The 288,358-nt window shown below is 37.8% G+C and overlaps 2 protein-coding genes across 3 annotated transcripts; both read right to left on the bottom strand.

The window, feature by feature from the left end:
- Window positions 1-5,892: 5,892 nt before the first annotated feature.
- Window positions 5,893-130,506, bottom strand: LOC150085482 (potassium voltage-gated channel protein Shaw-like). Of its 2 annotated transcripts, none has more exons than XM_090373289.1 (5): window positions 130,443-130,506; window positions 81,118-81,342; window positions 41,756-42,367; window positions 29,599-30,517; window positions 5,893-6,282 (listed from the first exon to the last, which is right to left on the bottom strand). In XM_090373289.1, exons 3-5 carry the CDS (start codon window positions 42,287-42,289, stop codon window positions 5,930-5,932), a joined length of 1,806 nt encoding a protein of 601 aa, XP_090229415.1. In that variant the 5' UTR covers window positions 42,290-42,367; window positions 81,118-81,342; window positions 130,443-130,506; the 3' UTR covers window positions 5,893-5,929. The 2 variants fall into 2 exon arrangements, with proteins under 2 accessions (XP_090229415.1, XP_090229416.1); XM_090373290.1 differs by lacking the exon at window positions 130,443-130,506 and adding an exon at window positions 122,921-123,024.
- A 66,293-nt stretch (window positions 130,507-196,799) lies between these two features.
- Window positions 196,800-276,988, bottom strand: LOC150085483 (mitochondrial nicotinamide adenine dinucleotide transporter SLC25A51). The gene is made up of 3 exons (XM_090374576.1): window positions 276,837-276,988; window positions 219,544-219,598; window positions 196,800-197,767 (listed from the first exon to the last, which is right to left on the bottom strand). Exon 3 carries the CDS (start codon window positions 197,721-197,723, stop codon window positions 196,800-196,802), a length of 924 nt encoding a protein of 307 aa, XP_090230702.1. The 5' UTR covers window positions 197,724-197,767; window positions 219,544-219,598; window positions 276,837-276,988.
- Between the last annotated feature and the right edge of the window lie 11,370 nt (window positions 276,989-288,358).

Raw genomic sequence — 288,358 nt, forward strand, 5'->3', positions numbered from 1 at the left:
TTACGTACAAATTTTGGATAAAGGCACTAAGATTTTATATGGGCTATAATAACCATATTGTGGGTTACATGGGTCGTACAGCGGCAGGAATAACTCTTGAAACTATAGGGTTGGAAACAGTCAGATAAACAGAAGTACTATCATGGTATCGGTGGGTTGGATTGTTTTTAATTTTAATTGTTTGTAAGTACAAAAACGCAATTAAAACTGTCAGGCGCTAGTATATAATATTTCAATTGTAAACATGTTCTATAGGGACCAGGAAGGAAAAAAAATTACATCTCCTTCTGAAACTGACTAATTTGGCCACTGTTAGATTAGAAGTTGGTGCTGTCATTGGCACATCAGGTTGCATCACATTTATTGTGTTTAAGTGGTCCCAGCCAACCTTTGCCATCCACGCCATTTATCGTACACAGGAATAAATCTTTTATGACAACGGAATCGGACCCAGTTCTTTCAACTCGGGAAGCAAGTGACGAAACTACTATTCCACCAGGTCCATCACTGCCGGGGGGAGGGACGGAGAATATAGAGCCTGATAACTGGTTCAGTATAATTGTTAAAGACAATTTCGATATAGTGGTTCGGGTCCAGAATTTCTAATTCTACCTTTGCTACTGTATCATTAGTATATAATACCATCTAACGAAAGCTATGTAGCGAGCATTCTTCTTAGCGAATGGAGGAAATTGTGACGCCTGGATAGATATCGACCGATGTTTCTTCTAAATAGGATGAGAAAAGAGCTGCAAAAAAGTTTATGACAGTTGGATAGCTGCACATAACACTTTCCCATTCAGTTAAGATTACTTTCATGGGATCAGGTGACTTGCTGGTAAAATACGATCTCCTCAGCCATAATTTTTGCGCAAAATTATTAATTAATAAGAACCCTTCATTAAATTTAATATGACGTTTATCTCTGAAATAAATCCCTACCTAGTGAATGAGAAATGCTGCAGCACAGCATGGGATAGATCTAATTGGCCAGAATAATATAATAAAATTTGCTATGATCTCCTGCGTCCAGAACTGCTTCGCTCAACTACTAAAAGTTCGTATTTTTCACATCTCTGGACGGAATATAGGCGAAGACGCTCACAGCTTATTACGCACCGTCTGAGAGACAGGCATCCTTTCCGATGCCTGTACTCCCTAAGAGCGGGACTACTGTAGCAGCTGTAATTTTGCCATACGCTTGGAAACGCCTGGATTCGAATTCCCTGGATGATATGAAGAACCTATTGAGATTACTATGATTCCCAAACGATATCACCACACGGGAAAGTATTAATAACTAATAGAATTACAGAATGTGTACTAAGTTACATAAGAGAACTATTAATTAACACTGACGTTTCAAATATTGTACACTTTCTTTCTCACAGCGACTGAAGCAGAAGACACCAATGTTAATTAAAATGGTTCTCTCACATAGCGTATACTTTCACGGTCTTTTAGCTATTATTGAGGCTTTTTCAAATATTAATTAGGATGGTCTCAGGCAGAGGTGTAAGACTTCCGCAGTTGTTTCATTTGCAAACAGAGAAACTTGCTTTAGAACACAGTTTACAGACACTTCCCGACTTGAAGTGCTATAACGGTGACGAAGACAAGACTAACACTCGAAAGTCTGTTTGTTTTTCTCTGTTATTTCTTTTACTAAGGAATGATGAAAACAATGGTTTTTACACACTTTACTTCGTGATATTGGATTCGATTACCATAACTAACTGAACATTCGCATTGTTCAGTTTCTAAGGTTTCACTTGAAACGACTCATTCCACAAAATAGACAATGTTCAATTTAAATTCAAATTACTATTTTAACGGTACCCGAAATTGTCTTTCATCACCGCACAACCTATTAGCTCGGTACAGGAGTGTGTGTGGGTTCACGGGCCAACTTGCATTTTGAGGGCTGAAAAACCCGAAATAACTTAGTGGAAAACTCTACAATCCTCCGCGTGAGAAAGGCAGACTACAGCCCCGATTGAAGGAGACAGAAAAGTTTCTCCATTGGTCGAAGGAATCGAACGAGTAGCAGACAGCGATATATCATGTCGAAGTGATTCGTCATGGAGGACACACTAAATGACCAAATTCAAATTATTTTAACTGTTGGAGTATGAACAACATTTTACTGTATATTTATTGACGGAATAAAGTCTACAATATATGTGAACACTTAGATAAATTATTTGTAAAGCTTTTATCAGTTGATGGATGAAATGTGTCAATATGCTCAAGATTTTGTACAATTTTAACCAACAGAATGCAGTTTCACATGGATAATTTGTCTGAAATCGAGTTGTAAAATATGTAAAGGAACCTTGAGTCAACTTACAAAGTACAAACTTTCTGCTAAAAAAAAAATCCTTTAGAATTGTTTAGCGTATGGTGTGTTGTATAATATAAACATGATTATGTGAAGTTTCATTATTGAGACTGAGAGTTGCGGCTGATATTTTTATTCAATAATTAATTTTAGACTGAACTACCGATTGCAAAAAAATAGGAATATCGAATAGGAATGCAGTGGGAGACTCGATTCGATGCCTATATTAATAGGTAAGTCCAAAATATTTATGTGGTTAAGTAGTTTTAATTAACAGTGGGGAGAAAAAATGTGCTCTAGAACTGTTCATCATATGTATCTTATGCGTTATCCCACGAACACTTTGTCATCAGCAAAATAACAATTTCTCCAGTCATTAACGGGAATCTAACCAAAATCTCTCCAAACGAGTGGCTGACGGCCATGTGTCGAGCCGACTAAGCTACACGGCATCATCAGGCCAGGAAAAAAAAAGACATTACGAAACCACTGGTAAGAAAACTACTTTGGTGGTAAACAAAAGTTTCATAGAAATGTGGCTACTGGTTCGTCTTTATTAGATGATTTAAAATACAAACAAATCAGAGTAGACATTAAGAATTCCATTCGTTTGACATTGACAAATCACGTTTCTGTTAAGTGTATTCGATCCATAAATTGTGAAGAATTTCATATTCTAACCTACTCCATTTTAATTATTTATGTATTTATTGTTGCAAAGATTAAAAAATATTGAGGAAGAAACCGTCAACTACTCTTCAAAGAGATCAATGCATTCTTATTTGCAGCAGTTTGCCAGCCAAGAAGTGAGCAGCTCATGTATGGTCTGATGATAGGGTCCTGAAATGCCACCTTTATATCAAAATTAGGGTAATTAGGTCACACGCACTTATAAACTAAATTTGTATTCGATTTTTAATCATTAAAAGATGAGTGCTTTTATCATCTGAAAAGTGAGAAGACAGAGGTACTTCATTTGTGAATAGAGGACAATATATTTCTTTAGAGAAGCGCCCTTTATTCATATTGCCGACCCGGATATGCAACTGATGTGAATATGGGAGATCACCTGCTTTACCAGTAAAAATTCTGGTTTCAATTAAGCAAACTTCGAATTACTGAACAGTGATGGAACTCCCATTTTAATTAGTATTATCATTTATGAGAGGGCGGAAATCTACCAATGCTGAATTCTTAAATCAGTTTATAGTGATTACGAATACCTGAAAGCAGCTAACGTATAAGCTCCAGGGCATGAATAGTAGTCCATTCCCGACAGAGGAGTTGAACTGCCCTCTCAGCGCCTATTACGATGGTTCTCTAAAGCTTTATCAAGGATGACATGCATTCATATGTCTGGTCAGCTTCATGTCTTATCCGTTACATAGGACGACGCTGAAACCTTAAAAGGCTCTGTGTGCTGCTTGTGATGTGTAGACAGAGTGTTATTAGAAAGTGGCATTTTATCCAAGAATGAAAATGCTTTTCTCTCATCAGTACGCTAACTAGTGGATTAAATATGTAGAAAAAAGTTTAGTAGTATTTCTGTTATGAGGTTGCTACAGCCATATAAAATACAGGGTAGGCATACTGGCCAAGGTTATTTACTAACTCCAAGAAAAACCCAAAGCGTCAGATTGAGAATTGGTCCACGTTTATGAAGTCACACGACTTCGGTGATATGTTTAAGGCAAGTTCCAAGTAAGAGATCGGTCAGATTTTCAAGTCTTCGATATCAGCTTGAAAAATTAATCAGATTTTTATTCTCCCCCTTCCATCCCGTCACCTAATTTACTTATTTGAGCTGGAATGAAAGAAAAGAACGTCGCTACCTCGCTCGTTTTTGGAACTGGTTCCAACGTTGTGGACTTTGCCATTTAACAAAATCGATAAAGAATTAATCTTAATTAAAGAGAGTTACGATAAATTTAGCAGAATATAATACATTGTATGGCTCAACGATATTTCCTATAGATTTTAACATTTTTGGTTTCAAGTATATTTCACCAATTCGTTTAACCATAATTTAAGGATATCAACATTTCCGCTGTTTATCGTTTTGGATAAAATTATTTGAAAAACTGGGCTGAGATTAATGCGATTCTGGTTACTAGCCACAACTTTGGCTAGAATGAGGCAAAATATCTATTAAAAAATGGTTTTTTTCTTCTTGAATATGGAATGTATGGTAATATACGTTAGTCTGTAGACGATCTGTAAAATCCCATATCCAAATGGTTTAATTCTTAAATATTTTATTGCTATTAACAAAATTTGAACTCTGTGAATAATAACATAACTGCCCTCGCTCAGTGGTTTGGTGGGCCAGTGCAGTAGTCCTTCGAAGGCATCTTCAATGTGAACAATTAATTAATATAACCAATGATAAAAAAAATTCCCCTCAGGCACATCTCATAGAAATCATCCCCTTTAAAACACAGGTATTATTAAATTTTTCCACAATGAAATGCCAGAGTGAATTTTCAATTATTGATAAGACATCTGCTGTATACGTATAAAATATTATTCTACTATTTATAAACTTATCCAACTATTTTTCTATTACTTCGGTTGATATTATAACACCACCCGAAGGGATTTAATGCGGAAAAATATAAGCATTTAGAAACAGGAATATTACTGGAGACTCGCTGCTATGAGCTCAAATGTTTTCAAAAGGCTTCTAATTCTAATAATTTTAAATTAAAAAATATGCCATCTAGTCTCGAGAGGTAAATTGTACTTAGGAATGCCCGATAACTTTCGCAGATATTTTAAAATATATACCCACTCAGGAATTTTTAATATAAATAGCGTTTAATGGAATAAGCGTAATTAAAAATAAACTTGACGAGAATGGAATTCGTCACAAGGGGGACTGTGAAACTTAATTATGTGCACTCTTCTGTAAGCAACTATCTAGTTTGAAACTATCAGGCACTATGTTGAGAACTCCTCGAACAATCTCATTTTTTCTTAACTATTTAAAGTTTTTTCTGGATTCTAATCTTTCTAAGCTACGGGAATAAATCTGCTATTGTAAAAATAAGAAGAGCACGCCGCCATTGTTATTATGTCCCTACAGTTGCTAGTCAGAACTAAAAGTCAAAATGCGTATGGGAAGAGTTACTCATTTCATCATTCGAGTAGAAACAGTATATGGCTTTTGGTCCCCAAACTGTGAATATTCAGCTGTTTGTATTTATCCAACTAGATCCGAATGCTGATTTATTCGCTATGTTAAAATAACTTCGACAGTGTTCACTACGTTTTGAGACTTCTTCAGCAACTACTTAAGGCAGGATTGTTTTAGAAAGAAAGATATAATCACCTATAGTGCTCTAGAGTGCAAGGCTCTGTCGACAGGGCACTAAGAGTGCATCACAGTACTGTGTCCGAGATATGGCTATAGGTTTTGGTTGATATTGTGTATGTACAAGACTTACCATCTCTCTTTTACCACGTGTTCATCTGTTTCACGTTTATGCTTCCTTTCCGTTTCTACTCGTTTCAGATGATGTTAAAATGTCTCAACCGGAAGATGAACAACTATGAATCCTCAGTCTACGAACAAAGGGAAGGACACAACTATAACGATGTCAAGCCGCCGTCAACGAAATTTGCTACGTAGCTGGTGCTGACAAGGCCGAGTGATTTCCGGGAAGTTGGCTTTGACTGGATTTCCGATGTTGGCGAGAACCGCGACCTTTCTACAAATGGTGGCGCAAGGCACGGCGCTTCCGATGTCGACTGGTATTCGGAAGGAGGTTGTGGGATAAAGAAATGAGGTATAATTGGCGCGGATGTCGGCTGCATTGGTCCCGCGCAGAAAGGTGCTGACATCGATGATAATGAGGTGTTGAGTTCCGAAAGAAGGGGGTTGGAGGAAGCAGAGCTGGTCGGAGTCACCGGTGGTATAGCGTTCATTCCATTCAAGTTACCTGGAAACAGAAAAGCGGAGGAAGTTGTTTTTAGTTAAAATTTAGTTATTATCATAGTGCAATAATTACTTATTCCAGAAATCAATTATTTATAAAGTTTTGAATTACCTGAAGTGATATGATCTCCTGAGAATTTAGCAGGAAAAAAAAAACTTTTTCTTAAGCAAATATTGTATTTCTTAGTACATTGTAAAAACAGTAGCGCCAATTGGTTTTCTTCTTTTACGTAATCTTACCTTTTACGGATATGGAGCTTCTTAGATGTCTTTTATTTTAAATTGCAGGTGTCTCAATTTGGCAAATCTCACACTGAAAACTTTATGAGTGCTGTTTATCATACACTGAACAGATGAATGTTATCCTAGCTCAATGATATTGTAGTACCGTTGAAACAGTTAAAAATGATGATAACTTTACTTTACCTTACTTCGAATAAGGAACACACATTTATTTAGCGAAATGTCTTTATTAATAACACAGTCAGGGACAACTGGTGCTGAATGCTCTCCATAAGATGCCTTATCAAAGAATCTGTGTTTTTTTCTTTTTGTTAACTTCATTATAATATGACGCAGGAAGCCTTGATATTTTCAATATAACTGCCTATTCTGGCCAGCAATTTTTTTTTTTATTAAAGAATCCTTGCTTAAATTCAACTTAGTCATCAAATAACATCTGTTCGCTGCAGATTTAATCATCATTCTGCTGTGTATGATATTGATGAACATCTGTCCACCCTCCGAAGTAGTTAAAGTTGTTATTGTTGTTATTTGAAAGCTATTGGCGCAAGAGCAGCTTAGACTATAATGCGCCTAGCGTAGTAGGCAGAAGTGGTTAAAGTGAACACCTGCTTTCATCTAACGTGGATGGCGTTTCTGAGATGTTTCACTGGCATCTGCAATTAATCCAGAATATATTTCGAATTATTTTGTGAGTCAACACAGTGTAGGATGCTTCTTTTAGATCTTTCTCCTCCATTCGGAAGGGTCAGTGTGGTGTGTAAAATATCATTCAATATGTATTTGGACACCTCGCCCCTGGGAAGTTATAATTAATTATAGAAATCACATGACAGACAGATGGTCGTACTAGTTAAAAGCAGAATATGAAGAGCACGCCTATTCAATGACTGATAAATGGCACAGAATATAAAGAGAAAAGACCAAAATCTCTTCACAAGAGGTATAATAGTAGGTTATGATACAGCACGCATATCCGTTCGCCAAATAGCAGAAAGACAGGGTCATCTAACATAAACCCGTTGGAAACATCTTAACCAATGGAAGCCAGTAAGTAACGCGAGATAATCACCATTAACCCCAGAGTACGTTGAGTTGAAACGGATAATGAGAAGAAACCGCAAAAGCACTCTTAATGAGCTAACTCGAGAGACAATTCACGGAACTTGGATAAGAGCAGGACCAACAACCATCAGAAAAATACTTTATAAAGTGGGTTACCATGGTTGCTCAACTGCTCGTAAACCGAAGAAAACCAAAAGCATAAAGGTAAGCCAGGAACATAAAATGTTTTTAGTTGGGGATAAATAGACGTAACTAGTGGGAAAGGCTAGAAAATTGTAAAAATGATATTTTTAATAAATAAATAAAGCAAATATAAGGGAATACTTATAACCTAAACGGGAAGGCAACGTTTAATTCTGAAAATTTAAAAATGTGAAAGCCCTATAGAAATACTATTCTACGAAAAGTCATGCGGCGCCCTTCCATTTGCAGGAAATCGTGCGACTACAAAATAAAAAATATTTTGGCCTATAAAGGCGATCAGTGCTTAGCCCAGAATTCATTTCAAATGTATAGCCCGAAAAATGAGCACACGGAAACGCCTAACAGTTTCAGAGAGGAATGATAGTTGGATGTCACGTGCGATTGCAACGACAGCGAGCGCATCAGGAACAATTAAACATTCAGTACAATTTGCGATGTGTTGAAGAAGTGAAAATCCACGGGTAACACCGAGTCTGAAAACCACCAGGCAGAAGAAAAATGCTGAATGATAGGAGCCAATGCTCATCTCACCATCCGACCCTAGAAAATCCAATTTGAAACTGCGAGCGGCCACACCCGCAAACCTGTTTCACCAACGTAGATAGCTGCATGGCATTAATTTTTACGGAATAGCTGGACTCAAAAGCCATTAACAACGACAAAAAAAAATGCACATCGTCAAATGGCATAACCAAGGCACGCCTAATCTGGTCTCGGAATCAAATGAAGTTGGTTTTGTGGAGCGATAAGTCATGCTATACACGATTCCGGTCTGACATACGTATTGGATATATATATGATGTCTGGAAGATACTATCTGAAGGTTGTCCCAACTGTGAACCAAAGAGGAGGAACTGTCATAATATGTGAGTGTTTCTCGCGGTATGGACCAGGTCCACTAGTTGCAGTGCATGCGATAATGAATATTGCGTCCTACTGTTCTTTACCATTCAGTTCGACAACGCTCCATGTCGTAAGTTGAGATTGTAAATGCTTGGTTTCAAGAGATAATAGCGGAACATTTCAGTGACCAGCACTGACCTCAAACCAAATGAACATTTTAGGGATGGACTATAATGCAGAATAAGAGCAAGATGGCTCTTTTCGTTAGCGGAGCTCTCAAATGCTTTAAAGAAGGAATGGAGTACAATACCACAAATTTTATATCAGAGATTTGTAGTCTCTCGCAAGACTACTAATTCTTGTTATAACTTTTTTTTAAATTTAAAGGTACTAATTTTATCTGTTGAAAAAACATGAATTATAATACGAATGAATATAATAATATAATAACAGTTGCTAGGTTATTTCTTTCCAGGCAGTGAGGCTTCTTCAGCTCAACATTCTTTGTCGTGCATTTCTAGCAGTAGACTGTTGGCATCTGCCAATTAGTTAGAGCATACAGCTTTATGAGATCAATTCAAAAAGCAATTATAAACATTATGAAACGGTCCTTGCACTCTCTGGCTTTTCACATTTTAAGGAACCTGAATAGTAAGTGAAATTGAGAATGGAATTCAAATATATTTGACTGTTTAAAAAACAAACAAGGATATACGTAAGGTCGTAGACTTTATTTTATGATAAAATGGCAGAGCAAACAATTTGTTTCTAATAACGAACTTACCTCTTAGACAATAAATAGGTAGGAAATGATCGAGCTTTAGAAGTCTGGAAATAAAGCAGTAGGGTTAAAATCAGTACAAGATTTTAAAGATTAAAAAAAATCACCATTTAACCTAGGGTGGTGTAATGTCCCAGCCCTACGCTGCATTTTATAAGTAAATATGGTAGTTTTCTTTCTATATAGCAGGAAATGCGTATTAATTAATTTCCACTGTGCATTATAGAACATTTAATTTAATGTGCATAAAAATGATCAGTAATTCCAATACGAAATGGAGCTGGCTTTCAGTCAAGAAATTGTTACTCCAGAATTTTATATATGCTAAGCGAAAACAAGTTAGTACGTTTTTGGGCAGAAACTGATGCATTATCATTTATCTGGAGGAATTAACCTATTTACAAAAAAAAAAAAAAGAAAGTGAGTATGCGCTAGGAAATTCTATTTATTTGAAAGTGGTGCAATGCGCAAGCAACCTATTGTGAAAGACTCCGGTATGAGAAGAAAGACCACGTGTAAGCTCGTGTAGTCTTTTGTTCAGTCTGTTTGAAGCCAGATCATGACTGAAAGGAGAATATTGTCCTAATATTTTCAACTGGGCAAAACACAGTCTCTTCAACTAGCAAAGCGAAGCTGAAGAGAAAAGGTTGCTGTAAGGGCAGATATATGAATGCTGCCAGCTACTCAAATGTTTAAAAAAATGCAATTCCAGCACTATTCGCCTTCATTGATCACAAAAAAAAAAAAAGTTAGGGAACAATTAAGCAATCAGTTAAGGAAACAAATTGTGACCATAACGTATAGAAAACTCTGATAATACGGGCCCTTATCTAAGAATAATAAAATCTTTGTATATTTTCAAAATTCTCTAATTAGCAAATAAATCAGCTGGTGTGCAATACTTTGCATTACGCCGCATGATATGTATAGGGTAGTAATGATTAAATGCCGCCAATCTGGCCACCTGTAGGTGGCAAACCACGAAACATTCAAAGATTAAATTTGGAATAGACAGCGTCTACACCATGCGGAAACAAAAGGCATAAACATTAATTCAAACAAGTAATGCCAGTTGCGTTTTGCGCTGCATGCTGGCACACAGTCGACGCAGCACAATTTATTTGATCAACTTACAACGCAGTATGGAGAGGCTACAAGATGTGAAGATGTCACACCGCTTCTCGGTATGATTGCTATTTGTATGAAAAATGTGCTAGAAGCGCAGTAATAAGAAATGTTAGCAAAATGGCTTAAGATGCCTTCAGATCCGCTGAAGACTGGATTTTGTCTTCATGAACTCTGTCTTTGAGATATTCCGCTAGCCAGAAATCACGAAGATTGAGGTCCAGCTTGATGCAACATATAATTCGAGCATATATAAGTAATTTTCGGAGTAAATAGCGTTTTCGTGAAAGAAAAATAGCCAATTCACCTGGCCGAAGGTGAGTGTATACCACACGTTTACCTTGGGACTATCATATCATGCTCATGTTTACGAACTGGCTGGGGATTTTCGAATCCCCATAAGCGACAATTGTCTGTTAATTTTACCGGTGGAATGTCCATTCATCACTGAAAATTACATTTTCCAGAAAGTGCACATCTTCGTTTATACGGCTGAGAATGTGAACAGTAGATTCCCCGTGGTGGTTTGTCGTAAGACTTAATTTCTGGACGATTTACACGTTGTAAGCATAAAATTTTAATCTCTTGCGAAGCACCCTGCAATATTGCCCGCGGTATTTGCAGCTGCAGACTTGCCCTTAGGATAGATTTTGTATGACTTCGGATTAACACTTCCTGAATTTCCAAAACTTTATCTGCAGAAACATTAGGCCTGCCAGCTCCTTTCTAGTGCAGCACACTGCTGTTTTTTTTTTTTTTTTTTTTTTGAAAATCGTTTCAACCATCGCCTCGGTGATTATTCTTTAGGCGGATCCTTCTGGAATTCCCGTTGGAAACGTCTCGTTACAGTCATTGTAGATTTGTCATCCCTCAGCCACAATACGTGCATTGCTTTCTCCTGCACTGTTGCCATTTTAATGCTGTTCTGTCGCAATTCCTGCTGGGATCAAGGCTGCCAACCGCATGAAAAAAAAAAAAAAAAAAAAACTCGTTGAGTTTCTTTGATAACTGCAGCAAACCATTTTAAGATACTTATTACACTAAATTTTTAATCGAGCTTCATAATCAAGTGAATAATGTATAGACACCCTGTATTTTAAAGGCCATGAGTTTGTTTATAAATTCAGCATCACTATTTGTTTGTATTTCCAGGAATTCATTCTGTAAATATAATTTTAAAAGCTTTTGACATTGCTTCATGTGTTTACTTCTTAATCGGTATAGACCAAGCATACTATGAAAAAAAAAAAAAAAAAATAGCTGACTATTAACATGGATAATAGTCAGCTATACTAAATACATGATAAATATACAATATTATAATACTTATAATCTTGCGTATCAACTAAGTCTGTTTAAATCTGTCATCTATATAATTCTCAAACTCCTTTTAAATTGGTTTGTGTTTTGTATATTCATATTGCTTTAATATGTTTAATTTATTTTAGAGGTAGTAATTTTTTTTTGTAATTCTAAAATATGAAAATAATCCGTTGCAGGGGATCATAGCACAGATTCTTTACGTCATCATTTTCAAAATTAGAAACTTAGAAAACAATTTTATCTGTTTTACACAGATACTACAAGTACCATTCATTCTGTTTATTCAGCGTTATTGGCTTATGTTTTACACTTTAAGCGATAAATATCCATTATTTATTTCAGATTAAATTTTCTTAGCTATACCTATTTGTTCTATAAGTATTGCAATCTCGGGTTTTTTTATATGCATCATCAACATTGTTATTTTTTTGTTTTACAGAAAATATCCATTGTATTTATTACAGCTCCGAATCCACATCTTTTCGTATCATTAATTATAAGTTTAGTCATCCATCTACCTACAAGCTCTTTAAAGGCAGGATTTGATATAGCTTCTAAATCATATAATAATTCTTGATTTGCTTATATAATTTTGAAATACAGCTCAACAACATGCATTTTCTCTTGCAATCGTTTGCATCACCACCAATTAATTTCTCATTAAAATCACTAGATATTTGCGTAAAAGAATATCAAAATAAAAGCAAATCATCATAGGGTGATTTGCTTTTACTTCTCAGTCTAATGTACTTCATAATAATAACCGCATAAATCTGATTCTATTTTTCGTAAATAACCATTTTTATTGGAAATTCGTATATATATTTTTTTTTACTGGTGGAAAACAAATGAATCAAAATGCTCTTATTTTGGTTCTTTATCATATATTCAGTGAGTACCGGGTCCTGTAAGCGAATTTAAATTGATAATTACCTTTTCAATTTATTTAGGTTTAAATTAATACGTTTTACATTTTTCATATATTTATCTATGTCAAAAGTATTTTACATTTTGACCACATATGATTGAGGTTATTCTCCGATGAGCATTCCTTTACCCCGTAGCTCACCTAGAATTTTTGTAAGCTCAAAACTTCCTAAAGCACCATTAGTAAATGGTAATAAAAATTTAAACACACCGCCAGTTTATTTTGTTTAATCTGAGATCTGCATATACAGTACTAGTAATGTTACATTCTTTAGGAGACTTTTAACAGGAGCAATTTCGATCTTTGTTAATCCTAAATTATTATTATTAGGAGTTTGTTTTATCTGTTTTCAATAGTTATTTTCAAATGAACTTTTAATCGTTTCCTTTTGACCATCACATGAATAGACTTTATAAGGTTGATATGCTGTCTTTTAAGATAAATTTCTTAGATATATATATAATATTTTATCTTTACTTTAAATAAATACATTATTATTCGACCAGATATCGAGAACTTTCACACTTCGATTTATTAACTATACTATTATTTACAACTATCTTTGTTATGGTACCATTTATAATTTCATTTAATTAAATCCCTTAGCTTTTAAATAACCTCTATCAAGTCCTTTTTCGGGATCTAGTATACGAACTTCAATTTATTCAACAGCTTTAAGTCTACTTGTACGTATAGTTTCCAAGTTTTCTGTAACTGGTTTCTGAAACTTCACAAGCTCCTCTACTAAAATTTCTTATTCTAAAAGTTCATTTTTTTTTCTTATATGTTTTTAAATACGTCGTTTGTCTGCAGTGAACTTCAAAAGACTAGATATCTCATCATGATTAAATCATTTATAAAATTATAAAAATGCACCCATTCAAAGTAAATCATTAATAAAAATGAAAAATGCACCGATTCAAAGTTATGAGATGCATGAAAAAGGAATATATAAATAAAAAGGCGCCTCCGTAGCCAGGTGGGCAGGAGCGGCAGTGCGTATCACACGCTTCTTGATTAGACCGGGGTTCGAGCCCGTGACCACCAAATACGGAGGATGCGGAAAGGTCAGTGAATGACTGCCGCATATCCCCGGAACAATATGACCTTAGTTGCTAATGCTCCTAAAAACCAAACAACACATAAATGAAAATGAATTATTATTAAAATGACCACTTCATTTTATCAAATGATATGGCCATTTGTTCACTAATTGATTTGGAAAAGACTAATTTACTAATGAATTGCATAATTTATTCTTGATTATCTTAAACTTTATATTTATGCAAAACGACATGAAGGAATCGAAAAAATATAAAGCAGGTTGGCTCACTTGCAGTTAAACAAAATCTTAGTTTTTGACGATTATGTATAGGAATAAAACGCAGGATAAAACAACCGAGTTATTCATTACAGGCAGAAAGAAACATTTATTCTATTATTTAACACAGCGCTATCATAAAATACCTGAAAATGAGACATTTGTGTGAGTACGCATTTTTCTTATTAAAAAGGAACTAACTTCAGCTAATTCATCTTTTGACGATATTTAATATTTACTTATAATATGAATATATAATTCATCAAAATTTAAGGATAAAGGCATTGAGCTTTTGAAAGTGAGTTACCTATTACATAAGTAATTTATTTTTAAATTCACTACAGAACATTTGGTATTCTTATATAAATTCCAATTCAAGTTATTTGAATGTTCTCTTATAAAATTTTCAGATAATTTGGCGTTTTATCAATTAAAGACAAATCAATCCTTCCTTGAAGTTCCCCAAATCTTTCCGAAAGTTTTTGTTCTTTTGAAATAATATCCATTTAAGTGTCGTTTAAATTCTCTAGCTAACTGTCCAGATAAAGCAGCAACACTAGACAATTAACGCTACCTCGATATATTTGGTCCAGAAACGTAATCCTTGGGTATCGTCATTTGATATGTATAGTATATTACTTTTTCACTTTTTATCTAGCAAATGAAACTTTCCTTCTTTCTCAGATAAAATTTAACTTATAGGAGTTTGATCATACAAGTAGAAATAATACTTGTACATTGCATAATTTTCATTGTATTTTTTTTTTTAATTTCTAACGAAATAGAAAACATTCCTCCTTATTTTTATTTTTCAATTAGCATATCTATAGCTTTAACTACTATTTCAAGAATTTTTTACCAACCATTTTTAATTAATTATTTTATAGTATAAAATATAATACCACCTCCGTAATATGTATGTAGATACACTTTGTAATTCGGTGTTTTTTTTTGTTGAATATCGTTTATGTAAACCAAATTTATTTATGACTTTCTATCTCTAAAGAAATCAACAGGTCAACATGCGTTTTACGTATCTCAAAATATGTTTTTTATTTAATTGATAACCCTTTCCTTAAACGTTGTTTTGTTGTCAGTTAAAATACTGTTGTATTAGGTCTTTCTATTACAGGTGGCAGTCTTTTTGTTTAAAATTATGTATTATATCTTACTTCCATTATCGCTTGAACAATTTTCTACTGAACAATGTGCTAAAATTTTATCAACTGCAGAAGAAATATCTGGCATACAGATAACTTCGTTTATTCTATATATGTACTCTTTGTTGAAATCTTAACACAATATATAAATTCCCTTCAAAAAAGCCATTTCTAATTTTACAAATTTTTCTGTTGATAAATTACTATAAAATATAATAGTTTCTGTTTAAACCAAGATAAAGTTTCATAATAACTGAATATTCCTATATCACGTATGCCATTTTGAAACGTTATTTTCCATACATTATCATGAAAAGATGATACTGTGCTACTTTGTAATTCTAAGGATCATCTTAAAGAAACTCTGAGGAGAGTATGTGAAGCAAATAAGAAAAAAAAGGATCGTTTCTGAATGTGTGTAAAACTAAAATTATGGTGATTATCTCGGTTCCAGTAAAGTGAAGGTTAATTGGCAAGATATCGAAGAAGTTGATGAATTTGATTATTTAGGATCAAGAATAAATAAAAACACTGATGCTCAAACGATGTAAAGACACGACAGGCAATTGCTAAAACGTTGGTCGCTGATCTGATAAAATTATGGAGAGATGATCTGCCCCTAAAGACAAAACTGAGAATCATTGATTCGTTAATTTTTCCAGTTGCCACTTATGGATGTGAAGGATGGAATCTGAAAAGAGTTGACAGGAAGAAAATTAAGGCATTTGAAATGTGGTGTTACAGAACAATACTGCGTATTTCATACTTGGATCGAAGAACGGATGAGTGGGTATTGAATTAAATTGGCAGGCCTAAAATTCTTCTTCATAGCATGAACAAAAGAAAACTCAAGTTTTTTGGTCATATAGTAAGAAGGGAAAACTTTCTGTTGAAGAATATAATGGAAGGAAAAACCGAGAGGAAGACCTACAACTAGGTGGAATGATGGGATCAGTGAACTTTTGAGCATGACACTTTGCGATGCTGTCGTATAGCACACAATCGATGCAATTGGATGAATTTGTTAGTGGCCACAACAGCACCTCAGGGAGCTTCGTGACTGGAAGAAGATCATCAAAATATTTAATATTATTATCGTATACTGATCACTTATCTAAAGCCATGAGAACAATGTACTAAGTTTTCTTAAGACTATTTCAAAATTATGGTCAAACAAAAGAAGATTCGAAAAATCTCAATTTCCCTGGTGCTTCTCTTAAAATTTCAGAACTAATTAATTTCACCCATTCATTTTATTTTTTATTCTTAGTGGCTTTTATATATAAAAGATGGCACTATCTCGTCACAGCGCAGTCTGCAATGGCTATGACAGAATGCACCGAAATTAATTTATAAATATAAAAAACAGAAAATTAATGCAGATATAAAAAAAAAAACAAAACCGTTTTCTACTTGGTTATGACGGTAAGGAGAGATAACAAGATGCAGGTAGTTTTATCAGTTTAAGTAAACAGAGCAGTTGCTGAATACGTTATCAGCAAAGTCACAGTAGACGTGTATCCAAGAGAGTGAGAATATAAATGCTGTTATGGTCTGATCTTTTTACGTTTAAAAAGTACAATTACTAGCTAATTCTTTTAATTTGTAAGGAACGGGCAGTCAGTATTTTTAGACACTTTTATTACAAATTGATAATTTTTCCCTGTATTTTTTTCTAATCTCTAGATTATGCTTTATTTTCTATAATCACATGATATTTCATGTGTACGAATAGCATAAATCTTCTATTTATAGAAATTACTGCTTTAGCCGTTGTAGTGGTATAAGAATTTTTAGAATTTATGGGTTCAGAATCGTGAAAAGTTACGGTTTCAGTATAGTGAGACACCAGTGCACCCGCTTCAGTGTATAGGAACCGTGGGGCGAGGTGGGTAAAGGCCTAGGAGGGCTTTTTTTTTTACGAAATTAGGAAAACACAAAAGTACGACTAATACGTGGGACGGTTTTGAAAAAATGGCGAAGGAACTGGGGGTAATTGTACAAGGCAGATATGAAGTTTTCTGAGCAGTGCAGACGGTCTGCAAGAGTAGCTCATGGTGTCTTTCAATGAATTTTTCTAGCAGGGATCAGGAGGTGATTTTCCTCTTGTACAAGGAAATGGTCAGACTACACCTTGAGTACTGTATATAGAGTCTACAGGCCTCATTTTAGGAAGGAGGTAAAACTGCTTGAGCGAGTGCAGAGAAGGGCAACAAGATTAGTGAATGGAACAAAGGTTGCTCTTACGAAGAAAGGCTTAAGGTTTGCAAATTACAGTGTCTGGAGACTAGGCACCTGCGAGGCAATCTGACTGAGGTGTATAAAGCCTTGAATGGTTTCAGCATGCTCAATACTGATGGGATTCTTCCTCTTGCTCAGAATAATCGCCTGATGGGCATAAATTCAAATCGAGGAAAGACAGTTGTAGGATAGATGTGCGGAAGTTTGCCTTTAGCTAGCGGGTGGTTGATTGCTGGAACAAACTTCCATCTGTCGTTGTGGAAGTTGATAGCTTAAATAGATTCAAGACAGAACTAGACAAACATTTGGAGCGAGTGGATGGGTGAAATTAGATTTTTTTTTTTTTTTTTGACTGATGCTATATAAGCTTGCTTTCTTGCATCATGTGCCTTTACTAATGCTAAACTAGAACATATGGCACCCGCACTCTGACGACCGCTAAACAGCTCTAGCCGACAGCGGGTAATACAATAATATAAAATATACTTTGTATTTATATATATATATATATAAAAGGCAGATTTTATGTTTTGATAATTTAAATTAGAATCTTTATTTTTTTGCTAAAATGTAAAAATTATGTGCATTTTAAAATGAAGGATTATGATTTAGTAAAATGGACATTTTTATGGAAATGTAGAGGTTTTTATGAGATATTTAATCTTGCATAAATTTTATGCAAGATTAAATTTGTCATAAAAATCTCCAGACACGATTTTTTCCCCAGTCATTCTTTTGGTTATTTGAGCTATTTACATTATCTCTACTACTCATTTGCTTAGCCTTCATAATTAGAATCCTTAATGTTAGGTTTTCAGATCGCTCACCATAAACCGTGTTGTTTTCCCAGTTTCTTTAAAGTATACATCCATAATGCCCGGAAGATTTCTCTGTGGTTTCCACAATGTTTCTTAAATATTTCACATTATTTTTTGCTTGTTTTGTGAAATATTGATCGTGCATTAACTACGAATTTAATTTTCTCCTTGAGAAACGCTGCAGTGTATAAATAATCGATTTTTCTCATTCTTCACCCTCATTTTAGATTCACCATTATATGATCTTAAGCAACACTTGAGGCATGATTAAATTCAACCACCACTTGACTTAGCATAGCTTTCGTATAAATTATTGGTGCTGATTATAAAAAAGTAGCGTTTTCTAGGAATACAAAGTCCCTTTAGCTTTTAAAAACTAAGAGAAATAAAAAAAAACATACCAGTGGCATGTTCTAAGTTGCTTATTAATTTTATCACCAGGAGTCACCGCTGAGGAGTCACTGTATCGTGTCTATAATTTGCGTGTTTATATGGTCGGTTTCTCTTTTCATTGAAAAAACCCGAGTTTACTGGAGACAAAGCCAAGCAACATTCGCCTGAGCCCGACTAATTGGCTACATAAAAAAACGCCCATAAAAGTCGTCTCACCGAGACTAGATTCAAACCCAGGCAGACATAAGCATTTAAAACTACTGCGCTCATATCGAGGACCCGTTTCCTTATACACCTCGTTTATGCACTTGACTTAAATATTGGAATTTTTGGCTTTGAGGCTTGACTAAGCATTGCTAACTTCTTTATAAATTAAATGAAGAACAGTCCGACCAATTTCATGCAACTGAGATAGCGCACTTATTTCCATTTACGAATAATCTAATTCCGCGCACAGTTTCTTCTGTGGAAAGTTATATTTATTTAGTTAGTCTGTTTTCTGTTAATTTCGTGTGTTCTCTGATCGATTTGTCAGCTCTACTGGACGAAATACCCCACTTACTGGGGGAAAACCTTCCTATCTACGCCTGAGACCGACTAACTCAGCCACGGAGTGAAAAAGGCCCATTAAAGGTCACTGATGAAAAAACGCCGTGAATTAGGGTTTAATTTGAAAGTGTCTGCAATTCTGCCCAGACACGATAGGAGGGAGTATATGATGAGAGCCTTGTCGATCAATTCGGCCCTGGAAAGATTGTGCAAGGCTCAAGGGATAGAATTTTTTTTCAGCCTGGACTGTACTTGTTAACAGGACAGACTGATTCTACAGGGATGGGATACACTTAAATAGAAAGAGTGCAAGAATATTTGCTGATGCTATCGAGGCAGTGTTAGGTGGGTCGGAAAACTAATAGCTTGGGAGGATACAAGGACTAATAGTTTAACAGTAGCTGTAGGAAGAGGTGAAGGTGATTCTTGCACAACTTCTATTAGAATAAGTAGCGACCTGGAGCGAGGGGTATATGGGGGTTTCAGGGACGGATGGCAGTCATCGTGAAACAGGTGGGTATATGGGATGTGTTAGAGTGGCTGGGAATAGGAATAGGTGCATGTATACCAATGCTAGAAGTATAGTAAATAAATATGATGAATTTGAAGTGTTGGTCAAGACATCAAAGGCGGATATTGTTGAGATAGCAGAGACATGGTGTCACACAGATATAAGGAATGCTGAACTGGAATTTGGGGAGTACAATGTGTACAGAAAGGATAGACAGGATAGGAAGGGAGGAGGTGTTATGCTATTAATAAAGAAAAACATAAAATCAAAAGAAGTGCATCCAGTTGATATAGATGAACAGTGCACGTTGAGTCAGTTTGGTGTGACATAAGCACTGCGAAAGCAAAAATTAGAGTAGGGGTGTGTTATAGGCCTAATGACTCGAATGAGTACAATGAACAATTGTACAGAGAAATAGAGTGGGCTAGTAAATCGGAATGTCTTATAATGGGGGATTTTAACTTCCCAGATATTGACTGGAACTTGTGGGTTGGGCACTCACACACTAGTCATACTTTTGTGGATTTATTGGATGATTGTTTTCTGCAGCAGCATGTTCGAGAGGCAACCAGAGAGGGTAATACTCTTGATCTGGTTATCAGCAGTGATCATTCATGTATTAGCAATTTGCAGATAAAAGAACCACTAGGTGGCAGTGATCACAGTGTACTGACGTGGGATTTACTTAAAGATTTAATTACCATCAGGGGTAAAGGAAAGGGTTTTTGCTTCCGTAAAGGCGAGTACAGTGGTCTCCGACAGTTTTTAAATTCTGTACAGTGGGATCAACTGACGATGTTACCAACAGTAAATTCTAAGTGGGAAGCATTCAAGGAATTAATCGTGGAAGCTACTAAAAGTTTCATACCTATTAAGAAATATTGTTCAAGGTTTAGGCCTAAATGGTTGTCAAATGAACTAATGAGACTCGTAAAGAGAAGAAAAATGCATGGGATGCATATAAATTATCAAGCGACTCAGAGGCCTATGGCAGATATAAGTTAATCTGTAATCAGGTCACAAAGGAGGTTCGGCAGGCGAAGGCAGATTACGAGAAATCCTTGGCAAAAGATGCTAAGAAAAACAGCAAGGATTTCTTTACTTATATAAACTCTAAAAGGAAAGGGATGAATCTGATTGGTCCACTTGACATCGATGGTTCGACTGTTGATGATCCTGCTCAGATAGCAAACAAACTGAATGAGTATTTTGCATCTACATTCACACATGAGGAGTTATTAAGGTTTGAAAATGGCAGAAGGTTATCAAATTGTAGCAGGGTGCTTAATGATCTTGTAATAACTGAGAGCAAAGTGGAAGAGAAATTGTTGAAGTTAAACGTAAGAAAAGCACTTGGGGTGGATGGGATCTATCCAGTTATATTAAAGGAGGCGGCAAAGCAACTAAGCAAACCCTTAGCCATAATTATGAGAGCATCCTTGGACTCAGGGGAGGTTCCCACGGACTGGAGATGTGCAAATGTATCCCCAATTCACAAAGGGGGATTGAAGGGTGACTCGAGTAATTACAGACCAGTTAGTTTAACTTCTGTTCCGGGTAAACTAATGGGGTCGCTCGTTAAAGATGCATTGCAGGATCATCTAGACAAGACTGCAGCAATAATTCAGACACAGCATGGGTTTGTTAAGGGAAAGTCTTGTCTGACAAATCTGATAGGATATTATGATGTGGTTACAAAGGAACTGGATGCAAAAAATAATTTTGATATCATATATTTGGATTTCAGGTAAGCTTTTGACACTGTTGCGCATGGAAGACTATTGTACAAATTGGAGCAGAATGGTATTAAGGGTAAGTTGCTACAATGGATAAAAGGATGGTTAAGTGGGAGAAGACAGAGGGTGGTAATCAATGGGTGCTGCTCTTCTTGGACTAATGTTATTAGTGGAGTCCCACAGGGTTCGGTGTTAGGTCCACTGTTGTTTTGTATATTTATCAATGATATTGATGAAGGTATATCAGACTTAATGTCGAAGTTTGGAGATGATACAAAGGTTGGCAGGGTTGTTAATGACAGTAATGGCAGTGTGCTACTGCAACAGGATCTAGATAATTTGGGCAGATGGGCTAAGAAGTGGCAACTGAAGTTTAACCTTGACAAATGCAAAGTACTGCATATGGGTAGAAGTAACCCCAGAGAAACGTACCAACTGTGTGGTACTACACTTAAGGTGGTAGAAAATGAAAAAGACCTGGGAGTAATTGTGCAGTCAGATATGAAGTTCTCTGAGCAATGTAGACAGGCTGCCAGGGCAGGTCATGGGGTTTTGTCAATGATATATAGGAATTTTGCTAGCAGGGAAAAGGAGGTGATTATCCCTCTGTATAAGGCAATGGTCAGGCCACGCCTTGAGTACTGCGTACAGGTCTGGAGGCCTCATTTTAGGAAGGCTGTAGATTTACTTGAGCGTGTACAGAGAAGGGCAACAAGATTGGTGAGGGGAATGAAGGGATCCTCTTACCAAGAGAGGCTTAAGTTCTGCAAATTGCAGTGGCTGGAGACTAGGCACCTGCGCGGTGAACTGATTGAGGTATATAAGGCCTTGAATGGGTTGAGCACGCTGAATTCTGATGGGATCCTTCCACTTGTTCAGATTACGAACCTAAGGGGGCATAAATTCAAATTAAGAAAAGACAGATGTAGAATAGATGTGCGGAAATTTGCCTTTAGCCAGCGGGTGGTTAATTGCTGGAACAAACTTCCATCTGTAGTTGTGGAAGTTCATAGGTTGAATAAATTTAAGGAGGAACTGGACAGGCATTTGGAGGGAATGGTGTGATTTATTTATTTTTTATTATTTTTTTTTGGCTGATGCTGCATAAGCTCATACATTTGCTTTCTTGCATCACATGCCACTACTACTACTACTAAAGTTTCGCGCGTCATCGACGGGATTCGAACCCGGGCCTTTTCCACCCGGTGTTGGGAGGACGGTGACGATACCACTGTGCTACCGCGCAGACTGTTAGAAAGAATATGTAGACATGTGTTTTTGTAAAGGGCGGCACCTAGAACATCTGTTCAACTCCGCCTCGTATCTCTGTGAAGAACAGTATCACTACAAATGGGCCAGATATGTGTGTGACGGAGGTTTGTGTGTGTTCTGTTGTTGTGTCTGGCCGCTTGGCTACCCAGAAGCATCAATCACCTGGAGGGATGGTTCTGGGTACTTGTCCACACCACGGGCAGGTGGGCCAGTCCCAGTAATGCACGTACTGTCTCAAAAAGAGACTGACCCACATGATGTTGCCAGCAGGTAGGTCAGGATCCTCTGGGAATGTTAGAAAGAATAGAATAAAATCCAGGAATTTCGACAAGGAGGGTTGCTCTGCAAGAGCGTGTACTGAGTCATAGCAGTGTGTAGCGAATTTTACATCGCCAATTACTGTACCCCTACCATATCCAGCGTGTACAAGGTCTCGGCAATACAGACTACCCTCCCAGAGTGAACTTCTCCCAGTGGATGCAACGACAGTGTGTCCTGAACCCCCAATTTTTAAACATTTTGTTCACTGACAAAACTGGGTTTACTCGTGATGGTATTTTTAATTTTCATAACTGTCACGTTTGCTCCGACGAAAATCCTAATGCAGTTCACGACATCAGCAACGTTTCTCGTTGAATGCCTGGGCAGGATTACTAGAAGACCGTCTAATTGGACCACACTTTCTGCCAAACAGGCTCCACTAGCGCGTTGTTGACACCACAGCATTCACCGTCGTGGGTGATCAGCGGTAAGGAGAGTCCACTATAGAATACTTTTCTGGCATTTACAGTAGTTCTGTATTTCTTCACAGTGCACATATGGCGCAGATGTGGGAACCATAGGCGGCGTCTGACCCTAATACTATGCACACTATATGTAGAACTGCGTAGGTCTGAGTTTGCTGCGCATCGTCATTTGGGATATTGTTCTTACATTCCCATATTGTATCGCGAGGTGAGCTATTGTAAGGACCCAGCCTTACAATAATTTAATAAAGTTTGTTAAATATTGGAAGAATTAATTGTGGCGTATATAGTTAGTTTCAGACAAGTATCATTTGTTAAGAAACACTGAAATTCGAAGGTTATTCCAGACACACCCAGTTAGTTAAATCTCGGTTGTATGGAAAAATTCCTTAAGCGAGTCAGTAAAAGCAATCATAATGGACCGAAACAAATCCCACTTAAGACAGGAGCATATACACTATAGAAAGGGCGCTGAGTGCGGAAGTGGCCCTATTAATAAATTTCACGGTTCGACCTCTAGCAGGTGTGGGCGACGTAGTAATGGGGGGTGAGGTCACAAAGAAAGCCTGAAACACTCTTAGCTGACCGGAACTTACGTTTAATTTCGAGAAATTACCAGTATTTTCCAGATTATCGGAAGTTCGGTCACACTAGGAAAAAGAAAGCACGCCCACGGAAATGAAGGGAGACGAATAGGAGCACGAATGAAAGGATGTGGAAGTCAACGATTGGCCAGTAAGAAAGCGGTGGGAAATTTGAGAGAAAGGAGAGAAGGGAAGAAAAAATTGATACTGATGATTCGGAGAGGAGTTTTTGTGGTGGAAGCAGTCCTGGGGAGATGGAAGCTGTAGTGGGAGAATTGATTATAAGAATTTATTTTGTGAAAGTCTAGAGTCGGAAGTATCGTTCCCTTGAAGAAGTTAATGCAGTCTATGGGGGAAGAATGGTGAAACGCCATAGAGGCAAATTTCTCGATTGAGCAGTTGAGTGACTAGTCGACCCGGAAGGTATCCCAGTCCTCGGACGCAACGCAGATGGAGGAAGAAAGGAGATAAGATTCGGTATTATTTTCAGCCGTGCAGTACCCGGTAGAGAATCCAGGATAGATTACTGTGTTCCCCGGATGAGCAACCTTTCATTTTCCAGTCCTCACCCCGAGCAGATAGGAAGAGAGACCGAGCAGGGAGGAATACCAGACCATTGCGTAAGTTCTAGAATAAGTACTGAGAATATAAGAAAAAAGGGGAACTAATTTAATAATGAAAAGGACTCTAGGAGGACGCTATAAGTTTTAAGAGAGAATGTCAAAGTACTAACTATATATATATATATTTGTACGAGTGTAATACTTAAGGAGTGATAATTTAAATTAGTATAGAGATCAGAGTAATGCAATTTAAGAGTAAGTTAATCTGTAGTAGGAAGTAAAAAATTTTGTCCTTGAATTATTGTGAATGTTAAATTGCTGTGAGTATGACTTATTTGGGGTAGAAAATGATTAAACAAGTAAACAATTAAATGAGCATCTAGCCCTAATTATGAAATAGTGGATTAATTGAACGGAAAGGTAACTAAGTAAATTGGTTGGATATTGTTAACTATGGACATGTTTGCAAGGAAGGATTCTTGAATGAATATATATGTATTTCCTAATAAGTTGGGAAACGAGCACTTATGAAATTATATTTTGTCTGTTCATTGGCTGATGGTGGTTTATTGACTTACATGGACTGTTAAGGAGCAAAGAGACAGATTGTGCATTGTGAGGGGTAAAAAAATGCCCGGACCTACTGAAATCTTTGTAGAGCAACATGAAGAGACACAGTGATATATATGTAGATATATATAAGTATTAGGATTTAGTAGTTCTTTTGATAACAAGGTTGACTGTAAATTACAAGATATATACACATTTAAAAATTAGTAAAATAACAAGTGTCAAACTAAATACTGTATTCTGTTAAAGGTTATTGAAATTTTCTTATATATAATATGACAATAAAAAACAAATTTGTATATTCTACATTCTTGTGTGTGTGTCTGTCATTTCTAAACTCAGCCAGTCCAGTGGAAGAATACCTTAATATATTAGGGGTCCCCGTGAGTCTGGGAATTTTCTGAAATCAATCAAGTCAGGTGTTAAAGTGGGAGGGGTTAAAATAAGGGGATATAAAAAAATATAACATAAATAAAATAGCTTTTTACCCCCACCCCCACACTATCGCACAGTAACCTGCCGTTGAGCCCGTACAACGCTCCGCACCCTTCGCTCACCACGAACATTCACCATGCGTAATCCTCCACAGAGCTGTCGGCGGTTCGACACCATTCTTTATACACCTTAACAACAGCAAGTCGTCAGAAAACAAGGCGTGCCATTTCCGATATGGAAACCCCGGAGTACTAGCTTCCACAATCATGCCCTTTTGAAACTACGTCCCATAACTGCTACTTTACCACTTTGATTTGCACGATCAGATGCAAATTACCACTGCTCGACGTTTTATACTGCGAGCTATGCGGCATAGTTTTAGATGGAGTGGTTTAATTCAGTGATCACTGAGTGTAGATGTTTATTAGCCATCTGACCAGAAAGATAGAGCAGCAGTTAACGAGTGATGATATCCAGTCAGCCTATACCGAAGACCAAAGATTTATCTCATTTGAAGACAGAAAGAAAGAGCTGAACAAAGGAGGCAAGAAGCGTTACAGTTTGTCCATGGTGAAAAGAATTTTTGCTTTGTGAAATCGAAATGCGAGTTGATTTGAGACACCGCGAAAAACTGGTTTGGAGAGACGCGAAGAGCATCTCTCCAAATCAGTCGTTCCGATTGCGGCTTCACAGCAGGCCGCGGGGGGGGGGGAATTCAAATTTGGATTTTTTTAACGGTACTTGCAGTTGGTATTGGCAGCGGAAATTTCATATGGCAGTATTGCCCGACGTGATCTATAAACCAGAGGGTCATCGCGACTCCTGCCCTCTGGCTCATCGACCTGCGATTTCACACCAATAATAAGCATACTTTTCGTTACGAAAGCTATAGGAGTGGACAAAATAATGGAAACACCTGATATGAAAGTAGTAATGTTTGTTTGTTATTTGGGAGCATTAGCAACTAAGGCCATATTGCTCCGGGGGTATGCGGTGGTCATTCCCTGACCTTTCCGCATCCTCCGTATTTGGTGGTGATGGGCTCGAACCCCGGTCTAATCAAGAAGCGTGTGCTACGCACTGCTGCTCCTTCCCACCTGGCTACGGAGGCGCCTAGTAATTTTTGTAATGACTATATGATGTATTAACGAATATGTAACGATTTTTTTTTTTTTGTTTCTTGCAGATAGCACTGCGAAGGAAAGACGATATTTAGAGGTGATATAAAAAGGTACATAACAAAAATGGTCTGAATTCCAAAGGGATCGAATTATTTCTTTTCGTTTAGCAAGTGAATCTGTATGATTAAAACTGATAATTTGTTTAACGTATCCAGAGAAACTGTAACGAAAGTGATATCTGTATTCACCAAGTGTGGAAAAACGAAATCTGATAGAGTTGTAGCCCGAAAACATAAAACTACTGCAGAACTGAGTGTAGTCTCAGTAATCCACTTTCTATCAAAACAGTTCGCCAGAACTAAAGCAAAAATTTATGACAGCGCCGCTATTGTCACGCCACTCGTTATTAATGGTAATGCTATAAAGAGGATGTAATGGTGTAAGGAACAAAAACTGGACACTTGATGATTGGAAATATGTCGTTTCCAGAGGAATCATCACTAACACTTTTTCTAACATCAGTGAGAGTTTACGTTCGGCGAATTCCAAAAGTAAGCACATCGTCCTCACTATCTTGTGCCGATCGTCGTTTCCTCCATGGAGGGAGGATCAACAATAGTTTGACAGCAATATCTCGATATTATTTTGGTCCTGACATCACCCGTAAAGGGCCAACTACTGCCACTGGTTGTCTCGTTATTCTGAGTGACCAGGTTCATTCCATGGTGCAAATGTTTCCCACAAACGATGCCATGTTTCAAGATGACAATACTCCAATACAAACAACTAGATGAGTCCAATCTTGATCTGAGGAGCATGAAACAGTTTTTGTGTATAATCATTTCTATTATATGCAAGTTTTAATATTGAGCTCGATTAGTTCTGATGTACTCGTATACAGCACGAACATCACAATCTCACTGATTGTGTTATTAAACTGAACATTTTGCAGTTAATTTTTATTGCACACGTTCACTAATCGATGTACATTTTTATTTCAATTGTTCATCTGTTTTTATAGATTTCAATCCCCTGGCATCTGCTGCCATGAAGGAAATTTGTCTCTTACCAACTCATCTATTTATTTGTGGTAGGATAAATAAAGATTTACTTATAATTCGCGAATGCCAGCTTTTATATACAACCACTTAAGTTTCAGCCAACTGACGGTAGATGGCAGGAAAGTGTGTGTCCAAGAATACGTTGACAGTTGCAAGTTCTAACATGTCTGGTAGTTTCAAATGGCTAAGTTATTTATTGTTAGTGTGAAACGTTTTGTGCTCTGCATAACGGAAGATTTAAAGAGTGAGCGCCGTTTTGTTATTCGCTGTTCGATGAGGTCTGAGTGGTAGAAGAAATATCAAGAAGTTCACGAAGAAAAGTAGTTGTAGGAAACTGCAAAATTCAAGTGGCACAGGAGGATTAAAAGAAGGTCGAGAGTGTGGCCACAACGACAACTCTCGAATACTTATAAAGAAATGGCTTCCGGGCGTGCTTCTATGAGTGGGTTCTTCGATAACGCAAGTATATATACACACTTCGAAGGAGATTATTTCGCAAAGGAGAGAACACAGGCAGATCAATGATGAAGATTAAATTTAGGATTAGTCCATTTCACTAATTAAATGGTCAACCTGTGCATTTTGTAAAAAATGTGTCCAAAACAAAAAAAAAAACAAAGTAAGGTTGTAATTTTTTTTTTTCGTATCGTTTGTAAAAATAATTTCCAGAGGTTTGGCAACCGTGAAGCGTATATTGGGTAGATGACTGATATTCTACGCACTAAATATGAGCAAAACCGCCTAACGGCAACTTTGAGATACAGGACGCTAATATTTAGCTTAAAAACATTGACGAAACTCTTAAGAAAGGTAAACACCACAAAAATACTAATACTGGAAATTTCACAGCAGAACTGTATAAGTTGGTATTCCACCTCTGGATCTGTAGGGTCAAGGCCCTGGTTAGAAATTTTAATTATTAAGATCTGTTTATTAGATCGATGATAAATATGATGTACACATACAAAATTTGTATAAGATTACAAGGTCTTTGGAGCAGTATATTCAAATATCCAACATAGAGAAAATTAATTGTGAAATTGAACTTTATTTACCCGAGTTTACGAGATAATTACTCGAAGTTACAAGATAACGAAAAAAAAAAGGAAGTTAGGTACCGCCATTCCAGGTGATGAGAATCCGTAAAATACAAGAATAAATACGGTGATTATACTTATTATAGACACTGTAATTCTAATGTATAAAACCTAATAATTTGTGCCAGTAGTACCATTCTCATAAGTTTCTGTCTGCATGATTTACCCCTGTCTATGTGGAAAAGGCCTGGGTTCGAATCACATCTAGACAGGAAGAATTTATTTATTTTTTAATTATTACACATTGAGCTAGTCGGTGTCGGAAGAGGGGATGCCTGATTATTCTTCCGGAGTTCTGGTTGCTCAATCTCGCAAAACGGGCAAATTTATCATAGAACACACGCAATGTACAACCGATATATACTGCTGATTCATAGCTTTAGCTTCCTCGGAGCTAAAAATCAAACCAAGTCAACCAAGAGCGTTGTGTAATTTATACAGTTAATTGGAGTAAGTTCTATTCTTTTAGCCTGAAATGTATGGCATGGTATATACGCAATTATGGCGAACTTTCGAGGGAGAATACTATTAATCGAAATATCATGGTTCATTGTGAAAATGGCATTACCGGTGAATGGGTGTTCTTTGCACAATATTTTATTATGTACATCACAGTCAAATTTTTCTTACCTGATTTGTTCATGTAGCCCTTCAGTGCTGCCGGGTGATGATGCTTAATTGCATTCATCCTTCGGTGCTGGAGACCTGGTCTTGGAGAACATCCCATCCTTACGGGACGGACCCTCACTTGCTCTACTGGTAATATTCTTCTCCTCTGCTTAGGAAGCTTTTCCCTTGCTTGGGTATGAGAGTAGAACATCGTAAAATTTGAAACAATCACAGGGACAGGAAGCGCGATCGTTAATACTCCAGCTAGAGCGCACAATGCTCCCACCAACATACCAGCATACGTCCGGGGTACCATATCACCGTATCCCACAGTCGTCATGGTTACAATAGCCCACCACAGTCCTTCTGGAATACTGGTAAAATCATTCTGGGGGTTTGCTTGGAGACGTTCGGCATAATAGACTAGGCTGGCAAAAATCACAATACCTAACACAAGAAAAAACACTAAAAGAAAGAGTTCTTTAGCACTGGCCTTGAAGGTGTGGATGAGTATTTTTAAACCTCGTGAATGTCGAGTTAATTTAAACAAACGAAATATCCTAATTATACTGAAAAAGTCTAAGATGTCTGCATTCTCCAGATCTGAGGCGAGTCGCTGAAGTAACATGTCTGAGTAAAAGGACATTGTGGCAATGAAATCAATAATGTTGATTGGTGCCCTGATGAATTCTAACTTGTTTGGACTCACCAGAAATCTTATTGCAATTTCGAACGAAAACCACGCGTTGCATACGCTTTCGATGTAAAAGAACGCTTCGTGGGCATCAGTCTTTGCCTTGTCGAGCATCCATGCAGTAATGTTCGGAGGATAAGTGACGGTTTTGTTGAAAATCACAGGAACACGCATGTTTGGATGGGTTTTCAGGCAGAAGGACAGGATGGATATACATATAAAGAAGACGGAGACAACAGCCACCACCTGGAATAAGAAAGCCTCTGAATTAAACAGTTCACTTGAGAAATTCAATCCAGGATAACAGAATAAAATATCTAATGAAGAGGCAAGATTTTAGTAGTGAATAACATTTTAATTAGGTAAATAGCTCTTTCTAAGAAAGGGCGCATATGTAGACAACCGAAACTTAAACTTATTCGTTACATCAAAAGACAAAGTGCTTGGTATTTCCGAGGAAAGTTCAACATCTAGAAGTGTACTGCTCAGTAAATTTCTTTATTGAACGGCTTCAATAATCTTTAAACTAATTTTGAGTTTAAGAATAAATACTTGGTAAAATAATTAAATTTGTTCAAGTGTATTTTAGGTTAAAATTTAATAGATGAGTTTGCTAGATCACTACCAGCAGTACATTATCTTGAAGAATGCATAGTATTCGATCTTTCTCTGGGTGAAAGAGAATGTCAAGAGGAATTTACTAAAACTGGCTCCAATAGAGGGGCTTATAAAGGAACAAACAGACACGACTTTCACACACCATATAAAAACACGTTACTGTACCATCATATACAGAGACGGACCTTTTTTGTGCCAAAGCAACTAAGATTATGAAGAGTTACTGTATTATATCCCGACAGCCAAACAACTTTCACAATGAGCTTGCATCTTTATTTTAGGTTGTTTGAGACTTTATTTTAGTCTCAAAGTTTTGCTTTATAAAAATGTGAAATTATTCCCTTTACTAAAAAATTAAAAGTGAAAATTATAAATGAAATTCAGATAATTTTAATTATACATTGAAGGCCTCATTAACCAAGTTCCACTCCCAGGAAAGTTACCTCAAACAATATTGTTTTAAGATACTAAAACTGGAAGGTGCTTAATTAATTACTATCGCACTTCCAGTAATTATTTTTCCCGTAAGTGCCTTCTGGTGAAAGGAATTTGTATAATAGTTCCGAAGTGAGAGCCGACGTACTTAAAGATGGTATCAGTCTTGAGGAGTTTGTGGAAAGATTCGTTGAAGGCCGTTACTTTTTTTGTTGTCACTAGAATTTCATTAAAAAAATTGAAAAATCCCTTCCTTTATTAAATATTGGTACTCCTCTATACTTGCTAAACAGAAGAATGTTTCCCATACTGTGGAAGACAGGCATTCAACTCAAGATATTATTATTATGTTATTACATTACTTAGCACGCTAGTGACCAGGTCACGACGATAAAATCTAAAATACTAAAGGTATATAATTGAGGATCTTTTGTGGAAAAGTATTATTATAGGATCGTATTTGGTTTGAAAATAAATATTCTTCTATTTTCATGAATTATAATCATACTATCATGAATATCCAGAATTGAGCGACCAGTCCTGTATAATTCAAGCCTTTAATAGGAAGTATTACTCCCGACAGCCAAACAACTTTCACAATGAGCTTGCATCTTTGTTTTAGGTTGTAATGTGCAGACGAGCATTTAAACGAGGTATTTTCAGAATTAGATTTTTGACAACATATTTACTTTAAACTTCTTGAAGCTAGAATAAGAATACTATAGAGTGCATAGAGATGAGGTTGCAAGAAAAAAAAATGGAATGTAACTATACAAAAAAATTTAAGAGCCTTTGCCCTGGAGAGAGAGAAAGAAAGAAAATGGAGTTTACCAAGGATTCTTTGTTGATAGTGCAGCATACTATTCTATGCTGAGATAGTTTTTGAAGCATGAATGAAGAGGGAGGCATAGATCTCTGGATGTATTTTAGGTTCTCATTTCCTTAAGTTGCTGTTTTGCAAACCACAAGGCTGCTGCTCTTTGCGTGAAGGAGGTTTGTTAGTTCCATGTAGATCTTTGTTGTTCTTGACTTTGACGTTGGAAGCTCCCAGCTGGCTATATGAAGAAAAAAAAAAGTGACCACAATGTCATATAAAATTGGTTACTGTCCAAAGGTTTTAGTGGTTAAAGAAAAGGTGAGGACCTCAGTTTCAAGTGGGGGCCTCTCGTTGACTGAAGAATTCTTGGACTATAATAAGTGGAGAGAATTATATTCTGTTAGATACAAGTCCAGCATGGAAAGCATTCAAAGGATTTATCAGAGAAGCCGGCATTCCATCCAGTTGAGAAGGTCCACAAAAGAAAGATGCGAAAATGAATGACAGATTAATAGACTAACTGAGCAAAATAAAAAAAGCATGCAACAATGAGAGAGATTTAGAATTTCTCAGATCGGTTTTGTATTGGGTTTTAGAAGTTTAGCGACTAAGGCCATATTTCTCTGTATACTGTATCTAAATTGTGTGTTCTGTGGTCAGTTTTCTGTTTGATGGACGAAAACCCCAAGTTTCCGGGAGAGAAAAAAACGTGCTACCCATGCCTGAGATCGACTAACTCAGCCACGTTGTGAAAAAGGTCCACAAAAAGTCCTGTCATCGACGGGACTCGAACTCAGATCTTTTCCACGCGGTGTAAGGCCCTCGTTCGTGGGTAACACAACTGTGCTACTCACAAGAGCCTTAAATCGGTCGCTGATATGGTATGAAAAACGGCTTCTAAATGTTAGATTTTATACCTGGAGATGGAAAATTCAGGAGTTACTTTTTAAACTAAGAAAGGAAGTTAAAAATAGACTGTAGAGATGAGAAAAAAAGACTGCGGGGTTATGACACAACCAAATGTGAAATTCACAATGCAGTAAAGACACGTCTATGGAAAACACACAGGTGTCCCGTCTACGATATATATGACCTTTACAAATAAGAAGAATGATGTCATTGTCTCTCTTTAATAAGGTTATAGTGATGGGCACTAATCAAATCTTAGGAAGATCGAATTGAGGCATGCAAGACCGTGAAGGGATCTTATATGCCGTAATTAGATCATTTATGGATAGTAAAATGAAATGCATTAACGTAGCCATCAAAGATATTAGGCACTGCATGATTTACAAATTTAAAATTATAGTCTGAGATTTTTTTTATCTTGCTGATTTGATATTTGTCTTGGGGCATGCCATTCAACTTATGGAACTGTAGTGTCACGTGAAAATTGAGGATGGTGAGTTTTTTATTAAAGTGTGTACAATGTATTTAGAAAGGAGAGGTAGGTTGTCTTAAGTTGGGGTTAATTTGTGCCTAATTGATTGGAGCAATTTGGAGGGAAATTCACAATGGGGGGGGGACAAAATGTTTAAAGTAGCTAGATAACTTATCTATATTAGACTATTAGGGAAAGTACTAGGGGTAAGAATATTGTAGACCACCACCCACGAACCAGATGGTATTATAGGGCTGACAGTACAGGAACTACTAGTAGGGAGCGATCAAGGAATTCTAAGTTGAATAATGATGAGAGAGGTAGCAGCTGTTAAAAGCAGGAAAGGAGACTGAGAGCTTAAGGTGTTATATGGCCTCTATCAACTGGAGAGATAGCTCACAGCGAAAACACATTAGAATTACACTGTTGATCACTGAATTATGACAACTAACCTAATACCGAGATGGTTCAATGGATAACAGCCGCTATTCGCCTAGGCATCGACTCCACTAGATGTCTGAAGACATCCGTAGGGATCTGCAACTATGCTGCCTGGAAGCTTTCCACAGTGTTGGAATAAATAACAGATGCGTTCCATACACTTCACTTCCCGTTCCAAAACATTCCACAGGTACGCAATTGGACTGAGGTCAGGCAAATTTTGAGGCCAATCAAAATTGGTGCTATCTTCACTGTGTTCCTCGAACTACTTGTGCATAGTGCGGCCCGATGGCATGGGGTATTATTGTTTTGGGAGATCCCAAAACAATAATACCCCATACTGGTTAGTCCATACCCTGATGTGTATATAGACCAACGTTTCTGTCAGGGAAAAAATGCAACATGGTAGGGTACGCATGGTCTCCTAGGAGCTGCCGGTAGACCTCATCAGTGAAACGTTGGTCCATACACATCAGGGGTCCTAGCATCTTGCTAGCAAAATCTGCTCCATATTAATCAACCACCGCCACCTACCTGGATAGTGGGTACTTTTCACGATTCATTCATGGACTCACACTGCGTCCGACCAGCACAATCGTTTCGAGCCCTCCAGAGTCCAATCAGCGTGTTGTTGACACTACAGCATCCGGTGGTGAGGAAAGAGTGCCTCTTGGGTAGTCTGCTGTGGAACCCCATACAGTCTGAGTGTGTGTGGCGCATCATCGTTTGGGACATGTCTCTTGCATTCCCCACATTTTATTGCTAAGTCAGCTGTTGTACAGTGATTTGCTGTTGAGCCAGTACAATGCTCTGCATCCTCGGCTCACCAGAACATTCACCTTGCATATCCTTTACAGTTCTATCGCCGATTTGTACAGCTTAACCACAGTGGCCGTGAGCAACCGAAAATACGTGCCGTTTCCAACATGGACGCACAAGTTCCCACAATCATGCCCTTTTGAAACTCTGATATCTGAAATACGTCCCATAACTGTTACTTTATCACTTTAACAGCCAGATGCAAATTCCCCCTGATCTAGCGTACGAAGCTGTTCGGCTTTGTGTACTGCGAGCTACGTAGCACAGTCCATTACCGATGGGTTTTCATAAATTCAGCTGAGTGTATATTATACCTTTAGTCATAGAAGCCTTGAATGTATATTTCCTCTGTTAAGAAAGATTAGCACGACAATGATTCCATAATGAACTAGACAGCTTAATAAAGCAGAAAAAGATGGCATGGAAAAGTTACAGAACGATAAGTAGTAATGAAGCTTATAACAGCTACAAACTGATCTGTGATATTACCACAGAAAAGGTTAGGCTGGCAAAGGCAGATTAGGGGAAATCGCTGGCTACGAGAGCAGAGAGCGAGGATAAGTTTCACGCGTGTGAATACAAAGAAAAGAAATTATAAGGGTACCGGTGAAGTCCTAGATAACCCAGCTGATGTGAAGATGAATAGAACAGGTACTTTGGCATCGATGTTTATTGAAGAAAGGCCCTTCTTGTTAAACAAAAACTGTGCGAATGAATCTGGAAAGAATGAAATTAGCCATATTTAAATTTCAGAAGCTTCTTTATTAGAAAACCTTCAAACCTAAAGGCGAGTAAGGCGTCTTGAGTTGTTGGCGTGTACCTAATAATTTTGAGGGAGGGTGCAAACAATAATGAATTGGACCATTAGGAATAATTATAAGGGCATCACTGAACTCGGGAGCAATTCCCTTGGATTGGAGAAGTGCAAATGCATAATAGCAGTTCTAAGAGTGAGGTGGATAACTACCGACTGGTCAGTCTGACCTCAATCTCAAATCCAACCTCAAAAAATCGGGCAGTTAATTGCATTGCTAAGGCAATGATCAAGAGGGGAATACAGGGTCATTCAGATGGAAATAGAATTATGATTGAAACAGCGTGAAAATCGTGTTAGCTGTTATGACATTCACTCATGAGCTGAATGCAGGAAATAATTTCGACATTGTTTACGTAGATATCAGCAAACGTTTGACTCCATACGGCATGAAAGTTTACTGCACAAGCTGGGACATGTTGGAATCATAGGGAAAATCCTTACATGTATCGCAGAATGGCTGCAGGAGGCAGAGGGTTGTGATTAATGGTTATTCTTCAGATTATAGATACTAACATAAGAAGTGGAGTTCCCCAAACGATTGGTACTACCGTGGTTTTGATTTTCCTAAATGATATCGACAAACGATATGGGCATGACGTAAAAATTTGTGGTTGACATCGACATCTGAAAAAAAAAACCATGCTACCCTAGCTTGAGACCGACTAACTCAGCCACATTGTGAAAAAGACCCATAAAAGTTCCTCGCTGCATCGACGGGATATGAATCTATGGTGACGTTGATTATACCAATTGTGCTACCCACGAAGGCCACCTTAGAGGAAATTTTATAGACGTATTCACCTCTGAGAGGTGGAATTTTTACTTATGATTCTCGAACTAGCGGCCATAAAATTCAAGTTAGAGGGAGATAAATTTAGACTATATTGCTAAAAGTTTTCTTTTAGCAGGGGCGTTAATTACTAGAATAAATTGTCACCATGAGTGAGTGAGGCTGATAGTTTGGAGAAATTCAAAGGACAGCTGAATAGACAGACATCCATGTAAGGAGGGAATTAAAAAAGTTATCTTCTTAATTAATTTTTTAGCCGATGAAGCAAAATCCTAGCGTTTACTTGCATTATATGATTAATACTTTTTGATCGGATAACATCTATAGCGGCACCTAACAATGGAATGTAACGAAAGTTTTTCAATGACGTCACACCTCCCACGTGGCTTGTGAGAAACGTAATGTGAAATACGGAAATTAAAGCGAGAGAATACGGGGCCACGGTAGCCGTGAGGCAATGTTGCCGGCTTGCTGAATAGCTGATCGAGGTTCGATTCCAGCTGCTACCCTTACGGGAATTTTCCCAGGGGCATTCAGTATTGAGTTTGGCGGTCTCAAACCGTGGTCGTGAGGTTTTTCACCGGGATTGACTCCGGTTTTCCCCTCACAACAGACAAACTGCCGTTCGCGACGAGGGGTACACGAAAATTTGATAGGGCTAGGGACGCGAGTAGACTAAACTCCGCAGCGTTTTCGCTGCGGACTTTCTTCTTGAGGGAAGGGGGTTAGTGGGACACCCGCGCCACCATCATAAGGTGGGTTGCGGGCAGTCATGTTCTGCTCCTTAAAAGAAAGCATTGCATGCACTAAGGCAGTGAATTTCAGCTGCGGCTAAAAATCCATTGATTAACATGCGAATAATTATGCTGCTCAGCAGGGTTTGCACCTGCTACAAAATATAAGTTCATTACGAAAAAAGGTAGTTAATATGCGCAGAGCATTTCAGGCGCGTTAACAATTCACCATTTACAGCAAAAAAAAAAAAAAAAAAAGCACTTTTCTCTTTCCGCACATAGTGCGGAAAGAGAAAATTTCGTTTCTGTGCATTTCAGCAAGCATAATATCCAGTGCTTCAGCTACAATATGTGGATAGTCCATGATATATACGCCAAAAAAAAATAAATAATAATAATTGCTGGAATTCTATTGGTGTGATTTTAATGAAACATAGGTAGGGTCAAAAAATTTTTTCTTGCAGCACGAAATATAAAACTTCCTTAAAATCCATCCACTGGAGAGAGTTATTACATGCAGACGGACAAAGAAATAATAATTGCAGCATTTCCATTAGTCCGAATTTAATGATATTTAAAATTCTCAACAAATCTTTCTAAAAGGTCCAAATGTGTCCTGTTGCGTTGTTACATGCCAGCAGGCATGATGAAGGCATCACGTGCGCATTATGCATATATGCTAACTTTCTTAAAACGGGAATATATTTAAAAAATCTGGAAGTTAATTGCATTGTTAAGGTACGCTTACTTTTATTTATTTATGATGTGAAAACATCTATACAGCCACCTAACAATGGAGTGTAATGGAAATGCAGAAAGTATTCTTGCAACAATACAAATATATGACCACAACATTTGCATTTCCGTTACATTCCATTGTCAGGTGCGCTATAGATGTTTTCACATTAAGAATAACCATACGTATTGGTTAACTAATTAACTGTATATGTATATATATAATTATGTCGACGTTAACAGACTTAAACCTATCTCCACCTGTATCCGATTGTTATGAGGGGAAAAAAAGTAAATGAATAAAAAAAAAAAAATCTTTGTCGCTTATAAACGGCCTAAGTGTTTAATGAACAGAAGAATGCAATTAACTTTCCGATTTTTAAAATATGTTCCCGGTTTAAGAAAGTTAGCATACATGCATAATGCGCGTGTTGCCTTCACCACGCCTGCCGCCCGCTGGCATGTAACAATTCAACAGCACACATTTTCATGTAATTTATATTTGGACCTTTTAGAAAGATTTGTTGAGCATTCCAAATATCATTAATTTCGGACTAATGGAAAGGCTACAATTATTATTTCGTTGTCCGTTTTTTTTTTCTCTAAGAAAAAAAAAAAAAAATTTTTCTTACAGAGCGAAATATATTTTTTTGACCATTCCTCTATCTTTCATTAAAATCACACCAATAGAATTCGACCAATTATTATTTTTTTGCGTATATATATTACATGGGCTACCCATATACTGTAGCTGAAGCACTGGATATTATGCTTGCTGACATGCACAGAAACGAAATTCTCTTTTTGCCCGCAACCCACCTTATGATGGTGGCGCGAGTGCCCTACTAACCCCCTTCCCTCAAGAGGAAAGTCCGCAGCGAAAACGCTGCGGAGTTTAGTTTACTCGCGTCCCTAGCCCTATCAAATTTTCGTGTACCCCTTTTCGCTAAGGGCAGTTTGTCTGTTGTGAGGGGAAAACCGGAGTCAATCCCGGTGAAAAACCTCACGACCACGATTTGAGACCGCCAAACTCAATACTGAATGCCCCTGGGAAAATTCCCATAAGGGTAGCAGCTGGAATCGAACCTCGATCAGCAAGCCAGCAACGCTGCCATAAGGCTATCGTGGCCCCGCATGCTCTGGCTTTAATTTCAGTATTTCACAACACATTTCTCGTGTGACGTCATTGCTAAACTTCCGTTACATTCCACTGTTATATGTGGCTATAGATGTTTTCACATCAAAAAGAAAACGTTCATGTAAATGTAGGTCTGATTTTTCCCAGTTTACGCAATTCTTTTTACAATATGATTAAGTATATCTTTTTACAAACTGTTTATAAACAACGCTCGACGTCTCATAGAGGGCTTTGATGATAGGTATGCTTATGTAAACAAGATCCTTTAGTGTTCTTTGAGTGATTTCAGTTAGTTCTCCTGAAAAGGGCTCTAGCATTTGTAGCTTGTTAATAACATCGTGATAATGGAAGCTTATTTAAATCGAGGGATGGCAAGACATTCAATTCTTTTTTTAGGTCCTTAATCCATCCCTGAAGTGTGTCCCATGGGTATGATATGCCCTGTGTTTTTATTTATTTATATATATATAACTGTAACACCCTCTTCTATTAGCGATATTTTGATTATCCTAGTATATCTTTAATGCAATACACATGTATAAAATATATTTAAGTTCGGAAACTAGTGTACTGTACTTCCTTTAAGACAGAAAAGGTATTAGGTATGTTGAGGGTCTTACGGCTCCTGGGATTTCTCCCATCTCCGCGTATGTTCTATGTATCGAACAAGGGATTTAAAAGTGTGTGGGGTATTTTGCTCGTTCTCAGGAAATGGATTGTTTTAACTCCAGTAACTGGGGTTTTTTCGTCATCTAAAACAAGCAATGACCATAGCAAACACGCAATTTATAGATGTCTGAGAAAGATCGATATGAGCAAAAGCTGGGGTGCCGCTTTTGTAATAATTCACTATCAAAAAGGCTTACTTAACCTTAGTTCAAAAGAGTCTAATTGTCTTGAGAATGGAGCATCAAAACAGATCCAAAATATTGATCAATTGCAATTTTATTTAGTTAACTGTTGACTTGTGTATGAAATCCTCTTTTCCATGTTTGAGTAACAATCAATAAACCATTTATTTTGCAAATATAAGTGAGATCTCTGTTTTTACCTTCGAAATTTAATTATTAATTTCCACGTACTGCATACGTAATTGAGATGATTTTATCGCTCAAACTAACAAAAAAGTTCTTGTTTGTGTCTAAAGTGTCCCATTTCTTTAACTTTCTAAATTTAAAAAAGCTTTTAGGGAAATTTTTTGCTAATTACATATCGAAAAACAAGCAAACATTTTAGAAAGAGTATTTTGCCTTTTTGCTGCACAAACTGTCTTTGCAGGCTATAACTTGCTGTTAACTCTAATGAAAACTTCATACTTTTTAATGTTTGCACAAGTTCCTGAAGCAGTATAAGGAATATTAACATTTGTCTTAAAATTGATGCTTTATCTAGTGGGCATAAACATTATCAACCCGAATTGTTCCAAGAATGCCAAAGAGTGCTCGAAAAAGATCACAAACAATATGACACTTCTTTTATAAAAAATTTACCCTTGTTACGAATTATTTTTCCCTCAGTGAATTCAATCTTCAATCCATACTGGTTCTCAAAAGCTAAAGAACAAACGCAAATAAAAATATTCGTCATTTATGAAAAAAAAAAAAAAATAATAATAATAATTGTTCCCCCCCCCCTCCGTAAACAAAACACGTTTCAACCTGAAAATCGGCTAAGCATATACGAGGGACTATCAAAAGGTTCGTACCCTGACCTAGATAAAACATCAGTAGGAAGGTGCCGTTTTTAATATAAGTTGTCTACATATTCAATAACTAACATGTGAAATTTCATTCCCGTAGGCAATCGTATACCAGAGGTGGAGCCAGGACGCTATGGTTGACAAAGTGGAGTATCGAGCACTGATCAAGTTCCTGCATTTGCAGGGCAAGAAAGCTCAGGAAATTGATCGGTTGGTGACGAATGCTAGGTGTACCAGTATGATCCGGAGACTAAAGGCATGTCAAAGCAGTGGAAGCACACCTCCTCCCCCACCTCCCAAAAAGCCAAAGACCACTCCATCTGCGAAGAAGGTGATGTCCGTGTTTTGGGACAGAAAAGAGGTTATCCTGACAGATTACCTACCTCGTGGTTCCCCCACTTACCGGAGAATACTACAGAAATCTTTTGAACAAGTTACGCGGTGCTTTGAAGGTGAAAATGTGTCCGTCTTCTGTCAGACAATGCACCGGCTCACAACAACTTTGTTGCCCAGTGCGGCTTCTAACTACTGCAGCACCCACCCTATTCTCTGACCTAACACCGTCAGACTTATTGTTTCGAGAAATGAAGAAACCAATGCGTGGACGCCGCTTTGATTCGTCTCAGGAAGTCATCAATGAAATGAAATCGTGGTTTCAGGAAAAAAATTGAGGACTTCTATGATCAAAGAATTAAACAACTGATCCATAGATGGGAGAAATGTGTTATTATACATGGAGAGTACATAAGGATTAAAGTTCCTGTGAAGTTCTAGAGCTGTTATTTCTACGTAAGGGTACGAACTTTTTGATACCCCTCCTCGTAAAAACGGCTTCTTTTATTTAAAAATAGCTCGTTTTCACATTTATTGCTCGTAACATCGCGTCCTGCAAAACTCCTAATATGAACAGTAGACTGTAATCTTCCCTAAAAATAAGCAACGATAATTTCATATACTCGTTCTGTCATTCAACACTATTTTTAAATTTGGTCTTTATAACTAATACATCTAATTATGTAGCATTAAGTGACTACTAATATTGAAAATTCTGTTTACTTACCTTTGCAGCGGTCGAAGAAGCCGGCTCATCAAAAAGAAGCCAAATCTTAGGCTTGATCTTTTGCCAACAAGACAGCTTTCCAGCAAAGTACGCTTCCTCTATTCCAAATTTCCTCGCCAGTTCTTCATCGCTTGGCTTTTCCGCATCCAGTTCTAAATTATCTAATATAGCCAACGTAGACTGGGTATCCCTGTGAACGGTATACGTCATCCAACAGCAAGGCTCAACTTGGTTAGCATCAAGACCCCAGAACTCCAATTCTTCTTCGAAAAGCGGACCGCAGACATTGGTTGGATAATGCAATTTTCCAGTGCGGTAGTAATTGAGAATCTGCGCAAATACACCGGGGTGTCTGTCAAAAAAATATTCGTTTAAGACTGGGTCGTAATTGGCAAGGGCTTCAGTGAGCCGAGAGAGACGCGTGGCAGGAATTTTTTTTAGAGTTGCTTTATATGTTTCGAAACGAATCCCTCCGATATTCAATATTACTCGGTTGTCGCAGTCGATGACACTTCGACTTTGTGGAAGGTACATGGCTGTTCCATCCGCCCTTCCTTAACTGGAAATTAAACTTAAGGCGGTCGCTTTCTCTAAGGTTATCCACATCTTGTCCTGAAACAAATCACAAAACAAATTGAGAGGAATAATACCAAGGAATTTTAATATATAAACTTTGAAAGACAAGCGCATGAAGTAGAGTAGGCCGTGATGTTAATTTTGGTTAACGTTGCATTTGTTGTCGAAATGAATAATTGTAAAAACTCCTATAATCTAGATGCTGTGACGCAGTATGAACGTGGTAATAAATTAACTTTATATTATTTTAAAGTAATTAGATAAAACAGACAGTTAAAAATCGAAGTTGTATACGTTCTTCTTCACAAGTTGAGAAATTTTATTCATTGTAATTAACAGCATGGGTCTACGGTCAGAAAGATTCGATGCTTCCATTCATCTTAATGGGCATGACCCACTGCTGTCTGGGTTTGATTCCGTCCATGACTGGAGAAATTTAAGTAAAGTCCTCTTCAATCGAGGCTGTAGTAAGATATTCTCAATAGGAAGATATAGAGCTATCTTTCTGTGAGTTATTCCGGGCGTTTCAACCCGCACACAACGAAAGTTGTCCCATGAACATCTACAGATAGGGTTGCCAGGTGACCTCCTCAGAAAAACTAACCAGGTATCTGTAGCTTCTGATTCTGTTTTCCTGCATTCATATCAATTATTTAAAAGTAGATAGCTTGCTGAATGGTTTCATTACAAAAATTGTATGGGGAAAAAATTAAATCGTACGCACGAAAGATGTTTTATATGAAAATATCGGTGGCTTGGAAGAGGTAACCAAATAAATTTGTTTTCTGCAGCAGCAGCATGTTCGAGAGGCAACCAGAGAGAGTAATACTCTTGCTCTGGTTATCAGCAGTGATCATTCGTGTATTAAGAATTTGCAGATAAAGGAACCACTAGGTGGCAGTGATCACAGTGTACTGATGTAGGATTTACTTAAAGATATAATTACCATCAGGGGTAAAGAAAAGGGTTTTTGCTTCCGTAAAGGAGAGTGCAGTGGTCTCAGAAAGTTTTTAAATTCTGTACAGTGGGACAAACTGTTTTTTTTTGATTTGGTAGTTGTTGGCGCATCGGCTTCTGTGGCCATATTGCACCTCCCAAGGTTTTTGCAGTACTTTGATCCAAGCCCGAGGCGAGAATCGAACCCGCGACCTTTGGGTTGCCGGGCAGGTACTTTACCCACTCGGCTAGCCCGGTCGGCTGGATAAACTGTCGATGTTACCAACAGTAAATTCTAAGTGGGAAGCATTCAAGGAATTAAGCGTGGATGCTACTAAAAGTTTCATACCTATTAAGAAATATTGTTTAAGATTTAGGGCTAAATGGTTATCTAATGAACTAATGAGATTTGTAACAGAGAAGAAAAATGCATGGGATGCATATAAATCACCAAGCGACTCAGAAGCCTATGGCAGATATAAGCTAGTCTGTAATAAGGTCACAAAGGAAGTTAGGCAGGCGAAGGCAGATTACGAGAAAATCCTTGGCAAAAGATGCTAAGAAAATCAGCAAGGATTTCTTTACTTATATAAACTCTAAAAGGAAGGGGATGAATCTGATTGGTCCACTTCACATTGATTGTTCGACTGTTGATGATCCTGCTCAGATAGCAAACAAACTGAATGAGTATTTTGCATCTACATTCACGCAGAAGGTTATCAAATTGTAGCAGGATACTTAATGATTTTGTAATAACTGAGAGCAAAGTGGAGGAGAAATTGTTGAAGTTAAACATAAGAAAAGCACCTGGGTGGATGAGATCTATCCAGTTATATTAAAGGAGGCGGCAAAGCAACTCAGCAAACCCTTAGCCATAATTATGAGAGCATCCTTGGACTCACGAGAGATTCTCACGGACTGGAGATGTGCAAATGTATCCCCAATTCACAAAGAGGGATCGAAGGGTGACACGAGTAATTACAGACCAGTTAGTTTAACTTCTGTTCCTGGTAAAATAATGGAGTCACTGGTTAAAGATGCATTACAGGATCATCTAGACAAGACTGCAGCAATAATTCAGACACAGCATGGGTTTGTTAAGGGAAAGTCTTGTCTGACAAATTTGATAGGATATTATGATGTGGTTACAAAGGAACTGGATGCAAAAAATAATTTTGATATCATATATTTGGATTTCAGGAAAGCTTTTGACACTGTTGCGCATGGAAGACTATTGTACAAATTGGAGCAGAATGGTATTAAGGGTAAGTTGCCACAATGGATAAAAGGATGGTTACGTGGGAGAAGACAGAGGGTGGTAATCAATGGGTGCTGCTCTTCGTGGAGTCCCACAGGTTTCGGTGTTGGGTCCACTGTTGTTTTGTATATTTATCATTGATATTGATGAAGGTATATCAGGCGTAATGTCGACGTTTGCAGGGTTGTTAATGACAGTGTGCTACTGCAACAGGATCTAGATAATTTGGGCAGATGGGCTAAGAAGTGGCAACTGAAATTTAACCTTGATAAATGCAAAGTACTGCATATGGGTAGAAGTAACCCCAGAGAAACATACCAACTGTATGCTGCCAGGGCAGGTCATGGGGTTTTGTCAATGATATATAGGAATTTTGCTAGCAGGAAAAAGGAGGTGATTATCCCTCTGTATAAGGCAATGGTCAGGCCACGCCTTGAGTACTGCGTACAGGTCTGGAGGCCTCATTTTAGGAAGGATGTAGATTTACTTGAGCGTGTACAGAGAAGGGCAACAAGATTGGCGAGGGGAATGAAGGGATCCTCTTACCAAGAGAGGCTTAAGTTCTGCAAATTGCAGTGGCTGGAGACTAGGCACCTGCGCGGTGATCTGATTGAGGTGTATAAGACCTTGAATGGGTTGAGCACGCTGAATTCTGTGTAGAATAGATGTGCGGAAATTTGCCTTTAGCCAGCGGGTGGTTAATTGCTGGAACAAACTTCCACAACGACAGATGGAAGTTTGTTCCAGCAATTAACCACCCGCTGGCTAAAGGCAAATTTCCGCACATCTGTCTTTTCTTAATTTGAATTTGTGCCTCCTTAGGTTCGTAATCTGAACAAGTGGAACGATCCCATCAGAATTCAGCGTGCTCAACCCATTCAAGGCCTTATATACCTCAATCAGATCACCGCGCAGGTGCCTAGTCTCCAGCCACTGCAATTTGCAGAACTTAAGCATCCTTGGTAAGAGGATCCCTTCATTCCCCTCACCAATCTTGTTGCCCTTCTCAGTACACGCTCAATAAATCTACATCCTTCCTAAAATGAGGCCTCCAGACCTGTACGCAGTACTCAAGGCGTGGCCTGACCATAGCCTTATACAGAGGGATAATCACCTCCTTTTCCCTGCTACCAAAATTCCTATATATCATTGACAAAACCCCATGACCTGCCCTGCCCTGGCCTGGCCGCCTGTCTGCATTGATCAGAAAACTTCATATCTGACTACACAATTACTCCCAGGTCTTTTTCATTTTCTACCACACAGTTGGTACGTTTCTCTGGGGTTACTTCTACCCATATGCAGTACTTTGTATTTGTCAAGGTTAAACTTCAGTTGCCACTTCTTAGCCCATCTGCCCAAATTATCTAGATCCTGTTGCAGTAGCACACTGCCATTAACAACCCTGCCAACCTTAGACATTAAGCCTGATATACCTTCATCAATATCATTGATAAATATACAAAACAACAGTGGACCGAACCCTGTGGGACTCCAGTAATAACATTAGTCCAAGAAGAGTAGCACCCATTGATTACCACCCTCTGTCTTCTCCCACGTAACCATCCTTTTATCCATTGTGGCAACTTACCCTTAATACCATTCTGCTCCAATTTGTACAATAGTCTTCCATGCGCAACAGTGTCAAAAGCTTTCCTGAAATCCAAATATCTGATATCAAAATTAATTTTTTGCATCCAGTTCCTTTGTAACCACATCATAATATCCTATCAAATTTGTCAGAAAAGACTTTCCCCTAACAAACCCATGCTGTGTCTGAATTATTTCTGCAGTCTTGTCTATCTGCTGGGAAGGGCCCCCCCCTTCCCAGCAGATAACAATTCAACTTTCAGGAAATTTATATTTGTACCTTTTAAAAAGACATGTTGAACATTTCAAATATCATTAAAATTGCACAATTCTTATATCTTTGTTTGTCCGTCTGCATGTAATAACTCTTCCCAGTGGATGAATTTTATATTTCGCTCTATAAGAAGGATTTTTATTTTTCGGCCCTTCTTATGTATCAATAGAATTACAACAATTATTATTATATTTTTGGCATATATGTATTATCCATATATTGTAGCTGGATTGCTGACATGCGCAGAAACGAAATTTTCTATTATCTATTAAATAGTGCTTTTTGCTGTAAATCATTAACCTTTGCTAACGTGCCTGAAATTAAATTCTCAGCGCATATTAGCTACCTTTTTTCGTAATGAACTTATTTTTTGTAGCAGGTACAAACCTCACCACTTGGTTTTTTCTGAGCAGCATAATTATTCGCATGTTAATCGATGGATTTTTAGCCGCAGCTGAAATCCACTGCCTTAGTGCATGCAATGCTTTCTTTTAAGGAGCAGAACATGACTGCCCGCAACCCACCTTATGATGGTGGCGCGGGTGTCCCACTAACCCCCTTCCCTCAAGAAGAAAGTCCGCAGCGAAAACGCTGCGGAGTTTAATCTACTCGCGTCCCTAGCCCTATCAAATTTTCGTGTACCCCTCGTCGCGAAGGGCGGTTTGTCTGTTGTGAGGGGAAAACCGGAGTCAATCCCGGTGTAAAACCTCACGACCACGGTTTGAGACCGCCAAACTCAATACTGAATTGCCCCTGGGAAAATTCCCGTAAGGGTAGCAGCTGGAATCGAACCTCGATCAGATATTCAGCAAGCCGGCAACATTGCCTCACGGCTACCGTGGCCCCGTATTCTCTCGCTTTAATTTCCGTATTTCACATTACTTTTCTCACAAGCCACGTGGGTGTGACGTGTTTGCTAAACTTCTGTTACATTCCATTGCTAAGTGCCGTTATAGATGTTTTCATATTAAAAAAAAAAATTCTCACTGGAAAGATATAGCTATAGTATGAAAATATCAAGCTAAAATATAATTGAATTAAATTTAAATTTTATTACACATCTCTTACATACAAAAAAACAGTTGAGAGATATATTTAAAACGTTAAATGTACGCAATGGGTTACATTTCAGGAGCATTCGCAAATTGTAACATATCATGATTTATTAAAAAAAAAAAAAAAAAAAAAAAAAACGAGCAAAAACTTATTTATGAACCGAAAGCATTTCGTTTCTGCACATCCGCCAATATTCCCTTTCAATCAGTGCACTATATTGTTTAGACCGGGGCTCCAGTCCGTGACCACCAAATACGGGGGATGTGGAGAGGTCAGGGAATGACCACCGCATATCCCTGTAGCAATATGGCCTTAGTTGCTAATGCTCCTGAAAATCAAATAACAAACATGACAACCTATAATATGTTTAAAAAAACGAATTTATTTTTTTCTATTAGTCCGAGAGGCTTGACAGAGCAATATACACTGAAAGGACGGAATTCATGGTGTTCCTGAGCGACGCGACGTTCTCTTTAGTGAATGAACCCACCGCTTGGCAGGTATATTGGTGCGATGTATTTTATTTTGACATCAAAGGTGCTTTCGACAACATAGATCTCAAAAGAGCTTTTCAAATACTAAAAAATCATTTTCTCGTTGACACAATGATTATTTCCTATCTTCAATACAGTCTAAATCGCAGACTTCTCCTCTTCCCCACTAGTACTGACAATATTCTCGTTACAACCTCAACAGGCATTCCCCAAGGAGCCGTTCTCTCCAGTACTATATTTTCAGCATCTCTTCAACCACTTCTACAAGAAAATCCAAATCTACTGGCATATGCCGATGATTTAAAGTTATTTATAATCTCCAACGCCAGTGATGATATTCGCAAAGTTATCAATGATGCGAATTCACAGATTTGTGAAATCATCGAGTACCTGAAAGATCTCAATCTGAATATAAATGCAAGCAAATCTGCTCAATTACTTATTCCCTTCAGAAACAACCCAACCACATAGAAATAAAAATTGCAGATGTCCCAATCCCAAATGTTTACGCTCACAAAGACCTTGGAGTTGTTTTTGATAAAAATCTCGCCTTTAATGCCCACTATTTGTATGTTGCTCAAAAAATTCAAAAAGCAAAATGGTTAATCAAACAAGAAACAGCAGCGATTCAAGACAGAAAAACAGTCATTAAGCATGTTCGAAGATGCATCTGTCCTATGCTTCCGAAATCTGGTCTGGTGCTCCTCAAGTAACCGTCAAGAAATTCCTTGCCCTAGAATACTGGGTTCTTAGATGGCTCAATAGTAAGCTTCGTTTTCCCCATACAATATCCAGGCAACAGCTTTATAAAAACCTAAAAACAAAGCCTCTGCAACAGATGATCAACGAGTCTGGAGTCATGCTTCTTGCAAAGTTAATCACCTCTGCATGCGATTCACCAAACTTAGCCAATATAATAGCTATCCCCAACAGGGAAAATTCAAGAAACCAGCAATTCAAATCCAACCTCTCCAGGCTCAAACAAATGGACAGAATGTTCCCCAATGCATCTCTTCACCTCATAAATCATCACAACATTGATTGCAACAGGTTAATCAACTCTGAAGCCAACAGGAGTCAGATCTCCAATAAAATGAAGAAAAATAATCCAACCCAGTAATTGCAACTGAAAGCCAAATGTCCTGTTCTGCAATTTTTAAATTCTTAACTAAAATTCCTAGGCATTGTTAATATCTATATAAAATCTGCTATGTACATATACTCGATTATTTTATTCATTCCCGTTTTATTTTTACCTGCCTCTAGCCATGTGCTGTGATGGGCTTTACATTTTACATTTATTTATACACACAATTCTATATACATTCTCAAGATTTATATACATCCATTTATATATACATGATACAAGATTTATATACATTCTCACATATATATCCATTCGCGACATGTATACAGATAAAGTGTATTTGTAAGTTATTAGCGGCTTCCAGGGTTTCCCCTATATCCGCCGTTTGTTAGGCTTTTTGCCAAGTTGCCGGCTTAGAAAAGAATTTAAAAGAGCATCAAAATTTCACGTATATATTTAACTCAAAACAAAAAAAAAAAAAAAAAAAATGCATCTGATAGATGAAATATGTAATTAGGTGTGCATTAGTGTTGTGTTTGCGTTGTGTGTTAGCCGGCACCTGGCATTTAGCAGTAGGGGGCTGTGGCAGGTTTGTGTCACAGCCCCTCACTCCCATCCCTAGCCACATGGAGGCAGCCAGGATCTACTGTATCTTAAGAGGACACGGACTGATCCGGTACTGTGGTTAAGTTTTTGGACGTCTGATGTCCCATCAAGTTAATCCTGTGTGGCCGGGTAATGCATCAGGGAAGGTCCCCTCAGAATTACCAGGGCACACTTTTTTGGTTTTATTTCCCCTTAGATATAAAATAAAATAAAATAAATAAAACAATTAAAATAAAGTAAAGTAAAATAAAATAAATAAAACAATTAAAATAAAGTAAAGTAAAATAAAATAAGATAATTAAAATAAATAAAATAAAGTAAAATATATTAAAATAAAATAAATAAAATAAAATAAATTAAACTATAATAATATAAGGACTATCATTTACTTTTCGATATCCCTATACCCCATCTCTCACAGGGCTCAGTCCTGGCCAAGAGTGGGAGGGATGTACTATTCCATCTCTTGCAGGGCTCAATCCTGACCAAGAGTGGGAATGAGGGGACAAAGTTTCTTCTCTTCCCCTTCCCTTCTTCTTTGTTGTTGTTCATGTCTCAATCTTTGCTTGTTGTCCATGTCATACTATTGTGACCTGGGAATTTCACCCCATTACCTCTGCTCACTTGATGGGCCTTTGGCTTTGGCAATGTTAGGGTTAACTGGCCTTATTGTGCCTGGTACTGTTGATGTGAGGTACAAAGTTTTTGGCCCTTGGTGTAATTTGTGATGTCAGTGTTGCACTCAACCTGCTTTGTTCTCATTGGCACTTAACTGCTTGCAGGGTGAGCTGTCTGAGGCATGGGCACTGGGAATGTGATTCAGTGACCTGCCCCTTGATTTTATTCTGTCTCTCTTCTTCCCCTTTTCCTTCTACTCTCTTTCCTTCCCTTTCCTCCCTTCTTGTTGTCTTCTATGCCTCAATCATTCCTTCTTGTTCTTGCAGTGCTACTGTGATCTGGGACAAATATTCACTACTTCCTATACCTACCAGATGAGCCTTGGGCCCAGGCACTGGCAGGGTTAACTGGTCTTAGTGAGCTTGGCACTAATAGTTTGTGGTTCATACTGTGATCTAGGACACTTATTCACTACTACCATGATCTAGGACAATTATTCACTGCTTCCTATACCTACCAGATGTGCCCTAGGCCCAGGCACTGACAGGGTTAACTGGTCTGAGTGAGCCTGGTACTGATAATTTGTGGTACATATAAGGTTTATGACCGTTGTTGAGGTTCCCTAATGAGGTTCCCTGTGATGGGCTTGCTGTATTTGCAATAAATGAATATTTATTTATTTATAAACGTCGTAAGTTAACCGACTTTGAAAGAGGAATTAAAGTGGGTGCCCGCCGCATGGGCTACTTCGCGGTATCAAGAGTGTATCGAGAATACGCTATTTCCGAAATAACATCTCATCGGGAGAGCGCTGTGGGCTGAGAAAGGTGGTGGATGAACATAGCCATCGGTCTCATATTTTTTCAGATAACCGTAAAGCGACAGTGACAGAAATCACCACGGACTTCAACGAGGGAGTTGCCAGAAACGTCTCTACCAAGTCCATCAGGCGATCATAAGCCGCAATAAGTTATGGGAGCCGCCGACCCACCAGAGTCCCACTGCTAACACCACGACAGAGGACTCTGCGCCTCAACTGGGCGAAAGCCCGTCGTCACTGAACCTTGGATGATTGGAGACGGGTCTCCTGGTCCCGTTATTTCGAGAGGACGGGAGGGTGCGTATCTGGCGGAACCGCACGAAGCTATGCACCCGTCATGTGAACAAGGAACTGTTCAGACAGATGGACGGTCTGGGGCGTGTTCAACTGGCACATATTGGAATCTCTAGTACGTCTAGACGTATCTCTGAACGGTCCAGGTTACGTGTCCATTCTTGTAGCCCATCTGCATCCCTTCATGGTCATCGTGCACTCAGAGGGTAATGGACTCTTCCAGCAGGACAATGCGCCTCCCCACAGAGCTGTGGTGACTAGAACATGGTTCGAAGAGCATTCCGCAGATTTTACCACCATGGAATGACCTCCCCATTTACAGGACATGAACCCTGTGGATAGGTCCGTTCGAGCTTTGTATCCTCTACCCAGGAATGCGACGGAATTATGGACAGTGGTGCAGCAAGCACGGATGGAAATACCTGTGGAACGGTTTCCTGAACTAGCGGACTCAATGCCTCACCGTGTGACTTCTCTTATTCGGGCGAAAGGGGAGGGCTACCTAGTAACGGGTATCCCATGATTTCTGTTCACTCAGTGTATAAGATTTCATGAAAATGCATTCAACTGAAGTCGAGTTACTAGATGCGGACGGAAAGAAATAGTTATTGAATTTTTATTGGATCAATTTTAATAAAATTTGGGATGGCTTTACAAACCTTACTAAAATTTCATGAAAATCCATTCAGTGGTAGTCGAGTAACAAGTTACTGCATCGAATCTATTCCATTCAGTAACTTATGTTAATCTGTTCATAGAAATTGAAACAGTTGGAACTTAATTTTCCTGGCTCTGTGTGAATAATAAACATTAAATAATTAGATATTACAATTCTACCTAAATGGTAACAATGATTGAAAAATACACTCACATGCTAAAACATTATGACCACCCGTCTCCATGAGTGGATGCATCCCACGGTCGAGGTGATGTCGGTGACATCATATATAGTTATGGTACGCATATTTCCTGTCAGGCGCCACTAGGAAGGCTAGGCCATTGTCGGCTGTCGTAGTGAAAGTGTGGCAAGAATAGTCCGAAGACACACACACACAACTACCCAAAGTGCCAGGACAGGAAGACCCACCACTGATTGACAGCAGTCGCCACGTGGGGTCCGCGACAACGGACGACCCTTAAATTAACGGCAGACAAATTCCAGAGCGCACAGAGAAACGCTTCCGAGCACATCCTTGCGGATAGGGTTACTGAGTAGGCGACTGTTCATGTGCACATAAACAGAACTGTCAGGTTATGGAACCAACTGAAATACCTGGGGGCTATTCTGGATTCAAACCCTATTTGAACCAAAATTAGGAAGTACTCAGCACTGGTGTCTAGAAGAATGAGACGGGATTGGGGGCTTAGCAAGTGCACCCTCTCTGTATACTACAAAACGACATTCTTACCAGCAATAGCCTATGCCTGTCCGATTTGGTTTCGTAAAATTACAATACTACTCACCATCACCTGTGCCGTACCACGAGTAAAACGCTCTCCAGGTGCTAGCATGGGCCCTCCCCTTGGATCTGGAAATTACCTGCTGTGGCATTTCCTACCACATTGCCAGAGGACTACCCTGCACCTTCATAAACTTTACAGTGGATTTAACAGGTAACGCCAAAGCGGAAAAAACGAGACTCCAAAAACATCTGCAGCAGGCATGGCAAGCCCGTTGGTCTACACCGATCAAGGAGGAAATCACAAAAAAGGTTCCTACCCAACATTGACAGGTTCCCCTTGAGGCCCCAAACTGGTTCAAACCCAGCCTCTACATGACATCTGCTAACGGGTCACGGAGTATTCAATGCAAAACTTAACTTCTTTAGGATCCTGGACGACCCATGCTGCATTTGCTGCGAGGCTGAAACATGGACTCACATCATGCATGACTGTACGCACTACGAAGACCTCTGTTGCAGGCTAATAACGGAAATCACTTACCTCCTGAGGAACCAAGAAATGCACCTACTGGACTCACTGGAGGAATATAAGGCCCTGACCAAATATGTGCAAGAACTGTTCACCAGACGCGGAACCTTAACTAGAATCTTCTAAGCCAACACCTTAGTCCTTGACAGTGGCAAAACCACACCAAGCACACAGCTGCACCTGAAGGAACAAACCTGGATGGGTCGACGATTCATGCTTGAATAAAACTCTGACGAGACACAGACTAAATGACAGACTCAACCTTACACTTTAGATAGGTCTTGTACCCAAGAGTTGCCTCCATTGGGTAGAGATAACCAACAGGAACGGGTCGCTCAAACTATGACCACAACTACCTGAAACAAGTCAACGGACAGGACCTGATCCCAAGAGCGACAGATACAAATGACAGAAAATCACTGTAATCACCTTAGGAGTGAAACCACCGCATTATACAATACCGGCTGGGACCTACTCCACTGAGAGGAAGCCACAATGTGGCCTACCTGGGTTGGACATTTCTTTGATCATGACTGCAGCTCTGCTGCTGCATAGCCGGCTGGCGATGTGGGCTGAGTACCTTGCCTGGCCCACTTTCTTTCCTTATCCTGGCAGAGGATGGCCTCACCAGTGTCCCCCCCCCCACCTATTTTTCTTCTGGTGGGACATGGGCATGCCCCACTGACATACCTGGGGTCGTCTTCTCTGTTGGCCCCTGCTTCTAAACACCACACAATCGAAATTTAACTGCTTAGCCGTGCATCACTCTTTCGGACTCGTAACCTCATTAGTCTTACCACCGAAAATTGTAAAAAAAAAAAAAAAAAAAAATTTTGTTTTTTACATATGACCTAGTAACTGAAATCTCAATAAATTAGGTGGCAGGATCTGCCAAAGTACTTATTTAAAATACTGGTGTACCTGGTCTCCACGTGGCAACGTTGCAGACCAGCAGCTAAATGGCCAGTGAACAACGGTACACAATAATCATACACTTTTAAATCTTTAGCTTTTACAGGGTACTGTAACATAGGACAATGTATACTACGCAGAGATAGGGGAAATCCCTGGTGCCGTTAGACGCTAAACACACTTTACTACCGACCAGGAAGAACAGTACTAGCCATTCTTGGACCAGACTAATTAAAACAAAATGATGAACAACTCATAACTTGGATGCTAGGATGACTCAATCTTTAGACCTCCCACGACTTGACTAAGACCGCAACTCTGCTACCAAGAACATCATCTCCTGGACACAGAAGATGATGATGGACGGAGTGCAAACTCCAACCTTCCAAGTTGCACCCTGGGACATAGGGTTCGACCCGGCTCATATGTTGGGACCCATATCTAGAAATAATAACCTTGAAGAAGACAAAACATAAGCCAACCATGTGAACTGGAAACCCAGACATCAAAAATGAACTGAACAGCAGCAATTGCTGCCACATGCCCTATTGGCAACCTGAGCTGGGCTCTAACCCAGCACACTTTCATCCCCTTCCCTGGGGGGGTGAAAAAGTGCTCCTGTCCCCACCACCCCTATTTCTTCTCCTGGTGGGGCACGGACAATACTGTTTAAAACAAATGAGGAGCACCAGAAGGCGATTGCAGTTCTGGAGGTCCTCCAAGCGAATGGTGGAAACCAAAACCACAGCGTGCTACAGCTACAAATGAAGCTGACCAGGCACCGCCCAAGAGGAAAACCCTCGTAATTGTACGACCAAAGAACAGGGAGCAAGAAACAACGAGTGAGGTTATCAAAGCTAAAATAATGGAATCCGTGAAAGAACACCTTAAAATAACACGGATAAAGGCAATTAGATTAGGAGCACCGGAATCGCCATAGAGACGAAGACTAAAGGAGAAATACAAGCGATCATGGAAAACCTCAAGCTGGCGACTCTGTGACTGAACCCAACAGTGATCATATTTGGCCTGCGCGCAGGACCTACAGGAGGTTATGCCAGACGGGGAGTCGAAAGAACTTATAATAATGTTCGAAATTAGGTCGTGGAATTCGCACCAGATGCATGGTGGACTGTGAGGGACCCGACCCGACTGTACATGCAATGGAGCTCACATAGATTCAGGGAACATGTGGTGGTGCTGAAATGTTTCAGGTGTCTGCAGTTTGGCTACACCAACCACATGTGTTCGCAGACAGCTCTGACCTGCAGATACTACACAGAAAAGGGACACGAATTCAGAAACTGCCCAAATAAGAGCAACAACCCTACATGCGCGAACTGCAAAACAAAAAATGGATGCCAACCACTCAGTAAGAGATTCAAGATGCATGTGTTAGATTAAAGCGAAAGGAATATACAAAAACAGAAGCGATTATGCAAACGCGCTAAAAAATATAAGTGTACAAAGGTTAAGATATTCCAGCAGAATGCGCAAAGGGCTAAAGCGGTTGCTGACCAGCTGACTCTGAAAGCCGATGACGCGAGGGATGATATCCTTCTATTTCAAGAGCCATACGCTCATGGTAAAAAGGTAAGAGGATACCCTTTAGCCTACAAACTCATCAAAAAGGATGGCCACACCCCATGGGCAGCAACTATAGTGCGAAATCCTAACATAACAATGACAAAAGTCAGACGGCTATGTTCGTCGTGGGTGGTCTCACCAATTAGCGAATTTCTTTGTGGTCTCTTTGTACTGCCGACCAGGACAGGATATCACTCCAACTACTTGCAGCACCTCCTAAACATATTACCAGACCAAAAAATAATTATTGGATCAGACGTGAACTGCCTAGATGGCACAGCTCCACAGAGGATAGAAAAGGGACCCACAACGAGGCGCTTCTGGATCATGGCTGACTGTCCTAAACAAACCGAACCAGCTCCCGATTTATTGCAACCTACAGTGGAAGGTGACGATTGATCTCTCTCTCTCTCTCTCTCTCTCTCTCTTGCCACAACCAGTTTGGCCTCACATGTCGCAGACGAGGGTGGAGAACTCCTGGACCACTAGGTAATCACCTTCCGGATCAGAAGAAATCTTGCCAGAATTTCAGCAACTAGACAGCAGCTCAATAGGTTTGCCATCAACATAGCGGATTAGAACCTCTTTGCAGAAACGCCCACTGAAGCAATCCACTCTAGATATCAAGAAATTCAAGCGGAGACTGAGCCGGATACCCGGCAACAAAAGACTACGGATCTCATAACAAAGGTCAACCAAATGGCAATAAAAAGAAAAACCCTATGCCAGGAGGAGCGGACCAGGGAGCTACAGGAACTGAGGAAGGAGATAGCAAGAAGAAAGGACTTCCAGCGAGCCCACAGAACAGCCGGCGCATGAGGTGGAGGTGCTAAAACCAGTAAAATGACAAGATTCAAAAAAGTAAAAGACATACATGGGAAACAAAGACGCCCTCCCTGGGGAGTGGTGTGGGGGAGAGCGCATCCTGTTGGAACAGGTGTCAGTCTAGTTATTTTGTGCTCCTACATTTACTTAAAATTCAAGTATAATTAAACAACGAAGTATAAAGCATTTGGGGTATTCTGAAAGCTAAATATGTCATCTACACAACAGAGACAACTATTGGACCCGAATCTTTGAGGTAAATTTACTTTTGATAACTTTAGATTGACATAGTTATATGCTTTAGCAGTAGTGATCGATAGCACTTGGAACATACCACTTAAAGTGAATACCAACCTAAAACAGCTAAGTGGTTAATCCCTGCCTCAAGCAACGAGGCACCAACCCTCTGCCTTTTGTTCTCTGAGAAGCGAAAGTAGTTACAGTCGTTTACTGTATACTTGTTCGAGTTTCACAAGGTCAAACTAAATGGGATTGTCCACGCATACAATATGGAAATCTATTTACAGAGCGCTTACAAATTCACCCCACTTGATCAGTGTTCATATAATTTTCGAAAACATTTAAGCCAGCCTGCAAAGTAAACACAATCTTCTGCGATTCTCTAAAAGACTATAGTTGTGGAATCCTGAAAAATTGTATTGCCCTTTTTTCTGGAATTTTGCGCTGAAATAAAACCATGCCAGATTCCGACGTTGAATATATGAACAGAGACCGCCCAGACGCTGGCAGACACACTAGAAATGCTAATCTCCTTCATGAGAACGATGAAGCTATGAAAGAACTAAAGAGGCAAAAAAGCACGCGGAAAGCTAGAAGGACAAGATATAGATCTGGCACAGAGTCCCCCCTGTAAGGGATATACCTGGGGACCCAGGTAGGGATACATCCAGCGGATCGGATACAGATAACACTGATGACAAGGAAAAACAACTACAGGGGACCCCAACTGACCAATTCTTAAAACTGCGCGACATCCTTGAGAAATATATGGCCAAGAAGACCAATAGAATCACTGCTGTCACTCGCACAGGCATTATTAGAATATGGTCGAAAATGGAGGGCATTGTTTACCATCTGCATACAGATAACGAGAAAATGTCGGCCAAATTAGACTGACTCACACAAGAAACGGGAAAACAAAATGCTACAACGCCCCCGTTCTTTTGCCGAGGCGTTGAGGAATGACACTTCCTCGCTCAACGAAGAGGTCCCTGTGCAAAAAAATACTATCAGGAAATCTCACAAAAGAACAGCTAAATCGCAGGTTATCCTGGTGAAACCCACACAGGATGCGCAACTAATAACTAGCGACGCAGTTAAGGATGTCTTAACTAGTAATCTCAAGGAGCAGATGAAAACCCTAAAGATCAAAAGCATAAGAAAAACCAGGATGCCTGGTGTTATCATTGAAACAGATACTAGGGAGGAGGCACTAACTATACTAAAGAGTTCAGAAATCTCCAACATAGGACTGAAGGCGGAAATGCCAAAACGAAAAGGACCTTCCATTATCCTCTTCGGTCTGGACAAGAGTACTACTCCTCAAGAGCTAATGGAGGAAATATACTACAAAACCTTAGCGCGCATACAGCAGAGGACGACGTTGATGCTGACATTATACCAAAACATATCACGAAGTCTAAGTCAGCTGCTACAGTTAACTGGGTAGTCGAACTTTCCCCCAGAGCGTGGAAGGTTATTAGCCAACATGAGAGAATCTACATCGGATGGGGAAGCCACCGGAGTACGTTCCAGTTCCTGTTTCAGGTGTCTGCAATTTGGGCACACATCGCACACCTGCAACCAACGGGTCCCAACGTGTGGTCACTGTGCCCAGCAGGGACATGAGTTCAAAGACTGCCCTAAAAGGGAGGAACCAGCAGCTTGTGCAAACTGCAAACGGTCTAAAATACCCCACCTGCACTCCGTCAGGGATGCAAACTGCCCTGTATATATAAAATTTAAGGGAATATACCAAGATAGAACCAATTATGGATAGACGGTCCACTCAACCACCAACACAGAAGAAGAAGCTGAATTTCTTGCAGATTAATGCACAGCATGCCAGAGCAGTGGTTGAACAAATTAAATTAAAAACAGAGGAAGAAAATATTGACATAATTATGCTCCAGGAGCCTTATGCCTACAAGGGTAAGGTCACAGGTTATCCAGCTTCATACAAAATCATTCATGATACTACAGATGCACCACAGGCCGCAATCCTAGTCAGTAACACTGAAATCTCTGCAACTAAAATAGCTCCACTTTGTACATCCCTTAGTGCCTGTGCTCACGTTCTTACTGCCATGGGATCCTTACATCTGCTCTCACTCTATAGCAGGCCTGGTGAAGACATCTCAATTGCAATCGCCATAATACAAACAGGACTTGACCTTCTCCCAGGGAGGGTAAGCTACTCGTAGCCATGGACGCGAATTGTCGCTCCCCCCTGTGGCATAGTCAAACACCTGATCGTACGGTCACTCGAATTGGGGAGGAACTTGAAAACTTCATCCTTGCCTCCAGACTACAAGTACTCAACCAGCCTGGAAATCTCCCCACATACAGTAGCACCCTCTGGGAAAGTACCATCGACATCACCCTGACCACGCCGACTATTTTTGGAAAGTTCAGCAAGTGGAAGGTTAATGAAGCATGGACCACTTCTGACCACAGAGCAATCACCTATTCTCTTGGCCACTCCGTGGATCGCATTCCCCCAATACCAAGGGATGTAGTGCGATTCTGCACAAAGAAAGCTGACTGGCCACGCTTTCAAGCCGAACTTGTAAGACTTCATGAAGATTCTTCACAACTGAATCACATCACCTCTGAGGACTGTGCAGTTTCCCTCTCCAAGACCATCAAAGAGGCCTGTGCTATGGCAATCCCCAAGAGAAGGGGATTGCGATTCCACCAAGGGACTGCGTTTTTGAAGGCAGTCCCTTGGTGGAATGCTGAACTGCAAGATATGAGGAAGAGAGTCCACCAAGCTCGTAAAACTTTTCAGAGAGCCCGTGCTCACCTCCCACCCTTGGAGGTCGAAGCCGCAAAAGACAGTTACCGATTCTTAATGAACAGTTACACTACCATGATTAGACCCTGCAAAAAAGCCTCATGGCAGAATTTGGTCTCGATCATAGGAAATGATAACGCCTGGGGAGTTGTCTATCATATCGTTGTGAACAAACTCCCTAGAGGTGAAGTCCTCAGTACAACTGTAAAGCCTAATGGTTCTTCCACCTTCACGTGGGAGGACTCTGTCCATAACATGCTAAATGCCCTCTTTCCAACAGATGATGCACAGCTAACTGAAGAGCAACTACAGATCGTTACCGGTAACGATTCTTATACAACAGAAAATACTGCAGAACGTTTTACAAATGACGATCTAAAAGCTGCACTGGACAAAACTAAAGAATATAAAACTCCTGGCAATGACCTCCTCGAGGTGGATGTTATCAAGAAATTTACAACCTACTTCCCTAACACCATGCTCGCCACTTTCAACAGATGCCTAATGGAAGGCCACTTTGCTGCAATCTGGAAGGAGGCATGCCTTAAACTCCCCAGTCAAACCACCTGAAGAGCCAAAATCTTACAGGCCAATTGCTCTCTTGCCAGTCCTTGGCAAACTTCTGGAAAGGCTTCTACTCAGCAGGTTGTCAAAATGCTACTCTAAAGAAAACCTCATTTCTCCACTTCAGTACGGTTTCAAAGCTGGTTGCAACACCGAAGATGCTCTTCTTAAATTAATATTTACTGTTTAAAGCACTCAAGGCAAGTATGCGCTAGCCATCACAGTTGACTTTGCTGGAGCGTTTGATCGGCTGTGGTGGCCAAGAATTCTCAGAAGACTCCGACAAGCCAAAGCACCACTCAACCTTTATAGCTGTGTCAAGGAGTACCTGAGACACCGCACTGTCCATGTTAGTACCAGGTACAAGTCTGTCACTCGCCAGGTCTCCCGAGGCTGTCCCCAGGGCTTGGTCCTGGGGCCTTTCTTTTGGTCAATCGTCCTGGACGAGTTCCTTGGGATGGACTTGGGGATGACTCACCCCTTGCGTTTACTGACGATTTGGTTCTGGTGGTGCATGGTGACACAAGGGCTGATTTAGAGGAGAGAGCAAATTGTGCACTAACTAAGCTCCAGGATTGGACAGCCATTCACCGACTAAAGATCTCGTGAGAGAAAACCAAATCTATATTGCTCAAGGGAACGCTCCAACTACGAAGACCACCGGTTATCAAAATTGACAACACCTCCATAAAATTATACCCAGAAATCAAATATTTAGGAATCGTCCTAGATATGAAGCTAAATTTCCATCCTCACTTGAAATATATGTCACAGAAAATAAAAAAATACTCGGCCATGATCATCCGGATAAGCCATGCAGACTGGGGCCTTAAGCGCCGGGCTCTGGCCCTCATCTATAATGCCATATTTGTCCCAATAGCTTGCTATGGAGCCTCAGTATGGTGTACTAGGGCCTCCCTCGACCGAAATCGCCATAAACTAGACTCCATACAGCGTACAGCGTTCTATGCTCCTTGCCGTAACAAGGGCGTGCCGTACAGTAAGCACCCCAGCTCTACAGGTGCTAGCTGGATGTATACCCCTACACCTAGAGGTAATAAGAAGAGGATTATATCAACAAAACAGCAGGCATCATTCTTAACCTTGATAACAACCCCAAACAGGAAAGGAAGAGAATCTCTGAAATTATGTACAGGACCTGGCAAGGGACATGGGACACCACCAACAAAGGACTGATAACCAAAAAGTTCATTCCCTCTGTGAACCTCATCAGTCCAAAGCCTCCTCCCTGGTACTCACCAGGCCTCCATACTACATTTCTATTTACAGGCCACGGACCCTTTAAAGCGAAGCTAACATCCCTAGGCATAGAAGAAGATCCGCTGTGTCACTGCGGGCTGAAGAAACGTGGGATCATATGATGTATGATTGCCATGAATATGACGAGTTCCGACTAAGGTTTGCCACTAAAATGCAAGAAAATCCCCGGCATTGTGAGCACCTGATTATAATGGACGAGCAGCGCTATGCCGCCTTTACAGGGTTTGCGCAGTCTGTCTTCACTGCTAGACGGGTTAGGCACCCAAACACCACCCATTGAAGATCAAAGTAAGAAACTTCCTGTATATGACAATCCTCTCAGGAAAAGGGAAGAAAAAAAAACACTCCTTCCTTCCTTCGTCCCAGGAGTGAGAGAACCTACACCAGCACAGCTCAGCAGCTGCCTTTAGGCCTCCCTTGCGTGGTCCTTTGCCTCCACTCCCTGGTGTCCTTCCCCCTCGCCACCCCTCTTTTTCACTCTGGTGGGGCATGGGCCTGCTCCACTGACTTGGGGTCATCTTCCCTATGGACCCCGTATCTCTATCTTTTCCCCCAGTCTTCAGTCTCCCTCCCCTTCTCTAACTTACAACTAGTGTCTGAATCAACTCCAAATTGCTTGAGCCCTACACCCAAAAACTTAACATCAAATCGCCCAACTAGTACTCCCTTTGTTTTGGCTGACCCCTATCTATAGCATTTTTTTTTAGGTGCTTGCCATTGAAAACTCAGGAAATTAGGTGGCACGACCTGCCAGAGTAAATAACTATAATAGTGGTGTACCTGGTCTGCCTCCACGGGGCGCAGTGGGGCAACGTTGGGGCCCAGCGGCTAAATGACCAGATGAATAACGGTACACGACACTACACAAATACAAAATCCATATACTTTTAAACCTTTGGCATTGACAGTGTTCTGTTTCACACCCACAATGTATAGCACGCGGAGATGGGGGAAACCCCTGGTGCTGTTTGACACTAAACACACTCTACACTCTGGGGAGTGGTGTGCAAGGTCACAACAAGAACCCCCAAGGCCAGCTAATCACTAAATGGGAAAAATCGACAAACATCCTAAGTACTATTTAGAGGGAGCAAGTGGCGCCGAGAACTCTGCCACCAGAAACACAGGAACGCCCCTTCACCTTGGAAGAGCTGCAGCAAGGATTAGAAACAGAAAGTGCCCCGGCACAGATCAGATGGAACCTGAGATTGTCAAGCGAGTGGTTGAATTGGCACAGAACCTACTGCTGTCTGAAAGCGGGATACTTCCCAAAACAGTGGAGGACAGCTAGTCTAAAATTAATTATCAAAGGTCCCGGCGAGAACCCCAAGCAACCGGAATCATACAGGCCAATAGTGCTCCTAACCGTGGCCAGTAAACACTATGAAAGGCTCCTACACAAGCGACTACTGCAACACTATATATCAACGGATTTAAATGCACCAAGCCTGGATCTTCCAGCCACCCCCAATGAGGAATCTGATCATTGCAATAGAAGAACGCCAAAGCAAATACTTCCTGGCCATTTCGGTCGACTGCCTGTACAAACTCCAACAAAGCTTTCATACCATCAGCTCCAACCTCTCACAGCAAAAGATAGAAGTCATGATCCCATACCAAAGATTAGTCAGAAGTACACAGAGGATGCCCGCAAGGGTCAGTTTTGGACCCACCGTTGTGGAATTTCGTCTTCGATGAGTTCCTGCATATCGACCTGGTTTGCAATGGGAAAATCATGTTTAACAAATCTGGTTCGCTATTTTGAAAGGGTCACTCACGAACTGGATTTAGGGAATAATTTCGACATTGTTTATTTAGATTTCAGCAAAGCTTTTGGACTCAGCCCCACATGAACGGTTGCTTTATAAGCTGGAACAGGTTGGAATCACTGGGAAAATCCTTAGATGGATAGCAGGATGGCTTCAGGAAAGGAGGCAGAGGGTTGTGATAAATGGCTATTCCTCAGATTGGGTTGATATAAGAAGTGGGGTTCCCCCAAGGATCAGTATTAGGACCACTGTTGTTTTTAATTTTCATCAACGACATCGATGAAGTGATAGAGGGCGTGATGTATAAATTTGCAGATGATGTTAAAATTGGTAGAGTAGTTAATGGTCACTGTCAAGCTGAGCTTCTTCAGAGAGACCTAGATAGACTTCAGGAATGGTCAGAAAAATGGTAGCTATGCTTTAATCCAACAAAGTGTAAGGTATTACACCTGGGAAACAGTAATCCCAAAATAACTTATTCATTTGGTGGAGTTCAACTCAACCTAGTACTGAAGGCAAAGGACTTGGGTGTTACGATACGGTCAGACATGAAATTTTCTGAGCATTGTAAACAGGTTGCGAGGAAGGCCCATGGTGTCCTATCGATGGTCTATCGAACTTTTGAAAGTAGAGATAGGGACATGATAATCCCATTATATAAGGCTTTTGTTAGACCATACTTGGAATACTGTGCTCAAGTATGGAGACCGCACCTAAAGAAAGACATCGAGCTTCTTGAAAGGGTGCAAAGATGGGTAAATCGCCTGGGGAGATCGGCAAAAGGGCGTCCTTATGAAAAAAGACTTCGAATATGTGGGTTGCAGAGTTTGGAAAGTATACACCTTAGAGGAGATTTGATTGAGGTGTTTAAGGCTCTGAGAGGCATTAGTAAAATGAATGAGGACGAAATTTTCAAGATTATAAATGATGCTAGAACTAGGGGACATAAATTTAAGTTAACGGGGGGGAAATGTTTAGATTGGGCTGCAGGAAGTTTTATTTTAGCCAGCGAGTTATAAATTACTGGAATAAGTTGCCTGCATGGGTGGTAGAGGCTGATAGTTTGGGGAAATTCAAAGATCATCTGGATAGTACCTTCGGGTCAGAGAAGCGCATAGGAGGATAGGTTTAATTTCCTTTTCTTTTATTAATTATTATTATTATTTTTTTATCATTGTCAGCATAAGCGATAGCCTTTCTTGCACCATGCGGCCATCACTAATAGATCCTCTGTGCACCATTCTAGTGATTTTTTTGTATGGAGTATTTATCTCTGTTTCTCTGTTGGATAGATATTTTGCTATAACATTGTAGAAGTTGATGGGTACTTTTTTCCCCTCTGAGTCTACCCAGGACGGTCGCAACCAGCCTCCGCCTTGTAGAGTGTGTTTAGTGTCAAATGGCACCAGAGATTACCTCCGTCTCTGCGTACTGGGGGGGGGGGAAGAGAGAGAGAGAGAGAGAGAGAGAGAGAGAGATAAGGGGTTCACAGAGAAAATGATCCCCAAATCAGTGGAGCAGGCGCATGTCCCAACTAGAGGGAAAAGTGGGGCGGCGACGGAGAGGAGACCAGGAGTCATCTTCCTCTCCCGCCTGGGGAGTGGAGGCGAAAGACCACGCAAGGGAAACTGGCTAGGAAGGCCTAATGGCAGCACAGAGCTGTGCTGGTGGTTGTGTCACTCCTGGGACGAACCAAGGAAGGAGTTGTATGGCACTATTCCCGCGGAGGTTTACGGTTGAGATAAAGTTCGTTGCCTGGCAAAACAGGTCTTGGACAAACTTGGAAAAGGCGCGGGAGTGTTGCTCGTGATCCAGAAGATGGTTTTCTTGATCCTGCATAAGGTAATGAATCTGTGTAATGAGAATGCTTCAGAGATCTTCGTAAAGCGGGCAGTGGTACCTAAGGGCGCCTCCGTAGCCAGGTGGGCAGGAGCATCAGTGCGTAGCACACGCTTCTTGATCAGACCGGGGTTCGAGCCCGTGACCACCAAATACGGAGGATGCGGAAAGGTCAGGGAATGGCCACCGCATATCCCCGGAGCAATATAGCCTTGCTAATGCTCCTAAAAACCAAATAACAAACAAAACAAACAGTGGTACCTAAGGTGGTCCCAGGTTTCCTGGGATCGACAGTTACACAGAGCGTTTTCTGTTACAGGTATATGGAAGGAAGTCAGTTTTGCACGAATGGAAACGTGCCCTGTGAGAAGGAAGGTGGTTTGTAGGCCTGGGGAGAACCATGTCTGGAATTTGGGATAAACAGTTTGAACTTCTGGAAGAGATTTTCGGGTTATGGATCCCTAGCCTGCCAGACTTGTGTTAAATGGGTGGTAAGTCTCATTTCTTCTGCAGTCCTGTTGTTGAGTGGATCAGAGATGAGGTCTAATATTGTGTCTGATTTTCCTTTGGAGAGTTGATAGAGTAGATCTGTGCGGACAGTTTCTAGGTCTAAAGGTAGTACACCAGCTAGGAATTGCAGGGCATGGGTTGAGACTGTGCGACAAGCTCTTGTTAGGAGGATAGAGTGCTGGATGGTTTCTAGTTTTCGGCGATTGACGACGGTCTGCGTCTTTGGGAATCACACCCCAGAGGCGTAAGTGATGGCAGGGATGAAAACTGCCTTATAGAAGAGCCAGGGTGAGCTTTTTGAGGCCCCAGTCCCGCCAGATTACCCTGGCCACTAGGGCAGTGTAGTTTGTGACCTTATGTAAGTTTACAAGATGCGGTAGGAAAGATAGATTTTTGTCGATGACTATTCCAAGGTATTTCATTTGGGCTTGCACTTTTATGGTAGGCCATAGATCCTTATCTGCGGCGGTCTGGTTAGTGCAAGCGTGCCCCTCAGTAAGACAGAGCAGGTCTTAGCCTTGTAGTGGGCACAAAAGCATCTTTCCTGGACATCGGATAATTGGAAAAGAATAGCCTTGTCTGATGAAAATCGGTTCCAGCTGAATCATGCCGATGAACGGTTGATATTCGACAGAGATTAGATGAACAGACTACAACCAAGACTGCATTGGTTGAACAAAAACAAGCCAGCGGCGGTGGTATCATGGTTAGGGCAATGTTTCCATTGGCATCACTGGATCCACTTTGGACAGTACCTGTATAGTTGTCCATCTCGTGGTGTAGATGTTCTGGTGATTTCTGCTCTCTGGTAGCAAAGTGGCCAGAAGCAACTAAAGACACACACGGCACCCATTTCTGGCCATTTTACGCAGTATACCAGCGTTCAGGTGTCGCCCTACATAAGATACACATGTCCACCACCTGTGTTTTTTCATCCCGATTGAACACACCCACACCACCAGATCCTACCTCAGCACTGTTTCTGGTCATAATATCATACTGGACGGTAATCTGAAATACCGGACACCTGACAATCCTATCTACATATTTCGCCGTACATACATCCAGATGGTGCTCGACTCTTTCAACAAGACAACGCCCCGTTTCATCAAAAGAAAAAATATGCAGGAATGGTTCGAGGATTATGTTCAAGCATTTTGTGTGTTTCCATAGCTACCAAAATCCCCCGACGTCAATCTCATCGAACATTTGCAGGATACCGTGGAACGCGGCATTCGCCAGTGCCTGTTGCCAAACTCTGAGATATCCTTCTGTCCAACTTCATCAGGATACATGAGGACACCTGCAGTCTCGTGGGTCGATTTAATGGTTGGAGAATTCAACCATTCAAGGTTTAATGGCTGCCCATGCAATAACATAGGGAGCTGAAGTGGATTTAAGATTGATAATTGCATTCAATGGGATCATAATGCCTCTACTGAGGGTCGATTTTTTGGTTAACACCAACAAATTTTTATGCGAAAGCTGCTAAAGGATTCTAAGAATGCATAGAGAATTATTGGAAACCATGACCTTTATATAGAAGATAACAACCCTGTTGAAAAATAATTAATATAAATTTAATGCAGAGTCGTTAAAATGAAAGTATCCCTGTGTAGAGGACTCTTGAGCGAGTTCTAAGGCTGTTACTGAAGAGAAATTTGGACAACAGGTACAATAAAGAAAGCGCTCGCCATTTATTGGAAAAAAAAAAATTAGCTACAAAATTTGTCACTATATGGCGCATAACTATCTTAGTTACGATTATGCAAATAACTTACATCATTTGCATAATCGTAAGTTATTGCCACAGCGCCACTACTCAGCTCTACTGTACTGTATAAAAGCAAAGCAGTCTCTTCAAAATCATACAACACCAAAAGGCGCTATTAGTGAAGCTGTACTATCAGAACAGCAACAATGCAGCTGCGGCTATCAAAGAATTCCGGCGTCAGAAGTGCATAAGGCATAGACGTATGACTGTGTGTGCTGTCCACAAAATGATTTGAAATTTGAAGCGACAGGACATCTTGGTGTTCAACCAGGTGGAAGTCGAAAACGAGTGGACTCCTCTCGTGTTGAAGATGTGGCTATGGTTGTCGTGGATTTATCAAGTCAATCTCCATGTGGTAGCGCAAGTGAGCTAGCTATTTCTCGTGAAGTGGACATGCCGTATTCCACTGTAAGACTAGTAATGCGTCAGGTGTTGCGATACTATCCTTACAAGATGCACATGATGATACAGATATTCGTTTCACATACGCACTTCAGTTTCTGAAGCGAATGTCAGTGGATATCACTTGGCCATGGAACATCCTTTGGGGTTATGAAACCCACTTCTGATTAGATAGACAAGTGAATACCGCAGAAATGTTTCATTTGGGCAACAGAAAACACTCGAGTTATCCAAGAGGTCCCGTTGCATTCTCCAAAAGTGACGGTGTGGTGTGGATTTACGGCCACATTCTTTTGAACAGGTAACACCAACTGGACCCCGCACCTATTCTGTCACTGGACAGCGATATTATTAAATATTGGCAAATTTGGCAATACCAGAGCTGCAAACGTGGGTGCCTTCAGAATACCATATTCATGCAAGATGGTGCGTCACTCTACATCCATGGTTGTGTCCAAAGATTGCTAAGGCAACACTTTACAGACGAACAGGTCATCAGCCGTTGTTTCCAGACATCTTGGCCACGCCGATCACCGGAGCTCACCTCATGGGACTTGTGGGATTTTTTGAAGAACCAGGTGTATCACGAAGGATATCAAACTCTGACAGATCTGAAGGACAGCATTTGACGTCATGTGCTGGCTATTCCATTTGACATGTTACGTTCTGCTCTAGAAAATTCTGTTCTTCCAATGGAAACTGTTGTTGACCACATTAAACAATTGTAGCGCTGTTGAAGTGATTTGTATTGCCACAGCGCTATATAGTGACAAATTTTTAACTAATTTTCTTTTTCCAATAAATGGCGAGCGCATTCTTTATTGTACCTGTTGTCCAAATTTCTCTTCAGTATGAGCCTTAGAACTCGCTCCAGAGTCCTCTACATAGAGATACTTTAATTTTAACAACCCTGTACATTGGATCTATGGTACACCATAGCCTTGCACAGCTAGACATTTCCTTTACTTCATATATATATATATGATGCGGTGGATGTCCCTATTTATGGTTGAAAGGCTATTTAGATCTTAAGTGAAAAAGGCTTCAGTAGAACATAACTTGAAATAATTGCACACGGTTTGCCTTTTTAAGTGGGAAAAGAAAACATATATTAAAAAATGCGTGTTAGTGTACTGTCTTATACATCCCTTCGTCAAAGTCATTACTGAATTGTATATAGCTCATACTGAAATTAAAGATTGTATATCTACACTCACAATGGCTTTGCAGAATTTACAAGTGTCAGGTGTGGTTGCTGGCTGGAGATGCTCGGGTGGGGGAGTTGAAAAGCAATAGTGATATGGTATTATGTCAGTTGGATACATGGATCACAAGTGGCGTAGAAGCTGGGCTTGATTTGAAAGAGGATCGGCGGATATATTTCCTTGCCCCATAAATCGTCCGAGAATCAACAATTCCGGAGAAGCGCGGCGATGTTGCTGCTGAGTACGGTGTTCGGAAGAGGAGCAGTAAAAAGAAAAGGCAAAGAGAAAACTAGGATATAAATGGAAAGAGGAGTTGAAGATGAACAATACAACGGGCAATTCGGAGGGTCAGTTGTACGTGGAGCCTGCAGATGATGTACAGATCCTGGACAAAGATTGGGAGGATGTCTCTGGTGTTGCCCTTGAGGACAGTCAGTCCTTTATCTACTGTTGATAGGCTCAGTGAAGAATCTCAATACTCTGTACTACCAACTACACAGAAGTTAGTTGATGATCAGAAGACTACTGTAGAATCTGCTGAACAATATCGAAGGATATGAGAAACGCCAGAAGCTTGACCAGAAGGCAGATGTACAAATCCTTGAGAGGGTAAGAGGAAATGTTGAAAAGGACTCAGCATTGATTGAGGTGGGCAATCTCAATCTGTTGGACAGGGTTCAACTTCAAATGAAAATCCAGCGGTAGACGATGAAAACGCGAATTCTGAGCCGGACTTTGACCTGAAGATGAACAATACAACGGGCAATTCGGAGGGTCAGTTGTACGTGGAGATTCCGTAAATGGCAACATGAATCAAGCGCACCAATCAGAATACGGGACAATTCTGATAGGGTCTGTCTATGTCCAGTCACTGAGTTGACAGGTTTTCTTGGAAACCTGCATATAGGACTACCTGTTTTATAAGGGCAGTGAGATAAGCAGAACGAAAATACGTGTGATCTGGTCAAGGTGGGGAGAATAAGAAAATACACCAACTGAGCTCAATGTTAAACTCGAATTCGAAAGAAAAAGTTGTCTGGAACAGATGGTTGAAACATAGAGGTCAGGTGCGTGATTTACAGACTATCCAATTGAAGGGTGGTCAAAATAAAGTGTTCCAGATGAAAAAAGATTGTTTAGTGAGGAAGGGGAGTAGACTGCATAGATATGACTGCAGAAAAGAGGATTAAGATATTGCGGAGAACAGATTATGATGCGGTTAGTCACGCTGTTGTGATTCAGACGAAGGCGGATTCACATTTGAAGAGTAGTAAGATCGTCAGACTTCAGTGGGTCGAACTATGAAAGGAATGTTAAAAGCAGTGAGAGTGAGACAGATGGTGAATAATGGTAAGTATTGGGGATGGAAATGCGAATGACATCAAAGAACTCAAGAAAAATGAAAGAATACGGCGACTGAGAGTTTCTACACCGAAGCGTCCTGGTCCTAAGATAGTAATCTACGACGTGGGTATAGAGGTTAATAAAAAGAAGCTTTTCAACGAATTAGATAAGCGAAAACTCAGCTACATGAAAATCAGCATATTGTCTGTTACCTAAGTTGCTGGTGTGCCTAAAAATCCTACAGTAACTAGCCAACAAAGTAGATTATTGTAAAATTGGCAATAAAACATTGCTCCCGGATGTTTAAGTGTTGAAATGAAATACGTTTTAATGCATTTTAGCTATAAATATATTGCTATATTTTGAAATCGTCTTTGTATTTAACTTTTTGTAACAGATGGAAATTCAATAATGGGATCAAGAAGCCATTTATAAATTATAAGTAATATAAAAGTGGCCTTATTCTGCCAGTATTCTTTCGTTCCTGTATTTTACATTGAAAGTGCATGAAACTCGCTCATTCCACAATGAGTTTCTTGTAGACCCTTCAGGAATGGGAAAGAAATATAAAGTATTTAATATAATACTTATGTCCGTGGATTATTAAATGATGAAAACAGTTAATAAGCAACTGAGATCAATTAATGCGTTAAGTAATATATTAGAATGAGCCAGTTTTTGGGATCAGAATTTATTTAATGATGAAATAATACGCAATTTAAAAGATATCGAAATACATTGTGAAATTACAAGATTTTTAGAACTTTGTTTTCGCAAAACAGATTCAAATATTGTTGTTCGCTTTCCAATGAATAATTACCTAAGCTCTCATTAATAACTACCAGCAACTGACAGTAAACAAACGAATTATGGTAATGTTGGCGTACCCACTGGCATTACAAAGTAGTGAGAAACTCTGGTCGATACTTGTGTCCTGTACAGTCCAGCACTAACGATTGGTGCGCTAAGTAATATATTTAAGCCGGAGTGCTGAATGAAAATATGTTTAGTTCTCGATTATAATGCACTGTTGGTTATAGGCTTCACTTAAGTTTATAAATTAGCTCATAAATTGGTATAATCAAATGGGAAAAAGCACCCCATCTACACATATTTTACGCATCAGGTAGTGTTTAGATACCTAATAGAAGATGCTTATTTCAGGAGAAGTAATGTAGTGGAATAATAAAAAAAAAGCTATCTTTATTGATGAAATACCGAGTCAATTGAGAACACAGACGCTTCATGCGTGCAACGCATACAGTATTCGAGCTTGGGTGACCCAAAATGCCGCGCTATCGCTCGATACAGACAGAGCAAAAATACAGCCCCATTTCTAAAATGGGTCGGGAGGGGATGATCTCCACGTACTGGCACGAAACCGTGTGAATAATGTATGTATGAACGGGAGCAGAGATGCATTCAAAAGGGTGCGGAGTAATTTTACTTTCAGTATATGTAAGAGACAACAAATAACTTTAATGAAAAATTCAAAAGGTGTCAATAGTTCTCTCTCTCTCTCTCTCTTTCTTTTTTTTTTTGAATTTTTTACGATTCTGTAATTTGCGAGAGTAAATTATTATTGTGGACTAAAACCGAATCCTGATCGTACCGAAGAATCAAGGAGCGATAAATTCTACTTGGACTAAAACTTTTTTTTAACCTTGCTTTCAGGAATGCGTTCAGTTTCTGTTGTTACCACTGAAAAAAAAAAAAAATAAATAAAAAAAATATATATATATATATATATATATATATATATTATTATTTATTTTTTTTTCGTAATATTCAGCATTCAGCAATGCTCATTTTCTCATTAAATATATCCTTTAGAGAGAGAGAGAGAAAAAGGAATCAATGCAGTAACAGATGTTCATTTGCTAAAAAAAAAAAGCAAAAATAAGAAAAAAAATCGATGAACTTAAATATAACTGTTTTAAAATCGAATAGCCGAAAACAAAGAAATTGGCCAAATTTTAAAATATTTTCATACTTTTTATGAAATTAGTTTCGAAATGCAACTTATTTTGTTTCCGGCTGTTACCCCTTTTATTACATGGCGTAAATTTTAAAACTTTTCATATAGCGTAACCCCTCGTGTTCTTTTGAAATTGAAGGCGCCTCCGTAGCCAGGTGGGAAGGAGCAGCAGTGCATAGCACATGCTTCTTGATTAGACCGGGGTTCGAGCCCGTCACCACCAAATACGGAGGATGTGGAAAGGTCAGGGAATGACCACCGCATATCCCGGAGCAATATGGCCTTAGTTGCTAATGCTCCTAAAAACCAAATAACTAATAACCAAATAACTCTTTTGAAATTGTTAAGATTTGTTAGCTGCAGTAGTAGAGAGGCGGTCAGAATTAATTTAATCAACATCCAAACGTATACAATCGTATGATGAAGTGAGCGGGGGTTTGATTAACTCACATCTAATCGGATCATGCGAGTGAAACTTTGATATCTGAGGGTTAATTAATAGTCATATTCATTACACGTTAGGAAACAAGATACTATTGCTATAATCAATACTATGGTTGAACTATAATTGGCTGAAACGGGGTCAGATAAATCCACAGTTTTATAGAGAGGACTGGAGTGTGGTACTAATCCCACGAAATAATGAAATCAATTTTTATTATTCCATTCTGAAAACTTCCGTAGGTGCATTAATATAATGATGAATGGTAATAAAGGGCAAGGAACAGGCACCCTTATATATCTCAAGAGGCAACGCACATTCGTGAAGTATTTAAACTGCATGACGTCCCGCCCGCATTCAGCAATGTTTTATTTCTACCCTGAACGAGAAATACCAGGGTTTCATTTGTGATTTGATAAAATAGAGTTGCGCTATCTGTCTATTCAATATTTGTGAGATATTTTAAAAGTCGTATATAATAAACTTGTGATTTTATGGACTAAAATGGAGGGGTGTCCGTCAAATTAAAAAAGTTTTTTCCCGGTGCATTATCACTCCCAGATAATACACGGGTGTGCAAAACGTAAGGACCAAAACTATTTCTAAAGGTTAAACCACAAAATCAAACGAAACAGCCCGTGGCGATTTGCATAACTGTGGTCGTTCAGTAGAAAGCTGGTGCACATGCAAAAATATGAATCGTAATGAGAGGGCTCACATAAACAGATAAAGGCAGCAGTTATGTGCCAATTGCCGAATGATGAGCACGATTGGTTTCATACAGTGCTACAGACAACGAAATGGCCAGTAGACAACATCTGGATGACTTTACCCGGGGTCGAATAATGGGAAGCTGGAGTGGCTGCAGAGTTCGGTATCGCCCATAGCATCGTCTCACGTGGGTAATCGGCCTTCAGAACGACAGGTATTCAAAGGACCTGTTCAGTTGTCCGAAGGACCAACGCCCAATGATGACCGTTACATACTCCTACAGACCAAGAGCGACCGACACCAGACAGCGGGATCCATTGCAAACCAGCAGCACTGGACGCAGGATATCGCGGTTTACTGTGGCCAGGCAACTCCACAAAAGTGGACTGTTTGCCCGACAGCCAGTACGCTGTGTCCCTTTAACACCTGCCCATCAAAGACACCGTTTACAGTGGTGCATGGAACACAAGGACTGAACAGCAGAGCACTGTGGTAAGGTACTCTTTACTGATGAGAGTAGATTCAGTCACAACAGCGATTCTGGACGTCAGCTAATCTGGCGAGAGGTTGGCACACGGTAGCACCCCGCAAACATCACTGAAAGGGATCGATATGGCGTTCGAGGTGTTCTCGTCTGGGAGGCGTTATTTTGGATGGATGTACACAACTCCAGATACTGGAAGGCGGTACTGTAACCGGTGCACGCTAATGAACTGAGGTAATCCCTCCCCATGTGCGTCTGTTCCGAGGTGCCATTGGCCCCGAGTTCGTCACATCACATCGCACTACAGCTGTGATATGCTTTTGGAAAGTGAGGGCATTTTTTGTATGTATTGGCCGGCCCGTCCCCCCCCCCCAGCAGATCTAAATCCCATCGAACACATATGGGACGCTCTGGGGAGACGCCTAGTGCCACGTCCACACCCACCAGAAAATGTTCACCAGTAGAAGTTGGCATTGACAGAGGAATGGACAATGTTACCGCAAGAACTTATCAAAAACATTGTTCTAAGTATGGACAGGCAGTGCAAAGCCTGCATCGACATTAGGGGTGGCCATATCTCTTACTGAGGACCACCTCTTCCCTTTGTTCCATCTTTGGCAGTGATGTATCTGTATCATGGCAGCTATGTTGCCATTTCTGAATAAAGTCCCTCTGTACCGTTTTGTTTCCTTCATCATTTCTGCACCTCACGAGGTTACTTTGGTATGCTTTTCTCACATCCAGGGCACTGCTCTGAGAAGCTACAGGTGAAAACCTAACTGGTCCTTAAGTTTTGCACACCAGTGTATAACAACATACATAGTTATTCTGTATGTTTATGTAAAACACAAAAAATAAATTTAAACAATAAAAAGGCTTTAATTTATCTTGACTTTAAAGGTTGATGCATATTATATAGTCAGTAGATGACAACTTATCTTAACCGTATAATAATACCTCGAAAAACTGTATTCAGCCATGCTAGGAATTTGAAGTTCAGCCCGTTCCAGGTTTCGAAGATGACCCTTCGGAGTCTGGAGCTGTATTTTTTTCAATACGTTCAGCTAGCTTCTCCCTAGCTGAACTCACTTCAACACCACGTACATTTACGCCAGATAAGCATTGTTGTACAAACCACTTATAAATTGCATCTTCAGGGTTAATTCTGGTGCAACTTTCATATGCATGCTAATTCCAAATGTAGAAAAACTTCCATCAACGCTATACCCTGAAAGGATAGAATTTATGGGATACCTGGTTCCTGGGCAACGCGATGCTGTCAGCCCTCTCGCTAGTGGACGATCCCACCGCTTGGCAGGTATATAGGTACAGTGCATCACTGCATTCAAATAGACGGTAATTCGATGTCGGTATGGATAAACGTCGTGAGTTAACAGACTTTGAAAGGGGATGATGGTGGGTTACTATCGCGGAGGTGGTACAGAAATTGCACTATTCCCGTTCGACAGTATCGAGAGTGTATCAAGAATACGCCATTTCCGGAATAATATCCCATCGTGGACATCTCTGTGGGCGGAGAAAGGTGGTGAATGAACGTAGCCGTCGACGTCTGTCTCGTATTGTTTTAGCCAACCGAAAGCGACAGTGGCACAAATCACCGCTGACATCAACGAGGGAGCTGCTAGAAACGTCTCCACCAAGACCATCAGGCGATCATTAGCTACAACAGGTTACAGGAGCCGCCGATCAACCAGAGTCCCATTGCTAACACCACGATACAGGACTCTACGCCCCAACTGGGCGAAAGAACATCGGCACTGGACCTTGGATGATTGGAGACGGGTCTCCTGCTCCCGTTTCCAGTTATTTCGAACGGACGGGACGGTGCGTGTCTGGCGAAAGCCGCACGAAGCTACGCACCCGTCATGTCAACAAGGAACTGTCAGGCAGATGGACGGTCGGTAGTTGTCTGGGGCGTGTTCAACTGACACATGTTGGGACCTCTGGTACGTCTAGACGCACCTCTGAATGGTCCAGGTTACGTGTCCATCCTTGCAGACCATCTGCATCCCTTCATGATTATCGTGCGCCCACAGGGCAATGCGCCTCCCCACAGTGCGGTAGTGATTCGAACATGGTTCGAAGAGCATTCCACCGAAATTACCACCATGGAATGGCCTCCCTGTTCACAGGACATGAACCCTGTGGGATGTTGTGGAAAGGTCCGTTTGAGGTTTGGATACTGCACCCAGGAATACGACGGAATTATGGACAGTGGTGCAGCAAGCATGGATGGAAACACCTGTGTAACGCTTTCGTGAACTCAACGTCTCATCGTGTGACTGCTCTTATCCGGGCGAAAGGCAGGCCTACCCGTCACTAAGTAGGTATTCCATGATTTTTGTGCAATCAGTGCGTCAGCGAAAACACTTTAGTCCTGCAAGTGCTGGCGCTGCACTCGTGAAATTCTTCTCAAAAATAACGAACTTGTGTCTGCTGCAGTACCACTGTTTATGTTCTATTATTTGAAAGTTGCTTGTGCTGCTCATTCCTAAATTAATAAAGCAGCTCCTTGTGTTTCAGTCTTCTGGGGTTAAATAGTGGCTCCTTGTTGTACTCAAAGCAGTTACGTTGCTAGTTCTTGAATCGCTATGCTGCTGTTTTCAGAACCCATACTGCAGGACATGGTACTTCACAATGGATTGGTGGCCATTTTGTTATTGTTATGCGGTTCGTGTTGTTTTCCACAAACCCGCGTTAAGTACTCTGTGATGCTGCACAACACTGCAAACCAGTCGATGTGGATAGTGTTGTTTGACTGGTCTCTTCGTAAATAAACAATGAGACGAGCCAGGGAGTATAGAGACATCTGACGGGCCGTCCACACACTTGCAGCAGCGAGAGTGGAAGATAGGATGGGATTACTTCACAATGGATTGTGTGTTTTGGCAGTTCATAGTGCTACTTCGATTCTTGAATAGCGAATGTCATTGAGTTACGGAGTTCGAATATACAGGGTAATAAAAATTAAAGTATCCCTATGTAGAGGATTCTGGAGCGAATTCTAAAGCTCGTAACGAAGAGAAATTTGGACAACAGGTACAATGAAGAATGCGCTCGCCATTTATTGGGAAAAAAATTAATTACAAAATTTGTCACTGTATGGCGTGTAACTATATTAGTTACGATTATGCAAATAACTTACGTTATTTGCATAATCGTAAGTTATTGCCACAGCGCCACTACTCAGCTCTACTGTACTGTATAAAACCAAAGTAGTCTCTTCAAAATCAAACAGTACTGTAGATGTTTGCCTGCACTACAGCAGCAATGCCAACCACATTGCAGGAAAAGGCGCTATTAGCGAAGCTGTACTATCAGAACAGCAACAATGCAGTGCGGCTATCAGAAGCGTATAAGTCCCACGTGGACTTATGACTGTTTGTGCTGTCCGCAAAATGATTGCGAAATTTGAAGCGACAGGACATCTTGGTGTTCAACCAAGTAGAGGTCGAAAACAAGTGGACTCCTTTCGTAATGAAGATGTGGCTATGGCTGTCGTGGATTTATCAAGTCAATCTCCATGTGGTAGCGCGAGTGTGCCAGCTGTGTCTCGTGAAGTGGACATGTCGTATTCCACTGTAAGGCTAGTAATGCGTCAGGTGTTGCGGTACTATCCTTACAAGGTGCACATGCAACAACAGCTAAAGCATGGTGATGCAGATATTCGTTCCATATACACTTCAGTTTCTGGCGCGAATGACAGTGGATATCACTTGGCCATGGAACATCCTTTGGAGTGGTGAAGCCCACTTCTGCTTAAATGGACAAGTGAATACGCACAACTGTCGCATTTGGGCAAAAGAAAACCCTCGAGTTATCTAAGAGGTCCTATTGCATTCTCCAAAAGTGACAGTGTGGAGTGGATTTACAGCCATATTTTTTGAACAGGTAACACCGACTGAACCCCGCACCTGTTCCGTAACTGGACAGCGATATTATGAAATGTTGGCAATACCAGAGCTGCAACAACGTGGGTGCCTTCAGGATACCATATTAATGAAAGATAGTGCGCCACCCCATATCCACCGTTGTGTCCAAACATTGCTAAGGCAACACGGGTCATCAGCCATTGTTTCCAGACATCTTGGCCCACCCGATCACCGGACTGCAACCCCATGCGACTTCTGGTTGTGGGGTTTTTTTTGAAGAACCAGGTGTATCGGGAATGATGTCACATTGTCAGATCTGATCTGAAGGACAGCATTAGACTTCATGTGCTAGGCTATTCCAGTTGACAATGTTACGTTCGGCTGTAGAAAATGCTGTTCTTCGAATGGAAACTGTTGTTGACCAAAATTGAACAATTGTAGCGGTGTTCAAGTGGTTTGTATTGCCACAGCGCCATGTAGTGACAAAGTTTGTAACTGAATTTTTTTCCAATAAATGGCGAGCGCATTCTTTATTGTACCTGTTGTCCAAACTTCTCTTCAGTACGAGCCTTAGAACTCGCTCCAGAGCCCTCTACATAGGGATAATTTAATTTTAACAATCCTGTATATACAGACGCTGTTCATAGCACACCACCGTATAATGAGAATGTTGTATGGATTTTATTGTGTGATATAGTGAGAAACAACTTGAGGAGCCGCTTCGTCTTGATATGGGCACTGTGCTCTGAGTAATACATTTTTTTTTAAATCAAAAACTGTTTTAACTTTTATTTGAAGGATTTTTTACATACACGTTGAGGTTGCCAAAGGTTGGAGGCCCGCCTAATACAATAAATAATAAAATAAAATTCTAATGCACTGAATCTGCAGGTTGGCTCTTTGTAAAACTCCCGACTTGCAAAATATACTAAAAAATAGGCTCACGAAAGTAGCGTCTAGTACAGGATCCACATGGCGAACATAGACATTCATGTTGGGAAGATCCTGATACTCCTGGTCGCCAAATCTTTATTTTCATGAGAGCGGTCTATAATATCTACCGATATAATCATTGATAACAACCTGGATATGAGTTTATGGTAACTATATGTACTTATTTTTATCACTGGTGAAATTTATGGTAATTGAATATGAAGACTTCTGTATATGGCGCAGATGCCATTGTCTGGCGGATGGCGCCTACATATAAATAATAAAAACGGCATTATCAATGCAACTCGCTGTGAAGGTGAAGTTTTTTTCTGTTGTTGGCATAAAGACCATTGTACTAGTGCTAGGACGCTTGAAATTATCTGTTCGTCATTACTCGTTTTTAGACTTATTTAATAATGGGAGATGTCATTTATTTGAAAATATAGTGCACTCTTAAAAGGCAGAGTTTATTCTGCTGCGAACTTAAAGAATAGTACAATAGATTTCCTGTAGGCTTAAACTCGCTTTTTACAATATCTGATACAGTTTGTTTGTTATTAATTATATGAACAAGGTTCTGCAAGTCCGGGAGTTTTACAAAGAGCCAACGTGTAGATCACAGAGAGAAAGTTGTTTAGCAGCTTTAATTTCTGCCTGACATTCAGATATGCAAGCTTTCTCTTTTCGCCATTTTTCTTGGGTGCCATAACGGTAAGTGAAGTTATAATAAAGAAACAGGGCACAGGCGAGAACTTAACGAATGATACGAGCTTATCCATAAACAGACTGGAACGATTGCTCGTGACGTATAAGTTCTGTTTCCTCTATTTCATGAGCACATCAGAATACAATCCGGTGCCAGTCGCTTTATTCGTCTGTTAAATCCGAAGTCCATTAAATTGAGGGTTTACTGTAATGAAAACTGTCAACCCATACGGAACTAGAACCGTTACTGCTTTAGAAATGAAGTTTATAGTGCAATGGTAAACATGGACAACAAACTAATGTAATTTCTTTAAGTTTTTAGGCAATAAATTCTACTCATTCTCTTTATTAGTGTGTCTTATTTTTACCAATGATTCTTTAAGAAATGCCAAATAATGTTTTTCTCACAATAGATCTATTTAGTTTTAATCCATTAATATAATAAATGTTTAAAACTTCCTATTTTGGATCAGAATATGAAAATATACGTTTAATATTTATTCAAATTAAATCTGTTTAAATCGTGTGTTAAAAAGCAGCGCCAACTGCAAATCTTGAGTGATAAGTTCTAATGACGAAGCTGAAGAGAATTTACAGAAGTTCACATATGACATATTTCGGACTTTTATCAAGAAGTAGTGGTGCTCTTATCGAATATTACGAGAAGGATTCTAATATTTTTTCCAAGAGTGTGTGGGCTCGTCCACACAGCAGGACAGAGGTTTCACATCACTGAAGAGTACTAACCCATGACCCTTTCTCTGCCTTCTTTGGAATAAGTGTATTAAAGTGCTACTGTTCACAAAATAAACTTCTTCAAAAAATTCACCCACATCCTAATGTCACCCTCGCTAATTTCATTACTTGAATCAGAACAAGTACAGCAGAAAGAGGGGGGGGCGTAACTTATCACCAATACCCTTTTAGTGGAGTTGACTTCCATTGGGTGTCTGTTCTACTAAGATGAAATTTTCTGATGGTGAATTTTTCTCTGCAGATGTTTGGAAAAGTTATTAGCTCAGAAAACTGCGCTTAAAGGAGGAGTAGGCAAAAGCTACCTGTGCGCTCTCAAAACCTCCTGTGACACAGCAACTACTGTCATGCACGATCCCTTGTAGATCTCTCTCTTAAATTTTTTTATCGGTAACTTGGCACATAAGTCGCTTAAAAAGTCATAACGGTGCACGTTGCTAAGAAGAGAAAGAAAACCATGTTACCAAGGATACATTTTGGAAGATACTGTTTTGACACAGAGAGATTTCTCCGTTATTACGTTAAAATTCAATTATCTTGAAGCTATCGGGAAATTTTCAGCAATCCTAAAATCAATGTTTATTTTTTGCGCAAATATCATTTGAATACAAACTTAAATAAATAAATTAACAATTCGGTATATACTGCGGAACACGCCACATTTATTACAGGAGTCAACAAGATGGAAATCCAAAAGCATTACCATATTTTGTTGTATCCCATTGGTTATCGTGGGATAATTAACTATATTTACACTTTGACTACTCGGCTACGGTCGTACATCTACTAAAACAGTAAAATAATTGCAAATAAACAAGATTCTGATAAAAAAAATACTCTACCCAACGGAAGTTTAATAATTTCTTTACTTACAGATAGGATAAATCCTGGAGACGACACGGGAAGGAAGCACAAGGCACACAGCCGTCAGGATGTCTCTGACAAGCACAACATCGCCCACCTATGAAGCACCGGTGCTCCTGACATCAAACCGAATGGATATCCCGATGTACCGTTTCCTCATGTACAGTAGTAAACGAAGTCGGCATCAGTTTCCAATTGGAAATTCGTTGTTTTCTTTATAATTGAAGTTAATAGCTGTTAATAAAAAACAAATTGAAATAAATAATTTTTGCTAATGCATAGAATAATATTATACTTAAATAGCGAAGTATAAATTAAACGAACTGAACAGTAATTAGAATTGCATTCTAGCAAAAAATGATTTTGTAAAGTCAACGTAAACATTGAATAGGGTCTTCCATTGGTTACGGTTCAACTTATTTTGGAATTGCCGGCTTTGCTAGTCGATATCCTCCTTGATACGCTGAATGAATTCACTCAGATTTCTTGATTCCCTTAACCCAATGGAATCCCAATGTGCACTTTCAATTATTTTTGTTATGTTTAAAAATTATCATCAGAAATATTGAAAAATTATCGAGGTTTTCTGATTTACGAATTTTTTTTCATATGAAATTTGAGTTTTCGTATAATAATTATGCTACTTCAACATACACTTTCTTATACTAATTTATAGTTTATTCAGAAAAGCTATGCAAATGTATTCATCACACATTGAGGAAAAGACCCGACTTCAATAAGAGAATTTTTTATGGGTTTTCACACTATTACTCAGCTGCCTACTTTAGATTACGTTGTTGCACTCCCACCCCACTCTCTTCCACCGAAACTAAGGCTTTTCATCCAGCAAAACTATCAATCCACGCTATACACCTAGTACATATTTTAAGTTGTTTTGGCGCAAAAAAATAAAATAAATATGCACACACATTACTCGACAAAATTAACAGAACACGTTAGAAAATGTGGTGTAACTCATGCAGCGGGACAAAATTTGGTATGGTGGTGTGCCATAGAATAATTATGAAATGAAGACACAGAGAAAGTTCAGACAGTATAAGAGACATTTATAGGAATTGTAGAAGAATTACCAAAAAGGTCACATTAAGGAAATCGATACAATATACTCGAAAATATGATCACATGACATCAGTACGGCAGCCGACCGGGTTAGCCGAGTGGGTAAAGTACCTGCCCGGCAACCCAAAGGTCGCGGGTTCGATTCCCGCCTCGGGCTTGGATCAAAGTACTGCAAAAACCTTGGGAGGTGCAATATGGCCACAGAAGCCGATGCGCCAACAACTACCAAATCAAAAAAAAAAAAAAAAAATCAGTACGGCGTATTATCCCCTCAAAATGCTAAACAGCGGTAAACCACGCTCAGTACGGCGTATTATCCCCTCAAAATGCTAAACAGCGGTAAACCACGCTCCGTGTATAAGGAAGTCTATAAGATTCTGGAAACAAATTCCATTCTTCCATCAGCGCAGATCTTAACTCATCAAGTGACCGAGCAGTTGGCTATCTGCATGCAACACGACTCCCAGGGGCGTCCCATACATTTTCAGTCGAATTTAAGTCTTCTGATCGTTGAATATCTTCAGTTTCAATATATTCTTCCACCACTTGAGCTCTATGTGTATGAAAATAAAATCTGGGTCAACCACACAACTAAAAAGTCGCGCATAGGGTTCGAGGATCTGTTCTCGATACCTATGTGCAGTTACAGTAACCCTACCAAAAACATAAAGAGGGGTGCGGCCATTGATCATCATTCCGTCCCACACACTAGAATACCGCTTCCACTGTAAGTAATTGAGCATTCTGAACACAGTCCAGTTGGAAATGTTTCCACCTGTGGCGCTGCAGCAACCTCAAGAGACAATTGATGACAGGACGTAGAGTTCCATCTTGCTGTTAGAGCCAGATAACAGTCCTGATTGACGTAGCTCTCGGACGACCTTGCCTGCTCTTCTTGTAATAGTTCCTGTCTTCTGAAACTGTTTCCATAGTGCCGAGACGACACTGCGTGACACATTAAGCCAACGTGCCGCCTGCCCGGCTTCAAGTCGTCCAAGGGCTCACCATCTCATAGAATCATCTAAACCAGCGTTTCCCAAACTATGGCCCGCGGACTCCTTGGGATTTCTTAAAGATGCTCTCGGGGGTTCGCGATTAATATCCCATATTTCTTATACATATAAAAACAAAGAATTTATTTACAGCATTGAAACAAGTTTCCCCGGACCCCGAAATTTAAGGTAATTAGGTCGCTAAAGTTTGAGAATCACTATCTAAACGATGATAACTTGCCATCCTGAATACTGGAGATATGGCTGCTCCATCGTGCAAACCAACAAACGGGAATGAAGTGATCTGGTTGCAATCCGTGTTTTTATAGGCATGAATAATTCGCATACCGTGCGGCTCTGTAAGGTGGCGGATTAATTTCTATTGGATACTCGGAATTTTCATGCTACGATGCCTATTACCGTATTTCCCCATGTATAAGACGCACCTTTTCTCGAAAAATTTGGGGTCTAAAAACTGGGTGCGTCTTATACAGTGGTTGTAGATTTTTTTTACTTGCATTTCCCGCTTTTTGTCTTTGCGCTCATTGTTTCGCATTTGTTACCGGTATATTAGGTTACGTTTTGCCACGTTCTGCCCAGAAATGGCTCAGAAAAGATTTTCGTACAGTGCTGTTGTTATGTTATTTGGTTTTTAGGAGCATTAGCAACTAAGGCCATATTGCTCCGGGATATGCGGTGGTCATTCCCTGACCTTTTCGCATCCTCCATATTTGGTGGTGACGGGCTCGAACCCCGGTCTAATCAAGAAGCGTGTGCTACGCACTGCTGCTCCTTCCGACCTGGCTACAGAGGCGCCTCTTTCGTACAGTGCTGAATTCAAGTTAAAAGTGATCCAGTTTGCAAAAGTGAATGGAAATTGTGTTGCTGAACGTAAGTTTGGTCCTCCTCCAACTGAGAAAACAATCGGAGACTGGCTACGGGAAGAAGAAACCCTACTGAAAACGCCACGGCAGAAGAAGGCCATTAGAGGCAAGTCAGCAAAATGGCTTAATTTAGAGAGGGAATTGAAGATATAGATTGAGGAGCAAAGGGAAATTGGAATTCCTGTGTCCACAAAGATGGTTCAGCATGAGGCAAGAAGATAAAAAAAGAAGTTACTGATTTCAAAGGATGACACAATTGGTGCTTCAGGTTCATGAAACGGAATATACTAAGCATGCGTACACGCACCAGACTTGCCCAAAAGATGCCTAAAAGCTATGAGCAGAAAGTCCTTGAATTTCATCGTTTTGTCATTCAATGTCGGAAGACACATCAGTTTGAGTTGGAACAGATTCAAATATGGACAAAGTCCCTCTTCAATTTGAAGTCCCAAGTAACAGAACTGTTGATAAGAAGGGGGTGAAGACAAGTGGCATGAAAAGAGCCATTATACAGTTGTTCTAGCTTGTTGTGCCGACGGAACCAAGCTGCCTCCTATGCTGATTTTCAAACGCAAAACAATGCCAAAAGAAGACATTCCTCGAGGAGTGATTGTCCACGTTCATGACAAGGGTTGGATGGATCAGGATGGGATGAAGATCTGGTTTGAGAAAGTTTGGAGCAGGAGACCAGCTGGGCTCTTACGCAAACCTGCCCTATTGGTGCTTGATCAGTTCAGGGCACACATAACAAAAAACACAAAGAAGATTGCTGCAGAGCAAAAAACAAAACTTGCCGTCATACCTGAAGGCTTGACATCCCAGCTCCAACCACTTGATGTCATCATTAACAAACCCTTCAAAGCTGCCATGAGAGACTAATGGAACCAATGGATGAAGTCTTTTGGGGACAATTTGACACCAGCAGGAAGAGTGAAGAAACCAACTATACGAGAAGTTTGTACCTGGGTGAAAAGATTCTGGGATAATATCAAGATTGAGATCGTTGTCAAGTCATTTAAGAAGTGTGGCATTTCAAATGCCATAGATGGAACTGAGGATGAGGCAATATATGAAGACAGTGATTCGTCATCAGACACAGATGAGGACGAGCTAATGGATGGGAGTTTTGACAGTGATGATTTGTATGAATTTTATGATGAATAAAACTTGAGTTAGTATTAGTAACGGCCGCATGGTGCAAGAAAGCCTATGGCTTATGCTGCACCAGCCAAAAAAAAAAAAAAAAAAAAATCCGAACAAAAAAAAAAAAAAATAAATAAATAAAATAAATAATAATAATTAATAAATAAAAAAAATAAAATAAAAAATAAATAAAAAGGAAATTAAACCTATCATCCTATGCGCTTCCCTTACCCGAAAGTACTATCCAGATGACCTTTGAATTTCCCCAAACTGTCGGCTTCTACCACCCATGAAGGCAACTTATTCCAGTAATTTATAACTCGCTGGCTAAAATAAAACTTCCTGCAGTCCAATCTAAACATTTCCCCCCGTAACTTGAATTTATGTCCCCTAGTTCTAGCATCATTTATAATCTTGAAAATTTCGTCCTCATTCATTTTACTGATGCCTCTCAGAGCCTTAAACACCTCAATCAAATCTCCTCTAAGGTGTCTAGTTTCCAAACTCTGCAACCCACATATTCGAAGAGTTCAATAACTATGTAATACATTTTTTTTTCAAATTTCGGGCCCCAAAATTTAGGTGCGTCTTATACATGGGGAAATACGGTATATCAAATATTCGCTTTCTGCGGCACTGTTCACAATAATATATTCATGAAAAGCATTTTGTTCTGTTCATTTTGTCGAGCAATATATACGTAGCAAACCTATGAATCACAAAAATCGCGGGACACCAATAAAATTATGCTATAAAGTAAAGACACTCGTGCACTACTTCCAGCTCTAAAAGTGTTGTTGAAAAGAATATTAAAAGCATTATTACTGTAGTTGAATAACCTTTTCTGATATTTTGTAAAAATGTGTGACTGAGAGGAGAGGGGTAAATCTCAAAAACTGAGAGGCAACCTATAAATTGGCCCTAAATAAAATAAAACTATTTCACTTGCTTTGTGTTTTAATCGCTTGCTTGATAAAGTTAAGAACACCGAATAGAATACTATTAGAGTTGACAAGAGTTGGACTAATTCCAGGTAATTGGTTATGTTCTGCGATTTTTAATATGTACATGTATTACTGATCTATATTGGCGAGTATTTTTTTCAGTAACCTGTTATTCGAATCTCTGATGATAACTCTTAATGCACCACGTATGATAAAATCGCTTCCAATCGTTAACACGTTTCGCCTTACTATAGTTTTGGTAAGAAGAAGGAAAGAAAATATCTGTGCGGAAGATTTGTACAACACAGCTACGCCACTTACTAAGTACGCTGGTGGGCAAGTTTTTAACTCTCACCTTATCGATTAAAACAAGGTTACACCTCACGCCTTATCCTACTTTAGTTCTGTCAATTGAAACTACGTTGGCGCACTGATTTTACTACCATTTCAGCTGCATTCAAAAGAAAGTCCCTTGTGGTAAGAAAGGTAATTGAAGTTACTTTGTTAAGTTAGAAAATGTGTAAGCAGTTCAAGTCACTGGGGTGTATTTCTAGTTTAGAATCGAATAAAGAAAGCTTTTCCTTCAAGAAATAGTCAATTTTCAGTGCAGTAAAGCACACATGCGCAAAGGGGATCAAGAGGCTGAACTTCTAAGCGAAAAGTTAAATGTAAAATTAGCTTTTTATTTATATAGCATTACCAGTGGCAAATGATGCAAGAAAGTAAGCTTATACAGCAGCAGGAAAAAAAAAAAACACCACCTACCATTTCACCTATTCATTCCCTCCAATAGTTTGTCTAGTTCTTCCTTGAATTTATTTAAATTATCAACTTCCAAGTTTGTTCCGGCAATCAACCACTCGCTGCTTAAAGGCAAATTTCGCACATCTGTTCTGCAACCGTCCTTCCTCAATTCGATTTTGTGTTTCCTTATGTTTGTAGTCTGAGGAAGAATCCCATCAGCATTGAGCTTGTTCAATCAATTCAAAGCCTAAAACACTTTAATCAGATCACCTCTCGGGTGTCTAGTCGCCAGGCGCAATTTGCAGGCGCAAAATGAAGTTTTTCTTGGTAAGAATACCTTTGTTTCGTTCACGAATCTCGTTGACTTCCTCTGTACTCGTTCCAGCAGCTCCACATCCTTTCTAGAATTAGGCCTCCAGACCTCCATGCTGTACTCAGAATGTGACTTGCCTATTTCGTTATAATATGGGCTAATCACATCCTTATCCTGCTAGTAAAATTCCTGTATATCACTGTCATCAGCTGTCCTGGCAGCATTGCTGAGAGACCTTCATGTCTGATTGCACAATCAGACATGAAGGTCTTTTTTCATTTTCTACTACCCTGAGTGTAGTACCACACAGTTCGGTACATTACTCTGTGGTTACTACTATCCATATGCAATACTTTGCAATTATCAATGTTAAACTTCAGTTGCCCATTTTTCGGCCCAATTGCCTAAATTTTCTAGATCCTGTTGCAGTAGCAAAGTGTCATTACTGTCATTAACCAACCTGTCAATCTCTTATCATCTGCAAACTTAGACATTAAACTTGATATGTCTTTATCAACATCACTGATAAATATAGAAAACAGCAATGGAACCAACGCCGAAACCTGGGCGGATTCCATTAAATAACATTAATTCACAAAGCAATATCCGTTGATTATCACTGTCTTCTCCCACTAAACCATCCCTTTATCCACAGCAGCAACTTTCCCTTGATGTCACATTGCTCCAATTTGTACAGGAACAATGTCCAACAGTATTAAAAGCTTTCCTGAAATACAAGTATTGTATATGATATCAAAATTTTGTGCCCATATCATAATACCAATCAAATTGGTCAAACAAGCTTACCCCTTAACAAACCCATGCTGTGTTTAAAGTATAATTGCGGCCTTGTCTAGATGATTCTGGGCGCCTCCGTAGCCAGGTGGGAAGGAGCAGCAGTGGGTAGCACACGCTTCTTGACTAGACCGGGGTTCGAGCCCGTCACCACCAAATATGGAGAATGCGGAAAGGTCGGGGAATGTTCCCGGAGCAATATGGCCTTAGTTGCTAATGCTCCTAAAAATCAAAATAACAAACAGATGATCCTACATTACTTCTTTTACCAGTGACACTGTTATTTTCCCTCGAACAGAAGTTAAACTAAAAGGTCAGTAATTACTCTTGTCACCCTTTGATCTCCCTTTCTGAATTGGATATACAATCACACATCTCCAGTCAGCAGGTATCTTCGCTGAATCCTAGGATGCTCTCATAATTATGGCTAAAGGTTAGCTACCTCCCTTAATATACCTGGGTAGATCCAATCCAACCCAGGTGCCTTTATGTTTAACTTCAACAATTTCTCCTCCATTTGCTCTGTTATTACAAAATCATTTATATCAAACCCCTGTTAGAGTTTGATAAATTTCTGGCCTCCATTTCCCTAAAAAATTCCTCATGTGTGAATGTAGATGTAAAATACTCATTCAGTTTTTCAGCAATCTTCATCATTGAAAGTCAAACCATTGATATCGAGTGGACCAATTTTATTCATTCCCTTCCTTCTAGTGTTTACATAAATAAAGAGAAGTCTCTGCTGTTTTTCTTTGCATCCTTCGCTGGCATGACCCACTTTGTGACTTTATTACAGACTAGTCTATACCTACCATAGTCTTCTATTGCCCGATAATTTATATCCATCCCATACACTTTTCGTCTATCACGAGTTTGATCAGTTCATCTGATATCCATTTTGGCCTAGTAACTCTATAATTAATTCCTTGAACGCTTCCCATTTAGAATTTTCTGATGGTAACATCATCACTTGGTCCCACTGTAGTCACCATTACGAAAGCAAAAACCGTTCCCTTTACCCCTGATGATAGTTATGTCTTTAAGTAAATCGCAAACCAATACACTGTGATCACTGCCGGCTAGTGGTTCTTTTATCTGCAGATTCTTAATCCATGAATAATTACTGCTAATAATCAGATCAAGAGTATTACTCCTTCTTGTTGCCTTTCTTTCTAATATGCTGCCGTAGAAAACATCATTCAATAAATCCACAAAAGTCTTGCTAGTGATCAGCCCAAAATGTTCCACTGAAAATCCCCATAAGACATTTTGATTTACTGGCCCACTCTATTTCTGTATATAGCTGTTCATTGTACTCTGAGTCACTAGGCCTATACTACACTCCGACTATCATTTTTGCTTTCACAGTGCTTATGTCACACCAAAGTGACTCAGCATTACAGTGGCCACCCATGTCAACTGGATGCAATACCTTATTTTATGTGCTTCTTAACTTAGAGCATAAACCCCTACCCTGTCTGTCCTTTCTGTATACATCGTACTCCTCATATTCAAATTCTGCATCCCTTATATTTGAGTGACACCACGTCTGTGATATCCCAACAATGTCTGCATTTGATGTCTTGAGCAGCACTTCAAATTTATTTACTATGCTCCTAGCATTGATGTGAATATAAGTATACATGCACCTGTTCTTATTCGTAGTTACCTTAACACAGCCCATGTATTTTCTTGTTTCATGATGACTTCAAGCAGTTCTTGAAACCCCCAGCACTTTGCTTTCCAGGCTACTGCTCATTCCAATAGAAGTAGTGCAAGAATTACTTTCATCTTTGCCTGCGGCTATTGTTAATCTATTAGTCTGGTGTATCTCCCCAAGATAGCAGTGTTCGGACCTACGTGACACTGCCTCGATAGCCTCAGGCCCTCAGCAAATATTCTTGCACCCTTTCTATTTAAATGTAGACCATCCCTGAAGAAGCAGTCTCTCCTGTTAACAAGCACAGGCCACGCTGCGAAAAATTCTACCTCATGATCCTTGCACAATCTGTCCAGGGCCGAATTGATTGACAAGGCTCTCATCATATGCTCCCTCCTGAGCAGAATTGCAGACACTTTCAAATTCAGTCCTAATTCGTGCATTTTTTTTTTTTTTCAACATTGTCTTGTGCCTGTTAAGTAAGTCTGCAGATCAGCTGCTCTTAATGTCATTAGTGCCAACGTCTACAACAATATCACCTTTTGTGCCCTTAAAAGATTATATCTGCTTTACAACGTCATCAACTTTTTCTTGACAGACATAGGTCCTACCTACCCTGGTTCTATTCCACATATCCTTTTTGCACAATATATTTCTTGTTTCGCTGACAAATCCTGAGAGTATTTGATATTATTTAACTTCCAAATTATAGCGAAATATGGACATTGTTTTGAAGAGTGATCGAATTTTCTCCACGGCCTTTAAAGGGAACCTGTCAAGAATATTTTACGCTCAAACCTAGGAATTAAGTCTATATTAATGTGAATGGAAAGTACCTAAACCATTTACGATTTGCAGATGACATTGTGATCATAAACCATGATCCCAAAGAATTAGAGGAAAATCTTAATCAGTTATGCAGAGATAACGGATTTCGGACTAAAGATGAATATGGCTAAAACAAAAGTAATGAGGAACAAGTATGCCACAGAAAGGGATATAGTGATTGAAAAGGTGGATTCATATACTTATCTGGGAAAAGTTATTAGCTGAGTAATGATAAGTGGCTGGAAGTCAAGAGAGGAATAAATTTTGGATGGATAGCATTCAGGAAATATAGTAACATACTGAGGAGCAATATCCAAATTTGTCTGAAACGTAAAATAATAAACGAATGTATACTCCCCACCATGACTTATGGAAGTGAAACTTGGGCACTTACGAAGAGAATGGAAGAGAAGCTGAAAAGTACACAGCGAAGGATGGAACGAATTATATTAGGAATCAGACTGTTAGATAAGAAGAGATTCACGTAGATTAGGCAGCAAACTCAAGTAAAGGACATTCTTATCAAAACTAAAGAACTAAAATGGTCTTGGGCAGGACACATAGCTTTATGACATGATAACAGAATGGTACTCAAGAGGAGCAAGAAAAAAACCTGGAAGACAACAACGGAGATGGACAGATGAAATTCACGAGTTCGTGGGTAGTAAATGGATGTCCATTGCACAAAACAGAAAGAACTGGAAAGTTTCTGGAGAGGCCTTCATTCTGCAGTGGATTGAAAATGCCTGATGATGATGAAGAATATGTATGAAATTCAGTTGTTATCTAATAAAATTAGATTTGTGAGCGGTTCTTATTGAAAGGCGATCAAGGCATTGATCAAATCCAAAGGAACTCGCGTAACCATAAACAGAATTTAAAGATATCATTCTAAAAGTAACGAGTTAAATGAAAGGTCAGCAACTTAAATTTACTTTTTTTTTCTTTTTTTGAAAACAGTAGTCTTTTCCAAAGACAACGAAAAGTACAGTAGTTGGAAATATCAATTCAAAATTACTGTATATTCAAAGCAAGGAATATGAGAAAGCTCTACTATGAGAATATCTTATTAAAGCTAGACGAGAGCTTTCGCGTGTTTTGTTCTCGGAAGCAGTGTCAGATGAGCGACTACTTAGCGTGTGTCTGTCACATGCATCATGCAATGAATCAGTGGAAGATCAACCAGAGGATTAGAAGCTTATATCTTATGAAAGAACTAAAAGGGATTTCATATAAAGGAATACACGAAAATACCGGATGAAGATAAGACTCTCACTACGTAAAAGCGAAATTTTCAAATTTTACCTACGACGGAAGTATGTGTATAAACTACACACGGTGCTCTGTGTTTAGGATAATTTGGTGTCAGGCTTATATCTCAGATAAGTATATGAATCAATAATTATCAGTAAATGAATAAAGAAAATTAATAAATTTGGATTAATGATCAAATCCATAACGTTCCTGTTAGAAGAACCATACCACATCACTGTTAACAATTACGGAATTATCAATTCTCATATATAAATTTATAAGTCAATAAATGCTTTTTCTTGTTTTAATCTATCCCTGTCCCCTAAATTCTTGGTCTTCGTGAAGTTGCCTAGTTTGCCTTAAGGCCTGCTTACATACAGAGGTGCAAAATACTGCAATTACAGTGCAGGACTTTAAGTTAGATGAGACTGTTTTTCAAAACAATCTGGTATTAGTTTAACTTAAGTGCAGACTCACTGATATTGATTGCTAATACGTAACGTGACAAAGAATACAGAAATAAAACTATAAAATGTACTCTAACTGGACTAATTTTTGTAGGTAGATACGTATAATATCATTGCCATTTGGCTTACACTATACCCTACTTATCTGACTTGTTTTAATTTACTTGTAATGTGACAGATTTGATTCTTAATTCCTAAAGTGAAGGATTAAAAAAAATAAAGCTATCACCTTCACCGAAGAGCATTTAACGCATGGATTTTCTAATAGGATTATTCTTTTACAATTGAACGCATTTTTCTTTCCCCCAAACTGTTCTTGGTATAAATTGAGTTATTTATAATTTCATTTAAGATTCTGTCGCTTACAGAAAGAAAGCCTTTCTGTTGGAGACAGCACCTCTGAGTATGAATGGCTCCAGTAGCAAACCACTTACAAAGATTTATTTATTTAACTTAATTACTAAATATTTCGTTAATTCGGGATCGGGACAACAAAAGGTCAATCTTAAATACTCTTTCAGAAAGGAATATCTCACTGTCGATGTAAACATCGTATTGTTTCATTAAAAATAAAGAAACAAAGTGGAGTCATGTGTTATATTTTCTTTTAAAAGCAGCTAATTTAGAGGAATTAAAATTCAGCTGAAAAGAAAGGATAGGGAGAAGACATCGTATGCCTGTTTTGTTGGACGAAAACCACGAGTTTTCCCTGGAAACTCGGGTTTTTTGTTTTTCATTGCATGTATCTTAAAATGGCAAATAGTCTACACCAGAATCATTAAGTTGAACTGATCTTTTTGAAACTATGACCCGCGAACACATACAGACAGAGAATACCACCACATTGCTTATTGGAGGCTTGAAGTGGCGAAACCCATGTTTAGTCTCAAGAGCAAAGTTTCCGGCATCCCCCCCCCCATACTTCTCCTTCAACCCATGCACGGTACTAAGTACTATAGGTTTTGATACCTTTCGTGTTTGGAGTTTTCATAAAAAAAAAAAAAAAAAAAAACTCTGACACTATTCAAGAACAACTTTCGCATAATAACAGTTATTCATTCAGAGAAACGAATTTTTTGTCCCAATCGTGCTATCAGATTCATATCAGATTCATAATCAAATCTAAATATTCACTGGGATGATGGTAGTTGATGGCGCTCATTCAACACATCAAGAAAAAGTTGCCTAGAACCCTCAAAGTTGATCGAATTGATTAAATGATTTTCAATTCTTCCCCCCCCCCCCACCCCCGATGTGGGAAATTTAAAAAGTTCAGTCGGTGCCCAAAAATACCACTTCGTAATTGTCCATCGATGAACAACACAGAATTTCTTAACATAACCCCGTGTGCTATTTTACAAACTACCTCCCCCGACTACACTTACTGCTGATATTCCAGTACAAGTTCAAAAATACCAAATAATATTTTGTGCATTACAGAATTTTTCTAGGTTTGATTATTAATATTACTTCCACCGTGGGCAGTGACCACGATAAACAAACCTAGCCGTAATGTTGTTGTAACAGGGTTTTTGATGTAAAAAAAAAAACGTCTGTAGCGTCACCAAACAGCGGAATATAACGGATGTTTAAAAATGACGTCACACTTCCCACGTGACTTGTGAGAAACGTAATGTAAAATACTGAAATTAAAGCGAGAGCATACGGGGCCACGGTGGCTTTGAGGCAGCGTTGCTGGCTTGCTGAATAGCTGATCGAGGTTCGATTCCAGCTGCTACCCTTATGGGAATTTTCTCAGGGGCATTCAGCATTGAGTTTGGCGGTCTCAAACCGTGGTCGTGAGGTTTTTCACCGGGATTGACTCCGGTTTTCCCCTCACAACAGACAAACCGCCCTTCGCGACGAGGGGTACACGAAAATTTGATAGGGCTAGGGACGCGAGTAGACCAAACTCCGCAGCGTTTTCGCTGCGGACTTTTCTCTTGAGGGAAGGGGGTTAGTGGGGCAGCCGCGCCGCCATCATAAGGCGGGTTTTAATATAATAGACATGTTCTGCTTCTAAAAATAATGCATTGCATGTACTAATTTCAGCTGCAGCTAAAATCCGAATAATTTTGTTGTTCAGCAGAAATCAATTGCTGGGGTTCATACCTGCTGCAAAATATAAGTTCATTACAAAAAAAAAAAAATAAAGGTAGTTAATATGCGCGTTAGTAAACATTAATAATTCACGATTTACAGCTAAAAGCACTATTCATGCGCAAATAGAGAAAATTTTGTTTCCGTGCATGTCAGCAAGTAAAATATCCAGTGCTTCAGCTACAGGTATCGATAGACCATGTGATACATATTCCGAAACAAGGGGGCGAAAAATCTTTCTTAGAGAGCGAAATATAAAACTTCCTTAAAATCCATCCACTGGGAAGAGTTATTACATGCAGACGGACAGACAAAGAAATAATAATTGTAGCATTTCTATTAGTCCGATTTTAATGATATTTGGGATGCTCAACAAATCTTTCTGAAAGGTTCAAATATAAAATTTCATGAAAATCCGTCCTGAGAGTTGAGTTAGGGGCGGAAAGCCCATTATGCATATAACATAACGTTCTTAAAAACGGGACCATATCTTACAAATCGGGAATGTTCGGGTACGTATGCTTAATGTTTTTTTTTTTTTTTATTTTTGATGTGAAAACATTTATATCGGTACCTAACGATGGAATGTAATGGAGATGCAAATATTTGTACTGTTACAATCATACTGTTCTACAAATGGATTTTCGCTAACCTCTTCCAAGCCAAGGATGTTTTCACATAAAACAGCTTTCTTGTGTACAGGGAACACATGCTTCAATTTTTTTAAGGCAGCGACAAAGACCATATTGCTCCGTATATACTTGTCGGTAAATAGCGTGTGTCCTATTGTCGATTTTCTGGTTGGTGGACGAAAAACTGGAAGACTAGATGGTGATAGCACCTTCACCAAACTTCATAGTCGGAAAGACACTCTGGTAAATAACTTTCTCTGGGCATTCACCAGAAACGAACACTGCCATTAGATCGCGTTCGTTTCAACCCCGAGTCCTTGTTGTTTTGTCTTAATAATTTAATATGTCATCCTATGACGACTTCTCGCTAGAACTCAAAGTTGAACGTATCAACTCATCTACTGTACTTTGTTAATTTGCTTTCCTACCCTTTCCTACCTATTCCTGATATAAATATTTATTGCCAAAAATACAGTCAAGCCCATCACGGCTTTATGGCAAGAATTAACAAAATTTACAGAAGCTATGGTAATAATTTGATTATAAATGGGAAAACTTTAGCACGCAGTCCTCAGTTACATTTGGAGACACTTCTTTGGCATTTATGGAGTGGTGAGCTTCTGTAGGGTTTGCTAAAGACAAACTTGTGACATTCAATTTGAGGTGATTAATTAGTAGAAGTGCGGAGTTGGGGAATAGCCTGCCCATTTGCAGGCTGTTCCCCAACTTTCAAATCCATGTGTTCTGACAGGATGACTGTAATACATGTATTTGGATAAACTGCCACTTTCGAAAGTATTCTGCACAGCACAGATATATTGGGCCTGTTTTATGAGTAGATTCAAGGAGTTGAGCCTGAGGTTCTGATACATTTGCTGCCTGGATATTGTAAATGGAAATCCTAATTTCCAGTTTAGCCATCGGAGGATCCATTACTCCTGAGAGAGGAACTTCTTATATGTGGGGCTCCTGACCTGAGTGTGCTCAATATGTGGGGATTGGGTAGATGCATCGCTGTACATGTTTGGTAATAATTTCTCCGTTGCGTATTGTGATTGTTTCTTGGTTGATCAATCATTTGGCTCTAATTTTTTTTTGTCGCATGTGCATACTGGCAGGAAAAGGAAAGCTTTTTGTCAAAGATTATACCCAAGATTAAGACTCCAATTTTGTTACTGGAATGAAAATATCAACTGGCTTAGGCTTCTTCTGGAAAGTGTAGGTAATTTGAGCAGATTTCTTTACGTTGAAGTTTGGAGGTATTAGACCAACGCTGCCACCAATTCATTGGCATCCTGGTTAAATTTTTTGTGTCATCACTGGGTCTGGAGGTAAAGATTTTTAAATCAACAGCATATGAGATGTTGGGTGTGATTTGAAGTAGTGGCTGTAGTGAGGCTGCGAAGATAATCGTTGACAGAACTCCTTGTGGTATACTTGCAGTTGTAGTGAGTTTGATACCCTTGGAGTTAGATTTGAAGACGAGGAATCTGCGATTAATAATATATATGAGATTGGCTACTGCAGTGTTTATCTTGCAATTATCCGTTAGAATTTTATTGCTTCCTTGACATTAAGATTATCAAAGGCTGATCTAAGTAGAGAATATCAACACTGGGCTTTCTTGAACTTGCTGATTGTATCTGAATAAGTGTATCGTCCAGGTTAGCGTTCGTAGATGTACCTGCTCGAACAAGATGGATATTGCTGGAACTGAATCAGTGAATCAAATTTTGCAAGTATGGAAGGAGAACTTTTTCGATTATGTTTACGATTGTCAATATAACTGAAATAGGTTTGTAGCTGACCTCTGTGAGTGTCCGGTCTTGGGAATGAGACTGATTTTGTGGGTTCCCCAAATTGTGGAAGTATGTTTGACTGATGCATTATTTCTTGATAATGAGCCCCAGAGGGGGGTGATGATATAAGCGCTGGGAACCTTTAGGATATAGTTCGTTGGGGGGGGGGGTGGCAACCGTTTTGATTTTGGTTTCGTCTAAAAGAAAACCTCTTTCCATCTTCTGTAAAACAATCACTTTTTGGAAGAAAATACATTCAGTTCCTTCGGCACACATGTCTCAGGACGGATTTTCATGAAATTTTATATTTGAACCTTTTAGAAAGATTTGTTGAGCATCCCAAATATCATTAAATTCGGACTAATAGAAATGCTACAATTATTATTTCTTTGTCTGTCCATCTGCATGTAATAACTCTTCCCAGTGGATGGATTTTAAGGAAGTTTTATATTTCGCTCTCTAAGAAAGATATTTCGACCCCTTGTTTCGGAATATGTATCACATGGTCTATCGATACCTGTAGCTGAAGCACTGGATATTTTACTTGCTGACATGCACGGAAACAAAATTTTCACTATTTGCGCATGAATAGTGCTTTTAGCTGTAAATCGTGAATTATTAATGTTTACTAACGCGCATATTAACTACCTTTCTTTTTTTTCTTTTTTTTGTAATGAACTTATATTTTGCAGCAGGTATGAACCCCAGCAATTGATTTCTGCTGAACAACAAAATTATTCGGATTTTAGCTGCAGCTGAAATTAGTATGTACATGCAATGCATTATTTTTAGAAGCAGAACATGTCTATTATATTAAAACCCGCCTTATGATGGCGGCGCGGCTGCCCCACTAACCCCCTTCCCTCAAGAGAAAAGTCCGCAGCGAAAACGCTGCGGAGTTTGGTCTACTCGCGTCCCTAGCCCTATCAAATTTTCGTGTACCCCTCATCGCGAAGGGCGGTTTGTCTGTTGTGAGGGGGAAAACCGGAGTCAATCCCGGTGAAAAACCTCACGACCACGGTTTGAGACCGCCAACTCAATGCTGAATGCCCCTGGGAAAATTCCCATAAGGGTAGCAGCTGGAATCGAACCTCGATCAGCTATTCAGCAAGCCAGCAACGCTGCCTCAAGGCTACCGTGGCCCCGTATGCTCTCGCTTTAATTTCAGCATTTCACATTACGTTTCTCACAAGCCACGTGGGAAGTGTGACGTCATTTTCAAACATCCGTTATATTCCACTGTTTAGTGACGCTACAGACGTTTTTACATCAAAAACCCTATTACAACAACATTACGGCTGGATTTGTTTATCGTGGTCACTGCCCACAGTGGAATTACTCCGTATATACTTGTTTTTTTTCAGAATCATGAAAATTAACATGAAGAGACCAAGTAAAACTGCCAGAATCGTATGCCACTCTTCTGCACTTTCCCGAGTCTGTCATCTAGACAAAGGTACTCGCATCACCCCCGCCCCATCCAAGACGATATCATCTTCAATATTATTGTTTTCAGGGCGAAACTGCCTGAAGCTACTCTACTGGACAAACTGTCTCCACACCAGCGACACACGTTCACTCAATGTCAGCTGCAGTTTCTCTCTTGTGGCCACAAAATTTTACCAATCGTAAATTTTTCATTTCTGCTGAACTTCCACTATACACACACGACGTGCAGCATTTATACATTATTCCTTTCGCGGGTACACTCTCGTATAAACACACAATCGATTTAAAATAATAATTGTAAAGTCGGAGCATAGAATAATAGAATAAGACTTTTTAATACTGTTTTCTTATTCTATTACAGTTGCATACAGCACAGACATTATAATCTACGAACAAAGATTAATACAAGAAAGAAAAACTACTATTAATGATACGTTTATTTCCCTAAAAATGAACGCAAAGAAGGGACACCAACTGTCCTAGAAAGTGACATCAGAGATGGCCAAAGTAGAAGTACGAAATAATCAATACTTGCTGACTATAAAGTAAGGTGTATACTGGATCGAACTGAGCAACAATTGGCGAGATCAAAATGTATTTTTTATCCTCAATGTTAACGTAACATTTGCACCAGACTTTATCTCTCAGTAGTAAAATTTTATATATTTCAGTATCAGGATGTTATTTTATAGTATCCCGCCAATATTTTTATCATATTATTCGTTTTTTTTTTCTTCTCCAATGTGTGTAGTTTAAGTTGTTGTAGTAGTAGGGTTTTAGGAGCATCAGCAACTAAGCCATATTGCTTCGTATATACTGTCCGTAAATTGGGTGTGTTCTGTGGTCGATTTTCTGTTTGCTGGACGAAAAACCCGATTTTCTAGGGGGAAGGAAGGGTGAAACCATGCTACACTCTTGCCTGAGACTGAATAACTCAGCAATGTTGTGAAAAAGCCCCATAAAAATTCCTCATCGATGGAACTCGAACTTTGGTCTTTTCTGCCAGGTGTGTGTGTGGGGGGGGGGGGAAGTAAGGCGATTCTACCAACTGTGCTACCCACGAGGGTTTAGGAAAATATAATATTTGTAATATATTCTGTTTAACTTTGAATTTTTGCATTATTATTGATAATAGCCCTCCATCCCGATTAAACAATAATCATTTCTGTTTTTTTCTAAATAAAATGGATTGGCAATTGGATAAAGCTATGCACTCTCTTTAGTATTATGAAAAAAAGATTCTACTAAGAATACAACGAGCGACGCCGCTCTCTCACAATGTGCGCAAAACGCCTTGGTATGACTTCCGTCGAAGTTGAAAAATACTTTTCATTGGGATGGAAGGAAATGGGTCTCGGGCGAGTGTTTATTTGTTACTTCCCAGATTCGCTGTTTTTCATCCGGAAAATCGTAAGTACGCGCAATTTACAGGCAAGGTATACTGACGCCTGTCTTAAGTCTGAGGGCCCACAGATTAGTCAAGACAAGGCAAAATAATTTTAGACGGCCTTAGTCATGAACGTCACGCTGACGTTTATGGAGAAACGCACACCTATCCTATCTTATCATGTCTTGTCTTGTCTTTTCTTGATTTGGTGTGCGTTGCATCATAAACTGCAATTTGACTGTTTAAGATTGAGGCTGTCTTGCCTTCACTAACCAACGTGTTTTGAAACCCAGTCTAAAACAACCGATTTATGTAAAACTCAGAAATCACGAGGCCACGTTGTGGAAAACACCCATAAAAATTCCTGTCTTTGAACGGATTTGAACTGAGAAATTTGAAATGTCATTAAAGGGATTTGAACTGAGGCCTTTTCAGCAGGTGTGGGAGGATAGCGATTATAACTAATATCTCTTATAGAGTATTAATCATGGCATCCTTAAAAATTTATTGAATTTGCGTGAATGGATTACCTTCTACTATATTTATTATAATTTGCATATCAACAGTATGTAGGTCCTCCGTGACAGCACAGTGCTTTATCCGTTTATCAATCCTCTGGAAAGGTCCAGATTAGAATCCAGTCACTGACGTAAGAATTTGTAAAGGCCTATTCAACCAAAGGTCGCGGGTTCGATTCCCGCCTCGGGCTTGGATCACTGCACTGCAAAAACCTTTGGAGGTGCAATATGGCCACAGAAGCCGATGCGCCAACAACTACCAAATCAAAAAAAAAAAAAAAAAAAAAAAAACCTATTCAACCAGCGTTTAATGAGCCAATCTCCGTCGGAGGGAGTAGCATTTTGAGCAGTCGGGTGTTCCAGTTTTATTTTATTATTTTTTTTTTTTTTGAGACCACATAACTTGCAAATCAGCCTGCCAAAACCCATTGGTACACACACACCTTTATGCCACTGTGGACAACCAGAATCGTGAGAACACCTTATGCACCACTACCAACTTTATGAAGATCTTCGATGTCTTCTAATAACTAGATTGCGATTCGTGCCACAAAACCAAGAACACCATATACTAGAGAATGAGGACAGATACACAGCCCTGATCCAATGTGCACAGGATCTCTTCACCCGAAGAAGAACATATCCGCAACCACCGTAAGAGTACTCACAAATAGACATCCGCAACTAGGACCACGACCTTAACAGCCAGTACCTGGAAATCCGAAGGAGTACGACACTTCTGAAGACCGGACTTGCCCTTATTCTCTCGAGTGACTAGATCAACTGAACTGAGAACCCGACTCAGACAACCAGAAAAAAAGAGACCTGACAGGACAAATGTCCCACATATAACAACACGGACCTGACTTCTCACGACAGCGTTATCTACCGGACACAAGGGGGGACCCTTTCCATTTGTGTCCCCCCCAATATGGACGTTCCAGCAGGAACATCACGACTTTGACGTCACAGTTATGCGGTGGCCATTGGCTCTAAACCATACCCCCTTGTATGGTCCTATCCTTCCCCCTCTCCCTGGCGGGGAAGACGACGACCTGTCCCCTTCCCCACCACCCTCTTTCTTTGCCTGGTGGGGCATGGTCCACTGATCACTTTGGCCCATGCCCCACCAGGCAAAGAAAGAGGGGCATGGGCCACTGATCACTTTGGGTTGTCTTCTCTATCGATCCCACATTTTTGTCTTTCCCGCAGTCTTCAGTCTTCCCCCCTTACTCTGCCTATATACCAGCGTACGCCCCACACATCTAAATTTAACTACGTAAAATTGAACTGCGCTCATTAACGTTTCGGCTTTTCCAATTCCAATGTCTCTTCAAGAATTTTTTTTAAGGTCCTAGCCACTGAAATCTCAGGAAATTAGGTGGCAGGACCTGCCAGAGTACTATATAAAAATACTGGTGTACCTGACTTGCCTCCACAGGGCTTAGTGTGGGCAACGGTGGGTCCCATTAGGGGTTCAACGGCTTAAAGGTCAGAAGAACAACGGTACATGACATTACACTTACAATATCCATACATTTTTAAATCTCTGGCCTTTACAGCGTACTGTAACACACTACAATGTATACTACGCGGAGATGGGGGGACCTCTGGTGCCGTTGGACCATAAACACACTTTATACTTACACCCATCGGTACTAACATAATACACACAACGTCTTCAGTCCGTTTTTTCAATATAAACTCTAGCTTCGCGTACTTATATTTATCTACCACCAGCTCATGAAGCTTATAGCCAGACAGTTGTCTACTTTGCATATAGAAGATTCATCTACTTAAACAGGGTGTTTCATAATACATGGGCCGTAAGCTTTCAGGATCGATTAATTCGAATTTGAAAATAAAAAATCAAAAAAAAATCATAAACATTAAGACAGTTCTAATCAGTTATGGAGTAAAGGCCGTTCGAGTTTTAATAAAACCGGCTATGGAGTGTAATTTGAAAAAAATATAAATAAAAATAAGCAGACACATACCTAGTAAAATGTTTCTTCATACTAGGTGCTCGTTTACCTATTCTTCATTATTTTTATTTCTCTACCGGCGAACTCCACAGACATATATTAAAATTCAAACAGCCATAGTGCCATATCCGTTCACAATCGGACATGTTTATATTAATCATTTTCAGGTCTTGAATCGATCCACGTGTAATAAAACATCCATGTACGTTTAGTAGATAACTTACTCTTCAGTTGATTTATTTCTATCCACAAACCAGTAAAGTTGCGTAACTTGATGGCATTTTGGTACTTTCACCTGAAATAGCTATTCAGTCATGCTTAAAGAATATCAAAGCCTCTATACATATTTAGTACCCCTCTCTTCCTAATAGGCTTATACATCTATCTTTTCTTTCTTGCCAAGTAACGTTAATAAGCTGCCGAAATTTAATTCAAATAATGGAGCAGTTACGTCTATTACTTTATTAATATTACTTTATTAATATTCCCATTAAGTTTGATTCCTGCTGCGATAGCATTTTTTTTTAAAAATATTCTTCTTTATTAAAAAGCAGGTCACTTGAATTCTTAAGGCTCATCGTTTACAATCGACAAGAACTTTTGTGTGCGAGATGGACATGTATCATGCAAACTAACGATCTCTTTCTCTCTGGGGAGAGGTTACATCGCATCTACATTTTTGAGAATTCAAAAAAAAAAAAAAAAAAGTCTTCAAAGAGAAACCGTTTTGAAGAAATGGCACTTATAAGTTCCGAAACGTTTCTCGTAAATGCCCTTTTCTACTGTCTATTGCCGGATTAAGTACATGCTAGACGGCGAGATTTTATACATACTTCTCGGATGAGTTTGGGAAAAGCCAAATCTGTGAAATAAAACGTTACTTTTACAGCTTTCAACTTATTGATTCAAACGTTACTCTTCAATGCACTCAGTGAAAGACCTTAATAAAATTTGCCGGCTTCTTAGTGTGAGAAGACCATAGTTCCATAGTTCTACGAAAACCATAGTTCCTGACTAGCATTTGCAAATTAACAAAAATCCCTAATTTGAGATCAAGGATATAGCTGTAAAAAAAAGTTATTGTTTTTAGATATTTCTATACCAAAACAAACTCTGCCATAACCCACATTTTTCCCTATTTGGTTGTGGTGGCCTAAGTAAAGTTCTGCGAGTCTGCATTACGCCACAATCACTTTTATAACACACCTATGGGCATGTTATAAAACTGTAGAACAAAGATGGCAAGTAGGTTTTATCTGGCGTGCGAAAATACGTAAAAAAAAAGGTGTAAAATATTTAAAGGGGGAAAAAATTGATCATATGGCCGGATATGTGCTAACTGAATGCTATTTTTACGACTATAAAAGCCAACTTGTTTAAAAGACTATACGATTATTATTAAAAAATAACACGAGGAGTTAAAAATTTTATTTTATAAATTAAATATATCAAATAGAATCAAGGTTTCTTATGCCAAAGTTCAACACCACAGATTTACGATCAAACCATTTATTGCAATTATATCTGCTTATCATTTTATATATGTTTCTATAAAAGCCGGAAATTTAGAAGTTAACAGTTTCCGGGCTTTTGCAGTTCAGCATATACAAATTTTGCTTTTGTAAAAGGAAGAATCTTTTCCATTATTCGACTGAAGTATTGTATATTAGGCCTGAAATATCAATGCATTTCACTTTATTTCGCACTGTTACTGTTATGATAGTGTAATTCCTAGTATTTAACAGTTCAATAATCGCATTTACGAATTCTTTTCCATTATTGACTGAAGTACTGCAATATCCAGCCAACTTTTCGGGAATGAGATCTCCAATTGTTTAAAAATCGAAAAAGCGGATGAAGCTGAAAATAATCATTGCATGCACTGTGTGATTATCACTTTTCGGACTTTTAAACAAGGGCAAAGGAAGGATATATTCCTTATCACCGAAAGATCATTGGAAACAGTGCTAAAAGGGAATCAATGATAATTTCCTGGTTCATTCGCTTTTCCGATTTAAAAAAAAAAAAAAAAAAGTGTACACGGGGGAGGGGGGTACATCTTCTATTCCCGCTGGGTTGTTTGTCTTACATAGTCACTGTATTCCGAATACGGTGAATGTTATCCATACAACCTTGCGGGGATATACCTTTTCTCATGGAAATTTTTAAAATTAGAAAAGTGAACGAACCATTAATGTGGAACATTTTTTGATATTTCGTATTGTAAGATATAAAATCTTACAAGTAAAATATTTTATACAAAAGTGAGATTAATTTAAAGTAAAGCTTCTGATATAGCAATATGGGGCAGCAAAACATTACTAGTCACGAATATTATTTAGATAATGGGTCACTCGCTAGGGATTTAATTAGACAAGGTAATAGAAAAGGGAGCGGTAAGCTTGACAGAGGTTAGTGGCAATAGGGGGTGCACTTCAGCTCCCAGCACACAGGAATAACCAAAACAATGGAAACAGGTAGCAGCGGCTATTGGCGAGTACGTGTGAATAATTATGGCCCCGAAAGAACAATACGGCAAAGGACCGAGTTTGTCGGGACATTCCTTTGATCGGTGACATCTGGAGAAGAGACGGGTAGTAAATACGGGACAAATGCTCGGGTGAGATTTAAGACTGGCGTCTAGCTGTCAGTGGTAGCAAGTTTTGGGATATTAGGAAGAAAAAGTGTTAAGTGAAACAGAAAGATGGCGGCAAACTTCAAAGTGACGGACTGCCTGGGAACATTTACAAATTTCTTAAAATGAGGAGTTGGATAGAGCACTGAAGAGACAGCTTGAGAAAAATTAAAATGGGCGAATAGGACAGAGTGAAAGTTTGATAAAATGAGAAAGATTGGTTAAGACTCAGAACTAGGGCGAGCCTGACATATAGGGTGGTACGTAATTCAGATGAACAAAATGTGAGTGAACAGGGGGAGAGAGAGACAGAACCCTGAGTTGAGTTTTATGTGGGTGTTTATGGAAATGAGTTAGGGGACACAGAGTTGAGTTTTCGTTGGTGTTTTTTATATGAGATAGAAGAGCACTGAGTTGAGTGAGTTTTCTTATTTTAATAAGAAGTTCTTAATAGGTGGAGCGCAGGAGCGAGGGTGGCACCCTATGAGCTTTCTCCTTGTGAATGAGCTGTAAAAGGTGGAGTAGAGGAGTTAGTGAGAGATGCCCTGTGAGTTTTCTTCTTGTGAATAAGTTTTAATAAGGTGGAGAGAGAAGGAGCGAAATCCGCAGAATTAGTAGTTCGAGAGAAGGAGCGAAAACGCAGAATTAGTAGCTTGATGAGAAGGAAGGAAGCAGAGAATGGAAGGTAGCCCGAATAAGGTGGAGAAAGGACGCCAGACCCATGCAGCCAAGAGTTCCGAAAAATTATCTGAAGCAGATTCAGGAGAAAGCAGATGAAGGAGATCCTCAGAAGGTAGCCTGAGAGCCTAAAATGGAAGCCTGAAACCTCCCCGGAAAGGAAAGAAAAAAGATAGAAGTAGGTGAGATATATATTAAATACTGTAACTCAACAACAAGGACTGTTAGTGAAACAGTATAGTCATTAATTTAAAAAAAAGGGGTAGCACTAGAAGTAAAATGATAGATAAATTATCTCTGTAGTAAATTATATATACCAACAGAGTTATTAAGTTAAAAAAGGTTATTGTAAAATGCAAGGGAAACGAAGGATGAGTAATAGATTAAATTGATGTACTAATAGCTATAATGTGTTAGAAGGGTAGTAAAGTTATAAAGAGAGATTCTGAATATGTTTTAATGATAGATAATTGAGTTATGTGAGCAACTCTGAATATAGTGTTTTTATTGATGAAGGTTTGTTGGTTTATCAGAAAGACTAATAACAAATAGACTTTAGGAAGGTTAAGATTGATCTACAAGTATATTGTAACAGAGTGGTGAGAACACAGAGCATAATGATGAAAGTAGCATATTTGATTGTTAATATATGAAACAGAATTGTATCCAAGAGTAAGTGAAATAGGTATAATGAATGTATAAGTGTTAGGAGTTAGTTAGGGCAAGAAGAATGAATCAAGTGTTTTCATATAATGGTCAACTCAGATTAGCTAGTGAAGGGAAACAGGAATAAGAATAATTTATGCAAGGTATCTTTGATTTAACTTTGTATGTCATATTACATGCTATCTAGTTCAGTTGTATCTCATGTAGTATATATATATATGTAAATAAACTTTGTTGTTTATTAATTAGTGAGTTTGTTATTCCTGAACACTCAGCCTTTCCGAAGGGAATTATACATAATTGAGAAGTTCCCTTGAATCTGGAATTCTCCTGTGAAGCAAAGTCAGATGTGTAAGTGGGGGTGTAAGGAATAAAGAGGTCTACATAGTTATAAGGGAACAACAGAACAAATAAGGAATATTTAATATTAATATATTAAAAAAATATATATTCAAATAAAATTAAAGAAAAGAGTAAAAAGATATATATATAAAAGACCTAATAATTCACCCCCCCCACAGTATCAGAAGGGTAAATGTCGGAATTTTGGGCTTTTACAAAAATATATACATGTAAAAATTAAAGTAATACAGTACTTGTTACTAATTAACAGCGCAAATTACTTTATTTTCGAATTTTTTTAAACATTGGGCTGTTTTGTTTTTTTAACCATTTTGGTTGATAATTCTTTAATATTAAGCTTGTATTTTGTAGATAGCAAGTGATGCGGTAGTTGAAGAATCTTCTTATCAGTCGGCTTCTAGTACATGTATTCGACTTAATGAAATTCGTTAGAAAAGAGACTTTCACAATAGGTCGGGGAAAAAAAAAAGATAAAGAAATTGAAATTCTTTTTAAGCAGCATCAAGCATACTTTGCCGTATCTTTAAATTCATTTTCCCCATTAGTGGTTAACAACCTCGTGAGAAAGAAACCTTGTTTCTTTTGCTTGTCTAGGCGGATCCCGAGATTTCCTTCATTACTAGCAATCTTCGTGGAGAAGCAATACGTTGCTAAGCCAGGCACGTGTTTTGTGTGCATTGGCCACTTCAATATAAAGCTCCGACAGGGCTATCGGTGTTTCCTGGACAAAAAACCCGAGTTTCAGAGAGAGATAAAAAAAAAAAAAAAACATAAACCATACTACTCTCGCCTGAGACCGACTAATAGTACCACGTTGTGAAGAAGACTAAACAATTCCTCACGTTATTGATGGATTCGAACCTAGATCCTTTCCACCTGATGCGAGAAGGACGGTGATTATACAAACCGTGCTATGCACGAGGGCCTGATATTGTGGAAGGAAATACCTCCTTGATGTCACAAGCTGGCAAGTTGTGCGCGAGATATAAGGGCCACAGTCAAACAACAATTCAGTAGAACAGTGGTAGGCAAAAAGGCATTTCACCTTGTCACGATCGGATAGCAATGACCAAACCGGGTTCCATTCCTGTCAGCAAAAAAAAAAAAAAAAACCAAGGACGTCCGGTTACAGTGGGCTCAAAAACATCAACACCTGATAGCGGAGGATTAGAAAAATGTAAAAAAAAAAAAAAAAAAAAAAAAGTTACTTGTCTGACGAATCCCAGTTTACGCTGTTTGAAGATGGGAGGAACAGAATGTGGTGAAAACAGCGCAAGCACATGGACTCATCCTGCCAGGTGTCAACAATACAGAGTGTTGGTGTCGGCGTAATAGTGTGGGAGTGTTTTCGTGGCGCAAATTGGGTCCTTTGATACCGGTGGAGCAGCAGTTTAATGCCACAGCTTATCTAGAAATATTTTCCCACCAGACTCATTCCTTCAATGTCTGCACTGTATCCATTTGCGAATGGGTTCTTCCAACAGGATAATGCGCCATATCGTAAGGCCAGATTATTGTGCAGAAATGGTTCAAGAAATATGGGGGTGAATTCAGCCTACTGTGGTGACCTCCTCGTTCATAATATTTCAATCCAAACGAGCATTTCACGTGGTAAGTACAGCGAGATCTTCGGAGTATCTGTAACCATCCAATTCACAAGACTGCGGGATGCAATTGATTGAACGCGGGGTACCCCCCACCCCCTGTGACACGTCGTTTAGCTCATATCACGACGAATTCAGACTGTTCTGGGGGCTAAAAGGGAGGAGAAGTATTCGCTATTAGGTAGGAGTACCTAAATAGCGTGTATACACCCACATTTACAGAATTTTGTTATCTGGTATCCATTCTACGCAATGCGTATCAAAATGTGTTCATATTCCTCGCTTTTATTGTGATTAATTTAATTGTGTGTCTAAAGAAAAAAAATTAAATTAAATGGTTGATTTGTGAAAAGTCTATTATGTTTGGCGTTAAAAGATTTTTTCACCATTAACGAGAAAACTTACATCAGCCTAGAAATGCACTAAGTGCGATCATCTGGTATATTGGCTAGCACATGATCCGGGAAGGAAAGAAAATGGGAGAACAAACATGTCGAGCAGAAGAATTTGTGTAGCTCAGAAAAAAAAAAAAAAAAAAAAAAAGAGTAACATAACGAAAGTGGAGAAAATAATAAAATGTGCTGGATGGCCAAAAAATCATCCTGCCATAAGTGCAAAGCATAGAATAACCATCTTTGTGATCAATACACAAATCAATAAAGAAATCGAAAGGTTTGAAAGATCAGCACAGTTAGAAGGAAAAAACATTATCAATCTTTTCGCACAAAATATTTTGTGCGAAAAGCCACAAAAGGAATTTTCACAACCGTTAACTACCGTAACCAACATTAATGAAGCAATTTCGAAAATCCCGATATATTCACTACTGAATTCGGCATACTAAGAGCAGAGGAGATGTTATTGTTGTTGTTGTTATTTGGTTTTTAGGAGCATTAGCAACTAAGGCCATATTGCTCCGGGATATGCGGTGGTCATTCCCTGACCTTTCCGCATTCTCCGTATTTGGTGGTGACAGGCTCGAACCCTGGTCTAATCAAGAAGCGTGTGCTATGCACTGCTGCTCCTTCCCACCTGGCTACGGAGGCGCCGAGCAGAGGAGAAAGCACAAAAGTTCATTACAGAAAATTCAGCCGAAGAATAGTAACCAAATAGAATATAATAAGTAAACTTTAATGAGAAAATGAACTTGGCATAACCAGAAGAGAACACAGGCACAAGAGAGAATTTCGAAGGGGAAAACGTATGGCTAATTCTTATACGAACAGGTGAAACTAAGGAATATAGAAAAATGTTTGGAAGAAACAAAACGGAAAACAGACGAAACCAACAAGAATTTAAAGATGGAAAATCGGGAATAACATCCTCAAATGTGCAAATCAATAGCAAAATCACTGAGGCCATCTCCACCCCTCGAAAAAGGTCCCAGCAGAAAACGTTGCTCACTAGTCCTATATGTGACCATAAAAAGTATATTTAATTATTAAATATATACGCAAAAAGTACACCACTACTGTTACACGAAGTCAAACTTGTTATCTCACGTTGGGTCCCACCAGTGAGTTTCTCGACATAACTTTAAATCAAACTAAGCCGCTCCAACAGTAGAAGTGTCCTTAAATCTAAATTATAAAATTATGCGTTTTTAATATTGACACATGTACGCTTCAAATGAAAATATCTTATCTCAAACACGGAAGTCTGGTCAGAAAGAAAGAAACAGTCTTTCCTGAAATAGGAAATCGTTATACCCGTAAGGATTACATCGATCAGCTTATTAATATGCATAGCACACAATCCCCCCCCCTACTTATAAATCAAACAATTTCTACTACGTTTCTACGTTTGATTTCTGTTTGAGTCCGACTCAACTCTGCTCAAATTAAATTCCTACAATTTGACCATGCATATTAAATATAAGCATGGACAAAACTTCTCCTACCAGGGAACCAAACACTAACATCCAAATCTGTTTTTAACTTACAACAAAATTATTAACAAATCAAAACGTAAGCGTAACAATTTGAATATTATTACAAAAATCTTTGCATTTTGATAAATGGCATCACCAGTTAAAAAACTTTCTGAAGTTGGGATTTTGACCTTTTTCTTTCTCTCTGAAACTTGGCTTCGCTTAATTTCAGCGTTCCTAACTCGGAAATAATCACTTAAACTCCTTTATATATATATCAAAGAAACAGAGGTTCCCGAAGTGAGGTAGTTGCAATAGTTTGCTTAGACAAACTCCGAGTCTTCTTCTCTAAGGTACTTTTTTTTGATACTGAAGGCTCTTACTGTCGAATAACAGAGGTAATTCTCATCATCATTGTTGTCATTTATCTTCCGCCCCCGATAATATCGGGGCGGAAGATAAACTCTCGTACATAAACATAGGGTTCTTTCCAATGAACAAACGGCAACTAATTCAAAATGCGCACAAGGTAATTTTAACTTGGGACTTCAATATTCACTTTGTCAATCAAAGAAATTCTACACCAGTGTTTTTCGACCGATATTCCTTGAGATTTGTCCCAGAACTTTAATTGAAAGTGAATGAATAGGAATAAAATATATACAGATTTGATGTTCTGCCAATTACTTATGCATTGAGAAGTGTTCAGTTACTCAAATGTTGAAAAACACTATTCTATATTCTAGTCACTCACAAGAATGCCGTATAAGTTACTATCCGAATTACGCCTTCAGCAAAGAAGCTCAATATGACCTTTTTTTTTTTTTTTTTCCATCAGAAAAATTATAACAGAACAAAGCATTTTCAAACTGGACTACTATTTCCTACGCTATCAAGATTAAAGTAATAATTACTACGATTAATCTTCCGACTGAAGCAATTTTCATAAAGTAACTGGTCCCGCATTAATCTAATTCTGAAGACCATGTATTAGAGCTTAATTTAAGGATGATATCGAAGGTAAAGATATCAAAGATGATTTCTTTCGATTAATAAACCTGATAATCACTGGCACCATTCCAATGTGAATTAGCCACAACGAATTTTCAGTTTGGTTTCCATTTCATCTCAAGAAATAAATTCGTCGCAAAGCATTGTTCCATAAAAGGATTTTAAAAAAAATAATGCATATATAACCTTTCTTGACTCACTTCAAGGAATGCAGTAAGGAAATTAAAAGGCTAATCAAGACTCAACACACCTTCTACTTAGACTCCATTCTGGTCAACTGGCGATATGAAACCTTCTTAAAAATATATATATATTTCTGTGTTCACCAACCCAATCTGAAACTTGTAAGATATAGTTTTTACAAGCACAGTGTTAAAAAAACATCGATATTATTATTAATGAACTCAACTTCGCTCTTTCTAAACTGACCACTCCACTAGAGCAGACAAATTCCACCGATTTTTTGGAAAATACGCATTATATCAATCCTTCAGTTTATTCTTTACTTGTTCGATGTCTCAATTCAAACTAAAATTCATTCTGAGAACTTCAAGACGTGATTTCATCTTCAGCTAATTCAAATCAAAGTAGATTCATCTGCAAACATTTGACGCAGATGTATCAAAAATGTGTACCACAGACTTGGTCATATTTTCGAAATTTGTAACAAAAGCGGTGGAATTTGGCGGATGAGTAGACGTTATGCTATAGCACTTTGACATTTTTATTTTATTATTATGTTCATTTATAATAGTTGCGTCTTGATATTTCTTGTTCAATTTTGTTAGATATTAACTCTTACGTACAAATATATTGACTGATCAAGAATTGTTTTTCTTATAAGTGGTAAATGGGATACCTATGTAGGCTTATGATGTAAAAAAGTCATATACAATTGCAATACAATTCTGTAAAGACTATTTGGTGACGAACGCATATGTACGGAATGAAGCAACAAACCTAGATCGATTTAATCCAGGTTTGTTGATCTGTCCGAATAGTTCTTTTGGTGTGGTAACTAAAATAGGTCATCGTTGTCTAAAACTGGAAGAACAAGCATTTTTTTAGAACTTGATTGATACGAAGTATGAGTGAAGGGTTTAACAATAATAGCTATCTTAGTTTTACATAATACGGGAGAACCGTGAATTTCTAAGAGATCTGTAATATGCAAATGTGGGGGAGAAAGCGATCGCTGCAAAATTCACTTCATTGCAATCTAACGAAGTCGCCAATGGTCAATGATTAAATGGACTGATGATTGACATACGTTTTATATAAGAGGCGAGGCTCCTTAAGAGATAAAGAATCTGATACTTAACATTTTACTATGTTCTGTGATTGCTGGATGTTTGAGTTAAGAAATAATATAGAAAATGAAGGAGAATGACTGAATGGGAAACTGTTGTGAGAAAACCAGAAACAACGAACGAATCTTGAACAAAAAGAGAAGTTAAACTGTCGTTAAGAGATCCAAAGTTAAAATAGGTGGGATGTTCTTTTGGTTCATAAATTAAAATACTGCATAAACTGAGTAATTAAAGTCCAAGAGTGGTATATCAGAAAGAATAACTTGGTCAGGTTCTGTGAGGATTTCCTGAGAGAATATCAGCAAACTTTCTTTAGGCCAACTTTCCAATTATGAGATTGGAAAGTTGGCCTAAAGCTTCGTGACTCGCTGACTGATAGACACTGGAGCATTTGCTATTACAAAGGATCTTACACAAGGTGTTAATTTACCTACTAGAATACCAGAGACCTAAACATTCTTGATCTTTTCTCACCAACAATCGTTTAAAGTAACACATTTTAGTTGTGTTCTAGGTGCCTGAGATCATAACTCAGCCTAACCTCTGATGGTGCCTGAGATCATAACTCAGCCTAACCTCTGATGGAGTCCCTTTCCTATTGTCAGGCCTGTGCTATTCAGTATTACAATGAGAATGGGATGAACTATCCGATTTCAGTTCCTCTTTTTTCCTTAGTTGGGATATTTTAAACCTTCTGATCTAATATTTGCTCAGATCATATCATGAAAAATTATTCTTGTGGAGATGAAATCCTTTATTCTCTATTCCACAATGGTTTTTCGTCCTTTATCTAAATCTTAGCTTTTCCAATAAATATTCGAAAGGTGTTCAGAATAAAATCAAAGAATATCTCATTTGGTACGCATCGATTTCTGCCTCTACAAAAGCTCGCAATTATATATGAGTTATTAATAAATCCAAACCGAAGTTTAGAAAGTCCATTAGTAGACTATATTTCCCTTGTCCAAATAGCGGACAACTATATGGAGAGGAGACAAGTTTTCATTACCTCTCACCTCCACCACGAAGCGACAAATTCGTGATCTCTGTCTTACAAACTCTGATTTTCTCTCTCTCTCATACAAACGTTTCTGCTGCATAACTTTCCTACTTATATTTTCATGAAAACATTTCTTCTGAATTAACGCCGCTTTCTTTCAAACTGGTCTGAACACTTTTTCAACACCCGACATCAGTTGAATTCGGCCTCACTTAGAGAACTTTTATTATTCATCCTCAGTTATTTCTTCTATCTCTCTCGGAAAAGTTTCCTCCTTATGAATTTCCTGAAAATTACAATCTGCACAGAAATTTATATTCAGTACATTGTCCAAAGGTTTCTTCTAACTAAACCCATTCAGCGCTAGAGTACTTAGGTTCCAGTAACTTATCGCGCCATGTATATTATATCTGTAAATTGCGTGCGTTCTGTAATCGAAAAATCCGAATTTCCTTCAGAAAAAAACCCATGCTTTGTGTGATGCCAACGAACTCAGGCATGTTGTGAAAAATACCCATCAAAATTTCTCGAATCATTGAAGGGATTTGAACTCAGGTCTTTCCCGTACCGTGTGCTGAGGACGGGATTATACTAACTGTGCTACCCAAGAGGACATGAGAGCAGCCAGAGAATCACGTATTGTACAAGGTGGGCACAAAATAACTTACTTTTACGTTAAGTAAATGTTTAAGTAAACATATTAATCTAAATATAAGAAAACATAATAAGTATTATATTTTCTTGTATTTAGATTTATATAGCTACAAATATTAATAATAGCTGCGGTTCGAATAATATTAAAATTATAATGAGCACAGGAAATCTCCCGACACATTCATTACCTCTATTTGGATTGTACTCTTTATTTGTGCGACATCATTTTTGCATCATATCTGTATACGCACGTCTTTCAGATGACCCTCACAACCCACAATCAACAAGCTTCAAACCTGGACTACAAGGTGACATTGTTTCAATGGTTCCATCGATGTTTCTTCCACCAAAACTTTCACTTAAATAATGTAGCAACTGCAATGCAGTCAATACGTGGACCACACCATCCTGTTGAACGATTACCTGGTCCTCTCTGTCTCAAGACCAAATAACAATATTTTCCACCATATCCGAAGTGTACATTAACAGTTTCTTTTAAAAAAATAAGAATAATTAAGAAAGTTCACGTGAAAACAAATCAGACAGTTACCATCTCATCATTAATGGTTTATCAGTTACTGCATTCGGTTTCTTCAGTCCGAAGATGGTTATTCTGTTAATGCATAACTACGTGTGAACTGAAGTTCAAGAGTAGCCATGAAGATAACAGCAGTTTCACTGAACCATTAAACACAATCTAACCATTGTAAATAGCCTTAGTTTGTGGTCCGTCTGTCTATTTTACAGGATGAAAATCCATGACTTCATAAGCTATCTGCATAAGATATCTTATGCTGATCATCTGGTATTATGTTTTACAGGAAAGTCAGGACATTAGAGGTAAAAATTAAGCAGGTATTGGACAATTTATTAGCTTGGACTAATTTGCATAAATTAAGAATATCAACTAAACAGACTGTTATGACACAAGTAATTATAGACCTGTGAGTTTAACTTCTGTTCCAGGAAAATTCATGGAGGCACTGGTTAAAGAAGCACTGCACGACCATCTAGACAAGACTTCAGTTATAGCTCGGACACAGCATGGTTTTGTTAAGGGGAAGTCTTGCCTGACCAATTTGATTGGATATTATGATGATGCCATTAAAGAACTGGATGTAGGGAATAACTTTGATATTATATACTTGGATCTTAAAAAGGCTTTTGATACTGTTGTACATGGAAGACTGCTACACAAATTGGAGCAGTGTGGCATTGGAGGCAAATTGCTGCTATGGATAAAGGGGTGGTTGAGGGGGGAGAAGACAGAGAGTGGAAATCAATGGACACTGCTCATCGTGGACTAATGTTATTAGTGGAGTCCCTCAGGGTTCAGTGTTGGGTCCATTGTTGTTTTCTGTATTTATAAATAATATTGATGATGGTATATCAAGCTTAATGTCCAAGTTTGCAGACGATACAAAAGTTGGCAGGGTTGTTAAGGACACTACTGACGCTATGCTGCTGCAACAGGATCTGGAAAGGTTGAGCAGATGGGCTGAGAGGTGGCACATGAAGTTTAACATTGACAAATGTAAAGTACTACACATGGGAAACAGCAACCCCAGAGCAACGTATCAACTCTGTGGTACTACACTGACAGTGGTAGAGAATGAAAAGGACCTGGGGGTAATTGTGCAGGCAGATATGAAGTTCTCTGAGCAGTGCAGACGGGCTGCAAGAGTAGCTCATGGTGTCTTGTCAATGATATACAGGAATTTTTCTAGCAGGGATAAGGAGGTGATTATTCCCTTGTATAAGGCAATGGTCAGGCCACACCTTGAGTACTGTATACAGGTCTGGAGGCCTCATTTCAAGAAGGATGTAGAGCTGCTGGAACGAGTACAGAGAAGGGCAACAGGATTAGTGAATGGAACAAAGGGTTGCTCTTACGAAGAAAGGCTTAAGTTTTGCAAATTACAGTGTCTGGAGACTAGGCACCGACGAGGTCATCTGATAGAGGTGTATAAAGCCTTGAATGGTTTGAGCATGCTCAATGCTGATGGGATTCTGCCTCTTGCTCAGAATAATCACCATAGAGGGCATAAATTCAAATTGAGGAAAGACAGATGTAGGATAAATGTACGGAAATTTGCCTTTAGACAGCTGGTAGTTGGTTGGTGGAACAGACTTTCATCCCTTGTTGTGGAAGTTGATAGCCTAAATAAATTTAAGGCTCAGCTGGACAGGTATTTCGAACGAACGGAGGGGTGAAGTGGAAGGTTTTTTTTTCCGGCTGATGCTGCATAAGCTTGCTTTCTTGCATCATATGCCTCTACTAATGCTAATGATGTTGCTAAAAGGTAGATTGGATTATAGAACTACAGCACTTATAAAAGGTATACAGATTCCATTGGTACAACATTTAGGTCTACGAACTGATTACCGGTTATCATTTTTTCAACAGCTTACTTTTCTGCATAAGGTAAAACGATTGAGCTCACAGATTATACGTTTAACAAGATCTAACTGGGGGTTGAAGAGAAAGGTATTGAATTTATGTTATAAAATTGGGTTTTGTTTTTTTTTCCTATAGTGTCCCATGGAGCCTCTGTGTGGTATTCCAGAATAGTTAATGTTAAATTTAAGCAAACTTTACACTCAATACAACGCTCTATGCTCCTTTCTATTTTGCAAGCATGCAGAAATGTTTCAACAAATGCCTTACAAGTAATAGCTGGACACTTGCCTTTAGACTTATTCACTGCCTACAGGGCGTTTTGTTACTATGTTAAGAAAAGGGAAAGTCTTTTATGGGCATTACATTGGATGTTCAGTCAGATATTAAAAAGTTTAAGCTTGATATATTGGGTAAATTAGTTTGGCAACAGAGATGGGATCAAATTGTTACAGTGAAGTGACAAGGGATTTTTTTTTTTTATCCCAAATGTTGTATTTGTATTTTTAAACAAATACAATACCTGGTTCTCCCCAGTAATCGAAATGTCATTTATATTGACTGGATACGGGTCAATGAATTATAAGCTTTTTAATTTTGGATTACCGTAGTGAATTCTTCATTATGCGCATGTGGTTATTTGGAGTCATCTTCTTTATGAGTGTAATCTGTATGATGACTTCAGGGCGGAGTTAAGATTGATAATTTGAGTAGGGGTAACGAAAGTTCTTTTTTAGTCAATCAGGAAAGATATGACACATTTCAGTCATTTTGTGCAATGTCTTTCAGAGGCGAAGAAGTGGTATCAATAGAATGATTGTTGTTTAACGTTAAGTTGGTTATTGGATTGTAGTTGCTCATTGTGCATTTTTTTAAGTGCTGTTACAGTATGTTTTGTTTTATTTGTTTTGCTCATGAGAGTACTCGCTGGTTATTTGAAGCCACCGAGTGTGCTTGTGGCGGGAGCCAATTTTTTTCCTTCTTCCTCTCCTCCCTCCTCATACACGTATGGTGTGGTTGCGGGGAAAGAGGGAAACTGTTTTCTTTTCTTTTTTTAAGTTCTGTTAGGTTTTGTTATTTGTTCTGCACATGCGCGTACTCGCTGGTTATTTGAAGCCACCGAGTGTACTCGTGGCGGGAACAAATGATTTTTTTATTTCTTGCTGACTCCCAGATTGGGCATTCTGGGAGCGGGGTTTGCGGGCATCCACTGGTATTGCACTACCTCCAGTGGATGGGGGGATTTTTGTGCAATAAGCACAAGTAGAATAGTAGACCCAGTAAGTCTAGGTGCCACCCGAGTCATGAATACATACATACGTTTGCGGGTTGCCACTGCTATTGAACTTCTAACTTTAAACCAACGGCTGTGACATTCAAGACCACTGGTATGAAAGCGAAATGAACAACTTTCTAGTACACTCACTGACATCCAGACTGTTACTATCCAAATTGGATTATGAGTATAGCGGGACGAACGAAGCTATACTCCTCACTTCGACTGACATAAGACAATGTACACACTACCCATTTTTGGAGTAGGGCAAGCTGAAAACCCCATCTGGGGTAGGATTATCTTCAAACCCCTCCGGGGGTAGGATTGATTCCCACCATAAGCGCCTCTTATGGCTATGTCATGGGGACACCAGTCTCCCATGACTTTACTCCCTGGGGCCAGTCCCCTTTTCCACTTCTCCCATTAATCTTCAAACTCTAGTAGGGGTCCCTTTCTTTATGGCTTACTACCTTTTTAAGCTTCATTCTGACCCTTCGCTATTTCCCTGTTCACTCTTTTCAAAAAAAATTTTTTTTTTCTTCTCCGTCAGGAAGCCCAGGCGACCATGGCGGAGAGCAGCCAGAATATGGTGGACAGCCTGGCTCATCTCCCAGTTGGGGCCCCGCAGCCAAAACTTCTTCTGAATTTTAGAGTGTATTGTATTTCTTCACAAGAGTACTTATGGTGCAGATGTGGGAAACTGCCGGTGGAACCATACCCAAACATTATGCCACTGCCATTAAGGAGAGCCTCAACCTAGTGGTAGTTGTCCACCAACTATCAACAAAAATACCGATACATTTGTTTCAAAATTTATCCTAATCGATGGCAATTTACACTTCAGAGACGGAACCACCTCAATTATGTTTAAGCCAATTTCGTGTACGACAATTCAGTATATACTATCGAGAAGTCGGTAAATTTCATGACGCGAAATTATTAGGCCAAATATGCCATACTGTAAACAAAAACCGTGAAGATACTGTAGATTCTTGCTGCATTTCGTAGAGCGAATTATCTGTATTCATTTAATAATTTTAATCATTTTATAATGAATAAATTACCACAGATGGTTTGAACACAATGGATAAGTTAAGAAGCAAGAATAAACTTGTGTGTGTGTGCGAGAGAGAATCTTTTATTGCAAAACTTTCAATTGTAACAATTACAAGCTTGGACAGCCTTCAAAGCCCAGGGATTCTATCATGCTGACAGAAACAGGAAGTAAAGAAAGTAAAATGCAAAAGAAAAAAAAAAATTGTCGGTGCTAGTATTATTATTATTTTTTTAAGAACGCATCTTTTCGCCTGTACTACACTAATCCTCATGGTTTGGGCTAAGTGTTAACTGTGTTTAGGGTCAAACGGCACCAGGGGTTTCCCCCATCTCCACGTAGTATACATTGTGGTGTGATACAGTTCACTGTAAAGGCCAGATAGATATAAGTGTTAGAGAAAGCAAGAAGAAAGCGTTCCAGAAGGAAAGGAAAAAAGATGTTGCTTTCTTTACTTCTGGTCTATGTGCCAACGGAGTTTCGCCAGATTTTTCAACCCTTAGTGAGCCATCATGGTATTAAGGAATTGCAAAAGTATAAAAAACAGAACCATTTTCGACATTCATTCTTTACATTTTGTCTTCGTGTCGACAAATTACCTCTGGACTGGCCAACCATCAAACCATTTGTAAAATTCTCTCGATGTGAAAACATCTATAGCGCCATCTAACAATGGAATGTAACGGAAGTTTAGCAATGACGTCACACTACCACGCAACTGGCGAGAAACATGATGTGAAATTAAAGCGGGAGCATACGGGGCCACGGTAGTCTTGTGGCAACGTTGCCGGCTTGCTGAATAGCTGATCGAGGTTCGATTCCAGCTGCTACCCTTATGGGAATTTTCCCAGGGGCATTGAGTTTGGCGGTCTCAAACCGTGGTCGTGAGGTTTTTCACCGGGACTGACCCCGGTTTCCCCTCAGAATGCATTGCGTGCACTAAGGCAATGGATTTCAGCTGCAGCTAAATATCCATCAATTAAAATGGGAATAATTATGCTGTTTAGCAAAAATCAACTACTGGGGTTTGCACCTGCTGCAAAATAAGTTCATTACATAAAAAAAAAGGTAGTTATATCTGCGCAGAGCATTTCATTTCCAGCATTAGCAAACTTTAATAATTCACTGTTTATGCGTGAACAGATAAAATTTCATTTCTGTACATGTCAACAAGCATAATGTTCAGTGCTTCAGCGACAGTATATGGATAGCCCATGTGGTATAAATTCCAAAAAAATAAAATAATAATCGGTGGAATTCTGTTGGTGTGATTTTAAGAAAACCAAAGGAATGGTCGAAAAATCTTTCTTACAGAGCGAAATATAAAATTTCCTTAAAATCCTTCCACTGGGAAGAGTTACTCTGTTCAGCAAACGTGCAGAAATGCAAATTTTGTGGTCAAATATCTGTATCGTCGCAATCATAGTAACTGCACATAGTATGATTGTGACGTCACATGGATTTCGCTACCTCTTCCCAGCAAAGTATGTTTTCACATAAAACATTTTAAGTGAGTACAGGGTGCACGCGCTTTAATTTTCTAATACGAAGCCTATTTATTTTCTTATAAATGAGCGCGTCCACGCAGACATATTTGTTGGTATATTCATAAAAGGTATCATAGCAGTTATAATCACTATTCTCTCCTCACACAGGGTGAAATAGGCCTGGGTTCGAATCCCGTCAATGACGCGAAGAATTTGCGTGTTTTTTTTTTTTTTTTTTTAAACAGCGTGCTGGCTGAGTTGGTCTCTTCTCTCTCGCTCTTGTCCACTTTGGTGTTTAACACATCAGCATATCAGTGAAAAAATATATATATAATAAAATAAAATAATGATGAAAGGTGGTAACCAAGTGAAAAACAACTAACATTGTCCAAAATACTAAAATGGTACTCGTATAAGAATTAGCAGAGATGTTACTGTAATAAAGACAACTTTATTTGTGGACCGAGAGGGAACTAAAGACAACATAACCTAAGAGAGCTCTAGTCAGTGGATTCTGAAATAATTCAGATAGTTAATTTAGTCAACATGACCAAAACAGCAACTACATTAAACTAAAAAATAAAATTAGAATAATAATTTTATCCTATCCGTTGCATAGTACGAATAACAGCTGCAACCATTATAATATTTTCCCCTTATAACTGAGCTGTCTGGTTTTCTAAATACAATATTATACACCGTCTAGCATTTTTTTTCTAAAGAGAACGGGCCGCAGTGACTGATTTTCGTTATATTTGTATTTAATTTTTCATTATTTTTGATTTGGTAGTTTTATGGTAGATGCTGTTGTACTGGAATAACGAGATGTCATAGAATTCGGACCTTGCACCTACACCAGGGGATCTACTCTAAATCTGACATTGTTGAGCACAGGTGATAACTAATCTGTTAATCACTTTCAGTAATATTAACTAAATTACATAACTTTCCGAAGTGCTAAGAGAATTATAAGCCAAGCTTCTAGTTGCAGATATGCAAAGGAATTTAACTGAACTTATTTTGAAATTAAGTTATTTAAAAGAAACTCCGCTAAATCATTTCAGAATCAGCAAACTCGCCAGAGATTTCTCCTTTGAGAATCCACAAACTTGCCGTAGTCTTTTTCTTCTCTCCTTTGTGACCTCCAACCCCTATACGCCTGCTTACACACTCAGTATTTACTTCATTGCAGTAATACCCTCACTAGTCCAAAATATATTCGCAAAGAAAATTCTAAGCGGTAAATGCACGTTTGAAATTAAAATGCGCGAGTGTTTGTCTAACCAGACTATATCCTTATTATCATCAAAAGATCAGCTACTGATCTTCATATGCTTTCATAATAAATTAAAAGCATTAAGGGCAGCACGTTAGTTAGAATGCAGTGGGATTCACTTCGCAATCTGAACAGCAGTGCTTTAAGCATAGTCTGGATCACAGTCTGCACATTGGGAAGTTTAACCTGTATAGAGCGAAAGCTGCTATTAATAGAAACAAATGTTCCGTTTCCTTCTCATGTCTAGATTGCGCTGTGAACTGCATAGTCTCTTCTAACATATCCTGTGAGAGAGAAACAGACCAAACCAGATGCCATAATGAGCTACTGTAGCTCCGCACTGAATGCAGAATGATTGAAAGGGTGAGCGACTATCTACGCTTACATCACACACGTACGTTTAATAGGCCGCATGAAAATGTATTAATAAATGAGACGTGGTTCTGGATGAATGAACGATCTTGGAGTAATACTGATGCCCGCAGAAGCTGAAAAAAAAAAAAAAAAAAATGATAATAATAAAAGAGTTTAAGACTTAGAAGGTAATCACTTATGGCGCTCATATAATTAATCAAATCTAGTTCAGGCATAGGGGATACGTTTTAAATAAATCTAATTCAGGAAAAACAAAATTAATGAAGTTTGAATTGGAGAAATATGCCATCTGCATTAACTTACAAAAAGGAAATCAGTCGATGATTTTACAACAAAATTAGTCTGTAAACTCTGAAACAACATACTGTATTGCTATTTTATTATGTTATTTTTCCATGAAATCTCTGGATATGTATTATAAAGTTCCACTTTTGATATTAAAGCTTTAAAAATTACTTAAAAAGAAGAATCAGTTAATTTGTAATATTTTCTTTTGATTCTTCCCTTCAGCGATTTTCATTAATTGTGTGAGGATAAATCACATACGTCTTAACGATCTCTATAATACTAAGTTAACTTACTTATATCCACCGAATACTCAAGTACTTAAGTATACTGCAGTTCAACACGAAAGACAGTCGGAAATTTAAAAAAAAAAAAGGATGCAAATACTACAATAGTAATAACACACTTCATAGGAACATGTGTTTAATTGTATAAAATAACCGATTCCAGCTCATATAATAAAATCGGCAGGCACAACGACTAAACGATATCACCTAAATTCTTGTAATTTTAAATAACGGAAATTCTTCCTGGTAGGTTTATTTTAACCAATTCAATTTGTCACAGAAACACATTTCTACCTGAAAATTGCGAAAAATAAATAAAAGTGGCGCTTACAGAAATGCCAGTTTGTCGATATTTCGACAAAGTACGATTTCACGATTTTCATGGCGTGCGCCACACACAGCATTACTCATTCCTCAACGATACTGTGTATTAACCTCTTCGCACTGACTCCGAGTGGCAATGCAAGGCCCAACAACGACAGAATGAAGTTCATAACGGAATGGCTAACAGTCTTTGTTTAACCTAATCCACGCACTCGATGAAAAATGGTTATGCCTTTATAGTTTCCCATGCAACTGCCTAACGTAAAATAAGAAAGCAATAGTTACCACTTGCTGCAAATTGCTAAGGCAGGAAAGCAACACTATTATCCCTTTGTTTCGGGACCCTCTGTCAGCGATACAAATCCGGTGGTGTGGTGGATCTCGCTAACAAACCGCTCTCACAACTCACATTGGGTGTTTTCCAGTTACAGAGACGCGGTTACCATGGCAACCACCATATTACCTCACAGCGACTGCCAGGCACGGCAGGGAAAGGAATAAAAGGTCAAGGATTTTTATCACCGTCATATTTGGTGTTAACACGCATGCGTACATTATTCGCACGCTTCTACATGGGGAAAAACGATGTTCAAATGCAGGTTAGAGGTGAGTTAATGTCGAGTTATCATGATCGCTGATAAACGCCGAAAAACGGAAGAAGAAAAAAGGAAGAGGCCCAACGCATTGTACGATAAGAAGTTGAACATAATTTCCCCCGATAGCGGTTCTTTTACGAGTTGATTGCGAGAAATGTTGATATACTGCGCTAATTCACCGACCAATAACAGTCACATCACCAGCCGATCGAAATCACGATATATTAAAGACTTTTTTTTTTTTTTTTTAATTCACCTATATACGATGCAGACGCAGGAAGCGGTAAAACAGTTCCGCTGCCTTGTGACCCGTGCTCAGTTCGCCCAACCAATCGTCTGGAACGCTAATCCGCACAATACCGGGCTCACCAGAATAATTGATGCGGCGCTCTTTCATAATAAATGTGTTTTACAGGACGTGAAAGATGCTCGTGCATGATCAGGTAGCGGCCATAGGACAGCATTAAAGGTGTAATCAGTCTCCAAATAGCCAGCCACCGAATCAGATAAAACAAAGCAGCACTTTTGACTTTAAACTGCTGTTTTTATGCACAGAAAGATTAAAACATTGTGTCAAAGAGCTGGCCATTTCAGTAATAATTTATTGCGTACATGATAAAAGAGCAATTTAATTATTAAACGAATAAAAAAGTTGGCGTACAGAATAAGCCAATTTAAACAAAAACATCTTGCTTTTTAGATGATTTTTCTTACCAAAAGTTCAATAGCGTAAGAAGGGAATAAAAATGACGTATAATTAAAACAATCGTTTAATTTTAATTAAAGATAACAGAAGGAAAAATGCTTTAGTTTTAAATGAACAAAAAATCAATACAAAAGCAGAGTAATACGAGTTGTCTGGTCCTTTCCACCTAAACGGTGCCTGATAATATTAAACTAAACTGCCGGGCCAAACACACTGAAGGTGTTACAGGGAGCTCTTGGCTGTCGTTAATTCGAAATCACTGACCCTGCTTATTAAACAGGCACCTCTTAACAGTCCGAAGCAGGGTTGAATGATCGCGCCCAAGGCTGAAACACCAATTTCGTCTACGTTGTGCGGAACTCCGCACTTGCATTTACCACGGGCCGCAACTATATCCGTGTAGGTCATCAGAAACTCGGAGTTCATACCGTTTAGAGATTAAAATGGAGGGAATTGTTTCTGAGCGAGGTAAACCGGCCACCTATTGGAGAGGCGAAGGGTCTATGACCTAGACAGCGAGGAGTTCGATAACGCGAAGCGTCTCCCCATCAAAAGTTTTCTGAGTGAGCCTTAAAATGTAATTCGTATTGCTTTTTACGTTATATATTTATTGCTAGGAGAAAAGAAAATACGTATTTTTGCAATCTAGAGAAGCAAAAGGCAGATTCACGCATTCCAAGGTTTAGAAATGGTTGCTTCTAGAAAATGTAACACAACCGGAAATGCCACTGTATTTTAAGTCATTTGAAGTCTATTTTTTTTTTTTTTTTTTTTTGGGACAATTTTCACTGTAAGTTCAATTAAAGATCTGAGGATTTATCATCGCTCTGATTAACGCTTTTCTTTCCCGTATTAATTCTGTTATATCTAGAAGACTTAAAGTGACTGTGTTTTTGTACTGTGTTCTTCTCATAATGCATTTTTAATGCTCTTTAAGCATTTAGGTTTACCAATATGTCTGTCTAATACAGCATAATTGGAAAGAAAGATAATGGTTATAAAATTCTCTCCCGTGATGCAAAATAAGTTCGCTTAATGTGTTTTTACTTGCGCTCAGCGCTTCTTGTCAGAATGCCTCTATGGCGTTAAGCGGAGATTTCTCTATACCACATCAGTATTAAACATCCATAATGGGACTTCTCTATACCACATCAGTTCAGATTAAACATCCAAAATGGGACTTCCAGTTCTCCAAAAACAAAAGCTTTGATTAAAACGTTCGATGAACGACCTTGTAAATGGTGGAGGCACAGTAGGAGCTAAAAGACTGTGGGCAAGATTTACATCTTTTGAGCATGCGTACATCAAGGACTGAAAATGGGGAACTATTGTTGATCCTACATTTTTAATAAAAGTTAAAACACATGACCACAGGCCAAGGGTTAAAGCTCTTAGAAGAAAACAAGGTCACCGACAAAACCAAGAAAGGAGCAGCAGTCGAAATCACATGTAAGAGTTATGTTGACTATATTTTTTTTTGACGAGGGGATGGTGTTATCAGAATTCATTCCACGAGGTGTCAATGCAACCTATTACCAAGATTTTTAAAACGATTGAGAAAGGCAATCCGCTGTAAATAAAGTAGTCGAAAAAATATCGAAATGGTTACCACCTTCACCACAATAATGCGCAGTATCACATGTCACTCGCTATCTGTCAATTCTTGACCAAAAATAAAACAAAAACAAAACATTCCAATCGTTCTACACCCACTATTCGTGTGATTTAGCACCAAGCGACTTTTGGCTATTCCCAAAATTTAAAACAGGATATGAACGAAAAAAGATTTTAGTTCGATTCGAAAAAATCCAATCAAACACGAAAAATCAAACGAGAAAAACCACCTATATGCATTCACAAAATATTATCAAAAAGGATTTTCATCGTGTTCAAAATGCTTTGAACAAGTCACTCTTTTTCCATCGCGTTTTGATCACAATAGAAACAAGTGTTTTGTTATAAAAGGAACTTATATTGAAGAACTCTTTATTATATACAGAAGGCACATTGCTGTATACAACTCCCTTCACAGCTACAAGCCAGGGGTTTACATAAAAGAAATCACACAACATAATAAACACAAAAAAAAAAAGGAAAAAAAAAAACATTATGACTCCTGAAAGGTTTGATCACTGGGATGATGGATTCAAGGCAGTGATGAATAGGTCTCCGGGAGCAGGTTCTAGTGTCCTCTGACGTGGACTTGGGAAGGAAGTCGACCGAGTACTTTCTGCCTATATTCCTTGTCGACTGCGAATTTGTAGAGGTCGCCGTCCAAGGACTTTATGTCTTGCAGCATTTGCACAGGTAGGAACCAATCAGATAGCTTTAATCGGTTTGGAATGGCCTGTAGGATTGGATTAGCCCTAAGGCTTGGGACCGGGATCCTCCATCCGCAGTCAGCCCAGAAATCTGGTACTGAAATAATGACGACCATCATTTTGATGGCAAAGACGAGTCTTCTCTCGTGAATGATGGCAGGAAGACGTCTGATGTTGAGAGCAGCCGCCATCTGGGTGGTCCTTGGTGTAGGGGTAAGCCGAAATTTCCATATGGCCCACTTCAGTAGCCAAAATTCCCCCGCAAGAAATCCGTCTAAGATGGGTCGTAGCAGTTGAAGTCCAGACTTCGGCGCCATAGAGTATGACCGGATAAACACGTCTTAATATATCTACACCTAACTGCCTGGTCATGGACGTGATTAGTTGTTGTTTAATCATCCACCGGAGTCGACAGAACGTTATCTGCAAGTGGTCTATGTGCAGTAGAAAGGAGAGATTTTGATCAAAAATAACACCCAGATCTGTATGTTGTTGGACGGCAGAAATCGCGCATCCTCTTAAAATGGGTTGCACTATTGTTGGGCTCCGCTTGAGAGAGAAAGTCAACTGTTTTGACTTCTCAGGATTTATTTGAAGTCCGAAACCGGAGAGGAAGGCCTCAAGGTTCCGGATTTTCTGAAGGATTAAGGTATTGATGTATTCAGCAGTGTCTCCAGGGCTGATGGGAGTAAACAGTTTTATGCATCAGCAAAGGTGATGATATCAGTTCGGCCTGTCACAAATGGCACGAGAACAGCTGAGAACAAGATTCCGGACAGGACCCCACCTTGTGGGACTCCAGCTGTAATAGTCCTGGTATAGCGCAGATTGCCATCGCGAACAATAATGGTCCTGTTCTCCAGCATTGTCTGAATAAACCAGAGCAGAGGTCTCCACCAATGAGGTAATACCACGTAGTAGCCTTGCCAACGCGTAAACGGATATGGAATCAAATGCTGACTGGACGTCGATATATGTAACGGTGATTTCTGAACGGTACTCAAATGCCTTGAGGATCTTGGTAGTGGTGGTGACTAGATTTGTAGCGGTGGATCTTGACCGGGTAGCATAGCGGATCTGCGGCAGCTGTTGTGGCATAATTTGGATGGTTAACGTTCTCAGAAGAGATTTCTCAAAGAGCTTTAATAGGCTTGATGCAGAGGAAATTGGATGGAAGTGACTGGGCTGAGAAGCAGAGCTTGTTTTCGGCAGCGGTCTTACTAGATAGAAATGCCACATAGGAGGAAAAAAATTTTGATTAAGGATCTTGTTAAATAACGACAGACAGGATAGGATCAACAACAAATGTACTGAGGCATTTCAGCATAAATTGAGGAATTCCGTCGGCACCTGATGCGGCGTAGGTGCTAAGGTATTCATTGCGTCGATCAGCTGGTATTTGGTGATGTGAACTGAATTTAAGGGGTCTGTCGAAATCGGATTGATTGGGAATTCCATTGGTGTAGTAGATCCTGGCTGAGCAGCGAATCTAGTTATACGGTCGAGCCGACTGCCCATATCGAGTGAATCAATGGCATGCTCTGATTGGATTCTATGAAGGGCTTCCCCTTATTTATGGTATCCTCTAGGTGAAGTTTTATCGCCTCCCTCTTGTTCCGAATAAAAAGAGCCCTAGCTCGGGAATAGGCAGTTCTGTCCGAGGGTGAGCCGGAGTTTCTCCACTTTTTGTTCAAATTCTGTTTGACGTGGAAACTTTCAGAGACTTTTGGATTCCACCAGGCCTTTGAATGCTCTGTGATGATTAGTTTCTTCGTTGCAGCACAGAGAGAAACAGTAGCTATCCATCTTGTCATCAGGTCAATCCCAAGTTCGGGGTCGCATTCCTCAAGGACATCCCATGGGATTGCTTGAGCCGCATAAACACACTTTTCAGGATTAAGGTATTTGGGCGCTGTAATTGTTTTGGTTGTGACTGTCCTTCTTCCAGAAGTGATGGGCATTTCTATTTGCACAGAAAGAATGATGGGGTTATGATCAGACTGTATGTTGCTTGTAGGGTTGTGATTAGCCACACAATTTGCTGACACGAACGCAAGGTCTAATGTGCTGTCGCCCCTCGTAGGTGGTGTGCTAACCAGTTTGAAACCTAATATACCTAGACGCTGACTCACTCTCCTCTTGAGATTTTCCTGAGTATTCGGAAGATTGAAATCCCCACACACGACGTGTTTCAGTTATGAATGGAGATGGTTAAGGAGCCAATTGAGGAGTTCATCAACTACTTGTGCGTCTGGAACCGGTGGGATATACACTGCCACAATGTCGAGAGAATTGTTCTGGCTGTTATTGTTTTTAGGGTAACTAGAACTGCCTCCAAAGAGTCAGACTGGCTCGATACTGAGTGGAGGATAGAAAATACCTGCTCATTGAAAAAAATTGCAACTCCTCCTCCCCTCCGGCTTTCTCTAGACGTGCACACCATGTGATACCTTGCAGGCCAAGTAGAGGAAAGTGTTTCTTCATTGGGGTCAAGCCAGGTTTCTGCGAAGCAAACCACGTCCATTGAACTGGACAGCAAAAGCTCCTCAATTTCATTCAGTTTATTCCTCATGGATAGCACATTTTGGAATAGGAGTTGGAATGAAGCTGTTCTCTTTACCGTGGCGAGGGATATACACGGTCTGATCCGTCTGCGATGCATCGCTGGTCTTCGATATGTTGACCCCATGACAGGGGTCGCAAAATTTGGGGGAAGAGATGACAGATTTTGGGTAATTTTCAATCTCATCATTTTCAATAACCCTGGGAGCCCCTTTTCGGTGGGTATGTTAAGGGCGAAGCATGGATTTACTTTGTGTTTCCTACGGCTATTTCCACGCAGAGCAGTTGGGTTGTTAGTGGAGAATAGAGATACATCGTATAGTCAGCGTCTGGACTGTTGTGGACACATCTCAGGAGCGTTTATGGATATCACTTCTTTTCTACTTAGTGCTTCATAAAATGGCCTGATGATGGTGCCGAGGGGCCATTTGGTGCACTTTCCAATCATTTCAAACTGACTTCTATCACAATAGATGCGAAAAGAACCATATGCTGTGCTTCAAGTGTTCAATCTCTGAATCTTTAAGTCTAATTGTAGTCTATGTATAAGTATAGTGCGAAAGCATCAATTATAGTCTAACTGTAGTTCCTCAATCAGTACATCTCAAAAAAACATTTATCATTGAATAAAATTGATATTTTTAAAAATTCGCCGAACTTTCTGATCAAACCTTGTAAATGTTTAAGTTCTATGAGTTGGAATAAAAGGTTTTTCATGCTGATAACAGCTATCAACACAAAAATAAACTTATACTGCTTGTAACATACTACAGCAGACTGTCCAAATAACGGCACCCAAAATAATGGAACATTGAGATCGGATGTTTACATAGAGGGCAGATGTCTGCAGTGCCGAAAAAAGAAAACAAGTCACGTGATTACTGTATTTGAAACTGGATTCTGTACTAACATCACGAATTATACCGCTGTTTTACAATCATTTTAAATTACCCCCCCCCCCACTATGGCTCCTGAAGTTAAAAAACTTCATACAAAGAAGAACAACATTAAAGCTTAGCGAAAAACTTGATATAATCCAAACTATTACATTAGGGTTACCCAGGAAGTTAATTCCTATACCCAGTCTATACTGTGTCTGGAAACTGAGTGCGTTCTTTGGTCGATTTGCTGGACGAAAAACCTCAGTTTCTGGGGGAAAATCTTGCTAACTACTCCTGAGACCGACTAACTCAGCCACGGAGTAAAAAAAGCCCATAAAATTTCCTCGCGTCATCGACGGGATTCGAACCCGGGCCTTTCTCGTCCGGTGTGGGGGAGGATGGTGACGATACCACTGTGCTACACACGCAGACTAAACTTGATATAATAACGAAAATAGAACGAGGCAGACGTGTATTAATGGAAGAATATAACGTTGGATCGTCAACATGTTTGTTTTTTTATGTGCAGTTAATAAATTTGCATTCTTAATCTCTCTATTTCTTATTTAGCCTCATTATTTCTGCATTGAATATATTAAAAATAAAACTTTATACATAACGGCACCTTGAATCCCGGAAAGTGCCGTTATTCTGAAAGTCTACTGTACCATAATTTTATGTCGAAGTTTTGGGTCACCCGTTCGTGCCTTAAAAATATTATTAGCATCACTAAAACATTACCCCGTTCCTACAGCATTTTGTTACTGCTGTCGGTCTCTCATTGCATACCTCAGCAACAATTCCCCACAAAACTTGTAAGGAGCGGCGAGAAGGTTCGCAGTAGGGGATGGTGGAAGAAGTCAATAAAGTCAAGCAACACCGTGATCAAGTGGCCTTCCGTCTCGTTTCCAGGGATACTTGTCACTCGACAAGTTGAGTATTAAGCGTTAGTTTGCGGAAATCTCGCAGCCCAGCCGGATGTGTCACTCGCAATGTCACCTGTTGTTCCACTGAAATTTTGTCGTGAACGTCTGAAGTTCAAAAGTCGTATAAGTAAGTTTAACAACTTCTTGCTCAAACGAAAACACGCACGCTCGATCTGTCGTGTGTTCAGTTTGATCCATGTGGTTTCCTGCCAGTTGCACTTTTTTTTTTTTTTTATTTAAGCGTGTGCGCAGATGTGCAAGTGTCTATTAGCTTTACCACGGCTGTCCGTCAGCATTTAATAACTCCACTCCCAACGGATGGATTTGCACGCAATTTGAAATTCGGCTCATTTAGAAACATTTCGACAGAAACAGTTGCCTATTTTTTTTTTAATTCTACAATACAAGCCAAACTAATTATGATTTTGAATAATCAAGTTATAACGTCATTTATAAGTGACCAATTGTATTGAAATTAAAAACGTTTTTACTGGCGTTATTCCAAAAATTTTGTAACGAAAAACCGTCATGCGAAAAGCGTTACGAAAATTTATTCCACTTTGATTTATCTTCTACTAGACCAAATTTAATGAAATTTTGCACAGAGCTTCATCTTAGCTCTATACTAGAGGAAAAACTTTCATACCTCTGAAAATTGTAGTTGTTTTTCCAGGACAGTGGAAAATATGAACATGTGAACAAGGTGATAATGTGGACGTATAGCAAGCATATTGTTGGAAAACTAAGGAATTTGGAAACAGAAATATTAAGGTTTTAAGATTAAAAAAAAAAAAAAAAATTCGGAAATGCGTTAATTCGAAAACGCATCTGTTTGTTTTTTTTTTCCTTTACAATTAAACTGAGGCTGGAAAAGAGTTCTGCACAATTATGAAAACATTCTTAAACTTGGACAGTCATCAGATCTTTCGATAAATACTACACGTAATGGAACAACTATAGATGGTGTATTTAGTCGTGTACTCTTCAGTGTAAAAATTATATATCCTACTTTAAACATCACACCAATACTTTCAGTAACCGATATGTAATTATTATTAATAAAATAAAAAAGGTTCAAGTCGATCAAACCAGGAAGGAGCTACGATAACCGAGTCGATTAAGCTAGATGTTCTTTGATTGGTTATTGATAACACACGGGATTCGCAGAAAAAAGACAGACGAGAAAAGAGGGGTGTAACGTATACGTAAGGAATATTAGCTCCTGGAATCGGAGGTTAAGGGGGGAAAAACCGCGTTTTGAAATGAAAACATCATGTTTTTTCGTAAGTGAATTACCAAACTGGTAAAATGGCATCGGTTTTATCATATCTCATATTGTGAATACCTTCACAACGAGTTGCCTGATATTGCACAATATGAGATATGAGGAAAACGATGCCATTTTATCAATTTGGTAATTCACTTACGAAACTGTTCACATTATGAGAAAGGCACCATCTGGTGCCTTTCTCATAATGTGGAGTTATACTTCATAACTGGGTTGTCACTATTGCAACACCAGGGTACCTACCAGCCACCGATGATAGGCCAAATAGCCTTGAAACGGCCTTCTGGGTGGTGGTATCCACCGAGAATAAGTAACAATAGTCTTCTCCATTGGTGGAGCTTTACGTATTCGAGGTGGTGCAATATCAGGCAACTCGTTGTGAAGGTATTCACGATATGTTAAAAATGATGTCATTTTACCAATTTGGTAATTCACTTACGAAAAAACATGATGCAATTGCACTAACATTTTCATTAAAAACTATTTTATTAAGATGTTTTTTAAAAACTAAGTTTTTTATGTAATTTTTGTCGTTTTACGGACAGGGCGACTGGTGATTTTATCCTCGTCCCTCTGAATTTTCTGCAGTGCAGTGCATTGCAGAATGTCCAGATTTTCAGATGCTGCAAGCGAGACACGTAAAAGAATGACAGAATATGTGATGTTGCGATTTATCAAAGCAGTCTATACAACTAGAATTCTATTGTAATATTAAGTTTGGTAACTACTGTTCTAAAATTGCCTTAATATTTCACATCTCTGGCAACAATTTGCAATCGCTGACAAAAAACAAAAAAAAAAAAAAAAAAGATGGCATGATTTCTTCTCCTCCGCAGCAGACATTGTTTGTTATCGGGAGTCTCATTGAATAACTGACTTCGTCAATTACTACCCTGGCCCTTGTGGGTAACGAAGCGGATAATGTCGCTGCTTTACTGATTGTATGGAAAATGTATGGAAAAGTGTTACTTAACCTAGACGTTAAGTAGCACTTTTCGTCAAGTTATAGTGCTTGTTTCAAAATGTGGCCAAGTTCATCGATCTAGGGTTGGAGATACACGGTCTCCCTTTTGGTTATTCGGCTTCCCCCATCCTGGAGAGCAAAAAATTACCAAAGAATACACGCATTTTACAGACGCAATATAACGAATCTCGTGGCCTTAACTGCCTTGGCGCTTATTCTAAAAGAAACAACTTGATATCCGTTTGAAAAAAATTCAGTGGTTCAATTTCTCTCGCTGACAGAAAGTTTTTCACTCAGTAATGTAGTCAGCTGGTATCAAGCAGAAGTGCAAGTCCTCTCTTCCCCTCAACTCCTCCCCCGGTCACATAAACAGCAGAATGGTACACGTACTATATCTGGGTATATTACGCAATTTACTGACATAATACTCCAGCGGTCTCGTCAGCAAAAGGATTTAACTGACTGCCAACAGCAGACAGACTCCCAAGAGATAGGACGTAAGAACGAAAAGTGAACAGATGTTATTATTTACTGTCTGCAGTTGGTATAAATTCTTTGTATATGCAAGACAGCATATCGGAAGTTGCGAAATAATGTATAGTAGAAGAGTAATGATGGATGGAGTTTAGTAATTGTCCTCAGAGGACTATTGCGTACAAAAATACATATACATTAACGGGAGAATTAGCTACTCTAATGTTCCAGTAAAGTATGATCATAACCTTAAAAATAAATAAATTCTACGCCACGAAGTGACTGGATTTGCTTTTGCAATAATGGGACAGATATCTAAACACCCACAATGATTTTATAAGTTTTAACGAAAAGTAATTTTAATAACTTGTTTAAGACTCATTAATAACACTTATACGCGGTTTAAACTTGCTATTCTTATTCTGAATAATTTCAAATGGCTAAAACGGCAGTATCATTCTTTGTCTTTCTTCCACAGGATGTTTTACTATACATTTTTTCCCAATGCAGAGAAAGTGCCGAAGTTAAAAAAAAAAAAAAAAAAAAAAAAAAAGAAAAAAGAAAAAAAAAAAAGTATATTTTTTCAAAAGTGCGAGTGCATAGAAAATAAATTTAATCCCATTAGCACATTTTATATTGCAAAATAAGTTTAAATATATAAATAAAAACAGTACAGTAATTTAAATTTTTGGTAGGCTACCTGTACTAACCTCCCCAATAAATAAATAAAACATCAAACGTTTGCTTGGAAACAAAGATCTCATTCTGCACTGTGATTCGTAGCAATGGCAAAGTGCCAAAGTCTTACCTTCTTTCCATCTCCTCTCGTCTTCTAACACAAGTTGTTTATGCGAGATACAGAATAACAGGCATTGCGTCTTGCGTTTTTAATGTTGGTATCGACAGTTCTATACACAGCATTTGGAAACGTGTTTGTGTAATCGCCATAATTATTTATCCATCGAACTATATGACAGAATTAAATCTTCATCGAGCAAACTTCATTTTTATTTTTTACTTTTAATAAAAACTGAAAATAAATTTTAAGTATTCGTATATTAGGTTAATCGAACACAGCTTCAACTAACTAACCAAAATTAAAGCGAGCACTAAATATTTCAAGAAACGGCTTACAACGGGCATTTTATATTTTGCTATCTTCTGCCTAAATTATTAATCTCGTACACACCGCTTAAAGGATAACTAATATTCTGGGAGAATAATAAAGAAAAAAAAAAAAAAAATGTACGCACAACTTATTACTAAATATTTAAATAATTATTTTATAAGGATGTTTATGCAGCTAAATATGAAATATTAACAGTATTTAAAAAATGGATAATACGAAACAATTGCAATTACATAAAATTTTGTAACAGGTGTTGATTTTTAATTTTATTTATTTTTGAACGTTTAATAATTATCACCATTTGCGTCTTCTTATGAATTAAAACTATAAAAATATTACCAGTTTTTATTTCAGTGCATAATTTTAAAAATTAATCTTAATTTCATTCTTTCCGGCTGCAATATTGTAATATTTACAAATTAATGGATTCCAGGCAAAGTGCCTTGAATTTAGTTCCTCACGGGAATTGTTATTTAACAATTTAAAACATAAAATCAGAGTTTTTGTTTGGTAGCTTGAGTCATTAGCTCAGGAGCTATAGGGTGGCCACTGAAAGACTGAAGGGTTTGAAAAAGTCATAACTTGTTCATTTTTAATCTTTTTTTATTTTCTCTTTTTACAGGTTATAGAGCATCCCTTGGAGATTAAAATGTGGCCACTGAAAGACTGACCATGACCACTCTTTCAGAATCTTCTGAAGCGACGTTCTGGCGATGCCTAGTTGAGCAGAGCGACGACGGGTGTAAGGTGTATTTAGTGTCGGACGGCACCTGGGGTTTCCCCCATTTCCGCGTAGTTTTCATTGTGGGTGTACCAGTTCACTGGAAATGCCAGAGATTCAAAATTGTATGGATATTGTACATGTGTAGTGCCATGTAGCGTTGTTCATCTGGTCGTTTAGCCGCTGGACCCCTACTGAGGCCCAACTTTGCCCCACCTTCGCCCCGTGGAGGCAGACCAGGAGCCCAATAGACTTAAGTTATTCTGGCAGGTCCTGTCACCTAATTTCCTGAGATTTCAGTGGCTAGGACCTAATAAAAAAAATAAATAAATAAAATAATAATAAAAATAAAATATTAATAAAACATAAATAAATAAAACAATAAAAAAATTATATTGTATTTATATTGCATGCATATATGTGTGCATACAAGCACATATATGCACACACGTACATATACAGGGTGTTTCAGTTAAACGTTTCAGAACATCTAAGAGGGGTAGGGTACATCCTGACAACTCGAAATCATATAGCAATGTGGGGTCGGAAATGCTTTCCTGAAGCGATGTTGTACACAGAAGCACCATAAAGAAAAGAGACCGTAAGTGAGAAATCGTTTTAATAATACATGAAAAGAAGCAAAAGGTACATGGATTAAAGTAAGTGTTCGAAGTTTCTTCCACGGGCTACAATGCACGCCTCACATCTCCGACGCATGGACATCCGAACATTCTGGAATACTCCAGGCGAATTTCGAATTTCTTCGCAGCTACTGCGATTCTTGCAACCAGCTCCTCAGCATTGTCAACAGGGGTGTCATAAACTAGCGATTTCATATGACCCCAGAAATAAAAATCAAGACATGATAGGTCGGGTGACCGAGCAGGCCAACGCACGGGACCACCACGTCCGATCCACTGTTGACCAAATGTGACATCCAGGTAGTTACGAACATCTCCGCTATAATGGGCAGGGGCTCCATCGTGTTGGAACCACATTGTCTGTTGCGTCGATGCAGAAATCTGTTCATCTCTCAAAAGTTGTGGCAATACTTGCTGCAGAAAGATTAAGTAGATAGGTCCGGTTAGACGACACGGTAACAGGTAAGGTCCGATGAGGTGATCTCCCATAATACCGGCCCATACATTGACCGAAAGTCGAATCTGTGCTGCACGACGTCGTATTGCATGCGGGTTCTCGACCGCCCAGATATGGTCGTTATGCGTGTTGAAAATTCCTTCCCTTGTGAAGGATGCCTCATCGGAAAACAACACTTCAGCAGGAAAAAGGGGATTTGTAGCACATTTTCCAAGGTACCACTGTGCGAAAGCAATACGAGGTGCATAACCCTCCGGTTGCTGTGTCTGGACACGCTGCCTGGAGTATTCCAGAATGTTCGGATGTCCATGCGTCGGAGATGTGAGGCGTGCATTGTAGCCCGTGGAAGAAACTTCGAACACTTACTTTAATCCATGTACCTTTTGCTTCTTTTCATGTATTATTAAAACGATTTCTCACTTACGGTCTCTTTTCTTTATGGTGCTTCTGTGTACAACACCGCTTCAGGAAAGCATTTCCGACCCCACATTGCTATATGATTTCGAGTTGTCAGGATGTACCCTACCCCTCTTAGAAGTTCTGAAACGTTTAACTGAAACACCCTGTATACACACAACGTGCATACACATACCAGCGTCAATCGAGGGGTTGATATCGCTTGAGTTGATAGGCCGGGACGTGGGCGAAGATATATTGGTTGTGCTTAAATTTAGGTGTGTGGGGCTTCGCTAGCGTGAAGATAGAGAGAGGGGGGAGCTGAATACTGGGGGCAGAAAGACAGAAGTATGGGGCCAATAGGGAAGACAGCCCCAAGTTTCAGTGTGGCATGCCCATGCCCCACCAGAGTAGAAATGAGGGTGGGGGACGAGAGAATCGTCTCTCCGGGGGAGTAGGGTTTAAAGGTGAAGGGGGCTAGGGTACCCTCTTCAGGCTGCCGTAAGGCTTTGGGAGCTGGCTGCAGTTTGTTGTCCTGTCACGCTGCATGAGGGTTGTCATCGCTTCAGATGTGGTTGTTATGGTAGTTTAAAACCCCATCACGTGTAAAACCAGCCTCATCAGTGAACAAGATAAATGCCGAGAAATTCAGGACCACACCACACTTTTGTTGAATGCGTTGGCACAATGTTCTTCTTGGCAAAAGTCTGCCTCAGTAAGTCCTTGCACCCGTTGAAGGTGATAGGGGTTAAGAAGGTTTTCATGGAGAATATTCCAAATAGTTGCATGACTAACTCCTTCCTTTACTGCAATCAATTCTTCTTGTACTATTTGATGGATTTTCGTCCACATTACGAAGAACTCGTTCCTCAAGGTCAGCATTTCGTGAACTTTCTAAATAAAAAGTTCATGTGCTCTTAATGCTCTTAATGCATTCCCATCTGTAAGACCATAAGTGTAGTGCATCTCTGCCATTTCACTCAACCAATACATTTTCTTTGCGAGTTCCTTAATCCGAAGTAATCTGCAGTATCTTCCACAACCAACTAACGTGTGTAAACAACAAAGCAAAAGCCAATCAGCAAAACAAAACACTGCTACACGTTGCAGATATCTTTTCCGCTGAGCGGTGGAGTCAACTAGTATCCTGTTTACATGACTTGATAGCGGTATCGAGGCGTGAGGGGAAGAAATTAAGCGTTTCTAGACCCATGTTTGTATGAACTTGTTTTAATGTTTGGTCGATAGGAATACGCTCCTAGAATATTTGACACCAATTTAAACACACCCTGTATATACATTTTTTCCTATGATACCATCTATAACAGCGCCTAACAATGGAATGTAACGGAAGTTTAGCAATGACGTCACACTACCCACGCGACTGGTGAGAAACGTGATGTGAAATAAGGAAATTAAAACGATAGCATACGGGGCCACGGAATCTTGTGGCAAAGTTGCCGGCTTGCTGAATAACTGATCGAGGTTCGATTCCAGCTGCTACCCTTATGGGAATTTTCCCAGGGGCATTGAGTTTGGCGGTCTCAAACCGTGGTCGTGAGGTTTTTCACCGGGTTTGACTCCGGTTTCCCCTCAAAACAGACAAACCGCCCTTCGCGACGAGGGGTACACGAAAATTTGATAGGGCTAGGGACGCGAGTAGACTAAACTCCGCAGCGTTTTCGCTGCGGACTTTACTCTTGAGGGAAGGGGGGGTAGTGGAGCAGCCGCGCCACCATCATGCGTTAATTTTGTTTCTGCGCATATCAGTAAGCATAATATCCAGTGCTTCAGCTACAGTATATACAGATAGCCCATGTGATATATATCCCCCCCAAAAAAATAATAAATAAATAAAAATAATTGCTGGCATTCTATTTGTGTGATTTTAATGAAACATAAGAAGGGTCGACAAATCTTCCTTACAGAGCGAAATATAAAATTTCCTTAAAATCCATCCACGAGGAAGAGTTATTACATGCAGACGGACGAACAAAGAAATAGTAATTGCAGAATTTCCATTAGTCCGATTTTAATGTTATTTGGGATGCTCAACAAATCTTTCTAAAAGGTCCAAATATAAATTTCATGAAATTCCGTCCTAAGTGTTGAGTTGTTACATGCCGGGGTTGTTACACCAGTTGTTACATGGTGAAGGCAATGGGCGCATTACGCATATACTATCGTTCTTAAAAACGGAACCATATTTTGCAAATCGGGCAGTTATTTGTATTGTTAAGGTAGGTATGATTACTTTTATTTATTGATATGAAAATATCTATAGCGGCACCTAACAATGGAATCTAACCGAAATGCGAACGTTGTGGTCAAATATTTGTATTGTTGCAATTATACTTCCAGCAGTAGTAACTGCAGGAAGTAAAAAACCATAAAAATCATACTACCAGCAGTAGTAAATGCAGTTACTACTACTACTACTTCATTTGTAGGTCAGTATGACGTCACAATCATACTTCATATTGTGACAATCATATTTCATACGTCACAATCATACTATCCTACAAATGGATTTCGCTAACCTCTTCCAAGCCAAGGATGTTTTCACATAAAACATCTTTCGCCCGTACATACAGAGCACACACATTCAGATGCAAAATATAAATATAATTTATACAAAGGGTACTAGGAAAGTTTTGCAATACAACTTTGTTTATTTAATTTTTTCAAAGTAATTTCCTCTACATTCAATACACCTCTCCATCCTCCGAAACCAATCTTTAAACCAGTTCTGCCAAGTTTCACTAGGGAGTAAAGCACACTCGTTGTCCCAAGCCCGTAGAAGGTCCTCATCACTGGAAAACCGCCTCCCTTTTAGCTTCATTTTCACATGCGGGAACAGTGCAAAGTCGCAGGGAGCAAGGTCTGGATTGTAGGGAGGGTGCTCCAGAAGTTTCAGTCCTGTCGTGGTCAAATATTCGGTGCAGGCTTTGGCGCGGTGAGCTAGAGCATTATCGTGATGGAGGTACCAGGTGTCCATTCTTGACTTTGGCCGCAGGTTCTTCATAGATCCAATGACTTTAGGCAGGCATTGTTCAGTATACCACTTAGCTGTGACTGTCTTCTGCGTGTCCAAAACGACACGTTCCACAATTCCACTCGATTTGAAAAATACAGCTATCATTTTCTTCTTTACAGATCGGGATTTTCTGACAATTACGGGTGTGTCGTCATCATCAAAGACCCAAACTTTGTTTTGAGCCTTGGTCGGCAGATCGTAATAGTACAGCCAAGTCTCGTCACCTGTCACGATGTTGTTCACATACCGAGATTGTCCCTTATCAAACTTTTTTAACATCTCCCGGCACCAAGTCACACGTCGTGTCATCTGCTCTTCAGTCAGTTGATGCGGCACCCAGAGACAACAAAGTTTCTTCACGTGCAAATGATCTTGCAGAATCGAACGAATTGCTGGTGCATTTAGGCCCAAAGTATCCTCTATCTGTTGGTAGGTCACTCGCCTGTTTTCGTCAAGCATTTTCCTCACAGCAGTAACGTTTTCCTCCGTAACTGACGTTCGTGGCCTTCCCGGCCTCTCAGAATCCTCCAGAGTGAAATTTCCCCTTTGGAATTCTCTATACCACCTGAATATCGTTGTACGATGTGGACAATCATCATCTAGTGCAAGAGTCATTTCTTCTAAGCACTGGTCTATGGTTAAACCACGCACGAAATTATACCGCAAAACTGTCCTTATCTCATTTCGTGACCACGATGCCATCGCAAGCACTTTACACTCTCACTACTAATGAATAACTGAGCCCATCGACTTGGCGCGGCGGCTACTATGCACGTATGAACATGTCTCAACATGCAGCAACAAGCAGCTTCCTGTGATTCATTGTTGCGTCATATTGCAAAACTTTCCTAGTACCCTTTGTATATTTTGCATCTGAAAATTTGTTTTATAAACAAAAAATTTTAAAAAAAAGTGTATATTGTTTTTAGTGGGGGAAGGGTTGTAAAATCGATCTCCCGCATTGGAATACTAAGGATGTGGTCAGTGTAAACTAAAGCCATATTACACCGTATATATTGTCCATAAATTGCGAGTGGCGTTCAATTTTCTTTTTGCTAGAAGAAAAACCAGTTTCCAGAGGAAAACCACACGCCTGAGACTGATTAACTCAGCTATGCTGTTAAAAAAAAAAAAAAAAAAAAAAATTCGAGGTCGAACTTTCCCACCCGGTGTGGAAAGGACGTTGATTATACCAACTTTGCTACCTTTCCCCAATGAGTGAAAGTAAGTTTTCACGTGTGTTCAATAAGTTGTACGATTTCTATGGTGGCAGAAGTTCTGTTGAAGAGGAAATATCACTGAGCGCATGCCTTTAATAGTAAACAGGGTGGCACTAAGGACAGATCCTTATGAAACTCCCTTCTTGGACAGAAACTCTCGAAATCTAGCAATACGCGTTCAAATCTGGAAAGTTTTGAACATATAAGAGAAGTCCAACATTATGGAGATTCTTGAAAATTCCATATCGCCACTGGATGTCATATGCTTTCTCTATATTGAAGTAGACCATGACTTTTTTTTTTTTTTTTTTTTTTTTGAGAAGTGTTATATAAAGAGTTCTCTAATTGTGTAAACAGATCTAAGGACAATTTCCTTTCAGAAATTAAACTGAGCCGAACAGAGGAGGTTGCTGCTTTGTAATAACAATGTTATTTGTGTATTGATAACTTTTTCCATTACTATGTCTATAGCAAAACTGTCATTTGGCCACCCGAGAATAATCTCATCTAACTAAGTTATAATGTCCATAAACTGTTTGTGTTTTCTCATCGGCTTTCCTGGACAAAAAAAAAAAAGTTTCCAAGGGATACTCCAAGGTCCTCGCCTGAGACGGACTAACTCAACCACATAGTGAAAAAAGCCCATAAAAGTTCCTTGCGTCATTGACGGGATTCGAACCGGGACCTTTTCCACTCGGTGTGGGGAGTGTGTTCATTATAATTACTGTGCTACCCGCGAATACATTACTTGGCTTATGGAGCTAGTTATGCAATGGAATGATAATCATTTGGGTTTGAGGAGTCATTTCACGAGTTCGGAAGAGCCACAGGACCACTGCATTACACCAGTAGTCTGGAAATTGTTATATAAATCAAGCAAGGCTATTTCGGATTGACTGTCTAATTGTAATATTGGATGATATCACAATAAGAGAATTAATAAACAATTTGCGATTTGTTTAGACAGATTTGGCTCTGTAATTACACTGTTAAAAACAATGTAACTACAAAGCAATGTAATTGCATGGTTCTTTATTTGATGTGGAGGAATTCAATTTAGATTATCTTTTTCTGTATAATTTTGGACTGCGAAATATTCGCAAAAGCTATTTACAGATATTTCAGCGAAAGTTTCGCCGAATGTGTTGGCAAATGTTGTAGGATCTAAGATGGAATGTCCTTTCCAGGTTAAAATTGATGGAGGAGTAATTTGACACGTGTCACTTATCCTGAGGATTTTGTTCCAAATGTTTGCTGTTGCACTGGTTACTGTGGATGTGAATTGACCCAGAATGTCCTTTTACTGCCTCGCTTTCATTCGTGCTCTACTGAAAGGTACAAGGTTGCCGGTAGTTGGGCATTTCCGAAATGTATTCTAAGATTTATTCTGCTTATTGGCACTCTTCCGTTACACCAAGATTTGGAGAAGATCGAGGAACAGTCTTCGATATTGACTGCTCAGTGCTTTAAGTAGAATCTCAGATATATACTACTGATAGCTGTAGTGATTCTTGCACAATGATGCTTCTGTTTAATCTTGCTAGTTGTCTGAAAGTTTCGTAGTCAGCCATTATCACAGAATTGATAATGGGGCAGTGGTCAATAATAAGGGGATTTACATGTACGGACCAACAAATTATTGAGAACTACTGAAATTATTGAGTTTGTTTGTTTTTTGTTTCAGTAATTGTATATCAGTATTTGTGTTTTCCCAGAGCTAATGGTGCACGTATTTTTAGGCCAGACTCGTGTTAAATAAATCGCATTCTTTTATATAAGACTCTCAGACAGATAAAAACTAACTAGCATTAAACTTAACTAAATTTTAACATGTAAATATCACAGATAACGTACGCATGGCTGTTTTATTTATTTATTTATTTATTTTATTGCTACGAGAATAATGGAGTTTGTAGAGTAGAGGAATCATAAAATTATATATTATCTGACACAGTCCAAATCGGCATAACGAAATCTATTTCCTTTGGCAAACATCACCACATTTCCTTATTTTAAAATCGGAAAATTCCAATCTGTTTTAAGCCAATGCTGCTGTTTTGAATTTTTCCAATTTCTCCAAAATCTGTTTTGGAGAAGTTCGAAATATATTCCACAGATTCTTGTTTAAAAATCGAAAACTTTATACTCGTTAATGGGCTTCATCAGATAGCACAACTGCCAGCAGGGGTCTCATACCTTTATTTACAACGTAATGGAGAATCAAAGAAAAAATTAGGCTGGATGTCAATGTCTCTTCTCACATCTTGTTTTCCTCCGAGAATATCTCATTCTTAGAATCACTGTAAGGTGAGAGCGCAATTGCCTAAGTAAAGAAGTAGTTCAGGGCCGCGACTTCACCAAACCACGTCGTTTAAAAAGGACGATTACGGTGAACTCTGTCTTTAGTCTAACAACACACTTGGGCATAGGGGACTATTGCCAGGACGTTGGTTTCTTATTCAGCCTGTCAGTTACATTAACAACTGCCCTCGGCTACTGGGTTAGAATAGAACAGTTTACTCTTGGGATAAAAATCCAAAAACACTATAGAGGTTAAGATCCCTCCGTGGACTCCAGGACTATGAGTGCTGTTAACGATTAAGTTAAGAAACTCGATCCTACTCGTAAGGGACCTGACGCTATCGCCACTGAAGAAATAAACTGCTCGACTATAAACTTTGATCCTAAACGTGTTGCCACTCTGCCGTATAATATAAACTGTTCAACTGTTACAGTAAAATTATGATAATTACATTTTAACTTATTCTGCTAGCTGCTGATTTATCCTTTGGAAAAAAAATAATAAATAAAACTGATCAGTTACCACTCAAGCCTATTGTCTTCACCATGTCTGTCTGTCTGTCCCCATGTAACCTCTGCTCTCAGTGGATGGATTTTCATGAAATTTCATATTTGGACCTTTTAGAAAGATTTGTAGAGTCGCACCAAATTTTTCGGCCCAAAAATCCGACAATTATTATTTTATTTATTTTTGGGATATAGCAAAAATTATTAAGTGACGTTTAATATTTTCTAAAACCAAGAAAAGCTACATTTAAAAATTGCTATATTGAATATCAGAGAATGTGACTCGATTTTTTTTAAAAAAATGCGAAGTATCCATGCCATTTCTATGTCAGTCTTCCACTTCAGTTTAAGACTTTATGCTTTCCAAGGCTCACGATGAAATTTATATATTAAAAAAGAAGAAGTTATTTTTGGCATTAAGTGCATGACATCCAGGAAGCTGCACAGTAATATAATTTACATTGGTCGACATAAGACATACGGTTTATTATTATTATTTTTTTTTTTATTACAACCTTTATGCTAAGTTCACCGTCAAAGAAAATTGGATAGTAGAATGAAGATAGCATTAGATACGGCTGGAAGAAAAGAAGGTATCATTTTAAATCAGCTTCTTTTGACATATTTAAATTGACGCAATAAGTAAAACTAATTTTGAGAAACAACTAACAGAATAGCGAAAATTTAATCTCAAGGGTGTAGACAACACACGGGCATTTTTCTACTCAATACAGTAAGCGAGGTGACGAAATGCAAAAACACACAAAGTAAGCTTCGTATTTTTCGATATTCGAATACGATAAGGAAATGAAGTACAGTCGGAAATGTATTTAAAATTCAAAAAGAAAAGTGCGCCGAAAGCTGCATTATAAACGAGTGTGCGGCTGAAATTCATCTATATTACTTCATCCGAGTTCTGCCATTTAAATCTTTGTAGCTATATTTTATTTCTAGTCTGGAAATGCGAAAAAAAAAAAAAAAAAACAAAACGAAAGAATATTTGCTGAAATGGCTTTCTATGTTGAGATATTCGCCAGTACAGAAAAACAAGCCTGACTGGTCTCATTTAAATAGCTCGAGATTAATTCTTTCGTAAAGTGAATTTGATAGCTCTGTTTGAAATTCTACGCGTGTCTTTCGAAATAAAATAAAGCGTCTGGCAAGTGATTTCTAGGGATTACTGAACATTAGTTTTCTAAATGGAGCTGCCAGTTCTAGACTGCACAAAACTAAGCTACCGTGCAACACACAGCACTTGATTGCTGTACCTTCGAACCTTAATACACCTGAGAATATGCTTCATCTCCATCGTATTTTCTCACGTGGATAGCAAGAGCCAGCTGGAGTTCATGTTCCCTTAATAAACTATTCTCGAAATGTAGTGCATTCCTTAACTAAGAAATTTATCTTATTCTGCCTCTGATGCGTTTAATATAATACAGCATGCGTAAATTACAGAAAGCTATTTTTCGTTTCATTGAAATATATGAAATTCTCACCATTTTCGCTTGGGTAATGCAACAAACGAGGTATTCTGAAACAGTAGATCGAAAGCTGCGCCCCCTAGAAAAAAGTAACGTTGAGTAAAATAAATAAAAATCACGAATGAAGAATGCTCAAATCTACGTTACAATTTTTCTCCTAGAATAAAATGGAATGTAAAGCAAATTCGGCACGATGTTAGCAGATTTATTTGAAATTGGGCTAAAATTTAAATTCGGTTCATTAATCTTATGAAAAAAGTTGAATTCACCGAAGAGAAGAAAAATCGTATGCTATGAATTTAAGGTTAGCATCATATTCGTTTCTTATTTATAATTAATCTTCTGAAACAGAATCAATCTTATATGTTTAAATTATTTTCTTTATCATCGATGAAATAATTCATTGCTTGACAGAATTTAAAAATTGTAACTTACTTTCTGTTGATCTATCCAAACCAACAAAAATGTTCGAAGAAAATGTTCGCCATTTTGAATCCACAAATAATTGAGAGTTAAAGCAATTATCACTGCACTGCTGACTTTTCTTTACAAGAAAAGATTACTCGTAATATAAAAAAGTTTTTCATGGTTCTCGGTGATTGCAATTTCTATTTTATCCCGGTTCAGAAAATGATGTCAAAGTTTTTCGTAGAAAGATAAGAGTTAAATCTCAAGGACCCATTACTACAAGACAGATAACTTATTACAATATGAACTTAATTCATTATCTCTATGTTCAATGGCTTAATAGATATGCATGTGTACGACTTTTTTTTGAACCCAATTTAAATGGTTACAAAAAGTGAACAGCCCAACTGAGTGCTGTTCTCTACCATACAATACGGTTATTCCAATAACAGTGATGTATAGTGGCCATATCACATTGATTAATTGTTCAACATGATGATCGCCAAGTTACCTATGCTTAAAATGCAGAATGCACCTCAGTTGCCGTACCATTTCCTGTCATACTCGTATGTTCGCAGCAGATGACACGATAATATCAGAATTCTCTGATTTTATCGTGAACATCAGAGTATTCTAAGGAACTGAAAACAGTCTATGTTTTGTGATCAGATACTGTTAGTTGCAGTATCATGAAAATGATGTGTGTGATTACCAGTGTACCATATTTGGTAGCGCTTTGTGAACAGATGGCTGAAATACCTCTGACAATAACGCTATTCAAACTAAGCCTTTTATATGCACCGTTAGCACTAATTTAACATGAGATGAATGGGAGAAGAAGGTATAAGGTTAATTTTATACTTCGTTTATTTGGTATTTTATAATATTTTAGTATCATATCGTGATTAAAGATTCAACGTATAAAACCAAACAGGCTAATTAAGTACATTAAGGGTAAAATGTAATAGCGAGATTCTAATGAGAAGTAATTACACAAAAGCAATTATTATATAAAATAATATATAAAAACGACTTGAGTGAGAATTCACCAAAGGTGTTTTTCCCTGCGAAAAAAAATCCCCTGGTTAATTCAAGGAAGTCAAGCTGGTTTAACAATTCATATTGCATGTTAATCTCAGTTTTGACTTTTGAGCTTCTGTTTTATTCTTCTCCAAATTTCGAGGCTCCTCTCTAAAGCATAGCAATGTGATCGCACTAAGTTCACCAGTCATTTGTAATTTAAAACAGTCAAAAAATAAAATGGCAACAACTAAGGTGCTCCTGAAATTCAGTATCAATAGTTCAGCTGAACAGCCGAAATTAAGGCATTATTAGTAAAGCTGAACGACACAAGGAAGCAGATCTTTGCATCAGCCAAAAATAAAACAGAATATTCATACTATTCCCTCAAAACAATCATCCAATTCTGCTTTCAATATAGCCATACTCGCTGCCTCTGCTGCATAGGGGGGGGGAAGTTATTCCAATTGAACAACCCACTACCCACAGATGAATTCATGAAATACGGTCTTCAGTTATTCCCTGAGATTTTATATTTGTACCCTTCTGATGCTTGCGTCATCGACTATTCAGGCACCTTATGATAAAGACTCAGAATTCCTGGGGTCTTTGATGGGATTACTGGAAAAATTCTAAGATGGATTGCTGGGTGGCTGCAGAGCAGAATATTGTGATTAATGGATATTCTTCAGATTTCTGATTTTTTGTTAACTGATTTTTTATAAACGACATCGACGATGGGATAGAAGGCTTGTTGAAATTTGCAGACGGCGTAAAGGTTGGACGAGTAATGATCAGTACCAAGCAGCACTCCTTCGAAATGACTTGAAGGGGCTGCAAGAATGATCGTAAATTGGAAGCTAAGTTTTAATCCAGAAAAATTCAAGGTCTTAACATTTGGGGAACAGGAACCCCAAAATAAATTATACACTGGGAGTTAAAATACGGACAGATATCAAGTTTCTTGAGCAGTGTAAAGGTAGCCAGGAAAGCCCATGATGTCCTATCGATGATTTATCGAACATTATTCTGTAAAGATATGAAGGTCATAGTCCCACTGTATAAAGCAATTGTACGACCACATTTGGAATACTGCGTTCATGTAAGGAGACTTCATCTGAAAAGAGACATTGAGCTGCTTGAAAGGGTCCAAAGACAGGCAACTCGCACGGTTAGATCTGAAAAAGGGGCGACTATATACTAAGAAAGACTCCGATTATGTGAGCTACAGGAGTTTGACAATCAGGCACCTAAGAGGTGACCTGATTGACGTTTATAAGGCTCAGAGAAATTAGTAAAATGAACAAAGCCAAGTCTTTTTTAGTACACATTTATGAACTGGTGGAGACATTAGCATTTCCTCAGTCAGAGGGGATCTTCCTGCATCATTAACATTCCTAACAGTTTGATACACTCATATGTAGGCTTTTTAATTATAACTGAATATATACCATCCTCTTCGGGAACCATGACCTCCATTAACTTCAGCAGTTTTTCTAAATGCTTTATTGTACTGGGAATCAACAACTAATGAAACACCAGTTTCTACAAATTGGATTTTATACATCGCCTCGTTTAATCTGCATGCATTTTGTACGTGATGGGTTTTAAAGCAATTGAAATTGCTTTACATTTATTGGTAGGCATGCTGCCAAATAAATGTTATATCGTTTGCGACATAGTTGTAATAGAGTTTTAGGAGCATTAGCGACTAAGGCCATATTGCTGCGTGTATACTGTCTTAGATAGTATGAATCAGAGCTGAAATACTCAATATGTTCTACGTTGATAATAATATTAGTAAATTAATAAGAGGAGTTTACCTCAATATAGTACGTGGAACACTTCCGTATGATACCCTCCAGAAATTAAAACGGAAAAAACGAAAAAATCGACAACTTACCGGTACATTAAAGTAAAATATAAATAATTAAAGTAAAATATAAATAATTAAAGTAAAATATAAATAATTAAATAATCAATTTAACACAATTCAAAATCAATTCAAAACAATTAAAATTCAAATTAACGCAATTAAAAGAATCTAACGAAAATATTCAAAACGATTTTCCTTCCTGAAGCTGACAATGCTTTTCGACCGACTGTCGTGATCACAGGAATGAAAATTACCGAATCCGGCTAAACCTGCAACTTAAATAGTGATTATGTGTCATCGCGCATGCGCGTAAAGGTCCACGCATCGGAGATCAAATATGGCCGCCGAACATTAACAGAATTCTCGTGTAATTTAATTTCAACGGTTTCTGCAATTAATAGTCGCGTATAATTTCGTTGAACGTTAAGTATTTTGGCCTCGTTAAATAAAAAAGTATGTTTTTCGTTAATGGCATGAAAGGCTAATTCTGACGCTGCTGAACGAGAAGCACGAACTGAGGCTTCGTGTTGATTTACACGGATATTAAGAGAAAACCGCGTCGAACCCTGATAAGACGAGTCGCAATCACCGCAAGAAATGTTGTATACTAGATCATTAATTTGTGTTGCGAACGCCGAAAGAACCGAGCGATTGTTCAGTATAGTGTGTAACTTCCGTATAGGCCTAGCTATAATTTTAAATTCGGTATCTTTAAAGAATCTGTTAAGCTGTTTGTGCCACTGTTCAACATATGGGACAGAAATAAAGTATTTTTTGATATTACCATTGTTGATTGGTGCAGTATTTTGTATCTTATCCTTAGCTTGTACCCTAATTCGATTTATTGTGTTAATGGGATAACCCCTGTTCAAGAATCTGCTAGTTAATATTTGTATTTCTGAGTCTAAAGCAGAATCCGTCGTTGAATATTTATAGGCATTTAGAAATTGATTAAAGATAATCGATCTTTTGTAGGTGAACGGGTGGTAGCTATTATAATGTAGAAGCATACCGGTGTTTGTGGGTTTTCGATAGATGCTAAATTGTATTTTGTTCGAGTCCCGGGTAAGCGTGAAATTTAGAAAGTTTAATGACTTAGTATCCGTATCTTCCCTTTCCAATGTAAATTTGAGTCTAGAATGAATATTATTGAACGAATGTAAAATGTCTTGGATAGTACTACTATCGGTAATAACTAGAACATCGTCTAAATACCTCCCATAGTATGTGATACGGGGACGAAAAGGTGTCAAATGTATCTGCTCAATCGTTGAGAGATAGATCTCTGACATTAAGCCACTCAGGCTCAAACCCATTGGTAATCCAAAAATTTGTTTGTACACCTTGTCTCGAAAGGTGATGTAGTTAGCCTCAACTAATAGTTTAATTAAGTGAAAAATCTCCTTTATAGGCAGCTTCGTATAATTAATCGGTGTCGAGTTTTTATTTAACATATCCCAAATAATATCTAATGTGTATTCAACGTTTACATTCGTATATAATGAGGTAACATCTAATGAGAATAAATTGTCATTGTCGCCGAGTCTACAGTCTTTGAGATTATTAAATAATGTATCGTAATTCTTAATTCCAAATTGTATAACCTGTCTAAAAGGTTTTATAATGTTATATACATGTGTGGCTAAGGCTAAAAATGCCGAGTTCCTGTAGGAAACAATAGGTCGAATCGGAAATCCAGGCTTGTGTAATTTTACCTGACCAAAAAGTGCAGGAATATTGTATGTTCTGGACTTCAATTCCTTCAACTGAACCATAGTAATGTAGTCGTTTTTTCGATATGTGGTTAACGTTTTATTGTATTGATTTACCAAATTGGTAAACAGAGTCGGGTCCACTTCACAATAAGTGGAGGTATCAGATACAACTGAATCTAACTTATTAATATAATCATGTTTATCTAGTATTACCACTGTATCTCCTTTATCTGCCCTCTGTATAATAATGTCCTTATTTTCTCGAAGTTCTCGTAAAGCTGAACTGTCATGTGTATTCAATTTAGGAAGTCGCGTTTCTTTTATGTTATTCACTACTTGGTTAACTGTTGAATAAATACATCTTTTTGTGGAACACTACGAAGTCCAAATTCAATATCAATTACGCATTGTTTTTTTGGCAGCTTTCGAGGTGGTAAATTATAATTTAATCCTTTGATAAAATCGTTTAAAAAAATCGTTTTGAATATTTTCGTTAGATTCTTTTAATTGCGTTAATTTGAATTTTAATTGATTTTGAATTGTGTTAAATTGATTATTTAATTATTTATATTTTACTTTAATTATTTATATTTTACTTTAATGTACCGGTAAGTTGTCGATTTTTTCGTTTTTTCCGTTTTAATTTCTGGAGGGTATCATACGGAAGTGTTCCACGTACTATATTGAGGTAAACTCCTCTTATTAATTTACTAATAGTGTATACTGTCTGTAAATTGCATGTGTCCTGAGGTCGATTTTCTGTTTGCTGGATAAAAAACCATGCCACCCTCGCCTGAGACCGACTAACCAGGCCACGTGAAGATCTAGGTGAAAAAGGCCCATAAAAATTCCTCCCGTTGACGACGGGATTTAAACTTAGGACTTATCCACCCGGTGTGGGGAGGACAGCGATCCTACTAACTGTGACACGCAAGAGGGCCCGCGACATAGAAGACACGTGGAACCAGCATTGTCAGTAAAACAGTATATTCTAGTGATCAAGGAATGCAGCAGCAACTCAGGGGTGGAAAAGCCACAACGTATCTAGACCATACCACAGATCCGATAAATAACAGACAGGCAAAGAAGAAAAGACTGGAAACATATCTGGCAGCAACGTTGGACCGACTCGATCAAAGGCGATATAACTCGAAAGTTTCTACCTAATCTCCAACAGGTCTACCCACAATATACGAAATGGTTCAACCCCGGACTCTACACTACCTACCTCCTCACAGGACACGGAGCGATCTGCAACAAACTGAACCTCCTTGGCATCACAGATAATCCCATGTACGCGTGTGGCTCCCTGGAGACATGAGACCATATAATGCATGAATGTGAGCACTATGAAGATCTACGTGGACACCTGATCACACAGATACAATTCAACCCCAAAAACCAGGAGCATTATCTACTGGAGAATGAAGCAAATTACAAGCTATTCTCTAAATTTTCCCAGAGCCTCTATGCCAGATGGCAAACCCTGGGCAACCAGAACCAACATAGCTCACTGCTTGCACGACCACACCAAGCCGTACTGACCTGCAGAATAATCAGCACAACAAAAACAGGAGTCTCGAATCCCTATCTCCCCACTGTGACTGAATCCAAACATCCTGACTTTCACTCCCAGACAGGCCATAGGGCCCTTCGAAGAGAAACCACGACTACCAAAGACAAATCCAACCTATAGCGTGCAAATGACTCTACACAACCCAGGATGGGACCAAAGCACGAAATGAACATGTAAAGATCGCCACTATGACGTGAACACATCTCACAAACAGTGATCGTAAATATCTGACTCTTAACCCACAGCTGGGGCGTTGCCCAATCTATAAAGATTAACGACCAAGCAGCTGTTGCACTGCACAGACACCAAATGGACATAGACATAATTGGACTTTCAACCCTGATGAAAATCCTTCCCAACTGACGGGACTCAGTCCCATGAGCGACTCCCACCAAGAGATGAAGAAGAACCTGCACAGTCGTTGTAGGGACCTGACAAGAAAGCCTGAACGAATTCCATTAGCCCTGGATGGTAGGCCACAAATAATATACGACCACTTTGCAGCCACAGGCGTTCACATCCTATTGGCGATCTGGGCCAGCTCCCCTTGTCTGGCCCACTATTCCTCTCCTTCCCCGGTGGGGGAGGGAGACGTCTTGGCGTCTCCTGCAACCCCCGCCACCCTTTTCTTCTTTCTGGTGGGGCATGGGCATGCCCCACTGCAAGCTGGAGCTACCTACCCTATCGGCTTATCTTTGACTATATCCCCCAATCTTCAGTCTTCCCCCCCACTAACTATACGCAAGCGAAAGTCCTACACAATCCAAATTTAACCATCAAAATAAATTTCACCCAACACTCTCGGCTTCTCATTCTAGCGCCTTCACCACGCGAACTAACCTATACCAATTGATGTGTATGTAAATGCATTTCTGTATGCATGTACATGTGCACTCTCTCACTTTTTTTTTTTTTTTTTTTTAGGTCCTAGCCACTGAAAGCTCAGGAAATTTGGTGGCAGAATCTGCCAGAGTAAATAATTATAATACTGGTGTACCTGGTCTGCCTCCACGGGAGGAAGTGGGGCAACGTTGGACCTCAGTAGGGGTCCAGCGGCTAAATGACCAGATGAACAACGGTACACGACACTACACATATACAATATCCATACACTTTTAAATCTCTGGCATTTCCAGCAAACTGGCACACCCAAACTACGCAGAGGTGGGGGAAACCCCTGGTGCCGTATGACCCTAAATACACTTTAATCAAAGAACCAGAAAATACGTTACACGTAAAACATGTAATTGAGAAAGTTGTTCTTGCAATAAAAAAAAAAAAAAAAAAAAAAAAAAAAAAATGGACAAAATAACCTGTTTCTGTTTTATTTGAGCATCATAAAGTACGACAGAGGAACTCTTCATCTCTGAACCTTTGAAGCATTCCAATAGCAGATAACCTCAGCTTATAATGGATAATTTATTTCAAGATTAAAAAAAAAAAAAAGTGGTTGCCTTTTAATTCATATTATTTGAACGACATTTCGGTTAAACATAAATGGCACTTTAATACAGCATTCAAATTAACCAGCGAGTTCTTTTTCATAAAGAGATATTCTTTGTTAAAAACTACCCAATGAAGACTTTAAAAAAGGTTAAGCGATGTGTACTAATGCAATAATAAAAAGGTACTTGGAAGTCAGTGAATCGAACAGACTTTCATTATCCTTAGAAATGTTTTCATATTCTGCGAGGATTGCAGGTTCGGTATGCCACATAAAGACAAATGTGGGTGCATGCGAAAAAGAAGCGGAAGCCATTTTTGTTTTCATCTTTTTTTTTCCAATGACACCGGTTCCTTAATGATACTGATGAGAGAGTGCAGGGTAGTTAACGACCACAACCAGGTTATTTTGCATCAAAATGACATATCGGGTGCTGAAATGGTGTGAAAACTGGCAATTAAAGTTTAAATGCTTCTAAATGTTAGGTAAAAATACTAAATTTATTAAATAAGTTATAAAGTATAAATATTTTCCATAATGTGCATGGAAGTCAACAAGCTTTTGCTCCGCCTCACCCCCCCCCCCCCCAAATAGATAAGAAAATATCCCAGTTGACCTTGGAATTTCTTCAAACGCCAGCCTCAACTACCTGCGGTGGCAACTTGTTCCAATAATCAACAACTCTCTGGCTGAAAGAAAACTTCCTACAATCTAGTCTAAACTCGTTCCTCTGTAAGTTGAATTCATGGCCCCTAGTTCTAGAATTATTTATAACAGTGAAAATTCCGCCGTCATTCATTTTCCCTCTCAGAACTTTATAAACCTCTACAGGATACTGTTCGAAATCAGCGATAGGACACCACGGGCTTTCCTGGCCGCTTGTTTACAGTGCTCAGAGACTTTTAATATCTGCCCGTATCGTAACCCCCAGATCTTTCTTCCTCGACAGTTTTTTTTTTTTTATTAAACCGCACCAAGTGGGCAAGTTATTCTGGGATTGTTATTTCCCAAAACCTTACATTCTGCTGCATTAAATAATGACTGCCTGACCATTCTTGAAGCCCGTTCAATTCATCAAGGAGCACTTCTTGCCACTGATCACTAACGATTCTTCAAACCTTTACGTAGTCTGACAAATTTTGATATCACTTTCTCTGTCCATTCGTCGATGTTGTTTATGAAATTCAGAAACAATTGTCCAACAAAGGATCCTCGGAGGAAGGCCATTTCTGGTTTTAGACTAATCTGAAGAATATCCATTAATCACAACCTGCTGCCCTGAAATTTCCCATTCAGCGAAAACACGTAGCTACAAAGGCACATTGCGTCCCGTTTATGACATATAGAACCTTCGTAAGTAGAGAAGAGGATAGCATTGTCCATTATATAAGACGATGGTGAGATAGCATTTAATGTGTTTAGGTCTGGAGCCATACTTAAAAAGAAAACAACGACATGAAGCTTCTAGAAAGGTTCAAAGAAGAGAAACTAGATTGGTAAGGGGTACTGATCGATATCATGAAGAATGGCGTAGAAGGTGCGGACTGCAAATTTTGGCAACTAATCTCAGGAGCGTCCCGATTGTGGTAATTAAGGTTCTGACGGGGAATCATTGAAATGAACGAGGGAGGTATACTTTCATTCATAGAAGAAACAAGAACTAGGGATCACAAATCGGGCAGCGTGCTGTAGTAGATCATTGTTATAAATTGTCGGCCACAGTGATTAAGGCACAGAATTTGGTAAGATTCAAAGCAGAACTGGGTAGACACTCCTTGGCAACGGGGGAGGATATATGAGCGATTAACAATTTTTTTTTTTTTTTTTTAATGGCAGATGCCAAAAAAAAGCGCTTTTTTGCATCATTTAGCTCTTATCTTACTGCTCTTTCAAACTAAATCCACCAAATAATTTTATAAAAGATATTCGCATTTCTAATGCTGAAAAACCAGTTATGCGCGTAAGTTTACTAAAAGCTGAATCTGAGAAAATAATGATGACAGCTGGGCTTATATTTCCCTTCCTTCTATCTATAAGCGCTCTTAGCGGTGCAAATTTTGAATGCACCTGCTGTGCCATCCCGTAAAACATCCTCCAAGTTAAAAAGCGGAATTCCACGTTGACAGTGGACAGACAATCTGCATTGTATGGTGAACAACACAACGCAGATTGTACTAACCACGCAATACAGTCTGCCTTGCAATTCTGCATTGATCTTCGATGCCGCGTTATTTATGATCAGTTCGAACTTTTTAATTTTGAGAATTTTGTTCTTTAGAAGATGTACAAAAAGTTACTGAAACATTCAGAAACTTGCTGGTTAAGTTTATAATAAGAAATCGATCGGGTATTCAAACTTTAAAAAGAAGCCCGAAATGTATTTTCAATTTTTTGAATCGCCATTGAATGAAGCATACTTCCACTTTGTACACAGCGTGTTTGGAATACTCAATAACAATTACTAAAACTGAATGTTAATTACACGAATCAGATATATATTAACTTGTTTTAAAATTTTCAGAATGAAGAAATGATATAATTTAAAGATGAAATATTTAATGAGTATGAAATACTTTGAAAAATGGACTGACCCTTTCAATAAATTCAAATTTATGGAACGGATGCTCTTAAAATACACCAGTTCGGGAGGAAGTACTGAATATATGTAAAAATATCATTGATACAGAATTTCAAATTGATGAAACTTATTACTTAGTCAATTTTATTTGCTTAAAATTTTCATTTTAGAAGAGTTGAAAGAGAGGAGTGATATCTGGTAACGGTCGATAGTCACCGCTTTTCTCAAAGTTAAATCGAAAAATTATCTGGATTTTTATTATAATGCCATTTCGACAAATAATGGAAATGTTGAAAGAATATTTTCGGAAATTCGTGAATAATTATTCAAAATTATTATAACTGGCATCATCACAGTCCTGCCACGCCGATATTGAGTTCTCAAATTATAGTTGAGAAGAGCCTACAATTCATATAAAACATTTACTTTGTAATCTACTGTCAATTCCACTAAACGATATTTGTATTTTAATACAAAATTTATTTTTCTGGAATATAGCTTCAACACATCACATTAATTAAAATGTGTAGAATGCTACCTGGTCCTCTCAAATTCATTGGTCAGGTGGATGAAACCATCTAGATCTAAAAAAAAAAAAAAAATGTGCAGGATTTTAGGTTTTAAACCTTATTTTGTAGCTGTGAGCATAACCTTAGATTATCTTGATTACCATTGTGAATGAGTTGCCATTAATCTTAATTTATATTTAATCTCATGCTGCATTAATCGCTAACGAAGATCACTTCGAAACAAAAAAAAATAGTCAAACATATTGTGGGTGGGGGAATTATTTTGTTTGATTTAATTTGAACCCTACTGAGGTCTCAAACAGCCCACAAAACGCAAATCTGACTGAAATTCACAGAAAATTCTAGAGATTCTAGGGTGTGAAAAGCGGGTGTTAGATCATTAAAGACATTTATTTACAAAAAATTTACAACCTTTAATGATTATATACAGCATTTACATAAAAAAACAAATAATTACATATATGCATACCAATAACTAGTAAAATACACTCTCCCTCATCTATTATTCTCAATTTAGAAATTATTAACATCAGTTTGTATCAGTTGTATCTTATTTAATATATAATCAAAGATTACTCCATCATTTTATGCCATTACCAATGTTTTATCACTTACATCAGTAAAACTCATTTCAACTTTTATTACTTTGTTACATCTCTTAGCTTTTAACCCATGAAATTTATTACAACTGGTATCCTCTTACATCGGTAATATTTACTACAAATCACTCATTCTACCTTAATTTCTCTCTAGTTATCATCTCAGTCATCCTTCTTTACTCATGAGGTTTCTCTATTAATAAAATTTCTTTCTCTTTACACCTCATCTGGTATGTTATCTTGTGTTGGCACCTAGCCTAATTTAATGATATAGGTTAATATATCCTTATAGCACTACCCCCTATAAATATAATTTCTTTACTCATTCCTTTATACTATTACTTTCTTTTTATTACCTCTGTACCACCCTTACATTATTTCATAATCATTTAACATTCATAATAAATTATCTCAACCTTAGTAACTAACTTGCCTAATACAACATGAATGTTCCTTTTTTAAAAGGAACATCACTCAATTCCTTACAGAGCTAGATTATGAGTCCTTGAGTTCAGGGTTCGATAAAAAAACAGGAACAGACTAACGTTCCGAAATAGCCACTACTTCCAATTCCCTTGCGCTCAGACTTCCTTCGTAGCAGACAGGCTTTCTTCCATTTCTTGGGCACAATGCCTTCCGATGCCGGACCAGGCTTTCTTTCTTGCATTTTTACCCTAACCACCGCCTTCACCGCCCTCATAAGCCAGATAAGGCTTTCTTTTTCTCGCGTTTTTTTTTTTTTTTTCCTTTTTCATCTTGCTACCACGAGATGCGAATTCCGACAATCAAAAAATCTACTTTACTTCAACCCACAACCTTCTCTCTAGACCACAGTAAAGTCAGATACAGAGTGGACACTTGCTCAATTACTACCCACGAACTTTTCTTTTTCCCTTCAGTTTGGAACGCCTTCCCCAAGGACTCCAACCAATTTCCCATACTGTTTAATTTTTCATTCCTTTCTGTTTGCTAAAACAACTCACCACAGCTGTCTCCCTAGCGCACAAACCAACCCTTCTCTATAAACTTATTTTTTTCACACAGCAGTATGACCTTTTCATGTTTGCTGGTCAACTCCAAAACACTCATTTTCGTGTTCACACTTTCTCTGATAAATACAAAGTATGGCCAACTTACCCAAAATATCAGCCACCCTGAAGCCGTTTTCTTCCATCACCGTTTAGAGTAATGGAAGAAATCTGTAGGAAGATAGAATTCTAGACCTCAACTAAGTATTATCCTACAAGTTCTACAATCAAGAGAAGCTCTACAACTGTAGATCCTTCCTTGAGGATAGTGACAATCAGTTCATCACAATTAAAAATCTACTTCTGTCCTTCAATACAACAGGCCCATAAACTTATGTGATGTATCTTTAGTAACAATTAATGAAAGTGGCATTTGAAATTGTCTGCTAATATTAGTAACCTGCCATAATTATTAATAACAATCTTCATTTTTCTAACCATTATGGCCGTACAAGGGTATTTATGCAAATGAGTTAAAGAAATAAATTATTTATTTTTGTAGCTGTGGTTTAGCTGAGGGAAGGTAATTTAGTAAATACTGCTGAAATTCAAAATAACTGAGAAATGTGTAAAGGAGTCTGAAGCAACATTCGCATTCCAGGGGATCATCCTTCCGGCAAGGATAACCACTGGAATCTAACTTCAAGTTAAGAGGTGCTCCCTTGAAGATGATCAAGGGAGCACCTCTTTGATCATCTTCAAGAGGTGCACCTCTTAACTTGGAAAAAAAAAATGTTGGGGTAACGTAACCAAAGAATAAGAGTGTGGGAACCAACCTCTTGAGAGAGGGCGCTGAATATCTTTAAAAGTTACAGCTATCAGTTACAGGCTCTGCAAAAACGATAAGTGTTTACCTGTTATTTACATGATTGTTATTTTATATTGTACTTAATACGTAGTCATATAGTTATAGTTACGCTGGTTATTTTTTATTTTTAATTTAGATAAAGAGTTTTTGTGGATTTTACTTACGATAGGTAAAACCGTTATTTCGTTCCATTTTTGTAGACATTGTTTTTGGATATAGTGGTAGGGAATTCAATTTTTTTAATTGAGGTAGCTAGGTAGCTCTAACGCATAATTATATAGTAATACGCTTCACTGTTTCTATTTAATAGTTTCTATTCAAATACTACTGACATTTAATTTATTGATTTTATTAATTTAAACTACCACGCCCCAAACTAGAGCAGCAAAGCAACGGGCACAAAGTGGCAGGAGTGCTGTGACTCGGGGGAGAACTGAGGGGGGCAATTCTCCAACGCATCACAGCCTAAAGAAATGTGCAACTTGTGAAATGTTTGCCGAACTCTCTGGAACGGAACATGATATTGCCATGGGGGATGTCTTTGTGTGTGCGCGATGCAAGGAGTGTATCGAAATCAGGCAACAACTCAGCGTTCTTATGGGCCTATATGAGAGCTTGAAGGACAGGGTGGATGCCCTCGAAGGAACTAAATTGAGGGGCCCATCAAGCTCTCAGCTGCCCACATCAACGCCAGAGCTTGCACTTGGTCATCACGCAACACAGCGGCAACCCCTAAGGCAGAATGCGCTGGTCCCACAGGAACTAGTTGTTGTTGGTGACTATTGTCAGGGAAACGGGGAACATGCTATGTAAAAAGGATAGGTGGAACAGGACCAGGGTATGTCTGCCAGGGGCAAAGGTTGATGACGTTGTAGAGCGGATATCATCCTTCAAGGGCACAAAAGGTGATATAGTTGTACACGTTGGCACTAATGATATTAAGAGTAGGAGACCGGCAGAATTACTCAACAAGTACAGGTCACTGTTGAAAAAAAAGCCGTGAAATAGGGTTGAATTTGAAAGTGTCTGCAATTCTGCCCAGACACGATAGGAGGGAGTACATGATGAGAGCCTTGTCGATCAATTCGGCCCTGGAAGGATTGTGCAAGGCTCAAGGGGTAGAATTTTTTTCAGCCTGCACTGTACTTGTTAACAGGAGAGATTGCTTCTACAGGGATGGGATACACTTAAATAGAAAGGGTGCAAGAATATTTGCTGATGCTATCGAGGCAGTGTTAGGTGGGTCGGAAAACTGCTAGTTTGGGGGGATACAAAGACTAATAGTTTAACAGTAACCGCAGGCAGAGGTGAAGGTGATTCTTGCACAACTTCTATTAGAATAAGAAGCGACCTGGAGCGAGGGGTGTTGGGGGTTTCAGGGACGGATGGCAGTCATCATGGAATAGTTGGGTATATGGGATGTGTTAGGGTAACAAGGAATAGGCATAGGAGCATGTATGCTTGCATGTATACCAATGCTAGAAGTATAGTAAATAAATTTGATGAATTTGAAGTGTTGGTCAAGACATCAAAGGCGGATATTGTTGGGATAGCAGAGACGTGGTGTCACAAAGATATAAGGAATGCAGAACTGGAATTTGGGGAGTACAATGTGTACAGAAAGGATAGACAGGACAGAAAGGGAGGGGGTGTTATGCTGTTAATTAAGAAAAACATAAAATCAAAGGAAGTGCACCCAGTTAATATAGATGAACAGTGCTCTGTTGAGTCAATTTGGTGCGAGATAAGCACTGCGAAAGGAAAAATAAGGGTAGGAGTGTGTTATAGGCCTAATGACTTGAATGAGTACAATGAACAATTGTACAGAGAAATAGAGTGGGCCAGTAAATCTGAATGTCTTATAATGGGGGATTTTAACTTCCCAGATATTGACTGGAACTTGTGGGTTGGTCACTCACACACCAGTCAGACTTTTGTGGATTTATTGGATGATTGTTTTCTGCAGCAGCATGTTCGAGAGGCAACCAGAGAAAGTAATACTCTTGATCTGGTTATCAGCAGTGATCATTCGTGTATTAAGAATTTGCAGATAAAGGAACCACTAGGTGGCAGTGATCACAGTGTGTTGAAGTGGGATTTACTCAAGGAGGTAACTACCATCAGAGGTAAAGGGAAGGGTTTTTGTTTTCGTAAAGGCGACTATGATGGTCTGAGACAGTATTTAAATTCTATACAGTGGGACCAACTGATGATGTTACCAACAGTAAATTCTAAGTGGGAAGCATTCAAGGAATTAATCGTGGAAGCTACTAGACTTTATATACCGATTAAGAAATATCGTTCAAGGTTTAGGCCTAAATGGTTATCAAATGAACTAATGAGACTCGTGACAGAGAAGAAAAATGCATGGGATGCATATAAATTATCAGGTGACGCAGAAGCCTGTGGCAGATATAAGCTAGTCTGTAATCAGGTCACAAAGGAGGTTCGGCAGGCGAAGGCGGATTACGAGAAATCTTTGGCAAAGGATGCTAAGAAAAACAGCAAGGATTTCTTTACTTATATAAACTCTAAAAGGAAGGGGATGAATATGATTGGTCCACTTGACATCGATGGTTCGACTGTTGATGATCCTGCTCAGATAGCAAACAAACTGAATGAGTATTTTGCATCTACATTCACACGTGAGGAATTATTACAGTTTGAAAATGGAAGAAGGTTATCAAATTGTAGCAGTGTGCTTAATGATTTTGTAATAACTGAGAGCAAAGTGGAGGAGAAATTGTTGAAGTTAAACATAAGAAAGGCACCTGGGGTGGATGGGATCTATCCAGTTATTTTAAAGGAGGCGGCAAAGCAACTAAGCAAACCCTTAGCCATCATTATGAGAGCATCCTTGGACTCAGGGGAGGTTCCCACGGACTGGAGATGTGCAAATGTGTCCCCAATTCACAAAGGTGGATCGAAGGGTGACACGAGTAATTACAGACCAGTTAGTTTAACTTCTGTTCCGGGTAAAATAATGGAGTCACTGGTTAAAGATGCATTGCAGGATCATCTAGACAAGACTGCAGCAATAATTCAAACACAGCATGGGTTTGTTAAGGGAAAGTCTTGTCTGACAAATTTGATTGGTTATTATGATGTGGTGACAAAGGAACTGGATGCGAAAAATAATTTTGATATCATATACTTGGATTTCAGGAAAGCTTTTGACACTGTTGCGCATGGAAGACTACTGTACAAATTGGAGCAGAATGGTATTAAGGGTAAGTTGTTACAATGGATAAAAGGATGGTTAAGTGGGAGAAGACAGAGGGTGGTAATCAATGGGTGCTGCTCTTCATGGACTAATGTTATTAGTGGAGTCCCACAGGGTTCGGTGTTGGGTCCACTGTTGTTTTGTGTATTTATCAATGATATTGATGAAGGTATATCAGGCTTAATGTCGAAGTTTGCAGATGACACAAAGGTTGGCAGGGTTGTTAATGACAGTAATGGCAGTGTGCTACTGCAACAGGATCTAGATAATTTGGGCAGATGGGCTAAGAAGTGGCAACTGAAGTTCAACCTTGACAAATGCAAAGTACTGCATATGGGTAGAAGTAACCCCAGAGAAACGTACCAACTGTGTGGTACTACACTTAAGGTGGTAGAAAATGAAAAAGACCTGGGAGTAATTGTGCAGTCAGATATGAAGTTTTCTGAGCAATACAGACAGGCTGCTAGGGCAGGTCGTGGGGTTTTGTCAATGATATATAGGAATTTTGCTAGCAGGGAAAAGGAGGTGATTGTCCCTCTGTATAAGGCAATGGTCAGGCCACGCCTTGAGTACTGCGTACAGGTCTGGAGGCCTCATTTTAGGAAGGATGTAGATTTGCTTGAGCGTGTACAGAGAAGAGCAACACGATTGGTGAGGGGAATGAAGGGATCCTCTTACCAAGAGAGGCTTAAGTTCTGCAAATTGCAGTGGCTGGAGACTAGGCACCTGCGCGGTGATCTGATTGAGGTCCATAAGGCCTTGAATGGGTTGAGCACGCTGAATTCTGATGGGATCCTTCCACTTGTTCAGATTACGAACCTACGGGGACATAAGTTCAAATTAAGAAAGGACAGATGTAGAATAGATGTGCGGAAATTTGCCTTTAGCCAGCGGGTGGTTAATTGCTGGAACAAACTTCCATCTGTCGTTGTGGAAGTTGATAGGTTAAATAAATTTAAGGAGGAACTGGACAGGCATTTGGAGGGAATGGTGTGATGATTTTTTTTTTTTTTTGGCTGATGCTGCATAAGCTCCTACACTTGCTTTCTTGCATCATGTGCCACTACTACTACTACTACTATCTCCAAACCCACATTTGTTTCCTAAGGATGCTGCTGTCGCATATTGAGTGACAAGAAACAGTATTGGAGGTTATTAGGCGGGAAAATCTCTATTAAGATATATATTCCATACAATAAAAATGTAGCGAAAAGTATTCGCGAGATCAGTAGTAGAAATCCTGTTGAGCCTGAGGTGGCGGACGTCGGCTTAAATTTTGGATCTGGCAACCTGGAAGAATATACTTATATTTATTCAAAAAAATAAAAAGTAAGATGGCTACGCTGGTATCCCATCCAAGCCACTGTCCTTACAAGAATATCCTCGATACTGGCAAAGATCTCTACAAGTGATATTTTTTATAAGAAATGCAACGTTGGCACACTTGTGTATTACGTATCCATTTAGTATTAGTAATGGTCATATGGTGCAAGAAAGCCTAAAGCTTATGCTGCACCAGCAAAAAGAAAAAAAAAAGCAAAATAGTACTAATAATAAATTAAATAATTAAGAAATAATAAAAGAAATAGACAATCTATGCATTTCGCTCCTCCCGTAGATAACTATCCAGCTGACCTTTGAATTTCCCCAAACTGTCAGCCTGAATTACCCATGTATGTAATTCATTCCAGTAATTTATAACTCGCTGCATAGAATAAAACTTCCTGCAATCCAGTCTAAACTTCTCTTCCGTAACTTGAATTTATGGCGCCTAGTTGTAGAATCATATATAACCATGAAAATTTCGTCCTCATTAATTTCACTTATGCCTCTCAAGCTGTGCAACTCACATATTCGAAATCTTTCCCAATCTCAACCGGCGAGTTACCCGTCTTTGGGCCCTTTCAAGAAGCTCGATATTTTACTTGAACACAGTGTTCCAAGTGTGATCTAACAGTAGCCTTATATAATGGAACTATGATGTCCTTATCTCTATTAGAAAAATGTTCGATAAATCATCGATAGGATACCATTGGCCTTCCTTGCAATCAGTCTACAATGCTCGGAGAACTTCATGTCTGACCGTATCGTATCTCCCAAGTCCCTTTCTTCCACTACTGACTTTAGTTCAACTAAACCAAGCGTATAAGTTATTTTGGGGTTACTGTTACAGGTGTAAGACCTTACACTTTGCTGGAATAAAGCATAGCTGCCACTTTTCGGACCATTCCTGAAGTCTATCGAGGTCACTCTGAAAGAGCTCTGCTTGAATTTAGACATCACGCCCTCTATCCCTTCATATGCCATTTAAGAAAATCAAAAACAACAGTGGTCCCAATACTGATCCTTGGGGAAGCCCACTTCTTACATTAACCCAATCTGAGGAATAACCATTTATCACAACCCTTTGCCTCCTTCCCTGAAGCCATCTTACTATCCATCTAAGGATTTTTTCTGTGATTCCAACCTGTTCCAGTTTATAAAGTAACCGCTCATGTGGGACTGAGTCAAATGCTTTGCTGAAATCTAAATAAATAATGTCGAAATTATTCCCTAAGTTCAGCTCTTGAGTTACCCTGTCAAAATAGCTAACCAAAGTTGTTAAATATGATCTTCCCTTTACAAAATCATGTTTTGTATCTTTCAGAATTCCATTTCTATCTAAATCAGTGTTTCCCAACGTGGGTCCCACGCCCCACATGGGGGCAATTTGATTGTTCAGGGGGGCAATTCAAAAATTGCTCGTCTAGAGTTTAAAACAACCGCCTACTATGATTTAACTTGTACAAAAGAAGAATTGTTGGTATCTCAATTTTAAATAAGCATTCGTTAAATGTTGTACTTTCTATAGAGCTGCACTTGAAAGTTTGGAATAATATCAACTACAGTTTGCTCGGAGAGTATTGCTTACTATGCCTAGTGAAGGAATAGTACATACTGTATTGGACGATTGCTTATGGCATATGCAATGTGCAAGCAAAGTGGTTGTCTACTGTAGCCTACCGCAAACTCAGCATGTTATATGAAATAGGTAATTCCTTTCATACAAACGCTCGTTTGGGCATCGTGACTGTACATTTGGATAGGTTTGACGATCTCAGATTAAAATAAAAATTACTTTGTCCACGCACAGAATTATTATTAATGAAGAACCGTGATATACAATGGTATGTATTTGTCATATATGTATTTCTGTGGTCTCAGTAAATAAGCAAATAAGTCCAAAAACTCGAATTTGCAGGAGAGGAAAAATAAACTTCACACTCTCATATAAACACGCATATATTCGAATATACAAATATTTATTACTCACGCTAAAACTACAATAACGAAGATAGCTGCGTGTCACATAATAGTAAATAATAAATACTTTATTATAGTGCACTTATCTCATTTTTGACAAATTAGACTTATCTGCTTGTTCACAGAGACCACAGATTTAATAGCCCGAATTCAGTAATTCGTGTGATTTATTCATTCAAAAAGCGTACTAATAATTAATTTTGATATATTAAAATAAAATTAAATTAACTTTAATGCATAGTTTATTTTTAGTTTTTGATTTATCTTATATTTATTTCTTTCAGTTGCGCAGTAAAATGAGTAGTGCAAGTAAAAAAAAAGTTCGTCAGTATTCAGAGGAATACTTAAAATTTGGTTTCATACCCGCTATCCACGATCAAAGGTCACCTTTTTGTCTTTTATGCCAACAATGCTTGACCAACGAATCAATGAAGCGAGGTCGTCTTGAGGCGCATTTGAAGGCGAAACATAATGCTCATGTAAATTCAGATTTAGATTACTTTCAAACTTTAAAGAAGAATTTTGAAAAAAGAGCAACATTAAAGTCTCTGTTTATTGCTCATACTGCAACTGTCAATCGTACTCTTGAGGCTAGTTATGAAATTTCTTTACTCATTGCTAAATCTGGGAAAAATCATACTATAGGAGAGAATTTAATCAAACCATCAATATCAGCATTTCTTAAAACAGTTCTGGAAAAAGATGACAAAGACGTGAAAGCTATGCCACTCAATAACAATACTGTTAGCAGAAGAATAGATGAAATGAGTGAAGATATTGAAATACAACTTGTTGGAAAGCTGAAAACAAGAAAATTCTCAGTGCAAATGGATGAATCAACTTTGAGAGACAGTGAAGCCGTACTGATAACTTATGTGAGATATATTGATAAAGGTAATTTTGCTGAAGAAATGTTATTCTGTAAATCATTAGAGAGCACCACTACCTCCAAAGATATATATAATAAGCTAAAAAATTACTTAGATGACAATAATATACCAATGAAAAATATAACATCTTGCGCTTCAGATGGTGCTCCTAATATGATGGGCAAGAAAAATGGCTGCTTAAAATTGATGAAAGATGAGAATCCAGAAATGCTTCTTGTGCATTGTGTTATTCATAGGGAAAACTTGGTAGCTAAAAATATTTCGCCTGTTCTTCATGAAGTACTAAAATCAGTTATAAAATGTGTCAATGCTATTAAAGCTAATGCCAAATGTGAGCGTCTCTTCAAGCTTTTTTGTGAAGAACAAAATGGAGACCGTGTGAGACTTTTACTTCACACTGAAGTAAGGTGGCTCTCGAAAGGGAACTGCTTGAAAAGATTCATGGAACTATTTGATACTATTAGTGACTTTTTAAGTGACAAACCTGAAATGAAGCATCTGTTAACGGTCGATGGTAAAGCATTTGTGAGTTATTTAGCCGATATCTTTGAAAAACTAAATATATTAAATAAACAACTTCAAGGAACAAATAAAACTCTCGTCGATGCAAAAGCGAAGATATTTGGTTTCATTACATTTATTGAATTATGTCAAAAATATATTTGTAACAAAAATTTTGAACAGTTTCGTTGGCTGCAAAAATGTGAAGTGACTGATACCGCTGTACTTGTTATTGTCGATCATCTGAAAATTCTGTCCGCTGATTTAAAAGAAAGGTTTTCTGATTTAAAACAAATTGATTTTCCAACCTGGATGATGCAACCAATGTTAGTGGATTTGTCTGATGTATCAATGCAGTACCAAGAAGAACTCTCAGAAATGCAAAATGATGAGTCAGTTAAAACTTTATTCAATATAAAAGGAGCGATGGCATGGCTTTGTGATGAAACAGAAATTAAATACCCAAATTCAACCAACTTTGCAAGAGAGCTATTGTTACCGTTTCCATCTTCATATTTAGCTGAATGTGGATTTAGTGCCATAAATGATTTGTTCCTAAAGAAAAGAAATCGACTGGATATCACAAAACGGGGAGACTTGAGACTGAAGCTGACTAAATTGGAGCCCAATATAAAATCTCTCTGCGGCAAGCATCAAGCACAAGGGTCTCACTAAATTTAGTGCACTCATCTAGAAGTGACTTCACATGGAATGTTGAAATTATTAAACAATTAAATAATAATTACTAAAAATTAAAATATTATAAAAAAAAAATCTTTCATATAAATTATTTTGTACTTGAATTTTAGTTGTCCATTATATGTTTTGAAAATTTACTTACTGTTTTTTTCTTAATAATTTCCTAATGATTTCTTCCTAAAACCTAAGTTTTGTGTCCTGAACAAGTTGTAATTAGGCTTCATTTAGGAAATAATTCAATTTTTGAATATAAAAAATATGTATATCGGTGTTTCCCAACGTTACATAGGGGGCATCAGAATTTTAGAAAGACTTAGGTGGGGCATGGTAAAAAAAAGGTTGGGAAACACTGATCTAAATGATCCTGAATTCCATGCTTGATCATTGCCACCATGATTTTCCCTACTACTGAAGTTAGACTGACAGGTCGGTAATTTCTCACTTCACTCTTAGAACCGCCTTTATGTATTGGCGATACATTGGCACTTTTCCAATCCAACAGAATCTCTCCTGGGTCCAGTGATGCTTTCATAATTAACCTTAATGGTTCAATGCACTCACTTGCCTCCTCCCTTAAAATTATAGGGTATATACCATCAACCGCAGTAGCCTTAACTCGCCTGTAGGCTCGAAAGTATTTTCATTAAATAAGCATGTGAAATTTCAATATCATCAATTACATATTTTTCAACTTCACACCCATAATTTCTCATTGGCAAAGGGTTTTTCTTCTGTAAATATCGATGCAAAGTAACTGTTGAGTTCATTTGCAACATTTGCTAGGGTATCTAATACCATCCCACGTCCATTACATAAGGATCCGATCTGATTTGCCCTTCTCTTGTTTGAATTTATCCCCTCTTTGCCAGCCTAACCTTTGCTGTGGCTCTATTACAGATCAATTTGTAGCTGTTATAGGCTTCAGTACTTTTTATCGCTCTAAATTTTTCATGCCGTCCTTTCCTGCTCAAGTAATCTGGCAACTTCTTATTCATCCAACTTGGAATCTTCCTCGTGGAGTATTTTATTAATGGTACGTATGCATGCATTCAAGGATTATATGATTAATGTTTTAAAGATATACCATAATTCAATTGAATTCGCTCTCTGTGATATATCTATCCAGTTAATAGAGCCCACATAGCACATTAAGCGGTTGTAATTTCCTTTCTTGAAATTATAACCCTTTCCTTTGCCTTTTAACTACTGCTACCTATGTCTCTTCGTCGTCCCGTAGAACTCCGTGAGCACTTCCTGCTGTATTATGTCAGCCGTATTACGTCATATTATTTGTGAGTGATGATCAGGTCTAGAATATTCTTTTCCCTAGTACTTTCCCTGACATGTTGATACAAATAACAGTCTAGTTAATTTTAAAATTTTTATCCCCATGTCGAGTTCCTTCCCGTTTGCTCCAATTAATTAGTCAAATTAAAATCACCCCATAAGAAATTCACGCTTACTTGTCCATTCCATTTGCACGTAGGGGCTCTCAAATCTTGACAATCATCTGGCCTGTAGATTACTCCCACTCTCATACCTTTTCTTCCAACTATCTCACACCATACAGATTCTATACTAGCATGCGAAACGTCTGAATCCGGGAAAGCTTTCGATAAGAAGTATAACCCCATCATCCCTTCTATCTGCTCTATCCTTCCTAAATACATAGTACATACAGTACTGAAACTCATCATCCCCTAGTTCCGTGTGGTACCACGTTTTCGTAAGCCCTATTATGTCAGAGTTACTTGTCCTAACCAGAAGTTCGAATTCACCCATTTTATTGACGACACTTCTCACATTACTGTATAAACAATTAAGACTTAAGTGTTCTTGTATAGTTAACTACCCTGTCACACCACTTGAAGTTATTTAAGCTCGCTTCCCCCTCATTTGAAACGTTTCTGCCCTTAGAACATCTGGCTAATATGATCTGTTGTGGTAACAAACAAACTCTTGGGGCATATGCAATCGTTACTTTTACCAATTTCTATAGATAAACGCGTATCTATATTACCCTTGCCCCTCCCCAAACTAGCAGTTTCCCTCAACCTTTAAGATATCATCAATGATACTGGCAAAAACCCTTGCACCACATTTGTTTAAATGTATCCCGTCTCTACAAAACAGAATCCTTCTACCTACAAGTGCGGTCCAAGCTGATAAAAAATTGCCCGCAAAAGCCTTGCAGAAACCTTCAAGTCTTGAGTTAATCCACAAGGCTTTCAGCAAATAATCCCTCCTATCGTGCCTGGGCAGAATTGCAGACACATACACATTGTGACTTAACTCGCAGTATTTCTTCAGCATGGTCCTATATTTGTCTAACGAATTGTCAGATCGTGTGTGCTTAATGTCAAGTCCCCACATGAATAATAACATTCTCTTTAACCCCCCCCCCTAAAATCTGACATTCATTAATTGTTGACAATAAATTAATTGGTGACATCAATTGTTGCTTCCATTTCTCAAATAACATTCAGAATCAAAGAATGTATAAATTAATGCTTTGTTTTTTATAATTTCTCTAATTCATTAGAAATTATACGCTTCGTTCTCTCTTCTACGTGGTATTTGCTGGGAGGGGGAAGAAGAGCAGTAACAAACCGAATAATGAATTAAAGAATGTAAGAAAATAATCGTAAGAACATACCTAATAAGGATATAACAGAAAAACAATAAAATCAAATAAAAGCAGATGGAGGGAAAAAAGTGGCATGATACACGGTGCTTTTGGAGTAAACCAACATCACAGGTTAGCCCGAAATTAAAGTTCCACCATTAAAGAATCACAATTGGAGACTGTTTAAAAATAATGTTCCTTTCCACGTGTTTGAATAAGGCAAATTGTTTATTCAATTTTTGCTGTCAAAATTTGAACGGTTCTGGTATTTAAATTATGACTTGGAACAAGTAAAAAGCAAAAACTAAATGCAAAAATAGGAGCTATTGATATTTCAAGTTTTATAACGTGATCTCGTTTTATAATTCATTTTTGCATACCATAAACATGTTAGCTACTCGTCAACATTGCTTATTTATTATAATATACGGTAAGAAACGATCCCATGCCAAGAATTTTTTACAAAGCTCCTTTTAATCAATAAATAATAAGAAAAACAAGTTTTTCAAAAATATATCTGAATTCCGATAAAATATAAGGCCTCACCGTTTTTTAAAATGAGGTATTTTATGTTGTAGGGGTAAAGGCCACACCTTATATTTTATCGGAATTAAGGTACATTTTGAAAAACTTGTTTTTTATATTACGTATTTTTTATTTTTATTATTTTTTATGAATAGAAATTTTCATATATTATTTATAAATAAAGTATGATTACGTCAAAAGATTGTTTACAAAATTACACCCTTCTAATCATATAAGAAGTGGGGACAAGGTCCGAAATCCGGGTCAGGTATAAATCCAGGTAGCCGATATGACATGCAATGGCTCAATTTTTTATAGAATGCATTGTCACGCGAATTAGTAATATGTACAAAATTTCAGCCTTCTATCTCTATTAGAAGTGACTGAAAAAACGATCGGCATATTTGATGACAGAGGCAGTGACTTAATATAAGGTATATAAAAAATAACTAAACAGGAATAAAAATTAATTTAAAATTGCTCTAGTTTTAAATTTCTACCTTGGTTCCAGTTCGTTACGTACAACAGTAAAGCCATGTACATACTTTATTTTTATAAAAATAAAGTATTTTAAATACGAGCGTTCTGTTTCATGTTTTCCATTTTGATCCCCCCCCCATGGGTTTCGTATGCTTGTTAAATTGTAGAAATAAAACATGCTTTCACTGGTTAATGCGTCTTAACATATTCATTCACCCATCCATTTCAACCACTCTGTACCCGGCATTTAGCGTTCTAGTAAACTGCAAATATTGGGTATACTCGGAACCGTTGGTCAAAACTTACGCCATCCACACTAAATTTTGATCCACGGGCCACAAGGGATATCACGCATAAAGAAATACGTATAATAATTTTGTAAATAAGAAGTATCCTAAGTGAGGGGGTATGTGAATGGTTGAAATCGAAATGTGCTCACTGGTGACAATAGGCAGGTGCACAGTGAATTCCAATGAAAGGATAAAATTGTCGTGGACTGAAAAGATGGGACTGCTACAGAGAGATGATCACTTTGGCAAGTTTTACTGTACCTTGACATCCAGCTCTGTTTCTGTATAGTAAAGCTCTTCTTGTAAGCTTCCTGACACGTCGATCCTCCGCCCCATTTTTCGATCAATATTCATGAAAAACTTTGAATCTTCAGACATACAACAGACTTTAAAGAACGCCAATAAATTTTAAGATTACGCCCAGACAGATCTTAATAAAATATAACAGAAGTAGTAAGGGAAAAATCACGGATGGCTGTTTTGCGTAGAAAGAGCAGTTCGTTTTAACATCTAACGTATATTAAAAAAACCAATTCTCAAACCAAGCATGAATAATTCTGAGCAAAGTAATACAGAAACATAAAATAAGAATATTTTCGTGCACTCATACGAACACTTAAACGTATTACCTAACTAGCTGCCAAAATATCGAAGTTTTCAGATCATCTAAAATATCCGAGTTCTATAAAGTGGCACATAAATAAAAATGTAAATTTTATCTGATATTTTCATTTCATTCTGACGAACGAATGTGGTGAAACTGCTGTACTCCTGAAACAAGGCAATCAAGGGTTATGAAAACTTCGGTACTTGGGAAATGTTATCGAAAATCAAGATTGTACCAACACACGAAAGCAAAAATATCGACAGAACGGAACTAGGCCTTACCTATGTTTACTGATGTACAGCATCAAACACTGGTAAGAAAGATCATTAAGGACAAAGCACGAACGATACCTGGATAGCAAAATGATTCAAGTTATGCTGCAGCGATCAGTAACTTCACTATGGAAGAGTCTATTTCAAAAAATGAGAGAGAGAGAGAGACAGAGAAAATAAACGGATGTTATTATACGAATAAATGTTTGTTTGAATCTTTTTTTTAGTCTTTGGCCATATTTTTAAATGAATAAAACTGTTAAATATGATACGAAAACAACCGATATCTTGTTTTTGTAATGTTAACTAATTTAAACTTATTGAAAGATTGGATTCAGCTGTTTAAAATTAAGGACATTTAAAGACACGAGGCATCAGTGTATTATGTTGTCGAAAGCACCTTTGAAGTCTAAGTAAAAAAACATCGCATTGCGACTTATCTTGAAACGCAGTTTGGATGCGCACAATCGTGTCAGCTAGGCTAGTTGTTGTGAAGCGCCCTCTAGGACCAAAGTGCTTGTTGACAAGGGCATTAGCGAAGATTGCATGTTGAAGATATGGGAGCATGATTATGAATTTCGGGTATTTGTCTCTGCTAGACTTAAAAGCGAAAATCTGAGCTTCCGGGAGAAAAATCCATGTTGGTCTCACCCAGTATCTTCTGACTCAGCGAAAACAGCCTATCAAAATTTTTACCAGTGGGTGCCACCAGTTATCAGACCCAGGAAACCCAAGCCTGGGTACCAGCAAGCAGATAATCCCGTCTCTAGTTGTTGTTGTTGAAGTTGGGTTTTAGGAGCATCAGCGGCTAAGGCCATGTTACTCCGTGTATTTTGTCTGTAAATGCTTGTGTTTTGAGAATTTTCTGTTTGCTGGACGAAAAACCGGAGTTTCCGGAACACCGACTAACTCAGCCATGTTGTGAAAAAGGCCCATAAAAATTCCTCACGTTATCGACGGTCTTTTTGAATTTCATTTTAAAAAATGAAATTTAAAATTTCATTATCAAAATTTTTGTATTGTACTTGATAACGTTTGCCTTAAATCTTTGTAAATGGTAAAAAAAAAGTAAGATATGACTTCAATCTTCAGATGTGCTGCAAAATCAAGTATCTGATGTAGCTAGTTGACAAAGAATCCATGCAGTTTTATTAATAGATAAGTTAATCTGTATACATTAATAAATGACTAGTTGTTGCATTTAGCTTCATTCCACTCTGCACTACACCCTTTTTTATACAAATAATTATGAATTTATTGATTTTGATTATCGTTCATCATTGGCGGGCTTAGTCCTCTCACTTAAATGGCATATTGAGTAATAGGACTTGTACTCCAGGCTGCTCTTCGGTATGTGGGCACAAGATCATTCTCCACACTTTCTTGTTTCTCAATAAGATATTTAAAAATACCAGCAGACTCAGTTAGGCATTTGTGTTACTTACCCCTGTTTCCAGATATGATTAGAAAAGTTTTCTCAAAGATGGGGTTAGAATAAGATACCAAGTTCTCCATAATAATGCGGGATAGAAATACAGCAAGAGGATTGTTAACAACGTCATTATGGAAGCCATATTAGCAGTGGGTGGCGCATTTTTGTGGTGTGCGCATTCAAGTACAGTATGTAACTGCTTCTGTAAACTGTACTTATCCCACTCCGAAACCGACTAACTCCGTCACTGTGCACAACAAGGCTTTATTAAAGGTTCCTACCGTCTGACTTGAAGTTCTCTGCTTCGGTCTGGTGACGCGCACAGAACCCAGACCTTTCCACACGAGTGACAAGAGGCATATCATACTCATCTGTCACCTAGCACCTATGTACTAGAACTAATGAACTTAATATCGGTTGTCCGGTATGCATATATAATTAACTCGCAACTTTAAAGACTAGTGTTTATATGCATATTAAATCCATTAATCTTTGCTTGATGACACTGCTAGGTACACGTTGAAGAGTTTATAAAACATCGTAATTATTAGAAACACCTGCTGCCCAAACGTGGGCTGTCGAGGAGAATTAACAACGATTCTTCTAGTAAGCCTTCACTATTTTGTTATGTGCTGTTCACTCGGAACTCTCATTAATAATTTGAACGCAACCAACAACATACATCTGTTTTAGTCACATATTAAAATTTCATCTCGCATTTTAACTGAATGAGGAAATAAAATAGGCGCCGTTTATTTCAAAATTGTGCATCGAAGTGAATGGTATAGACTATATGCGCTTCCCTATTGAAATGGCGATCGCATTTTGATGAAAAGAACGAATTCATTTCTTTATCGCACTATGACGTATTCTGAAGCCTTTTTGGATGAACCAACGTTACAGGCAAAGCGTGGCAGGTTGCTAAGCAACCGGGCAACAACAATAGCAACAAACCACATTGATACATGAAAGGAAGAGGAAGTGTGAAAACATTTTAGCTTGTCTGCTCTTTGTTATTCAAACTAAATGGATTTTTTTTTGTTAAATAAAATATGACACATTCAACAGTGCACGTTTTTAGGGCGTGGTACACATCATCAGGGTATTGTTTTAAATATAGTCTGTAAATATGGCCGAAACAATATAAGGGAATGGGTTTGAAACGACAGCAATAACTCCATAGAATTTTCTTAATTCCAGTCAAACGCGCCATTTTTATTTTCTCTATTCTCTAAAGTATTTCTTTATTTTCTCTATTCTATAAAGTGAAATACTTTAGAGAATAAATATAATATTTTTCCCGAGACAATGTAATTTCCATAACAAAACTGATTTACCTCAACTCTAATGAAATGCGTTTTCTTCAAAGTGGTTCTACCACTTTTACTATCTTTAATATTTTTATATACTTTTAATAATTAGAAAAATGATGTTAATGTCCTTGTCTTTAAGGGAACATAACCTGAATTCATGGCCAAATCATGAATTTTAAAATATAATCAATAATCAACAATGGCCGTGCACAAATTGCAACATGAAAAGATACAAGAATGTCACTCTCACGAAATTAATAAGTCCACAAAAAACATTACATGTGGGAAAGGAAAAAATCGCTTTTCTGGGGATTTAAAAATCTTCTCTTCTAATATACACTGAGTGACCAAATTACCTGACAGGGAAGCGGTCCCACTTTAGCTCTTAGAACAGTCTGGATTGATCGTGACGTGGAGTCAACGACGTACCGAAAGCGTGCGAAAGAGGTGATCCATGCTGGCCAAATTGTTTACCGCAATTGTTGCAAATTGAACGGCTGCGGATCACTGTTCCAAATAGCGCCTTCCACTTCATCCAACACCTACTCAACTGGAGTGAGATCTGGTGAAATAGGTCACCGTAGTAGATTAAATTCACTAACTCGTTCCTGGAACCATCTCTGTATATGGCCTTGTGATCTGAAGCATTATCCGGTTGGAAGAACCCATTTGAAAATTGCTATATTGCAGACATGAAGTGAAGCCCCTAGTCGGAAATAATTTACAGATATCCTGTCAGTCAAATGTTACTCTACCGGTATTAAAGGGCCTGATGTGCATCACGAAAATACTCCTCATATCATTACACTGCCATTATCAGCCTGTATTTTTGACACCTGGCCGGACGGGTACATGGACTCGTGCTGCTTTCACCATATTCTTGTCCTCCCATTAGTTTTAAATAGCAAGAACTGGGATTCATCAGACCAGGCAACGTTTTCCCAATCCTCTACTGTCCAGTGTTGATGTTTCTAAGCACGCAATAACTGTACCTTCTTGTTTTCCTTTAATCTAATGCTGTGCAAATACCTAGTATTGCACAGCATTCATCTTTTTGTTGATAATGACTAATTGGCCCAAGCCAAATCATGAAAGGAGACCCATACCATGACACCGCCTCCACCAAACTTCATTGTTGGGAGGGTACAATATAACCATATTGGCTAAAACAATGCGAGATAGACATCGACAGTCACGTTCATCCACCGCCTTTCTCCGCCCACAGTGCTGTCCACGATAATATGTTGTTCCAGAAATGGTGTATTCCCGATACACTCTTGATAATGCCAAACGGGGACAGTGCAATTTCTGTACCACCTCTACAATAGTGACCCATGCATCGAGCACTCACTGTCATCCCTCTTTCAAAGTCTGTTAACTCGCAACGTTTATCCATATTGACATCGAATTGCCGTCTACGTGAATGCAGTGTACCTATATACCTGTCAATTGTTAGGTTCGTCCACTAGCGAGAAAGATGACAGCATCGTGTTGCCCAGGAACACCATGAATTCTATCCTTTCAGTGTATGTCCCTTGCTGGAAGCAAATATCATTCCGATGTTTCAGTCAGTGAAGTAGACTTGGATTACTTCCTAAATGTTGGCCAAACATTTATAAAGTAATCATAAATAGAGCACCGGGCCACCGCAATATACCAGAAGCGGCCTTGATATCAATGAATATTGCCCAGACTTAAGGAGTTGTAGCTGTGACATGCAGGAGTACTTATTTAGTTCCTAACCCTCATTGAAACTGAAATAGTTTTGTGAGACTAGATCTCTTCCTGCATAATATGCATTAACTCGGCTTTCTAGGAAACATTCAAATATCTTGCCCACCATTGCAAGAAGTGGGATCGGCTAGTAGAGGTCTTCTAGGTTGGAACTTCTCAGAACCTTAAGTTTGAGTTTTACTATTGCTGTTTTCCATGGTGCAGAAAGAAACCCTCTCAAAGACATGCATTCAGGTTAAGAAGGACTCCTAAATTTACTCTTCCAAAACTTATGTGTGACCTCTGTCTCAATTAGATCAAGGCCAGGAAATTTACCTGGTTTTAATGACATCATCTGTAGTGATGATATGCACAGACGGACTGGGTCAATAATTCTTACTAGGGAAAACTTGTAGCTGCCTCATACTAGTGTTTGTGGCCATAATCATACTGGCCTCTGGCCCACTGGGGTTTCCCTGGTAAGTCTTATGGCCAGTCTGCCTCTGATGATATGGTCTAAGACAACATTTACAGTAGCATCCTAAGTGTAAAATCAGTTGAACAGTATCAGTTGATCTTTCTTCACAAAGAGTGTAGAATAGAGTGTAAAGTGTGTTTAGTGTCAAACTTCATTCAGATTTTTTGTCTATCTTCATGGTTGCTTGGTAGGTCATCTTTGGTGTTATGCACATTTTGGCTTCTAGCCATTGTGGCTAGTGTGCGTTCCAGTCCCGTCTTCTTCTGTACAAGTCTCAGTGTAGAATATCTGCTTTTGCTTGATCCAGTCGTACGTTATTTTAACCCAGCAGTAGCACAGTTAGTAGGATCGCCGTCCTCCCCACACTAGGTGGAAAAGACCAAAGGTCGATTCCCGTCGACGAGAGGACTAATTTTTATGGGGCTGTTTCACAACATGGCTGAGTTAGTCTGTCTCGAATGAGGGTAGAATGGGTTTTTCTACCAGAAACTCGGGGTTATTGTCAACAAGTGCCTAGGTGAACTCTACTTCTATGCTAACTGTTAATATCCTGTCTGCACCTCCCGGTATCCTTCTACTAGAGGCTTCCTAGCTGAATTTCAGGATTGTCTCATCTAATATCTATCCCCTTCTACACCTTCCTCTTTTATCTAAATGCTCTCTGCTGCCTCCCTTATCTTTCTCAAGGGCTGATGCACTCTCGTCATCGCAAAACATCAAGCAACCTAGCCTGTTTTGTTAAACAACAGCAAGAAAGAGCTGTCTTTCTAAAGCCTAGAGGGAATAATTCAGTACAGATGGAGAGGATGGCCCGCCTCCACAAAGCAGGGAGACAGGATCTAACCAGCAGCTTTCTTGGTGACTGCTGCTTTGCATACAACACAAACATGACACCACACTAAACACAAACCGAACATAACACTGACGACTGGCTTAGGAGTTCATACATCTTCACAGTGACATTTGGAGGATTAGCAATTCCTGATACCACATATTCAAGCAACACTTATGCGCCTGTGTAACAGTGAAATCTGGGTCAATGTTCCTCTTGGCTTGTTTTGAATATTCAGATTTTTCAACTTCACTCGTATTGATATGTTGGGATTCTACACTGGTGCAATTCAATGCGAGAATGAACAAGACCAAAGACAAGTAACTTCGAAATGCGTGTTATGGAAGTCAGGGCCAAAAGCACTGGTGTGTGTATCTTGAAAATTGCAACCCTGCTAAGGTTTCACATAAGACGAGGCAGTCTCGGGTGTATCGAGATTATTCCACTAAAAAATATAACATATGGCGATCCTGTAGATGGAAATAGTTCGTTGATGAGATAACAGAGGCTGACAAGACTTGTGTACAGTAACAAAAAGACTGCAGTTAGTCAAATAACGTCTGCACAGTAGCACAGAGGTATCATGACTGTCTTCTGCACACCGGGTGGGAAAGGGCCGGGTTTGAATCCCGTTGATGACGCGAGGAACATTAATGGTTTTTTTTTTCATTCCGCAGCTAAGTTAGTCGGGCTCAGGCGTAGATAACAAGGGTTTTTCTCTGGAAAAACTTGGATCATTCGTCCAGGCAAATCGACCAGAGAACACACGCAATTTACAAGCACAATACACATGGGTAGTTAAACATTACTTTCCAGGTGACCCTAATGCTAAGGCCTGACCTAGCCGAGTGGTCAGTAGCGTGAGTGCAGTAACACATGCTCTTTGAGTGGACTGGAGTTCAAGCCTGTTACTGCTAAATACGATTAACATTTATATTGATGATTTATTGTAAACAGCACTGACCTGGTGGTCGTGCCGGAGTATAAACAAGAATATAACAGTTGAGTTTTTTTTTAGTCAAATAACAACCCGGTACAAATTGATGATTATAGAGGCATTCAAAAAGGCACAACTCGTCGTATCTTGCCATGGATGAGTTATCGCAGCCGACGACCAAACCGGATTTGACTTCTGTCAATTGTGCACTTCCAACATTATGGCAATACTTCAGGATAGGTCCATACCTGTACCAGCAAGACAACGCGGCATATCATACTGCTTGGGTCATAACAGAGTGGTCTGAGGACATGGGTTCGGAAAAGTTGGATTGGCCAGCCCGCTTGGATTGTCGGGTACGTGCATGCCAAGATCGCCCAAAGAATAAGGCCGAACTGGTGGCTGCGTTAAAGGCCGAATGGAGTAACATATCACCTGACATTTATAAAAAACTGGTTGAGAGTATGCCGCGAAGATTTAAGGCCATCATAAAAGCAAAAGGTTTCAGCACAAAATATTAAATGAGACAATAAAAGCTCTTTTTTCGTCTAAAGGCAGGTGTCTGAATTTTAATGGTAGGGCAGCCTACTTCTATCAACAGGCATGCTGTACAGGATTAAGAAGAGCTGTGCAGGTTCTCTGAGGGAAACTGCCTCCAGACGTGACTAATTACAGAGCATTCTCACATCTTGAGAAAAATAACCTCGAGCACCTAGGAATTTTGAAACACAGCTGACAGCCGGCCTCAAGCACGAGATGGTAATTTAGAATGAACTCATGAAAGTGTGGCAAACCACTTTGACCAACTGTCTTTTTTTTTTTTTTTTTTTTTTTAGTTAGTTGTTGGCGCATCGGCTTCTGTGGCCATAATGCACTCCCACGGTTTTTGCAGTACTTTGATCCAAGCCCGAGGCGGGATTCGAACCCGCAACCTTTGGGTTGCCAGGCAGGCACTTTACCCACCTGGCCGGCTCCAACTGTGTCGTTTGTCGTTTATTTGGTTTTTAGGAGCATTAGCAACTAAGGCCATATTGCTCTGGGATATGCGGTGGTCATTCCCTGACCTTTCCGCATCCTCCAACTGCGTCAAAGGGGCAACCAACATAAGCCTGTGGCTAATTTGCATTATATTACAAATACTAATACCATTTAATGCTTCATTCTGCAGGTCATATAAAAAGTATATCTGGTCTTCTCCCAGCTTGCCTGTGGCTTTCCCCCTTACTGCCAATGGTTCCTTAATGACACTTGAGCTAAATAACTACACTATTGTTTATAATTGCTACAATATAAACAGGTTTTATATATTTATATGCATTTCTGACATTAGCCTTTGTCTACTTTCAACAATGGCTTTTGTTTTTCATTGTTCATTTCTGTTTTAGTTTCATTGTTCAATTATGTTATGTTCAACTATTTTTGGACCCTGTTGTATCAACCTTAAATTACATGCCGGCAATCTTTATATCTTCCCATATAGCTTAAATTTTATACTATTTTATATATATATATATCCCCCCCCCAAAAAAACCTATATTTTGATGTAATTCTAATTTGCCATGGCACGTACTTTATGTTAGAAACAAAGGACACTATATTGTCGTTTGGTCAGGCAATGTTGGTGCTTGACACTTCAAAACTACACAAGGATTGTTTGATATATGACAATGTAATTATGCATATATCTAGTATAATGATTTATTTCTTTATATATAATAATTTTTTCCCTTCTATTGCAACTTTTCTTCACTTATTTCTCTTATCCCTACTACTTTTATTTACTTATTTATTATGCTATTATGGTTTTGAGGTCCTTTCTATCAGTTACCTTGGTCCTTAATCAATTTCGTTTTTCATACTGCTCCTATTAATCTTTAGAGTACTGTGTGTGTGTGTGTATATGTATATATATATATATATACATACAGGGTGTTTTAAAAGTGATGGTCAATAATTTAAAGTTGAACTGTACAGACTACAATATGCAAAAAAAGCCTAGTAAACATTGGTCCTTAAGTGAATCGTTTTCGAGATATTGCACATTTCTAGTTGGGATCCACCACTGACAAGGTGAACTGTGCAGAGTTGGAATCCACCACTGACTTGTTTAAGTTAGGTTATGCTCATTCTCTCCCTTTCCCCTCTCTCAATGCTCTGAGATGTAGCAGGCATACTAGTACTTGTCAGGGGATAGTCAACATGGAAAGAGGTTACAGTAACAAAGAGTATACGGACATGCACTTCATGTATGGTAAAGCTAACAGCAGTGCACTCGAGACTGCATGTTTGTACAAGAAGCATTTCCTCACTGAAGTCAGCCCAACAGGCGCACATTTATCAGGGTACATCAATGCCTTAGAAAACATGGGCGCTTCGCACATGGAGTACAAGCAGTTGGGCCCAGTAGCATAACACCTGATGTTGAGGAAAGGGTGTTAGAAAGAACATCCTGTAACATCTGTAAAATCCTGTAGTGTTTAAATAAAAAATTAAAAATGTATTATCTTATGTTTAATAAAACCACCCTTAGCAAAGGATTCGTAGCTTTTTGCTAAACTAGTGTTCCCATAGTCAGTGGCGGATTTTAACAGAAAATGTGCATCATATTCAGTAGGTGGTAGATGACTTTCATCAACTGGTGAAATACCACCACTTTGCTTATTGGAGGCTTGAAGTGGTGAAACCCATGTTTAGTCTCTAAAGCAAAGTTTCCAGCACCCCCCCTCCCCCCATACTTCTCCTTCAACCCATGCACGGTACTACGTACTATAGGTTTTGATACCTTTCGTATTTGGGGTTTTCATAAAAAAAAAAAAAAAAAAATCTAGAAAACGGTTCATTTGCAGCCCGATGTTCACTGGGACTTTTTTTATTTTAGTTTGTACTTTTCACCTTTAAATTATTGACCATCATTTTTGAAACACCCTGTATATACAGCTGCTATGGCTATAATGCACCTAACGTTAGTAGGTGCATTATAGCCATATGCAGACAGTAGAATATGCAGACATTCACTGTGTATGGTGCATGTGTTTGTCAACGTCCACCATAATTTGAGGGAATGAAGTACAGTGAAAGAGCATCACAACCAAGGCTGGCCTCTATCATATTCTGCACATGCAGAGGAATAGGTGCTGGATATTGTTACATTAGTTCCCTCCACCAGCACACAAAGTTGCTGTAAAAACAGGTCCTAAAATTCCAAAGCCTTCATTTGGCACATACATACAGCCCTTGTCCAAATGAAGCCATCATTTGGCTTCATTTGGACAAGGGCTGTATGCCTACCATATGCAGAGTTCAGGCATTGCAAGCAGCAGATTCACTTGCATGTGAGCAATTTTGTTTATGGATAATTGTATCAACAGCCCTTCCTTTCTTGTCAATATCCTATGGACTGACAAGGCAACATATTATACAAGATAGGATATTCAATATGCATATACATGGTCAGTAGAAAATCCTGACACCATTCAGCAATCCCATTTTCAAATGGGGTTCTGCGTCAATATGGGGTTCATCATTGTAGGAGATAGCTTTATTCATCACGAGTTTCCTGTCCCACTAAATGCTGATCATTACTTATAGTTTTTGTAGAGGACATTGCTAACACTTCTGAAGATGTTCCCATGTACATGCCAATATGTGGTTCTAGGGTTACAGCACAATGGAGTATCTCCACATTTTGGGCGACAAGTAAGAACATTCCCCAATGATCATTTCTGGAATCACTGGATTGGTCACGAGGTCCTATATCATGGTTGCTAAGCTCTCCTGACCTTAACCAGTTGGATTTTTTTTGGAGTCACATGAAACAAATTGTTTATGCCACAGAAGTTAACAACAGAGATGACTTATTAGATCACATCCACAAAACGGCAGTTGCTATTAAAAACAACACAGCGCTACTCACACATGTATGGGATTCCTTCACATGCCGTGTTGAAGCCTGTCTCCTCTCACATGGCACTCATTTCAAACATCTTTTGTGATATTTCTTTTGATCATGCTTCAGTTTGATTGCAATATTAATAAAATTCATTTAATCCTGCTGTACATTACTGAGTTTGTGTGCTCTTCAATTTATAGTAAAATTTTAACAAACAAACATTTATTGTTCTGGATTTATTGATAACTATGTACAGTACAAGTAAAATTATTCGGATACTTTGTAATAATTAAAATAAAAATGTTTCTAATTAAAGTAAGCTTTTTCATAATGATTGAATTTTATAAATTTAATATTATATGCAAAATGCTAGAGGCAGAAATGGCATCACTAATTTTAACACTAACTCAAAATCCTTTGCTCCTACTTCAAACTGGGTGTAGCCATCTTGTATTTTTATGAATCATTCCCTCAATAAATATTGGCATCGATTTCAATGGCACCCTGTATACATGCTATATTGCCAGAAATATCTAGCAACTCCAATTCCAGCTTTAGGAAAAACAATCATATTTACCATCCATATGTCAGGAATAGGTATAAATGCTAATACTAGAAATAAGCAGATCAGTGAAATTTGGTACACAGATGTTAAGACTGGTTAAAGTTTTGTGTTGGGCAAGTTCCAATGGGGAATCACTGTAGGATGCCATCTGTTTGCACTATGCAGAGAAATTACAAAGCTTTGATCAATGGTGGCTGAAATAATCATCAAATGAAAGCCAGACTAGGATGTACTCAAATAAGAGGATGTAGATCCTGCTGTGTCCTCATTGATTAGTTTCAGCAAAGCCACAGGAATCAATATTAGTAGGACAATACCTAGGAAGCACTTCATTGGATTTTACACAACAGCTGCAGCATACAAACCAAACATCACAGCATCGAACTGCATGGCACACTAGCCATTGCAATTGGGCCCTTGAATATCAGAAAGTTGTTATAGAATTCTGAATCATGACTGTATGCATTAAACGATAAATCAACAAAGGCTGTGAGGCATCAGCTTATTATGTAGCAGTACATATAAGCACTGTCCTCCCCACAGCGGTGAACCCCCCCCAGATTCGAATCCATCAATGATGCAAGGAATTTTATGTGCTGTATTTTTTTTTCCCCCTCACAATGCAGCTGAATTGACTAGTTTCAGGCAAAGGTTGTATAATTTTTACTCTCAGAAACTCTGTTTTTTTGCCCAACAGAACACAGTTTACAAATTTAATACAAACAGCATGATATGGCCTAAGCTGCTGATGTGCCCAAAACCATACAAGCATATTATATCTGTAATTGAGTATACACATATATTCTTTGGTTAGTTTACTGGATGAATCTAAGTTTCTGGGAGGAAAGCCATATGACACTTGCCTAAGATGACTAACTCAGCCACATTGTGAGAAAAAAGTTGATAAAAATTTGGGCCTTTTCCACCTGGCTGAATCACTTACCTGGTTTTCAGATCTAATGGCTGTGTCTGGAGAATGTCCCAAAAAATATTATTTAACCAGACCATCATCCTGTGGTTTCCCATGGCTTGGATCCTTGTTTTTCTAACAATGTCATCTGGTACACTGACATTCTGCTCTTCCTGTGGTATAGTAGGATCCTTATTGTTTCAGCATGACAAAGCATCATGTCATACTGCACAACCTGTAATAATTTGGTTTAAAGCCACAGGTGTGTAAACACTTCATTGGCCTGCACAAAGCCTCAACTTTAACCCAATTAAGCACCTTTTGCATGAAATGGAATGTTAACCTTCAGACTAATTACTATTAATGCTAATTAAAGACCAAATGCTAATTACTAGCTAAATTGACATTCTGACATTCTAAAATGACTGCTATGGTGATGGAGGAACAGATATAAATACAACCTTCCTGTGCTCAAACATGGTTCTGAGTCTACTAATGAGAACAAGGTATAATTAAAACCAAAAGTGGGGAACCTTTGGCCTTAGTTATAAAAGGTTCTAAGAAGTATGCTGGTGTCTAATTACTTTTGGCAATATAGTGCATGTTCTGACTACAGAAAATTTGGAAGGCCTCAAAATCCCAGTGCTTTAGGGGTCCCTACTCATTATCTAAGAGTGCCAAGTAAGCTAAGGCCACGAGGTTATTGCATATTGTTCATGTTTTTGTGTATTCCTCAGTCAGTCTGTCTGCTTTTTCCATTAAAAAAATCTGAGTTTCTGTGGGGGGGGGGGTATTGGGAGAATTGTGCAAACCATGGCCCAGACCAACTTTGCCACAGTATTAACAAAAAGCCCATTACAATTCCTCTTATTAAAACAAGATTCAAAACCAGTTTTTTTTTTTCATATGTTGTGACAGAACAGTGATCATATGCACTGTGCTAACTGCAAGAGCTGGTAAAAAATAAATTAGACGTGAACGTCTCGTATTAGCTTACAGGTGTACCTTAATATCCTTGTAACTTGTTTCCAGAAATGTTGTTATAGGGTTTCAGGGACTTAGCATTAGTAGAGGCATTTGATGCAAGAAAGCAAGCTTATGCAGCATCAGCCAAAAAATAAAAAAAATAAAAATAAATAAATAAATAAAAAATAACCACTTCCACTTCACCCCTCTGTTCGTTCGAAATACCTGTCCAGCTGAGCCTTAAACTTATTTAGGCTATCAACTTCCACGACAAGGGATGGAAGTCTGTTCCACCAACCAACCACCTGCTGGCTAAAGGCAAATTTCCTCACATCTATCCTACATCTGTCCTTCCTCAATTTGAATTTATGCCCTCTCAGGTGATTATTCTGAGCAAGAGGAAGAATCCCATCAGCATTGAGCATGCTCAAACCATTCAAGGCGTTATACACCTCTATCAGATCACCTCGCTGGTGCCTAGACTTCAGTGAGTTAGACCGGCAGTTCCCAAACTACTGAGATTTACGAACCCCTTCAAAAATTAAAACAAGTTTGTGGATCCCCCCCTACATATACACTGGTGTTCAATGAAAGTGCATCACCTAGGAATTTCACATTTCTAACCCTTTTTCACGATGGTATGTTACATTAATGACTAGCATTACAAATAGAAATATAAACAAAAGATATTTATTAATAGTTAAGCAATGTAATGTTTGACAGATGCTCTCAAAATATTCCAAAATGAGCATTTTTAACCTTTATACAACAGTTTTGGTAAATACGACAATTATGGCTGAAATGTTATCAGAAGCCCTCAATTTGCTTCAGTTTATCATTTTAAATGGAAAATCAAATGAAAAGCTCACCAGGTGCAAACTAATATTTAGTTGAACCACCTCTGGCCCCGATGACAGCAGCACACCGTCGAGGCATTGACAAGATTAATTTCTGAAGATAATCAACTGATAGTTCGTGGTTCCAAACATGAATTATGGCTTCCTTAAGTTCATGAGGGGGGTCTTTCATTTTTTTTTCGGCAACTGCAGATTCCACACGATGCCAACAGTTCTCTATAGGATTCAGGTCCGGGCTGTTTCCTGGCCAGCTAACAGTTGTAATGGACCATTCTTCCAACCATTTTTTTACCTGTAACAAATGTGAACACATTACTGTTGAACCTCTAATGCAGAAATGAAGCTAACATAACTACAGAAGTGCCTACTTACACTTTTCACCTGAAGACAAGGAGCAGAGTTGTCCTGAAAGATGCAATTACTTGGCAGGTTGAAATAGTCTCTAATGGTTGGCAGCAATTTGCCAACAAAATGGACCCTTATATCATTTTGCTGGTAGGGAATTTCACTGTAGACATCATACAGTCTGGATGGTATTCTTCACCACGTCTACGGCGAATCGTTTGTCTCCCACCAGAGCCATGCAGGTTGAATTTCTTTTCATCTGAGAAAATAACTGGATTTCCACTGCTAGGGGGGGTCCATTTGACATGCTCCTTACACCAAATTAATCGGACCGTTTTCTTAGGAACACGGGCTACAAGTCCATTTTTGAAGAGGCGTATTCTGACTGTTACTGCACTTGCTACCACTCCTGTACGTTCTCTTCCCATTCTCTTTTCAGCTCAGATGAAGAAGCGTTATGGTTTTTAAGGCATAAGTGCTTCAAAACACGGTCCAGTTTTGGCATAGAGGCTCTTTTGCATCCGGTTCCTTTTTTCTTATCAGCAGAACTAGTATTCTTGAGTTTGGAAAGAAATCTACTCGCTGTCGATTGATTTCAAGACCCTATAAGCAATGACAGGAAGAACATCCTTCCTCACATAAAGCAACAACAGCACTCTTTCTTCGTGGCATCAACTGCACGTAACTCGCCATCCTGACACAAGCAAGAAATGACCGCAACTCTTGCAGAATGTGCTTATATAGCTGAAAGTAACAGCTGATGCAATATTACGTCATCACCTACACGTGCCAATCTTATCTGATGCAATCTGTAAGAAATATGGCCATATACTTACGCTATTCAGATGACAATTACTATTTTAAGGGGTGATGCACTTCCTTTGAACACCAGTGTATATATATGCATATGTCTGTGTGTGTGTGTGTGTGTGTGTATATATATATATATATATATATACACACACACACACACACATGTATAAACACTGGGTTTTCTGAAAAGAAAATTCAAAATTTTATGTTTGAAACAACTCAACTTCATTCTTAATTTTTATATAGATATATAATAACTTTATCATCTATTTGCTATCCATAGAACAAATAATTTGAAATATGTATACAATTATATATACTAATTGTATCAAAAATAAGTAATATTCTATAATGAAATTCATTGTGATTCTATCAGTATATTTTTAAGAAAATAAACACACATTACTTGATACCTTCTGAATGTTTCACAAACCCTCTGGAACTGGTCTATGGATTCCCAGGGGTCCGTAGACTACAGTTTGGGAAACGCCAAGTTAGACCACATTGCACTGTATATATCAGTAAACTGTGCATATCATCTGGTCAATTTGTCTGTTGCTGGAAAAAAAACCAAGCAACCTTTTCTTGAGGCCAACTCAGTTATATTAAAACAAAAAGAGCCCATAAAAATTTCTCACATTACTGATGGGATTTGAACCTAGGCCTTTTCCAACTAATGTGGAGAGGATGTTTATATGCACTGTGAGGGTTTTCTAGAGATTATATATATAAAAACATGGCAGTCAGAGGGTTTGATTTAAGTCACAGAAGAGGTTACCTTAATTGGAACATAATTTAAAATTAGGGAAATTAAATATTTTTTAAATGCAGTCTCATATTTTGGGAGAGCAGCTCACATATTACAAGTCAGTATTGCAGTGTTTGGCCAATGCAAAAAAAGGAGGAAATGGGAATAATACTTTTTTTCTGAAAGCAACTAAGGCATAAGTTATAAGCGTGCTGCTTGTAAACTGAAAATGTTTTATAGTCAGTTTGTTATTTTGCTTTAATGAAAAATACCTAGTTTTCATTAAAGCAAAAGAAACAAACAATACACCTCATATATTACCTCACTAAATGCATATTAACTTAGCCGTGGTATCCAACTTATGCTATAGCCAAAATTCAAAGTGTTTAAGAATTCCTCTCAGTGTCAAGATTCCTCCAAAAGGGTAACCAGTGACAAAACCAATACATTTTCATGGACTGCTGTAAGTTTAAATTCCAATGTAACATTTAGTTCTATATTTGAACACTGCTGTTTTACTCATCAGTTCCTAAATTTTCAGTTATCTAAATGCAGATAACTGAAATCATATTTTGTATACTCTTATTTTCATATCAGGAAGAGATGAGTAAGAATATAGCAAATAAAAGTGTATTCAGTGTTAAATTTTTGTAAGTTCACTACTGAGTATAAGTAAGGCAAGCAAAAGAGAGGGCAGTTATTTGTTAATAACAGAAGGTGCCACATTATCAGAAAAAAATGGCCTTGAGTGTCCTAAGAAAAGTTTAAATTAACTAAAAAAATCATTTAGTGCAGATTATTAAACCAGGCAAGTGTCTTTTAAACAAAAAGAAAATGCTGCTCTTCTTTCTGGAATATGACAGTTCATTTTGTTACTCCATCCTTCTAAACATTGAAAGGTTTGTGTTCATTTTGGATTATGCTGCTTCCTGGATTGCACGTTAATACCACCTTTGTTACATTTATTGTTCCTTTTTCTTTAATGAAATCTTGCAAATTAGTTCATAAAAATTAAACATATAATTGTTGAATTTTTATTACTACTTCCTAAACTGAGATGTGTTAAGCACTAAAGCAGCTAAGGCAGGCCGGGGCAAACTACGTCCCACAGGCTGCATGTGGCCTGCCGCACATTTTTGTGTGGCCCGCGAGCTTTAATTGTATTATTGTATTTTCGAAAAAAAGTTTACTTATTTTATGCCTTTTGCGACGCCTTTTTGAAAAATAAATTTATATATGTAATACATTATAGAATTTGTCGACTTGTAAATTGGTTTATCATCTCTGTATTGTTCAAATTGAGATAGAATTTGAAATTGTGCACGAACCAGAGCGAGCCAACGGGCGCTTTTATAACTGTATAATTTGCGATTATAAACTAACCGCGCGAAACTACGGTAATAGCCAACCGGTGATGACGACAACGGCTTTGCTGCGGTGGCAGAGTAATAGGATAGAACTGCTGACCGGCCGCAGTTCCAATCTGTTGTCTCTGACGGTCATCCCGCAGTTAGTTTTTTTGCGTTATCTTCGGTTATCATCTTGGTGCCAGCAGCGATAAAAATAATAGTTACGCCCTTTTAAAAATTAATAAAAAAACGAAAAATTCAACAAGAGAATCGTGTCTTCAATGAAGAGTGGAACACTAAATATTTTTTTGCTAACAAAAATAAGACTATTTCTCATCTGTCGGGAGAGTGTCTCAGTGTTGAAAGAGTACAATATTAAGACATTTCACTACTAAACATTCCGAATATGCAGTGGCGGATTAAGGATAGTTGGGGCCTATAGGCAAATTATATTTGGGGGCCCCCCCAAAAAATAATGAAAAAAATGAAGGTGGCAAATAAATGAAATTTTGTACTTTTGAATTTTTTGCTTAAATTTTCGCTTAAATTAATCAAGATTTTTATGATGTTTATTGAAAACAATAATCTATTTTAGAATACTATAGGAAAATGTCTTGGCTTGGGGGGGCCCCCAAAGCCTAGGGCCCCCTAGGCACGTGCCTCATTGCCTTAATGGCTAATCCGCCACTGCAAATATGGTGCCAATTTAACTCCGGAAGCGAGAAAGAAAACTGCTGATGGATTAATTCAAAATTTATCTAGACAAAAAAATGTGTTTACGCGGCTAACTAAGGAACAAGATGCTACAGTAGAGGCAAGTTTTGTTATTTCTCATATAATTGCAAAAAGCAACGAGACTTTTTCTGATGTAGACTGAAGCTTGTGAATTATATGTCCTGACATTAAACACAAATTTGAGAATATATAAGTTTATTTCGGCGAACCGTAGTAAGAAGAACTGAATGTATCGATACAAATTTGAATGAGCAATTATTATCAGTATTAGAATTCACAACATGGTACTCAATAGCCCTCGACGAAAGTAACGACCAAAAGAATACCGCGCAGTTATTAATTTTCAGCGCATTATAGCCATAGTAGCTTATGCACCATTAAACTCCCATAACAACAACAAATATTAATTTTCATAAGTGATGTACCTCTAATTTTGAAATTATTGAAGAGCTTCTTTCAATGGAACCTCTTAAACACCAAACAACGGGAGTTGATATACATGTATTTGGAAAATGCTTAACAAGATATAATTTACAATGGAACAAAATGGTAAGCGTAACAACTGACGGAGCACCAAGTTTGACAGGTAAAAATGTTGGAGCCTTAAAGAAAATTCGGGATAAAATTTGAGAAAATTATCCCAATTATAATTTAATTACAATTCATTGTATTATACATCGACAAGTATTATGTAAAAATGTGTTAAAAGTTGAACATGTCACATCTTGTATTATTAAACTAGTAAATTTAATACTATCGCCTGAAACACAGACAATTCGTTAATTTTCTTCAAGATATTGAATCCGAGTACACAGATATTCCTTATCATAGCCAAATTCGATGACTTTAGCTTAGGAAAAGCTTAGGCAAGTATGGGATCTTAAAGATGACATTGCTCTATTTTTAAAACTGAAAAATATTATGAACTTTCCCGAATTAACTGATAATAACTGGATTTATGATTTTGCGTTTACCCTGGACATCGTGATACTTTCAACACCGTGTTACAAGGGAAAAATTTATACGCCCAAGATATGGTAAAAAGTTTGAATGGATTTCAATTAAAACTCCAGTTGTTCCTTCGACATTTATTAATTAACAAGGTAGACCACTTTCCAACCATGAAGTTGCTGAAGATTCCAGAAAATAAATTTTAAAAATATTGTGAAATTATCAACGCTTTGAATGATGACTTTTCACAAAGATTTGGAGACTTTCGAAAAATTGAGACAAGTTTGGCAATAGTGCGTGATCTATTTTCAATAGAAATTGATAGTGCACCGAGTGAACTACAGCTTCAGATTATAGATCTGCAGTGTGATACCAATTTAAGAGAATTGCACCGTCGTGAGGAAATTGTAAATTTTACAATACTCTTAATTCGGACAAATTCGACGAACTTAAAGATTTTGCCCGAAAAATGTTGGTTATTTTTGGATCAACCTACGTATGTGAACAAACATTTTCCATCATGAATCTAAATAAAAATTCTTTACGATCAAGCATCACGGATGAACATTTACAAGCAGTTTTAATAATCTCAACTACAAAATTAACACCCGAAATTAAAAAAAATGTTAAAAGATGTAAAACAGTTCCATTCATCTCATTAAATTCTTGGTTGTTAGAGAATAATTTTTTTATGTTATATTTCTTCTTCATGTATATTTCTTCTTCATTATATCTAAAAATATTATTTTACGTGCGGCCCGCCTTCTTTTTGAATTCCTATTGTGGCCCTTCACAGCCCAAAAGTTTGCCCAGGCCTGAGCTAAGGCATCAGTATATTTTCTGTAATCGCATGTATTCTTTAGTTGGTGTTGTTGCTAGATGAAAAACCAAAGTTTCTGGGAATAAAAACATCATGCAACCCGCACATAATATCCATATAACTCAGCTGTGTTGCAGAACAACAAATGCACACACACCTCACCTCATATATAGGATTCAAACTCAGATCTTTTCCAACCTGTGCAGCAGGACAGTGATTACAACCATTATGCTACATGCAAGGGCACAAATGTCTGATCAATTGCATGTCACCCATTGAATGGCAGAACACACTCTTTAAAGTGTATTGTTGCTCATACGTTAGCTTTGAAGCCCATTAGCAGGCTCAAAAAGGCCATAAAATTGGAAAAGGACTAGGTTTTAATCATTACATAGCAATAAATAAACCCACATTATTTTGATCATAAGTGGGATCCTCCCCCCAAAATATGCCACCATATTTCTGATTTCACTGACTGCAAGTTCTGAAAATAACATCCACATGGAGAAAAAAAAAAAGCCTATCATATCCCTTTGGGAAATTACATTCAAAAACAGGAACACATCCAGTGATGTATTGACACCTAATTGTAAATCTGCCAATTGCTTGGCCCATAAATCAAATAGTCAATAAAAACACCAGCAAGTCAAAATAAATTTAATTTTATTCCCTAATAGGCTAAATATGTACTGTTGATTTATTTTTTTGGTTATAAAAAAAAAACAATGCAATTGATTAAACTTCAAGAATGAATCATCAATGAGTAGTGTAAAGTAACCCTTTGCCAATTTCAGGTTTTGCAACCAAATATTTGAGATATGGTTTTGTATTTGCATACAAAAATTTTAAATATTTTGTAATCAGGTACAATGCGTACAGTGGCATAACTAGGGTGAGGCAGGTGGGGCACGTGCCCTGAATGCAAAATTTGGGGGGTTCCATTTTTATGGTTTTTTAAAGAATGGAATTTTAAAGAACAGTTTTCAAGAGGCACCATCAACCCTAGTTATGCTTCTGAGTGCATGTGCAGTTTTTTTTTTTTTTAACATACGTGGTTCAGTCCAGTCTTTTACAAAAAACACAATTACTGCTCTGCACTATTTACTGGAGGGTCCAGTAAATGGTGCAGAAGAAAGGAATTTGTTTATGCTCTATCCTCGCAATGACACACTCACCAGTACCACACAGTGTCGATCAAGCATGAATGTGTTGCCACCTTGCTCTAGATTATCATATTTCTGACTAACATTTATTTTTAATGGGCATATTGTGGACTTGTTTTTGCAGTGCTCTGAAGATTAGTGCTGGTTTATTAACTAACATTTATTTTACCCTTTATTATGATCTTCAAATGTTCAATACGAGCCGAAAGTAAATGTGTGTAAACAGCAAGAAAAGTTGATATTGGAACAAAGATAGTAACTTTGTTTTTATGTTGCATAAATCAAAATTAAATTTACAGTGTTTTTTTTTTTTTAAATTTTACTGGTATGTTTAGTATTTTCCCCTAATCCTTTTTCCTGAGATTCTAATAATGACAGCCAGTTTTACCAAACTGGGTACTTTTCAGAATTGTACCCTAATGGTTGGTAAGAGATCCAGATTCCTATATATTTACACTTTCCTTGTGCCATACATTTTATTGCATGGTACAAAGAAAGTACACACATACAGAGTCTTCACACCTTGGTATTCAAGCACCATCTTCTGTTTTAGCCAATAAAAAAAAATTATCATTATAAGAGTTGTTTCTATACTACAATCACTCTTTTGACATTACAATCCATGTTAACCTCATTGTAGCAGCAAGTCTAAATAAATGAAGAATGTTTAAGTGTAGTGAATAAAATTTTCTGTAAGAAGTTCAATCATAAAGTTTGAGCACTGAAATTTTATCTTGAGATTGGAACACTGTAGTAAGCTGCAACTTGTAGGAACAAGTTTGGCAACTAATCTAGACATGGTAATACAAGATTTGCTCATTCAGCTGCAGTCAGTCTGAATTAAGAGAGTGTTGAACAGAAGGTTCAACATTTTAGAACAAGTGATTGTATTACACAAGTATCAAACAAGTATCACATTTTAAAACAAGTGATCCTACTGAATCTGAATACAATTTAGTTTCAAAAAGTCCTTGTCAAAGACTTTAGTTGTTCATAAAGTTTAAAGGAGCTCTCGTCCCTCAGAGATGATCCTCACTCCAGCTATCACCTTCAAAACCCAATGATTCTACTGCTCATATTCATGATCTGATTAGGAGTAAACAATATTTAACATGTTCACCGCTTCATGCAAATATGTGGCTTTGGATTTTAATCCACTTGGAGGGGGAACCCCCTACTTTCAGAACTTTTTCTCCCAATTTGACAGAAGAAAAAAAAAAAAAAAAAAAGGGATATTTTTGTCAAGCAACATTAATCAGAGGTTGATTAATTCAATCACAGTGATAAGAAAGCCAAAAAATATTTTTGCCTTCTCCAATTCAGACTGATTCAATCCTGTGGTTTTCAATCCTAGGTCAAAAAAGGTCACCAGAAAAGAGCCAGCAGCGAAAGTGTTAACTATCTGCAAAAGTTGATAGTGAAGTTGGTATTTATACTGAAATTAGACTTGCCAATGTTAGCACATGATTTGGGAATGTAATGCATTCCAGCCCAGTTCGTGCCTTGCATCCTCACTGAAAAACGTCAGGATCTTCATTACTGTGCTATTGATCCACACTATTTCTTCCACTGCTATTGGTGACAAATCATGGTTGTAAGGCTACAATCCTGAAAGAAAGGCCAAATCTTCCCAAAGGAAGATGGTGCCTCCTCCAATTGTCTAAATACCAAGATAATTTCAATCAAAGGTTGAAATTTCCTTGTTATTCATACTTATTATCAAAAAATACAATAAGCATTAAGATCATACTTACTGTATGTTTTGACTAGCAAGAGCATAGCTCATTATGTTGTTGTTGTTTGTTATTAGGAGCATTAGCAATTAAGCCATATTGCTCAGGGGTTATGCGGTTGTCATTACCTGACCTTTCCGTATCCTCCGTATTTTGTGGTCACGGATTCGAACCCCTGTCTAATCAAGAAGCGTGTGCTACATACTGCTGCTCCTGCCCACCTGGCTACGGAGGCACCAGCTCATTATGTATTTGTCAAGTATGTTCAAAGAGTGAACCAAATGAAAATGGTTCTATGGTGATTGTGTGGCGCTGTTTGAAGAAAACACTGCAAAAATATAACTTGTGGTATGACAATGCCACTGCACACACACACTGAACTTTCCATTCAAGAATTTCTTGAAAAGCAGTACATCACTCCGGTTCCTTGTCCACAACAGTCATCAGATTTGCAATTACTGAGGACTTTTTCAAAGTGTAACTGAACTTTTATCAACTCCAAAAGAATCTTATCAGGAATTACTTCCAGAGGTTGCAGAAACATCATAGTTGGTGAGCACAGTGCCAAGGTACGCTGCCTTTCCCAAATACTAGCTGTTCCAAAACTTTTTGATCACACCTTGTATTATTTTAATTATACATTATATTGTAATAATGCACTTAGTAGTGGGAGGGGGGGAGGCAGAAACGGGTGTGGTTAATGCAAATCATTTGGTCCTTGCAGCAAATTTTTAACCTTTAAACCATTTGTATGCATTGCTTTGCATAAGACTTTTCTCTCTAATACGTTAATGTTTGTCTGAATCTGAGGATATGAAACCATCAGACTACAAAAACTGAATTGCAAACACTGTTCAATAACAGCGCAATCTGAAAGCCAATGTGTCATTTTCATCAATCTGAAAATTTTCACCCTTAATAATGTTGCCCTCTGCAGTCACCTGCATTGCCAATCCATACATTAAAGTCAAATTCCATTAATTCTCCTACATCAAGGTTTAAAAAAAAAAAAAAAAAAAAATCAAAAGAATCATCAGATTTTATGGAAAAAGATCAAAAAGAGCAAAATTTTTCAATACTACTTATTTACAAAAACATGACTGAAGGCTAGCTTTATATATTAGCTTACAGGATGAAATTTGTAACAGCAAGACAGTGCTGTACAACAGCATGTACATCTGTGAAATGTTTGTTAACAGTGTCAAATCAATTCTGTTCAGACTTTGATACTGTTTCAGTCTGTATATTCATACTTACTGTCCACAACAGTAAGTATGGATTCAACAGTAAGTGGATACAAATTATTGGTTATGGAGAGTAACGTATGGAGAATAATGTAGCAGTAGCAGTACAGAGATATCAATGAAGTTGCAAAAGGTAAAGGTGTCACATACAATTGACATGCCATGCAGAAAAGAGTTCAGCAAATTTGAACATGGAGAGATGGTGGGAAGTCATAATACAGAACTTGGCATATGATGTATTTCTTACCATTCTAAAAAAAACTTGTGTAAAATATCACAGAAAGCAGTTTATCTTATCAATCAACCCCAGTACAGCCACAGCTCTCAGAATTAAAACTGTTTCCAAATGGAACTGGAATATCCCTTGTCAAAAACAATTCAATATCTTTACTATTTATCCTGATTTGATTAAAATGGCTTAAAGTTCTTTATTAAGTAACTTTAAGCAAGCATAAAGTGAAGAATAAATCATTTAAATCAAGAGCAGATATCTTAAATTTCAGTAATCCACACTTTATCACTATGTTAAATTTAATATCAAATAGCTGAGGAGAGAGAACATACTTTGTTCAAGTATTTTAATAGTTTGTTCAATTTCATGTTGATGGAACAACCTGCCAAACTTAAATGATAAAACTATGCTAAACATTCAACTGAAACTATTTTATTAACATAATTAGCTCAATTTAGAAAATCTACAAAATTTTTAACATGAATACAATTTTTTCTCAAATATAAAAAGTTACAACTCAGCTTACTTTATTAAGAATTCTGTATGTAGAGAAATTTTCGTAACAATTCATAGGAAGCATTTATGATTCCCCAAGAAAGTAAAGCACGTGTATAATTTATATGAACACCACAGAACATTTTTCTAATGCTATTTTCTCTTTCAGCATATGTAATTTTAAAGGCCTGATAAACGGACAAGAATGGTGTTCCATAACAAACTTGCATTTTTGTTTTCACAACATTGATAGGATAAAATACAGTGCTAATGAAGGCTCCAACAACAGCACCACTAAAGAAGTCTTGAAGTACATGTCCCCACCAGTTTTCTGTTTCTGGAAACATATTTTTTACTCTACCTCTAAGGCCAAAGAATAGAACATTACTTGGCCCATTACGCATTAAAATTGGAATTAACCCACGGTAATATTCTGATATTCCATATTTTCGCATATCCAAAAATACATGGTATGTATTCTGAAACTTTTTGTTGAAGTGCCTGTCTTGTAATAATGTCTGAATTCTTTCAAATGGTGTTAGTATTGCTTCTGTGGATCCAGCTAAAATTGCTGCAGCGCCAAGACATATAGGTTTTGGAATATCTGGAAATTTATTCTCAATAAATTGACCATAGGTATTATAAGTTCCAAACATAATAGATACGGAAACTGTTTTCTGAATAAGTGGTGGAAGGCAACCTCTATATAAATATCTTAGTCCCTCATGTTTTAGTTGTTGGACAGCTCTTTGAGTCTCAACACCATCCAGCATCTGACGAAACATCACCTTATTAATAGGAAAAGTAGAAATAATATTAACAAAAGCTGCTCCCCAGCCACATATAAATTCACGATAATCACCATGTGAAGATAAAACGTTTATTTGTGGTAAGGTTTGTTGGCGATACGTAGTATTCTTAAATTTTGTTTCAATGCCTTCATCTGTAGTTAAAGTCATGACTCAGTTCTAGTGCTTTGCGTACGTGTACACCTACAACTCCCCTGAAAAAAATAAAAAATAAAAAATTATTACTAATTCTACAATGCATAAAGAAAATAAGTTCTCCAATTAAGCTCTCAAGTCTAGAATGAGAATGGTGAAGAATATTAACAATGGCAATTCTTGTATTCTATTTACACTACCCTCAAAATTATCCAGACACATCAGTTTCATACTGATGCCATTGCCACTTACTTCAACAGCACGCGGCGTCTCCGTAGCCAGGTGGGAAGGAGCAGCACATGCTTCTTGATTAGACCGGGGTTCGAGCCCGTCACCACCAAATACGGAGGATGCGGAAAGGTCAGGGAATGACCACCGCATATCCTGGAGCAATATGGCCTTAGTTGCTAATGCTCCTAAAAAAAAAACCAAAACCAAAAATCAACAGCACGTTGTTCCTTTTTTGCCTACTATGACACACACTCCAACTTTCTAACATTGAACAACAGACAGCAGTAAGTGTAGTCCTCCCATTCCTCCTGTAGAACAGTGACCAGTTGGGCTATTAATGGTCAGACTAGATCCATGAAATGAGATGTGTTGGTCTGGCTTTCACACTAAACATTCTGGTTCATCCCATAAGTATTTCATAGGGTTCAAATCAGTAGTCTGCACTGGACATTCCAACTCTTCAGTATATTTTGGACAGCTCATTCTGGACTACTGTTTGAGAATGGTTCATGGAAATAAACCATTTTTTTCCTTCTCAAACAGTACCAGCAATATGGCACGGGGCATTATCCTTTAGAAACAAACAGTTCTGTACCAAATAACCACCACTTTATAGGGAGCATGGAATTTTCCAAAATATTGAAGGTCAGCATCAATGTTAATGGTTTCTCAGACAACCACCAGAGGTCCTAAGCCATACCGTAAGAAACACTCCTACCTTCTACAAACTTCATTATTGGCATTTTCTGCTGATTGCACCACCACTCTCCCATGAAAATAGAGGGAGAGGAACTCCAAATATAAGGTGTTCATACAGAATTCAACCTCTGACATCTTAAACTCCTGGATGATGCTTTGCAGACATGTCTGATGAGATTATAGCACTACCCTTATGAGTACCTCAGTTCCTGATCATGTGGAGTGAGCTTCTGTGTGTGTCAGTGGATGGTGGGGGTGCTATCATGCTCTCATTTTATAAATAACCATTAATGGTCAACTACGGATGGTGCTGGCTGTCATCAATTCCACAAAAACATAGGTTTTCTGATTTGTCAATTTGTGCAATTGACATCCAAAAATAACACTCCTCTTGAAATCAGTCAGCTCAGCATTACATGCCACCATGATGAGAACTAACTTATGTGGCTTGTATGCCTTCCTTGCATACTGATTTGAGTTGCCTGTTTATCTGGAAGGTCTAATGGACAATGAAAATGGATATTGGGATATTTTTAGAGGGTAGTGTATAAGATGGGTAATAGAAAAATTGAAGTCTTCATAGAAAAAAAAAATTTTTTTTTCACATTAGCACTGATACCTCTTATCATTGTTTCATATAGTATCATTGTTTCACCTAGTGTCATTGTTTTGCTAATCACTATGAATATGTGATATCTGTTTTAAGAAGTAATTAAAAATAAACAGTGAGATATTTTTCTACTGGGAAGTGCTTTTATTAGATGGGCAGCAATGGAAAAACTGTGACAATAATACCACAATGTATAATCATATAGCTTCCAAGTAAAAGGTTTGTGATATCTCTGTCCTCAACATTTTTCAAAGTATTTGTATCATTCCGGATTACCCACAGACAAACTTTGGTACATGTCTTATTTAGATATGTTTTAAGATCAATTACTTTTATTATACTGTTTTTTCAATGTTGCTATCAGGAGTGTCAGACACCCAATCAGTTCAAAAATGGTTAAAAAAAAAAAAAAAGATTTAAATCTGCAATCTGACAAATGCTAAATGGTAAGTGGATCTATAAAAAATCCCACTCATATAACAATACTATACAACTTTTGAGGGAAGTGGCAAGGGAGTACAATGAAACACTGAAGTTAATTATGAGGTCATCACTAGACTCAGAAGTTATTTCCTTGGACTGGAGAAATGCCAATTTATTACCAATACATAAAGGTGGCTATAAGAATGAAGTGTGTAATTACTGATTGATCAGTCTGCCTTCTGTGGTATGGAAAATTAGGGAGGAAATGATAGAGAGTACATTACAGGATCGTTTGATAGCACTGGAATTCTGAAGGAAACACTGCCTGATCCTGTAATGGGAAAATCATGTTTAAGCAACCTGGTTACCTATTTTGACAGGGTCGCTAATAGGGTGAATGTAGTAAATAATTTTGATATTGTTTACCTAGATTTCAGCAAAGCATTTGACTCAGTCTAACACAAGATGTTACTGTATAAGAAGGAATAATGTGGAATCATACAAGGAAAATCCTTAGGTGGATTCCAAGGTGGCCACACATCAGTTGATCAGATTGGGATAACATAAGAAGTAGGGTTCCCTAAGGGATCAGGTACTGAGACCACTGGTTTTTGATTTTCTTAAATGATATTGATGGAGAAATAGAGGAGATGGTATCGAGGTGAGCGAACACACTTCGTCAGGGCTCTTCAGTTTAGGGGATTGGATTACTGTTGATTATTTCTTTTAAACATTTGATTTATTTAGTATATTGTTGGATTATTTTGTTATAGGTTTTCCTGTAACAGTTTGATTTTTACAATATTATAGATATCATTTTTTAAAGTTAATTTTCATTGATATTTAGCTAATTTTATAATAGTAATTATGAGATCTGCCTTAAACACGTCACAGGGTATCGTGACTCACACGGAAATAGCCGATGGCGATTTACGTGTGAGTCATGATTTAATCCGTTGCAGAATCTGTGGAATGTTTTCCAATGTTGACCTGGTGACTAATCATAGATCACCTGGGGATTCTTTTCTTTGTGATCGATGTAAGGAGTGCACCGATCTTAAATTACAATTTGGTGCACTGATGGAACAATTTGAGTCACTGAAAAAAATGGGTGCTTGCCCTCGAGAATAATGCATCGGAGAGCTCGTCAGGGACTCAACACTCCAGCAATCTACCAGGTGATGCACTCCCGATTCAGGCCTCAAAACAGAAAAACCAAGTGCAAACTACTCTGGTTCAAAAGGACTTTTTTTTATTAGGAGACTATTGTCAGGGAAATGGGGAATATTTTTTGTAATAAGGATAAGTAGAGTAGAATCAGGATTTGACTGCCGGGAGCAACTATTAATGATGTCACCCACAGAATGTCAGATTTTAAGGGGGTTAAAGAGAATATTATTATTCATGTGGGGACTAATGACATTAAACTTACACAATCTGATGATCTGTTGGAACAATACAGGACTATTCTGAGGAAATGCCACGAGATAGCCACAATGTCTATGTGTCTTCAATTCTGCCCAGACACAATAGGAGGGATAATATGTTAAAAGCCTTGTGGATTAGCTCAAGACTTGGACTCTGCAAGGCTTTTGGGGGGAAATTTCTATCAGCTTGGCCCACACTTGTAGGTAGAAGGAATTTGTTTTGTAGAGACAGGATACACTTAAACAAAGGTGATGCAAAAGTTTTTGCCAGTATTATTGAGGATACCTTAAAGGTTCAGGGAAACTGCTAGTTAGGGGGGATGTGGGTAATACTGACACGCATTTATATGATAATATTGGTCAAAGTAACTCTTGCACATACCTCAAGAGTTCTTATCTGTTTCCCCAACTGGACATATTATCTAGATATTCTGGGGGCAGAAACATTTCAAGTGAGCGGGTAGCTAATGCCAGGGAAGAGAGCCTAAAAAACTTCAAGGGTTGCGTTAGGGTTGTTAAATATACAAGAACAGTAAGTCTTAATTCTTTATATAGTAATGTTAGAAGTGTCATCAATAAAATGAGCGAATTCAAACTGCTGGTTAAAACAAGTAATGCGGACATAATAGGGCTTACGGAAACATGGTGCCATCCGGAATTAGGGGGTGATGAGTTTCAGTTTGGCTTGTATAATGTATTTAGGAAGGATAGGGTAGTAACGAATGGGCCTGGTTTACTGGGGTCCATGGTTGAAATAACATACACGTATAAGTTATAAATCCGGTTTAATGTAAAAATACAAATATATACTAACAGGCAAATATATACTAACTGCTTGTTAGTATATATTTGTATTTTTACATTAAACTGGATTTATAACTTATATGTGTATGTTATTTCAAGGATAGGGTAGATAGGAGTGGTGGGGTATTGCTTCTTATCAGAAGCAGCCTGTGTGCGATGATAGCTTTCCCGGATTCAGATGTTTCACGTGCTAGTATAGAACCAATAGCAGGAAGTGATCAAGGAATTCTACGGTGGATGATGAAACGAAAGGTAGCAATAGTTTGTTTGTTTTTTTTTTAGGAGCATTAGCAACTACGGCCATATTACTGTGGGATATGCGGTGGACTTTCCCTGACCTTTCCGCATCCTCCGTATTTGGTGGTGATGGGCTCGAACTCTGGTCTAATCAAGAAGCATGTGCTACGCACTGCTGCTCCTTCCCACCTGGTTATGGAGGCGCCATAGCAGTAGTAAAAGGCAAAGGAACGGGTTATAATTTCAGAAAAGGAAATTATGATGCCTTAAGGTGCTACATGGCCTCTATTAACTGGGTAGATATCGCACAGAGAACGAATACAATTGAACTGTGGTATGCTTTTAAAACATTAATCACAGACGCCTTGAATATGTATTTACCATTAAAAAAAAATACTCCACGAGGAGGGTTCCAAGATGGATGAATAGTGAAGTTGCCACATTGCTTGAGCAAAAAAAGGTGGCATGATAGCAAAGAGGGGGGGGGGGATAAGGAATTCATCACATATATAAATGATAAGAGCAGAACAAACCAGATCGGACCTTTACACAAGGGAAAGGGGATAGTATTGAATACACCAGCTGCCGTTGGCAGATGAACTCAACAGTTATTTTGCATCGATATTTACAGAACAAAAACCTTTTGTGGCAATGGGAAATTGTGGGAGCGAAGTTGAAAAATATGTAATCAATGCTATTGAAATTTCACAAGATTATTTAATGAAAAAAACCTTCGAGCCTACAGGCCAGTAAGGCTCCTGGAGTTGATGGAATATACCCTATAAACTTAAGGGAGGCGGCAAGTGAGTGCATTGAATCACTGAGGCTAATTATGTGAGCATCACTAGACTCTGGGGAGATTCCGTTGGATTGGAAAAGTGCCAATGTATCTCCCATAAATAAGGGTGGTTCTAAGAGTGAAGTGGAAAATTATCGACCTGTCAGTCTGACTTCAGTGGTAGGGAAAATCATGGAGGCAATGATCAAGAGTGTAATTCAGGATCATTTGGATAGAATTGAAATTCTCAAGGATACTCAGCATGGTTTTGTAAAGGGAAAATAATGTTTAACAAATCTGGTTTGCTATTTTGAAAGGGTCACTCATGAGCTGGATTTAGGGAATAATTTTGGCATATGGTCAGAAAAATGGCAGCTATGCTTTAATCCAACAAAGTGTAAGGTATTACAACTGGGAAACAGTAATCCCAAAATAACTTATTCACTTGGAGTTCAACTAAACCCAGTACTGGAGGAAAGGGACTTGGGTGTTACGATACGGTCAAACATGAAATTCTCTGAGCATTGTAAACAGGTTGCAAAGGAGGCCCATGGTGTCCTATCGATGATCTATTGAACTTTTGCAAGTAGAGATAGGGACGTGATAATCCCATTATATAAGGGTTAGATCACACTTGGAATACTGTGTTCAAGTATGGAGACCGCACCTAAAGAAAGCCATCGAGCTTCTTGAAAGGGTGCAAAGACGGGTAACTCGCCTGGTGAGATCGGCAAAAGGGCGTTCTTATGAAGAAAGACTTCGAATATGTGGGTTGCAGTTGTTATTTAGTTTTTAGGAACATTAGCAACTAAGGCCATATTGCTCCGGGGATGTGCAGTGGTCATTCCCTGACCTTTCCGTATCCTCTGTATTTGGTGGTCATGGGTTTGAACCCCGGTCTAATCAAGAAGCGTGTGCTATGCACTGCAGCTCCTGCCCACCTGGCTATGAAGGTGCCCCGTGGGTTGCAGAGTTTGGAAACTAGATACCTTAGAGGAGATTTGATTGAGGTGTTTAAGGCTCTGAGAGGCATCAGTAAAATGAATGAGGACAAAGGGGGGAGATGTTTAGATTGGACTGCAGGAAGTTTTATTTTAGCCAGCGAGTTATAAATTACTGGAATAAGTTGCCTAGATGGGTGATAGAAGCTGACAGTTTGGGGAAATTCAAAGGTCATCTGGATAGTAACCTTCAGGTGAGGGAAACGCATAGGATGATAGGTTTAATTTCCTTTTCTGTTATTGTTTTTTTTTATCATTGTTTTATTCGTTTTTTTTTTTTTTTTTTTGGCTGGTGCAGCGTAAGCCATAGGCTTTCTTGCACCATGCGGCCATTACTAATACTAATACTAAAATTTGCAAATTATATAATAATCGGTAGAGTAGTTAATGATCAGTGCTAAACACAGCTTCTTGAGGACAAAAAACATTGAGAGATGATCAGAAAAGTGGCAGTAATCTTTTAATGCAACAAAATGCAAGCTCTTAATACTTGGGGAATAGAAACTCCAAAAAAGCTTACACACTTGGTGGGGTTGAACTAAAAATACTGGAGGTAAAAAGAGATTTGAGAGTTTGATATGGTCAGATATGAAGTTCTCCAAGCAGCGTAAGCAGGTGGCAAGGAGGATCCATGGTGTCCTATTGATGATTTATCATAAATTTGCTTGTAGAAACAGGGAGGTCATAATACCACTGTATAAGGCAATGGTGGGACCACACTAGGAATACTGTGATCAGGTGTAAAGACTGCACCTATACAAGGAAAGACTTTGAATATATCAGCTGCAGAGCTTGAAAACTAGACAGCTTACAGGTGATTTAAATGAGGTGTATAAGGCTCTGAGTAGTGAAAGTAAAATGAATGAGAGTGAAATTTTAACTGCTAAAAATAATTCCAGAACTAGGGCCACAAATTCAAATTACAGGAGGGAGGTTTACACTGTATTGCAGGAAGTTTGTTAGTCGGCAAATTAATTATTAGAATAAGTTGATTCCATGGGTGGTTGAAGCTGACAGCTTGGGGAAATTCGAAGCTCAGCTGGACAGATACACTATGTGAGGAGGAAGCCAAATAGGGTTTTTTTGATGGTGCAGCAAAAAGTTGCACCATACAGTTACTACTAACTCCTAATGGATAATGCCATGAAGGATCCAACTCTGTTAAAAGTCTACACCAGGAAAACTGCCATTGTTTTACCAATGTGAACTAGTTTGCAATTAGTCTTTTATTTGCTGGATAATAGCTCTAGAGTGGTAATAAAATTGTGAGGTTTAATATCTGTAGCTCACTTTCCCACAGGAATATGGCCTCCATAGCCGAGTGGTCAGGAGCAGCAGTGCAGTAGCATACACTCTTTGAGTAGACCGGGGTTCAAGACCCTGACTGCTGAATACGGTTGATCTGCCAACCCGCACTGGACCAGCGTGGCAGATTATGGTCCATTTCCCTCAGCATGAATTGTTGAGGAGGCTTCCATCCTGCAGTGGGTTGATAATGGCTGCACTTTACTTTTACTTTACTTCTCACAGGAAACTAACTTTATTACAGTCAAAACTGTAACAAATACAATTAGTAGAGTGATGGTCTATCACAGACGATTATAATTTTATTTCCTGATATTCAAATATCCTTTTCTTAACATTTCTAATGTAATTTATTACAGCAGTACAACTAAACGTGGGTGCCTCTGTAGCCAAGTGGGCAGGGGCAGCAGCAGTGCGTAGCACATGCTTCTTGATTAGACCGGGATTCAAGCCCATGACCACCAAATACGGAGGATGCGGAAAGGTCAGGGAATGACCACTGCATAACCCTGGAGCAATATGGCCTTAGTTGCTAATGCTCCTAAAAACCAAATAAAAAAAAAAAAAAAAAACTAAACATATTAGTAAAAATATTAGAAATGAATATAGTAAAACCTCGAAGAAAATAAATTCCCAAGTAATGAAAATATTCTGTTTTTCAAGTAGATCACTGAGTCTGGAAAGATATCATATATTTGATCCCTAGCATTCTCTTGCCTTCAAGTATTTTGCAGTATGAAGATTCCATCATTTATTCAGACAAACTGATGAAGAAGACCTAAAGAAATTCTTTGGAAATCTTTGTTCTGTCACTACACAATTTTACTTATTTAGAAATGAACAAAATTACTCATTCTCTTTATTACCTGTGTGAAATCCATTTGGGGCCATCCGTATATTATTTACTGTTTGAGATAATTTGATTTGAATGGAAGGTGGATCTTCACAGGCGAAACTGAATTTAAAATGTAAAGGAACAAAATATTCTTGATTTATTTTTGCCTTGAATGCAAAATAATATTTAAAATTTATACCACCATTATTTCATCAGCAACTACGTATAGAAGCATGATTTTTAAATTATAATTTTTTGTATTATCAAATTTCATTGTAAAGGTATCGCTGACACTATGCTTATTCAAAAACAAACAGAATTTTGTTATTTATGTTGTTAATCTGTATTAATTAAGTCTTTAGCATAAACTATGCTGATTACAGTATGCCAGTTCACATATTTTGTTATGTTAGAATCGGTATAAGAATGGCTAAATAGCTTTTTAAACAGACTTTCTTCTATAAAAAAAAAAAATATACACATACTTTTTTTTATTGCCAAAAAAAGTAACCATCCAGTTCCATTCTGAAAATTACTATACTCACCTTAGAAAGCAGTTTATTTCAATATTCTACAATGGTTGCCCAAAGGTGAACCTCATGGGATAAGCCTTCTATTACACTCTTAAGATGTATTTTTTGAATATTTGTCCTATGTGGTTCTTATCACACACTTATGAGTGAGAATATATATATATATATATATATATATATATATATATATATATATATATATATATATATACACACCTGGAAATGGGAGGGGATAATTCCCAACCTCCCCCTTTCAGATATGTCTTAAACCAATGCACTGATGTAAGTGGAAATCAGATATATCTTCCTAGAACTATATAAACATTCACCTACCTATGAAAAGCCATTTCAAGTCCTGCTTATACACCACAATTAGGTTCCCCAACCTCACAAGACATTCTCAGTCTGTACCTTCTAAGATGCTCCTTATAGTGATAACAATTAGAGCTTTTTACCAGTCTATTAACCTTTCTTCGAAGCTTCTCTAAAAGTTGTATTTATTTTAGATATGGCCTCCAGAACCTGAATACAATATTCCAAGGACAGTTACACCATTGTCTGCATAACAGAATGACAATTTCCCTATTTGCATACATTTGATAAATCATTGATGGCATGGGACTTTCTAAAAGTTTGTGTACATTGCACAGTAAACTTCATGTCTGATCATATCATAATTCCCCAAATCTTTTTTCCCTGAACTACATTTGACTCTCCACACTCAATCTTGTTCGCTAAAAAAAACAAAAGAAAAATAAAGTGTCTTAAATCATTACTAATTAATGAAATCATCATTAGACACTGGAATGATCCCCTTACAATGAAGCGGGTTTCCTTAGTCCATTAAGGATGACCTAAAGAAAAATCTTACATTTATTAATGTTAAGATGCCATTTCTCAGACCATATTTGTGTAATAGGTCTAAAACATTTCGAAGCAATGTAGCCCGATTATGGTCATTAACTACTTTGCAACTTTCAAATCACACACAAAAATTGACAGCTTCCTCCAGTACTCAGCCAAATTTTATCATTAATGAAATTAATTAAAAATAAAAGGAGGCCTCAGCAAAATCCCCAAAGGAACAATTGCTATGCTTGTCCACTATAATGGTTACCCATTTATAACTACCCTATGTTTTATGTCCTCCATTCAGTCCCTGATCCACAGGAATTTTGTTAGCAAAATTCCTGTATATCAAAACCCCATGTGCTATACTGGCAGCTTGTCTACACTGCTCAGCAAACTTCATATCTGAATGAACAATTACCCACAGGTATTTTTCATTTTCAGCTACCCTGGGTGTAGTACCACACAGTTGGTATATTAATCTGGGATTACTGCTAATCATATGCAGTACTTTGCATTTGTCTATTGCCATATCTCAGCCTAACTACCTAAAATTTTTCTAGATCTTGTTGCAGTAGCATACCACCTTTACTGTCATTAACAACCCTTCTAATCTTCAATATCATCTGCAAATTTATCCATTAAGCCTGATATACCTTCATCAATAACATTAATAAATACAGAAAGAAACAATGGGCCCAGCACGGAACACTGGGGGGGACTCTACTGATAATATTAGTCCACAAAGAGTAATGTCCATTGATAACAACTGTCTTTTCCCACTGAAGCATCCCTTTATCCAGAGTAACTTGCCCTTAATGCCATACTGCTCCAATTTGTATAGTAGCCTATTATGTGCAACAGTATCAAAAGCTTTCCTGAAATCCAAGTATATAATATCAAAATTATTTTTTGGATCCAGCTCCTTTGCTACTGCATCATAGTATCCAATCAAACTGGTCAGATAAGATTGCCCCTTGACAAACCCATGCTGTGATTCAAGTATAACTGCACTCCTGTCTAGATTGGTCCTGCATTACTTCTTTAACCACTGACTCCATTATTTTTCCTGGAACAGAAGTTAAGCTAACAGGCCTGTAATTACTTATATCACTCTGAGAACTGGGGATACATTTGCATATCTCCAGTCCATGGGGACTTCCCTTGAATCCAAGACTGCTCTCATAATTATGGCTAAGGGTTTGCTTACCTTCTTTGCTGCCTATCTTAATATAATTGGATAGATCCCTTCCCCTCCAGGCCTTTCTTATATTTATCTTCAGCAATTTCTCTTCCACGTTCCTCTCAGTTATTACAAAATCATTTAGCTCTCTGGTAGAGTTTAATAAACATTCCCCTAAAGAATTCCTCATGTGTGAATGTAGATGCAAAATACTTATTCAGCTTGTCATCAAAATGAGTAGGATCATCAACAGTTGAACCACGATTTCCACTACTAATGCTATCTTGCCCATAGAGATCTTTATTAACTTATTTGCAATCATTTTACCTAGAACATATCCAAATTTTCCTTTATCACTAGAGATTTATTATCACACAGATGGAACTTCCATCTCAGATTATCAGATTTGGGTAATGATCATGTTAATTTCAAGCAGCTTTTGATGAGCATAACTTTTTTCCTTCATCCTGCCACCCCTCCTGTAGACACTAATTTGAAATAATGAAATTCCTTCTTCCTTATTTGTATGGCATCATGTTTCTGTTAACTGTACACATCACTGTTACTGACCATAAGCCGAAATTTGATCATTTTGTTTACAATATTCATGACATTATTATGCAAATTCACTTTGTATTTGATTATTATTTACTACTTTGGTAAATCTCTTATAGCCACTTAAGCAAGGGTTTTCTCTGTGGCTCATGTATACTGGTGAACTGAGTGGCTATTTTTATTATCACTTTCTGTGAATGTGGTAATTTGAGGTTAAACACAGATACTTTTAGTAGAGTTGCAATTGTAACCTTGATTTATACAATTAACTTAATTATCTGAAGTGATCCCTCCTAACCACATTAATTAGCAAGTTTTACTGATGCCCTCAAGGCCTCTCTATAGCATTACCAAAGCACAAATTAATATTACTGGTAGTGGAAAATGACACAAGGAAGCAAGCTTATACAGCATCAGCAAAAAAAAAAAAAAAAAAAAAAAAACCTCCCAAATCATCTGTCCATTCCCTCCAATACTTTGCTGGTTCTTCCTTGAATTTATTTAAACTGTCCACCTCCACAATGAGATGGAAGTTTGTTACAACAATCAACCACCCATTACGTTATTGTCGAAAGCAAATTTCTATACATCTATTAGTAGTGGCAAGTAGAGAATGGCACCATTGCCTATGCATCCATTCCAGTAGCTCTCTACATCTTTCCCAAAATGAGGCTTCCAGACCTGTATACAGTACTCAAAGCTGTGGCCTGACCATTGCCTTATACAATGGAATAATCATTCCTTATCCCTTCTAGCAAAATTCCTGTATATCACTGACAAAACCATGTGCTGTCCTGGCAGCTTGTCTACACTGCTCAGTGAAATTCATATTTGACTGCACAATAACTCTGTCTTTTTCATTTTCACAACCCAGAGTATCAACACAATCTGGGATTATTGCTACCCTTATGCAGTACCTTCCATTTATCAATGTTTTTCTTCTCTACCACATGCACGTTTCATTAGTTCTTCTAATATCTGTTTAGGTTTTAAGCCCTGAACAGTATTTCTTAGTTGGTATGAAAAGCCTAGTAGTTTTTATGATTATTTCCCTGAATGCTTCCCATTTAGAATTTGCCATTAGTATCATCACCAGTTGGGGTACACTGTAGTCACCTTTACAAAAAGTCCTTCCCTTTACCTTCGATGGTAGTTACATCTTTAAGTAACTCTCACATCAATACACTGTGATCATTGCCACCTAGTGGTTCTTTTAGCTGCAGATTCTTAATGCAAGAAGAATAAGGATGTAGAGCAACTGGAATGAATACAGAGAAGGGCAATGAGATTGGTGAGGGGAACAAAGGGATGCTCTTACCAACAAAGGCTTAAGTTCTGCAAATTGTAGCATTTGGTGAATAGGCACCTGCAAGGTGATCTCATTGAGGTATAAGGCTTTGAATAGTTTGAGCAAGCTCAATGCTGATGGGATTCTTCCTCTTGCTAAGACTACATACATGAGGGGGCATAAATTCAAATTGAGGAAAGGTAGTTTCAGAATAGATGTGTGGAAATTTGCCTTTAGCCAGTGTGTGGTTGATTGCTGGAACAAACTTCCATCTGTATTTGTGGAAGTTGATAACTTAAACAGATTCAAGGAAGAGCTGGACAAACGTTTGGAGTGAATGGATAGGTGAAATGGGAAGTTTTTTTTTTTTTTTTTGGCTGATTCTGTATAAGCTTGCTTTCTTTCATCATATGCCACTACTAATGCTAAAGTATTCAAGGTGGCTATGTGGAGAAAATTAACCTTCACACTTATGAAGCTGCAAAATGGCTTTTGAAACTAATAAGCATACTGCATAATTTCATAGTCCTTTGTCTTATAAATGCCTAAAATCATTTTCACAACACATCTGAAAGCTAACCAAGACTGACTTCACCTCTTTCTGACACACAAGTTGTGAAATTACCATCTTGCAGAAGCTCTTTGATTTATGAAATTTTTTTCTAGAATTTTTTTCCTTCAACTGCAAAAAACTTTCTTTCAGGGGCAAGATCAGTCTTATTTTGCCTCCTTTCCAGTTCAGCTTTGGTCCTGCTGTCCCATTTTCCCAGAAGAGCAAGGAATTGTGTAACCTGATTGTTTGTTCAAGAAGTATGGTTAACACTTTAAAATGACCACAAATTTTCTACTGTGATCAATATTTCACCTATCCTAATAATAATTTTAGACCGTCATGAGTTTCCTTTAAGTGTATGGAATAGGTTACCAGATATGAGGATAATACCTGTTGTGGAGAGAACATTTAAGCTTGTCAGTAAGTTGTCATTGAATCTCCACTATAATAGATATGTAAAAACCAATGTACTGATTAAACTATTCACATCAGTAGAACAAAACAGATCTTCCTTTGAAAGAGAGAAGAATTATTTTTATCATTACCTATGCTATTCTCTGGAGTTCCAGATTATTTTTACTGAACCAAGGGCATGGGAGCTGTGAATTTTTTTTGGTAGATCCAAGTCACATACCAGATTGTTTAACTTAGCTTTTATAAATCATTGTGTGATCTTTGATGTGGCTTCCATTTCACCAGTACCTTTAAATTTACTATTCTTACTTGAAGAGCAACCAGTTTGTGCTTAAAACATCAAAGTTCAGAGGTTTAGCTAGAAGTGATACATCTTCACTGTGAGAACAGTATATTGATTTTTATTGCGGCTTCATTCTTGGTGCAATAGCCTGAAATACTGCTATATTCATGTGCAATTGTATGTGTTGTTGCTGGGTTCACATCACACTATAGGTACATCATATGCAAATGATTTTCCACCTTCCATTAACCACTGTTAACACAATGCACTATGACAGACAATGATGTGCCCATGATGTCTTGGTTATCAACTCAAACACTAAAATAAGCATGATGTGATTTTGTGTAGGACAGCAATTCTTCAAATCTGTTGCTGTTCTATAAAATTTTCACAGATGCAGCATAAGGAATCAGGATTGTTGAAACAGACTATACAGAATTTTGAAAAAAATTTTACATCAATAATATTCTATATTTATAAGATATATATCACTTAATAACATTTTGTTTAATGACACTTGAAAATTATTACAAACATTTGATTTGTGGCATCTTAAAAATGAAATATTAAATTTCATTGCTTCAGTGTTGCAATGCTCCTCACCAAACTAAAGCATCATTTAAGTAAGTAGAAAGCTATTTTTACTGAAATGAGTCCAAAATGCTCACGAATGGAAGAAGTTAAGACATCGAAATGTGAACTGGAGCTTGGAGAAAACTTTGTCTCAGTTGTATCCAAACGTATCTTGAATTGGAAGAACCAGCTCATTATATACAAACATATAGTGGTGGAGATAGCAAGACAGTCTAAATTGGATTCTATTGAGGAGGCTGATGTAGTCATTTCATTTGTATCATACGGTGAAGATTTGACTACTGAAGAACTGCTTGAACTTAAAAAAACCAAAGAATAAAAGATAAGGCTGAAGGAATGCTAATGATGCAGCCAAGGCTTGATTAAAGTGATTCAAAGGTTGCAGGCCAGCACTATTACTGTAATAAGCAAAGATTTTTTGGGTTTAATATATATATATATATGTGCACCAGAGGCCCAGTTATGTAAATCTGGCATTGGCTGAAGCCCCAAAAATTAATAGTGATCAAGTACATGTCAGAAGACTTATATCCATTTATAAGCTATAGGAGCTATTTTTGCTGAGAAAGATGAAGACAAAAAGGAAAAGCAGCAGAACAGGGACACAAAAAAATAAAATATAGTGCATATGAATGCCACCAGCTATCATACAAAGAAAGAGTATGCAACTTTGAAAGACCTCAACCACGTGCACACCTACAACAGAACAGAAGAATCTTTGTCTGTGACTAAGATTAATAAGAATAACAAACATTTTTGCCGTTTTTTTATTCATAAGATTTCCTTTCTTCCATGCTTACAGGACTAATATGGATGGCTTTGCATTAAATAAACCTGCAATCTACAAAGTTTCAATCTTCTTTTGTTATTACACTATTATATAGCTAGATTATTATTATCAGTTTATTCAAGTCATATTTCTTTCACTATTACTGTATTACACTGTACTCTAATGAATGTAAGTTAAAATAAAAGAGTAGAATGACATTACGGTGAATGCAGAATAAACAATATGATAAATGAACACACTACACCCTACTGTTGTATCATAATTGAGATTAATGATATTAAACAATCATACATTTTGGAGGGATTTGCCTCTTATCATGAGAAAAAAAAAAATATAATTTAATAATAAAATATTAATCAATTTTCAGTGCAGATACAGTACAATCTTCTTCCACGGAACTGTTGAAGGGGGATCCTGGGTGATTTGTTGCTGTGTAGCATGAGGATTTGTGGAAGGAAGTCCATACTTTACAGCCAGCCATGCTAGATGTTTGGGGGGGGGAAGGAGAAACTCATGGAGTGTCCACTTCAACTGCTCCTAGATGATTAATAGACACAAACTGTGCTACTGCTTACAGGTCATTTTTTCCTGTAAATTCTAACAGAAACTGTAGGTGGAGGAGTAAAATTGTGGGAAGATTTCTCTTAATTTAAAACAAGGTGAGCCATGTGGAATGAGAGGAATGGATATCCTGCCAATGTTCCTTTTGTATATGGAAGGATTCCAAAGTGGCACTATTTTTGGTATTCTGTCTTGAATATGGTTCTCACTGAGAAAGTAGTTGGCAGTATCACTTTGAACCACATTCCCTCTGGTAGTATGGTGCACATGCTTGTCTATCCCCGTTTGTGGCTTCTGGAGGCATAAAAGTCTGCATAAATAGACTACATCTCTCATATCATTGAGTAGAGGAGAGTTGAAAGAACAGAGGATTTTTTTCAGGTTCCTGTTGTCAGTGAACCTCACTTCTACATTATGCCTCCTGGTGATCCTTTTTAACTATGTCTCCTATTCCTGGATGGAAGGGAGATATAAACTGTGGATGATGAAGGTCAATAAGGGAGAGGGGAAATGAGTTGAAAGTTCCTGATTGTGTTTATAACTCTGTTAACGTTATAAACACATAAATAAAAATATTTTTGATGGTGGTTAGTTGTTCTTGATTGAGGTCATCTGGGCAACCTACTCTTAGTGCCCTGAGAGCAATTTGCTTTATATTTCTAGTATGTACAGGGAGAAGCATGATTAGAATTATAATTTAGCATGTACATGGTGTCTATATGTCTGCAATACACTAATGTATTTCATCCATTGTTAGGTATGTTGATGATAACGACATTCCGAAAGTGTAGGTTTTGTTGTTGTTCGTTTAAATAGAATATTTTATTATTATTATTATTATTAATAGTAGCAGCAGCATATAATACACAAGGAAGCAAGCTGATACATAAAACAACCACTACTCACCAGAAGGTGGTTTGTTCCAAGGATCAATTACTCTCTGGCTGAAAGTAAATTTTTACGCATCTATCCTACAATCCCTTTTCAATTTATGTTCCCTTGAGTATGTTGTCCAAGAGAGAGTAAGAATACTATCATTAAGTTTACTCAACCCATTTAAAGCTTTAAACACTTCAATCAGGTCTCCTTGCAAGCACCTAGTGTTCAAGCACTGCATGCAGCTCTTGGAAACTTATACACTCTTAAACCCTTACTCTTACCACAAAAGATCGAAGTCTTTTGTGGTAAGGGTAACCCTTTCAGTTCTTGACTTATCCGACTGCTCTTCCTTGCATCCATTCCCAGAGAACCACACCTTTCTTAAAATGAGGCTTCCAGATCTGTATGCAGTACTCAAGATGTAGCCTGACCATTGCTTTATACAATGGGATAATCACCTCCTTGTCCCTGCTGGCAAAGTGGCTCTATTTTGTTGACAAATCCCCACAAGCTGTTATAGCAGTCTGTCATCTGTGCTGCTCAGAGAACTTCATATTGCATTGCACAATTCCACTAGGTCTTTTTTGTTCTCCACCACCTTAAGTGTGGTACCACGTAATTCATATGTTATTTTGAGGTTAGTGCTGCTCATAAGCAGTTCCTTGCATTTCAGCGTGCACCAGGTTGAACCTTGGTAAGACGAGTCACAATCACTGCAAGAAATGTTTTGTAGTAGGTCATTTACTTGTGTAGCGAAAGAGGAAAGGACTGAGCTATTGTTCAGTATAGCATGTAATTTTGATTTTGGTCTGGCCACAATTTTAAATTCGATATCTTTGTTCGTGCCACTGTTCAATGTATGGGTCAGAAATAAAGTAATTTTTTATGTTACTATCATTGGTCGGTGTAGTTTTTTGTATCCTATTCTTAGCTTGTACCCTAATTTGGTTTATTGTAGCAATCATCACCATCAGCCATTTTCGATCCACTGCAGGATGCCTTTCCAGTAACTTTCCAGTTCCTTCTGTTTTGTGCAATGGCCATCCATTTACTACCCACAAACTCATGAATTTCATCTACCCATCTCCATTGTTGTCTTCCAGGTTTTCTCCTAGCTCCTCTTGGTTACCATTCTATTATTTTCTTAGTCCATCTGTCATCATGTCTTCGAGCTATGTGTCCTGCCCAAGACCATTTTAGTTCTTTAGTTTTGATAAAAATGTCCTTTACTTGAGTTTGCTACCTAATCCATGTGTTTCTCTTCTTACCTAACAGTCTGATTCCCAATATAATTCGTCCATTCTTTGCTGTGTAGCTCTCGGCTTCTCTTCCATTTTTTTTGGTGAGTGCCCAAGTTTCACTTGCATAAGTCATGGTAGGGAGTAGACATTGGTTCATTATTTTACGTTACAGACAAATTGGGATATTGCTTCTCAGTATGTGACTATATTCCCTGAATGCTATCTATCTAAAATTTATTCTTCTCTTAACTTCCAGCCATTTATCATTATTACAGCTAATGACTTGTCCCAGATAAGTATATGACTCCACCTTTTCAATTACTGCTCCTTCAATCATTATATCCCTTTCTGTGGCATACTTGTTCATCATTACTTTTGTTTTAGCCATATTCATCTTTAGTCCAAAATCCTTACTAACTCTGCATAACTGATTAAGATTTTCCTCTAATTTTGTGGTCATAAGCCACAATCCCAAAATGTCATCTGCAAATCGTAAACGGTTTAGGTACTCTACTTTCTATTTGTTATTTTTGTTATTTTTTTAGGAGCATTAGCAACTAAGGCCATATTGCTCCGGGGATATGCGGTGGTCATTCCCTGACCTTTCCACATCCTCTGTATTTGGTGGGCACGGGCTCGAACCTAATCAAGAAGCGTGTGCTACGCACTGCTGCTCCTGCCCGCCTGGCTAGTGAGGCGCCTGACTACTTTCTGCGACCAGTCTAATCTTCTGAAAGCTTCCTCAAGGGCAGCAGTAAACAACTTCAGAGTTATTGTCTCCTTGTCGAACTCCTTTCTCAAATTTAAATTTGCTACTGTCTTTGTCTAGTCTAATAAAGGAGGTAGCATTCTCATATATTTTCTTCAAAATCATAATAAATGGGGTATCTATGCCTTGTCTTTTCAGTGCCCGAAACATTGCCTTATGCTGTATGGAGTTAAATGCCTTTTCATAATCCACAAATGCCAGGCATAACGGTGCTTTATATTCATTTTCTTACTCCATTAGCTGTGATATTATGTGAAGGTGATCTATAGGTGAGAATCCTGTGCTAAGGCCAGCTTGTTCATTCATTTGATTCTCACCAAGTATTCTTTATAATCTATTTAGTATTAGTAATGGCTGCATGGTGCAAGAAAGCCTATGGCTTACGCTGCACCAGCCAAAAAAAAAAAAAAAAAAAAAAAAAAATCCAAACAAAACAATGATAAAAACAAAAAAATAAATAATAATAATAAAAAAAAAAAAAAAAAGGGAATTAAACCTATCATCCTATGCGCTTCCCTTACCCGAAAGTACTATCCAGATGACCTTTGAATTTCCCCAAACTGTCGGCCTCTACCACCCATGAAGACAACTTATTCCAGTAATTTATAACTCGCTGGCTAAAATAAAACTTCCTGCAGTCCAATCTAAACAGTTCCCCCCCGTAACTTGAATTTATGTACCCCTAGTCCTAGCATCATTTATAATCTTGAAAATTTCGTCCTCATTCATTTTACTGATGCCTCTCACAGCCTTAAACACCTCGATCAAATCTCCTCTAAGGTGTCTGGTTTCTAAACTCTGCAACCCGCATATTCAAAGTATTTCTTCATAAGGACGCCCTTTTGCCGATTTCACCAGGCGAGTTACCCGTCTTTGCACCCTTTCAAGAAGCTCAATGTCTTTCTTTAGGTGCGGTCTCCATACTTGAACACAGTATTCCAAGTGTGGTCTAACATAAGCCTTATATAATGGGATTATCACGTCCCTATCTCTACTTGCAAAAGTTAGATAGATCATCGATAGGACATCATGGGCCTTCCTTGCAACCTGTTTACAATGCTCAGAGAATTTCATGTCTGACCGTATCGTAACACCCAAGTCCCTTTCCTCCAGTACTGGGTTTAGTTGAACTAGTGAATAAGTTATTTCGGGATTACTGTTTCCCAGGTGTAATACCATACACTTTGTTGGATTAAAGCATAGCTGCCATTTTTCTGACCATTCCTGAAGTCTATCTAGGTCTCTCTGAAGAAGCTCAGCTTGACAGTGATCATTAACTACTCTACCAATTTTAACATCATCTGCAAATTTAGACATCACGCCCTCTATCCCTTCATCAATGTCGTTTATGAAAATTAAAAACAACGGTGGTCCTAATACTGATTCTTGGGGAACCCCACTTCTTACATCAACCCAATCTGAGGAATAGCCATTTATCACAACCCTCTGCCTCCTGCCCTGAAGCCATCCTTCTATCCATCTAAGGATTTTCCCAGTGATTCCAACCTGTTCCAGCTTATAAAGCAACCGCTCACGTGGGACTGAGTCAAAAGCTTTGCTGAAATCTAAATAAACAATGTCGAAATTATTCCCTAAATCCAGCTCGTGAGTGACCCTTTCGAAATAGCGAACCAGATTTGTTAAACATTATTTTCCCTTTACAAAACCATGCTGAGTATCCTTGAGAGTTTCAATTCAGTCCAAATGATGTTGAATTCCACCCTTGATCATTGCCTCCATGATTTTCCCTACTACTGAAGTCAGACTGACAGGTCGATAATTTCCAACTTCATTTTTAGAGCCACCCTTATGTATGGGAGATACATTTGCACTTTTCCAATCCAAGGGAATCTCCCCAGAGTCTAGTGATGCTCGCATAATTAGCCTCAATGGTTCAATGCACTTGCTTGCCGCCTCCCTTAAGATTATAGGGTATATTCCATCAACTCCAGGAGCCTTACTGGTCTGTAGGCTCGAAAGTTTTTTCATTAAATAATCTTGCGAAATTTCAATATCATTAATTATTTTTTAACTTTGCTCCCACAATTTCCCATTCCCATCTGTTAGTAATGACCCTTGTGAACAACTTGTAGATGTGGGATAACAAGCTAATTGGCCTATAATTTCCAATTTCTGATTTATCTCCTTTCTTATGTAGCAAAACTATGATTGCATCATTCCACTCCTTAGGCATCACACCTTTTCTAATGCATTCTGTGAAGAGTCTTGCCAGTTTTTGTGTCATATCTCTTCCTCCCAATTTTAACAAATCTATGGTAACTTCATCTTCCCCGGGGCTTTCTGACTCTTCATTTCTTCAACACATGTTCTACCTCATTAGGAAGGATATTGGGTATGTTGCGTGTGTTACTAATTTGTGATCCATCTTCCCCACTGCCGGCTTCATTCCCTCACCCTTTGTATAATTCTCTTTAGTAGTCTTCTGCTATTTGAATTATGCCTTCTCTGCTATTTATATGTACACCATCACTATTCTTCAGTTTGTCCACACTGCAATTACTCACCAATGTATATAGTTTTTTAATGACCAAACTAATAGCAGAGAAGGCTGCTTTGACTGAAGCCAGGAGGTGGGGAGGATCTGGTTAAGTAAGCATAATATATGAGGTTTAGATTGTGTGTGTGAATCAAACTTGACAAAAACTAGTAACAAATGCCTCAACAACAGATAACCCATTTCACATCCAGTTTTACCATAACTTATGGCAAAAAAAAAACAAAAAACACACACCTTATTCTTGATCAGATGAAGGGAAATATACCTAATATTATTGTTACATCTCATGCACACCAATGAGGCCACAATCAAGATTAGTCAACTGTTTACAGTTTTTTATATATATATATATATTTTTTTTTTTTTTTTGTTCAATCTCACTGAAGTAATAATTCATGCATTTTAGATATAACTGAATTATCTCTAGATTGCATAAATAAGTTTTATAAGTGTGTGAAGCTGACTTATGACTTACCTACATCAGGATCTCACTGTTCCTGAATGTGTCTGTAAATGGAGAGGTCAATGTCCTATAGGAAAGGGAAAGGAGGAGTTACATTCCCAACTTATAAGATAGTTCAGTACTGTATGTATTAATTATTATATATTTTATACATATTGTCTGGCCATTAACCTTGAAAATGTACACTGAACAGAAAAATAATGTCATCTGATTGTAAAGTTTGTTCAGATATTTTTTAATAATATTAATTGAAGCTTTGTTAGAATCCTAAATTTTTAATGTATGTTTTCATATTATTTTATATATTATTATTTTAAAGTAAAATAATAAGAGAAGTTTACTTCAATATAATATGTAGAACACTTTTGTATGATACTCTCCAGCAATTAAAACAAAAAAATCTAAAATCTTACATTACAGTAAAAAAAATAATTAAAAATCAATCTAATGCAATTAAAAATTAAATAAATTAATTAAAAGAAATTTAACGAAAAAATTACAAAACGATTTTCCTTCCTGAAGCTGATAATGCATCATACGGAAGTGTTCTATGTATTATATTGAGGTAAACTCCTCTTATTATTTTACAAACATTGCTATCACAACATGGAACATATTGAGCATCACTGATTCATACTATCATATATTATTACAGTATAGAACTATATCTAAAAGAAGTTTCAGACTTACTTGTTTTTACTATTTTATATTATCATTTAATAGCTTTGTGACTAAAGTAAATTTAGAGCAAATGGCTTAGACATATGTGAGCTATATGGACCTATAAATACAAATCTATCTTCATTTTCATGAAGTTTGCAACAATTGTAAGACAGTTATTAAAAAAATCCAAAGTTGATTTTGAACTGGTTCAGAGTAGGAAGCCTGCTTCTTGGTCCCTACTGTAGTCAAGCATTGTAATCTCTGCCAAAGCTATATTGGCCACAACTTCTGCTCATCTATACTCCCACCTCTGTTAAAACCTGATATTTCTGTTGTACCCTCAGCTAAAGATAAAGATGATTTACTAGCATTCTACTTTTCTAACTCTTGTATATTGATGATCTTGGTAAACTGCCTTCTACCACACCCAATACACTGCAATCAATGTCTTCTGTGGTCTTCCGACAGAAGGATATTAGAAAAATTCTGAACAATCATGCCAAGAAAGCTCCAGGTCCTGATTGTATTTCTCCACTTGTTTTCAAAACCTATGCCTCTGAGCTTGCCTCTGCTCTGTGTTGCCTTTTTACACTTTATTCCACTGGTGTTTTCTCTTCTGCTTGGGAATTTGCTCATATCTAGTCAGTCCCTATAAAGGGTTAGAAATCTCTTTGCCTAACTAATGCCCTGTTGCACTTACCTCTACCCTTTCCAAAGTAATGGACAAATCCATCAACTGCCAACTCTTAAATTATCTCAAAACCTTCCACCTGATCAACAATTGCCAATACAGGTTTCATCAGAGTAGTTCAACTGGTGATATATTGGTTATGTTACTCATCTTTGGACAAATTTGATGGAAAAGTTCGGTAACTCAACAGTTGCTTTTGACATTTGTAAAGCTTTTGCTTGTGTTTGTCATAAAGGTCTTCTAAACAAGCTCCCATCTTATTGACTGCTGACTGTTTTTTGCAAGTGGGTATCTGGTTTTCTCTCTGACCATTTGGTGATGTTTAATAGTTTTGTCTCTAATATTTTATCTGATGAGCACACTAGCCCAAGACCTTTTGCTTTGTTGCTAGGTGATCAATTTAGGCTTGTTGAGAGTGTTGATAACGTCTTTTTAAAATTTTCATTTATTACTAAGCATATACATTCCAATTTTATGGAAATTGTCTGTAGGATATTAAATAAATAAATAAAACAGAATATAATAATAAATATTTATAGAAAGATATATACAAATATATATAGGAATCACAAATTGTATTTCACTTTACACTGCCTTTAAATTTGAAAAATTTGCTTTTCAAAAGCTTACACAAAAAAAAAAAAAAACCAAGTAAGAACCCAAATCCAACAACAGTGCGACCAAGCTGTAAACAGATTTTTCAATCTAATACCTTTCAGCAGTATGTGATGTAGAATGGCTGCATAATTCCACTGTGTTGGTGGTGGGCAAAGCAGTATTGCTACTATTCAGCAGCGATGTACTTCTTACTCTGCCGAAAAATTTTTACATGCGAAATATGATAACCACACCTGGTAAGCTGCCACTCAAATAATACGCAGTATTACTTTGATAGACTCATTTAAACACTCATGTATCAATCAGAAAAAAAAGGCAAAATGTTTATTAGTATACACATTTTAGATATACATCACATTACCTGCCATATTTTAATAACATAACCTGTCCTTTCCATTACATTTGAAAAGACAATATTAAGAAAATGCAATGGATTTCGTCAGATAACCTAAACATGATGCTGAATAGACAAGCAAATTTGCAACATGATAGAACAGCATTCTTTTCTGCCCAAGTAAATATTTATGTACACAATAATACATAACAGAACCAATCAAATAAATATTTCATGCCATCTGGGGATCAGCTTACTGGATCAATATGTAGTGATCATAGGGAGTAGAGTTTTTCCTGCAAGTTACTCTGGTTTTTTCAGATGGCCCACAAAAAAGACCATATGATTTAGAATATCACTGTAACTGCCATACTATGACATAGGTAGTTAATTCATCAAAAACTTTTAGGAGCAAGTTAACGTATTTCACATGGAAAAATTTTTACAGTTTCGAGAAGTGTATTATTGTAAATGTTCACTTATGAACATTTACAATAAGAAATGTACCAAAGCAATACCACCTGTCATTTATCCATGCCATATGTAATGCTTTATGGCTACTCAGAGCTTTAAGAAGTTCCTGAAGCTATGATAGCTTTCAGGAACCCAAATAAAGAAAATTAAATTATTGAAAAAAATTTCAGCGATTCGCCACTGCTTCTTCCTACATAATGGAACTACAAATGCTGTAATACAATGTCTTCTGAAATATCAATCGGTGATTGTTACTTTTTGTTAAATTTGTATCTGAAAAACACATAATAATTAGTAGAAATGTTAAAATTTAGTTGAAAAAATCTAGACGAATGCTAGAGTTTATATACATAAGAGATGTGGTTGATGCTAAAGCTACCAAAGGGCTTCATGCATACAACTAGTAGAATCGCAGAGATAGACAGATTTGTGAAATTGGAATTAAAAAAAAAAAAAAAAACTTGCAAGTTGCAACAGTTTTGCATGCATAAAACCAGAAAGCAAGTTTGGTAATTGTATAAATTATCTTCAAGCACTCCTCTCAATGTCACATTACTCTTCTAATGCATAATTTACACCAATAATGAAAAGACTGATTATACAACATTGGCTAATAGCAAAAACTATTAAAATTGAAACCAGAATGAAAGACAGTGAGATGTTCTAATTTAATCTAAACTGAGTTAAAAAGACGCATACCTTATCTGATTGAGGTAGCATCTGCAATTATATATCTCTGCAGGTAGCGGGCAAAGTATAAAACCCAAAGAGAAAACTTTGGGATGTGTGTAATAAAGTAGCGAGCACTCTCATATAGGGAAAACATGTATGCCACATGTTCAAATTGATATGATGATGCTGCAAGATACAAAATGGTTGTAAACTGCTGTATCTGACTCTATATGATCATCTGAGTATAAACAGAAAATTTATTTTATTTATTTAAAAGCTTGCCAGTTAAAAAATCTGTCAACTGGTGAGGAGAAGCAATATTTACTGTGGATGACAATAGGATATTTATTGAAATATGAAAAATGTGTGATTGCATTCACATTCAATATTTACAGTATATCATTAATTTACTGCAAAAATTAATGTGCTGAAAATTATATTTAAAATCAGTATGAAACTACGTTACACAGGAACTATATCATGTGCAGAGGCATATCCTATGTCATAGCACCAGGGACCAGCAATTGAATTATTGTAAATGTTCACTTCTTCCCATTGAACCAGAGACCAGCAATTGAATGGTCAATCACAAAAACATATTGATTGACTAGAATAGTCAATCGCAAAAAAAAATTTGGTTGATTGAGTGCCAGAGAATGTGACAAACTGAATGGCACATAGCAATACTTGGTAGACAATTTTTAGAGTTGAAAAAACTAACATCAAAACATCCTAAATGAACCAGTAATGTCGAACAAGGCTCATTTCACCTTTCTGAGTTTATAAATGAACAAAACTGTTGTTATTGGGTACAAGAAAATCCACGTAAAATGCATAAAACTCCTCTTCATCAGCTGTATGATAACTGCATGGGATGATGTTCATCCTTCAGTGTGACCGAACTGTGCTTCTTTGAAAGTGGCCAAAAAACAATGTTACAGTTATTACATAATGTAACAGTTACAATGGAACTTTACTGCACCATGGGTACCTCCGTAGCCAGGAGCAGCACTGCGTAGCACATGCTTCTCGATTAGACCGGGGTTCGAGCCAGTGACCACCAAATATGGAGGATGCAGAAAGGTCAGAGAATGACCTTAGTTGCTAATGCTCCTAAAAAAAAAAAAAAAAGCTTCCATACTCTTCAAATTTAATGGCACCTGATTTCTTTTATGTGGGGAATGTTGAAAAGCACAGTTTCAGTTAACAGCAATTCAAGATCTGAAAATTAAAATCTGGAAACAAATACTCGCTATTTCTCAACAGATACTGCAAATGGAAATTTATTGTACCATATTACGTGGCACAGTGTATCAAGGACAACTTAATAATACTTAAATACATGGCGCCTCTGTAGCCAGGTGGGAAGGAGCAGCAGTGTGTAGCACACGCTTCTTGATTAGACCAGGGTTCGAGCCTGTCACCACCAAATATGGAGGATGCGGAAAGGTCAGGGAATGACCACCACATATCCCTGGAACAATATGGCCTTAGTTGCTAATGCTCCTAAAAACCAAATAACAAACATACAAACTTAAATACATAAGAAAGGTCTTTAATACATAAGAAAGGCTAGCTTATAATTATCTTCCAGTATTTTTAATATATTATGTTAAAAGCACATGATCTCTCTTGATCTTTCCCTCACCAACATCCCTTCAAAGTATAGCGTGAATGTTAATGGTTGTTTAGGTGTCTCATATCACAACCTGGTAACAGTCTCTTCCCCAATGCAGCCCTCTTCTCATGGCAACTTTTGGTATGGTATCTTCTGACATTACAAGAAAGAAAAATAGAACGATCTTTATTTCTATTATTCATTTTAAATCTTCTGATTCTCACGTTTGCTCAGATCATGTCATTTAAGTTATTCTTGGGGATGATATTAATTCAAGTGATGATATCCTTTAATCCACAATCTAGCCTAAAACATCATCCTTATCTAAACCTTTGTTTTCCAATGAATGTGTTAAAGCTGTTCAAGACATATTGAAATTGGCATGTATCGAAATCTCCAGTTTTGATTTCTGCATACAATAAAGCTGGCAACAATTGCAAAACAATTATTAATCAATCCGATTTCAATTCCAGACAGTCTAAGAGCAGAAAACTAGCTTCTCAATACAAATAGTAATCAAGAATGCCGATCTCTTGCCAAAACTATTGGGTAACAACATCCATCCATGTATACTCCAACCTTTGTTACAACTTGATGGCTCTATTGTACCTGCAGCAAAGGATAAGGCCAACTTACTTGCATCCTGCTTTTCTTTTTACTCAAGCATCAAAGATCTTGGTAAATCACCTCCTACTATACTTCACTCAATGCAGCCTGTAGTCTTCTAGCAGAAGGATGTGCTAGGAAGGATGTGTTAGAAGAATTTTGAAACTACTGATGCCAAGAAAACAAGGCCCTGATGGCATTTCTCCATGCTCTCAAAACCTTTTCTCCAGAGCTTGCTCTTTTTATATGTTATTTCTTGACACTTTTTTATTCGATTGGTGTTTTCTCTTTGGCATGGAAATTCTCATATTCAGCCAGTTCCTAAAAAAGGATAACAAATGCATCCCTTCCCATTACTGTCCCACTGCACTTACCTTACTCTTTACAAAGTAATGGAGAAATCCAGCAACTGCCAATGCTTAAACTATTTTAAAATATTCCATCTAATCATGATCACCAAAATGGATTCCAACAGTGTCAATACATAGGTGATATACTGACTCATATTTGGAAAAATCTGATGGAAATGTTTGAAGATATTCAAGCAGTAGCCCTTGACATTTCTATAGCTTTTTTTAATGTTTGGCATAAAGGTCCTATAAACAAGATCCCACTTTGTGGATAACTAACTGTTTTACAGTGGTTAGCCAGCTTTCTCTCTGCTTACCATGGGTGATGGTGGATGGCTCCAATCCTCCTGACCTCAACTAATGCTGGTGTTTCCCAAGGTTCAGTTCTTTCACTCACTCTTTTCCTCTTGTGTATTGATATCTTTCACTGACAGAAATCCAATCCAATCCATAATTTGCTGATGATAGCACACTATTTTCCACTTTCTAGTTTGCAAACTTTTGTACTGCCTACACCATTCAATTTCTCAAATATCTACCAACAATTCCTTACATAACAATCTCCAAGTAGTAGCAGTAGCAGTAATGGCAAATGATGCAAGAAAGCAAGCTTATACAGCATCAGCAAAAAAAAAACCTACACAGTTTACCCATTCGCACCCTCCAAGAATTTGTCTAATTCTTCCTTGAATTTCTTCAACCCATCCACTTCCACAACAAAAGATAGAAGCCTGTTTGAAAAATCAACCACCCGCTGGCTGAACTTCTGCACATCAATCCTACAATCATCCTTCCTCAATTTAAATTTATGCTGCTCATGTGTGTATTCCCAGAAAGAAGTAGTAGTAGTGGCATGTGATGCAAGAAAGCAAATGTATGAGCTTATGCAGCATCAGCCAAAAAAAAAAAAAAAAAAAAAAAAAAAAAATCACACCATTCCCTCCAAATGCCTGTCCAGTTCCTCCTTAAATTTATTCAACCTATCAACTTCCACGACAGATGGAAGTTTGTTCCAGCAATTAACCACCCGCTGGCTAAAGGCAAATTTCCGCACATTCAATCTACATCTGTCTTTTCTTAATTTGAATTTATGCCCCCTTAGGTTCGTAATCTGAACAAGTGGAAGGATCCCATCAAAATTCAGCGTGCTGAACCCATTCTAGGCCTTATACACCTCAATCAGATCATTGCGCAGGTGCCTAGTCTCCAGCCACTGCAATTTGCAGAACTTAAGCCTCTCTTGATAAGAGGATCCCTTCACTAATCTTGTTGCCCTTCTCTGTACACGCTCAAGTAAATCTACATCCTTCCTAAAATGAGGCCTCCAGACCTGTACGCAGTACTCAAGGCGTGGCCTGACCATTGCCTTATACAGAGGGATAATCACCTCCTTTTCCCTGCTAGCAAAATCCCTATATATCATTGACAAAACCCCATGACCTGCCCTGGCAGCCTGTCTGCATTGCTCAGAAAACTTCATATCTGCCTGCACAATTACTCCCAGGTCTTTTTAATTTTCTACCACCTTAAGTGTAGTACCACACAGTTGGTACGTTTCTCTGGGGTTACTTCTACCCATATGCAGTACTTTGCATTTGTCAAGGTTAAACTTCAGTTGCCACTTCTTAGCCCATCTGCCCAAATTATCTAGATCCTGTTGCAGTAGCACACTGCCATTACTGTCATTAACAACAGTGCCAACCTTTGTATCATCTGCAAACTTCTACACTAAGCCTGATATACCTTCATCAATATCATTGATAAATATACAAAACAACATGGACCCAACACTGAACCCTGTGGGACTCCACTAAAAACATTAGTCCAAGTAGAGCAGCACCCATTGATTACCACCCTCTGTCTTCTCCCACTTAACCATCCTTTTATCCATTGTAGCAACTTACCCTTAATACCATTCTGCTTCAATTTGTACAATAGTCTTCCATGCACAACAGTGTCAAAAGCTTTCCTGAAATCCAAATATATGATATCAAAATTATTTTTTTGCATCCAGTTCCTTTGTAACCACATCATAATATCCTATCAAATTTGTCAGACAAGACTTTCCCTTAACAAACCCATGCTGTGTCTGAATTATTGCTGCAGTCTTGTCTAGATGATCCTGCAATGCATCTTTAACCAGCGACTCCATTATTTTACCCAGAACAGAAGTGGAAGAATGTAATTCATATTCAGCTTACTCAATTGATTCAAGGCTTTAAACACCTCAATCAGATCTCCCTTGCAGGTGTCTAATCTTGAGATGCTGCAATTTGCAGAACTGAAGCCTTCCTAAGTAAGAAAACCCTTTTGTTTCCTTCACCAGTCTCGTTGCCATTCTTTGCACCCATTCTAGCAGTTCTACATTCTTCCCAAAGTGAGGTCTCCAGACCTGTATATAGTCTCAAGATGTGGCCTAACCATTGCCTTATACAAAAGGATAATCACCTTATCACTACTAGAAAAGTTTCTGTATATCATTGACAAAACCCAGTGAGCTGTCCTGGCAGCATGTCTGCACTGCTCAGTGAATTTCATGTCTGACTGCACAATTATCCCAGGTCTTTTTCATTCTCTACTACCTTTGTTACAAACACCTCAATCAGACAATTGATAAGTTACTCTGGAATTACTGCTACCCATATGCCAATATGTGTAGCAGTAATGGGCTGCTACCCATATTGGCATATGGGCTGCCTTTTCTCAGTCCATCAACCCAATTTTACTAGATCTTGTTGCAGTATATCACCCTGATGACTGTCGTTAACCACGCTGCCAACCTTTATATCAAATGCAAACTTAGACATTAAGCCTGAATATGGAAAATAACAATGGGGCCAGCACGCAGAAAATCAAAAATTACTTACCTAAATAACTGCCAAGCGAATGTAGGTATTAACAATTAAGAGTCTGAGCCCATGGGGAATTCTGCTAAAAACATTAATCCACAAAGAGCAGTGCCCATTGATAACTACTCTATCTTCTTCCACTTAACCATCTCTTTATCCATAGCATTGCCCTTAATGCCACACTGCTCCAGTTTGTACAGCAGTCTTTTATGTGCAACAGTATCTAAAGCCTTACTGAAATCTAAGTATGCAATGCCAAAATTATTTTTTGCATCCAGTTCCTTGGTCACTGCATCACAGTAACTTATCAGGTTGGGTAGACAAGACCACCCCTTAACAAATCCATGCTGTTATTACAATATAATTGCATGCCTGTCCAGATGGTCCTGCATTATTTCTTTAACCACTGATTCCATTATTTGCCCAGGAACAGACGTTAAGCTAGCGGGTCTGTAATTACTCATGTTGCCTTTGGTTCCCCTTTATGAATTCGGGATACATTCACACATTTCCAGTTCATAGGAACCCTCCCTGAATCCAAGGATACTCTCATAATTATGGCAAAGGGTTTGCTTACCTCCTTTGCTGCCTCCCTTAATATAATGGGATAGATTCCATCTGCCCCAGGTGCCTTTTTTATGTCCATCTTCAACAATGCTCCTCCACTTTCCTTTCAGTTATCACAAAATCATTTAGCTCCTTGTTAGAGTTTGATAAATTGCTGGTATCTCCTTCCCTAAAGAATTCCTCATGTGCGAATGAAGATTTAAAATACCTATTTAATTTATCCACAACCTGAGCAGGGTCATAAACAGTTAACCCATAGATATCAAATGGCCTAAGGTGATTCAACCCCTTCCTTCTACTGGTAATATAAGCATAGAAGTCTTTGCTGTTATTCTTTGCCAGAGACTTCTATAATTTGCCTTGGCTTGTCTAACCACCTGATAATTTATATGCATCCCATGCACTTTTCTTCTCTGCCATGTGTCTCAATAGTTCATCTGCGATCCATTTAGATCTAAGCTTTGAACAGTATTTCTTCGTTGGTATGAAAATCCCAGTAGTTTCTTTGATTATATCTCTGAATTTAGAATTTGCCTAACATCATCAGTTGAACCCACTGCACAGAATTTAAAAACTGTCTGAGACTACTGTAGTCACCCTTATGAAAGCAAAAGCCTTTCTGTTTACCGCTGAAAGTACTTTGTCTTTAATTAAATTCCACATTATTACACTGCGATCGCTGCCACCCAGTGGGTCTTTTTACCTGCAGATCCTTAATGCACAATCACTGATGATAACCAGAGCAAGAGTATTGCTTTCTCTTGTTGCCTCTCTAACATGCTGCTGTAGAAAACAGTCATCTAGGAAATCTAAAAAAGTCTAATTAGTATGTGAGTGACCAACCCACAAATTACAGTCAACATTTGGAAAGTTAAAATACCCCATTATGAGACAGTCTGATTTACTAGCCCACTATTTCTTTGTATAGACTTTTGGTATACTCATCATAGTCATTAGGCCTATAAACACTCTGGCTCTCAATTTTGTTTTTCCAGTGATTATATCAACACCAAACTCTTCTAATAGTTTGGTGTTGATAAGTTTCAGTTTCATATCAATGGAAACTGACTCAACACCCATGTCAACTGGACACACTTCCTTAGATTTAATATGCTTCTTAACTAAGAGCATAACTGCTCAACCTCTCCTGTCTGTCTTTCCTATATGCATTATACTCCCCATACTCAAATTCAGCATCACGTATGTCTGAGTGACATAAGTGGAATGTTTCCACTATTCCTACAATGTCTGCATTTAACGATTTAATCAGTACTTCAAATTCATTAAATTTATTTACAATGCTCCTAGTATTAGTGTACATGCAAGTATACATATTCTTGCTCTTAGTTACCCTAACACAGCCCATGTATTTATATGTTCCATGATGACCCACAGCAGGGCCTGAAGTCCCAGACACCTTGCTTTCCAGGCTGTTGCATGTACCAATAGTAGCAGTGCAAAAATCACTTTCTCCTTTGCCTGCAGCTCTAGTTAAGCTACTAGGTAATTCTCTGATAGGGTAAAGAAAGCTTAGCTAACTTCAATCCTTCTAAAACTTGGTTTTGAAAGGCATTTACTTCCCATATTCAAATGGTCATCTTCGATGACAATCAGAATTTTAGACAAGATTACAATCTCTATTTGGAATTATCCTGACTTATAATCTGTATTGGCATAAACATGCCACAATCACTGCTTTCTCCACACTAAAAAATGGCATTTTTTTTTTTTTTTTTGCTCTTGGCATTACTTTTCTTCTCAAAAACTATTCACCCTATACAAATCTCAAGTCTGTTTTACCATGGAATATTGTTTCTACATTTGGAGCAGTGCCTCTCAAGCTTCTATATACTCTAATCAAGTAAAGAAGCAGGGTACTAGTTCAATGCAGGTATTGAATTAGTTTTGGAAATAGTGCTCGCACTGGATTTCAAATTCTTTCCTATATGGTTGTAGGTCAATGTTGTCCCTCCTGTAACAGCACAAGCTTTGTCACAAGAGGGGGTACCATTGTTCCCTGGCAGTACAGTATGTGAGCATTATTTTTCGAACTTCTAAACCTCTATTGAAAAAGAGGGCTGTTGGGTTAATTAATGATCCATCTCTTACAAAGTCACTTCACTCTCTTTTTCACAGACGTTGTTCTGAATTAGCATTTGTAATTCCTCCATTCTATGTGAAACCAGTCTAAACATGTCTTAGCCATTCAGTATCCATTTACTATCCAACTTCAAACTCACAGAACCAACTATTCCTCTTTTTCATTTATCCCTTCTTCAGTTCTCTGAAACAACCTTCTTTCACATGTATTTCCCAAAAATTACAATTTACAGAAATTAAAGTCTAACATTAAAAAGTAACTTCTTGTTGGGGGTTTTATAAAAAAAAAACTTATTTAAATGAAAATGATAATAAATGATAGTTAAATGATAACAAATAGACTTTAGTAAGAAAACAATATAGACAGAAAAAATAAGCCTATAGTCCATTTGTTTTAACTTCACTAGTACAGCCCTGACTATGGCAAACAGGATAATATTCTTTGTTTGGGTCAAATGTTCAGTATTACATTGTTTGATTGTATGGTGCTTGTATAATGATGAAGCTGTTGTGGGTGTATCATTTTATGAGGGGGGGATCTGTTTAGCTGCCTGTATGGTCCCCACAATGAAGCTAGTCCTGCAGATCTCTGGAAGTTTCCAAGATGTCATATATGGAACCTGAACTTCTATCCTCTTCCAGTCATGGGGGGATTGATGAGGAGTGGTTGTGAATGTGTGTATGGGAAGAAAGTTAAAGGATGGAGGCCAGTTACCTTCTCCTTGGGCTATGCTGAATGGTCCAAGCTTCCACAAATTCTCAATTTCTTCAGTCATGGTCTATGTGGACTTCTGGGGGCAAGACTGGTGGCTTTTATTCTAATAAGCTGTATGTTGTAGTTGTTCCCCCCACCAAGAACAAACAATTAAGAGAATTAACAAAGAGCAAGTTTTGGAACAGGTTACCAATGCAGTATCTGTTATTTGTTTCAAATAACAGATACTGCATTTTAAACATCAGCCTTTCAGTGATGTTTAAAAGTACAGTAGTACTTTTTGAGGAACCTTGTGGATAAATAAGTTTGAATATTAATTTGAATTAATCCATTGGTGGTCACTATTTTGATGGTCTTTCTTTCCTGCCTTTTTTTTTTTTGTGTGCTATTCTGTTTTGATTTCACTATAAAACCATTATATTCAATTTAAAGTAACTCAGTGGTGAAACTGAGTCACCCCAGAAAATTACTTTCCCAAAGTAAACTTTTGAATAAACGTCTCTGAATAAAAGTAAACGTCTCTATTGAACTGAGTGAAAATAGTTCTACAAAGCAGGCAATATTAATATGCAACTACCAACAGACTAAGACCAGATTATTTTTTTTTTTGGCAGTTGAAATACTGGCAATTAGCAAATACTATAGTCAAGGGACCCTAAACTTTCATTTTTGTAATATGAAATCAAAAATCCAAAATTTTGCATGCCACAACTGTGGAAATTGCAGGATGCTGCAGAGTACGATTTCATTTTAAAAATATATTATCAAAAATTAAAACAATAATGCAAAGGAGCTTGCCCCATTGAACAGAAACTGTGTCACATTTGGAGTAATCTTGGTGAATTTTAAATGCAAGTCTGGTTCTATGCAACTATGCATTTCTTTTTAACAATAAGTGAAAATTCAATTTCATGCAGATATGTCAAATGGTAATAAAAAGTTAGATCATTCCATGATAAGTGAACATGAAAAATGACAAATTTTCATTTTTAAATTCATTATGAAGTCCTCATCACACTAAAGTTCTATTATTGATTATTTTTGTTTTTGGTATACAGTATTCATATAACACTCTGCAGCATCCTGCTGTAGATAATCCAATTTACTAATCTAAAGGCATTAGAAAAATTAAACAAACAAAATGAAATCTAAACCAAGTATACCTGGTCTACTTAGCTCATGTACTCAGCTCAATAAATAGTTTTCTGTACTAGTTATGAGTTGTGAGCTACAGTCACCTAATACAACTTTGAGTCTATATCAATAAATTCTGTAGGTCTGTATTTGTAAGAGAATACAAACTTGACTGAAATTTGAAAGAAAATTTTAAATCATCCAGGAAAACCAAAAAAGTTGACAGTTATGCTGGTGTGATAAGATTAAACAGGACCTTGTGGTGGAGTCTTCTGGCCTCAAAACTAAAAGGCAGATTAATTTACTGAACAGTGTTAAAACTAGACTTCAACACCATTTATCCCTTTGTGAAAATAGTGTTGCAGCCCATTGTTAGCAGAACACATTATACAGTGACTTCTTAATTTACGCAAAGGTTACATGTTCCAGAATGTATCATGCAATTTAAATTCAAGCGTAATGTAAATAATCACCTAAAAATTTGATAATAGGCCTATGAGAGTAACTCTCGCATCTAGGCATGTATAACTAATAGCATAACCCCTCCTCCCTTCCTTTTAGGAAGGGAGGAGGGGTTATGCTATTAGTTAAGAAACACATAAAATCCAAGGAAGTGAAGCCAGTCGACATCGCTGGACAGTGCAGTGTCGAGTCAGTTTGGTGTAACATAAGCATTGGGAGATCAAAATTGAGAGTAGGAGTGTGCTATAGGCCTGATGAGTATAATAAGAAACTGTACAGAGAAATAGAGTGGGCCAGTAAATCAGAGAGTCTTATAATGGGGGATTTTAATTTCCCAGATATTGACTGGAATTTGGGGGCTGGTCACTCACACACTAGCAAGGCTTTTGTGGATTTATTGGATGATTGTTTTTTACATCAGCATGTTCGGGAGGCAACTAGAGGGAGTAATACTCTTGATTTGATTATCAGTAGTGATTCTTCATGCATTAGGAATCTGCAGATAAATGAACCACTAGGTGGCAGTGATCACAGTGTTCTGAAGTGGGAGTTACTCAAAGAGGTAACTACCATTAGGGGTAGAGGGAAGGGGTATTGCTTTCGTAAAGGCGACTATGATGGACTGAGACAGTATATAAATTCTATACAGTGGGATCAACTGATGATGTTACCAACAGAAAATTCAAAATGGGAAGCATTCAAAGAACTTATCTTGGAAGCTACTAGGCTTTACATACCAACTAAGAAATATTGTTCAAGGTTTAGGCCTAAATGGATGTCAGATGAACTAATGAGGCATATGGCAGAGAAGAAAAATGCATGAGATACATACAAATTAACATGTAACACAGAAGCCTATGATAGATACAAGTTGATCTGTAACCAAGTTACAAAGGAGGTTAGGCAGGCGAAGGCAGATTACGAGAGATCCTTGGCAAGGGATGCGAAGAAAAACAGCAAAGAGTTCTTTACTTATGTAAACTCTAGAAGGAAGGGGATGAATCAGATTGGTCCACTTGATATCGATGGGTCAACTGTTGATGAGCCTGCTCAGGTAGCTAACAAACTAAATGAATATTTTGCATCGACATTCACACGAGGAGTTATTCAGCGAGGGGAATGACAGAAGTGTATTCAACTCTAGCAGTAAGCTAGAGAATCTTGTAATAACTGAGAGTAAAGTGGAGGAGAAATTGTTGAAGATAAACATAAGAAAGGCACCTGGGGTGGATGGGATCTATCCAGTTATATTAAAGGAGGCAGCAAAGGAAGTAAGCAAACCCTTAGCCATAATTATGAGAGCTTCCTTGGACTCAGGGGAGGTACCCATGGACTGGAGATGTGCAAATGTGACCCCAATTCACAAGGGAGGATCAAAGGCTGACACAAGTAATTATAGACCTGTGAGTTTAACTTCTGTTCCCGGAAAATTAATGGAGGAACTGGTTAAAGAAGCACTGCAGGATCATCTAGACAAGACTTCAGTTATAGCTCAGACACAGCATGGTTTTGTTAAGGGGAAGTCTTGCCTGACCAATTTGACTGGATACTATGATGCAGTCACAAAAGAACTGGATGCAGGGAATAACTTTGGTATTATATACTTGGATCTTAGAAAGGCTTTTGATACTGTTGCACATGGAAGACTGCTGCACAAATTGGAGCAGTGTGGCATTGGAGGCAAATTGCTGCTATGGATAAAGGGGTGGTTGAAGGGGAGAAGACAGAGAGTGGTAATCAATGGACACTGCTCATCGTGGACTAATGTTATTAGTGGAGTCCCTCAGGGTTCAGTATTGGGTCCTTTATTGTTTTCTGTATTTATAAATGATACTGATGATGGTATATCAAGCTTAATGTACAAGTTTGCAGACGATACGAAGGTTGGCAGGGTTGTCAAGGACACTACTGACACTATGCTGCTGCAACAGGATCTGGAAAGGTTGAGCAGATGGGCTGAGAGGTGGCATATGAAGTTTAACATTGACAAATGTAAAGTACTACATATGGGAAACAGCAACCCCAGAGCAACGTATCAACTCTGTTGTACTACACTGACAGTGGTAGAGAATGAAAGGGACCTGGGGGTGGTTGTGCAGGCAGATATGAAGTTCTCTAAGCAGTGCAGATGGGCTGCAAGAGTAGCTCATGGTGTATTGTCAATGATATATAGGAATTTTTCTAGCAGGGATAAGGAGGTCATTATTCCCTTGTATAAGGCAATGGTCAGGCCACACCTAGAGTACTGTATACAGGCCTGGAAGCCTCATTTCAAGAAGGATGTAGAGCTGCTGGAACGAGTACAGAGAAGGGCAACAAGATTAGTGAATGGAACAAAGGGGTGCTGTTACGAAGAAAGGCTTAAGTTTTGCGAATTATAGTGTCTGGAGACTAGGCACCAGCGAGGTGATCTGATAGAGGTGTACAAAGTCTTGAATGGTTTGAGCATGCTCAATGCTGATGGGATTCTTCCTCTTACTCAGAATAATCACCTGAGAGGGCATAAATTCAAATTGAGGAAAGACAGATGTAGGATAGATGTGCGGAAATTTGCCCTTAGCCAGCGGGTGGTTGGTAGGTGGAACAGACTTCTTCCATCCCTTGTCGTGGAAGTTGATAGCCTAAATAAGTTTAAGGCTCAGCTGGACAGGTATTTCAAACGAACAGAGGGGTGAAGTGGAAGTGTTTATTTTTAATTTATTTATTTTACTTTTTTTTTTTTGGCTGATGCTGCATAAGCCTGCTTTCTTGCATCAAATGCCTCTACTAATGCTAATAACCTATTGCAACCTTTAAGAGCAAGAGGGTTTTGATAGTGGCAAATGCACACAGGTTTCAGTTAATGACCCTCCATATTAGCACCAAACAGAAATGTTAGCTGATCTTTCAGTGCCTTAAAGCCAAGAGCAGTCTTTTCAGCAATGGAATATAAGTGCGATCAGGCATTTTTTCCCAATACAAACCTGTTTCATCAAGACAATATCTGTTTGGGTATGTACTCCCCCTCCTCTATGGTCATCTTCAATTTTGCAGGGAATGCATCTGCAGCACTTTTATTGGCTGATGCAGCTTCTCCACAAGTTTTCACATTATGAAAACCAAACCGTTGATGAAAATTTGCAAACCATCCCTGCTGAACTTGCAGAAAAGGACTTAACTTCCCCATCCTCACATTCTTTTAAATCGTCGTAAAGGCTATGAGCTATCTCTTGCACTAGGGTAACTTTAACGTGTTTTTTATTTTGGCCACTCATCCATTTAGCAAGAAATTTTTTCCATGCATTCCATCAAACTTGACCAAGCATACAATGACTTTTGTGCAGTTAAGGGCAAATCACTCTTAACATTTTCTTTAATTTTATTAGCACTAACTCGAATAGTATGTAATGTAAACTCACTCAGAGAATGTTTAATGTGTGCGCTGCTCTCACTTCATTTGTAGTGCTTAAGCACTGCCAGTTTCATTTCAAGTGAAATTGATTTCAGTGAGTGCTTACCATCACTTCCACTAGAAGTATGAGGATGCTTACAACCATATGGGTAATAATAATAAAAAAATAAACATAAGCACAAAAGAAAAAAAAAATTATGCAGTTCCAATAGACGACCAATTTACAACCTTCAGCAAACCAAAATGAGAAAATGGTGGGCTATTGTACTGGTCTCTCATGGTGTATTCCATAAATATGGTTCCCACACGTTATTTTAAATTAGAGTAATTATAACATGCGTAAAGTAAAAAGTCACTGTACATATAATTCCTTTAGTTAGTGATGAATACTGAAATTTATCTTAAAATGTGGTGTGTGTGTGTGTGTGTGTGTGTAATAGTAATAGACATGAGTGATTATAAGAAGAATATTTGAACGACGGCTGGCCCTAGAAAATGACATTAAAATCAATGAATCTGCAACATTAAGTACTTTTAGTATATTATTTTTGATATTATGTTTTTATCTTTATTTTTGCAGGTACGAATTGACTTATTTTATGACTGTTATTCCATGATTTCGACTTACGGTTGATTATACTACTTACTGACCACTAGCCATATTAACAACCTAATCTCCTACAAATAAATATATATATATATATATATATATATATATATAAATAAATAAATTAGAATGATGATTTGCACTGGATGTCAAGTGGCGGACTGATTTTTCGATTGAATCACCTTTATGGTGATTTGTCTAGTGGTCGAAACACAGTGATTCCCTGAACATTATTGGCCTCGTGGTCCTGTTAGATGGATGGAGCATAATGGTCAGTCTATTTTTGTTTTATTTTATTGTAGTTGGTTTACATCTCTGCTGGTGATATTTCACATAAATTTGGACTTGGTACCCATCAGAGGGGCTTCCGTTAAATTTCTATTTAATTGGCATTCAAAATTTAATTGATTATTATCTTTGCATTTAGATTTTCTGAATTATCTTGGAGTTTCTGCTGCAATATTTTTACTCATGTTACCCTTCTCTTCCCTTCATGTTGGTTTGATTGTTATGTTTAATTTTGACTATTTTCCCTCTTCTGTTTTGCCATGCTGCTGGCATTATTTTTATTATTTTTTTTAATCATCATTCTAATTTATTTTTATATTTCAAGCATCATGAAGAGGAATATGCTTTTTGCTGCCTCTGATGTTTGCTTTACCTTTTTATTTTTTATTATGAAAGATTCAGTTTTCAACTATTTCAAACATTATTCAAATACTGTATATGTGTGTGTGTGTGTGTGTGTGTGTGTGTGTGTGTGTGTGTGTGTGTGTGTGTGTGTGTAAATCTGTATAAGTTAACTGTACAGAAATTTGCTTTAGTGTAAATAAATTAGTCGTAAACATTTATTTTAATCTACTTACTAACATTGGCCAATTACAATGAAATACTCTTTCTCTCTTCCTTTAAATCATTGATTTTTGTGAAAATACTGATTGAGATTGCTTATAAATAAAGGCCTTGATCAGAAATAAGAGGTGACATTAAATTTATAATTTTCTGAACAGAATTCAAATAACTCTCAACATTAATTATTAATAACAAAAAGGGTAAGGTTTATTAATTTATAAAGACTTTGGTTTATATAATCTTATTGTACACAGTTATCAATTTAGCAAGCCAATAAGGAAATGTTGCAGAATGATTAAACAGGCCTGAAATCATTTTATTGTCACAAATATTTTATCTATGTTTTATCTATAGCAATTTCTGCATGCTAATTCTGAAAATGGCATACAGTTTTTTCCATCATGTAGAGATTTTTTATTAAAAACATCATGTTTAATCTGACACAAATAAGTCATTGTCAGCGAAATTTAATCGCATTTCATTATGCTTTAAATATTGAAACTACTAGTTATAAGCTTTCTTTTGAACAAGTCAGACACGAGATTGTTCTCAATCATGCTTCCCTCCACTACCACTTACAGTTGGCTTTCTGCCAACTGTGAATGGTAGTGGAGGTGTGGCATTAAATCAGTAACAGCACTGACAGATGTTTCAGTCAGCACTGAAACACTGCAGATCATTCTAGAACTTGCAAGAAATGCATTGCTGTCACGTATACAGGCTGTGCATTTTCTGCATATTTCTTATTGTATATATTTTTTTTTTAGTTCACCTTATTTGTGACTATGAAAACAAGAGGTATAAATAGTCCAGACTTCCTCTTATATCTGTGGTAAATTTGTTTACAAGAAACAAAGGCAAAAATTATGTACTTTATAATTAAGCATTGGAATCATGCCAAACCGTGGATTCTGCAAAGTTTGCAGCATTTGTGTGGAAGAACTGAAGCAATGGACTTAAAAAAAAAAAAAAAAAAAAAAAAAGGAACGTCTATTTTTTGGAATTTAATTTATCTGGCATGGGCTTAAAAAACCATGAAGGTGAGTTATTTTTAGTCATATAATGAAAGGGTAGGAAGTTTTACATCTGGACCAACAGTCTGCCAAAAGACCTGCTGCTGATATAGTTTGCTGTATCTAATGATAGTTCACTCTGCTTCTGAATCTGTTGGTAACAGGAACAATCAATAGATATTTCTGGATTTTCAACTGGAAAGATCTACTAATACCTAACATTTGACACAAAATGAACTTGATGATTTGAACATCATTTTAATGTTGCAGAAATTGTGGAGAAACCTTCACTCATTTGTTGCTATAATATTTCTGAATTAATACACGTTTGGAACTACACCTATGAATGGAGATTTGAATAGTGATTGCTCATTCAAATTCCTCCAAAAACAAGTTTAAAAGGAGTCAATCATAATATAACTTATACACACCTGTTCCCAATTCTCATTCATTCGCATGAAGGAAACATACAATCTGAACATTTTCTTGACTAAAGCTAAATATAAAGAAAATCCAATTTTCTGCCAGCTGAATACTTTTTTGGAAACTTAAAAGTCATTGATATATTGCTTGGTAAACAATCTGATTATACAAACATTCTGATTTTTTGTGAGAATGGAGCAGCAGAGCAAGAAGTGAATATTAGATAAGTAAGCAATGGCTACAGATAATCAAGTCTGATGCCAGGTACCAAAAATATTAAACACAAAAGCTTGGTTGACCCAAAAAAAGCCTTATTACCTCCTCATTGTTTGAAAATTTCAGCAGGACAGTAAAATACAATTTAAATCTGCCAGGAAATCTAGAAAAGTCAACAGCTATGCTGGTGTAATAAGATTAAATAGGACCTTGTGGTGGAGTCTTCTGGCCTCTTATACAAACTGGGCTTGATGAAGCAGTTCATAAGAACCATAAAGATGACCATTGTTTCAAGTATCTATGTAATATATTCCCTGTTCTTTCAGAAGAAAAACTTCAAAGAGGGACCCTGCAATAAGAAAACCTCTAATCTGATAAATTGCTTGAAAGAATAATGAAGACTGTTGAAATATGAACTCACTGTGAAAATGTTATTAATAAATTTTAAGAATAACAGACCCAAATTACCAATGTATTGTTAAAAGTATGCTCGATAAATTGGGAGTTGTATTGAAAAATGAGTTTGAAACTCAAAAAGTTGTATTCAATTTTGATGACAAGGAGATCACTGTCCCCACTACTAAAGGCTGCTGGGAGATAAATATCATTATCCATGGCTCTGCCTAACTTACTAATATCTTTATAAATCATAAAGCATCACCAGAAAGGGCAGATCTGTTATATATTTAAATATCTGAAACACTGCCAGGATAGCTGTTTCAAAACATACTGGCTTCTTATCAGCCAGTGACTGATATGTTAGTAAACATGTGAATAATGCATTGTCTATTGAACAGTCAAGCAGTGCATAGAAGTAAAACTTTCATTCAAGAACATTAACCCGCTGAAATATCATAAAATTCTACTTTCAGTCCGACATTGTGTCCAGCATGCCCATCAGCATTTCTCATTTTGTTTTGTAGCTGTGCTAGCACAATTATTGTACTATCATCTATTTACATTTCACATAAACAATCTGAAAAGCTAAATACAAGTTTAATGATGTTTATATTCAATTATTAAGTGCAGGTGGTGGTGATTTCTTTTTAGTCCTCTTTCAGTCAAATGTTGTGGTGTCATGAATGTTGGCGTTTCCAATTATGAAATTTGTTTACCCACTGTAGTGGCTCAATTATTGTACTGGGATTTACTTATACTTCATATAAAGAATCTGAAAAACTAAATCTATGTTTATATTCAATTGTTAACAGAAGGCAGTTTTTTTTTTTTTTTTTTCTTTCTTATAGTCAATGTCTCAACCAGCACAACTACTGGCAATTCCAATTATGAAATTTGTTTTTCCAGTGTACTGACTCAATCACTGTGTGCCGTCATCTATTTATACTTCATATAAACAATCTGAAAAACTAAATGGATGTCTACTGATGTTTATATTCAATTGTTAATGGCAAGCGGCATTCTTTTTTCCGTATAGAAGTCAGAAAGTCTTAGAATGAACCATTTAGACATACCATCAAGAACTAGTAAAGACCTTTCTGATGGGAAAAATTAAGAAACTGTTAGACCTTTCTGAAGAAACTAAAGGGGAAAAAAAGGGAAACTTACAAATAAGACATTTTCTAACTGTTCCATATGGTGTGGCTGGGTTTGACTTTCACTAAATGAACCAAAGGAGTTTTTAATTTAGATTTTAAATGAGATGTGTGGATGCAGGCTACTGACATGTAAATGAAAGTTGTTTCTCAGTGCCATGTGGCCAAATGGTAGGTAAGGATATCATCTACATAGTTAATCCAACATTGGTTTTTGGTTTTTTTTTTTTTTTTTTTTTAAGGTAGCTTTTTCTAAGGCCTTGTTTTCAAAGAATTCCTAAAAATCTGTCAGGGGAAAGAGTGGATTGCCCATGCTTCAATTTCCTACCAATCTATTAATCGACAAATCTATTAATTTGAGAATGTCTGAAATATCTAGGGGTTGGTGGGAAAGATATAGTGTGGCTTACTCTTCTAATGGGGCACCATTATCAAAGCAGACTAGAAGACCTTCATTACTGATGGTGCTTTCTGACCAGTTGAGTAAACATTGCAAGTTTTTTTTTTATCATTCTCAAGATTTGTAGGTAAAGCTGGTGTGATGGTTTTTACAAGCCACTGGGCTACATTTCAGCCTGGATGGTTTCTATTTTGAACTACGGACCTGACGGGAAAGTTAGCATTGTGCCCTTTTTTTTCTGGACAATGTTGGGCTCAGGATTTGAAGGTAGGTTTGTTTTTTTTTAACATGTATTAACCTCCCTTATTATCAACTAAGCCAATACTTACAGTAATGTGACAGGGCACAAGTAAACCCTGGGGTAATGAGACTATAAAGATAAGCCCTCAGATTCTTGTCCACCAAACCATGGTATCTATATATATTTAAGGTTTACCCATTAAAAAATCAACAAGTTCATCTAACCTTGGTGACTTTTTTTGTGACAGTGATGTAGCAAAGAGCTGTAAGTGCTTACCTTATTATTGTTATTTACTTATATAAAATTAACTTTAAAGCAAAATTCTTCAAATTAGATCTGAATTTGATTTACTATAAAAAAAAAAATAATTAATTCTAATAGAATTTTAAGAATTCCATAATAAAAACTCTTTTACTTTGCAGTCACCGAAGAACTGGAAAGAAAATACCAAAAAAAAAAAAAAAAAAAAAAAAGACTCCATTACGTACATATTTAAAATTCGGAAATAAACAATTAATTAAACCAAACCAATGTAGGTTTCAGTGCATTATTATCTTCAAATAACGGTTAAATACTGCTATTTGTATCTTTAACTCTATGGCTATGCACACATTTTTTTTGGGTAGTTGTTAGCGCATCGGCTTTGTGGCCATAATGCACCTCCCAAGGTTTTTGCAATACTTTGATTCAAGCCCTCAACCTTTGGGTTGCCAGGTAGGCACTTTACCCACCCGGCTATGCACATATGCAAAACAATATACTCACAACAACCCTATATTATTATATTGCATAGGACAGCCCATTTTAAAACAGGACTTAAATTGTGAGGTGCTAAATCAATTTTGGTACAACCATTCATTGTGATACATGGTGCATTTATGTCATTATCCTACTATCTGACTGCAATAAAGACTATCACTATAATATAGCAGGTCTTCATTATAACGTGGTTCAATTTATGCCGATTCGCTATAATGCTCTATTACCAGCATACAGGTTGAATTTTTGGTATGTTTAATGAAAACGTTTCATCTGATCAAGTTGATAGCTTGATAATGAATAGCAACACAGCATTAAAACGTTTCCCACGCTCACTTTTCCCATGCTCAGTGAAATTTTCTCCCACACTAATTTAATTGCAGTATAGTGATTTGTTACATAGTCCCAAGATTACCATTTTAAAAAATGATCAAGTATATTGCTTTAATATTTGCATTATAGGCGTTTATGTGGAGTCTAGTCATTACTCAGTACAGTGTTAGACATCATCCGTAACGGACAGTTTACTCGAACATTGTATTATAATTAATGCAACACAGTTACATTTTCGAAGAGTTAATAATGGCGGATAAGAATGAAAAAGCAACGTCTGGACGTGGTACAAAGACTATAAAGGTAAGAAATTGACTGAATTTTAAAATTAAATTAGACGTTTTGAAGTGAATCGATTCTGGTCAACAACAAGTGGATATGTGCAATAATTTAGGACTGGCAGGCTTATCTGTAAGAACAATTATAAAAAATAAAGAATTATTCTAGTGGCAGTAAAGACAGCTGTTCCACTGCAAGCAACCAAACTGGCTATTATTAGTATTAGTAACGGCCACATGGTGCAAGAAAGCCTATGGCTTATGCTGCACCAGCCAAAAAAAAAACTGATAAAAACAAAAAAAAATAAATAATAATAATTAATAAAAAAAAAAAAAGGAAATTAAACCTATCATCCTATGCGCTTCCCTTACCCGAAAGTACTATCCAGATGACCTTTGAATTTCCCCAAACTGTCGGCCTCTACCACCCATGAAGGCAACCTTATTCCAGTAATTTATAACTCGCTGGCTAAAATAAAACTTCCTGCAGTCCAATCTAAACATTTCCCCCGTAACTTGAATTTATGTCCCCTAGTTCTAGCATTGTTTATAATCTTGAAAATTTCGTCCTCATTCATTTTACTGATGCCTCTCAGAGCCTTAAATACCTCAATCAAATCTCCTCTAAGGTGTCTAGTTTCCAAACTCTGCAACCCACATATTCGAAGTCTTTCTTCATAAGGACGCCCTTTTGCCGATTTCACCAGGCGAGTTACCCGTCTTTGCACCCTTTCAAGAAGCTCAATGTCTTTCTTTAGGTGCGGTCTCCATACTTGAACACAGTATTCCAAGTGTGGTCTAACATAAGCCTTATATAATGGGATTATCACGTCCCTATCTCTACTTGCAAAAGTTCGATAGATCATCGATAGGACACCATGGGCCTTCCTTGCAACCTGTTTACAATGCTCAGAGAATTTCATGTCTGACCGTATCGTAACACCCAACTCCCTTTCCTCCAGTACTGGGTTTAGTTGAACTCCACCAAGTGAATAAGTTATTTTAGGATTGTTTTCCAGGCGTAATACCTTACACTTTGTTGGATTAAAGCATAGCTGCCATTTTTCTGACCATTCCTGAAGTCTATCTAGGTCTCTCTGAAGAAGCTCAGCTTGACATTATGATTGAAATGGAGAGACTTCTAAATAATTTTACTGAAGATAATATCCAGTGCAGAATTCTGTTAAGTTAAATATTATTAAAGAATAAGCAATTAGCCTATATGAAGATCTGAAGAAAGCTCACTTCAAAAAAACACATGGAACCATTTTAAGCTAGTAAGGGATGGTTCGAAAGATTTAATATCCAGGGAGAAGCTAACTAGTCTTTATCAAGTGCAGATCAGAGATGAAACTTTCAAAAAAGAACTTGTTGAGAAGTATAATACCCCTTTTCAATAATTTTAACAAGTTTTTAACACAGATGAAAAAGGACTTTTTTGGAAATGAATGCCTAAAATAAGTTTCATATCGAAAGCAGAAAAAAAATGCCAGGCTGCAAAGTGGCGAAGGTTGGTTAACCTTCGCCACTTTGCAGCCTGTTGAGTGGTAATGCTGTGCTGGGGGGGGGGGGGAAATGGTTTAATTAAAACTCCTTTTAGTTTACCAGGAAGAGGGCCAAACTACAACTCAAAATTAACCACAGATATGGAAACTATTTTAAAGATGGCACAAGGTTTCAAAGTTTTGGAACCTGTGTGCTATAGTAGATATTTTTTCATTCTGATATTCTTGTTTTTCATTATGTATAGTGGACTTTTACTGAAATGGAGAGTCTTAATGGAAGACAATAAGACTGTATTCTAATTAAACAGCAATGCTACATTATTATTATTAAAAGCTTTATGAAGGATGCTTATACACTAATATTACAACACAATAAAAATTATTTAAAGTTTGTTTTCCAAATTATGTTTTTATATTTGTTTTCCAAGAAAGATGCATGTTTCAGCTTAAGCGGCCATAGATTATAACTTAATTTACTATTAACTTTCAAGGATTACTAACAAAATGGGGATTTGTCACTTTATTTGTATATAAGCTTTCAATAAATATTAAAATTTATTATGACATTATGTGAGAAGTATGAAAGGCTGAACACATTACACTGCATGAATTTAGAAATAATAATTCATTGAATGGCAGCGCCACTCTTAGAAATACAGACCTAATAAAACTATGTACATTAGTAGAATACTGGAATAGAATAATTAAAAGGTATATAACTGTTTTATTAGGACTATTTCTAAGAGTGGCTCTGCCACTCAATAAATGATTTTTCTTTCTAAATTCATGCAGTGTAGTCTAACTGTTATACATCAACATCAAGTTAAATACATGTAGAAGTTGTCCAACTCTGAGATTATGTTTAATATGACATTATTCAACAACAAATGAATAATGACATTATTCATCTCATCATTTAGCATAGTAAACTGCATAGGCCAAGGCTAAATTTCATCAAAAATAAGTAAGTTTTTACTGCATTTCATATCTTGAAATGCAGTATAAACTCAATTATTTCATTTAAATTTGGAAAATTGACAAACAGGTATATTAACTTTATAAGTGCTTATAAAGTCATTAAACCATATGTTTATGTGCATTTCAGAAACTCATATGCTTACTGACAGATTATGATGCAGATGCTTATGTTGTTTCTCTTAATCATTTCTTTAAAGCTAATATATATCATTAGAAAAATTAGTACTTTAGAGTAGAAGAAGAGATAGAGAAAACAAAAAAAAAAATAGAAGTAAAAAATATAACTTTCTTTTATGTAGTACAGTTTATGTACTACACAAAAGAAAGAAAACTTAAGACTGCATTTTAATTTGAATTGGTGAGCATTATTTTCTCAAATTATTTTCTAATATGGGGGGAAACATCATTTCAATTTTAATGCTCATGCATTACTGGTCTTAGATAGTATGAATCAGAGTAATTAGATAGTATGGATGGTTAAGTGGGAGAAGACAGAGGGTGGTAATCAATGGGTGCTGCTCTTCGTGGACTAATGTTATTAGTGGAGTCCCACAGGGTTCGGTGTTGGGTCCACTGTTGTTTTGTATATTTATCAATGATATTGATGAAGGTATATCAAGCTTAATGTCGAAGTTTGCAGATGACACGAAGGTTGGCAGGGTTGTTAATGACAGTAATGGCAGTGTGCTACTGCAACAGGATCTAGATAATTTGGGCAGATGGGCTAAGAAGTGGCAACTGAAGTTTAACCTTGACAAATGCAAAGTACTGCATATGGGTAGAAGTAACCCCAGAGAAACGTACCAACTGTGTGGTACTACACTTAAGGTGGTAGAAAATGAAAAAGACCTGGGAGTAATTGTGCAGTCAGATATGAAGTTTTCTGAGCAATGTAGACAGGCTGCTAGGGCAGGTAATGGGGTTTTGTCAATGATATATAGGAATTTTGCTAGCAGGGAAAAGGAGGTGATTGTCCCTCTGTATAAGGCAATGGTCAGGCCACGCCTTGAGTACTGCGTACAGGTCTGGAGGCCTCATTTTAGGAAGGATGTAGATTTGCTTGAGCGTGTACAGAGAAGAGCAACACGATTGGTGAGGGGAATGAAGGGATCCTCTTACCAAGAGAGGCTTAAGTTCTGCAAATTGCAGTGGCTGGAGACTAGGCACCTGCGCGGTGATCTGATTGAGGTCTATAAGGCCTTGAATGGGTTGAGCACGCTGAATTCTGATGGGATCCTCCCACTTGTTCAGAATACGAACCTACGGGGACATAAGTTCAAATTAAGAAAGGATAGATGTGCGGAAATTTGCCTTTAGCCAGCGGGTGGTTAATTGCTGGAACAAACTTCCATCTGTCGTTGTGGAAGTTGATAGGTTAAATAAATTTAAGGAGGAACTGGACAGGCAATTGGAGGGTATGGTGTGATTTTTTTTATTTTTTTTGGCTGATGCTGCATAAGCTCCTACACTTGCTTTCTTGCATCAAGTGCCACTACTACTACTACTACTACTAGAACTGTAATACTCAATACGTTCTACGTTGATATTGATATTTGTAAAATAAACACTTCTCTCCAGAAATTAAAACGAAAACATTGAAAACTTACAATTAGAGTAAAAAATAAATAAGTAAAAACCAATTTACCACAATTCAAAATCAAAAAGAATCTAACGAAAATATTCAAAACGATTTTCCTTCCTGAAGCTGACAACGCTTTGACCATATGTCATGATCAGAGGAATGAAAATTACCAAATAGGGTTGAACCTGAAACTTAAATAGTGATTATTTGTCTTCGCGCATGCGTGTAAAGGTCCACTCATCGGAGATCAAATATGGCCGCCGAACATTAACAGAATTCTCGTGTAATTTAATTTCTATGGTTTCTGCAATTAATAGTCACGTTGAACATTAAATATTTTGGCCTCGTTAAATAATAAAAAAGTGTTTTTCGTTAATGGCATGAAAGGCTAATTCTGACGCTGCTGAACGAGAAGCACGAACTGAGGCTTCATGTTTATTTACACGAATATTCAGAGAAAATCGCGTCGAACCTTGGTAAGACGAGTCGCAATCACCGTAAGAAATGTATACCAGATCATTCATTTGTGTTGCGAATGAAGAAAGAACCGAGCGATTGTTCAGTATAGTATGTAATTTCTGTATTGGCCTGGCCACAATTTTAAATTTGGTATCTTTAGACTGGAAAGGGAGGATACAGATACAAAGTCATTAAACTTTCTAAATTTCACGCTTACTCGGGACTCGAATAAAATCCAATTTAGCATCTATCAAAAACCTACAAACACCGGTATGCTTCTACATTATAATACTATATCACTTGTTCACCTACAAAAGATCGATCATCTTTATCAATTTCTAAATGCCTATAAATATTCAACGACGGAATCTGCTTTGGGCTCAGAAATACAAATATTAACTAACAGGTTCTTAAACGGGTTATCCCCTTGCCACAAACCGAATTAGGGTACAGGCTAAGGATAGGATAGGATAGGTTACAAAATACTACACCAACCAACAATAGTAATATCAAAAAATACTTTATTTCTGTCCCATATGTTGAACAGCGGCACAAACAATTTAATAGATTCTTTAAAGATATTGAATTTAAAATTGCAGTCAGGCCAATACGGAAATTACACACTATAACTGAACAATCGCTCGGTTCTTTCCGCGTTCGCAACACAAATTAATGATCTGGTATACAACATTTCTTGCGGTGATTGCGACTCGTCTTACCAAGATTCGATGCGATTTTCTTTGAATATTCGTGTAAATCAACATGAAGCCTCAGTTCGTGTTTCTCGTTCAGCAGCGTCAGAATTAGCCTTTCATGCCATTAACGAAAAACATACTTTTTTATTTAACAAGGCCAAAATACTTAATGTTCAACGTAATTATATGTGACTATTAATTGCAGAAACCGTAGAAATTAAATTACACGAGAATTTTGTTAATGTTCGGCGGCCATATTTGATCTCTGATGCATGGACCTTTACGTGCATGTGCGAAGACAAATAATCACTATTTAAGTTTCAGGTTCAACCCTATTCGGTAATTTTCATTCCTGTGATCACGACATATGGTCGAAAAGCGTTGTCAGCTTCAGGAAGGAAAATCATTTTGAATATTTTTGTTAGATACTTTTTGATTTTTAATTGTGTTAAATTGATTTGAATTGTGTTAAACTGGTTTTTAATTATTTATTTTTTACTCTAATTGTAAGTTTTCAATTTTTTTGTTTTAATTTCTGGAGAGTATCATACGGAAGTGTTCTATGTACTATATTGAGGTAAACTCCTCTTACTATTTTGCAAATTACTGGTCTTAATACAGCACCACCTGCTGTGAAATTTACTAAATAACAGCAAACTTAAGTGTAATTAGTCCCTTGCTAACTCGGACAGAAATTTTAAAGGGAAAGTCACCGGGAAGAAGTGATTACACTTGATTGGTTGCCATAAACAGCTATAGGATAGATATCATATTAAAGAAATTACAACAGGTGTACACATTTTGTGGGAGAAGGTGTACATATAAAAAAAATTAAGTTGTGTGTGTATGTGTGTGTGTGTATGCAAGCACGTATTAAAGCTATTACTAATTAGTACTTAGTAGTATGCCCTTTCAGGATTTCAAGCTATGAAAAGAATTACTCCTTTTGTCATCTGATTAAGTTTATTACATTCCTGTTACATATTTCACATTTATTGTATGCATAAAGGTAAGAGAAGAAACATGATACAAATTTTAAGAGACTACATATATGAACATGTTGTTATTTGGTTTTTTTAGGAGCATTAGCAACTAAGGCCATATTGCTCCGGTGCGGTGGTCATTCCCTGACCTTTCCGCATGTTCCGTATTTGGTGGTGACGGGCTCGAACCCCGGTCTAATCAAGAAGGGTGTGCTACGCACTGCTGCTCTTTCCCACCTGGCTACGGAGGCGCCTATATATGAACATTATGCCTGTGGTATGTAGCAGTCAGCAGATAGAACAGGTAATGTTATCAGTGCTAATGGGGATTAAGAATGACTATCACTATATTAGCCAGGTTTGATGACCATTACGAGGACATCATCTATAATGACTCCATTATAACAATGTGTATGTCTAATGGGCAGGTGAGTAAAAGAAAAATAGCCTCGATGATTTGATTTACAGTAGTCAATAAACAAAATATAAATTAACTTCATGTATTTTATCAGCTAATCTATTATACATTATCAAAACCATTCTTGAATAAGTTTGCCCCAGATCTCACCCTCAAATTTTAATCTATAAAGAAAAATCAAATCAAATCATTTGAGAGGTCTTAATAAAAAGTTTCTGATATTAATCAGTATTGAATAAATCAATTTTTAATTAATAAATTGCATAGTTAAATGAAATGTATGAACACCTTTGGCTGATTTATGAGAATTTTATAATTTAGATACTTGAATTTACAGCATGGCAGTAGATCATAAGTACTTTGAATTAAATTAGTAACATTTTATATAATGCATGGTATGGATGAATGAGATAAATGGAAAAATACTGTTTACTGATAAGGAAACAAATCCAATTGTGAATGCTAAAGGTTTTAAACTCTTTTTTGAAGGTAAAAAAAAAAAGACATTATGAAGCTATTAGAGGTATAATAAGAAATCTTATCACTGAGAATAAAATTTACAATTACACATTAACCACTGAACATTAAATTCTAACTTTTTTTAATAAAAAGAAAAAGCTATGTGAAAACTCACCATAGCAATTTTATTCAAAAATGGTGAGTTTAAAATAATGCTTGCAGTCTGATAACCAACATTCCCTAGTAAAATATCTGGAATCAGTTTTTGAATATACACTTGTGTATATTCAAATGTATATTCATAAAAATACAGTGTTATGTTAGAGCGAAACCATATTATATAAGTACCTTGTTATGCGAGGATTTTCACAATTTATCTATCGTGTTAGAGCAAAACTGCATGTACAAGTACCGGGTTATACGGGGGTTGCCGGTATATGTAAATATAACATAATGTAATAATAATATAATGCCCAATGGATAACATCACTGTGGTGTGTGTGTGTGGGGGGGGGGGGTGTTTAATGGCACACAAGCTGCTGTGGCTATATTGCGCCTATTCATAGGAATGTTGAAAAAATAAAAATAAATAAATAATTAATGTAAAGACAGTTCAATCTCATTTCACGTCAGAAACTAATCATAGTCGTTCATACATTCCTATTTGTTTCAAATAACAGAAAAGTTCATTAATATTTGCATTTTCACCAATAATATCATTTAATGTTATCTGTTCTCGGAGATTTGCCAGAGAATGAAATACTGAAGTTCGATGTTGTCAATAATGTGGACAATCAATCAAAATATGTTTGACGGTTAGATGTTCAGAGCACTGTGAACACTGAGGAGGATCATCGCCTGTGAGTAGATGGAAGTGAGTTAGATGAGTATGTCCTATTCTAATCCGTGCGAGTACCACTTCTTCTCGCCGAACTGTCATGTTCATGAGTGCCAAAATTTTGGATCCTGTTTCAACTGGAAAAGTTTGTTATTTGTTTGTTTATGCCATAGCTCTCTCCATTGTGCATGGTATGCTATAATAATATTATAGTCAGAAACTGGAATAAAGACAGAGGTTAAGTCTAATGTTGATGGATTTTTAGCAGAAATATCAGCCAGCTCGTTCCCTTTGATGCCTGAATGTGCTGGAATCCAGCAAAAGTTCACTTGTTGCTGACGATCTTTAATTTTTAACAGCAAATCCTTGATTTGATTTAATACAGGGTGATCCTTATGAGAGAGATTCTGCATTGCTCTAATTGAGCTGAGAGAGTCAGTGTAAACTAAAATATTTTGCAGATGGGTGAAGAGTCAATTTTCTAGAGCTAATTGTATTGCATATAATTCCACTGAAAAGCTGCTGCACTCAGGTGGGAGAGAGGCTGATATGATAGCAGAGGGAAACACTGCTGCTGCTCCAATAGTTGAATGAGATTTGGAACCATCAGTGTATATATATATATATATATCGGTAAGAAGTCAAAATAGTTTTGAATATGGCTAGCATGGAGTTGTTACACATTCAGAGTCGGTAGACGATTCTTTCCCCATTGGAGAAAATAATTATCGCAGGCTGGTTGAGGAAAGGGAATCCATGGTGGGTGAGAATAATTCTTTCTCTGCTGCCTACTCTGGAGAGGAACAATCCAATTTTGTGCTATTTCAAGGAGCCGTAGGCCTGCTGGTCGTATTTTATTTGGTTTATTTCTATAGAGATTGTGAAATGGTGGATTAAAGAGATATTGTTGAATGGGGTGCGGAGAACAGTTTCATATTCTGACTTCATCTTTAAGTAGTAAGATTTTTCTGCGGAGGTACAGAGGGAGCTCATGGGCTTCAATATATAGACTATAGGTTGGAGATGTCCTATAAGAACCAAGAGCAATCCTCAGTGCATTGTGTTGTACAGGATCGAGCCAGCGCAGTACACTCTTTCGGGCAGAATCATAAACTGGGGCACCGTAATCCAACCGAGATCTAATCAGTGCTCTATATAAGAGCAGCAAAGTTGTATGATCTCCTCCCCAAGACTGGGCAGAGAGAGCTCTTAGCATGTTCAGCTTTTCAGACAGGTAGTACGTATTACTTTAATGTGCTCAAAGAAGTTTAACTTGCTGTCCAGTATCAATCCCAAGAATCTAATATTGTTGGCAATCGGGATGGTGGAATTCGATATCCGAAGTTCAGGGTCTATATGTAATTTTCGTTGATTGCAAAAGTGGATCGCAACTGTTTTCTGATGGGAAAGCTGATATCCATTGAACTCGGCCCATTTTTGAATTTTATTGAGGGACATTTGCAATTGCCGTTCAATAGATCTCATGCTCTGAGAATGGCAAGAAATCGGGAGATCGTCAGCATAAAGATAGGCTTCTACAGTATTTGGAAGTTCTTTTGAAATGGAATCAACTGTAAGGGCAAATAGGGTTGCGCTCAATACCGACCCCTGTGGTACTCCTTCCTGCAAGAATGTATAACATTACTAGTTTGCATTAAAATTACACTGCTAGTTAATTAAAATTAGCTTTTAATCTATTCAAGATTGCTATTAACTTACCATTTCTTAATTAGAGTAGCGAACATTTAAATTTAAATTAATATTATCTACCAGCTTATTGTAGGGCAACAGTTCACCAGGTGGTGCCCTTGCAAACAATATAATCAGCAGCAAACTCAAAGTTGCTCTCTTTTTTTTACCAGCTGACACACTGTGCTTTCCAGCAGTAGCTGGCAAATATTATATTTTATTGAACTATATATGTATTTTTGAATTATCTGATGCATACCCATAGAGCTTTAGGTTCCAATCCCACTTTGCTGTAAATATGAGTTATGTTAAAAGTAAAAATTAATATTCGGTCTGAAATTATGATAACAAAAAATTCATATTTGGCCATTCTAAATATGAGATTAATTAAAATTAGTAAAACTGTTATTGGAGCAACAATGGGTATGCATGAGCCATTAATTTCATTTGGCTATCTATCCATTCAAAGCTCCTAATGAGTAGCAGAGAGATGGCAATATGAATGAATGAATTTTCTCTTTCTATTTTTTCTTTTCCTGTTCCTTTCCTTAATCCTAGGTTAGTTTAGATTTAAGTGACTAAATTAGTACATTTTTAACACTGAAGATAAAGTCTTTCGAATATTTGCTACTAACAACACTAAAATTTGTTAGTCGGAACCATTAGGCTTCCACTGCACAAAATCAGATTCATTACAATAAAAATCATCCACTCAATGAAATCAGATCCATAATAAATTATATGGGATCCAATACATATGAATAAAGTCAAATCATGGGCATAAGTTTAATTAACTTTAACAATAACATTAACACCACATATCAATAGAATGTTCCTAACAATCTATAATAAATAGGATTGTTTTGTGGTAATAATAAAAAATATAACACACACACACACACACACACACACACACACACACACACACACACACACACACACACACACACACACACACACACACACACACAGTGATTCTGAAAAGTCTAGCCAGAGTATCTGGCTAGACTTTTCTATGTTGTAGGTACTTTCTATGTTTTGAGGGAAGTAAGTTCTAGTCACCAAAATGTCAAAAAAAGTCCATATGAACATGGTTTGACAATGATTCTTTGCTAAGTTAGGTGGTGATTCTGAAAAGCACTGTTGTACAGGTATTGATGGCATTTGGCAGGCATTCAAAATGGCTTCCTTGAACAGCAATGCAGGTATCAGCACATCTCTGCATTTACTGCTGAACATGCTCGAGATCACAAGGCATATGTTATGAATTGTGCAAAAGCCAACCACAATGTGCTCACAAAGATTTTCTCCATTGAAAACTAATTAAAGTTTTTAGGTATCCCCCACACATAAAAATCCATGGGAAATCTGGTGAGTATGGAAGCCATGTAGTCAGTCCACCTCGGCCTATCCAATGGACATAACAGACACTGAGCTACTTTCAAGTGGTAATGCTGAAATGTGGGAAAGCCACATCATGCATAAACCACCTTCATGCATGTGGTAAGTCTGTAATGGTACGTCTTTGAGTACTGCAGGCAGATCATTTTCCAACAAAATCTCCATACACATTGTTGCTAAGTCTACATGACAATAAATGATGTCCAAGATTGAGCATAAAAAATTTACTACACCATCCCTGTTAAATTGTGCATCATCTATACAAAGAACTAATGAAATAGAGTGAGGGGTAAACACATTGCTACATAAACTGCTGACATAATGTAATGAATGCTGGAAAGTTAACAAAAATACACCATTTTTTTTTATAACTATTGGAAACAATTTTTTTTAAAAATAATAATAACTGAACAAACTTCTTACAAACTGTGATACATTATGTCAGATAAATGTACGGTCATTTAATTTTCTTCCTCGCCGCTAAGCACACAATCAACAGAGAACATTTTGTCTGTTGCAGAATATCTTCACCATCTGAACTTTCTTCTGCAACATCTAGGTATCTTCTGCTCTCTTTAAAAAATCAGTAATCTGGGTTTGTTTGCTTTTGCTTGATAGATCCTTGTAAATTTCTTGGTACGGAAGAAATTTACATCTTCAAACATGCTTAGCATGTTTGAAGGTCCCCTTTTGAACTTTGTGCTCCTTTCAGTCAAAGGATCTGGACTCAAAAAATACAATTCTAATTGCTCGGCTAAGTTTATGACTTCCTGTATGCTTTTTAGTGTAAAATCTGAAACTTCAAAAGTTTCACATGCACTATCATCCTCTGAACTGATTTGGTTTACCTCCGATACCATTTCCACCACATCTGCTTTGCCAGCCTCTCGTTCTACCTGTAATTCTTGAACACTTCAGTAGCCATATCGTCAAAACCTTCCCCTCCTACCGACTTAGCAAGTTCTATTATCGCACCGATTCCGTTTACTGCTGGTTCGACCATATTTTCTGAATGAACTGACTCTGGCCATCCATTTTTCCAACATGTATTTAATGTCGACAATTTTACTTCTTTGAGCGATAAAGCTATGATTCTGATACAGTCCACAATTGAAAAATTTCTTTTAAGTGGTGCTTTTTTACTTTCCTTAGGCATAATTTAGGACTGAATTTAATTCCCAACAAAGAAACAATTTCCACATGGTCCTTAAGAATAAAGTTTAGTAATATATACCCAGAATAATTTATAAATGATCAAATAAAATGAAAATAATCTTACAAAAACCATAAAAGTCACAAACTGCACACTTCTAAGTCACAATTTTTTACAGTTTCAAACAAGCATGAGTTCAATAGCACACAACTGAACATGGAGATTCCCCCCCTTTTTTTTTTTGCATAGCGACTAGCGAGCCAACAGCAGGGATTCACAAAAAAGAATGAAAATGTTGAAAAATTACATCCAACATAGCAGAGTTTCCCCATTCTTATAAATGGAACATATGACAATGATGAGAGGATAGTGCAATTTCCATTATAAATATGATCTTTTAGAGAGATCAATAGCTTAGTAATATAGCGAAATTTTCAACTTCCAAGGACTTGGAACAAATTACAAAAGCTCAAAAATACTGTGTTATGAGAGGTTTGCCACAATTCTCTAACTAAATTGCGTGAAACCGTACATGTAAGTACAATATTGTGTGAGGATTGCTGCAATTTATCAATCGTGTTAGAGCAAAACAGAGTTGTAGAAGTATCGTGTTATGGGGGGTTTCCTACACACACACACACACACACACACACACACACACACACACACACACACACACACACACACACACACACACACAGGTAGTTCTCGACTTTGAGTTAATTCGTTCCTAGCACGTGCTCATAAAGCGGGAATTTATTTCCCATAGACAATGTTAAAAATAGGGGTTACGTTATCAACAATGAAATTAGTTAGCTAATTAGTTTATGCTTAAACAATGATTGATTTATCCAAAGAAATGAAAACGTAGTCTGTAAAATCAAGCAAATTATAATAATAGAGAAATTATTTATGATTTACAAATGTTAAAGAATGTTTATTCTTCATCATCATCGACTAAATGCACACTCATTGATCACTCATTATTGGCTCGGAACTCTGGTTTGTTGCACAAGGAGTCATCTTCTTCAGAAATGCTTCTAGAGGCATTTATTTCCAGGATAATTTTCTCTTTTCTTTATAAATTCCAATAGCATGCATAAGCATTTTTTAACAGAATGCACAAATTGCAACTAACACAATTTGCATGGAGTAACAAGTTTATGAAGCTTAAAAAAAAAAAGAGGAATGAAGAGAAGATTCTGAAAATTTATTTATGTTTTTTATATGATTGAAGATTTCAGTAAAGGGCAAACACATTTCACCATAATAAAGTAAAAACCCACACAATTCCAGCTATCAGTATTTTCAGAAATGCAATAACATTGAGTTTACTACCCGTTTATAATTGCTTGCAGTAATAGAAAAGCCCAATAAACCAGAAAGTGCAAATTGTTTTTGTTTTATGGTCGCAACTTCCAGAAATGTGCTTTAGAAAAATATCACAAAGACATTCAAAATTGATTCTTATAACATATAATAATGATGAAAGTTTAGTGCGTTTAATGATTTGAATTGGTAACTAATACAATTTATACTTTAAAAACGACCTTTTAGGAAATTATATAGCGAAAATTTGAACTTCCAAGGTCGTGGAATGAATTACTAAAAAATAATGTTATTGGGTTCACATTACAATATTTTTGCAATACGATGGTAACGGATTAATATCGTAAAGTGGGGTACACTGTATTGTATAGCTACGCACGTGGTTTGAAATGCGGTATTTATGAATGTTTGACATTAATTTTTTGCATTTAATGTTCATATTTTCGATTTTGTTGATGCTTGATACTTGAAAAAAAAAAAAAAAAAAAAAACTCGTAAAGTGAGAACTGTCTTTATATAAATATTGAAAGTTGCGAGAGAGAAAGAAAATGTACGTTAGAAATAATAAATTCCTGTTCACAATCAAAAGGCAGCAAAATTTTCAAAACAGCAACTAAAACTTTGTTTAGCAATACATTAAAGAAAGTAAGACCTGCAGAGCACTGATGAAAGGGAAAGAGTGTTTACATTGATTCCTGTTGTGCAAGAGTATTTATTAAACAAACCTCTTCTGCTTGTTACAGCTCAATTATTTGTTTATTCTTGATGCAGATATTAAACAAATTTCAAAAATTTTACCAAAAATCAAACTTCAGCAACTACCTTCACTGTTCTTCCTATCAATCCTACAAATAATAAGAGGGGAAAAAAATCAGTTACTAAATACCACAAATCAAAACAGATCTGAACAATGAAATTAATATCTAATCAATGTAATTTCGAATTCAGTTTTCCTAAGAAATTATTTAATAAAATTGTTAATGAAAAATCTAGACTGTTTAACATTTCACCATGAATATTTAATAATAATAAAAACTACTTTCAATACATAATTCCATTATCCCATTTTCGGTATTAAAAGACACTTTCTTCAAATTTTAAATAAATGAAATGTTAAACAGCTTCTTCCCAATGAATATTTTTTTTTTTTTTTTTTTTTGGACCTTAATTATGATTCTTATATTAAGAATCTTAATAAGCCAATTTGCAATTAACCTAATTGAAGGAATGCAATGCAAAAAGACACGTGGAAATAACTTTAATATTATTCATCGGTTTTCTGAAATCTATATGTGCCGTATAAAAGAAGAATAGATGTGAGAAAATTTGCTTTCAGCTGGAGAATAATTGATTGTTGGAAGTGGGTAGTTTGAATAAATTTAAGGAATAATCAGACAAATTATTAGAGGGGATGGACAGATGAGGTGGCTAGTGTTTTTATTTTATCCCCCTCCCCTGTTTCAGCTGTAAAACCTCATCCATATATTCTGATGGGCAGAAAATCTGCTGCAAAGATAACAGCAACTTCCAGGGCAGCTCAGAATGAACAGTTAATTCCAAGAAATGACATGTGCTTCAATTCAATGATGAATCTTCAATAGCAGGAAAAAGAATTTATATTTCTCCCTCAGGGAAAATATATAAGATATCCTATTAGATGTTAAGCTGGAGATCAGACATTTGTAAGCAAGAGGTTTTTACAGAAAGCAGGACAGCTTACTTTTTCGTTTTATAAAACTACTGTCATAGAATTGTTTCCAAGAGTAAGCATTTAAACATTAGCTTACTTTACATTTTTCTGTGTGTGGATTTCTGCTTGGATATGCTATAGACATCAAATAATTTTGATTGTTTCAAGAAAGACACTGTTGAAGACTTTGCCATCTTCAGAAATGTTGAGTCAAAGTTTTTTCATAACAATGCCACTGCTCTTTACACTTGGCTTTCAGGAGCATTTCTAGAACTCTGGCAGAAGGTGAGGATTTTAACTTAGTAATTTTGTTTTTCTAACCTGGCTGAATATTCTCTCTTACTCAGAACTACTGAGGATTGTTAAAATACCAAGCATGAGAAATTTGTTATATTTCAAGCTTCCCTGAAATATAATAAATTCTTTCTTCTTTCATAATAGTGTCTCATAGGTTCTCACAATGAAACTGACAGAAATATACTGCAAAACATCTATCGCTTCATCTATTTCTTTATCTTTAACAACCAAGAAGTACGGGAAACTTTCCATAAAACAATTTCAAATTTCAAAACGATGCAATGCCACCTGATGAATTTTGTGCTACCTCAGGATTTGTAAGAGCATAATTTTTAGTGGGAACTTGTGCTTTGTATGGTCACATGCAACCATAAAGTACAGGGTGGCCATAATTAAAGTATCCCTATTCAGAGCTCTCTGTAGCTCTAACTAATAAACAGAATGCCACCAAAATTAGTAAGTAAATTATTCAAGGCATGGGGAGGAGGATCCCATGGGGGAAAAAAACCACACGTTTCAAAATCTGCCGATAGGGGATAATATGGTACTGTACAAGAGGAAAGACATGATAAAGTACCAAAAAATAAATAACTAAGACAAACATTAATGAAGTTACAAATTTTTATTTGTGCTCTTTGCAAAAAAAAAAAAAAAAAAGGAAGAAACAACTAAACTGCCAGAGCAAATGGTTTCACAGCTCCAAACTCATTTACAGTTTACTACTGATAGTCGATGATGTCACTGATGGTGGAGTTGGTTTTCGATGTGATTACCAATTGTTCTGGACCAGAAATTGCATTCAATGCATTGTGCTTGACTGCAGACTGCAGCATCTCTGGAGTAATGTTCCGCACATGCTGCCCTTTAAGACATTCAGGTTAGGGACACTTCCTCGATAGACATTGGCTTTGAGGTGACCCTCACAGTCAAATAACACATGGAGTAAGGTCAGGCGAACGTAGTGGGCATGCAATAGAAACAATGATGACTCTTTCTGCAGTAAAGTGATGCCGGAGAAGCTGCTGTATTGGTCGTGCAATATGAGGAGAAGCCCCATCTTGCATAAAAATTGTCTCATCCAGGCATCCTCTTTGCTGCAGTTGAGGAATAATGAAACTGCTCAGCATGTGATGATATCTTTGTGCTGTAGCAGCAGGTGGCTGCTCCTGCTAGGTGCAATTCCTCAAAAACAAGTATGGCCCTAGGATGAAATTTGAAGTCACACCATACCAGACAGTAATTTTTGGCAAGCGCAATGGGATTTGCTGAATAGCATGTGGTTCTTCTGAAGCCCATATTCGGAAGTTTTGAGTGTTGATAGTCCCATCGAGATAAAAATGGGCCTCATCTCCCAAAAAAAAAAAAAAAAAAAAAAAATTGTTCCATGGCCAGGCATCTTCCACTTCAATTCTGGCCAAAAATGTTAGAGCAAATGCCATTCATTTTTCAGGATCATCTCTTTGCAGCTGCTGCTGGTGACTGATCTTGTATGGATAATATTGGATTAGTTTCCAAAGAATTTTCCACACAGTTGAATATGGGACATCTAATTGCCTCGCTACTCCCCGTGTGCTGCTACTAGTTCCAGCAGCTGTATCCATGGATCGGCTGACGATAGCTGTTGCAACTTCCTCTGCTACTCTTCCTCTATTATTAACTTCTGTTTCATGGAAAATTATGGAGTCACTGGTTAAAGAAGCATTGAAGGATCATCTAGATAAGTTGCAGTTATAGTTCAGATGCATCAGGGATTTATTAAGGGAAAGTCTTGTCTGACCAACTTGATTGGATACTATGATGCAGTCACAAAGAAACTGTATGCAAAATATAATTCTGATATCATACTTGTATTTCAGGAAAAATTTTGATACTGTTGCATATGGAAGACTGCTGTACAAATTAGAGCAGCATTAAGGGCAAGATGCTGCTATGTTGTTTTCTATATTTATCAATGATATTGATGAAGGTATATCAGGATTAAATGTTCACATTTGCAGACGATACAAAGGTTGGCACGGTTGTTAATGACAGAAACATCAGCAAGCTACTGCAATAGGATCTAGAAAAGTTGGGCAGATGGGCTTAGAGGTGGCAACTGAAGTTTGACAAATGCAAAGTACTGCATATGGGTAGCAGTGACCCCAGAGTAAACCAACTGTGTGGTACTACACTCAGGGTAGTGGAGAATGAAAAGGAGCTGGGGGTAATTGCGCAGTCATATATGAAGTTTTCTGAGCAGCTCATGGGGTCATGTCAGTGATAATCCCCTTGTATAAAGGCAATAGTCAGGCCACACCTTGAATACTGCATACAGGTCTGGAGGCCTCATTTTAAGGAGGATGTGGAGCTCCTGGAACGAGTACAGAGAAGGACAACGGACAACGAGATTGCTGAGGGGAACAAAGGGTTGCTCTTACTGAGAACAACTTAAGTTCTGCAAATTGCAATGTCTGGAGACTAGGAACCTGTGAGATGTATAAAGGCCTTGAATGGGTTGAGCAGGCTCAATTCTGATGGGATTCTTCCTCAGATTACGAACCTGAGGGGGCATAAATTCAAGTTGAGGAAAGACAGTTGTAGAACAGATGTGCAGAAATCTGCCTTTAGCCAGTGGGTGGTTGATTGCTGGGAAAAAACCTCATCGGTCGTTGTGGAAGTTGAACGCTTAAATAAATATTCATGGAAGAAATAGACAAATGTTTGGAGCAAATGGGAAGGTTTTTGTTTTTGGCTGGCACTGTATAAGCTTGCTTTCTTGCATCATATGCCTATGCTAATGAAGAGCATTGTTAACAAGTAGCAACGACTTCTTCAGTTTTTTTTTTTTTTTTTTTTAAGAAATCTGCTCTAAAAATTTCTTAATAAGGAGCCAATTTCATGTATATAAAAAAAATGAGTGAAAAAAAAAGAATGAAAGAACAAATTTACATAGACTAGGGCTACTGATAATCAGAGAAATTCAATGACCATGATGAATATTAGTTTAGTGATAAGATCAATGGGAAGAAAAGAGAAATAGAAAAGTTATAAAGAGTGATCATAATAAATTTAGAGGTAGCATAAGCTATCTCTAAGTTTAGAGATAGCATTATCTTTCTATTTCTCTTCACTCTTCATTCTCTCTTCTTTCCACTGATCTTATTACTAAACTATATATATATATATATATATATATATATATATATATATATATATATATATATATATATATATATAGTAAACTATATATATACAGGGTCACCAGAAAAGGTGTCATTAAAAGATTTCCCTTTTAATTACCTTTGAAAATATTAAAAAAAAAAAAAAAATTTTTTTTTTTGATCGATTGCTGTGATCATAGCAGCAAAACAATCTGGTAACTCACTAAGTTTTATTTGACATCTCAACAATGACCTTGGCTGCACCGTGAGTGTGCGCAGAATGACTATGTGCACCGCCTCAGTCAGTGTCAGTGGTCACTGATTGAGGCGGTGTAAGATGACCACCATGCAACAGAAAGTGCATTGTGTGTGTGTTGCAACATCAATACTGACATATGTCGGTATTGACATTGCACTGTTATGCATACCCCACAACACACACTGCACTTTCTGTTGCATAGAGGGCATCCTACTGACACTGTCTGAGGCGGTGCAGGTAGGAGTCATTCTGCACACACTCACAGTGCAGCCAAGGTCATTGTTGAGGTGTCAAATAAAACTAAGTGAGTTATCACACTGTTTGCTGCTATGCTGCCATTGGGCATTCCTAGCCACGTTCCCTTGTGTGGTTCTTTGCCTCCAAACCAGAGGAAACTTTCCCTCCGGTCCAGAGGGGAAAGTTTCCTCTGGTCCCCCCCCCCTTGCCGCCCTTCTTTCTGCTCTGATGGGGGCACGGGCCTGCTCCACTGATTTGGGGTCATCTTCTCTATGAACTGCATATCTGTCTTTCCCCCCAGCCCTCAGTCTCTCCTCCCCCTCTAACTTACAACTACTAGTGTTCGAATCATTGTTAAATTGCTTGAGCCCTACACCCAAAAACTTAATGACATCAAATTGAATAACTAGTACTCCTTTTGGCTGACAGCTATCTATAGCAGGTTTTTTTTTTTTTTTTTTTTTTTTTTTTTAGGTCCTAGCCACTGAAATCTCAGGAAAGTATGTGGTAGGATCTGCCAGAATAAATAACTATAATACTCGTGTACCTGGTCTGCCTCCATGGGGGCGGAGTGTCGGCAATGTTGGGTCACATTAGGGGCCCAGCAGCCAAATGACCAGAGGAACAATGGTACACAACACTATATATATGTATATATGTAAGATCCATACACCTTTAACCCTCTGGCATTGATAGCGTTCTGTTTCACACCTACAAAATGTATACTATGTGGAGATAGGGGAAACCCCTGGTGCTGTTTTACACTAAACACACACATTTTTATTTATTTATTATTTTTTTTTTTTAAGTAAGCCACAAACGAGAGGTATTAGAAACTACAGTACTTAGTACCGTGCTTGGGTTGGAGGTTTAGAAGACAAAAGAAGATATTTGTGGACATTGGACTTTAACTTCTCTAGAGTTTAATTTTCAGAAAATACGTATGAAGGAAGGTTGTTCCAGAAAACGGCAGTTGAATGAATAAACGAGGAAGATGAAAAGTTGGTTTTGTGAGTCTGAAGATGGACAGTAAATGGATGTTGGCTGGTAGCGGCATGTGTTCGGACTGTTTTGAAAGAGAGCGGGAATTATAGAAGCCAATTCAGAAGAACAGTACCCGTAGAAATATCTGTAGCAGAGGCATGCAGCATAAAACAGTAAGTCTATGAGACAGCGAGTGGAGAGACTCTGTTAAAGATGAATCATTAATTAACCTAACTGCCCTCTTCTGAACGGAATCAAGAAGCCTGAGAGAGGTTTTGGGGGCACCACCCCAGATGTGGAAACAATATTCCGAATGCATTTGCGATTAGTAAAGAGTGAACAGCTGTTTGGAAAAGTAATGCCGAGAGTGAAAGAGAAAATCAAGTTTTTTAGATGCAGAGGAAGCAATATTTGTAATGTGCTTGTGCCAAGAGAGATTAAAAGTCAGGGTAATCCCCAAAAGAGATATATCAACTTGCCTAGAAATCAGAGTGTCACTAAAGCTACGCATAGGAGCAGAAGAATCCTTTTTGTGAGATATAAGACAAGACTGAGTTTTAGAAGGATTGAAATCAACTAAGTTGTCTCTGCCCCACTGGAGAATTACCTGGAGATCGGCATTTAAGGAATTGGTAGCAGATTTTCGAGAAGTTGAAGCTGATTGAGCAGGACAAGGTTTCTTAAAATGGAAAGTGGAATGCAATGTGCTATCATCGGCAAAACTATGGATAGGATTTCCAGTCAATGGAAGAAGGTCATTAATATACAAGAGGAAAACAGTGGGGGAAAGAACTGAACCTTGGGGGGGGGACACCGGCATTAGTGGAGAAATTAGAAGACAGAGAGCCCTCTACAATCACCCTCTGTGAGCGATCAGAGAGAAAACTGGATAACCAATTACAAAAAACAGTTGGAAAATAATAAGATGGAAGATTGTTTATAAGACCTTTATGCCAAACACGATCGAAAGCCTTTGAGATGTCAAGAGCAACTGCTTGTGTTTCACCAAACTTTTCCATTGAATTAGTCCACAAATGGGTAACATAAGCCATAATATCACCAGTGGATCTAAACTGATGGACACCATACTGGCGATCGTTGATCAGACGGAAGGTTTCTAGGTAATTTAAGAGTTGGAAGTTAATTGATTTTTACATTACTTTAGAAGGAGTAGAAGTAACTGCAATGGGACGATAATTGGATGGGAGGGATTTGTCACACTTTTTTAGGAACTGGCTGGATATGAGCAAATTTCCAGGCAGAAAGAAAAACACTTTTGGACTAAGAAAGTGAAAAAAGGCAGCAAAGAACAGGAGTAATTTCAGGAGCACAGGTTTTGAGAACAAGTGTAAAAATACCATCGGGACCTGAAGCTTTCTTAGCATAAAGATTTGTCAAAATCCTTCTGACATCTTTTGACGGAAGACCACAGGAGGCATTGAATGGAGCGTGTTGGGAATGGTGGGAGGTGTTTTACCAAGATCATTAATACATGAGTTGGAAGAAAAATGGGATGCTAGCCGGTCAGCTTTATCCTTGGCTGAAATGACAACAGAACCATCTGGTTTGGACAGAGGCGGGAGCAGAGATGGGCAAAAGTTGCAGCCAATAGCTTTGGCAACAGACCAGAATGCTCGGCTACCATTATGGCAAGAATGCAAGTTTTCTACTCTTAGCCTGTTCAAACTTTAGTTTGGACTGATTAATAACTGCTTTACAATTATTGCAAGCTTTGGTGTAGGCAGAAAATGAAACTGAAGAATTAGAAACAAGCCAATTACGATGTGCAACGTTCTTCTCTTGAACAGCCTTAGCACATTTATTGGAAAACCAAGGTTTAGATAAAGGACGAGATTTTAAAGTGGAGTGTGGGATAAAGGATTCCATTCCTGCAAGAATAATTTCTCTGACATGATCTGAGCAAACACTGACATCAGAAATTTTGAAACAGTAATCCGACCAAGGAAAAGAAATCTCACCGGTCATCCCATTTTGTGTTCTTGCAATGCCAAACAACACGAGGTTGGGAATAGCCATGAGCTAAAGGCTCCATTGAAGAAGAGTCAATCACTAAGTTGTGATCTGAAGTGCCTAAAGGACCACTCACTTTGACCATGTACTTAGGAGGGTTGCTTGTGTGAAAAAGATCAAGCGTGTTGGCCATATGGTTAGGATCGTCCAGTATTCTTGTAGGTAAATGAACAATCTGTGCAAGGTCATTAGTAATTGCAAAAGCCTCAGCATCTCGACCAGCTGGGTCGGTGTGACTAGAAAATGGAAGTCAGCTGGAGTTGTGAACATTAAAATCACCCCAAGGGAAATTACCTCACTGTTAGGAAAGTTGGACTGGAGAAAGTGAAGTTGCAAAGAGAGGAAGTCAAAGAGCTCCAAGTGATTAGTGGAGTTGGGAGAAGGGTAGAGACAACAGATGAATTTGACACAATGAGGTAGAGAGATTTTAAGCCAGAGAAGATCGAAAAGAGGAGATTCCAAATTATCAAGTCTCTGACAGGGAATATCGGAATGGACATATGCACAAGTACCACCTTTGAGGTGAAAGGAATCATACAGCGAATAATTTGGGCAACTGAGATGAGCAGTAGTTGAATCAACCGATAACTGAGATTTTGTCAGAAAAAATTCATGGGGTTTGGCAGACTGCAAGTGGAAATGGACATCGTTGAGATTAGAATTGAGACCACATATATTTGTGAAATGAATTAGGAAGTGAGCTTTTTGCAGATAAGCTTACTCTATTAGTTTGACATTTCATAGTGTATTGAATAGTAAAAAAAGTGGGTGGGACATGCTGTATGAAAATGAAATTTTTGGATATGGCATACACATGGTAAGCATATACCCAGATCTTTGACGTAACGTGGCCTCGACAATGCACCCCCCTGCATACACACCACTCGGACTCCCTCCAGTCACTATCTGGCAGAGTAGGTGTAGCAAAATTATACACTAGTTGTTCTGGAAGCCTCCTAGAGAGTTACCAATAGGCTCAGTCCAGTGTACTAACTAGTGGCCGGCCTGTGAACACCATTTTAGAGCTGTACCCTCGAAATGTAAGGAAGATTGGATCTCGTCATGATGTTCATCATAACCTCAAAAGTCATCAATCAGACTGCATGATTGAAGAGTGGGGAAGGGTTGACTGGAACTTAGCTCTGGAGACTAAACATGGGTTCCACCAATTCAAGCCTCCAATAAGCAAAGTGGTGGTATTGCACCGGTTGACGAGAGTCGACTACTACCTAGTACTGCCTGGTAACACAGAGGGGTGGCATTTCACCATGTGGTGTGGGCACCACACCTCAACCCCTGCTTACGCTGGTTCACACCTGGGTGGTCACCCACCGTGTGCTTGTGCATGGAGGATTACTAACAGTCCCACCATCGTGAAGGTGCAAGCCAAATAGAGGATTTGGGTGTCACAGACTATCCAGACTTTGCCAAAATTGGGTCCACTTCACTTGAGTGTCACCCGAATATCAGTTTCATCAGTGTTTTAGACTCCCAGGTAGCAAGTACAGTTTGTCTGGCATATCTGAGAGAATGTCTGTGACAACCTCACAGATATTCCTGAAGAGTATAAATAAAACACACACACACACACACACACACACACACACACACACACACACACACACACACACACACACACACACACACACAGTGGAACTTCTCTATTACGAACTTCTTTTTTAATGAAATTCTCTATATTACGAATTTTTTTGCAAAACATTGCACCTTGAAACGAAATTACATGTAAAATTAACCCCATATAGCGAAGTGTTAGTCTCTCTATAACGAATTTTTAAAAAAATTAGTAAAAGCATTTTTGAAGATTTTCAAGCATTTACTGCTAAACAGCCGTCAAATATACGGCCCCCTTTCCTCCGAACTGCGCATTAACATCTGGAATTAACCATCCTTTTAGTGAATACTTGTGGCCATTTATGCCCGTAGGATGGTCTTTGTTTCATTTTTGTTGCAGTTATAAAACCAAATGGGTTTCTTAAAAGTGGTCAAACTTTACAATAAATAGGGTAGATTTGTAAATTGATGTTGGCTCAGGGGAAAACGAAATTCGCTGCGGTAAACCTTTAGCGTACTGCGGCGGCAATACATAGAATGCTACCATAGTCGGATTTTAGTAACGCCTACTGAGTGACATTCGCTTCTCACCTCAGCCGTACCATGTGACCTTCTCCATTCCATCTAACTGGACTTCCAGTAGATGGTTTTCATGAATTTTTTTTTTTTTTTTAATTTTGTTCTTTTAGAACAATTTGTCATCAATCACATAGGCTATATGCTCTTGTATTTTTGTTTTTTTTTTTAAAAATAACATACAGCATACATTAACCATAAATTTTCTTTCGTGTATATACGAATGAAAGCAGAATAAAAGAAATTCACAAAGTCGTATATTTCTTCAAAGTGATTGATGGGAAAGGTCACGTGATACTGCTGAATTGGCAAGTCAATGTCATTGAGTAGGCGGTACTAAAAATTCACTATATGGCCAGTGAACGAAGTTTGCGGTGTGTGTATCAGCAAGAGCTGCAGTCGAGTAATTTTTACAATTGCAAAACAATGTCGAAGAGAAAGTGTTTAAGTATTAATGATAAAGTAAAGATTCTTCATGATATTGACCAGGGTTTTAAGAAAAAAGATGTTGTGGAGAAATATGGCATACCTGCAAGCAGCTTATCTACGATTTTAAAAAATAGAGAATCAATTTTAAATGCAATTGAAGGAGGAGCAGACAAGAAGCAAATTAAGTTGTGTATATACGAAGATGTTGATAAAGCTGTTCTAAAATGGGTGCAAATAATACGTGAAAAGAATATACCAATATCGGGTCCAATAATTAAGCAACAAGCTCTGAAACTTGCACAGTCCCTTGGACATACAGAATTTAATGCGAGCACTGGGTGGCTAGATAAATTTAAGAAGCACCACAGAATTGTGGAAAAGGTTATTTGTGGAAAAAGTGTTAATGTAAGCGAAGAAGATTGAAACAGTTGGAGGAACAATATCCTAAAGAAGATTTTGGAAGAATATGAACCTAAAGACGTTTTTAATGCTGACGAAATAGGTTTATTCTTTAAATATTTACTGAATAGAACACTTGCTTTTAAGGATGATAACTTTTTTTTGGCACAAAGCAAAGAAAGAATTAATCACTGTGCTAGTTGGGGCAAATATGACAGGAAGTGAAAAATTAAGACTTTTAGTCATTGGAAAATCAAAAAACCAATGATGTTTTAGAGGCACAAAATCTTTGGAAGTTGACTACACCTTTAATAAAAAAGCATGGATGACAAGTGATATCTTTGAAGACTGGATATTAAAACTAGACAGGTGTATAACAAAAGAAAAAAAGGAAAATCGTGTTGGTAACTGACAACTGTCCGGCACATCCTGCCAGTATTTCTGCCAAACTTAAGTGTCAAGTTGTTGTTTTTACCACCAAACGTAACGTCAAAACTCCATCCAATGGACCAAGGAATTATTAAAAATTTTAAATTTCATTATCAAACGAGAATAATAACGAAGATTGTCAATGCGTTATCAGAAAATAGAAACTTGGAGGTTACAATTAACCTTAGAGATTGCATCTCTGAACTGGCAAAAGTTTGGACAAACAATGTCACCGAATACACTATTCAAAATTGTTTTTCAAAAGCGGGATTTGCAATAAATACAGAAGTCGAACAATAACTGGACGAACAAGATAAATTGCCCCTTTCACAACTGAAAAACTTTTGGACATTATTAGAATCGTCCGGAAACATCGAAAATGAAATAACACTGGATAGTTATGTTTATGTAGATCAAGATCTGACTATAACAGAACATCCAAATGAAGACGAAATACTGCTGAACAGTATTAGATGCGACCATGATCACAAAGAAATTAACGATGACACTGAAGATGCATCAGAACCACCCATAGAAAAGCCAACTCACAAAGAAATGATTAACGCTTTAAAAAGGTTTGTATGGGTCTACAGTTTTGTGAAAATGTTCCTGATAATGTTTTTAATGCTCTGAACAAATGTGAGGTTTTCTTTGAGAATCAGACATTTAATTTTACTGTGCAAACGAAAATTAAAGATTTTTTTTGATTTGTGATACTTACTGGCAAAAATTGTGTAAACATAATTTAAATAAGTGTTTTTGAAATAAAATACATTAAAAATAAATGTAGATTCATTTTCATTTTCTAATTAAATAACAATTTTTAATAAAAAAGATATTCTCTGTATAACGAAATTTCACTATAACGAATTTTTTCGTGGATTTATTGAATTCGTTATAGGGAAGTTCGACTGTGTGTATATATAATTTTTTTTTTATTATTTTTTTATTTTATTTATACTCTCCAGGACAACCACATCCCAGAGTATAAATTGAAACATCAATGAAGTCTACCAGTGGGCTTTTGCACAGTGCAATTCATAAGTGTATAAGATTTTGGCACTTACTAGCGATCATCATCTTTAGTTTGCTTGTGTAATAGGAAAATTACAATCCCCATTTAAAAGTCTCACTCTGTCTCAGCAGCAAACACATGCACAACTTTCTTTTGTGTGACTAATGTCATCCTCTTGTGATTCCCCTTTACTGAAATCTTCAATCATATAAAAAAACAAATTTTCAGAACCTTCTCTTCATTTCTTTTTTTTAAACTTTGCAAACTTGTTACTCCACGCAAATCGTGTTAGTTGCAATTTGTGTGTGCCGTTAAAAAATGTTTATGCATGCAATAGTGAAATTTATAATTAAAAGAGAAGATTATCTTGGAAACAAATGCCTCTTGAAACATTTCTGAAGAAGACGACTCCTTGTGCAACAAACCAACGAGTCCCAAGCCAATAACAAATGATCAACGAGCGTGCATTTAGTCGATGATGAAGAATAAACATTCTTCAACATTTGTAAGTCATAAATAATTTCTCTATTATAATTTGCTTGATTTTACAGTCTACGTTTTCATTTCTTTCAATAAATCAATCATTGTTTAAACAAACTAATTAGCTAACTAATTTCATTGTTGAGAACGTAACCCCTATTTTTAACCTTATGTCTATGGGAAATAAATTCCCGCTTTACGAGCACACGCTAGGAATGAATTAACTTGTAAAGTCGAGAACTACCTGTGTCATCTTTTAAGAGCAAAACAGGTGATACTGTTGCACACAGTGGCACCAATGATATTAAGAGTAGATCTCAGGACTTACTTAACAACTACTGGGCAATGTTGGGAAAAAGTTACAAGTTGGCATTGCATTTGAAAGTGTCTGCAATTCTGCCCAGACACTATAAGAGGGAGTACATGTTGAGAGCCTTGTCAATCAATTCGGCCTTGAAGAGAATGTGCAAGACTCATGGCAGTGCCTATCTTAGGCCTAGGCAAACTGGGCATGTGCCTATTGCCTGAATTTTGAGGAGGCCCATAATAGCAATGGACACAGCCAAAATCGGCGATATCCAGTAGCGTAATGATGAGCATGAATGCTCATGTTCCTTATAAAATTTGCAAATAAAATATACTTTCAAATTGTAATGTGGCTTCTACTCGAATGGTGCATGCCGCCGATATGCTCAGATTTGTATATATTTCATTAGAGATATATGCAGATTTATTTGCTTTACATTTTTATTTGATTGTGCAATCCTAATTTTCTGAGAGCCCCTATGCCCTATTATTTTTACTATTAAAGTAGGGAGTTTCATAATAAAGATCTTTTCAGGGGCCGCTAAAAAATTTTTGCCCAGGGACTGCATATTCTCAGCTTAGGCCCTAGCTCATGGAGTAGAATTTTTAATAGGAGAAACTGAATTCTATAGGGATGGAACACCCTTAAATAGAAAGGGTGCAAGAATATTTATTGATGCTATTGAAGCAGTGATAGGTGGGTCAGAAAACTGCTAACTTTGGGGATACACAGACTAATAAGTCTAACTAGAGCCACAGATAGAGGTGAACGTGATTCTTGCAATGCTATTATTAGTACCTGCAGAAGCCTGGAAAGTAAGGTGTATGGGACTTCACGTCCTTTTTTTTTTTTTTTTTTTTGTTAGTTGTTGGCGCATTTGCTTCTGTGGCCATAATGCACCTCCCAAAGTTTTTGCATTTTTTTACTCTGATCCAAGCCCGAGGTGGGATTCAAACCACAACCTTTGGGTTGCCAGGGAGGCACTTTACCCACCTGGCTAGCCCAGTCGGCACTTCAGGTCCTGCTGTGGGTCATGGAACAAATAAATACATGGGCTGTGTTAGGGTAACTAACAGTAAGAACACGTGCATATGAGGAGGACATTCAATAAATCATCTATCTACCTGAGATAGAGGCAAAAATCTTTTTTTATTTTTCGATGCAACTCCCCTAAACTTCAATACACTTGTTCCATTTTGTTGGCAATGAGGAAATACCAGACAAATAAAATTCTTTGTCTTGTTGATCAAAGAATGCAGAAACAGCAGACTTCAGTTCATTATCATCGGAAAAGTGACATCCATGTACATTCTGCTTTAAGTGTAGAAACAGGAAATAATCAATGGGAGCCAGATCCAGCCTGTAAACTGGATGGATAAGTTCTTTAAAGTCACAGTCTCTCAAAGCAACAGCATGTGACCTGTGCACTGGTGCAGAAGAAGCAGCACACCTCTGGAAAGCTTTCTTTTATGACATCCCTTAGATTGTATAGTAGGGATGCATATGACTCCCCAGTGACTGTCTGCTTGTGTTCCAAGTAGTGAATGTACAAAATTCCCTCAGCATCCCAAATAATGGTGGCCATAATCATGCCAGCTGAAGGTTGCGTCTGAAATTTTTTGGGTGGAGGAGAACTGTTGTGCTTCCACTGTACTGATTCTTGCTTGGTCTCAGGATCAGAGTGATGAACCCATGTTTCATCGCACATAACAATTCTGGAAATGAAAGTTTCAGGATCTCTTCCATAAAGCTCTAAATTCTCTTCACAACACTGTACTCTGAATTGCTTCTGCACAGGGGTCAGAAATCTTTCACTGACCTTAGTCATCCCCAAATGTTCATGGAGGATGGTTAAAACTGATCCCTCATATTATATCATATTCCCTACCAAATTATACATCTGTCATTCAGCACAAGGGGTTCCACAGCTTGGCATATTTATTTTATTGTTTTGACCAGAATTTCACCTGGTCCTCTGAATGTGGCTGTGCATGTTGCCATACACAGCCACCATCCTTTCATGAATGGTCTTTGGCCCATTTCCTTCTTTGGTGAAAAACTTGATGACTCAATGATGCTCCAATATCAGCAAATCCATAATTTAATACATGTATCTCCCTTCTTTCTGTTACAGCAACACAATCTAAAACATAGTGGGATCAAAATTAGTATGATTCAAGTTGAGATATGTAGGAATATGTATACCGTGAATTGTTGAAATATAACTATGGGAAGTACATTAGGTACATAATTTATTGAATGCCCCTTGAACAACTGCATGTACACTAATGCTAGCAGCATTATAAATTTTAAGAATTAAGTGCTGATCAAGTCATCAAATGCACACATTGTAGGAATAGCAGAAACATAACATTACTCAGAAAAACAAAGCGCTAAGTGAGCGCCGCATTCCCATAAGGTAATATATGTATTTGTAAGTTGCGGTCGGTGCCATAGGATATTTCCTAATCTCTCTCTCTCTCTCTCTCTCTCTCTCTCTCTCTCTCTCTCTCGGGAATTTTTTTTTTTTTTTTTTTTTTGGCTGGTGCAGCATAAGCCTCAGGCTTCCTTGTACCATATGGCTAATAATAATAATAATAGTATATAATTATGTGGTAACTACTTATGTATCAAAATTAAACTTAAAATTCCAATTAAAATCATGAATTTAATTGATGAATTTAATCATGAAAAATGTGTTGATTTTGGGATGGCCCTCTTCTAAATAAACTAAAAGGAGTATTAATTTTAAATCCCCCACAGCGTTACCACCCAACAATAAAGTCGCCCAATCCTTCGCCGCTTTGAAACCTGGCATGTTTTTTTTTCTTCTTTCAATATGAAACTTCTTTTAGACATTCGTTTCCACAAAAGTCCTATTTCATCTATGTTATAAACTTGTTGAGAAGTATAACACACAATACCCCTCTTCAATAATTTTAACAAGTTCTTTTTTGAAAGTTTCGGTTCCTTGATCTGCACTTGCGGCTTCTCCCTAGATTTTAAATCTATTCAGCCCTTACCAGTTTTAAATGGTTCCACATTTTTTTTTTTTTTTTTTAGGCGAGTTTTCTTCAGATCATCATATTGGCTAATCTCTCTCTCTTTTATAATATTTAACATAACTGAATTCTGCACTGGATATTATCTTCAATAAAATTAGTTAAAGTCTTTCCATTTCAATCCTAATAGTCTGCCTAGCCCTAGTTGCTTGCAGTGGAACAGCTATCTTTCCCACTGCTAAAATTAATTCTTTATTTTTTTATAATTGTTCTTACAGTTAAACTTGCAAGTCCTAAATTATGGCACATATCCGCTTGTCGTTGACCGGAATCGATTCGCTTCAAAACGTCTAATTTAATTTTCAAATTCAGTCTTTTTCTTACATTTATAGTCTTCGTACTGCGTCCAGACATTGCTTTTTCATTCTTATCGGCCATTATTAACTCTTCAAAAATGTAACGTTGGTTGCATTAATTATGATACAATGTTCGAGTAAACTGTCCGTTACGCACAATGTCTAATACTGTACTGAGTGATGATTAGTCTTTGGATAAATGCATATAACACAAATATTACAAGCAATATCCTTGATAATTTTTTAAAATGTTGATCTCGGAACTACGTAACAAGTCACTGTACTGCATTAAATTAGCGTGTGAATAAATTTCATTGAGCATGGGAAAATTTCTCAAGTCTGCGTGGGAAACGTTTTAATACTGTTTTGCTATTCGTTTTCAAGCTATCGACTCCATCAAATGAAACAATTTCGTTAAATATGCCAAAAATGCAATCTGTAAAAGAGCGTTATAGTCAGATACGGGTAATAATATAAGAACAGTATTATAGCGAATCAGCGTAAAGTGAACCGCATTATAACGGGGGCCTGCTGTATATCAATAGTAGAAGGAAGTGGTTGAATCACATCGACGACTTTATGTCTATGGGTTAACTGTTGATGACCCAGTTCAGGTTGCAGACAAATTGAATAAGTATTTTGCATTGAATTTGCACATGAGGAATTCTTTAGGGAATGGGAGGTCAGAAGTTTATTAAATTCTAACAAGGAGCTACATGACTTTGTGATAACTGAAAGGAAAGTGGAGAAGAAATTGTTGAAGATGGACATAAAAAAAGGCACCTGGGGTGGATGGAATCTATCAAATCATATTAATGGAGGCAGAAAAGTAAGTAGGTAAACACACAGCCATAATTATGAGAGCATCCTTGGATTCAGGGGGATCCCTATGGACAGGAGATGTCCAAATATATCCCCAATTCATGAAGGAGAATCAAAAGATAAGTAATTACTTAAAGAAGGCAGGAACATTAGCATTAGTTGAGGAATATGATGCAAGAAAGCAAGCTTATATAGCATCAGCTAAAAGAAGAAAAAAAAAAAACCTTCCCATTTCACCCATCCAGTCACTCCAAATGTTTGTTTAGTTCAGCCTTAAATTCATTTAAGCTATCAACTTCCAACAACAGATGGAAGTCTGTTCCAGAAATCAACTACCCGCTGGCTAAAGGCAAATTTCCACATATCTATTCTACAACTGTCTTTCCTCAATTTGAATCTATGTCCCCCCACCCCAGGTTCTTAATCTCAGCAAGTGGAAGTATCTCATCAGCATTGAGCCTGCTCAAACCACTCAAGATCTTTTATCCCTCAATCAGATCACCTTACAGGTACCTGCAATTATACTGCAATTACAGCATGGATTTTTAAGGGGCAGTGTTGTCTAACCAATCTGATAGTTTACTATGATTTAGTGGCCAAGGAACTGGATACAAAAAATAATTTTGACATCATATACTTGGATTTCAGGAAGGTTTTGATACTGTTGTACTTAAAACACAGATGTAAAAAACTAGAGCAATGTGGAATTAAGAGCAAGTTACTGCTATGGATAAGGGGATGCTTAAGTGGAAGAAAACAGTGGTTATCAAATGGGCACTGCCCTTGGTGGACTAATGTTATTAGTGGAGTTATCCAGGGTTCAGTGCTGGGACATTGCTGTTTTCCATATTTATCAATGATATTGATGAAGGTATATCACGCTTAATGTCTTAAGTTTGCAGATGATGCAGGTTGGCAGAGTGGTTAATGACAGTCATCAGGGTGAACTACTGCAAAACAAGTTCTAGGAAAATTGGGTCGATGGGCTGAGAAATGGCACATGAAGTTTAACATTGACAAAGGCAAGGCACTGCATATGGGTAGTGGTAACCCCAGAGTAACTTATCAACTGGGTGGTATTATACTCAGTGTAGTGGAAAATAAAAAAAGACCTGTGGGTAATTGTGCAGTCAGACATGAAATTATCGAGCAGCTCATGGGGTTTTGTCAATAATATACAGAAACTTTGTTAGCTTTGCTTAAGAGGTGATTATCCCTTTGTATAAGGCCATGGCTTTAGGCCACACCTTGAGTACTGTATACAGGTCTGGAGGCCTCACTTTAGAAAGGATGTAGATAGGGGCAACCAGATTGGTGAATGGAACAAAAGGGTGCTCTTACTTAGAAAGACTTCATTTCTGCAAATTGAGCATCTTGAGAATAGGCATCTGCAGGGAAATCTGATTAAGATGTTTAAAGCCTTGATTAGATTAAGTTAAGCCGAATGTTAATGGTATTCTTCCACTTGATGAGACTACACACATGAGGAAACATAAATTCAAGTTGTGGAAGGATGGATGCAGGATAGTGGTGTGGAATTTTGCTTTCAGCCAGCGGGCAGTTGATTGCTGGAAGAGACTTCCATCTGTTATTGAGCAAGTGGATGGGTTGAATAAATTCAAGGAAGAACAAGATAAAGTCATGGAGGGTTTACATGGGTTAACTGTGCAGTTTTTTTTTGTTTTTTTTTGGCTGATGCTGATGCAAATAATGCAAGAAAGCTTGCTTTCTTGCATTATTTGCCTTCATTTTCCATTATTACTATTTCTACTAATATAATCTAATTCAGAATATGTACTACAATATTAAACAAGAAATTGAAGATAGCACATTTTGCATTGATTTACTGTGCAGTAAGTTAAATTTACTTACTGCTTAGCGCAGCCTTCTGCACTAAGCAAGGCTCCGTTGTAGTCACTTTTCCTCTTCAAGAGCATCTCGTGGGATGCATGACGACTCTTCCTATGATTAAAGCCAGCCCCATTCAAAATCAGCCATGAGGTAGGCAATGGCATACCACCACATTATCTGATGCCACAGAAAACATAACAAAACAAACTCCAAAAACTGCTATTAAAGGAAGACCTGCAACTAGGTGGAAGGATGGGATCAGTGAACTTTTGGGCACGACATTTTTCGATGATACTCAAATAGCACATGATTGATGCAGTTGAAGGAATTTGTTGATGGCCACAACAGCTCCTCAGGGAACTATGTGACTGGAAGAAAAAGAACATTAAATTTATAAATTATGTATACAATTTGCAAATTAAATTTATGCTGTTTGTTTGTTATTTGGTTTTTAGGAGCATTAGCAACTAAGGCCATATTGCTCCGGGAATATGCGGTGGTCATTCCTGACCTTTCCGTATCCTCCGTATTTGGTGGTGACGGACTCGAACCCCGGTCTAATCAAGAAGCGTGTGCTACGCACTGCTGCTCCTTCCCACCTGGCTATGGAGGCGCCTTAAATTTATGCAAAATCAAACAGTCAACATCCGCTATTCACCTAAGCATCGACTCCACTACATAACTGAAGACGTCCATAGAGATTAGCAAAAGGCGTACCACAGTGTAGTAGTAGTGGCATGTGATGCAAGAAAGCAAGTATATGAGCTTATGCAGCATCAGCCAAAAAAAAAAAAAATTTCACACAACCATTCCCTCTAAATGCTTGTCCAGTTGCTCCTTAAATTTATTTAACCTATCAACTAACAACAGATGGAAGTTTGTTCCAGCAATTAACCACCCCCTGGCTAAAGGCACATTTCTGCACATCTATCTTTCCTTAATTTGAATTTATGCCACCTTAGGTTTGTAATCTGAACAAGTGGAAGAATCCCATCAGAATTCAGCATGCTGAACCCATTCAAGGCCTTGTACACGTCAATCAGATCACCATGCAGGTGCCTAGTCTCCAGTCACTGCAATTTGCAGAACTCTTGGTAAGAGCACCCCTTCATTCCCCTCACCAATCTTGTTGCACTTTTCTGTACACACTCAAGCAAATCTTCATCCTTCCTAAAATGAGGCCTCCAGACCTGTACGCAGTACTCAAGGCGTGGCCTGACCATTGCCTTATACAGAGGGACAATCACCTCCTTTTCCCTGCTAGCAAAATTCCTATATACCATTGACAAAACCCCATGACCTGCTGCCCTGGCAGCCTGTCTGCATTGCTCAGAAAACTTCATATCTGACTGCACAATTACTCCCAGGTCCTTTTCTTTTTAATTTTCTACCACCTTAAGTGTAGTACCACACAGTTGGTACATTTCTCTGGGGTTACTTCTACCCATATGCAGTACTTTGCATTTGTCAAGGTTAAACTTCAGTTACCACTTCTCAGCCCAAATTTTCTAGATCCTGTTGCAGTAGCACACTGCCAACCTTTGTATCATCTGCAAACTTTGACACTAAGCCTGATATACCTTTATCAATATCATTGATAAATATACAAAACAACAGTGGACCAACATCGAACCCTGTGACACTCCACTAATAACATTAGTCCACAAAGAGCAGCACCCATTAATTACCACCCTCTGTCTTCTCCCCTTTGTGAATTGGGGGGATATTTGCACATCTCCAGTCCGTGGGGACCTCCCCTGAGTCCAAGGACGCTCTCATAATTATGGCTAAGGGTTTGCTTACTTCCTTTGCCGCCTCATTTAATATAACTGGATAGATCCCATCCACCCCAGGTGCCACTTCAATAATTTCTCCTCCACTTTGCTCTCAGTTATTACAAAATCATTAATGCTGCTACAATTTGATAACCTTCTGGCATTTTCAAACTTTAATAACTCCTCATTTTTGAATGTAGATGCAAAATACTCATTCAGTTTGTTTGCTATCTGAGCAGGATCATCAACAGTTGAACCAATCTGATTCATCCCCTTCCTTGTAGAGTTTACATAAGTAAAGAACTCTTTGCTGTTTTCCTTAACATCCTTTGCCAAAGATTTCTCGTAATCTGCCTTTGCCTGCTTAAACTCCTTTGTGACTTGATTACAGTTGTTTGTTGTTGTAGTTTGTTATTTTGGATTTTAGGAGCATTAGCAACTAAGGCCATATTGCTCCGGGGATATGCGGTGGTCATTCCTTGACCACCCTCCGATTTGGTGGGCACAGGCTCGAACCCCGGTCTAATCAAGAAGCGTGTGCTATGCACTGCTGCTCCTGCCCACCTGGCTATGGAGGCACCACTTGATTATAAACTAGCTTATATCTGCCATAGGCTTCTGTGTTACCTGATAATTTATATGCATCCAATGCATTTTTCTTCTCTGTCACAAGTCTTGTTAGTTCATTTGATAACCATTTAGGCCTAAACCTTGAACAATATTTCTTAATAGGTATGAAACTTTTAGTAGCTTCCACGATTAATTCCTTGAATGCTTCCCACTAAGAATTTGCTGTTGGTAACATCATGAGTTGATCCCACTGTACAGAATTTAAATTTCTGCATGTATTCTACATGTATTCCTATCCTGTCTATCCTTTCTGCATTGTACTCCCCAAATTCCAATTCTGCATTCCTAATATCTGTGTGACACCACATCTCTGATATCCCAACAATATTTGCCTTTGATGTCTTAACCAACACTTCAAATTCATCAAATTTATTTACTATACTTCTAGCATTGGTATACATGCAAGTGTCAGAATAGATGATGGCTCTGTGTTCATATGTGTTACTTCCCATTCCAAAACATCTGACAGGTGCTCAATTGGACTGAGATCATGTGAATTTGGAGGCCAATCATGATGGTTGATATTTTCACTGTGTTCCTTGAACCAATCACACACAGGGCGGGCCCAATAATATGGTAGTTTATCATTTGTAAGTTTTTGGAAGGTCCCATTTCTGTTTGGGAAAAAATGCATCATGGCAAGGTGCACATGGTCTCCTAAGGGCTGACGGCAGATCTCACCAGTGAAACAATGATCCATATGCACCAGAAGTACAAGTTTTCTGGCAATACATGCCCCACATTAAGCAACCATCATGGGCACTATACATGATGGATCCATGGACTTGTGCGCGCGCGCCACACACACACACACACACACACACACACACACACACACACACACACACACACAATCTTCTGATGTGTTGCACCATGTATTTGGACCCATCCAACTAGCACTCGTTTCCAGTGTCCAACCAGCGTGTTGTTGACACCAGAGCATTCTTCATTAATAATCAACAGCGGTGAGGAGAGGGTGTCTCTCAAATAATCTGCTTGGAACCCCATATATCTGAGTCTGTGTGGCACATCGTCATTTGGGATACCATTCTTGCATACCCTGTATTATATTGCAATGTTAACTGTCACATAGCGAACTGCCATTGAGCCCATACAATGCGCTGCACCCTTCACTTACTATCAGCATCCATCTTGAATAATTCTTTGCAGTTATGTCTTTTGCAGAATGGTGTCAAATGGGAGGTCGTTTGACACCATTCTTTGTACATCATAACTAGAGGATCACGAGTTTCAACAAGAAGTGCCATTTCCAATATGGAAGCACCTAACACACCAGTTCCCACAATCATGCCTTTTGAAACTGATATCTTTACCACTTCTCATAACTGCTACTTTATCAGTGTGACTAGCACAATTACCACTGCTCTAGTGAAGCGCGCTGTTTGGCTTTTTTATACTACAAGTTATGAGGCATAGTACATTACAGATGGAGGTGATCATAATTTAATGATTACTGAGTGTATACTAAGCCTAATCATAGCCAGGAGAATTGGTTTTGTCTTTATTTAAAGTGTCAAATTTGCTGTTTTCCAGTGGGAGCATATTTTAAAAAAGAATTACGAAGATGAATGATACCTGTTAATTCAATTTCACATTTAGGCAAAATGTACAAATTGTAATCCTTAATGAATGTCCTTCAAAGAAACTTCTTGCTGAACCACAGCAAGAAGTTTCTTTGAATTTCCTCATCTTGTTCACCACAAATGTCAGATTCCATTACATCTACAATGAGTGCCTCTTCATTCGTGCATATCCTGAAACATGCAATGCATGCTCCACTTCGCCATTGTTTTCAAAACATATTTGACTGTTCTTCATGATTAACAGAGGGCATGTGAGGCTTCATTCATTTCATTCTTCAAAGTGATAATCCTGCACGTTTGAAGCAGTTTGTGATCACTTATTTGCCAATCTTATCCCATGTTGAAACATAAATACACTGCACCATGTCAATTTTTCATCGTGTTTTGCTTTCGAGACAAGGCACAATTTTGCATGGCAGCACTGATAGTTTTTCTTTGAAGCACTGAATTACACCTTGATCAAGTGGCTGAAGAAATGGATGTCATATTGGTGGCAGGGTCTCTGTGATTGCATGCAGCCCATTCACTTGACAATGAAGGGGTGCAATTATCCTCAAACAGAAAAAAAAAAATTTCTATTTTCCTCACTCATCTTGCAACCAAAGCCTTTGATCCATTCTTTACAGGCTTTTGGTTTGCTCAATACACAGTTGGCAATGTGTTCAATCTTATAAAGCATTGGGTTGTCTGGGCTTTCCTATGATTAGAGCGAGAGAGAAGTTTTCCTTCCACTACATTTCTCATCTTCAAATGAGTATGTTCTTTCTGGTAGCAACTAAAAAAAAAATAAAAATAAAGTCTCAGAATTGAGATGTTATTCTGGTCATATGTCAAGAGAACATTTTTTAAAACAATTCTTCTTCCATTCCTGTGTAGCTTCATTGTCAACAGATGGACTTTAACCACACACTTTTCTAGAGACAGCCCATGACAATCTTAAATTTCTGGAGTCATCCATCAGAAGACTTAAATATCTTTACTATTTGTCTGATGCACAAATGATTCAGCCTTAATTTGAAAGATTTCCTCAACTGTAACATTTTTGCAAGCATTGTCATTAGCCATTCAGAGTACCTTTTAAAGATCTAGATACGTCACTTTTGCTGCTCTGATTGTATTTCTGTAACTTAAAAAAATTTTTTTTTTGTTCTTTCAGAATGGTGAACAGTGTACTCTCAAGAATGCCAAACTGTTTAGCGATGTTAGTCTTAGAGTGCATCAAATTATCTACAGCTTGTAAAATCTTAATTTTGTCTGTGATTGGCATATCGATAAGCATACATATTGGTAAACATGTACGTTATGACATTATTTAAAAAAAAAAAAAAAAGTGGGCTAGTGAGTTTCAGGTTTCAGTTGCACCCTTTGCATTTTAGACTATTATATGACTAAATCAGGGATGTCAAACTCAGAACTGCTCATGCACAAAAGCAGTACAGGGGAGAGAAGAGAGACTCAAGATATACAAATGGTTCTGGGGAAGCCCATGAGTCATACTAGTGTGGATACAGCACACCAGTGGTATTACTGAAAGAAATATCTTTTTGTATTTCCCCATGCATAAAATACATAATCTCATGACCATCAATGTTGAAGATGGTTCATATAAGTTATGAATTTTATTTAAACCTATATATTAGTGTATTTCCTTTAAGTACAGTAAATTCTTGCTAATTCGGACTGAAATATGAAAAATTCTGTTCACAGTTGAGTACTTTGAAAGACACACAGGATTTAGGAAGGCAGATGAGTCACTTTGACTGTGCAGAGAGAGACAGAACATACATTAAATTGTCTTGCGCATTGTTTGGCATCATTGTTGACCCTGAGTAGGATGTATGTTATTGCTTATTTTTCTTCATTTGCAACTTCTTTATACGTATATATATACATAAGTTAACATTTTATAATTATGGGTTCTAAAGAATTGAAAGGTGGAATAAAAAGAAAACATGTTACTTTAATTACCATTAACATGCTCAAAGTGATAGAACAAATTGAAAATGTTGTTCCTGGAAAAAAAAAAAAAAAATTGCTGAAGGATTTGATATTGCCTAACAGACTGTGTCAGACATTAAAAAACAAAAAGAATCTATAAAGGCATTTGCTTTAAAATTCAATGTGGGGGGGGGGGTGATAAAAGCAGTGTATCAAATAGACAGACATTAAATAAGCCAAAAAAAAAAAAAAAGTGTTGCTGGAAGGAGCTGTATTTAAGTGGTATTTCCCCCCCCCTCCCTTCTACCTATCTATCACAACAATTTTTATCCATTGTTTATGTGCTGATATCTTTCCATATCTTCCATTCACACCTATCATTTTTAAGTCCTTAAGTAATATCCTTAACAAAGTTGCTAAACATTAATGCAAAAACATAACTTTTGGGAGAAGACAGAGTCAACTTTACCATTTTAATCAATTGATATTTTGATGATTTTTTGTTTAAATTTCTTGTTTCTTTAACATTGTATTTTGATAATGAATTTCTACGATTTTTTTTAATATACAGTATAAAAATCCAACCATGAAAGATATAACCCATACTACTTAGTACAGTAAACAAGCTGAAGGCCGAGAAGAGAGAAGATACTTGTTCACATTATAAATTTGAATTTCTGTAGATTGTAATTTTCATTGTTCATTGGTCATTGTTCCACATGTGAATAAAGTTGTTCCAGAAAACAAAGTAGAAGGGATAATTGGGGAAGGGTAAAAGTTGGCTATACGAGTTTGGAGTTAGACAGCAAGAGGATGCTGGATAGTTGGGGCATGATTCAGACTAGGCTGGAAGAGTAGGAGAATTATTTGATGCCAATTCAGAAGAGCAGAACCCATGGAAGTATCTATAGAATAGCATGCAAAAAGAAACTGAATATCTTTGAGACAGAGAGTGTAGAGACTTTACAAGAGAGGGTCATTAATTAAACTGACTTCCCTCTTTTGAATGGAGTCAAGTAGCCTGAGAGAGGTTTTGGCAGCAGTATCCCAGATGTGAAACAATATTCCATGGTTATATTATTTCATATTTGTACAGAATAATTGTTCAGAAGAAAAGTAAAGAAGTCTGATAGCCTGATTTAGAATGTAACACAGCCATATTACACTATTTTATATGGAAAATTATTTCCAAGGTGGTTGGTTTTTGCTTACTTATGCAATGGTCCTGAGCTGGATATTATCATTCTTCTCTTTTGGTGATTCCCTTCTACTCTTTTCTTTCTCTCTCTCTCTCAGGGAAATTCAGAAATTTTTTTGAGCCTCAAGACTTCCTTACACCACATGGCTAATAATAATTTCCAAATATAACTTAATTATAAAAACAAAGCTTTTTTTTTTATTTATTTATTTTAGTACCTTAAATGTTTGACCACTCTGCAACCATTAGACTGTGTGGTTGAATTGTTCCATATTTTCTATTTATGCACTATACTGAAATTGGATTCGCTGTAATCTTTCTCATTTGGAAGCATGGGATCTAAGAAATTGGCAATTTTAAAATGATTTTTTTTTTAAGTATGAAGCATTGCTGTTTAATACTTTTATCTTAAAGTAGAGCATAAAAAAAAAAAAAAAAAAACAGTGCATTCATAACTTAAAACATTTAACCCATTTTTCCCACTGACAACAAAACAGTAAAACCAAAAGGGGTGCAAACAAAAGAAGGATGTTGAAATGAAATTTGCTTATATAAAGATGCTTGTTTAATAGTCTGTCTTTTAGTTATTATGTATTCATTCTAAAAAAAAAAATTGTAAAAACTTGTTAAATTTTATTTTCAGCTATAATGCACTTTGCTTTTAATGTGAGTGTTCAGGTTGTCCCCTGACACCCAAATTATGTCAAGATTGCACTGTATTCTGTTCCCTTTCTAAATAATGGAATATTGCCACTTCACTATAGTTTTACATAGGTTAAGTATCTCCATTAGGAGGCAACTCCATTATCTGACAAAATTAATAGCACTGCACTTGTTCCCTACTGTGATGAGTTGCAACAACTGCAATTACTAAGAATGAAGGTACGATATTTCCTGAGACCTATTCACAGTTTTGAGGATATTCAAACTGATATGGTATGCATATATTTTCAGACTAAACAAAAGAACTGTGAAGAAACTTGATTCAATTGATGCTATACTGGTGGTAAGCTGTCCATCCCATGCAAATGGTGTTTATATATGGCTGAGACCAAAATGCAGTGCCTACTTTTTTTTTTTGTACTTATGAAAATTTCATTGAACATAGGTTAAAATTCTGTTGCATGAAACATGAATATGCCTCTAATTGATTGGAGTAAATGGGAAGGAAACTCGACATGGGGAACAAAATTTTTAAATAAACTAGATGACTGTTATTTGTATCAACATGTCAGGGAAAGTACTAGAGAAAAGAATATCCTAGACCTCAATCATCATCCATGAATCAGATGACATAACAGGGCTGACAGTAGAGGAACCAGTGGCAGGAAGTGATCAGGGAGTTCTACGGTGGATGATGTTGAGAGAGATAGCAGCAGTAAAGGGCAAAGGAATGGGTTTTAATTTCAGAAAAGGAAATTACGATGCCTTAAGGTACTACATGGCCTCTATTAACTGGGTACATATCGCACAGAGAATGAATACATTTGAACTGTGGTATGCTTTTAAAACATTAATCACAGATGCCTTGAATGCGTATATACCATTAAAAAAAAATACTCCACGAGGAGGGTTCCAAGTTGGATGAATAGTGAAGTTGCCACATTACTTGAGCAGAAAAAGGTGGCATGGAAAAGTTACAGAGCAATAAAAAGTACTGAAGCCTATAACAGCTACAAGGTGATCTGTAACAGAGCCACAGAAAAGGTTCGACAGGCAAAGGCAGTTTATGAGAAATCACTAGCAAACAGAGCAAAGAGGGGGAATAAGGAATTCTTCACATATATAAATGCCAAGAAGAGCAGGACAAACCAGATCGGACCTTTGTGTAAGGGAAAGGGGATAGTATTAAATACACCAGCTGCTGTTGCAGATGAACTCAGTTATTTTGCATTGATATTTACAAATGAAAAACCTTTTGTGGCAATGGAAAATTATGGGAGCGAAGTTGAGAAATATGTAATTAATGATATTGAAATTTCGCAAGATTATTTAATGAAAAAAAAACTTTTGAGCCTATAGGCCAGTAAGGCTCCTGGAGTTGATGGAATATACCCTATAATCTTAAGGGAGGCAGCAAGTGAGTGCATTGAACCATTGAGGCTAATTATGCGAGCATCACTAGACTCTGGGGAGATTCCCTTGGATTGGAAAAGTGCCAATGCATCTTCAATACATAAGGGTGGCTCTAAGAATGAAGTGGAAAATTATCGACCTGTCAGTCTGACTTCAGTGGTAGGGAAAATCATGGAGGCAATGATCAAGAGTGGAATTCAGGATCATTTGGATCGAATTGAAATTCTCAAGGATACTCAGCATGGTTTTGTAATGGGAAAGTCATGTTTAACAAATCTGGTTCGCTATTTTGAAAGGGTCACTAACGAGCTGGATTTAGGGAATAATTTTGACATTGTTTATTTAGATTTCAGCAAAGCTTTTGACTCAGTCCCACATGAGCGGTTGCTTTATAAGCTGGAACAAGTGGGAATCAATGGGAAAATCCTTAGATGGATAGAAGGATGGCTTCAGGGCAGGAGGCAGAGGGTTGTGATAAATGGCTATTCCTCAGATTGGGTTGATGTAAGAAGTGGGGTTCCCCAAGAATCAGTATTAGGACCACCGTTGTTTTTAATTTTCATAAATGACATTGATGAAGGGATAGAGGGCGTGATGTCTAAATTTGCAGATGATGTTAAAATTGGTAGAGTAGTTAATGATCACTGTCAAGCTGAGCTTCTTCAGAGAGACCTAGATAGACTTCAGGAATGGTCAGAAAAATGGCAGCTATGCTTTAATCCAACAAAGTGTAAGGTATTACACCTGGGAAACAGTAATCCCAAAATAACTTATTCACTTGGTGGAGTTCGACTAAGCCCAGTACTGAAGGCAAGGGACTTGGGTGTTACGATACGGTCAGACATGAAATTTTCTGAGCATTGTAAACAGGTTGCTAGGAAGGCCCATGGTGTCCTATCGATGACCTATCGAACTTTTGAAAGTAGAGATAGGGACACGATAATCCCATTATATAAGGATTTTGTTAGACCACACTTGGAATACTGTGTTCAAGTATGGAGACCGCACCTAAAGAAAGACATCAAGCTTCTTGAAAGGGTGCAAAGACGAGTAACTTGCCTGGTGAGATCGGCAAAAGGGTGTCCTTATAAAGAAAGACTTCGAATATGTGGGTTGCAGAGTTTGGAAACTAGACACCTTAGAGGAGATTTGATCGAGGTGTTTAAGGCTGTGAGAGGCATCAGTAAAATGAATGAGGACGGAATTTAAGGTTATAAATGATGCTAGAACTAGGGGACATAAATTCAAGTTACGGGGGGAAATGTTTAGATTGGACTGCAGGAAGTTTTATTTTAGCCAACGAGTTATAAATTACTGGAATAAGTTGCCTACATAGGTGGTAGAGGCTGACAGTTCGGGAAAGTTCAAAGGTCATCTGGATAGTACCTTCGGGTCAGGGAAGCACATAGGATGATAGGTTTAATTTCCTTTTCTTTTACTAATTATTATTATTTATTTATTTTATTATCATTGTTTTATTCGGTTTTTTTTTTTTTTTTTGCCGGTGCAGCATAAGCCATAGGCTTTCTTCACCATGCAGCCATTACTAATACTAATATACAAAACATTTTTTTTAGTTTTAAAGGCTGGAATCATGATGACTAACATGCAATGCTCCAACAAGGAAAGAAGCAGTCAAACATTATTAGTTTGGAAAAAACTTGAGTTTTAACTATCTAAAATAACTTGATTTTTCAATGCATCTTGAATGGTTTAAGAATATCATTACTAGTTATTTATTTTTTAAATTAGGAAGGTCATTGTGAATTACCTAGTACTCTATCTGGTCCTCATTATATTAACATACTCTTTTTTATGTTTCAAAATTTTTGACACATCAACTATACTGGTAGCTTGTGCTTGTTATTTGGTTTTTAGGAGCATTAGCAACTAAGGCCATATTGCTCCGGGATATGCAGTGGTCATTCCTTGACCTTTCCACATCCTCTGTATTTGATGGTGACGGGCTCGAACCCCGGTCTAATCAAGAAGCGTGTGCTACGCACTGCTGCTCCTTCCCACCTGGCTATGGAGGCGCCATACTGGTAGCAGTACATCACTTCGCGTGGTTCATTGTATGTTGTGCTATACATAGCATGTTTGTATGGAAAAATATAATTTGCACAGTGTGTGAATGAAATAAACCCAGAATAACTCATGGGGGTGACCACACTTTCCTAGATTAGCTAACTACAGTCTCGACTGAAGAGACCTTTAAGAACTTCAGCTTATTTGGATTGAAGCTGCTCAACTGAAAGAAACACATCGTACTTTAAATGGGAGTGCAGAGTAATCCATAATGATGCAGCAGTTAAATGAAAA

The sequence above is a fragment of the Mastigoproctus giganteus genome, chromosome 5 (assembly GCF_048544385.1).
Source record: "Mastigoproctus giganteus isolate SK-2022 chromosome 5, ASM4854438v1, whole genome shotgun sequence".
NCBI lineage: Eukaryota > Metazoa > Arthropoda > Arachnida > Uropygi > Thelyphonidae > Mastigoproctus > Mastigoproctus giganteus.

Coding starts and splice junctions, on each gene's coding strand:
- LOC150085482 (XM_090373289.1), bottom strand. CDS start 42,289: ATGTACCTTCCACAAAGTCGAAGTGTCATCGACTGCGACAACCGAGTA. Junction 30,518..41,755: donor CTTCTTCGACCGCTGCAAAG/GTAAGTAAACAG, acceptor TTCTTATTCCAG/GTGGTGGCTGTTGTCTCCGT. Junction 6,283..29,598: donor GGGCTACATGAACAAATCAG/GTAAGAAAAATT, acceptor TTCTGTTTCCAG/GTAACTTGAATGGAATGAAC.
- LOC150085483 (XM_090374576.1), bottom strand. CDS start 197,723: ATGACTTTAACTACAGATGAAGGCATTGAAACAAAATTTAAGAATACT.